General features: G+C 44.8%; 1 protein-coding gene across 1 annotated transcript; it reads right to left on the reverse strand.

Moving 5' to 3' along the window:
* Window positions 1-8,404: 8,404 nt before the first annotated feature.
* Window positions 8,405-130,406, reverse strand: LOC146173641 (excitatory amino acid transporter-like). Its single transcript, XM_084583767.1, has 10 exons — window positions 129,793-130,406; window positions 44,961-45,087; window positions 34,644-34,842; window positions 33,505-33,712; window positions 32,124-32,299; window positions 22,841-22,967; window positions 21,502-21,735; window positions 19,374-19,568; window positions 18,465-18,599; window positions 8,405-14,083 (listed from the first exon to the last, which is right to left on the reverse strand). Exons 2-10 carry the CDS (start codon window positions 45,066-45,068, stop codon window positions 13,819-13,821), a joined length of 1,647 nt encoding a protein of 548 aa, XP_084439893.1. The 5' UTR covers window positions 45,069-45,087; window positions 129,793-130,406; the 3' UTR covers window positions 8,405-13,818.
* Window positions 130,407-288,358: the final 157,952 nt, after the last annotated feature.

Consider the following 288,358-nt stretch of genomic DNA (forward strand, 5'->3'; position numbering starts at 1 on the left):
ACGTAGAGGACCCTGGGGTTCTCTTCCAGCTTCCTGGTATGGCTCTGGCCCGAGCGGTGCTCCTCTCGTTGTCCTTGCCCGGCATCATGCTCCGGGGAAGGGATTTGGTCTGAATCGTCGTCTTCTAGTCTTCCTGAAGGGCTTCCTTGAGGGGTACTGGCTCAATCTTCCGTCCTATCATGCGTAGGACGGCTCGTTCGTGTTTCGTGTGACTGAGCCGGATTCTCTGATTAGAGAGGTGGGCTTCAAATGACCTCCTCCACCCTGTTGTGGGCGCCCATGTCTAGTAGTCTTTCCATGGACTAGTATACGGGCGTGCCCAATGCTTGCTTCGTTGCATTACGAAACATCGTGTTGAGGATGTCCCTATTCGCCTTCGTCAGCTAGAGATAGGGGTGGAGTAGGTAACCCGCGACACGAAGAACGCGCGTATCAGGCGCATGGCATCGTTCTCTTTGAGGCTTCGGCTTCTGTTAGACATAAGCTTTCTAATCATACTGAGTATCTGTTCGGTTGTAGTCTTGATATTTGGACGGCGGAGGGTACCTTCCCGTCGGTCAGGAGTAGTAGGCCGAGGATCCTAATCTGCTGTATTGCTTGATGGCCATTCCGTCAATAGCGACGATCACGTTCGGCGGAAGCTCTTTCTTGGAGTTTTCTTGTTGGATCATAAGCAGCTCTGATTTCTTAGGAGCGCAGCTCAGTCCGCACGACTTCGTGTACTCTTGCACGGTCGTTGCCGCCTTCTGCATGGCTTCCTCCATCCAGGCATCACACCCAGCTCGATTTGTCGACACAGTAATATCGTCGGCGTAGAACGCGTGGTCCACGCCTTCAATTTGCTTTAGTAGATCGAGCAGGGGCAGGAGGGCCAGATTGAAGAGCAGGGGCGACAGTACCGACCCCTGTGGGGTACCCCTATCACCAAGCTCGACAGGGTCCAACTTCTCCTCCCCTATCCTGATAGTCGCTATTCGATTTGACAAAAAATTTTTGATGTGGCCGAATGTCTTTCGGCCACACCTGGTCATATTCAGGTACTGCAACACACTCGCGTGGGACACGTTATCAAACACTCCCTTCAGGTCGAGGGCGAGTATCACGCGCGGCGCGTGCCTCGTTGCCGGCTTGACGACCAGTTAGTGAAGTTGGAGCATCACGTCTTGGGTGCTAAGATGTTTTCTTAAGTCGTACATTGTCTCCGTCATCTGATCCGTTTCCTTGAGGTGCTTCTGCAGCCGGTAAAGGACCATGCGCTCCATCACCTTCCCTGCGCAGGACGTGAGGGAGATGGGCCGCATGTTGTCTACCGTGAGGGCCTTGCCAGGCTTTGGAATGAAGCAGACCTCGGCTTCCTTCCATTTTTTCGGCAACCCTGAGCTCTCGCAGGCTTCGTAGATGTGCCCTAAGAGGCCGCGGGCCGCTGTACCGCTCATGTTACCGAGTAGTTTGTAGGTTAGAGCATCCCTGCCAGGTGCATTTCTCTTGTTACGTTCATCTATCGCTGTCCACAGTTCCGTCATAGAAAATGACCGGTTAAACTCTTCGCTGTCGGGTCCTTCGTACCTCTCGGGCACCGGGTACTGCCTCTTCTCTGTCTTTAGGTAGTTCGCCTTCAGGTCCTCCTGGAGCCTGCGTGCGTCTCCCTTGTACGTGTTCAATACTTTGGTAAGGTTGCGATTGGTCGCGGTTTTGCTACTCAGCGGGTCGTCCGTATGCTGTGCGATGTCAGTGCACGTTAAAGAACACCAAGTGGTCGAAATTTCCGGAGTCCTCCACTACGGCGTCTCTCATAGCCTGAGTCGCTTTGGGACGTTAAACGAAACAAACCAAACCAAACCAATCAGATGCCTCAAGAGACACCACGTCTTCCACGTCGAGAGCTTGCCCTGCAGGCCGTCGCAGGTCTTCAGCTAATTCTCCCTGCATAGTTTGGCCGCGTGCACGGCGATCTGTTTGTTCAAGGCTGCTGTGCGCTTGGCCAGGTTTCTGTTGTGCCTCTGACGTTTCCATCGCCGCGTTAACGAGTGCCGGGCCTCCCACATGTGGGTCATTCTGGCGTCCACGTACAGTGTCTGCGACGTCGTTGCTATTTGCATGGGTAAATTTTTGGAGGGTTTTCTTCTGGTCCCTCACCCATTTGGTCTTTCAGCTTGTCCCGATTCTTCCTCAAACGCCTCTTCTTGAGGTATACCTTAGAAAAGTCATTAGGCCAGCTGCGCCACCCGGCGAATCCCGTCTTCCCGGGATGTCGAGATGTTCCCTGCCAGTAACTCCGTTGTTGAAATATGTCCGGCTCGCTTTGGCAGTGCAGTGGAACCTGCTGCTGTGCTCTAGAACCATGCGGCCGTATTTAGACGCAGGCGAAATGGAAGATACGCGCTATGTTATGCAATACTGTTTGCTCGTTTCCAGCATCCTATGTCGTCCAAATAATCCGGGGGTTCTATTAGGGTGGTTTTATCTCTCTCTTTAACGCCCATCCTTCACTGATTCCCCTACCGGCGCTGCGGCCGCGTCCAAAGCTCGAGAGGAACCTGTCTGCTGCACGCTGTCAGTGCACGTTAAACCACAACCATCATCACCGCCTCGGGTCTGACTGGCTACAGTGCACATCTGTTCTGTCTCTATCTCTAGTCTCCTGATTCTTCCAGCTCCTCTCCAGTCGCGCGAGGGAACAATGGCTGTGCGTTTGATGTTACGTAGACAGGCTTTTGGGCTTTTTGTTTCCTTTTTTTCTTGTTAAACAGCCGCTTATAACACGCACACACTTTGGCTAACACGGTCCCTAAGGGGGTGGTTCGTGGATTTAACACAGCCGTCGTTGTCGCTTTTACGGAAGACGTGGTTCCGGCGCACCTTTTCTCTCCCCTCCCCTTCTCTTTCACATCTGCCCATTCTGCCTAGTCTACCTGCACGCGTATACACGCGGCAATGGTAGCGGTCCAGTTGCCAAGTGATGCAGCTGGACACCGAAATTTTACAGCGGGATACAACCCAAGAAAAAAAAAAAAATCTCTTTTGGCGCTCAAAGAACCCTTAGTCTGCAGCGAATGCTATCGACAGATTTTCGTGACGTCTAAAGTAATGGCGTAAATCGATTGTCAAGACGTCTTGGATAACCCCTTCAGACCTGCAAGCATGACAACGCAGTGGGTGGAAGATGAAAAGTTGTTTACCATGGCTTAATCGGAATATCTGTGGTGTCTTGGTTAGCGGTCGACGTTATTGACTGGAAGGCCTGTTTGAGGGGTATCAGCCACATTTTTCTTGAGTTGTATAATACTAAAGGCCTCTGTATTGAGACTGCCAGTACGAGTGTTTATTTCCTTCTCTCACTTTTGATTACTACTATAAGGCATTAACACTACCTAATGAGAGCAGTGAATACTGACGCAGGTGTACGGATATTATTTTCAGGTGGACCCCGCGTTAATGACCTGGATTCCAGGCAGTGGATGCCATGAAGTGCCAGTTGTGTCCAGAAGACGTGCGTATATTCGGGTAAGGTTGTTCTCGTACTACTTACCATTCAGCTATGTGCCATTCACTTCTCCAGTGCATACTTAACCAGAAAGTCTTGAAGATACTCTCTTCCGCTAAGAACCTCTGCGCCTAAATGACGACTTGTTGTTCTCATTCAACACATGGAGCTTCCAGAAGCGAGATCCTGCTATCACCGCCACCGCTCCGGAGCCAAACGAGCTTCCGCCAGATGCCCCAGACACTTGTCCCACATACGAGCACCAAGGCGATTCGCGTGCGCCTGTTGCGTCCTTGAGGGCGTTCGCTAATTTAGAAAGTGATCTCGCCCGTGCTGACCGCAAGCGTGATTAACGAGCTGCAAGTACCCGCGCCTCGCCGAAGGAGCACGGTCTCACGCACTATGGTGGCGGGAGGGCATCGCTCAAGGACGTTCTCCGACGAGACGATGAAGGGGCGATAGCGTTGACTGAAGAGTTAAGTACGCAAGCATGCAAGGAGCGGAGAGAGCACTCGTATCTGTAACCCGCAACTAGCTCGACGTCTTGGCCGCGGCACGTTTTCTGACGCTGGAGTCTGTTTCGACGCTCGCGGTGTCAAATGAGCAGTTGCGCATACGGTTTCCGTTGAGCGCGGGGATAAACGTGAAGTCGACGGAACAGCTCTCGGAGTTGAGGCGGTTATCCCCGAAACCTTACATCTTGCTTTTCAACAAGAACGTGTGGAAAAGCAAGCGTACCGTATTTTGGATGCTTGTGAGAGTGTGGCTACCAAGGTCGTCCTGAAATAAAGCCCTACTAACTTGAGGAAAAGGCAGTGGGTTATCTTGTGAGGACGTGTACAAGTCGGGGTTAATGAAGTAGACCGGTGCACATTGAAGAAAAAGAGTTGAGGCGATTTACTAAGATTTCTCTGGAGATCATACTAATCATAGTATGATCAGTTGATAATAACCTGAGTCACTAATCCAGGAGTTCAGTCTGATGAAGGCTAGAGTCCATTCAAAACGTTCATATAAATCCTTGTTGCTTCTGTAGAGATGACCTGCCTACCTGCTTAGTGCACTTTCAGAGCGTCACAGCATTGTCTCCTTCTCTGGGTCGAAATTCTGGCTCCGCATCAAATCTTGCTCACCGAAGACGATCAGCTGTAACTTTTTCTAAGGACGAGTGAATGAACCCGTCTGTAGTTCGCGTCAATTAAAACATGACCGCTGCTTCCGCGGTGAAACCTGTGATGTTTTATTCAGTGGTAGAACTCCGCAATCAGCAAGGTTTCTCGGCTTTGTTGTGTCCTATCACCGTGCCTGTATTACTAATGCAGGCAAACACTGCCCAAGTATATAAGTCTAGGTCCTTATGAGCCTTGTGAAAAACACCTCTCTATGTGCAATGTTCTTGGAAACTTGATATTGTAATACTTTCAGCCGTTGAAAGCCGATAGTGAGGCGTATCCCGTGCTGACAAGGTTGTACATTGCAATCTCCACGCCACAGGGCCGTTCTTCCGCAGCTTTTTCCTAAGTTAATCGGGCGCCTTATTACGATTTCTTTTCAAGAGCCTAAAAATATGGCGAAGTCTTCTACTGAAAAACCAAAAGTTCTACATGCCAATAACCTTATAAAATCTCATCTAATCGCATATACTCTCATACGGTTCACATCATTATCACAAAATATTGTACATAACTTATGATAATATACAGGAAGCTATGAGAACTTATGCAATTATATGCGACTTGTATGTGATTTCTTATGTGAATTGAGTGAGACTGTGAGCAAATCTGAGGTTATTGCGCCATACAATTTTTTCAGTAGGGTCATCGTTGAGTAATAATACCGCGGGAACGTGCAGGTTAGGAATGACACGTCCCCTTTTACTCCAAGTGTCTCCAATAATGAATGACAGACTCCGGTTTCCTTTAGAAATACGGACGCATTTATTCGGTGATTGGTCACGCCACATCCTCTCACGGACAAGGACCAGACATAGTGCATTCAATAAAAAGTAAACAAAGACGTGTTCCATTCCACGTGCTTGTGTGTCATCATAGAGACAATCGGAAGATTTGTGTTCAGAAGAGGTCAGTAGGAAAAAAGTGAAGGAATATGCGATTGATACAGATACTCTAGAGTTCTCGCTTAAAAGAAATAAAAATGCCCTGTCTGTGCCCCAGGAATGAAATCTTGAGATAGTGTTAGTCTGAAACACGGTTAAGTGTATTCAAGCGGACGTTCACACTGTCTTATCAACCGCCCAGAAGATATACTTTTGTTTGTGATATCGTAATGAAATGAGTAAGACTGCACGATATCCAAGAAGCCAATGATATGTAGACCATTGAAGCAATTGGTGGCCTTTCATGAGACAGGTGCTTATTGTTTTAAACTAATCCAGATTCTTGTGTTCCGTATGTAACTGTTAATATGAGGCGGTGTTATATAATTTATATAAATTAGCAGCAAATTGGAGAAACATTTGTACAGTACCGCCTTGAGATTCGCCCGAAAAGGCGATGTTGTTGAAATAACGTGACCATAAAAATGCTCGCAGTGCTCACAACGAATACAGAGGTCATACGCACTGTACACACTACTAATGAGAAGACATCGCACAATGTGCCTAAATACTCATTTTTTCCTCCCTTTTGACGAGAAAAATAACGAAACTCAGAGGCAGTATTTCACGTTCGTGGGCTGTACAGGTTGTGGCATCTATATAGCATTTCAAGAGGTTAACAGGTGCCAGTTACAAGGTGGTACACTCGGAATGACGTCAAGCAAATTACACTTAGTAATAGCGGTATAATATTTATATATAATATGTATGTATAGAGTACGCTATGAATGTATATATATATTTATATAGCAACTTCGAAAGACTGATTTCAAGGCAGTGCGCTTCCACTCTAGAAAGGTCCCTAGACGAAGAAAGCGCTCGAGAGTTTATTTTTTCGCCGCTTTTTTCTACACACAGTATGCGGCGGCACATTGAACACTCTTCACAAATTCACAGTACACACGTTGACTTTGAAAGACAAGAGGTTTGTTTGGTGAGTGTGTGTTGCTTATTTTTTATCCAAGCTCCCTTTCGCGTTCAAGAATACCCCGCGAAGATGCACGACTCCGACGCGGACATTTCTTCCGCATCTGTCACGTGTTTATGTTCCCTTCCAAACAGCCTGCTGTGCTTGACAGAGCGTCAGTCGACTGAAAAATAAATCCGCACAAAACAAGGCGCCTTGGTGCCTTATATTTTGTATGAGCCAAATTTCGCACTCAGAAAATCTTGGGCCCTGACAATTTCAGCTGTTATTGCGATCAATAGCTGTGAGAAATCGATGCTGAATTAATGAACCATTCTAGATTTTTGAGAAGCCCTTACGCTGTTTGGCTGGTATTCCCCCACCTCCATCTTGAAAATGTGCGTCCGGTTTTAATAATAATAATAATAATAATAATAATAATAATAATAATAATAATAATAATAATAATAATAATAATAATAATAATAATAATAATAATAATCAGTTCACAGGAAAGGAAAGGCGCAGCATCCATTACACTTATTCTGTGGACAGCTGAACCACGCCGTAAGGGAAGCAGGTAAGTTGTGTTGGTTTTCTTCCACTCTGCCTCAAAACTTGACCTAACAATATAGCATAAAACATGGTTGCCTTTTGAACGTTCACCCTCACTACGACTCCCTTTTCTCTCTTTTCACTTTCACTCCCACCTTCCTCCCTTCCCCTACGGCGCGGTTTAGGTGTCCACGGAGCAAGTGTGACAGATACTGCGTCTTTCCCTTCCTGTGAACCAGTTATTATTTATTATCTTATCTTGATTAGAAATAACTTAGTTATCCTCACCCTACAACATGAGAAAAACCAATCCTAATTAACATATATGTGAGGCGAGATTTCAAAAATTCGCTTTTCAACACCAGTTGGAGAAGCAGAGCAGACTGCTTTTCAGGACATGTATCCGGTCTATTTGACGCTTATCTTTCCTTGCGTGATATGAACATGGCTGAGAGGTCGAGTAGGGCACGAGGGGTAGACGTTGAATCCACTATATTGATTCCAAACACTGGTCAAGAAATAGGACGAAGTGAAAGAGGCCGGAATAAGTGTATGCAGTACCTGAAATGTATACAAAGAGTTCCTTCTCGCTCACTTTATTATGCTTGCGACAGTACGATATGTGTAGAACGATATCTATGACGAGTTGGTCTTTCCGAGCTTTTAAGAGACATCCGCAAGAACACGACGCACCGTCAGCTGAACGGGAACTTCAGGGATATGGTGCCTAAGGATGCTGCGTGGTGCATGTATATATTTTTCTCTCTTTTTTTTTTTGAGATCTCGCGAGATTTCTTCGCGATTATAAGCTAAACCATTACTATCGTTTATAAAAACTGACTTAAATGACAAGCGGAATGCGCTTTGCGTTAGATGCGGTACTTTGAACAATCACAAATTGTCACCGTGCACCACTAGGCGAATACGGATTTCAGTAAAGACGAACGTATAAGCCGCTTAAGTCACCTGTATTTCCGGCCCTCAAAAAACAAAAAAGAATAAAAAAAAAACACAACAACAAAGCTTTCGTTCGAGGTTGCGATTTCATTTAGCGAGCTAGTTCTGTTAAGCACCTTAATATCATAGCTCAAACCAGGAGTAATGAAGTCAAATAGTACTATTGATGTGATTGAGGCCGCAACTATCAATTTTAGTTTTCAGTTCCTATGTTTGCGCAGAAAATAGCTTCAACACAGGCTTCTAGATAGTCCAGGCGAATCGACTGGAACTTGTTAATATGGGGCTTCCTTCGGGATCCTGCGATGCTCCCATTGTATGCATCAAAGTAGTCTTTACAACAGATTGGTCCGAATAAACCAGAAAAGAAAACAGGAACAAAACATACAGCATTTTATTGTTTTTTAATTCACTGAACGTTTCAATTTTCTGTTGTGTACACAATCGAATCGCTAAAAACTATGCCACAAAAGTAACACCAAAAACACAAAAAAACCATAGCATATGACTCGCTGCGATATACCGTGATACTCTGATGACTACATGTTTCAGGCAGTCTTGTAGAAAAAAGAAACAATAATAAAAAAATGAATCTTTTTTTTCCTAGGAAGAAAAGGAAGCATTTGATGGAAAGCAAACGAAAAATGTGGTGACGTGGGGGATATGTTAATGTGAATAGTCATAAATTTGGTCGTGGTTACGAAAATAGCTTATATATTTCTAGCAACCTGAGTGTATATGAGAATTTAATGATGGTGATTTAAAGATTCTACTTTTAAGATAAATTTTGTAAACAGGTATAAAAGTAGTGCTCAGCAGGTGAAATGTCACCTCTAAAAATGACGAAGATATTGCAGCTAGTCACGGCTTAGCGTTAGGAATAAGCAAGTTTCGAGATACGGCTGTTTCAGGTTTTAAGGAGATGATTACTTTGGTCGCAGATGGCGTGTTTCCCACGTGAATATTTAACCTCTGCATATGAACTTCTTTCAATCATCGAAAAACTCTGCATGCAATATTACGAGCAAAAAGCATTGGACAAACAAACAAAATAGATAAAGCTGGGGACGAAATATTGCCAGGGCGAACTATTTTTCGTATTGTATTTAAACAACGTGACAACCTCTCAATGAGAGTAAAATGTTTATGAAGGCAAGTGACGGCATTTAAAAACAAAACAAAAAAACAGTCACTTGACAGTTGCCTTCTCAAACAATTATATTATGCAACATCGTATTATTCTCAGTCTACATCAGTTTGAAAACTTGTACAATAATAAACATGCAATGGGCCAAAGAAAAAAAAAAACAATAAAGAGGACATGACCATAAACGCGTTGACGAGAGCACCTCATCCATGCAAGCATTCAAGTACAATCTTGTAAGACACGCTGCTTACCTGAAAAAGATTCATGTACAACAAATGCACGCTTACACGAAAAAAAAAAATGAAAGAAAAAAAAAACGATAAACACAAATGACTAAAGGCTGCGCAGCAAATGAGTGATGACGTGTGTAAACTGTGATGAAAAAGTGATGAGTTTCGCGCTATAGCTTGACTATAAGCATATTCTTTATTTAGATAATTCCAGTGTAGTAGGAAGTTGACTTCACTGAAAAGGTCATAAACATTTTGTGCTAGGGCAACGTTCGCTGAGACATAGGGCGTACTCAGGACGCGACTTGCGAGGAAAATGAAAACTTCTTTTAATGCATGTGTCCATCGGCACATTTGTGTCAGTGCACTTGGGCCGTTTTTTTAAATATTTTTCGTTTCAATAGGTCGATTAGAGCTTATAAACGAGAGCTTGTATTTATAAAAGACTAACTATAAACTCGCCGCATTTCACTGTTTTGCTAAAAACAACTGGTTAGGAAAACGATTTGCGATGGCTGAACAGATGTATTAATCGAATTGAGCTGAGTTATGCAACTTAAGAAGGAATGGAAAGTGCAATGAAAAGGGTTCATTTTGAGAAAAAACAGGGGGGTTGGATTAGTTAAGCAATTAAAAAAAAATTTAAGTGCTTTGAGTACAAGCGAGACATGCGCAGTCGGGTCAAGTGCCCCTGTAGCAGACCACCAGGTTTAATCATGATGATGAGCTGAGCATCGCTTCCTGGCAGCACAGAACGTGCTATGAAAAGCGAGTTTTATCGAAGGAAAGGAGATTTTGCCAATGGTTGGCTGGTCTCAGCATATGGTCACGCTAATTTTTTTCAACTATCTATGCTGTTCCAGTTCAGCAGAAGTAAAAAAACATTATGCTACGCAACTGGCTAACCAAATGTTTTTTTTTCCCCCACTCTCTTTGGTCATGAACGTTTCTTGTGCTGTCCTAGACAGAAATGTCGTACACCGGATCATGAAAGCAGTTGTAAAACAGAAGAAGGACTTAAATAAGAGAGCCTTGGCCGAATCGCAGCTACAGCGATGTTCAACAGCAGCATAGGAAGTCCTTTAATAATAGCCCAAGGCCACTCCAAATGATAAGGGAAGATATGACTGCCAATCTCAGGCAGCTCTCTCATCTCTTCGTTATTAACGAGGCGTGCATTCTGGGGTAAGTTTAAAGCACCAAGAACACCGCCCACCCGTAATCTGTCACGCTATCTCCAAGCATAACACCATACCTTATGCGAAAACTGAGGTCCAAGGCCGAGGCTGTCGCACAATTTCGCAAACCTAAGCGTGGCTACAGTGTCTTCGAGGAAAGCTAGCTCCCTGCATTGCCTGAGCCTTCTCGGGCAGCTGCACCCAATTTAGCGTAACACGACCTTTACGTAACACGACCTTGAAATACAAACGGAAGGTGGAGGCGGGAGTGGAAGGATAGGAGGCAGGAATGTTTGGAAACACAAAGCCCATAGAAAATGGAACATTTACGTTTGACCTTGCGTGAAGGTGTCCGTTTGCGCAAAAAATAACGTGCCGAAGGTCGCTTGATGAAAACAAACTCTTCCGTACACGGACGCCGTCTCTCTTGTCATGTTTGGAAACGGGCCAGGAAGTTACTAGGCGGGGTCGGTCGGTCGCCGACTGCATCAAAACGGCCGCGCCACGCAGATAAAACTGAAACAATGAATTAACCGGATGTTGCGGAAGAAAGGGTGGAAGCGAGGCCATTTTGAAGAGAGTCCCGTAACGTGCAACGCCTTTTGTGGCAATGTGTAGGAAGTCAGACGCAGATTAGTACAGCGCGACCCACGCTGTTTCTTATTGGACTGGGTTTCCAGAGGGTACTAGTCAGTCTACAATTGGTGAAAAGTAATTAGCGACACGTCACGACACTGGTCACGTCAGCAGGTGCTAATCAAATCCATTTTAGTCATACAGGACTGCACCTACGTATCAAAGACATTGATATGCGTTGTACCGCAACGTGGAGCATCTTGTGGGGGTACTGATCGCCTAACCGGTATTACCCCCAAAAACTTTTGCGCTTTGAAGATAACTATATTTCATTTTTAAGTTCCTGCCTTGTTCGAACCGTTGATACATGACGTCAAAACATGTTGGCTTTCCATCTGTTTACATTATATAATGGCTTCGCGGGACATCCAGTGAAAATCATCCAGGAGTATCTAGAACATTGTTTCAACCAATGTTTTCAGACTCAGGGAGTTTACAAACAAGCTGAGAAGCCTGATGATGAGCACGGGACGGGACATTGACAGCAGGCTGTAGATTAACCGAAGTGCCGCTGACTTTAGCATGTTTTCACGGAAGACCCCGTATTCCTGCAGTGTGTTCGCTATTTGGACAAGGCAATCGGTTCCCCTACTCCGGCGCTGCACGCCGTTTTCACCCCCACCAAGCGTTCTATAAGTAGCGCACGCATCTCGATTTGTCAAGCGGAGCCGTTTTCAGCCTGGTGGTCCTAAGACGCATTCTTGGGGCGCGGAGACGTTCCGCGGCACCCTTTTGGGGGTGCACTTGCCTTTCGGAACCTTCTTTATTTTCAGAACCCCTGCGCGGCTGCAAAGCAGAGTATAGAGCGAAGGTTCTGGCTACGTTGACGCATTCAGAGCCTTTTCACCGGGATTGCAACAACAGCGCAGTGGAGAACCGCCTCCTTCTTGGATACGCAACGAGGAGACACGGTTCTGTTTGAGAGGTAAAATACAAATATACAGAATAAGAAAGTTAACTGTCGTCAGCTTTACAAGACACTGCATGCCACTTCAGTTATCGTCTCTCAGTGAAGGCTAGGGGTTGGGTAGTGTCCCTGACACAGGCTTCTGTACGGCACACATTCACAGCTTTGAGAGGGAAAGGGTCACTTCAGCTGGTGTTCGGTTTGCGCCATCGTGTACTTCACCATTGTCGCAATGTGAACTAGTTAGGAATGGCATCTATCCGAAATCCTCAAATTTAAGGACGCTGTGGGTACACGGTGCGTGACGTCTGTTCGACTGGCCCGTAAAGGCGAGTGACGCCATAACAGCATTTCACATTGGACATGGACCCAATGAAGTTGGCGATGCGTTGGAAGAAGAAGCTTGTACGAGAAAAGAGAAGATGTACTTAATATTTTACTTTACGATTACAACGATGCGTTAGAAAACGATGGCGCCAGTTTGTGTGGTGGTTTCACAAGACGTGATGTTCTGGGCTGACTCAAGCATGCCAGCTAGGGCGAAGTATCATGTATCATTTATCCTGCATTATCTCGCCAGCAATGCGATACGCTCCCAACACGTGCCACCGTTGTATACAATGTTGAAATCTGCCTCAAACGCACGAGTCTGGACTGTATTTTCGCGTTCCTCACTGGGATGTGAAAATATTTGTAAACGGCGCGATATCGCTGTTTTCGGTTTCCCTCAGTCCTGGATGAGTAATTAAGATTAAACAAACAAGGTGGCAAGATGTGACACTAAGGTAGTTACTGCGCATGCTCAGGTGACTTCAGCAAACATTTACATCGCGCAAGGGTTGCTGAAGCGGCACCTTGACAGATATAGTCCAAAGATACAGACAGTGGTAACTAATGTGCCCTTGGTCCATTCTTCGTCCTGCTGACTGGGGAACAATGAATGAAGATCAGACTTCAAGTGAGGTGCTAACAGCTTTAAATACAAATTTCCTTCATAGGAATGGTAGTTATTTCCTGGCATTACTCAATTCATTTTATGCAATCTTTGTTGGCTCTAAAAAATTTGACAGAACAATCGTGCTTATAGCCAAAATATCTCGTGGCTTCAATCCTTAATTGATAGCTTTTCCGTAGCGAACCATCCCCAGTCCAGCAAAGGTAAATTTTCAAGAGACGGAAGAATTCTCATTCGCTTTGCCTTAAAGGATCTTCAGTTAGCACAAAATTAATACGTATAGCTTTATCACACTAATCTTTGTATAGAACGCGACCAGCGGGGTAAATTGTCAGTGTCTCTTTGATTTCCTTTCTACTGATGAAAGAAGAAGCCTATTTCACAGCATCAGTATTTCGTTAGTTCACTCGGTGCAAGCTGCTCGAGGAGCTTAGCTGATGGAGTCATCCTTGATACGCAGACCTGCGCAGTGAGTAGCAAGCAGCGAATGCACAAACACTTTCACGACAGGTGCCGCGTGTCGGAGCACTCAAATGTCGGGCGTCGAGTACCCCAGAACTCGACTGCTGTTATCGCCATAAACACATCTTAGGCTGCAGCTACATACATGTGTCTCACGTCAAGACGGATGAATGGTTTTCAGCGCGGGTTGGGGGGAGGAGGGAAGGGAAGCGATGAAGGAGAGGTGCGGAAGGGTCGGAAGAAACACGCTTTCCGTTTGTGTCCACGTTGACGTCGTGGCGTCCTTAGATCTGCGTTTCACTGTTTCCCTCGGTGCTGACGAAGTTCTGTCCCGGGTTTGCCCCGTAGTCTGGCGGTGCCGAGACTCCGGGCGCGGCGATGCCGCTGGGTCGCCGAAGGTAAGAGCCCTTGCGACCGGCTTCGCCCATCTCAAGCTCGAGCCGGGCGTGTTCGGCGTCCATCTTGTCCAGTTCTCCCTTGGACAGGTGGTAGACGATACCCGCCCCGAAGGCGTCACCCAGGACGTTGATGGACGTGCGAATACGGTCCCTGCGCAACAGGAAAGGGCGCCAAAGGCTTGTATACGAATGAATAATTTTTCCTTTTTTTTCATGCAGTATGAAAGCAAGATGGAAAGACTTGACTCTTGTTCAAGGCGTGTTTTCCCACCAGTTGAGTTTATTGAGCTGAAAGGCCAAATTTCGAGGCCACCAAACTCTGTATGGAATTCAAGCTAAACTCATTGAGAAAGCCAGCGTCTAGAAAAGAGAAAGAGTAAAGATTTTAAGACAGAGATGTGGAATGACAAGGTGACGGAGTCCATGACGAGCACATATGTCGGCCAAGCAGCCACAGATGTAAACGAATTCCAAAGCGAACGTTGTAGCAGTATGGCCCCGTAATGGGAAAGTAAGATCCATTTGCTAGGAAGGTTATGAAGTTTGGAGATGGTGGGAAAGGTCTACAGATAGCCTGGTATCAGTACAAAGTCTGCCTTCGTTGGCTTCATTGAAGAGTGTTCTCAAAAGGTTCGAGCACAAGTGAAGAGAGAAATAAAGAGATAGAGCTAGGGAGAGGGGTTAAAATGACTGGCGGTCTGTTTTACACATCATCACCATCATCATCATCAGCCTGACTATACCCACTGCAGGGCGAAGGCCTCTCCCATATTTCTCCACTTGACCCAGTTCTGTGCTAGGTGCATCCACTTGACCTCTGCGAACTTCTTAACCTCATCCGCCTACCTAACTTTCTGCCGTCCCTTGCTACGCTTTCCTTCCCTTGGAATCCAGTTTGCTACCCTAAACGACCACATAGTTTATATAGTTTATATATACACATAGTTTTATACAAAGGAGAGAAATCTTTTATATCAAGCTGGTTTTTGATTAGCTTGTGAAAGAGACCTTAAAAGATCCTCATGCTCCGCCAGTGCGCTTGATGGTATCTGACGTCTGATGGCATCTGATGGCCTTGGAGCTGTGTAGTTGGCTCTGGACTGACTCGTGGTGTGATTGCCCGGGTTTCGTTTTTTTCTTCTAGCTTTTGCGTATTGCTGCATACTCTTTATCTATCGCCGCTGTAAGTTTTCGGAAATAGATTACTACGATCACGGTGCAATTTACTCAGTGACAACGAAGAAATTTGCTACCCTCCTGGCACGAAGATAAAAAAGTGATTGCCCGATTTTGAATGATGCAGTCCTTATGTCTTAGAGTGGAGAGTGTGAGACATCTTGTCAATATTGGTGGGGGAGGCATGAGACAGTTCTAAGCACTACAAGGGTTGGAAGAAAAAACAAAATGGAGAAGGATGCAAACGTGAAAAATGTCAACAGAGAGTAGTTAGGACAAGATCAACCGCAAGGTGCTTTTAGAAACGTTGCCCCATCTGAAAATGGGACAAATCTGCAAAAACGACGCAGGGTTTTAAAGTAAATATGAGGCAGTGCCAAAATTCCCCGTGAACCAGGGCCAAGTAAAACTGTGTTTGATATAACGCTCATTGTACTACCAGGGGGAGTTCAAGGTAAAAACAGCACAGAAAATATTTGACAATCAGTCAACAAGGACGTGGTTACTCGATACCTAAGCATGCGCAGACGTTTGATGGGCATCGGCCTTGAACATTTGCTGGGCTCTCGCGAGCTGCTTACTCTATAGTAATTACGAATACAGCTCATTCGTTTGGTAGAACGAAGAACCACGGAACTGTGACGACGCATGGTAGGTTACACAGACTAGAACTAGCAGCCGCACATTCCAATGGCATAAAACAAGCAATAGAGACACCGTCTAGCCCAGGTAGTGGGAGTTTCGAGGCGCCAACGTGGGGTAAGTTGTGCCAAAAGAGTTATCCACGCCCGGGGGAACGCGGCAGGAAGAGGAGCCCCTGTGGCGTCTTTCTAAAAACAAACTCTGGAACGCGACCAGAGACCTCGCTCTTCTTCGTGTCACTGCTCACGAGGGTCCTAGACGTCCGGACTGCAGAAGAGAACTGAAGGGGGGAATGGAAATTGTTCAAAACTATACAAAAGATAAGCGATACAACGTGAAAGCAAGAGAGAGAGAGAAAAAAAAAAGAGATCAGCAGTGCGCCTTTGTTTAGGACACACTACAGGTCTTGGCTACGGAACTCGCCAGACAGCATTCGCCGGCTAAGAGCTCTTTCGTAGTTTCTGTACATTCCCCCTATTTTGGCGCGACGGCCGGGGGCTTGTAAGAAGCCAGCGCCCGAAAATAAGACAACTCGGCTTTCCCTTCGTGATTGCTTGGCCCACTGGTCCCTTTGCCACGTGTATACCACAGCGGCTACGCCACCGCCGACAGGGTGTTGCAAACGACCACCCGCGTTGCCCTGACACGCCGTAAGCGTTTAGGGAGGGAATTCGGCCACACAGCCTTGAACTGACAAATACGGAGAGAACAAGACAAGCGGGAAGGTTGTTTGCTTCTTGGCAAAGCGGGAGAACAAAGGAGATGGTGACAGCTTTCGTCGAGCGACAGAAACCTGAGGCCGAACAGCGAGCATCCGACAGTCCCGAGGTGAATCATCGTGCATTGAACAGCCCATGGAGTCATGATAAAGCACTGGAATATCCTAGGGACAGTTGTGGTCATGAAAGTTGCATTCCGGGTGGCACCGAAATCTAGCTTCAAGACCTAAATCCGCTGCCAAGATAAGTGTACACGCACCAACAGTCTTTACTGACAGAGTGCTTACGGGAGACGATAGGACAAGAGTAATAGTTAAGAAGGCACTTTACATAAATTGTTCGGGGTGGCCAGTGTCACAGAAACGTTTGATAAAACTTCATTTCCTACAGTAGGGGCCCTGAAGGACACTCAGCTAGGTGTCAGGTGTGCCTTGTAGAAGGCTAATAGAGCCCTTCGTCCTTTCGGTGGCACGATACTGGTGCAATGCAGTTTTGACAAAGCTTATCGTCTCGTTTACAATAAGTTAATAATAAGCTCACGTTTGACGTTGCCGAACGCGTGTAGATTAATTCGAAGCGGTTCTTCAGCAAGGAATAGTCACAGCTTTAGAAGCGGAGACGACAATTGCGCGCGAATGGTTACTTAACGCGCGAACACTGAACCTCTTCGCACTGGGCCTCTTTGCCGAGAATTCCGCGTTAACGCAAACAAACCGTTTATGTAATCTAAACTTCCTAGAAGCGCTTGCCCCTTCTTCAAGCAGTGTGAGTGAAGTGAGCAGTTTTTGTTGAGCGCTCTGTCAGAACACTTCAACGAAGTTCTATTTACAGTTCGGCACCGAGGTAGTCCAACAGTGCTAACAAGAGTTACATCAGGCTAGGAATCAGAAGTCTCGGTCCGACGCCAGGCCCACAATAGACACCAAGTGTTGAAGGGCAGTGGGGGAACTGCCAACAGCGCAGACGCCACGGAGTGCTGGCCGTGTCCGTCTTGCGGCCCCAGCACCATTAGACTTGAAAATAAACAGCATCACTCTTATCCGCAAGCTCATTGTATCCCGAATTTCAGTGTTTTCTTCTTGGACAATTTTCTAACAATTGAACATTCTGAGACAACCGAAAGCTTCGAAACAGATTGCCTATAAGTTGTGCTAAACGTCATAGCAAGGTCACGACAAAGAATCAATATCAAAGAATTGCGCAGAGTGCAGTTGCAGAGCTTTCAGGGTGTTACTAGTGCCATGTCCGTTTTCGGAGTGTGTGAGCACATTTTGCAGAAGAGCGCGCTATGCTGACCCCGTTGCATGTATGGCCATCGTCATTATTTTGCGCTCTCCAAATAGTCAGCTGGAGTTCCCAGCATAGTGCTAGACTTCATACATCTAGCTTTACAAGGATTGAGAGTCTTCTGCAGAGACTGAAGCCTGGCTGAATGAAACTATCTTGCATTTAAGCTTATATATGCTATAAGGAGCAAAATGGTTTCAGGCCGCAGAATCTGCATATGAGACCGCCTCTCGTTTTAGGCAGTGGCTCCACAGTTCATTCGTGGTGATGAGAGTCTGGAATACGCGGTATGATATTGAATAGTCAAATGGCCTGATTGTTCGCGGACCTCTCACATATGCGCTTTCTAGATTTTACCCCCCCCCCCCCCCCAGAAGACATCCCTACTGAAAAAATTGTATGAGGCCATAACCTCACATTTTCTCACACAATCTCGCTCAATTCGGAAAGAAATCACATATATATCGCATATAATTGCATATATCTCATAGTATCTTGTTCATTATCATAAATTATGCGAAATATTTATGATAATGATGTCCACCGTATGACAGTCTATGCGACTTGGTGAGATTTTGTGAGGTTATTTCCCGGTAGAAGTTTTAATTTTTCAGTAGGGATTTGCTCCAAACTTTCACGCTGGTAAATGTCGTATGTTCAACGAGACTAGACGGAACCGAGAGGAAGATAAATAAAGGATGAACTCACAGCATCCAGTCGACAGCAACAATCATGGAGATGTCTTCTGTGGGCAACCCTACTGATGTGAGCACCAGCAACATGGTGACAAGACCCGCGCTGGGCACACTGGCTGCGCCAATGCTGGCAGCCGTGGCCGTCAAACTGCGCAGAGGAAACAGCGAAATTTAGACGGCGCTGAACCATAATGGGTAATACCGGGCACATCCGTACAGCGCGTAAAATACAAGCATTCTGCAGATATCAGTTGTTGAAACTGCCCTAGGTCGACCAAACTTGGACATTGCCTGAGTGCCCCGTAAGTTAAAATAACATCGTCACATCTCCAAGTTTGACATCGGTCTGACTGCAGGAACTGTGCCGTAAAAATGCGCGAAAATACTAAGGGCCGCAATTCAGCATGATTCCAGCGCTGAACTCACTGCTAAAACTTCAGTGCATCCTTGCAAGATTAAAAAAAAGCAAACACCTTGCCGCCTGTCATAGAGTGCCTTAATTATTTTGGGGGGAAGGACATTTAAGTCAGTCACAACTGGAGTATCTTTGTTGGAGGGATGACACAACTGTCTTTTTATCAATAGCCTTTTTACCGATAGCCTGTCGTGTGGCTCTTAAGTGAGTTTCCTTTCCCTACTTCCCGCTTCCAAGACGAGCGCTTTCCTTGGCTTGTATGCGTGCGCATGACTTCACCTGCTTCTAGCCACGCGTACTTTAGCCAACAACGCACAGACTTCTATTTATAGTTGCGCCAAGCATTACGAAAGCCGACAAGTGTGGCATGATTCATAAGCTGTGTTAAATGTTTGTAGCCAATAACTCTACACCTTAGCCTGGGGTCATATGACTTCGATGAAAGCATTTCTGCAAGAGCTGACCTGGAAGTCATGCGAAAGGGGCTGACTGTCGTGAGAACTCTACCTGACAGCAATAACTTCTCCAATGGAGAGGTTGATGCCGTTCATCTGAGCGATGAAGATGGCAGCGACGGCTTCGTAGAGTGCCGTGCCATCCATGTTGACGGTGGCACCGACGGGCAGAACGAATCGGGTCACCCGCTTGTCAATGTGGTTGTTCTCTTCCAAGCATCGGAATGTCACCGGCAGAGTGGCCGCACTGCGAGAAGGTCAAAGTTCCAATGTGTAAACTATTACTCTTACCTTTTCCCCTGGCAGAAACTGTAGCGTGCACCACGTAACTGCCTTAATACTACCGGAGAGCGTAGAGGCGCAGCTTTCAGAAATTAAGTCCTTTTCTGAATTTTGCCTTTCAGGTGAGGAAATATCGCTGCGCGATCTATAGTTCAGGCATCCCTTTGCGCCTTTATTGCCACACCTACGTCCAATTAAACAGCGGGAAATAAGCTTGCGACTCCGTTCACATCGATGCGATTAGAAGGTTTGACAATGATAAGACACTTGAAATAGGACACTTGACACTCTGGTACTCGACACATGAAATATGATTAAATTCCGCCTTCATAAGCAGCGCAAAGTGTATCTGCTGTGCTTATATTTAAGCCCGTAATACGATTTTACATCGTACTCTGCATATGGCGAGGGCAATAACTGTTCACCTCTTCAGCATTGGCATTTCTCCAAATAACATGTGGCCTGAGGGAATTCCACTGGCCTTCGTTTGAACCCATATATGCTTATTCTATTTGCGATTTAGCCTTGTCCTCTGCCCTTCATTTGCAGATCACTAGCAGGTCCGGTGGCGTGCGCATGTTTGCTGTTTGCTTTCCCTGGTGGCTGCACCTTTAAAATAGCAGTAGTTTTCGATGTACCACTTTCAGGCCACTCATTTTTCACATTTTAATCGATGAGGCTGCTGCGGTACAGGATGTAAAATGGCCGCCGCTATCCCCTCTAGTGGAAGTATTAAATATTCGAACCCATCACAAATCACATTCACACAAAAAAATAGCTGAACAGATTATAGCAACTTTGCGGGCTAGTGTTTCACGTGTTGTAAAATCATCATTATCAGCCGGACTATACCCACTGCACAGGGCGAAGACCTCTCCCATATTCCTCCAATTAACCCGGTCATTCACTAGCTGCATCCACTTGAATCCTGCGAACTTCTTAACCTCATCCGCCCACCTAACTTTTTGGCACCCTCTGCTACGCTTTGCTTCCCTTGGAATCCAGTTTGTTACCCTAAGCGACCATCGGTTATCCTCTCTTCGCACTACATGTCCTGCCCATGCCCATTTCTTCTTCTGGATTTCCACTAGAATGTGAGTAACTTGAGTTATTTCTCTGACCCACTCTGCACGCTTCCTCTCTTAATGTTACCCCTACCATTTTTCGTTCCTTAACCATCTGCGTTGTCCTCAACTGAAGTAGAACCGTCTTGGTTAGCCTTGTAAAATAGTCTTGTTTTAATAAGATGAGACGGCCTGAATACAAGGGCACGAAGAAACAGTATTAATGATGCAGGTGTATCTGCGCCCGCGGTGTGACCTCTTGTTGACCATTAAAGCATTTTGGCATCGTTTATCATGCAGGGGCATTTTTTCTAGATTAAAAAATATTACCGAACTTGTTACATTTTATAGGAGAGGTAGGATGAATTCGAAGTATAGCGGTACGTGCATATATTAGCGCATTGTAGATTTACAATGATCCCTACGGGTAACCCAAAACTGCGGGCTGTTTTGAAACAGTGCTCTTTAAATCCATTTTAATATAGGAGCCATTATTTCAAACTGACAGGCGGCAAAATTTTAAAGCCAATTTTCTCGACAGCAAACGAATTTTTCATTGCCACAAAAACGTGAACGCAGCTACAAAAAGGCAGAGGACGGATTTTTTTTTTTTTTCATTAGAAACGTGAAATTGAATGTAGTTGGATTTAGTGCCACCTTTTTAGCCTATCCTCTTTTTAAGTACTACGAATTCACTTTGCAAAGGGCAAATGTAGTAGTTTACTAAGACAAACTTGAATAAATAGGTAGCATAGCCCCTGAGTGTAGTGGCTTTTCGTGAAAGAGGGAGCAGGGGAGCACCACTCGTCTTCACGGGGAGAAGGGGCCTCTCACCTGGAGGCCGTGCCGAGCGCAGTGATCCATGCTTGAAGCATGCCCTTGAAGAAGGTGACAGGGTTCTTCCGAGTGATGAGGAAGTAGATGAGCGGCAGCGTTATACAGGCGTGGATAAGGAGGCCAGTGATGACGGTCAACATGTAGAGACCCAGCTGCTGCGCTGTGAGTGCCAAGTCCTTGATGGACATGATCTTGCCGATGATCAGAGACATGATGCCGAAGGGTGAGTACCTGCGAATAGAGGTCGAGAGGAAAAGTGGGTACAGTAGCCTGCGTAGAAACATTCGAGTGCGAAGCACGATGTTGAGAACATCAGCCTTTTGAAAGGTGCCTTCGAAGTGAGCACTGTTCGGCGAAGATCGCCGCGTCGCCCAGACTAAATGTTTCAGACTAAACCAGGAGGACAGTTGTGGAGCGTGGTTTGAATAAGCGAACGCGGTGATAAACGTAGCTCTTCTTGTTTTAGTAACCTTTCCTGCGCTGCTGTCGCCGATTTGTTGGGGCCAATATAACATAGTCGGAAACACCAGAGCTATGCTCCATTCTGTTACGCTTAAAGGTAAGTCTAGTGTTGTGTGCCATTTCCTACTTCACCGTGAACAGCTTTAGTCCTTTAAAATCGATCAACAGTCTCGATTGAAGATTTTGACTCTGATTTGAGGCCGGCATTCATACAGCGCTGTTATTAAATTTATCTCTTGAGCACATTCTTTTCTAGAAAGGAAGCTGAAGTGGTTTTAATTCTAAGGGGGGAAAAACGGAGGACGCACACTTAAGATACATCTTTATCGGAACGCTACGCTACGTTCGACAATTGCATGAACATTTGCATAATAGGGTGAGGACACCAGTTTGTACCTGAAAGTGTCTAGCGCAGTAGAATAAGTTATCAAAGCACCCAGGTTTCATACGGGTGGTACAGAGCGATATTTTGAAATTCGGTACGTTCATGATATGCATGGTTGGGTGCTTTCATATGAATACTGGTAAGCAGTTTTGAGAAAGAACTGCTACGATTTACAGAATATAACTAAAAAGATTGTTCTCATAATGTAGAAACCTGTCTTACAAGTAATCAGCATTGCACGAAGTTGGACGCGGCAGCAAAAAGAAGAGTGTTTTGACGGGTTCTGATAAAAATAGTTTTGAAGAACTTTCTTCTTTTGACAAACTTTTTGCCCTCTATTTTCAGATGTTCTTTAGAAATGGCAAGTGTAGTTGAACATAACTATAATCTTCAGTGTCAACAATTTGGACATGACGCTTAGGGAGAGTAGCTTTCTGTAAACGAATTACAGAAGAGAGAGAGTCACAGCTAACGGAGGTGCGAACTTACCACATGACCAAGACGACTATCTTCATGATGATCTCATTGAGACTGCTAAAGAACTGCACCATCAGCTCTGCATCTGGTCCCATCTGGCCAGCGATGATGCCGAAGGCGATGCAGAAGACGATCAGGCCTGATTAAGAACACAAGAGATTCGGTTATATCTATATTGATGTGCAATGTGTTTCTTTTTATTTTAGAGACACCCACTTTAAACGACAGAGAATGAGCCCGAGTGCTGCTCGCTGCTAGACATTTTCAAAGGCCGTCAGCACAAAGTGTAAAAAAGAGACACATAAGAGGGCCTGCAAGCAGCGCCCAAGATCAGTAAACAAACAAGAACAACTACAAAACAGAATGGTGGAGTTCAGCCGTACATGTCGCCCGTCAGGGTTGTGATCGCGGGGGTTCTACTAAGGTAAGGTCAACACATTGGCAAGAGATCGAGTAAGAAAAGCCAAAATTCAACTTTCGCGCTTATAACAGTTGCCAAGAGTGTGCAAGTTGCATTGACCTGTATGTGGTTTATTTAATAGGAAGGCTCGTAGTCACAGACGGGGTGTGCAAGTGATATTTTGAAAATCTGGCGTCGGTTTACTACGGGAACAATGATGAGCACGCCTCTGCCAGGTGGTAGTTCTCAGGTGACATAATTGATGGAGTCATTGATTGATCGTTGAGCAGCGTGATGTCATGAGGCCAGATGACCCGACCGAGCTGACAGGAGCTGCGAATTCAGGCAATTCCTTAGAGATGGGACGGTGAGAATGAGAATCGAACCAGGAAACCTTTGATACCGAGTCGGATACAGTAACCTACAGGCCACGCAAACATGTTCGCACCAGTTGGTTCTCGACTACATTTTTTGGACATTCTTCGATACATGTACATCAGCCACCTGGGACTGATTGAGAGAGAGAAAGAGGTGGAGAGAGATGGAGAGAGAAAGCGGGAAGGAAGATTGGAACTCGCAAGGCCAGAGTGCTCGGCAACTGCAGGCAGAGAAAGTTGCCAAGGCTCGTAGGAGGACTGGTTGCAAGGTTACTAATTTCAGGCATTTTAACTAGCACATAGAAGAGAAGCATAAAAAGGCACGTGTCTTACCATAGCTCTCTTGTGTCTTGTTTTTTTTTTTTTCGCAGCATATAGCAGGCCTTTAAAAAAGACATAAGGGTAACCCCAGTGGGCGCTAGACAGCAAGCATTAAGTCGTCTGTAACCTGATTTTGGAAGATATAGTGTTTGCAAGATGTCACACGGGACTGCAAAACAGCCACATAAGGCGCACACACGGCATCGTTTTATCTGACTTTATCGTATCAGGCGAGATATTACGAGCACCAAGTTTTATTTTTAAAGTCTGGATGTCCTATCGACATCGTTTTACATATGGGAGTAGGGATATGCAACGCACAAAAATACTAGGAAAGAAAACGCTCTGCAGCTGCAGCGATTAGTGTGACATAGTGCATGTCCTAAAACATGTAGTGGCGCGTGCTATGTGGAAACCGGCGCGTGCCCTGTTCATCTAAGTGGGTGGCGCAAAGGGCTAACGACAAGGCCACCTGCGCGCACGCGTAGATGCGTAGGTTGGAGGTACCTAACCACCCAGGTGCTTCCAATATTTCCAATTTCGCTAGTATTTCGTCAACGCTCCAGTGTCCCCGGACGCCGATATAAGGCCGTCGCGCGTGTTGCGAATTGATTTCTCCCGGCAGCTTACACAAGACACCGTTTGCACATAGTTCGCGGTTAGTCGGAAACCCGGCTGCGTAAAACGTGCATTCCAAATGCGCTCGACAGAGGCGCTGCCGAGGGACGGTGCTGCTTCCGGCGCAATCAGGCCCTTCGCCGAAACCTCGCATACAGAACACAGCGGCCACATACTGCCTTCACGATTGCCAATGGATGAACACAGCGGCCACATATTGCCTTCACGATTGCCAATGAATTAGGAGCACCAACACAAAGGTGTCCGCTCTGCTGATTTGTTTTTTCTTTTGTTTGTGCTTTGGTGTCGCAGCTTTTTTAGTGCGTCACCACTAGGTGTGTCACTTGCGGAAATTTCGTTATGACCTGGTGAAGCCACTGCAGTTATCAGGTGGCATTGTCGCTTACTGATTGGTCGGCAGGTTTCGTGACGTCACATGACCATGGATCAAGCCGAGTTGGCAGGGGTTTTACGGAGGATGAGCATGGAGTTGAACACGAGACCCCTGGGTCAGGAGACAGGCAGGCTGCTCCTCAGCAGGCCACGCATTCATGTTTGTACGCCTTTGATTAAAGCCAGGCTATTTTTTCGGGTGGTTTTTCATGTAATATGGTAAGCTGCCACTGTATGCTAATGAGCATGGGCTAGATAATAGAGGAAGAAAGTGAGGGGTTGAACACAAAGCGAGTATCTTAGCCCATGTACGCGAACAAAGTTTCCCAAGGGAGGCTTTACTCGAGATCAATTAACAATTAACACACTAAAGGAGTCATGGTAATGAAGTCGTTATGTGCGAGTGAGTCCTCGTATTATCAGGTACGGCGTAACTAAAGGAGGAATATCGGAACAACGGCTTTGCGCAAGCTGTAGCCAATGACAGAGAGGTCTCGCATTTAGATTCCGGAGCCTTTTTTTCTTGCATTTTTACCCATTTCCTCCCGTATTTCTTTCATACATTATTCCTTTCACTCTATTTTTCAGGTCTGGCCTGCCCATCTATCTGTTTTTCAGACGCAGATACACATATGCACAAACGAGCATCACTCACTGTCCCGGACACCAGAAGCATCCACCGGGAACATCGCGACGTCCCTGTTCCCAGGGGTGTCATCCGATCTACGCTGCCCGGCTCTGTCCCTCGTGACAGCTCTGTTTTGCGCAAGCCGATGCGAAGCGGAGTGAACGATGGGCGGGCGGTGACGAAAATAAAAACGACTGGCGGCGTAACGCGAGCCGCATTTAAATATCGCATCCTATGGCGTCATCCGGAGGTCGCAATGGGTCGCTGGATGAGCCGGGATCCGTCTGTGGCGCGCCGTCACCAGGGGTTTTGGCAATTCGACAGAAAGTGCGGCTATCGTATGTCGCGAGACGAATGACCAGTGAATTAAAAAACAAAAAGAGGTTGGTTCCCCTTCCAGGAACTCCAAGCACCGAAGGCAAAGCGAAGCTCGGTTTTGCACGACTTTGTCATCGTAATTCTTTGGCAGAACAGTCACGGCGATTGCGAGTCGGTTACTGGAGTTTCCAGAAAATCTGTAGAAGGAAGAACCAAGGGAGAGAAGGTTTGATTTGTGGGGTTCAACACCTCAAAGCGATTCACGCTACAAGAGAAGCCGTAGTGGCGGGCTCCGGAAATTCTGACCACCTGGGCACCTTTAACGTGCATTGTCATCGCACAGCACACGCAGCCTTGCTTTTCGCCTCCATGGGGAGATTTGGTTTGTTGGGTTTGACGTCTCAAAGCGACTCAAGCTATGACAGACGCCATAGTAGATGGCTCCGGGAATTTTGACCACCTGGGGACCTTTAACGTGCACTGAAATCGCACAGCACACGGAGCCTTGCTTTTCGCCTCAATCGAAAAGCGGCTGCCGGTGCCGAGATTCGAACCCGCATTCTTGGGCACAGTAGTTGAGCGTCCTAACCACTGCGCTACCCTGGCGGGATGGAGAAAAGGAATGTCAGTGGAGATCACCAGTTTAGATTATGAAATGTCTGTGTCCGCATTGATGATGTTTTTAAACGGCTTTCTCGACCATGCTTGCAAACTCTGAACCCTGAATGAGGACTGACTGAATGCGCTGCGTTGGGTTTTCTCTTTATTGACTAGCGTCGGTGTGCCACCTGTTGACCGTTGTGAGACACCACTCTTTTCGAGACTGACTGCAACCAGAGATATCTGCCCCAGTTAATACAGTCACCCTGAGTACTAACCATTCGTTGTGCGTGGCACCAAAAAGTCCGCTCGCCCTCTTTCGCTTACCACTATGCCTTTGTAAATGAGCACCGAAGCTTCGGAGCACTAACATGGCTTCTTGCTTGAAGAATCTGCCCCAAGAAAGTGCAGGTTGGCTTTAAACCCAAAGAAAGTGTCTCACTACGGCGAAATGAGATGTAAAATATCAACATAAAATGTCTCGAAGTTCTATACCTGCAGAAATTAGGTGAAAAAAATGCGAAGGTTTATAAAATTGATCAATAATTGCATACTGCAGAAGGGTATGAGAGGGTACATGAGGAGAAATAGTTTATCAGCCGAGGACCACGAACCATTTGAGGGTACGGATGATTTACCAATGCTGTCCTTTACTCGATTGGGACTGACGACGGCCTAGAAAGAAGCGTTAAACGAGAAAGCAGTCAGAGGCGCGGTGTAGCTAAACACTAAAACATAGTCCTTCCTTGATACGGTAGCATCCGGCGAACCGCGCAACACTTTGGTTACGAAGGCGTTCACTCACGCCGTCGGACATTCCCAGCGGCCGTGGGAATCGGGTCGAGGCCAGTGCTATTACACCCACCACTCGTTAGCTTAATGACCGGATGTTCAAGGCCACTCATGCAGTCAAGACCGAGCTACTTATTATTCAATAAATAAGGCACTAGAAAGCGCCCTATGAGAGCGTCTTGATGATACCAGTCAGTAGTTAACCGAGACTTCCCGCTCGAACTACGCAGGCGCAACAACAACGAAAACATCACGGTATAAGTTGTTGGTTTTGGAAGGCATGCGGCCTTGTTATGTCGGGAGGTACCATGGCTGCCGGAGGTTATTTTTAATACGATTCTTCTTCCGCAAACAGGGCAACGAAGAACCTTTGGAAAGCACTCATTGAAGAACAAAAGCTGGTGTGTAGACTATGTCGCCGCCTCTATCATTTTCTTGTAGTATGAGGTGATTATTTTATTTGCAAACACAATGCACGTTACCCTGGCTGCAGAGAATGTGGAAAGGCGAACGAGCAACAATCCCGCTAACTGTTTTTAACTGAAGACGAAATGTGTACCACCCGTCCAAAGGACGCAAGGCGAAACAATGTCGTAATGCCTATAGGCATGCTATTTCGAGAAATGTAACTATTTTTACCAAAACGTTTTTAGTAAGCATGAAACTGGCTCCATGCTTCCTCGATTGTCTTATTCCCTGCCCGTACCTTATCTAGAAAGGTCTTCAAACGAAGTGTGGTAGATGGCTGCCGTGTTTTTATTTTTTGGCGGGCGCAGAGAACGTTTGTTGCTCTTATTGCTGCCGAGTTGTTCCTTCTTTTGTGGGCGCATGTAAGCTTAGTAAAGAATTCGCTTCACCACTAATTCGGTCTGGTATAATTCCTACGATGTTGTCATACCGAATGACAGTATACATTGACCGAAAATAGCGGCTCGAAATGTGGCCAACGACAGTTATCCGGATGATATCGAGCTGGTCATGTTGAAAATGTACCCTTTGTGGTCGCAGACTCGAGCGGGTCTTGACCAACGCAATAATTAGAACAGATGCCTCTACGGCCTTGTGATCTTGGAAGCTTCTTCTTTCCAGAAATGCATTGTTTTGTAGACCGGAAGGTAAGCAACATGAAGTGGCCATTTGAGTATGATGGTGCTACTTCTGGAGACTGAGCCTTACGTCAGTCATTTGCTACAGATAAGTTTAACAGTATGCTCTTTCGAGTGTAATCGCTTAACGTTAGGCATACTTGTTACCCATGACTACGAGATAAGGCTCGCTCTTCAGAAGTTTCACCCTCCGACCTAACGACTACTTCAGTGAGATACAGTACCGTTTTAAATCTTACTTCCTCGCCTTGGTACGAGGCTAAATGTTTGGGAGCTTTTCCTCTTGACACATTTCACGGACACAGTAAAAGAAGAAAGCACCATGGATATGACGTGCAGGTGAAGATGCAGGCAAGATGATGAGCGCTACAAAACTCTGTATGGTTTGTTTAGGAATGCAAACCAGAACAGGGCGAAGAAAGCTCGCAACCGCTCCCTATATACTGTCAGCTGGTTCGCTTTCTAGAAGTGTCATGTCTTGCCTACAGGTTCTGCCCGTTGGACCTTCCTTGCTTTAATACGCGAGACCATTCCAATCAGTGATCTGTGCTTCACAGTATCACCAACACCGTTATTTCCTCCGAAGTCTTGTTTCGAATGTTCGATGTTCTTTTGTTCTTTCTGCTGTAAGGTTACTTCAGGAGTCCCTACTCTGATTGTAATTCACCGACGCTCCTCCTTCCAAACAGTGAGAGGCTCAAGGAAGAGTTAGCATTCTGCCTAACGTTTTAGAAAGTGCTTGTTGGCTGCTTGTGTACTGTGCCGCAATGCGAGAACTCGCGCAATGTGCTCCTGCTCCCGCGTGACTGCTGCTACCGTACTGTTGTTACGATGGGCTACAGTGCCAAACTTCCGCGTTGTGAGTTTCCCAACAATGTGTCGCAGAAAAATTGGCAGTGGTCCTGAGATGGCTTATGGTGTCTGCTCCAGCTTTCTCGCAACAGCGTATGGCACACCCGCTGAAATCAGGTTCACTTCCCGATCTTTCTCAATAGCTGCAGGAGACTCAAAATATTGCCTGCTATAACGGCTAGTGTTCCTAACCTCGTGGCGACAGTTTAACGGCGACCTTTCTTTGAAGTACACAGCGTAGAAAGTCATCAATAAAAAACAAACAAAACAATGAGAATGCAGAATTTCATGCAGGTAAAACAGAGAAGGTTCTTGATAAAAATGGACCCTGCGCGATCCCCTGATCCTGCTAGGCCTGACCCACTTTGACCTAGATGTAGGCTGTCATAGTCACGTGAAGTGGATATGCAGCATAGCTGCTTCTTCAGCGTTGATGACACGAAAGACACCGTGACATTATAAGGTATTTCCTGCGGAAATCTTGACATCTAATCTCCCTGTTTTAATTTCTGAAGGCATGAATGGATGTCGACAACGTGTACGACGTCAGCTACAGCATCACCTCCTGGGAATTACGATATCTGCCGACGTTGGCGAAAGCCACAATTGTTATTACGACCACTGTACACTGTTTCCTCAAATATGCCTGCCTATTTCGCCTCCAATTTATTTAGGCTACGTGTTCGTGTAGTCTACCACGGTCTCGCACGTTAACGAAGAGGAGGATTGAAATACGGGATTACCGCTTCCGCGATGAGGTTACTCCGCATCCGTGCTGTATATACGTTGCGTGCGTGCTCGCTTCCTCCTTCTCCTCTGCACTTCCAATTCTCCCTTTCCAGCCAACCCTCCACCAACGTTCTTACCGCCGCACTATTTCGTCTCCATGCTGTCTGAATGCCGCATGCATGCTACGCTGCTCTCTCGCACACTTTCACTCTCCAACCAACAGCAATCAGCTGTGTTCCTTCTTTCATACAGGCCCGAGGTCGCATACCCGCAAGTAGAATAGGGGTACCGTCCACAATTTTTTTTTTTCATTCGGCCTTCAACCTTCACTTCCCAACCACTCCCTCTCACAACCCGCCTATTTTTCGGCCCGGAACGCTCTCTCCTTTCATCGTCCTCAAACAAAACGCACCCTTCACGCCGGCCTGAGATCGGCCGCCCCGAGGCCGGGACGCATTCATCTGCTTCGTCTCACGACTTCAACATCACAACCGCTGGCTCCGATGAAGAAAAGGGAGCGAGACTTCGCCAGACAGCGTGTTCTTGCGTGTGTGCGACACAGCGGGGACACGTCAGACGCACGTCGTTCCGCGCATTAAGACGCAATTAAGACGGGCGCTTTTCTTTTCGTGCGCCAGCCCTACCGCCGGAAGCGTGACCGCGGCCTGCGTGTGGTCCCGGGGCTGCCCCACTTTTGACAAAGCGGAGCGGCTCTCTTTTCCCCTCTTTCCACATCCGCGGTCGGCTTATCGCAGTTCCGCGCGCGCGCCAAGGGATGACATCACAAGAGCATCGCGTCGACTGAAACAAGGGAAGAGCTTGTGCGCGTTTCGGTGGCACGGGCTCTCGGCCAGTGTCACGAGATCATTTGGTACATGGCCACATTTGCTTTTCTATGCTCTTTTCAGCGCTACAGTGGATCGGGTTACAAATACACGAAACTTTCGATCTAGAAAGATTGGTAAGACAAAAATTCACCTGGGAAAGTGTGCCACTGAGCTAATTCTGTTCAAGAGCGCAGCCGGAAATCTATTTGCGTTCGCGCTGAGGAGTCTGCTTTGTGTTAGCTAGATTGGGCGGAAATCACCGAGATGTCGTAAGTAAATAAAGCTGGCGCATGCTTCCAGGTGGGCGCCGAACTATAATAAAACAAAATCGCACTATTTTGATATTAGAAGAATGCGCTTCTAGGAACCAAAATTCAGCCCCACCGTACAAAATGCCGTAGGATTATTTTCGATAGATTGCTTTCATAACCAGGTTAGCAGGTTTCTGTGCGAAATATTTCAAATGACAGACAGTAATATAACCTAGATTCAAGATATATAAATAAATCTATGGCAGCAGCACTAGGCGTGAAAGCTGGCGTTAAGTTTTCCTCGCCCGAATTTTGATACTTTTGCTGCAACAACTGACTCGTAATTTGTCACATTCCTCTTGATCAGCTTTGTGCCTTTTTATTCCCTTTTCCCCAAAGACATACCACACTGCAATTACATTTAGTCTATGTTCTCTTCAGGTCAATTAACTACTTTCGGTTCGTGTTTTTAACTTCAGATAGTCCTTTGTAGGTGTCTGTGCGGGATATCAGTACGCAAGTAACATAACAACTGCATGCCTTAAAAGAACACGCGATAAAAATACCCGTTGGCTCGTATCGCTGCTTATCACAAATGGTCCACATATACTGATAAGGGATCTTTAATAAGGTAGAAGAAACCAAAGTACATGCACATGCTGCCATCTAGCGGATGGCTTCCGAAGGAAAATGCGTGCATCAACATCAGTTGGTTTGCGCGGATCTCGAGGGCAACGTTCCGCTAGAACTCAGTTTGAAATAGTGCCAACCCGTACTTGTCAGTAAGCACATCATGAGTTCGAATCGGCTAGCGGCGAAGATTTTTGAAGGCAATTGCTTTGCTAATAGATACGTTTTTTACTGCCAGAGCAGCAAAACGCCATTACAGCCTTAATAAGTCAAAGAAACAAGAAACAATGTTTTTACAGAAGAAATCGTTTAAAGTTTCTCTAAATAATGTAAAGGAAGTTGATCATATTTGCAAAATTAATTACTTTTATTCTTTAGCAAACCGTTTAAATCGTATTGCGTATACATTAATCCACCCGAACAGGGGTGTTAACACAATTTCGCACAGCTCACCGAGGACGTTGGTTCCGTCTTTAAACTGGAGTGTTCGTTTCAGCACGTAGGTGGTCGTGTTGGTGGCGTTAAGAACTTCGTCGGGATGGATGAAGCGTGGCTTGGGCTTCTCTTTTACGTACGTCGTCTCAACTTGCTGGAAGCAGGCCTGCAGGAGGTTCTCAGGAAACATGTTCCTGCGTGAACAGGTCAGCACTCCATCACAGTTCTGCTTTATGTGCGAGCATCTAACCTATAACAGTAGGTAACGCTAAAGTGAATAAAAGAAAACGACCCACCTTTCATGGCAATTGAGCTCTTAACTGCTGTGATTTCATGGATGGATACAGGACATTCAGTGTCATGCGGTGTTCCAAAAAGAGAGGCCTATAATATCGGGTGCTTTGATGTGTTGACTTCGAAATGCCTGCAACAATGCTCTAATTTTTTATAAGCATGAAATAAAAGAGCTTTGTAAAAGCTGGATTTTCCCGTGCTTTCAGCTCACAGCTTTAGGCCAGGACTGGGGTTTTGATAGGTGCCCACGCACCATAGGCTACCTGCTTAATTACGCTACTAGAAAATTCTGCTCCAGCACAGTCTTCACTGCGCAGACAAATGCCTCTCTCCAGCATGGCCACATTCTGTACATCTCTCCAGTGTCCCAAAATATTAGTTAGTTTTCATAACAACTTGCACGCAAGCAAATGCGCCTCTCCGGCATGGCCACATTCTGTACATCTCTCCAGTGTCCCAAAGCATTAGTTAGTTTTCATAACAACTTGCATCAGCTTTGTCCATGAGCTCGATGACGCGACCGAAACAGGGCTAGCACCTAGCAAGAGTGCTGTAACACCACTAGCGGCTTAACACCGAATTAGAATTAAAGCACAATGTCTGATAGCGGTTTTAAGGTTAAAACATGATAAACCTGCCTATGAAATTGGCTGGTGGCTATGTTTTCTTTTTTGCGACTCACAACTTCATTTCTGAATCATGCCCTTGTCTAGAGCAGCGTGTAAAATTTGTCTGAACTCGGCAAGTGACGTTACAGTCGGCCTAGACAGGACAAGTGTGACTGATGCCTTCGTATGCACTGGCTCAACGGTAAGCTTTATAACAATTATGTACATGCAGCTCTCGTAAAGCAAATGGGGAGTTGGAATTAATTTCTGTTCCGCATGGAATAATAGATGTTATCTCTAACAGCTACCAACCTTTACGATAAAGTAGCAACAATATTTTGGGACAATGAAATGCAAACTTCTATGTGTTCTTGAGCTAGTCGCCATCAAACGAGGTTAATGAGCCGGGGAATACACTTCAGATGGAAAAATAAGTAGTGATTCGTACTTGAAAACAAAACAAAGCACTATTCGCTTCCGAAACTTGGCGTATATACCTGACGAGGTCGAGGAATGCGTCGAGCGTTGAGACCTTCTTGTCTTCAGTGCCCGTGCCCACCTCCTCCTTGATGGACGGGTCACCCGGGTGGATGACGGACACCATGATGATGCCCACGATGGCAGCGAAAATGGTGGTCGCGAAGTAGTACACCAGCGCCCTGGAACCCATCTTCCCGCTCGATTTGGGGTCCAACATGGACAACCCTTAAGGAGACGGAACAAAGCGCATGCTGTAGGTCAGTTTTGGTTCGAGTTCTTTAACGCATACCGGCCTTTGACCAAGCTTTTTTACTGCAGTGTACGGCAATGTGAATCCTATTGGCTACTGGATACACCGTGAACATGACCCGAGGCAATTTTCAATAAAGTTTTTAAGTGAAGTGACTTATGGAGTGAGCCTGAGTTGGTGGAGGAGCACCGAAATTGTTAGCTACACTACTACACTAACAAATCGCCATGGTTTAACCTTGCTAAACTTACATGAAGCAAGTTTCGTTAAGCTTGGTTACATATCTTATTATGCATCATCATCATCATCATCATCAATCACCACAGTACTATCATCGTTATGAACAGAATGGACCGTAGCTTTCATCGCTACATCATCAATATAGTTATCGCAGCGTCCCCACTTTCATCATTATCATAATCACTAACCGCATCGTAATTGTGATCGGTATTACCAACTTCACGTTAGATAAGGAGAACTACGATGTTGGAGAGACATAATACTCGAACATCTTCAATAAAACCAACTTGTAAAACGGGCTGTGCATAAGAATATTTGTCACATTCATGTACTCTTGGCTGCTTGTGCTGCATTTACGATAAAGCAGCCATTAATGAAATGCCCGGCGCAGAGTAGCTAGTGGCCTGCGCGCTTGGCTGGTGATTGCAGGGATAACGGTTCGATTCCCGGTGGAGAGTTTTTTTTTTCTAGTGTCAATATGGTCTTTGCTTATAACCAAATTTATTGAAGGTCAAACATGAGCCGTCGTTGACTTTGACCCGAGGTGGAGTAGTGGGGCGATGCCAGCAAAAAAGCGACACGACACTACAAGAAGAGGCTGTAAAGACGAGAAGCAGGAGCAGGATTTGGACACGCTTCAAATGGGAGAAGGAAGAAGCGACGTACCTGATATCATGGACGATACGATGAGGGGAAGAATAAGCATTTTGAGCATGCCCATGAGGATCTCTCCCGGGAAGGAGATGAGCATGATGACGTCTTCGCCGTACGTGAAGAACCGTGCTAAAAAGCCGAGCAGAAGTCCCAATAGCACGCCCAGAATAGTCAGCACGAGCAGCAGGTTGTCTTTCATCCATTTTCCGATCTGTGAGCAGAAAGAAGAGTGTTTCTGAGCCAAGTTGCACCAATGCCCGTATGCAGATCTTTTAGGAAGTGATGAAACTTACTGCAAACCAAGCTGACAGACAATTATCACTGACGTAGGGAAAAAAGGGGGAAGATGAAATAGAAGGGACTGTCATGAGGCAGGTTTGAAGTATAGTCGTCAAAAAATAAAATCCAGAACGTTAACTTGTATGTAAAAAACCATCGTTAGCTTCATCGGTCAAGACTATAGGCATAGGCAGTCACCAGGGGACAATTATTTTGGTGCGTCCAGATAAAAGCAAACAGAAAAGGTTTAAGATAAGTCGCTTTAGAAGACCAGCCTCATCATAAAGCGGTCCGCTCTGATTTAATGTTTCTTCTGTGCGATGAAAGAATGACAATCGAAAAGATAGCGCATCCTACTAGTACATCCCATTAAATTTATGGAGTACATCCCCGCCGTCATCGCATCGTAATTACAGCTTGTACTTTCTCACTATACTCTAGGCTTTCAATACCAGTGACATATTGGTCCGAACCGAATTCGTAGCCTGTAGAAAATCTTTATTAATAACCTGAAACCTAAACCTTCGATTACTTTTTGCACAGAACACCATTAAACAAAAAATAAAGAGCCTACATTGAAGCTTTGTTGCAGGCGCTCAAGCTATGTCAAACTTCTCTGCAAGAATTGATGTCTGAAGCTGATAGTTTACCAGCACGCGGCGCCGATCGATTTCGGCGGTCTGAGGTATAGGCTAGAACGAGACACGATTATTTGGTATCACTTCCCAAAAGACCAATGAAAATTCGGAAAGCGCTTCTATCCACGATTAGCGCAGAATAATGGGAAAGCATACTTTCCCTTTTATGGTAACCTCAAAAGCGCGCATCGCGTCGGTATACGAAACTACAGGGCTGGTCATTAAAAAAACTGGTTTGCCGATTTGATAGCCGGCCAGGCCCTATAAAATTGGATCGCGTGAAATTCCGCAATTTTATCACCTTTGAGCACCACTTGAATTGAACTGAATCGAATAGAAGTTTGTCTTGATTATATACAACGTCTACGAATGATGGCCTAAATTCTGAGTACATGGTTGATCCGCTCTTGCAAAAGCAACAACAGTTATTCGCTTTCGTTGTGGTGTCGCCTCGCAGGAAGCAAATTAAACCAAAAATTATGAGGGACTTAAGCGACTAAAGTAGTGAAAGGTATTGTCTACACAACGTCTAGAAACTTCTAACTTTAGATCATTAATTAGTTGGTAGGTACTCATTAATTATTGATTGACATAAGGTCGTATAAGGCACGCATTCGCGCATAGTGTGGTGGTGCTCTGTGATTGGTCGAGACCTCCATGACGTCATACTGTCTCGACTAATCAGAGCCGTCGCGAAAGCGGGACACATTTTGACTACGACAACGATGAGGAGTTCAATTCCTTCGACTTAAACCCGCATGAGGTGAGTGCTCAGCAAACATTATTCACTTGAGAAAAAGACTTGGACATTTTGAAAAGCAAACATTCGTATCCAATACCCAATAGGTAACTATTCCATCAAACAGTTGGATCTGTCTAATAATAACAGAAAGCTTCGAATATTGCTAATGAAAATTTTATATAGAAAACTTTACTTAGACAAGCCTGGCAGACGCAATCGCTTGAAGGTGACTCACCATCACTTCACATACGTACCTATCCTTTCTCAAAGCTGGAAGTTTAGTGCTTGTTTTTATATATGTTCACAGCATCTTTCGAAAGGGGTAATTTGCGTACAGAGTTAGACATCGATCATCATCGCAAAATCAGCGTTCTTAAGGCTGCTGCATGGTAGATGTCGTACCGATTGGCGTCGAATTACTCCTGCATGCTTTGTGCCAGGCGTATACCCACTCATTATAATAATGTACCCCCACAAGCTTCCAGACCTCATCAATTGACCTGCGCCCTGGCCGTCGGAGCGTTCCTATGTTTACATTCACCATATTACAAGTCTGTGTTATCTTGAGCTGCCACAATACTTTTTATTTCATTTCAGTCAGAATGTACACAACCTGCCAAAGTAAGGTTTTTTTTAGTCTCTTGAAGCTGCGTCCTTTAACATTACCCCAAATCAAGCGACATTGCTTTTGTTTTTCTTGTTCTTAGACCTTGAGTTTATCCGCTGCAGTGACTTAGTGGTCGTGGTCTTCGACTGCTATCAAAGCAGAAAGCAGGACAAGTTGTGTTTCATTGATAATTGCTGAAGAGCACAAGGATGCGAAATCGATCCCGATTACGGCACGTACACTTCGATAGAGGTATAATCGATATCAGTACCAAGAATTTACATTTCCAACGGTTTCCTTTCTTCAGTTGAGTAGCCAATGCATATGCATCATATGCTAAATAATTTAGGATATTGAAGGATCGCAAATGGCTTTGAACGTACCAAAAGTTCCCCCCGACACTATGAAACCTTTAAAGCGTGTACCAAAGATCGTTGTGAATGTTACTAAGAAGAATGAAAATCTAGTTAAGATTGCTGCACGGAGTTCGGCCAAGTAGTTATTTAGTCGCGAGCAACTTATAAGGCTCCAGCGGGAAGTCGACCTAACGCAGTTTGAGAGGTCTATTGATGGCTTTCTTATGGACGATGGCTATAGAGCCAAGACCTCACAACATTGCCCTCATACGGACATGAGTCCACACGCCCGGTCGTCGTTCACTCCAGGGACACTAGAAGCAAATAATGTCAGGTTCGTTTCCCTGACCAGCTAACTCTCATGATGATGAAGAGATTGGTGAACGAGGGGCGTTATTCGTGACGTCATTGTAGTTATTCGTGCTGTCGTCGTCGTCTTTCCGCGCTTTTGCGCACCACGCCATTTGTGCGCCGCGATAGACCGCGCGAACTTCAGTTGCTCGGAAAATATTGGAGATGCTGAGCGCGCTAGATACAGTTTCTAGAGGTTCACTGAAACTATATCTTGTGAGCTTGTCTGCAATCGCACTGGCCTCACAAACAGAATTTGAGAGGTTGATAATTACAGGTGAGACATCAGCGGCGACTTAGACGCTTATCGCTTACACCACAAACAGAATTTGAGAGGTTGATAATTACAGGTGAGACATCAGCGGCGACTTAGACGCTTATCGCTTACACCGATAAAATTGCGTGGTAAGTGATTATGGCTGCTGGGTTATTGTCTAATGGAGCACGAGAAATGCACCTGTGGTGTCAAAACTCTATCTTAATTGCACTGCCGAAGTAGCGGGAGTGTGAACAAAGTACTTTAACTTAGATATTTAGAGCGATCAGATTAGAACAAACGGGAATGGCAGCTACCGTTCCCAAGAGCATATCTCCAATTTAAAAGAAATTCGAAAATTGACGAAAATTTTTTTGAAACGTTTTGCTGTGAAATAGTGCGAACTTTTGGGGCTCTCCTTCTACGTTCAATTCATTAAAAGTTCTACGAAGTTCCAGCTGCTCAATGTCGTTGTTGTTGTGGCTGTAGGAAGAAGGAAAAGAAAACGCACGGGCTTGCTACTGGCTCTGTAGCTGAGCCACCTCCGCTGCTTCGTGCAGACAGAAGAGAAAATAGAGAAGAAAGAAAAGGAAGAGGGAGAGAGAAAGACATGCGCCGCAAAAGCCGTCGTTCACAACCTCGAATCATGAAATCTACGGTGGTTGAAAACATTTTCTAAATATGCAAACGCCACCCTACGGTGACGCTCCGAAGTTGTGGCACGCGACCAAAACGCGCCTACAAAAACTGCGCAAGGGTGAGGAACATCCGTGGAACGCCCATCATAGTTATGACGAAGCCTACCCGCAACAACACACAGCATGCGTTTGCAGTTAAGTCAGCGTGGCAAGCGTCGAAAGCAGCGTCAAGCAACGGCGTCTCGACCGGCAAATGTCATCGTCGCCACACGCCGGCCGCCTCTATAGTTTTGACGTGCGTGTCGTAAGTTTTCATCCCGGAGACACCCCCAACCACCGCCATATCCTTCATATCTTGTCGTCCTCGTCCGCCCCTTCTACTACAGTGCGCTGTTGAAGCTCATTAATCTTCCCATCGCCCAGTCCTTCATTAATCCCATATCTCGTTCTCGAAGACGTCGCTCTCCTTCGTCCGCCTCCTCCCTTAACGGGACCCTCCGTATACGCGTGAGGCACGCTGCGATGACACGCCCTGTCGGGGGTCGGATGATGGCGCTTTTGTTTCGCCGCACAGCTCGTTGCCGGCGTCGCGCGGCTTCCACACGTTATGGGGCTTCAACCCAGCTTCGCCCCATGCCTGACGCAGCGTATTCTGGGGAACAGTAGGCACAGCGGATATGAGTGTGTCGTAGAACGAAAACCGTAGCGGATATGCTACGTTTCCCGGTCTCGTGTTTTAGTTCGTTCTCACCCGACTAAGAGGAGAGGAAGGCGGTGAAGCTGTGCCATGTTACACTCGCCCTACCATTCCCTCCCCCCACAGCTCCAAGCAGTGCTGACATCACTTTGGGCAGCAGAAATCGCATCTTTATCCTCCTCAAGCAACAGAACGAGTGTTTAAATGCAAACAAGAAAGGAAGAAGAAGATGAAAAGACAAGGTAAAAACTAAGGATATATGAATATTGAGCGGAGAGCAGACACTGTGACTTGTTTAAAATTGAGTGATCGATTGATTGATTTGACGATTAATAATTGACAAAATGAATGATTGAGGCATTGATTAGCAGAGTATTTAGCTTTACCTATGTAAACAATAAACGTGTTGCGAGATAGCCCACAGTGAAGAACTGAAAAACAAATCTTACTACCAGGGGTACAATTAGGAGCCGCGTATTTGGACTTTTCCGTTTTCCTCTTTTTTTTTTTTTAATGTAGCCGTCGAGTTCCTCATCGTGTCCACGAACCCGTATTCAGCAGCTGAACATCAAACACCTAATACAGCAGTACCGGATAGGTGCAAATTTGAATATACGAGAAATATTTCCGTCCTTAGCAAATGGGCTGGCGTGCGGCAGTACTGCAATTAGAGTGGCGGGCGCTCTCATCGTGTATTCACTGCCCGCTGAAGCACATAGTGCTTGTTTCAGAGTTCTCTGTCATCCGAGATAAAAATGAGCCATGGTTCCGCGACTTATCGTTTGGCAAATGTCGGAGGTCACGGGATCGAATCGCAGCCCAGGCGGCCACATGTCGATGTACTTGATCCATATGCGCACTAATTAAAAAAAAAAAAAACATGTTGATCAAAATTAATCCACAAGATTAAATTACAGCCCGCATCTTATGCCCACCATAATGCTTTGACACATAAAAATTTATCAATTGATCAATCAGCGCCAAATAATGATGCCAGGAAGTCGTTTTTAAGTGCTCGCCAGCGAAAGGGGAGAGAGACAGCGAAAACAGTAATCCCCCGCGTTTCCGTTACAAGAGTATGGCATGGTCTGGAGAAATAAGGAACAATTCGATGCGTGGTACTTTCAACCATAAAACCACTTAAATTATTTTATTTAAGTTCGAAGTTAAGATTACCCCTTCTCCGCTTTCTTACTGTCTGGAAACGCAGACACTTGAGTGCAAAGACATATACAAGAAGAAAAAGGTACGCGTGATATTAACCACAGTACATCGTTATCTTCTGTTGGTACAATGTGTGGCGATTGTTGATCTCTTAAGCAAAAGTAACGGTAATCTACCGCCGCTTCGATGAACCTTCATTTGCTGTTTGTTGTTGCTCCGACCCCGCCTTGCACGTAGCTCGGTGTACGATCGCTAGCGCTGAGTCCGTACGCGTACAACTCAACAACCAGCAAGGGCACTATAGTAATGCGGAGAACACTTCGTTCGCACCTAAGTGACACATTTATTTCATTTTTATAGCGAAATTCTAATTGTTTTTCAAACACTTGCCATGAGGCTTAACTTCGGCAGGCTGTATTTCATAGAAACTGGAGTGAAATATTTTGCGTTCAAGAAGCGGAGTAGGCTGCTCTTAGCAATGTCCGTCAACCACATTGAGAAATCTTCTTTCCTCCTGGTGTTAAGTCTCACTTCCTGTAGAATTCATGCCCCGTGCCCAAGTGCACAGCAGGTGGCGAACATCTGTCTCTGCAGCCGGTGTAGAATACTCGGAGCAAGTACAGGGTATTGCATATTCTTGGGAGACCTATCGGCACGTGACCGAAACGGGGCCAGGGTTGCCCAGCCCTTAACCTTGTAAGGTATACTTCAACCAGTCTTATTAAAATTATAAACGAAAAGGAAAGTGTACAGCGGAATAAAGGCATGCGTGATTTCCATCGAAGAAGATGCTATATGGTTGGAAAAATTGGTTTTCGTATGATAACTGAGCCTGGCGAAAGATGGATAGGTTTCAGAATTAACGCACCCCTTCTCTTGCTCTCATGCACTATACTCAGACCAGTCTTCGTAGCCTCAGTCAGAATCGCATGCAGGTGGCCACACCAGACCCACCTTTTACGAGAAAAACCCACCTCACCCGAAGTCAAGAAGTCTTTTTGAATAAGCTCGTCGCCAATGCGGCTTGCACGCCACGTATTATGGCCCGCTGGCGTCAGTATACGGAGAAAATGATTACGTGCCCCCACTGTACGAACTTGCGGCGGCATATCTCATCTACTCTGGGATTTCCCTGCTTTTTCTACTGGACGCTCCGAGATCGAACCCTACCGCCTGAACTACTGTTCCCTTCTAGAAACTGATGCTAACACAGATATTTGCCAAGTATGGCTCGCTTAGTGGCCTGGTTAGAGCTATGTGATTCGAGTGACGACCTAAACAATGAAGATTTTGTCTACTCCCCTTTATCCCCATTCATGGCCATGAGCCTTCCCAATCAATAAAGAACGTTCAATCAATCAATCCGGTTCATTCATAGGCAAGGAAATGCATTCAAATGTGAAAAAAAAATCATGGGAACGCACATAAGCCTCCTTAAAGGCTGAAGTGCGAAGGCATTCCAAGTTCCGTCCCGCATATAGTGCCGTCATGAGTTCATTCTCCCTTTCATTGATTGATACGTATCAACTTTCACGCTCCAATGTGGTGACGCCATATGTTTATTATTAGTGATGACATGAGTTTAGTTAAGTTTACTTTATCGGGTTTAACGTCCCAAAACTACTAAAGCTATGAGAGACGCCGTAGTGGAGGGCTCCGGAACCCCTAGCGTTCTTTAACGTGCACTGACATCGCGCAGCACACATGCGCCTTGTTTCTCCGTCGAAAAGCGGCCACCGCGGCTGCGATTCGATCCCGCATCCTTGGGTACAATAGTCGAGAGCCCTAACCACTGCGCTACCGCGGTGGGACCTATAATAGTGGCCCAAATATCCTTTGAGGAGCGCTATCAGCCTTATGTATCTATAGTACCTCATTATGATTATCATGCCAATTGGGTCTTCTGTGCTCAACGCTGCAACATCATTAACATAACATATCAATGATATTTTGTTAATAACCTATTTATAGTTATCGTCATTCTCATCTTTGTTATCTCATGTACATATGGCGTTGTCAGACATCATCTCCATACATCCTGTCAACGTCACCTATGACCCAAGAAATGCTTTCGCAATGAAATTTTCTTAATGGTTAACTCTTTAAAAATAGTGTTCTTGCTACAATTTGTATTTAATCACGAGCACATGGAAACAAGAAATAAATATAAAAGCTATTTTCTTCATTTCAGGCTGCCAGAATGCGCGGCTAATAACCTCGATTACAGAAGCGCTGCCCCGAAAATTATCCGTGCCAACCCGCTCTCAATCTGTAGCGTGGATATCAGGACGAAAGCCTTTATAGGCTCATGAGTGTGGACACAATTCGCGCCTCCGCGGAGGATGTCACACTGTCAGTGTCGAGAAATCAATTGATTGATGAGCAAAATAATGGTTGTTTCATCTGGAGGAGGAAAAAAAAATGTGTCTGTGTGCAGAACTTCGTTGATGTGGAGCAATTAGGTAACTAATTCGAGCCAGAAAAGTCAGTTAGACGTCAAAATAGCCAAGGATGGCGATATAGCTTGCAGACGTCAAAATAGCTACGAACGTCGAAATTGTGCAAAATACGAGAAAGCTCTGCAAAAAACTTGTGATTTTGAAAAACAAGGCGACAAGGTGCTAAGGAGGGAAAAAAAGGAGAAAAAGAAAAGAAAGAAATGAGTGAGTAAGCGGCAAATGAGCGCAGATAGTCGCAGAAAAAGGTTTCGTCTTACCGCTCTTATAAGAGACCGAAGTGCCTCCAACGGTTTTTTCTTTTTTTTTGTGTGTGAATTTACCATAGCATGGAAAACCGCGCGTCGGGGCTGTAAGAGAAGCCAGTAGTAGGCAGCTTCGGATCAATACTGGTCAAATGGGCTCCTTTAACGTGCATTCCCGCCACACAGTTCAAAATGGCATTTTTGATTTCACCCCGCCGTTCAACGCAGTCTTTGCGGCCGGTTTTCTGTCCCGCAGCCTTGGTCTCAACAAGATGACGCAACCCGATGGCGACAGGCTTCAGCCATTATCGGGTCCATTACAGCATTCCACATTTCTTCACGGTCGCGCACCTGTCGTTCAGGTCCGTTTTAACGGACACACTATATGAACGTAACATGAAGAACCCCAAGCCGCAGTTTCACGTCCCTTTGCAGTCTGCCTCATTCCCCCCCTCCCAATATCCCTACCACGTTTCCCTATTCCTTGCATGTAAGCTCAGAGTCCCTGCTTCAGACTGACAATCAATGTCCACGAAAGACATGTGCCGTAATTGCGACTGCCTCCGGGCTGCACTGGTTACTGTCTTTCCGTTCTTTTTCTCTTACCTTTCGTCCTTACAAGAAAAAAAAAAACGGAGCCAAGAGCAGTCGTCCTGACCAAGAAAGAAGAGAAATGGGCCACGACACAGAAGCGACATGTCGGCTAAATGTAGGCTCGGGGCGGTAGCCTCCATCCTTTCCTATTCTAGATGTGTCATAAGAGAATAGCTCCAAGGCTGAGCAACCAACCTCTCCTTTCCTTTGTCGCTTGGTCTTTCCTTTGCATCTAGCCTCACGAACAAGAGTCCGTTGTTCGCATTCTATCCCTACATGCGCTTTCCCAAGCCGCCCTTCTCCCTCTTTGCCTTCAGTAGCACAGGCATTCTATTTGCTCTTCGTTTTGGCCCGCGTTGTCCATGTCTCTCATCACCCGCGTTGCCGTTACAAAACGTTAGCACTAGGCGTCGCCTAACGAACTTTAAATCTGCGTTGGAACTAGGTTTAAGAGGACAGGTATATCGCGAAGACAAGGCAGTAATATTTGCCCATGATTACGATGCTTTCTACGGCTCATTTTGTTCTCAGAAAAAAAAAAAAACGAGATTACTTCAACGCACCATGATTACAAAGATAAGCTCCTCCATTCCTGCCTCACGTTAGGGGAGGCAGCAAACGATCGAAGCAGGATTGACAACACTCTCAGTCTTTCATGCCGTAGACTGCAGCTTGCAAATGAGAGCGGAACTGTTTCATAACGCGGATTGCAAGGCCTTGCTTTATTAAATTGGCTATGCTATGCGAGCTCATTGCTGAAGCTAATCGACGGTGACGTCCTCTATGTGGTGGAAAGTAATATATTTATGACGTCAAGTAACATTTGCATATATATTATATATATTCTTTAGTCAGCGCTCAGCACTTCCGCTTAATATTGTAGGACACGTGGCAATTCACTAAGGTCCGCGCTCTTTTTTCTTCAGTTATCTTGAGAGCGAAGCAGCTAATGCGTATCGAATGGCGCTCTTTAAGAAACGGAATATATCGATTGTCATGACGTCGTGTTATAATCGCATTGCACGTGCAATTTATTTTACTTATCAACGGATGCGACATCTAGCGCACTTCAAGTGCCCGAATGGGAAGAGATGCCAGTGTAGGAAGGGCGTGAGAGAATTGACCCATGTAATATACCAAGGGAGGCCTTTTTTTTTTTAATTTCACCCTCGGGGGTCGCTTCATTTTCTCCACTGTCAGGAGGTGGCAACAAGAGGAACAGAGAAAGGCAAAGGGGGGCATTTTTTCAAATGTGCGGGTACTTTATTTCGAGAGAGTGTTTTAGGTAGAGTAGAGGATCGCTCACCTTGCCCCATATGCCCCGGGGCGGTTCTGTTAACCGGATGACGCCCGCTGGTCCGCCGCCACCCAGCATGGGTGTTTTGGCGTTGGAGTCCGGCTTAGAGTCGGGCATGTCTGCTCCTCAGTGGGCACTGCATGAACAACAAGAAAACAAGAAACGGTAAACAACAGTACTTAATCCTGATACATGTTTCATCATCGCGCGTCTGCTACGCGTATGCGAGGTTTAAAGCCTTGAGCCGGAGTAATTCGACCACCTCGGGCTCTTTAACTTGAACTAAACTCGCACAGCAAATCGTCGTTTTGTACTTCGTCTCCATCAGAGTGTAGCCGGTGAGGCCGGGATTTGATCCCGCGACCTTGTTATGAAAAATCGAACGATACACAAATAAGTCACTGCGGTGGGTATGCAGCGACTATAGTACGTAAATTGCATCTGCGTCTGGGTTCGCAAGTGACACCGTTTATATCGAAAACTGCGCTGAGTGGAAATATGGCACCGTAACATTCGAAAGGAGTTAGTCGTCGAAACACGACTTTAAGAACAAAAGTCGTGAATGTTTCTGATTTTCATAATCTGAAGCTTTGATTTCAGCTGTGAGGTACGCTTTTATTGAATGTCGTGGATCGATTTCAATCATAAATTGACTTTTTTTTTTTATGCACGCGAATTGCAGCCCAGTGTGATTTGGGGAAACCCTGCAATATGTAGAATAGGGTTTAATCAACGGAGCACTTTCTCGTTAACGTCCATCCAATCATAGGCACACGGCTGAAAAGAAGGAGTATATGTAAGCTCACGTACACAGGCATGTAAATAAAAAAATACTATTAGCTGGTTAATATATAATGTTCAAATTAAAAAAAAAGATACAAGCATAAGGATCGACATGCTTCAGTGCGCCCTGGTTAGAATACGTTAAAACCAAAACTCCTTTGTTCATGTTTGTTGAAAAGTTGCACTGCATTTGTCTGGTCGATGGTTATGTCTTGGCTAAATGACCCGTCAAAGTTCATCGTCCTGTTTTTGAGCTTTTCTAGAAAATGAACTCATGTTTCTTTCCTATGCAATGGACTCTCTTTCGCACTCTTAACATTACCCCGCACATTTTACCCCACCTTTTCCGCGCTGTTTATACAGCGTAATTGCAAACTTTTTTGCGGTCTCTAAAGTTAGGTTAGATAGGTGAGTACTGAAGTGACTTTATACAATAGCGGCAATCGAACATGTTATTTTACTTCCGTTATTTTCGCGACAAAAATAAATAATTATGCACGACACAACGCTGGCGGCAGGTAAGCATTCGTTTGTATGAACAAATATAGAGGCCGATGTCAGTGTCGTCCTGTTTTCATTTCTGTTCTAACCAGGTGCCCCCCGATTGACATTCGGCAGTCTGAATGAACAGACATCAAAGTCAACTGGTTTGCAAACACGCTGCGGGGCGTATTCAGGTGCATCGGGCTCATTCAGATTCACGGTGCAGACGTTTCGACGAGAGCAGATTTATCGAGCGCTGCTTGCAAAGGGCTCATAAGCACGCTCCGCCGACACAGAAAACCTTTATCCGGCACACAATGACGAAATCGCGTGCGTGTTGATCATGCGGGAAGATACTTTTATTATGAACATGGCCTTGCAGATTGGTATACCTTACTACCCATGAAACACGATACGCAACGACTAGTCTCAAATAATCTGCTCTTTATGAGTTTTTGCTTATGGCACAAGAATTGGTCTAAGTCAATCGCTAACACTCTTCCTACAAATATAGTCATACATACATACATACATACATACATACATACATACATACATACATACATACATACATACATACATACATACATACATACATACATACATACATACATACATACATACATACATACATACATACATACATACATACATACATACATACATACATACATACATACATACATACATACATACATACATACATACATACATACATACATACATACATACATACATACATACATACATCTAGTTATTTATAGCACCATATATCAGCTCGTGTAACATGAAAATATGTCCTTTGTTATTCAAAAGAGCAAGTAGACTACTTCTTAGTCGGCAGTTCTTATATGTAGGAGTTTGAATCCTTGGTTTTTATTTTTAGAGAATTGGGCGGACTTTTTTCGGTGTTTATTTACAAACACAACTTCCGGTATTTCTCGGTTAATATTATTTTCTGCTGAAGAAATATCGTTTTTTTTTTTCGATGAGATAAGAGGCATTCGTTTACAGTTAAAAGTGACTTAGTGTTCATTTTGGCTTTTCTTTTTCTTGCTTGGTGTTTTATACTTTAATGTACAGTAATGTACTCGGAAGAGGCAATTTCCGAGTGGTCTAAAGCACGAGGAGATAAAGGTGGTCTGTGAGCGTTGACAAAGGTTCTGATCATGCTCGGTTTGCAGTTTTTTATTCTGCGAACATAGCAGCATGTAAACATTCACAAGTTTTCATATATTGAATGCTGATTTATTTTCAGCCTCTGCCGAGTTCTGCTTCACGTTGTACTTTACATTCTTCTTCATAATCGCCCTCAGGTTCAGCCACAGGCGCGCTGCTGTTTCAAGGCGACGTTCGCCTACGTCTGCCGAGTAGGGATATTAAAATCATTTCATGCTTTTTAAAAAGCGGGGTATTACTTAACTAACACGTGGTTCGCGTTCACATTGATCATATATACCGCATACCATCCGAGGACGAGCTCAGAATTTTTGAACAAGCGCCAACATGCTCTTCGCACAGACATTGTGATCTCTGTCACGTTACGCACAAGACCGCGGTCTCTCAACACTCCGGTTAAGTATTTTTCTTTAAATATTCCTCAACTGAGCAAAAAATGGTCCCGGATTGATATATTGGCAAATCAGAGATGGTCTTGAACTCTCAATAAACTGAGTTCCCGGGGTAGTGGCCGTAAAGGTTGTTTATTTTTTACTCTGTAAAGCAGAGCTGAGGCAGTTACTAACACACTTGGGGTGTGTCTCACGCCTTTTGGGCAAACTCCGTGAGCTACCACCACTCAACATTTTCCAGCAGACAGTAGTGAACTTGCTTAAAATTATATGGACTTCGGGATGAAACCATGCACAGCGACTATATCTGCTCTAAATCCTTGCGGAGTGCTATGAACTACTCAACATAGTTCCAGAGCAGAGGCATTAATCCCAGACCCGACGCTCGTCTTTTTGATCGATTGGAGTAGCCGTTGAATCACAGTTTTACGCATGCGCTGCAACTAATGAACGCCAAAACCATTTCCGGTTTCCAAACTATCAGAATGATCTGGGAGGCTTATCTGATTTGCACAAGCGAGTTAAATTAGCTTAGCGGTGGTTATGCAGCAAGAAAAAAAATATATATAATTTAAGCAGCACCAGAGTTGCCCAATACGGCGGTGCCCGCAACGCAAACATTAAAACGGCTACACTATTTACTCCAATTCTAAATGTTACATGATAGCGCAGCCACTTAATGTCGGTAGGCCTAATGGTCACATTCGAAATAAATATTTTGTTGTGTGTGTTGTGCGCAGTGCGCGGAGTTATGGCTCCGTAACCATGGCGACGGGACGCCATTCAGCCTCCATATTTGCCGCATTTCCTGGCCCAGCTGCGGAAAGTATAATGGGCGAAGAAGCATGCCGTTTAATGTGAAAACCAATCTCGCGGGTAACATAATACTCCACAACAGGAAGCTTTTGATCAAAGAGACGGCAAACAGCCGTTGGCTCGAATTTCGGGACGCCGCGATGGTTGTGTGGTTAGCGCTCAGATAGGGGAAGAAAAAAACGAAAACAGAAGAGGGTTTAGCTGTCACGAGTGTTTTGAGCGTCCATCGCACTATTCACGTGGCTTGTATTTGGAGGAAAGGAATTTAAAACCGACGCAGCAGAAGAGTTGTTGTTGTTGTGGTTGTAGGAAGAAGAAAATGCATGGGCCTGCTACTGGCTCTGTAGCTGAGCCACCTCCGCTGCCTCGTGCGGACAGAAGAGAAAATGGAGAAGAAAGGAAAAAGAAGAGGGAGAGAAAGACGCGCGCCGCAACAACAGCCGTCGTTCACCACCAAAACGGTGTCGGGTGCAGTGACGGCAGAAGAGAAGTGCGTACTCTGCCTGCCCTATAATATGTCGATACTGGTACAGCGCACACTTTATTTCGTCAGGACATTTCATGAAATACCTCTGAAATGGAAAGCAGAAAAGGGGAACCAGCCCAGGGTTAGCGGGTCTTTTAGTATTTTTGGGTCTTAAATAAATGAAAGCGTGTTTATATAATTCTCTTGTATAGCAAGACGTAATCGACACGAAAATCTTCAGTGTCTAACTTCTTTTCCTCGTACGTCTCCTACTGAAAAACGAAAAGTTCTACGGGGCAATAACCTCACACAATCTCATTAATTCACATATACTCTCATACGGTGCACATCATTATCATAAAATATCTTCCATAATTTTTGTTAATGTATAAGAAACTATGAGATCATACGCAATTATATGTGACTTCTATGTGATGTCGTACGTGAATTGCGGGTGATTGTGTGAGAAAATGTGAGGTTATAGCCTCAATCAATTTTTTCAGTAGGGTATATCGAATGAAGGAAGTTCTTACCTCAATAAGAGCAACGACAAAATGTTTCGAAATTTAGTGTAATTCGTCAGTTTCGACTCATTAAATAAAGATCGGAAACCAATGAAATATTACATTCATAAGATCGGAAACCAATGAAATATTACATTCATCATCTGTTGTTTTTCGTGCCAAACCTTATGTTCTGTTTTTTCTCTGTCTTTTCTGTCCTTTCACTCTGCTGTCCACATGTAGCAGTGTGTCAGTGGTCATGCTGATGACAGTGGGCACGGCCAGCGTACATAACACTCACTCCATCCTCTTACAGCCCATCGGAGAAGGGTTGATCACTCATGGCGGATTCTTCGAGCACATGTCTTTGGAGTTCGGCCTGCTCCAGGTACGGGCGCCTGACCATGGTCATAGTAGCTGTAAAGTGTGACAGTGTTCATAGGGCGTCACAGCGCACCATCTTTGGAGTGCGCTTGCAGATGGCGCTGTGCGAACCGCAGAGTCACGAGCTCGCATGTTCCCGTTATGAGTGATGGATGCGGTACAGGGTCTTTGGCACCGGACACGCATGGGGAAAGAAGGTGGTAAGCCTTGCCATTGTGTTTGCGAAAACAATGCATGATGCATTATCGTTCAAACAAGCAGTCATGTAAGGAGAATAAAAAAAAAACCAAAAACAAACACAGCCATTTTTCAACGCATGTGAAAAGGAAGCTTCCGGTGATTGCCGTGGAAATAAGGAGACCGCAGTGCCGACCTTATTACGCTGCCAGTATAGAGCTCGAACCTTGCTCTTGACATGGAAATCGGCATGAGTAATAAAATGCTCTGATGATTCCTGTAAAGCCAGGGTATTGAGGTAAACAAAATTCTGTGCATATGACTGCACTCAAACTAGCCACACCTAACTTTCATGGTCCGCCTACCAGCTGGAATATAGCATAAATTATACGTGGTTCGTTGCAAATGACAAATATATTTGTACGCGCTCCTAACACGTCTTCTTTGTGTTTGATGTTTTTTTTTTCATTCTCTTTTTTAAGGACTACGAAGCGATGACACCACCGGTAAGCTTGAAGGCCCCTCGCAATTTCTTTTCAGTCTGCACTCAGCGGAACGCGCTGTTTGCATTTGATGCAAATTCAGGGCAACCCCGCCCTTAAAGGGTACAATGAAATAGCGTTTCACACACATGGACGTTCTTACCGTCTTTATATTTTTAATGTTTTTGTTTTATTTTTATACATCAGTACTTGGCTTCAGCAAAAATTGGCTATCCATTCTGTGAATTTTTAAACCTTTTACCATCCTGTTCGTTATCTATAATTTTTCTCCAATTAATTCTATTATTTGCTCAATTACACACTTTATTTCATTAATTAGCCTAAACAAGCATTGGTTTCTCATTCTGCGCATTTTGAAACATTTTGATGAAGTTTTCCCACATTTTTAATTTTTTCATTCATCGATTCATTACAATTATTTCATTACCTCATGATTGGCTATTACACATCAATTAGTCATCAATCGCTAGAATTACAAGTTACCCCGATGCCATTGTTTTTTACGTAGCCTTCGATTATTTCCGACTGGTCTTGCCGACACCTACAACTATTATCATAGCCACACCGCCGCCTAACGAGCTGTATGAGCTATTGCTTAAAAATCGAAGGCAAATGATACCTTGTCAACTTGATATGAAGATGTGCATGTCAACTCAACAAAGACCCCTGCCGGCAAGTAGATATCCACCTCTTTTGAGCATGGAAAAGGTTAGAAGGAAGCCGAGGTGCGTTACCTGATTCGATTGCCTGCGACCAGAATTTCGGTATTCAAATGATAATGCGTAGAGGCTACGTTATCGTTGGTTTTAGTCTGGGAGAGCTTGTCTCTATGCTTTGTTTAATTCTGTGAATGTTGATTAATAATAATAATAACAATAATTGGTTCACAGTAGGGGAAAGGCGCGTATCTGTCACGCTTGCTTTGTCGACACCTGAACCGCGCCGTAAGGGAAGGGATGAAGGTGGCAGTGAAAGTGAAAAAAGAGAATGGGGAGCCGTAGTGGAGGGCTACGGAGTAATTTCGACCACCTGGGATGTTTAACGTGCGCTGACATCACACAGCAAGATCCCCAGGTGGTCGAAATTACTCCACAGCCCTCCACTACGGCTCCCCTTTCTCTCTTCCCACCTTCACTCCCACCTTCCTCCCTTCCCTTACGGCGCGGGGCAGGTGTCCACAGAGCAAATGTAACAGATACGCGCCTTTCTCACCTGTGAACCAAATGGTATTATTTATTAGATATAAATTGTACAGACTTCCCATTTAGTCAGCTAATAAGCTGAACTGTCGGACCTGTGGCACAAACTGCATGCCACGAGTTAACAGCTGGCGCTTTAAAGGGGCTCCTTCGCTATCACTCGCAGAGGTTCCACCAAAAGCATTCAAGCTATGTCTTGTCCACTCTCAAAGGTTTTTATCTATTATGCGTGTTTACATGTTAAGTGTATTTTGTAACCTGCTATTTGTGTACGTAATTTTCTTAAACCCACTCCTGCAATAGCCCCAGATGAGGCTGTAGTATAAATAAATAAATAAATAAATAAATAAATAAATAAATAAATAAATAAATAAGCATTAGCACTTTGACCTGCTTGTGAGGTTTGTGCTTACAAACGCTTGTAAGTTGTTCAGGCTTTTCGCTTGAACGGGTAACTCTCGAGGCCTCTCCGCCACGCTGGCTCAGTGGTTAAGACTGAAAAAAAATTGGCAGTGGCTTAGCTTGGTTAAGCCTGGTAACTGCGAAAGCAATAGCTATGGCTACGCCTAGGTTCAGCTGGTGGTGTAGCTGGTTGTGGTGCTTGTGGTTATGCTTATGGTTATGCAGTGATTCACTCTGGCCACGGCATATGGTTCAACTATTGTTTATTGCGGGGTGCCACCTGGTTATTCTATGTATAACTAGTAGCGAGGCAAGGAGTGCCGTGGGTGCAACGATATACTTGGTTGTGGGTGGGGTTAAGGCAGAATGTACAACTGCCGCTCCGGCACCGGCTGCAACGGCATTCTTTACGCCAGCAGAAATGAAAGCATCCCTGGAGACTGCGTTGGTTCCACCTGCTGCTAGGTCACCTCCTATAGTGTCCAACGTTGCACCCCTGGCGGTATCTGCGGTAGGAGCGGGAGTTAGGCCGCTGTTGGTAGCTACCGCCTCGCAAGTTGACGGCGCGAGTTGGGGCCCCTGTTTTTGCGGCAGATGGGATGACGTCACCCCGGCTGTAGCGCTCCCTCACGGAAGGAGCGGGAGTTAGGCCGCGTTCGGTAGCTACAGCCTTGCGAGTTGACGGCGCGAGTTGGGGCCCCTGTTTTTGTGCATTTGTGCTGGGCGGCGCGCCAAAGGTTAGGCTAAAGATCAATGGTAGCTACCGCCTCGCTACCGCCTCTTACTGTCCCATGTTCAATTCTATTTCTTTATTGTATTATTCGAGATTTCCAGCCTGTATTTTAAGTACCATGCACTTTTTGCGCCTGGAATGGTCGTTTATTTTATGCATATTTCTATATTACTATAATCAATGTCAGTTATTTGTTGTTGTTTTTTTCTCTCTTCTATCTACCGTTCTTTTTTTTTGTTTCTTTCCTGAAGTGCTCAAAAATTCTCTCACTGTGTATATAAGAGATGCTACTCATTGATTGCTTAATTTACGTAATTCTTTTCGTCTCAGTTTCATTTCATGTATTATTTATTTCTTCTTTTGTGTTCTCTGTGTGTGTGTAAACATGTTTTTGCATTTTTTATTTTTGTTTCTTTTTTTTTATTTGTGCTGCAGCACGAAGACCACATGGTTGTTCCTGCGCACACTAAATAAAGATTGATTGATTGATTATTATTATTATTATTATCATTATTATTATTATTATTATTATTATTATTATTATTATTATTATTATTATTATTATTATTATTATTATTATTATTATTATTATTATTATTAATGGTTCACAGGAAAGGAAAGGCGAAGTATCTGTTAGCCCTGTTCTGTGGGCACCTGAACCTCGTCCTATGGGGAGGGAGGAATGTGGGAGCGAAGTGGAAAGAGAGAAAGAGGGGCCATAGTGGAGGGCTTCGGAGTAATTGCGACCACTTGAGTATCGTAAACCAACCAAACTAAATCGTTAAAACCACGTACAGAATAGTTGTGGCATTGAAGGTTCAGAGTGGGATTCGTTTTACGAATGTTATAGCATTGGAATTACGGGCAGTTTGTGTTAAACGCACGCGTGACAGAAGGTACAAAGTGTTGCAGATGCAAAAAGGAAGTATTGTTTTGTTAAATGCAGGAGCGTGTGCTTAAAGAAGAGCAGCATACTGAGCGTGCTTCTTTCAGCCTTGCACGATGACATTTACGGTGCTAGTCTTGTCTCCTCGGCTTCATTTACCGATTGGCTGATGTGTTGAAACCACTTATGACTGTATGGGTGTTCGTGTGTAAGGTAACTAATGAATTGTACGTGTTTAAAAACTGTTTGGAACGGTTCTATAAACGTACAGTTTTCATACAATAACGATAATAATATTAATTACTAATTGGTTCACAGGAAGGGAAAGGTGCAGAATCTGTCCCGCTTGTTTCTGTGGGCACCTGAACCGCGCCGTAAGGAAAAAGAGGAAGGTGGGAGTGAAAGAGGAAATAGAGAAAGAGAAGCCATAGTGGAGGGCTGCGGAGTAATTTCGACCACTTGACGATCGTCAACCAACCAAACTAAATCATTAAAATATGAACATTTAGTGGCACTGAAGATTCAGAGCGAAAGATACGTTTTACGGATCTTACAGCAAAGGAATTACGCGCACCTTGTGTTAAATTCACGCGTGACAGAAGGCCTCAAGTGTTCCAGTTGTAAAAAAAGAATTGTTTTGTGAAATACGAGAGCGCGTGTACAAAGAGCATCATATTGAACGTAGAAGGTTCCCCTAATGGGGCTGGGGCAGGGAGGTCACCGCCGCTGGCGGCGCGGCTAGCCTGCCACTGATTGTTTTATCTGTTGTAGACCATCATTGCACCCGCCACCGCCTCGGTAGTGGTGGACGACGGCTGTTGTTGCGGCGCGCGTCTTTCTCTCCCTCTTTCAAAAGAACTCTGTCAAAAGAACTCTCTTTCTTGGGAGAAGAGCATTTACTGAGACAATGGTTTTGTTCGCTTTATTTCTGCGGTCAACGACCGTCTCAACCTGTTGTTTAGGCCGAATTGGAAATGATGGGTCTCCTTGGGATCATCCTTTGTGCAATACCCACTTTATAACCTTGTTTTGTCATTCGCCTGAGCTCACGTAATGCTTTCCTTGTCTCGTTTCATGTACCCAGTGTGAAACTTTGTGCGAATGTCTAGCGTTAATGTTTCATGTGTTGTGTAGCCGATCAACTGTATACATGTGTAAATAATTGGTTTCTAAACAACGGGTTTGTTTTAGCCGTACGCGTTTGATTGCTCTCATATAGAATCACGGTGACCTTGACTTACCCCTGTTTTGTAACCTGGGTGTCTTCACTATAGTTTTTTGTTGCGTAAAGGATGCTCCCTCCGTTTCGGACCCCTACAGCATTAGGACCGTATATATACTGACAGTTTCACGTCTCTGGAAGCTTTAGTGAAATCCTAAATAGAAATTTCAATTTTAGTGGTAATCGGGTTTGAGGCTCTTGCAGGTCACGCTGCCGTCAGTCCGGCGAAAAGGGTGCTTTTATCGTTAAAAACAAAATATGTAAACAAAAAATTCCCTCCACTAGCTCAGCTGGTGGTTGTACCGAGACTCCGTGGTCCCCGCCGCGAAGTAAACGGCAATACCTGAGAGATCTGCGAAAATACTGCAGATGGTGGCAACTTCTGTGCTTCTTTATTCCACCATTTATACTGTATAAAACTGTCTCGATGAAAACGGTGTCTTTGTGATCGCAGGATGCAGTAATACGACGATACAGGTCGTCTTCGCTTAGTACTGAGTATCTTTTTGAAACCGTATATATGTATATTTATATGTCCTATTCCATCCCTGGGCTCTGATTATGATGCAAGAAGGCTTCCGGGCGCTTCTCTGGGCAGCTGGCCTGAGGCCGATAACAGGCAGGAGACCGTTCTGCATAGGCTTGCCCGCTAGAGCGCGAGCGTCATTTTTATATGCCCCCGCCGTGAGACGAGGACCGGGGCTCCGCACTTTTTACAGCTTCGAGCTGCGATAAAGTGCGGGATTGCCCGATACCTACGCCTGGCTATGGATCTTATTATAATACGCTGCAGCCGAATCTGCGCAGCCCTGGATCCATGAAGAATCTACCCCTAAGCGGCTTCTCTTCGAATGTGTGCCACGTATACACCGGCTCTTTTGCACCAGTCGCCGCATTTCAAGGGTTTATCCTCCTTTATCACCCTTGCGTCGTTCGCTCCTGAGCTTAGGGATAAAACAGTGTTTTCAAGTTTTGTTTTCTTGGAAGTATAACCTCAGGCGTTTGTATTTTCTTGGTTATTGTGCAAAGAGATGCGAGGGAGACGAGAATAAATGTATACATTTGAAAAGAACCTCTTCCGAAATGCTTCATTGTAAGTGCGAAGAATTCCTTCTTGTGGGTTACTCCGTGAAAACATTGTGTAACAGAAGGGAGGAGAACTGACGCGCAGTCGTTTTAACCAGTGAAGAAATTGAGCTCCATCTTGGCATTTCACCTGCTCGCTCTTTTTGTAAATCAATTAAAAAAAAGGTGGAAGGAAACTTAAAGACGGCGTCTATTTGAAGGCCTGCTTCACGGCGATAATATCCATGATAGCTGTCAAATAACTGCTTCAAATTGTTCATACAAAATGGCCAGTATGGTGTTTTCTGCTCAACCTGTATAGGTATGTTGTGATACCTATACATGAGTTCGCACACCGCTCTTTTACTGACACTGTTGTCGCTATCCCTACAAGATATCGAATTCGCGTAAAGCAGATCCGAACACCGTGAATGATTACCGCTGGTTAACTGACCATTTATTATTACTGCTTTGTTGCAGAAAATTAGGGGAGACTTCACGTGAATGCACAATTCATTCATTCATAAATCTTTATTCATAACAATGACCTGAGGTCTAGAGAGGAAGTGGGTGGGTTAGGTGAGGTTGAGGGCGCCAGACTCCGACATGTAGTCTAGCAGGACACTAAGCTTGCGCTTGGCTTTGCCGGAACTGGGGGCTGTTCGGTTTTCGTATGTCTAAACGTGGTGAGCAGATGTGTAGCGGCCGCAGAATCTCGCCGTGCCAAGACAGGTCCAGATAAAATGCTGCAGGTCAACGGAGTCAGCAGGGCTATTGGGACAGCCGATCCAGGTTCGGCGCCATCGCCTCAGGATGTCCGTTGTGTACTCTGCACCGGCTCTCACCTTGTGAGTGAGAACTTGGGCACGACGAGAAAGGTCGGAAGGAATCGGAAGGGTAATGTTGGGGACAAGGTCCCGCAACAAACCCCACCGCTCATGCTTAAGCCTTGTGACTGTGATTACACAACTATGCTCGGAACACTGCTTTTTGTGACACCGTGTAGATGGCGCTACGTCTAGTTAACCGGCCAATAAGCGTACACGCACTTGTTTTTAAAGCAAAGGCTTTCGTATAGAGGCTTTTTAGGGTCGACTAAGGGCCGACTGAACAGACAGGGCGGCTCATTGAGGCGCCTGAGGACCAGGATGATTTACCATTTCCACACAACGAAAGCGTGGTCCCTTAAAAGCAAGAGATAACCAATGTTTGGCCAGTCTTCAAAACGTAGAATTATGTGCGAGGAGTTCATACACTTCATTGAGAGCTTGAACGCGGGCGAGTGAGAATTCAGCCAAGGAATGAGAAAAGAACTGCCTGAATGGTTAAGAGAAAACACGTTACCAGATTTACTTGTTTGCTAAATGAAGCCTAGCACTTGCCCCATCTAAAGGGAACCTGCTATAAACATAAGAAAGTAACATATTCTCACTAAGTATTACACAAATGAGGCGAACTTGCCAGCAAGCCTTATTGTCACATTATCAACTGCACAAGCTTATCCGTTGGAGGTGTAGCAAGCTAATTTTGTTTAACGCAATTCGGCCTGTAGCGAAAAATGTGTCTACGCAAGCATGTAGCTTCCCCGAAGGGTCCCGAAAGTGACACAGGCGTCGGCTGAAAAACGATACCAAGCAATGTCTCCTCGCTTCAGCAGATAAGCCGCGACGCTGCGACAGCGGAAAGTGACGCTGATCGGAAGATGACGCGCGACAGTCGAACACTGCTTTCGTGTCTCCGTGACGGCAACCGCGGAAGAGAGCGAAGACCGCGCGATGATAGCAAAATAAAAAGCAAAATAAGCGCCCGTTCCTCGGTGCTTCCAGTAACTCGAGGCAATGCTGCAGGTCCAGGAACATCCTGTATCCAGCGATGTCGCAGCCCACGTGGTATACGTTCTTATATGTGCGCAATCCATCTATATAGGAAATGTCAGCCTTGTGCACGTGAACCTGACGTCAACTGTAGGCTTTACTCTGTCGCCTCCGAGGCGTTCAAATTTATTTTTCCTTAGGCTCAGTATCCTTCCAACATAACCACTAGAAAGTAGATTTGGAAAAATCCGTGACCTTATCACAATCGCGGTCATCTCAGCACAAACACTCGTGCCCACTGAACGAGCACGTTTGTCACAATGACACGTTCATGCCTTCTTTGTTTACACTCGCCATCAGTGAATGGAATCGCTTGGATATTCGCATTACCAGCGCGCGTTCCTTATCTTTATTCGTGTCAGAAGTAGAGCATTGAATGGATGCATGATAAGGGTGCAAGTGCCGTACATGATACATACTGATAGGAAACCTGTCGCGTCTATAACGTTGCCATTTACGCGATGTTGACTGCGTTGTGAAGTTGTGCTTGTCATTGATAATTATTTGATTTATATGTCTTTTTAACACTGATAATTTGTTTTTATTTTTCGCACACGTGTGCATTTATATCATGTTGTACTGCGCGTGGAGAATATGTATATATGATCTCAGCTTAAACTGTTCTAATAGCCCCCCGCTATGGTCTTGGATGAAGACCGATAGTATTGTAAATAAATAAATAAATTTATTTCACAGCAATAAAAGAGACAGCGAATGTTACTCCACGCCGTGTGCCGCTCAACGTTCATCAAGTCCAGTAAGTTCACGTAATAACCCTTGATTGCACTAGAGGGCAACGTTGCGCAATACAAAGTTATTCGTGCATGAAAAAAAAAAAAAAAACGGAGCTAATAGCAAGGATGATCCTCGCCTAAGTTCCGAAGACTGTTTCGACAGTGGTGACGCCAAAGGAGATTCCTACATGTGCACCTGGCCATTCTCTGAAGCGCTTGTTAAGGACTGGGCGGTCCTAAAGTAACTGATGTTTCTTGGAGCTCCGTCATTATTTCTCCGACTTGGACTCCCAAATGAGCCTTTTGACATTGAGAACATCTCTCGTCATTTCCATTATTTCAGAGACAACGTAATGATCCCGTGTCGCAGAAAAAAACGGCCTCGCCGTAGATGGCAGTGAGCGGAAAATCCTGAGTAGTCGACAAAGCCTTGATTTCACAGCTTTACGACTTTTCGAGGGAATTGAAGCACTCAACAGCGCTCCAGTTAACAAGAGGTCACGCGAATATTGAAAATTGGTTGGTTTATGGGGTATAATGCCCCAAAGCGGCTAGGCTATGACAGACGCCGTAGTGGAAGGCTCCGAAAATTTCCACAACCTGGAGTTCTTTAACGTGCACTAACACCGCACAGCACATGGCCGCCTAGCTTTTTGCCTCGGTCGTAAAGCAGCCGCCGCGGCCGGGATTCGATCCCGCATCCTTGGGCTCAATATAGTCGTGCGCCCTAACCACTGCACCACCAGGGCGGGAAGATTGAAAGTGATCGAAACGTGGCAAGTGATGCGAATTAAAATTCACCACATGGTCTCAAGTGATTTAGGTTGTGATTGATTTTGCTGAAAGAACAAAACTGCATGTTTCACAGGACCGCGAGCTTAGGCTTCCGAGCCAGAGATGGCCACCGTCTAGGCCAGCCCAGACCAGGCATGCTTCCACGCCTTGACAACATGCGCGGATTTATACAAATGCAGTATGGCCTCCCACATAAACTGGTATTTTACGACTAGGTGCTAATGAGTGTAAGAGCAATTGGACACGACGGCAGGTAGTTATCGTGCGATTCACTCAAAGCGAATCCAAAGTATTTATTTTTATTTCGTCTTTTCTTTTTCCTTTCTTTATCTATTTCTCTTTATTTCCTATTTCTTCAGCTATTTCTCTTCATCCCCCTCCGTTTTCTTGATTTTTTTCTTTTTTTACAAACTTCCCTCCTTTCTTTGCCGTTTTCTCTCTTTTTCCTGCCTTCCATTCTTTCCTTTTTTCTTTTCTTCCTTCTATCCCCTCCTTCACTCCCTCCTTGCTTCTCATTTCTCCTCTCGCTCTCTCCTTCCTTGTTTCTTTGCTTTCCTTCCTTCTTTCTATTTTTACTTACTTCGTTCTGGGCTTCAAAAATATTGCTGACTCAAAACTAGGTAACCCTCCTGTGGAACGCAACAAAAAAATAAAGAAAAATGAAAAATGTAAACAAACAGACAGCAAGGATGGAATTAAACGAAGCAAGCAAAACATAAAGAAACAAAAGAAGGGTGAAAGCAAGTGAGAAAAATAAAGGGAAGGAAATTACGAAACAACAAAAAAGCGATTAAATAAAGGCAGACATTGAAATAAGAAAGAGCGAACGAATGCCAGCTTTTATTGCAGGTGCTGACCTTTTTTTTCGGCGCCCGTTATTAAATGCGCAAGCCCTGCAAATGCAGAGGGTACACATTTCGGCCCCCCAAAAGGAGGAAGTTGTTATTGTGTCCTTGTTTACACTCACGGTCCTCTATGGCCGTTGAAAGGCAAGCGGCATTTTCTGTTTCGTCACCAGGCTGCCGCACACGGACTCCCGGACAATGCCACTCCGGCGGAGGCTCTCATGGCGTGGTGAAATGGGAGGAGCGGAGGATCGCAACGTCTTGCCAACTGAGCGTTGGACAGCTCAAATAGCGCTCGCCATAAAAGACCGAAAGACAATGGCCCGCTATTACGGGAGCGCCGTGACATCCGCACATGCCGGAGCTTCCGGTGCCTCGCCTACATCAGGGAGGACGAGGGTCACAGCGTGATTTGCGACCCGCATCAAGCGAGCGTCACGCCAGACATCGACCGCCCTGTAGAAGTGACAGATGAGCAAGGATTTATTTCAGACTCCTCTGCTCAAACCTGGTATCTCGCTGAGAGCTGCGATACGACCACAAAGCGCTGATTGTGTTTGAAGAGGTGGGCATCTTCAATGTAAAGACATGGTCTTCAGAAGTTACTGATTCCTAGTTTTAAGTGATAGCTTAAAACTAGCTCGTTCGGACGAAAAGCAGTCGGCCTAGTAACAGTAGTTATAGTCGGCACCGGATGTCGGAAATAATTGGGGGCTACGTAAAAAATAGTATCGTGGTAATTTGTGGTTCTAGTGGTTGATTACTGATTGATGTGTGATAGGCAATGACGAGTTAATAAAATAATTGCAATTAATTGATTAATTGATGAACTGAAGAATTGAAAATTGAAAATTTCGAGAAAGGTAGCGTCAAAAATGTCAGAATGAAACGCCAATGCTTGAAGCTAATTGAGAAAATTTAGAAGCGATAATTAATGAATCAGCAAATTGCAGTAATTGAGAGAAATAAAAAATATATAAAAAGGAGCTTCAAAGGGGTCAGAATGTTCAGAATGAAAAGGCAATGCTCTATTATTCTAATTAGGAAAATTTAGAGTGTGTAATTAATTGTTCAATTGATCAATGACAGAAATGAAAAAAACAAAAACAAAGGAAAAACAGAGGAATGGGGCTCAGAGGTGTGAGAATGCTCAGAAGAAAAAGCCAATGCTTGATTAGGCTAATTAGGAAAATAGAGAATGCGTAATTGATCAATTCATTAATTGAATTGAAAACTGATAAAAGTGCTCAAAGGTTGGACTGCTAAGAACGGAAAACTAATACTTGCTGATTCTAATATCGGTGCGTAAAAAATAAAAATATAAAAATTAAATAAGAATTAAATAAGTAAAAAGAGCTAAACTGACCGTTTGTGTGAAGCGCTATCGCGTCATACCCTTAACGGCGGAGCTACAGTCTCCCCCTAATTTTTTAAGCACTGGATGAACTTTTTTTGCTGTTTACAGATTTGTACAACAAAACTAACGAGAAATACCTCGGAGCGGTTCGTACTGGTGGGCTGTACATCAAGGCGGACATTCTGCAAGCTATCCACAGGACTTAATGATTAGATAGCTAAGCAAGTAAAGTTATGCAATTCACTACGTAAAGTTCTAAATCTGTATAAAGTACAGGTTATGTGACCAATGGGTCAAGCATGCTAGAGTTAACGGCAATGGTAAGACCACATGGCTTAGATGTTACGTCACGGGCTCCGTGTTGTCCCACAATGCTCATCGGAATAGATTCCGATAAGCACATCCTATAAGATAGATCTATCTTGCCACGATTCCAAGTAACCAGCATAGAGAACACTAGAAAGCCATATTAGCACTTCAGATAAATTGCCCAGTGCATTTACGACCGTTAAAGGCACGCACTTTATAATTACGCATGCGTTGAAAGGCAAGCGTGACGTAAATCATGTCGGAGGTAACTCGCCCTTCGTACTAGAAAGTGAAAACGAGGCCGACGCAATTCACCCTCCGTCCTAGACATACAGCCGCTTCTACTTGCTCGCTCAAGGCTGACCAGGAAGGGACGTTAAGATTGCTGACGGAACCTGTCTCGGGGGCCGTCATACCTGATCGAGGCCGAAGGTCAAGGGCGCGTTCAAGTGTGCAGTCAATATAGGAGTGGCTCACGTGCACTCACACCCACAAACACACACGAACGCACTCTACACGTACGCACGTTTATATGCAAACGCACCCCCTTTCGAAATAGTGAGCTGCGCTTGTAATGCGCACAGCAGGTTCCTCGAACAAAGGGGTAACGCGAGGCAGATAGGATCGGTCGCCTTCAGCCATCAGACAAGCAGCGCCGCACCGATCCTATCTACCTCGTGGTACCCTTTGCGCGAGGAAGCGAGTGTTCGCCGTTTGTTGGGCGCAGAGAACTTGTAATTACGGTTGTAAAGATGTCGGCGCGCCGCAATATAGTGCCGAGTGGTGGTGTTCAAATCGATCGTTTAACAGGATATGGTGCTTCCGACCTCTTTTGGCACGGCTTTAGATTGCGAGTGATCGAACAACCTGTAGATGCGTATCTGAGCACTCGCACGTGGCATTTTTTTCCCTTGCGTTCTTCCCGCGTGGTTTTCTTTCCTTTGCAGAGACAATAATGCTTTTACTCTCGTAAACGGGAGGCCCTAAAGTCCAGCAGCATTCACTGACTGGTAGTAACACCAGCGGAGAGATATCAAAGAGACCACTACAAAACATTTTAATATCCATCTCAGTCACGGAGTGATAATGGTATAGTCTTACTGGAGTCGTCCGCAGTGCTAAGGACATAGTAGAAAAACAGTCGAAACCTTCGCCATATGTGTATACAATCTTGCTGCTGAGTCGAACTGAAAGATTAGGGCTATAGTGGCATCTGTGAACTGTCTCCGAACGTATTACACTGTTCCCGAAGCATACCATGCCACCTACCATCGCCGTGGAGATGTCACAACATTTTTGCAAAGCGATTTATTTTAGGCATTCACCCGTTCCTTCTTGCAGAGTACGGGCAACTTGATTAACCAGCGCAACAAAACATGCGTCGAAATGAGCAGATCTCAAGCTCCCCCACGTGAACTTCTAACTTGAAGCATCGCCACTTTTCAGTAAAATGTTCTTATTGTCGTTTATTTGCCAAGCATTGGGGGAAAGAATTCAACTTAACGCCGATTGCCTGTCTAAGTATACCTGGATTTAAGAGCACTGCCGCTAGATGGAGTGCATGAGCGCACAGGCACGCGGAAAGCTCTTGCACGTCACTTCACGTGATGCACACCAGGCAAAGACAACAAACCAGCACTGACAGGGTCGCAGATGCGGTGGCGGTGCAGCCTCTACTCAAGGACTGTGACTCTTCCTTCTTGACTGGCATGGTTAGCGACCTCAAAGAGCCAAGCTTGTTTCGTGTAGAAAGAAGTCTGCTGCGTCGGCACTTTCGGTTGCTTCCAAAGCTGGTTCGTACGAAGGTAGAGGAAAAGAAGACATTAAAATAACGGGGATGACGCACAAGCAAGAAAAAGAGAGACTGATAGAGAAACGGCGAGGCGGCGAGAATTGCTTGTTTGGAAACGTCACAAGACCCTGCGGCGTCTCGACCATGCCGGTCCTCACGACGCGTGTCTCTCCATGTTTGGATGCGTTCCAGGCTCTTGACAGTGCCACCCTGCAAAACTCCCTCCCACGACTGTCCCACAAGAAAGAAAAAAAATGGCTAAAACAAAAAAGCAAAGTCGGAAAGAAAAGAGCTAGAGAGAGAATGGAGGTCGGCGTAAAAGAAGAAAAGAAAGTACCGTCGCATTGCGAAAAGCGGAACGCGCGAAAAGAGGGCGTGGCGAAAAGGCTTCACGCTTTACGTGCGTGTGTCGACGGGGAGGCAAGGCAGAGTCAGGCCGATCATCGTTTAGGCTGCTAAGTGGGTTTGGCCAACAGAGAGGCGAACATCATCACCGGGGACATTCACGCTCTCTCTGAAAACGCATAATTTTTTGCTGTCTTGTACGCAGGCTTTAATTTTTATGATGAGTGTCTTGTACTACGTCATCATCTACTTGATGCCGAGAAAAAAAAGAATTTCCTGGCAGAAAATCTAAACCAATCGCTGATACTTCTTCGATCTTGACGAAGGCATTATAACCTCGTTACGGAAGCTGCCGTAACCTGGACTTCCTCTGCTATGACGAAATAACAACAACAAAAAAGAATGACTAACAAGTGCAGGAAGTTTACATTAATGATGCAATGACATTTCTTATTGGTAGTAACACTGCAGAACCGATGGTAAGGAGATTCAAGAAAACAAAAAGCCCAACGGCCGTTAATGAACCGAAACCCGAGCTGGAAGCGAAAAGCAAGATGCCCGTGTGCTGTGCGATATCAGTGCACATTAAGAACCCCCGGTGGTCAAAATTTTCGGAGTCCTCCACTACGGCTTCTCTTATAGCCTCAGTCGCTTCGGGACGTTAAACCCCATCAACCAAACCAGACCGAAACCCGAGCTACCAACGTGTATGAAAGGTGTAAGGAAGGTCGGCGTGCAGGAATGAAATATATATCTCAAGTGAACTGCGGATATTATAGGTGTCCTATGCTATTCCATTCTTTGTTTTCTGAAAGTTCCTCTTGGCGTCGAGCACAAACTGAAGACACAGTACCTGCCCGCGGTACGCAAAATGGCTGAATGGTCGAAGCATAGAGTTCCTTACACAAACTAGAGGGAAAGCTGAGGGCGCTGCACTTCAGCCACCATGGGCGCGCTAAGAATCATGGGCCGGTGTGCTACTTGATGCGGGACAGTCGGTTTTTCTCGGGTACGTGGAGTAGCGTTACTGCGATGTTTCTTTTTCGTCATCATCATCATCTGAAGGTGCGTACATAGACCGCAAAAGCCATAGTAGCGAAGGCGCAAAAGCAGACGTCGCCAATAAATGGTTTCTGTTTCCCGAAATGCCACTAAAAAGTTCCTTAAGTGATAGCACAACAATAAATATTTTCATAACATTTTTTTATTTCCAAGTTTGCCTATTAAGTGCGAAATTTTGGCATTTGTGCTGCTCAAAATTAAGCCAATAGGAGAAAGAGCCATCGCTTATATTCCATAAATTTCACACTGACACGCTGTTTCTCTCTCTTTTTGCAATTTATAGTCACAATATTCAATCTTAGGACGTTATGTACGGTAGAACAACGTTTATGTTTGCATTAGCTTTGGCCAAAAGTTGTAGTTCTGCACTCGGTAGCTCTCCTGCCCATGATGCTTTGAGCGCCCATGGTGGCTGAACTGGCCGTCTGGAAACTCCATGTAAACTCCCATAGACGGCAGCACAGTTTTCCCTCTAGGTAAGAGTAAGAAACTGTATGGGTAGAAGTGGCAGCTAGAACGAAAAAGGTAGTGGACGGATGGAAAGGGCACCGCCTAAAACGCAGTCTTGCGTCCCGCCCGAATAAGCTTGCCGGGTATAACTAATGACCACTACTGCAGCTCCCAGTGGGCTGTCCTACTTTCGTTCGCAAACACTCATAGCACAGACCTTCAATCACGCGGACCGAGCAGCGGTGTCGTCCTCTCTGCAACTGACACCGCTACCGTGACACTTGCGACGTCCGCACGTTCGATCGTACCATTCGCCGATTGCTGCCAAATATAGTGACTCCCCGCGCCATAAAGTGGCACTCAACAGTAGATACCACAGCTTTCCCTGCTACCTTACCATAATCAATCGCTTCCAACACGCCCTAAACTCTTCAGAGCCCTTCATTTTTCCAATCTCGAACGTGAGAAATCGAAGTTTCCAGTAATCATTAACATCCTCTGGAGTACAGCTACAAAAAAGTAAGTTAAGAACTATCGAAGAAGATTGGCTGCTGAAGGCTAATCAGCCTCTGTCTGGTAGTATACAAACTCGGGAGCTCCGCCTCGGCGGGTTTGAGCCGTATTTCGCAAGGCGAGGTATCGCAGACATTTAGGTAAAGGTCACTTTGAAATCTACTGCATATGGAGTAATTCTCGTATAAACATTGCTCTATAGACGCCACGCTTTTGCAGAAGCTTGAAGCGATTTCCTTTTATGCTCCCCCGTGAATCTTCCTGCTTGTGGAAAGTTCTTCCTTAACCAACTTTTCGTAGCAGCCATGGTCGCTATTTAACAGCAGCTAGACTGTCTGACCCAGCGGCGATGAATAACGGCCACAGAGAGCAGCAAAACGAACAGTCGTATATTGTTAGACCCAACGTAGTTTATTACGAGTGAAATCGGAACTGAGATGCCTAAACATTAACTTGCAGCTTTTTGTGGTTGTCGTGATGAAAAGGAGCTTTCCTGATATAAGGCCATCTCTGGCCAAATAAACCTAAGCACGTATTGACGGGTAAGCTCCGTTGCAGACACGCGGTGGGAGAAATTTCCTAACTCTGTAAGAATGACAGCAGTCTTTATAAAGCATAAAACCAATTGAGTACGAGCGTGATCCTTAGTGTATCGAAACGGTGTTATACGACACTACTTATTCTAAAATCTGAGAAGAAAATAGCTTATATAATCTTCAAGGAAGAATTTTAAAAATCTAGATACGAAATAGGGCGCGTTTAGCATCAATCTTCCTCTGGGCAATAACTGCGAGATGTAGTTCGTTCAAGAAGAAAACGGCTCAGACACGTTAGTTTGTGTTCGGCTGAAATGGTCCATAGGGTCACGAAGAGTCGGACACGACTGAACGACTGAACTGAACTGAGCGGTTCCCTGCAGTAACCTCGCACATGCTTCATCATACGCTCTCATACAAATATCATACAAATGCAATGCATTCTCATTATCTATAATATTTTATGGTAATCTATGACATTTTGCGTTATTCATATGGGTTTTTATGATTAATCCTGTATGATGTTACCTCATCATACATAGCCTTTTTCCGTAGGGCTGTAGTGCGCTTGCCATTTCGAGGCTCAGTGTTGGGGCATATACGCAGTCATACAAATATCATACAAATGCAATATATTCTCATTATCTATGATATTTTATTGTAATCTATGACATTTTCTGCTATTCGCGTGGGTTTGTATGATTATTCCTGTATGATGTTACGGCATCATACAGCCTTTTTTCGTAGGGCTGTAGCGCGCTTGCCGTTTCGGGGCTTAGTGGTGCAAAAGGAGTGCGCGTGTTACAACTGAGTAGATACGGTATTCGCGAGCTTGACTCGCAAAACGGGACGAGGCTTGCGACAGGCACAACAAACACGCTCCCGGCGCTGTGCAAGTTTGCTCGTCCTGTCCACCTGCGGGGCTGCCCGTCCGCGTCCAGGACGAGCAGTCTGGGTGATGGCCGAATCCGGGCAACGAAATCGATGCGCTTAGCGTGACACTGGCTTCCGGTGGACGGGCCCACAACTACGGTGACAACACTGTGAGCGTACGCGCGCCCAACTGGCTAGTTCCGTGCAACGCTGCGCAAAGAGTTTTGTAACGCTTCTAAACTCGGTAGCGAACAGTTCACAACAGGGGGATGCTTTTCGCCGGCCTTCAGCGTCGAAGAGTCGCTCGGATGAATCACGGCATCGAAGAATTATGAAATGATTAAACCGCGGAATCAGGCCTCTTGTGAAAATTATGCAATTTACATTGCATTATTGAACTAAAGCATACATTCACTTGCACGCATCGCCGAATAAAAGCTCTATAATATTATACAACAGCCGCAAGCAAATAACCGCGGACTCGTAGAATTACAAAACTTTGCAACAATGAAAGCATAATTCGCAACAAGAACGTTATTTCATAATACAACCTTGAACTAACAAACGCAGATATTCGTAATATTTAATACGAGACACAGAACAACGGAGTCATTCTGCGATAGAACAGCCGACCGTCTTGCGCGCAAAAAGGATTCTGGCCCAAATTAATTGCGGAATCCCAGTTTATTAGCACGTCAAAGAATCAGAGAAACATGCGATGGGTCTGCAAGAAAATGTGTAACACGCTGCAGCTGTCTGTGGCATCCCTTTCAGAACACCGAAGAAAGCGTAGCGATAGCAGCTCACTAATATGGTCCTGGGACCGTATATATTATATACGTGTTGCCCTCGTTTGAGTATAAATATATTCGCCTAACATTTGACAGAGTATAATGTTTCATTTTATCTCTTTTTGCCGGCCATTGTCGTGAAGATAGCCAAAATTAAGCAGGCAAAAACAGAGCTAAGACAGTCAAGAGAGAGGGCGATGATAATAGTTGGGGTGCAGCATGAAAAAATATATGTGCGTGGTGATGTTGGCGGTGAGTTATTCTATTCTGGTAGAATAATAGAGGCTAGATTCTCACCCGACGATATTAGCAGAGCGATATCATACCAGTTTAGGTTTGTCTGAAAACATATGTTTCTCTTACAAAGCTAAGTCGCATCTAAAGGTCAAGCACAGAAAAACAAAATTGTCGATAATTTATTTCCTATTGATGCACAATTGATGCACAACGCGCCTGTTTGTCTGTGCCTTTAGAGAAACTTGTCGGCAAGCGCTTCTATTGCAGGAAATTTAATCGGATCGCACTGCATTTGCAGAATGAAACGCCGCAAACGAGATTCAAGCACAAAGCTTGAACCTCGTTTGCACAAAGTCTTTCTTCTTGTCGTGACCCTGTTAAGCCAGTGCATGTGATCTGCCCGGCTAACGGAGCAATATGAGCCCCATTATAATATAGTAAGCAAAAGCTGTTCACAATGAAAAGACAAATATCCATTGAGTGTAGACAGACCTTCCTGGTTATGAATCTCCAGAGTAAGCTGAATTCTCACCTATTCGACCCTCCAGGACACTTGTTACGCGTCGTGGTGGCCCAGTAAATATGGCGTATGGCTAGTGTATGACGTCGCGGGCTGGATGACAAAAAAAAGGCATAAAATGTCTTGAATAGATATTTCGGCGTGCGGTCGATGGTGCCGAGTGTGCAAACTTGACACTGGCCCTTTGACTGCTTGTCCCTCTGAATTATACCGCTCACATATGTCGCCACCAGATGTCACCAGATTGCTGGTCATACAAATGAGATAAATCTATGAAACAACTTGCAGATATATTGCTTCCTCGCCTGCAGTGGCAGGACAGCGATGTTTGGTGAGATTAAAGAATCATGTTTTAATCTAATTATAGTAATATGATCACATTTGCTAAAAAAAACTGGATGCCGGAAAAAATACATTTGGGCAAGCAGTATTGAAGAAATGTATTCTCCCTTTGCATGCTGATTGTAATGTCAGTACTCTATCTACACCGTACCTTGTGGTCATCCTTACGGACGACCATCTGGAACCCTCTCGATTGATACAAAGCGCACACAGCCCGTCACTCAGAGCAAAAAAAAAAAAGTTGGCCCCGACGCACGCCTCAAAGAATACTAAGCTGCGCACCTAACCATCCAGCTGTTGTCTCTGTTTTTCAATGCGAAAAAGTGCTAATCGACCTGGCGTAGGCGTGCACGCAACAAGTCAATGGAAGGCATATAGAAGCAGTCACGGGCATCTCAGCTAAAAGCCCGCGCTAACGGATCGATGCCAGGACGCGAGCGAACAGTTGGTGGCGGGTGAAACAAGAAAGAACTCAGTCGGGGAAGCGATGACGCCTCCCCAGAAAAGATGTACCTTCTCGGTACATTGTGAGGAACGTTTGGGGGGCCTTTTGTCGCCTTGAACAGAAAAGGAGATAGCGGTGACGCTCAGTGATTTTAGTTAGTAGCTTACCGGTAAAAAGGTAGAACAGGAGTCATTTCGTAGCACCTTTGCGTCATTGTCTCTGTCAGCAGGGTGGAATTTTGTTGCGTTTGGCATCCTTTTGGAGGAGAAGCTGATTTTTCGGAGACCTTCTCCGAGGTAAGCTCCGGTGTACCATGATATAATCACTAATGTTCGCATTTACCTGATCGCTCAGCAAGATACCTGTTTATCGTGTGCCATTACGTACATGTGTGGTCACGGTTATCTATGGTAACTTGCGAATGGTTTCGTAACATGACTTCGCACAATAAGCGACGGCCTGCATACAGTCCTGTATTTTGCAGCTTATCGAACCGTCATTTAGCAATACAGTTGATTGAGACACTGATGTGGTGATAAAGGTGATGATTGATTCAATAACTCCCGAGCTGAGGTTCGCATAAAAATTGTACTACCGGGCTTCTTATCTCCTTTCTTGACACCTCGTTCGTCTCGTACAGGGACCATTGCTGTTAGCTACTGTCGAGAAAAGTCTCTCATCATATTACTGACTAAAATGTCGCGGAATGTAGTGTATAATCAAATATAGAAAAACAGACCACCGCCACTTGTGGCCTATTCCCGAATGTAGAATAAGGGATTCATCCTCCTTTTGTTGACAGCAGCACTTGAACCATCCGACTATAGAGATTTATAGAGATTCGGCTCAAGAATGGAAAGTTGTTTACGTATTTTTTTTTTCTTTTTCAAATGCGGTGCTAGAGGTTTACGAGCTCTTGAAACCCCCCTTACACCTCATAGACTGATAGATTTAGTAGACGTTTCCACTGGCATATAATCCAGTGGAAACGTCTACTAAATGCGGCCAGGGAGCCCAAGTCTGAAAATAAAGCTGAAATTAGAAGCTCGTAATCTCCTTACTCACTCCCTGTTGTCAACACGCAAACAACTAGCAGCATAGAGATGAATAATAATAATAATAACAACCTTTACTTTTTTCTGTGCAAGGAAAGAAATAGTCGCCAAAAAGCAGCTTCGAAGAGCAGCTTGACGGGCGGCTGCCCCGTATATAACGACATCAGACAGCAGACGACGAGTAACGCTTAAATAAATGTATAAATTTTGAACGGAAGAATAATCGGAGTACAAAAAGAATACGGTAATACGGTGTTCATATAGCCGCAAGAGCCTGTAGTAATACGAAGATGTCACTTCAACGATTTTAGATGCTTAAAATTCTAAATTAAATCTATAATAAAATTAAATATCTAAATTAAATATTCTAAATATATTCAAAATTAATCTGATTGCTCTTTTTTGAAGCAACAGTAGTTTTCTGGTGCTTTCTGCTCTTTTTGTTACCCATACGAACGAGGCGTAGTTCACAATAGACAAAAACAGTGAATTGTAAACAGAATATTAATGAAAATTGTAAATACTGAGCAATGTCGGCATTGAGAACTAATTGTGCGTGATAGTTTGCTGACTAAATATTCTGTGTGAACTCATGCACCCTAAGAAATGCACGGCTACCGTTTTCAGATAATGAATAATTTCGACTTGAGTGTCACCGAGTAGAAGAGGGGGGAGCTCGAATGTTTTAGTTTTTTTTTTATGCGCGAAAGAGAATGGTCTTTGTTTTATCGACATAGAAATTTAAACTGTTTTTACATGTCAAGTCTTCAGTTTTGACCAAGGTTACATTAGCAGGGCTTTAGAGATTTATGCCTAAATGACCAGAGAAAAACAGACTGGAAAGTCAGCGTTAATGATAAATTTTTCTGAGGAATATATGGTAACAACATCGTTGAAGTAAAGAATGAAAAACCAAAGCACCCTAAAATACTGCCTTGAGGATTGCCCAGGATGAGAGACTCGACTGCTGAGGAGAGATCATTTATTTCAACGTACTGCTTTTCCTTTGCCTATATGTAGGAGGATATTAAAGAATTGGCTGTCCTACGTACACCATGCCTGTCTAATTTACTGAGCGACGTTTTGTGATTGATGCTGTGCAATGATTTTGAAAAATCGAAGAATATGCCTAATACCAGAATATTTTGTTCGAAGTCATGTAATACCTCTGTCACACGAGCAGATTTAATGTCATTCGAATCGAATGTCATTCGGTTTCTTTCTGTACTACACGGTAAAATATAATGTCATTCGCAAATGGCGGCAGTTACGATCAACTATAAAAACAATATTGCACTTAAGGAACATCAGTGCGCATAAAGGGCATTTGAAATCACTGTGTAACATTTTAAAGCTGCTCAAAACATTTCTGCACGATAATTCAAACGAAAAACATTACTTTTGGCTGTGCTGTAGCACTTTAGCCGTAAAAGTCCAAGTCAAGTATCGAGTCACCCACGAATTCGCTAAATGTAAACAAACAATATGGCTGAACACAGCGGAGCGCGGATACACAGTGCGGAGACACACGGAGACATGTAGAGCATGCAATTGACGTCCAAACTATGAGATGCTCAGTCACAACTTTAAATAGTTCCAAGATAAACAAACGGGGAGATGCGGCCATCAAGGAATAGAGCCCAAAATGATCGTGAGTCGCTGCCATGACTGGACCATTGCTGTGACCGAGAGTAATGCCGTTCCGCGAGAGCGTGCAGTGCGAATAATTTTAAACCTAAATTAAAAGGGTCTGAAACAAAACTCTGCAAATATATTTTTTAAATTTCACTGTGCGCAGTTACTTGTTTCTGCTGCGTATATGGCATCAAGAGTACACATTCGGTTCGCGATCGAATGCGAATGAGTTCCCCAAACTCATTCGATGGAGCATATCATTCGAACCTTATGACATTACATTTTCTCGTGTAGCAGGAGAATAATGGCATTAGACGCTAATGTCATTCGATACGAATGACATTAAATTTGCTCGTGTGACAGGGGTATAATTATATACTCTTTAAGAGTATATAAGCTCAGTGGAGCTGTTTTTTCTAAACTCGAACTTAGTGGGATTGAAAATATTGTGATGTTTATTGAAGGATGAAAGACTTGTGAGAATTAACTTTTTAAAGGGACACTAAAGAGAGAAAGGAAGTGGGTTTGCATCGATAGAATGCTAGTTCCTGATTACAAAAAGACCACTCTTACTGAAAACAGAGCTGTTATAAGGTAGCAAAGAAGAATAACAGAAATACAGGTATCGCTACCACAGCCAAACGGCCGAGGCTCACAACTACAAATCACGTGACGCGCTAGGGATCCCGGAGGCTGACAAATTCGAATTACGTTGAATGTTTGAATGCGGTAGTACGTTTTTTCTCAAACATGATAACACGCTTTTATCATACGTAAACGACGGCGAAAAGACAACGTAAACGTTGCAAGGCCAATACAAAAATATACTTGGAGGCGCCACAGGCGCCCACTTCGGTTTTGGTTATGTTTTGGCTCAGGCATTCCGTGCGCACTCGGATAGTTTGTTTGAACCTGCAGCGCCTGAATTACGAGCTTGGAGCAGCAGATGCGCCTTGATGGTTCCCATTTGAGCATTCGGAGGCACGAGCGAGCGAAATCCGCTACCGCCGACACACTCCTTCGTTCACACTTCTGCGCCAACATATCGCCGCCGTTGCCGCTTCGACTGCGACCTGACCGCTTGACTGCAGCTACGTACGCCACGAAAAGCATACATATGCTAAGTACCGAAAGAAAAACGCATTATCATTCAATTCTTCACTAAATCATGGCACATCTGACCAACATATACTGCGTCAACAAGACCTTCAACGTGCTATTTGCAGGCGTCATAAACAAAAGGGGCATACATGCCGCCCATGCCAAGGAGAGCGTCGATATATTGCGCTCGTCGCCCGGCGAAAAAAGGGCCTACGGTAAAAAGTAAAAACTAAAAATAACGAAGCACCAGAAATACATTTCTGCACCGCTGCCTGCGCGCCAGCAATCACGGAGTCTCCACCTACGTCATAGGTGGAACCCCGACTACGTAGTTGGAAGCAGCAGTTTGAATTCGACCGGCGGGAACAAGAAAAAACCCCAACTTCTTATCGCAATATCTCAGCTATTATTCGATTTTTTGCTGCCGGATATGTGGCGACAGTGTCACCAAATGCAGTTTATTAGAATTTCATAGCATCTTTGGGTGTCTTTAGTGTCCCTTTAAATCCTTTCGAGAAGGTTGGCAGGGTAGGTATTGGGCGGTAGTTGGAAAGGTCATTTTTATCGCCTTTCTTATATAATACTGTGACCCTCACTGATAGCATTTTAGTTGGGAGTACAGCTTTTGATAAAGATAAATTGAAAAAGTATGCCAGGCAGTTCGATATCTCAAAAATAACATTTACTGGTATTATATAAACACCATCGTGATCTACAGATTTGCTACTGCTAAGACTGTCGAAAGCCGTTATCACCTCACCTTCAGAAATGGAATTTTAAAATATGGTTGAGTCAATGCGAGAATAGCTCAGGGGCACGTCTTCGCATAAAACGATGTTTGGGCTGCAGAGATGAAAAAAAAAATATTTAGGCGAGTTTACGTCCCTCAGCTTCCACACTACCAAGAATAAGCTTAGTAATTAGTCATGGTACTTTTCCTATGACAGAGGTTAATTTTTCCCCTTCACTTTCGAGCTGGATGAAACAAACAGATTCTCATAATGTTTTTTGTTTTCTGCACGAAGTTCCTTTGTTATTTTATTTCTATACGATTTTAAAGCTGTCAGCACGTCAGGACAGTTCGTTTATAGGAACTGGCTGCACAATTTGTCACGTTGCTTTATACGTTCAAGAAAGCACAGTTGATCAAAGGCTTGCTGCTCGGTTCGCCTTGGGGGATTATGTATTTTGTAGGGAAAGCAGGTAAAACATATTTTCCAATAATGTTATAAATTTATCGTACGCACCATCAGAATTCGTTTCATTAAGAGCTTCGCTGCAGTCCTCACCGACTATCTGCGCACAAAGGTTAGAAAACGTGGACGAATTGGTGTTAATAAGAGCCGATATCAAAAATTGCAAAAATGGCAATAAGATACCAATAGGAAAAAACTACAGAAAATTTTTTCTTCTTACGACAGAACTTCTGCGCGGTTTTTGACGGGAAACTTGTTGTGACAACAGAACTTTCTGTGATAACACCAGAAATGTCTGTAGTTACAACAGAAAAGTGCTACAGAACTACAGACAACAGAATTATACTACAGAAAAACTACAGAACTACAGAAAAGTACTACAGAACTACAGAAACATCTGATGGTTACGACAGAATTACAGGATATTTTGTCGTATTTTTGACACGGTTCTGTTGTTTTTTTTCGACTGGGATATGACAGAACTTACATTCCAATATGACCACTCATAGAAGCTTCGGTCATTTCATGCCTTTTTTGTGTATGTTCACTTTCCAGACAGCTGACAGCTGTAAACTGAGTGCTGGATGTTTCACTGGATTGAAGCATCATATAGTGTTGGTAAGCATATGGCCATGTGAATCACAGTCAATCCGAGCGCCTGTCAATACTTGATAGTGGAAGGAACCTGCTGACCATGAGACCTCCCATACTCATACACCTCAAAAGAATATTTGTCCATCCAAAGCATCTCATTGGCAGGCAGCAACTACGTCGCCGTTGAGAGGTATCCGCATAAAGTCAACACTGCGTGGCTGTCGACATGACAGTCCAAACGGAAAGCACTGCAGAGGTACCGGGCCCTGTTTTCCCGCACTCGTCTTGTGGCGTTAAGAAGGGAAGGATAATAAAAAGGATAAAAAAAAAATCACAACGCGACGAGGCGCAGCTTGTTGCAAGCGGGAGCCGTAAGTAGCGGCGTAAATCCGCCAACACTCCCTCACGTCAAGGAGCGAAGGTCGTGGGAGTTTGCATGGTGACCTCCACGTCGTCTCTCACACACCCACCGAACTGTGTTGTAGGTCGTCGCTGAAAGGATAGTGCCTTCCTTTGCTGGATGGAGGGACTCAGACAGCTGCGCATATTTTACGCCCAGACTACGCGATTATAGGGCACCTCGAGTCTCCTCTTGTGTCTAAAAGGCTTTTTTACACCGGAATAGAAACAAAATGCGGAAACATATTTGAGAGAAATTCTGAACCAACTAACGACGATAAATATTGCTTGCAATTGTCATTCAAAGCCTCATATCATATCATGATACGTCTAACTGTACTTTATTCGTCTTCCCACCTAGCGAGATAATTAGATATCAGCGATCGCCTATCGAGCCGAGGGAGGCGTTTAGGTCGTCGCTGCACGTAAGCCATGAACATATAAGCGAATAGATCCTATTCACCATCAGATCCAGCGGGCGGCAGTTGTGGCAACCCTGCGTTGCGGAAGCCGCCATAACGTTGCGCTGTTTGAAACTAAAAGCTCAAAAACGTTTCCGACACGTCGACGTCGGTGTGCCGGCCTCTGTGAGATTCGAGGACTCCTCCCTGCTGGCGCCGCTAGCATGTCCGACACCCGACACGCTTTGTAATACGCTTTGTAACGCTGTCCAGCCGTACAACCAGACTCGGATCTCACCGATGTTGACGTCAACTAACGCCGCAGGCACTTTCTCTTTCTATCCGATGTTGCGTGTCATGGTTGCCAGTAGGGTCGCAATGACTTCACTTCAGTAAGCTCTATAACGGTGGATATTTTCCCCCAAATCTTGTCCCGCCAGTCTGTTTTTGCTATTGGCGTTTAAGAAAGTAGATGCAGCTAGCACAGTGCCGGGTTAAGTGGAGAAATATGGGAGAGGCCTTCGCCCTGCAGTGGGTATAGTCAGGCTGATGATGATGATGATGATGTTTAAGAAAGAAGGAATTAACTTTGAAATACTCTCTCAGGAAAGAAACTCTCCTTAATCGCAGACGATCACCACCGTACGTGCATGGAGAAATATAGCTGGGCATAAGTGCTAACTGGGTGAACTACAGATACGAAAGTGCTGCCGCTGAACTCTGGACGAAAATGAACTGGAACTAAACTAAAACCATAACCAAAATTTTGGCCAGTACCGAAACAGAGCTTAACATATATTATTGTCATCATCTTCAGGCTGAATACGAGCAGGAACGAATTAGAGAAACTGTTTCTAGCCACCCCTATAAATGTTTTGTTAAACAGTGCAGGTCTGTGGATTTCAGAGAGGAAAGTTGATGAAGGCCGCTGTTGACTTTTTGGTATGAATAGCCTATAGATTCTCTATAAACGAAATGTAGTGAACACTGTATATTTTGGCGTGTATACCATGCATGGACTGTCTACAGAAAAAAGCAGTAGGTCTAAATTATGCTCAGAACCCACAAAAATGTTTTCAGAAAGTATATAGACAATTACTATACGGTGTGGGGTACCAGACTGGTGCACGGATACCGCAAGTACTTTCCTTCTCAAAGTGAGAGGCGTTATGGAGTAGATTTAGCCACAGTTAACTAACTTTATTCTACCCTTCACCATGTGTTAAGTGAGTCTACTGTTGGTTGGAGCCCTATCGCGTTGAGGACTTCACGCAAATGTGTTATCATATGTTCTGCGGCATATGTTAACTCTGCAAGAGGGCGCTTATCTAAGGCACGCGTTTGGAAAAGTAATTTTCTTTCGTGAAAAGCTGCTAACGAGGAAGAAAGTTATAAGGATTCCTACAGCGCTCTGCGAGGCCTCTCTGTTATCGCTCTATAAGCACGGTGTCCTATAAGAACTTCTCACCTCGCTAAGGATAATTGCAGGCTTTCGTACCAGGGATGACCCGGAGCCGTGCAATTGACTCGGCCTATTTAGGCTTAGAATTTACGACTGCCCTCGATTTCGGCGTTTTGTTTTTCTTTATTCTTCACGTGCCATTTCTTTTCTGCCTGAGAGCGCCGTCCAATGACTGTGATTGTGCATGGCCATCGCGCTCGCTTCCCTCGTAAATATTATAGTGTTGGCGCAGCCTTCGTGGGTACAATAGGTGAAGCCGGGGTTCAGGGCCGGCCACGCCGATGTCACCGAACACAAAGGGGGGCGGTTTGTTGAATTTCGGTGTTTCACGTCTCAAACGAACGAAACCATTAAGGGACTGAGCTCTTATGCACATTTAAAAGAACTATCCCTTAATTATGCACGTCCAAACATGGCGCCTTCTATGGCTTTCTTGAACCTTGCATCGCAAGACAGCCGCCTTATAGCCGTTTTGAAAATGCTTAACTTTCTTCTACATGCCGACAATGTTTCCACAATGATGATTGTCATGAGAAGCTCGAGGTTCAGAAGTTAACACGGAGCGCTCGCCACCGCGAATACTGGACATAAATAGGGACGGGATTTCACTAGGTACTTTGTTCCACAATTCTAGTCATACAGAAGGGTAAATCTTTCCTTTCCTAAGCGGGCTGCTATGAAATCGGTGATATTTAGCACAGAGTTTAGCGCCGTTCTTTGGTATATTGTCAGTCGAAACATCACCAATATACACTCAAAACGCACGATGATGAGCATAAAATACTGAAAACAGCACTCACACAAGGCTCACCTCGGGACGTTGTTTTAGAGCTCTATAGCACTGTCAGAAGGTTCGGAAGCCGCGCAGTACGACTACATGCTCGAAAAGTAATCAGAGAACGTCCTTAGGTGAAGACGCGTGCTTGAAGGGAGCGGGCTTGCTGTTCGATATATCGACTTAGCGGCGGAAATGGGGGTATTATACCGCGCGCCGCTGGCTTAAACATTTACACAGGATTTTAAAAGATGTAATCTATGTCTTCGGTATACACAAAGATACGTATTTTCCGGGTTCGATAAATGACGGCTCGACAGCGTAGAAAACTGCAAACTGTTTTTATAGTTTTAGGAGAGACCATGAAATTATTCCTTTCGGTAAGCGGGTTTACCACAAGCAGAGATTTACTGTTTTCTAGATAGCAGGCGATTGTTTTAATATATTGCATCACAATGCAAATATTGCTGCCTGTTCTTAACAAAGAAAGACGAGTCGCGGTCACATTGCTAATGCAGCTTACACCAAGGTTTAGCGTGCAAATAACACCGCTAGCTGCAAGTTAGCGCCCGTCTTTTTTCCTTCACGCCGTGTTTCCGTGCTAAGACTCCTTGCCAAATTCAGAGTAACATTTGTTTTTTTGTTACAGGATATATTTGGTTATTAAACATAATATCCACACAATCATCTTTTGACCGCGCAGAGAGGAGGAAAGGAGCGAGTGGGTGTGTAGAAGAGAACCATACATAATGGCAAAACAAAAGAAAACAACTGTGGTATATAGCGATAAAATAATATTGTGCACAGAACAATGTCACAGAAAAAAAAAGCTAAATGCATCATCGGATAGTGTAGAGATATGGTCTTAGTCTTCTCCCGTGAAGAAATAGTTTGTCGAACATATATACTTTCTCAAACGAGTCAGTTTGTCTTCTTTATGGTGTTTTATCTTCAGTGAAGAGTACCTACGTATTAGAGGTACTATATGTGCAATATATAGCAATAATGGTAGTTTTTTTAGTGAAGCACGTCTGGGTGAAAGGTAAAGATTACAGGAAGATTCGTATTGACGTGAAAGCTTGGAACGTTGTCTCTTTCACGGGAGCACAACTTCAAAGGATTATTCCCCTGGATGCGGCCTTGTATTGACTATCACCACCCGTGCACTATAGCCGCGTCTGCATGTTATCATAGGTGAGCGACGGCGGCTGGCTTTGATCCTACACTCACAGCCCGGACATCGCGCCTTCGTATTTCTGGCCGCTTCCCAACACGGCGCAACCTCTGAAGGGCCCCGCGTTCGCATACAACAAATAGAACACCAATGTAGTACGCCGCTGTGGTCGTCAAGTGGCGCTCTCAGTGTTCACCGAACGCACTTTGAGACTAGAGCCCGGCGTCTGAAGGGGGCCGCCTCTTTTAAGCACCATATCGAAAATCGGAGCGCTGTGAGAGGGGTTGTTTCAACTGTGCTACGTTAACCAACCCAGGCTATGAGAGACGCCGTAGTGGAGGGCTCTGGAAATTTAGACCACCTGGAGGAGGAGGAGGAGGAGGAGGAGGAGGAGGAGGAGGAGGAGGAGGAGGAGGAGGAGGAGGAAGATGAGGAGGAAAGGCAGGAAGGTTAACCCGTAAAAGCAACCGGTTTGCTACCCTGCACTGGGGGAAGCGGGTGAGTGGATATAAAAGTTGTGAGAGAGTGATGGTTGAAGTTAGTAAAGTCACATCACAGACATGCCACATCACATCACAGTCATATCACTTAACATAACAGCAAACTCGTAGTCTTTCGATTAGGCCTGTGCTTTTCATAAAGCGGAGGGTTCTTTAATGTGTACTGACATCCCACAGCACACGGGTGCCTTGCTTTTCGCCTCCATCGAAAAGTGGCCGCCGAGGCCGGGATTCAATCTCGCATTCTTGGGAACAGTAGTCGAGCGCCGTAACCACTGCGCCACCCCGGCGGGGCGCAGACCATAAATGAATACGGGCGCGAAATTTCAGGCTGCTATTTTTTCCTTGAACACTTGCATAAGGTGCAGTGCATAAAACTGTGCATACAGCGATCACGCTGAACAATTATCATGGGGACTGTAAAAAAATATATTTCATGTATAATTGAATTCATTCTCTCCGGTCGTTTCCGATTCATCAGCCGAGCCGTGGCTGCTGTAGCGAGCTGCAGAGCGATGGAAACAGAGCGGAAGGACAGGAATAAGTATCTTCCTGTCCTTCCTGTTGCTTTTACGGGAAGTATCTTCCCGTCCGTCCAATGCGTTTTCATGCTGCCACTATTCGTCATGAAAATTATTCGATCCATAAAATACAAAAATCTGCACAAAAGAGTCAAAACGTCAATGAATCCGATGCAATTAACATTTAATTGACTGAAACACTTGTGCCAGCCTATCTGAACGGCTGTAATGAACACGTATGAACAAAGCAGCAATAATATTTGTTTCCTTGCTTCTGGTCATTTGAAATAGACAACCACAACCACACCCGCAACAATAACAAAAGCCAATTATATTTATATTTATGCCCCCTACAGGACAACTACCTCTCCCACTGACCTCCAATTAACCCTGTCCTGCAACAGCTACGGCTCCCTTATCAGCGCAAACTTCCTAATCTGACCTGTTCTTCACGTGAATCATATGCAGGCTCCTGCTACTATTGCCCTATCTTGGAAGCGCTAACATCCTTGAAGGCTGGAACGCGAGCAGTAGATGAGCAAACTGCTTATTCCTCGCCTTTCACGCCGCGTTCCTACTACAAGTGGTCAAGCGGCTGTTATCAAAGGGGCCGTCGACTGCATCCTCTTATCAAAACAAGACGTTATAAAAGCTACAGCAGCTGTCTGTTCTTGACCCGTCTCTTCAATCTAGGTCATAGAGATAGCCGCAGAGAGTTTAGTCTTTCAGCCTCCTTGGCATCTCAGTCTACTTCTTCAGTGTTGCAATCTGTGTGCAAGAACTGAGACACGGTTATTAAAGGGCTTCTGTCCAACGTGGCTTGTGTGTCTCGTTGTAGGTCAATGGAATCTTCCGAGAGCATAATGATTCAAGACAACGACACAAGGGACAAATAAAATAGGAGATTCTTAAACAACAAGCAGTTTACATTAGGTAGCGAAGTACTGGAAGTAGTAGGCGAATATGTCTACTTAGCACAAGTAGTAACCGCAGATCTGGATCATGAAAAGGAAATAACAAGAAGAATAAGATTGGCATGGAGCGAATTTGGCAAGCACTCGCAGATTATGACTAGCAGCTTACCGGTATCGCTCAAGAGGAAAGTATACAACAGTTGCATCTTGCCTGCACTCACCTATGGGGCTGAAACGTGGAGGCTAACCAAGAGAGTTCTACTTAAGTTGAGGACAACCCAGAGGGTTATGGAACGAAAGATGGTAGGGGTAACATTAAGAGATAGGAAGCGTGCAGAGTGGGTCAGAGAAATAACTCAAGCTACCGACATTCTAGTGGAAATTAAGAAGAAGAAATGGACATGGGCAGGACATGCAGTGCGAAGAGAGGATAACCGATGGTCGTTGAGGGTAACAAACTGGATTCCAGGGGAAGGAAAGCGTAGCAGGGGCGGCAGAAAGTTAGGTGGGCGGATGAGGTTAAGAAGTTCGCAGGGGTCAAGTGGATGCAGCTAGCACAAAACCGGGTTAAGTGGAGAAATATGAGAGAGGCCTTGGCCCTGCAGTGGGTATAGTCAGGCTGATGATGATGATGATGATGATGATGATGATGATGAAACAACAGAGGTCTCGTCGGCTACTCAGCACCCGGGAACGATAAAAATGGGCACAGTAGTTGTGTATACCTACTCCATCCTTTTCCTTATTCGTGTTTTTGATCCATGAAAATCGAGTTCGCGACTGTCTTGGTGCATCGATATTTGCCCATTGTGTCACGGAATCTACGATATTTGCGTGCGACTATTCAGATGTGCAATTTTTGTATACCGTCTAGAAGTATTCGCACGACGCTGATTCGGGCTGGAATTGAAATCCCTGCAGGACAGCTTGGTAGAGTCACTGGGTGCCTAAGGAAAAGATTCGCGTTTGAAAAGGAATGATTAAAGCGGAAATTTCGTAGTGCGCCCACGAATAAGTGCTCTCTGGTGCTGCAGTTATTTTATGCTCTCAGGAAGTGGAATAGTTTACTGAAGAATGCTGTAGCTGAGATTTGGTTGCGGAAACCAATTTGATTGATAATAAATGTTCAGTTGCACATAAATGTGTTTCGTATTTTTAAAGCAGGGCTGGAGTTTCCCGACTGTGGAAATGTGCGATGAGCGTGTATTCCTAACGATTTCGAGTCAATAATGTTATTTTTGTGACACAAGCGGTGTTAAACGTAAACACAAATTTTTCAGGTTTTACTATATAGTAGAACATAATGCGTTTCTTAAAGGGGTATCCTAAATATTGGGCTACATAACTTGCGAGTCTGCTGTCAGGGTAGGCATAGTGAGCCCTCGTGCCGTGCACTAATCTATCTTCTAATATTTCTGTCATAACGTGACATCATGCCACTTAATATGCCTCGCATCAATAGTAATTCGATTGCATTCAACTGTACCGAAACATAAAATCATTTTCATTAGAAGGGTAGCTACAAGAGTACTTAGTGTGCGCAAAAGGCAAGCGAACACAGTCTAGTGGTGCATTTTTGCGATGAAAAATGTATTAAACTCTGTAGCGAAAGACGCCAGGAACAGCCGTTTCACCTCCCTTTCAAACGACTGGGGCACGTTGAATAAAGTACATGGAGCGAAGCACGTATCAAAACCCTCCTTAGCAGCGTTGCATTATTGCACGCCTTGAACTCCGTCCACGTTCAGCGCATTGCACTATCTCAGTGCCCCCTTGACAACAGGCGACCATTAGCCTGCTTTGCTATAGTTACAAGGCCATGCTGGCCTGGCCCTGACCGGATTCCCGGCTTATGCAGGGTAACCAGTGGCTGAAGGGCCAAGCGAATCAACGATCACAGTTTTATGACAACAAATAGACAACGGCGAAGCAAATAACAGGCGCTCTATGTCAACCGGATATACGAGAATGACTATAGGTAGAATAACAGGCCATTCCAACTCGCGTACTATGATTTGTATTCGGGGTTGGTCCAAACAGCCATTCTCTAGGCCATCCAGGAGCTCTTAGGACTTCCTCTACATGAGTATGGATGTAAAATATGTAGTACATTTGATGCACAAAGTAGGTGGTTTTAATAGGGGCAATAAAAGAGGATAGTTACGTGACGAGATATCCAATACTTATACTATTCATGGAGGTGATCTGCGTAGCGCATACAGCAGACCAGTGCTGCAGGGCGGTAATCGCCTATCAGCACTGGGCTTACAAAAAAGAAAAGGATATTTTTCAGTGCCCATATAGCCATACTTAAAAAAAGAAAGAAAACAACTGAACTGAATAACTTGAGCAGGCCTAATCTAAGCGGGGTGCTGTGTACAGTTCATGCAATGATTGTCTTATGTCGGCTGGATTCGATTAACCTTTAATTTTGAGTAGATGTTCGCCCAAACGCTGGTTTGTCTTTCTGCTTCTCTTTTTCCCAGTGCAAAGTAATGAACTAGAACACTGTTCTGGTTAACCTCGTTGTGTTCCCTCTTTTTGTCTCTCTGTAAATGTTCAGGAAGTTCTAAATGTTCATGCGGCCTTTGCTCTTTAAAAGCCGTGGATTGACGTATCCTGTAAGATTAATCCGTTCGGGAGGTCAAGAGTTTTCATAATCTAGGGCAACACACTCAAAGCCACGTGGATACTGCTTGCATCAGGGAGAATGACATTTAGAAAATTGTGTTATTTGTGCTTTTTGTTATGAAATCGAAAGCAGAGCAGTATGAATGATAGATTTTTACAATCCGAAACTGGCTCGAATCCGGAGAGAAATCTAAGAACTCTGAAGCACCACAAGCGTTTTTCATTCACAGTCCATTTTGAATTTCCAAGGTAATTATCGCTGAAAGATATCGTAATGCGTTTGATTACTGCGATAATGGCTAAATCAGAGGTGGGCATTTGACCTCAAAAACCTCGACCTCACCTCAAACTCAAAAAATATTTGGCGACCTCACTCAACCTCAACCTCATCAACTGAGGTTGAGGTCCCCCAGGCGACCTCACCTCACTTTTCAGGTGACCATTGGCGACCTCACTCAACCTCACCTCAAACTCAAAATGTGAGGTTGAGGTCGAGCGCTCGACCTCAAAAAAAAAAAAAAAAAAAAGAATCATTAAATTAAACCGCAACTTAAAGCTAATATACATTTCTCTGTAATCCTAGGGTATATAGGCTAGCCAGAATTTTGTCGTATGAAGGCTGTATTTTACTCCTAATTTTATACAATTAATATCCCGGATAAAAACAGAAAAATTCCGGACACTACATGCACAACTCTGCACTAAAGTGGCAATCCTCTCCTCCTCCTAGCCTACCCTTTTGTGGTCGGTTTCAATCTAAGGCCTATATGGGTACAACGTTAATACGCATAACCCCATAATGCAATACAAAGAGTTTATCCCATCTGACCCACGTGAATAAGATTCGTATTAGAAATAAAACAAGCCAGTTCGTACTACAAACTGAAAAGCCAAATGCTGTTGACCCTAGTGACGACGACAACAATGACGATATGCTCTTTTTCTTTTCTTGCCACATAGCGCTAAACAGACAAGGACACAGCGAAACACACGGGACGGGCGCTTTTTTTATCGCCCATCCCGTATGTCTGGCTGTGTCCCTGTCTGTTTAGCGCTATGAGGCAAGAAAACCAACACCATTCGCCCAAGTTTCCATCCTTGCTCTTCTTCTTAATTCGAAAAAAAAATTGATGATTGCCGAGCTCTTTTTTTTAATACACTGTACATTGTTTTGCGACAGAATACATTAAATTAGGAAAAAATAGGAATACATTCGTGCCTCGTTAGTACGGACGCTTTGGTTTCCGACCAAAGCTGTCCATAAAGCGAGTCATCCATAATAACGAGTCATGAATAAAAACGAAAATTATATAATTGAAAAAAATTTATAATTAATGGCCGCTGTTTTAATTATTTTGGGTATATAAACACAGCCGGGATGTCGATGCTACCCTCTGCTCCATAGATCCGTCGACCCGAAACGTCATGTCTGTTCTTAAACCTTGTCAGCCATCCTCTTGAGTAGCTGAAGTCAGTAACGCCTAGACAGAGCGTAGAATAATATTTCTCAGTAAGCATCCCCCTGTTTTACTGAACAAAAAATCCGTAAGTCATCACAGGTAAAACCTATCAAGACGGAGGAGAAGAAGCACCCATAATGTTGCCGAGGCAGCGAGCCTTCTCTTGAAGCATTTCGTCGCTCACGACAGCACCATTCGCGTACACATTCCCGAACCACATTAACATGGCTGACTCTCTTTCTTCGAACTGTGCTTGGCGCTGTCGGACTGTGCCTTTTGCTGCGATGCCGACGTTGAGTCATTTATCGGAGTCCTGTAGTATATATAGATGGTATACCGTCGACCTGGCGAGGTTGAGGCCTAGTTGAACTTGGGTCCAGTCTTTCATGGCTTGGATTGACTGAGATGGCTTTTGCCGCTTGTATTCACAGATTTCCCGCTTCGCGCCTAAGTTCAGCTCCATTCTTTTGCGTTTAACTCCCGCCATGCCAAAAGTCAGAATAAAGTTGAGGGTTACAGGCTCCTGCTCTTTTGCACTCTTTTTCGCTAGTTAACCTCCCTGACTTTCCGTTCTTCTGGTTTTCTTTCTTGCCTTATACTGTTTCTGTAAGGAAGCGAGGGAGTCAAGTTGGCAGGCTACTACACAGAGGGCTATCAAACAGCCCTTTCCAGTGCCGTTTGTATGTGTTCCTATGAAACAAACACTGCAAGCTGAATTACACTTTAGAACGACGGCTAGCCGACTACGAAGAGCTCAGACCTTGTCAAGGCCGCATCGTTGACTCAAGGCGAAGCCGACATGCGGATCGCTGTGTTGCAAAATGTGTTAGTTCGGCAGCGCAACAGTGACGAAAACCAGGAGCATGAGAAGGAAGGGCCTCCAGGACGGGACGCCCGGTCCTGATTGCGTGCTCGTCGCCTTTTTTTTTTGTCGCTCTACTTCGTGTGTGTGTCTTAACCCTGACCGAAACGCTTTAACGGCTTCATGGAACACATTTTGTGTTCTGGGATAGAAAAACTTCAGTTCCCACCCCCAATTTTGGCGCTTGTCTTTCTTCTTATTATTTCTTTCTTACGCTTTTACCGGCCTCTCTTCTGTTCACGTTCAGCAGAATTTATTGCGACCACATGTTGCTATTTTCCCGACTGCGGCCTTTAGTTGCGGCGCTGCCACTGCACCCAGAAATCTCCCGGTTCCCTCCTTTTGGGGTCTTTCTTAGTTAGCTGACCCTCGGTTTGCTGTGTACGATCCCTGCCATCCACCCTCATTTTCTCCTCCTCCTCCTCCCTTGCTTTCCGCTCTTGCGCCCCCCCCCCCCCCCCTCCCCTCCTAAAACGACGACATGCCCGCTTTGGTTCTTTCCAACTCCACAGGACTCGTTCAGGCATCCGACCGTATCGGCTGTCGCATAGGTTCCCGGCCTGCGCACCCTTCTTTAACTTGCGTTCGGACTCCCCTGGTTTTTTCAAACAATGTCCATATTAACGAGACAAAAATACATGGGCCGAATAGGCTGTGTGCATTCATCCCCTGTCCATTGTTCAGAGAGCGAGTTTCTATATTAACGAGGCATAAATACATTGAAAAATCTTCGCCCCAGAAAACTGTCCATAATTCGGGTCCTCCATATTAACGGATGCCATATTAACGGGGCACAAATTTTCCATAATAGCCACTCATGAAACGACTTGCGAAGACTAAATCGCCAACAAAACAAACAAAAGAGGAAAAGACAGCAAAACACCAATTATACATAAAACTCGGCCAACGCCGAATAAACCTTCAGGCAATTTCCAGGAGGAATGCTGTTTATCTTATGAGGTCCCAACCGGCCACTCCTGGACGTTTGTTTGTGATCCCGTGGCGTATTGCAAGATAAGAGGGAGGCTTAGCGCGGAACAGACAAGGACAGGAGAGGCACACAGGACGAGCGCTTGGACGAAGAATTGGCGGAATTGCTTCTTCGAACACCACGCTTACATTAAAAAATTACAAGGGTCGGAACTGCTAGGAAAAAAGGTTAAACGTGAACCACTTTGCTGTCGCGAACATCGGCTCGCCCGTCAAATTTCGCCGGAGCAAAATGTCCAACTCCCACCCGCCTAAAAAAAATAAAAGCACACATGATATAAATACTTGTACGTCTGAACTGAATACTGGATGCCATTTCGCCAACAATTCTGAGACGAGCTTCTTTCTAGTATTCACCTGTTTTCCTTTGAAGACTAAACTAATAAATTGTACGGTGGTGTCTCCGAAGCTGCTTCGCCGCATGCACCGTATGTGAATCTAGAGAAACCGTTTCCCCGTTAGTGTCGTATAGTTACAGCACATAAACGTAAAATAAAGACAAGAACAACAGAAAGGAGGCGAGCAAGCAGCCCGGAGGGACCGCGCCCCCTGCTGTGCACGCGCTCCTCCCTTCGCCGTACGTCTCCATGGCATCTGGTTTTGCTCATGCAGTGAATTCCGAACTGTCACCAATACACACCAAAGGCAGTGGGGTATGTGTGTAAGCTCCGCTTCCAGAGACTGCATAGCGCTTTTCAATACTTGCAAAAAGAGAAAAACTAAATGACCGCGCCGGTAAGTGGAAAGGAGGGTTGTGCTATGGGTCCCTGAAAAGATGCCAAAGAAAGAGCCTAATGTGAGGAAGCCTGTTCTCTTTTCGGCAGTGTACGAACTTAATTGACATACAAGAAAATATATATGAAGAAATACCATGTTTACGAAAGTAATAACAAATGTCGCACACTAAAAACAGAACAGAACTGCGCTTCCCAGAGCGTATAGAAGGTTTGAGACATCGACTTAGTACTGCATTCCTCAGTGCTAGCATGTAATTGGCTTCATTCACGTATATCTAAATTGATTTTTAAAGAAAAAGACAAATGTCTGAAAAAATTATTCCGACATCTGGCCACAAAAATTTTCATCCGATTGATTTGTCCGTCTGGAGCAGACGGGAGCACAAAAGAGACACGCTCAGTTCGCTACACCAATTCGTCTGTCTAGACACCAAAATGTCGAGCCGAAAACCATCTCAATACTTTCTAGCTCATAAAAACATGTAGGAGAAGGCTTTTCTGTCTTTTTTTTTTCTGCGCCTGAATAAGAGATTTCAAGAGAAACCTGATATTATGATAGGAATCCCTTACTCTCCTCCTTTCTCCTGCATTGCTTGATTTCACTAGAATTTGAGAGAGAAACAAGGGGCCTTAGCGGAGGAAACCATTTTTTTTTTTTTCAATGGGCTTCACTGTATGCAAGCCCCATATATATTTTTGTCTCTTCTATCTCGGCAAATAGCTAACATGTGCAGGCTTCTTTCCTGTATACCACTGCGTCTTATAAGCTGTGCCGTCCGGTTCATCCTCTTGCATGGTTTACCGCTATACCAGTTATATAAGGAACGCTAGCACCTTCATCCCATTGCAGTTGTTCAGGGCCACCTGTGAATCTGTTAGAAGGAACAAGCAGCACAAGACCAAAGAGAGGTTGTTTTGGAGAATACAAGAACATAAATTTACACGACCGGAATATAGAACGATAATGTACAATTCGAAAGGGAGGACTTCGATAAAATGCTCAGGTGGTACTGTGCCGGTTTTCCTGGTTTGTTCATGTTTTCCTTTTTTTTTTTATCTGTCATTATCCCATCCTCTTACAATTTCGCTGCACCATTTTCTGTTAAGTTTCCGTGTAATGTACAGCGGGGTCCTTTATCGAATGTAAGGCAGCAGCCGTGATGTTAGTGCCTGGAAACGGGCATGCACACGACAAACAGTTCTGCTCCGCGCCGTCTGCGCAAAGACAGTTTGCTTCACTTTTTAGTTTGCTTGTTTCTTTGCGGCATCCAACAAAAGCACCGCGGGTCAACGTGAGTTATGTGCTTTGCGCGCTCCTGGGTGTTTGAGCCGACGGCAAGCATCGGCAGAAACAAGTCAGAGGAAACGGGGGTGGCGGGCGGGGGGCATGAGGAATTCGTGAAGTAAAAAAAAAAAAATATCTCCTTCCAACAAGACCAGAGGGAAGCGTCCTCGGGCTGCGGACATACGGTGGAATGCCGAAAGCTGGGCAGGGGCTGCAGCATCCGGTCGTCCGAACAGGGGGTAACCAAACACCGAGAGCCGGCGGGCACACCGCGGCAGTACGCTCGAGCTCCGCGTCAAAAGGGGCGCTCTTCGAAGAAAGCCGCGGCAACAGCAAAAAGCCTGGACCTCACAATTTCGACCTCACACAATGACGACCTCACTCAACCTCAAACTCACGCGTGAGGTTGAGGTCCAATTTCGTGACCTCACTCAAAAAATTTCGAGCTGTCACCGACCTCACCTCAACCTCACCTCGCCCCGTGAGGTTGAGGTCATTTTAAGGTTGAGGTCGACCTCATGAGGTCGAAACCTCATGAGGTTGCCCACCTCTGGGCTAAATGCATTCATTTTGCCTTCTGTCACGTTTTCGTATGTGGAAGCCTCTAGATATGTCGCTGACATGGTTCGCTTCGTAACCTTTGTCTTGTTTGTAAACACGGACACCGAGACCGGTGGCTATTGTCAGATGCATCCTTCAGCCAAACTGCGCGTCTCGTAAGCTCGCCTACCGCTGTGTATAAGCGGAACCAAGATAAGCCTTACGTCAAGGGTCAAGTGTGTCGTGCTAGAAAGTGCGTCAGACGGATCGGGACATCTTTTTCTTACCTTCTCCATCGAGGTGAACCGGCCTGCGTTCTTGAATCTGACATCTAGGCCGCTGCGTCGTTCCAAAGGTATCCCAAAAGTCGAGAACCCAGGAGGTCTGCTTCTGAACCATTTAGTGTTTCGAATCTCTTGGTGGTAAGAAACGTTTTTTGTCCTGCCCTCTTCTATGGGAAAGACCTGCACTAACGCTAAATCAGCGCCAACGGCTCAGAAGCAGACCCCCTGGGCTCTACATTTTTGACAAAGGCTGTACCACCGTGAAATATACATATATGCCGTGAAATAAAGAAACTGCCAAACTATGTGTCAGTGTAAATGTGAAACCGCCAATAAAAAAAGTCAGGCGGAGCCAATGGATCCAAAAGATGTAGGCAATTGAAAAACAAAACAAAACAAAAAAAAAAAAAGGAAGAGAAAACGTGAGTGGAAGAAGATGATGGCAAGACTTGCTTTACCACCGCATGAACGGGCTGCGAGGCGCGAGGATATGAATAATCGAAAGCATGTTAAAAGCGCTGCTGGACTGGAATGTCTTTCCCCTTTGGTACTACCGTTGGTTTAACCGAGCTTAAACTTGCCCAACATTATTTTTTCCAGTTTCTAACACCGAATATCTTTGGGACCTTCTTGCACTCATCTTGGACCTATTTCATGCAAAAATATCCCACGACTGCTCTATTATCTTATTTCCGTGTATGGGTATATTTCGTTGGATATATTGTAGTAATCGTTTTCTCGTATACGTTTTGCTCACTAATTCAATCATGTCATGCATGGTACTTTCTCTCTTCCATTAAGAGAAGGTTGCACCAATAAAAAAGTATTTTGCTTCATGCGGTTAGTAATGCTGACTCCCGAGAAAACCTTTTTGGCAGCATGCCTATCGGGGAGTCTATAAGCATCGCTTCAACATGCCAAAATAAAGTTACGAAAAGAAAAACTGCCCCCCCCCCCCCCCCCCCCACTAGACTAAAAAGGAAACATCGTTATTTTAAAGTAAATACGAAGGACTAGACGCATGGCAAGGCCCCTCACCCCCCGACAGGCACTGCCAATGTCCTTCACGCGTGTGTCTATGGAATAAACGTGGTAAGTTAGGATCGAGTTGACTTTACTCTCTCTATATGCCCCGTTTTGTGTGAACGTTTTCTCGTTTTCTTTATGTATTCTCGTTTTGTAAGGTACGGCGAATGAGAAGACTGCGCGGATTATAGGATTAGGAGAGCCAATTAAAGGTCGCACGCCAGGGTGGGTTGATGCACTGTGACGCAGAGCCCAGGGTTTATTTCCTTAATCCCATCATATCATCACGGTTAACGGCGCTCAGACGTCTTTGAGCCGAAAAAGACACACTCAGCTTTGGCCTTTCAAAATTTGAGCAATAAATATAAAAATGGAAAGAAAAAAAAACGTTTTGCTGCTTCCAGGGGGAAGAAATAATACAGAGAGCCGCAATTTACGCTATGAAGAATGTACGTTACATTTCGTTTTTCATAATTCAGTCGTCTGGATATTTAACCAGAAAAAGTTTATACTGACGCTCTCTAAAAGCTCCCTGTAGGCACCTAGCCCACGACGTCTCCTACGACTGCATTTACTAAATCAGGAAAAGCTATATACGCACGTCTCACAGACGCGGCTTTCGCAATTTTAATGGCTGCTCACTTCGTAATTGCCTGGCGCGTCATTGAGCAGAGCGCAGATGGTGTCAGCTGTGCCTATCTTAAACGTCATGTGTAGCAGCAAGGCGCCGAAGGCAGTCCACGCCGCGCCCAACTTAAGAGGAATCGCAAGAGGAATATTACTCGACAAACTCCCGGCCGCACGCTTCACACATCTGAGTGCCTTTTAGACAGCTCCTTAGATTACTTTAGGATGACAACACGACGAGGCATGATACATGCGCAGAATGACAGGCAAGCGAGATGTATTTTAAGCAACCGACTAGTCCATAATTGCGGAATAAATGGTACTGTTGGTGGAAGGATTTGGACGCATACCAAAATAAGGGTTAGACAGGCAATCCCCGTTCTCGTCGGCGTATGTAATAGCACAACAAGCTGCAGAATATTTCGAAAAGTTAGTTCGCGTACCCACTTTCTTACACCGCGAAATCCCTCATTTCATCCACATGCAGGCACTCCACTGAAGGTTGACATTAGACACTTTAGATCCGCACAGATTATGAAGGTACTGTTCCCAGTGTTGTGCTGCACCTAGGAATAGATTAATACGTTATTTTATGACTAAGCATCTGCTGCAACCAGTTGTATTACACATATTCCAAGCATCTATTTGCGTGGAAACATCAATAGAAACAGTTAGCTGAAACACTAAAGATTAACATATACATGCAAAACATAACCTTGTACTTCTCAGGTGTCATTGAAGGCTGGTTCGGCTAAATAATACAATAATATGCACAATTCTGGTACAAACAGCTGCACTGCGGAATATAAAAAAACAGTCATCATGTGATAACCATTACAGCGCACCGTAGCGAATACATATGCAATGTGGCACGATTCGAGGCAGGTGATTTAGGATAAGACACAGTAGTGATTTGGGATAAGACGCAAGCGAGCCCATCATGACACTCGGGCAGGCGATTTCAGAGGCGGATTCTTCCCGGGCGTTTCACTTATAGCACTGCATTTCTGGGTTGTAACTTAATAGTGGCTTATGTACCTGATTCGTGACAAAAACTCTTCTATGAGGATGAACATCGTATTACAGCAGGGCATGAAGACAACACGACAGACACTCAGCCGATTTCGACATACCACGACAACAAGTAAGCTCTTCTTCTGACCTGCTTACAAGGAGATGGCTTCACGCCTTTAATCTTAGCTAAGTTACCAAGCCGCTTGTGACAGTACTCAGTGGAAACAGAAGTGCGACAATCACAGCCATCACGCATGCGGGCCAGACGCTAACACACCGCTTGCAACGCCTTCCCATGAGATTCTGATTTTGGTGACCGCACTGAGGTTATACATTCCAGTGAATGTGCATCAAGTGCACGTTTTCGGTTTAACATTTCTTGCTCTGATGCCAATAATAGTAAGAGCAAAGGTACAAGTAGCAAATCGATAGCGTTTCTATCTCAAGGAGCAGTCATAAGAGCCGTTCGTGCACCTTCGTGCAAGTGGTTTCTTGATATGCGGTACCTACAAGACCCAAAAGCTAAGAGTTTCTGTAGGGTGTGAATAAGTCTCACCTTCACCCCTGAAGACATCGCTAATTTCAAAGGCTCTAAAGCTCCTGACTGTATACTGCTCAAAATCCTTCCCAATCGCCTGCGTACATTGAACAACCCCGTTATCCCTGTTTTATCGTTTGAACATGGTCGTAGCTGATTGTACTGGCCATCTTAGTGCTGAACATCCACCGCGAAGTAAAGCGATAATTTAAAATATTTAGTCCCTTCGGATGCGAATGTTTTGTGTTCATGGTTGCTGCCGGCCATCGGCAAAACATTGCTCAGATTCGGCGACATACACCAATTAACTCGTATTATTTTGGTGAAGCAGGATAATTGCGTGCTTTGTTGAGTTTCTTGTAGGTGGAACAGATTCAATTGGCGCCTTGCGGCACTAGGCGAACTGGAAGCGCGCCAAAAGGAGAAATGCATGAAGAATACGAGATCGACTGGACAGTCAAGAAGCAAGACGACCGCCATTATATGATAAGTGGGAGGCTTAGCGCGGAACAGACAAGGACAAGAGAGGCACGCAGGACGAGCGCTAATCGACTTTTACCCCTTTTTGTTTTTATCCAGAAAATGTCTTCTTTCTAAGCCATGATTGCTTTTGTGGCTGCTTCCTCGAATGGTGCCGTAAATGTGGCCTTACGCTTTTTGACTTGAGAGATCACATTGCTGGCGCCAGTGCTCGTCACAATGACCTTGGTGACTGAACGTTATCACCTTCCCGCTAGTCTTTGCATATAAAACCTCACGGAGGAAATAGGAAAGACACAAACCGTGAATATAATCAAGCGATAAGGACCGCGCAGCCAACAATCTACGTTTCCTGTGTCAATAGAAGTTACGAGAAGGTGATATCAAGCGGTGCACACTTTCCGGGCGTCACAGAAAAGAAGAACCCAGTCACCTCGTGACGCACGCGCCCGACGCAGCAACAGTAAGCTCACTTTATTCCAGGAGGCGCCTTCCACCAGGAACTACGGCCCTCGACTGCCTGACGCGCCACGAGCACCGGCGTACACACGTGTGACCGATGGTTCCGCTCTGGTTTGGCAAAAATAGTTCCTCGTGCTGCGCGTATCGACGACTCCAACATGTGCGTGCCTCTGTAAAAGTGCGTCGCTGAGAGAGTCGTCGCCATTGAGCTTTGCAAATACAGGGACGCTTGCCAAACTAGATTGATTGCCAGGGTGCATGTTATGGGATTGGCCTGTAGGCACGCAATTGTGCCACCGGCTAACGTCACTGTTCACTAGGCGGGTTTTCTTTCTTTGTTTTTTTTTTTTTTTTTTTTTTTTTTAAAGGATGGATATGTGAGTAAGTCTAGACATATAGGCCGCGAAATGGTTGGAGGCATGCATGCAACCTTACAGTCATTTTTTGCAGGAAGCAGGCATGAGCACACCTAAACTGCTTTGCAGGCTGTTCATGTCCGTTGTAGCACGCGCGAGGTCTTTAGAAAAAAATTGTCAAGAATTTAGCTGCGAAGGATACATACAGTGTCAAAAAAGAAGCGCGACAAACGACAATCATGCTAAAAGACAATCGGCTTTTGAGATTTGTCAAATTTCTTGAGAACGCCGAAAGATATAAACAGGCGCTCTACTTCTATGAATTTATTTATTTCATCTACTTTTAGAGCACACTAATGATGAATGAGGAGGCTGTGGCTGGAGACTACGTGCCATAAACTGAATAAAAATGGCTAAAAAGGCTCGACATCTGGCAGCCCAGATTGCAGGATTTTGATGAACTTCTACCGTATATACGTCGCATTGCTAGGAAAAATGTATAGTGCAGAACACCATTCATTCACTCGCTAGGCGGTGGTGAAAACTTTTATTGTCCGGAAGGGATGGAGGTTCTTATACGCGTTCTTCCTTTCTCATGAGAACAGGAGATTTTCTTTCTTTCTCTTTCTTTCCTTCTTTTTTCTTTCTTTCTTTGCTTCCTACCTTCCTTCTATTCTTCTTTCCTCCTTCCCTTTTTAAATTCCTTCCTTCCTTCCTTCTTTACTTCCTTTTTTATTTCTTTCCTTCTTTTTTTCCTTCCTTCCTTTCTTTAGTTGTTTCTCTTTTATTTAATTTCTTTATTGCTTCATTTATCTTTATTATTATTTTTCTTCCTTCAATTCTTTCCTGTTTTTCATTGCTTATAGTTTTTCTTTCTTATACCTAATTTACTAGACCCCAGACCGGAAGGTGATTGGCCCTCTTTAGTTGTTCAGTTGATTCACTAACACCGGGGCGTCCCGTAATTTTAAGTACCACGAGCCTCTCGCCTTACAGGGAGTGATCGCGCACCGTGCGACCGCGACGCACCGCGTCGGCGTTTATCTACAACGCCTGGCTGCGTAAGCAGCGCCTCGCCAGGGGCACTCGGCGTAGGACTGAGCTGTCTGTTACCCAACGGCGACTCCAGTAGTTTGGTCACGTATACGAGGCAGCAGACAGCGTCGCCGCCTTCGACACTGACGCGCTCGTGTTGAGCAATCCCGATAGGCCCGGGACGGAACAAGAAAAAAAAGAAGTCCGTAAAAATGGGCAAGAAGTGCCCTTTTTGGCGTCAGACACTAATTGGTAGGCAAGCCACAGAGGCCAGACCACTTGATACGAAGGAACAAGGCCGTAAAGTAAGGCACCTAAGTCCATAGAAGGGTAGCGGAATGGCAGAGAGCAGAGGGGGACGAGGAAAGGAAGTAAGGAGAAGGCCTAGAGACAGAACAAAGTAAGTACATAGGCAATGTTTATGGCAAGAAAGAGAACATGTCCGCGCATTCCGCTGATGTGGCCACTCCTCTTTGCCTAGGATGCTAAGAATGAGGATACAACTAAGTCTGATAAAAAATGCATCTAATTTGAAGAAGCGTAGCTAGTTGGGCCAGTTGGTGCATGGTATAGGGTATAAATCAGCGGAAAAAACAACCAGCTTCTTCCTGAGTACTTCTGCTACTTGTGAACGCGTCTTTTCCGATGGTTTATTCTCTGCATATAATTTGTATCGTTCACAATCACTACGGTTTGCATCGTGAAAGAGAGAAATGCACAGAATATACGCTGCGCAGCTGATGTTCAAACACTTAAACGATGGCTAAAGACAGGAACCAAATGCCCAAATTTATCAGTTTTGGGAAGTTCAAGTAAATTCATCAGCTATAATTGAATTCAGTGAAGACAACTTGCGGCCTGTATCCGTTGAAATACGTTAGGTGTCAATAGCTTCTTCACTAAAGGCTCTGCAGAACGTATATCGAAGGTGAGGAGGAGGAAAAGGGACGAAAGAGAGTGCAAAGACAAAAATAGATACGAAATTACTCGATGTACAGGAATGCAGTGGGTCGAATATTAGAGCTCTGCTAGATTATACTAGGACAAGTTGCCCGACAGAGCAGACTTCACACGGAAAAAAGTTACCGGTTTGCACTTCGCTTCGATTAAGACCTTAATCGCAAAAGCCTTTTCTCCTTCTCTTCTTCCTATTCCGTCTACATCTCCTCCTCTTACTCTGTCTTGCGTGTTTGTGTACTCGTTACAATTGCATTACTTCCTTTTCTTTGCCTTCGTCGCATTAGCCTATTGCGACGTCATTACCATTACAGAACCTATTGCGACGTCTCGCTGACACATCTCGTGTAATCTGGAGGACACATCTCGATCACGCGAGATATTCACCATAAACCTAGAAATGCTTTTGCCTTAAAAAAGGCATCTTTGGCTACACAGCTACGTTCAGTGACGCAAGAAATCGACAAATTTTGAAAGCTCCGCTTGCTTCATAACGCCACGAAGTGAGCACCGATGAGACGTCGCAAAGGCAGCAAGCTATATGCATGAACAGTCACCTAATTCGCCGCTTCATCGCGGAATTTGCCATTGTAGAAAAAACATGAAAAAAAAAAAAAGAAAACGGACGTGCCACGAACAGACTAAGAAACTTAATACTTTCTCAAAAATTCCTTTGAAATGCCACGCAATGCCAAATTAGAGTGATTTAGCTCGCCGGAGACGTACTGACGTAGACGTAATAGAGAGATATAGCTTGCCAGAGACGTACTGACGTAGACGTCATGGAGAGATTTAGCTTGCCAGAGACGCACTGACGTAGACGCAATAGAGAGATTTAGCTTGCCAGAGACGCACTGACGTAGACGCAATAGAGAGATTTAGCTTGCCAGAGACGTACTGACGTAGGCATAATAGAGAGATTTAGCTTTCCAGGAACGTACAGACGTAGACGTAATAGAGAGATTTAGCTTGCCAGAGATGTACTGACGTAGACGTAACAGAGAGATTTAGCTTGCCAGAGACGTAATGACGTAGACGTAATAGAGAGATTTAGCTTGCCAGAGACGTACTGACGTAGGCGTAATAAGCCGTGGCAACGGAGTCAATGCTCTGCACAGACGTATGACAGTCAAGCGAGAAAGGCGATGTCACGCGAACGCCTCTACCCCATTTCTCTTGCACAGGGAGCTTTGTAGGTTTCAAAGTGCTGCAGTGAACTCAACAAAAGACAATCACACAATCTGCACTGCCTGGGCGGCGCTGTTGACGCCTGACTGCTCGGCGGCCGCACCTGCTTGAGCCGCAACGGAAGCGCGTCACGAAATTCCATATTATGAAGGATGGGCGTCTGATTTAACACATTGTGCGTCAGAATACTATATCGTGCAGATATTCAACGCGCGCTGCGCGTCGCTTCAGCAACGCCTGAGATCACAGATGGTTGCGCCTCGAGCTATGTGCTGACAGGAAGCGTCGCGAAAAGGTTAGGTTAGGTTTGCTCTGATTTGTGGGGTTTAACATCCTAAAGCGACTCAGGCTATAAGGAACGCCGTAGTGGAGTGGTCCGGCAATTTCAACCACCTAGGGTTCTTTAACGTGCACTGCCAGCGCACGGCACACGGGTGCCTTGCTTTTCGCCTGCATCGAAAAGCGGACACCGCGGCGAAAATGTTCGGTGCCTTTGCAGTCAACCTTTTTCCTTTGTATGCCGGTATTGTCGATAAAATGTTAATAGTAGTTTTCGCGTGTGAGGCTCCTGCGATTCGCCAACTTTGCAGATTTTTCTACATTCAGTTCAGTAACGTGCCGCGGTGGCGCAGTGGAGAAGACACCTCTCTACTGAACCGAAGTACCCGGGTTCGGACCCAGGTGCTGGCCGGTGCTTTTCGATGGCGGTGAAACGGAATGGCGTCCGTGTGCTTGGTTTGGTCTCCGTTCCTATAAACCAATTTGGATTTAATACTGTGAAACAGACAGACGCTAAGTGCTTTTGTTGTTGTCGTTGCGGAACAAAATGCACGGGCCTGCTACTGGCTCTGTAGCTGAGCCACCTCCGCTGTCTCGTGCGGACAAAAGAGAAAATAAAGAAAAGAAAAAGAAGAAGGAGAGACAACAGCCGTCGTCTACCACCGAAGCAGTGGCGGGTGCAATGACGGCCTACAATAGATAAAATTCTGTGGCTGGCTAGCCCCCGCCACATGCGGCGTTGATCCAGATTGCGGTGAGCATTTCCCGCAGGGTAGCAGCTACGGTGGTCACGGACCGAGTAGAAGAGGCAGAAGAGGCCGCAATAGCCCTTAGGAATTGTTCAAAACGGAATCAGCACCATTCTCAGTGATTCCAAAACGGCCCTTCGCAACTTCGCCAGGGGTCCTATCTCCGCCACTGCATTCAAAATCCTTAGCGCGTTGCCAAAAGATAGGAACGTAGTGGATCTCGTATGGGTCCCGGCTCACTCGGGCGTCCCGGGGAACGAGGCCGCTCACCATGTGCGGCAGGTTTTGTCAGCCGAGCTGGTGAGGGGATCTCGGAAGCGGGTGCCCGACGGGGTGAGTCACTAGATACGTACCAGGCCACTACCACGTATTACAAAGAGCTCAGGGCGAGCCTGCCTCCTCCGCATGTTTCGCTCAGCCGAGAGCAGGCTACCATGTGGAGGTGGCTGCAAACGCGGTCGCAGCCAAACCCCTGGACTTATGCAAAAATCTTTCCCGACTTAGTAAATCCGTTCTGTGAACTGTGCGGCGAGCCTGCCACCTTAGACCATATAATCTAGGACTGCGCGGGGGATCCGCCTCCGGCCGATCTAGTATCATCTCCCTCGCTGGAACACTGGGAAGCTGTTCTCGCCAGCCGGGACCCAGACGTCCAGTCCCGGGCCTTGGCAAGAGCGCAAGATGTCGCTGACAGACTTGGACTGCCACCTGCAGCAGCTGAATGCAGCCCAAGGCAACAACTAAATCGCTGACGAATAAAGTTTTCTCTCTCTCTCTCTACCATCCCAGCCCCGTAGGGCCAGGAACTGCCACCCTTCACCCCCTCCTCCCTCACGCCAAGTGCTGTGCGATATCAGTGAACGTTGAAGATCCCCAAGTGGTCGAAATTACTCCGTAGCCCTCCAATACGGCATTTCTTTCTCTTTTTACTTTTACTCCCATTAGTAGGGGGATCTTTAACGTGCGCTGACATCGCACAGCACACGGATGGAGGCGAAACGAAGACGCGTCCGTGTGCTGTGCGATGTCAGCGCACGTTAAAGATCCCCAGGTGGTCGAAATTACTCCGAAGCCCTCCACTACGGCTCCTCTTTCTCTCTTTCCACTTTCATTCCCACTTTCCTCCCTTCCCTTACGGTGCGGTTGCGGCGTCCACAGAAAACAAGTGAGACAGTTACCGTGCCTTTCCCTTCCTATAAATAAATCAGTTTTAAATCAGTTACAACGCACTTAAGGTGTCCAATGGAAGTGTGTGACGATACTGCGCTTTTCTTTTCCTATAAATCAGTTTGCGCTCTTTCCAATTTCACTTCCACCTCCCTTCCCTTACAGCGCTGTTAAGGTGTGCACAGAACGTGTGACAAATATTGCGTCTTTCCTTTCCTACGAATTAATTATAATTTGACCTTGAAAAAACTTTGAAGGTAAAAAGTTTAAACAGTTGCCATGCGCTGCTGGTTCAGGTGTCCGCAGAACGTGTGACAGATACAGCGCTTTTCCTGTCATGTGAACAAAGTATAAGAATTATGAAAAGACCGTGGATTGAAAAGTTAGTGTTACGGAGGCTATCGCCAAAACACACAGCTTTCGCTCTATCAGTAGGTTCAAGCCATGCTTAAACCCACAAACTTTTTATGCGAAGCATACTAGCCGCACAAACGAGCTCTTCCTTGCTGCGCCGCGCGCGGCCGCGTAGCTAACCACTTGACCAAACTTCGGCGCACCACGTGATATGACGTCACAACAGCTGTCAAAGCTGGGGCTCAACTCGTGCGCTCGCTTGCGGACGCGCAGCCTCCGCTGGCGGCCTAACATCCCACTCCTCCCGCTAGGAAAAACTGACGTCACGCAACTGTATAAAAGGTGACGCACTCGTTGAGCGAGTTGAGCAGCAAGATGTCGGCCAGGGAGAGGGCGGCTCGCCAGACCGCAAAGCGCAAGTTGCAAACAGCCACGGAAACTGGAAAACTGGAGAAGAACGAGAAGTACGGCTTGCCAAGCGACGTGCACAGTATGCAGCTAGACGGCAGCGTTCGACAACCAATGCCGAGGTGAAGGATGAAGCTTCGAGTGCTTCTACTCGGTTCGAGCGGCGAAATGCTACCAAACGGAAAATGCGTGCTGAAGAAACTCCTGAACAGCGGGAACAGCGCCTTGTAAAGGAGCGTGCTTACCAGAAGAAGCAAAGTGAGAAACGAAAGGAGCAGCACGCAGAAGAAATGCTAGTATGCTTCGCATCGTAGGCTTAACCATAAGCTAAGCCAGACCAATTTTTTTTTAAATCCCTTAATCACCTTATTCCCCGATGTCATCGCCATAGTTGCGTAATTGTATGTTTTGTATTGTCTTCCCAGCTAGCAAAGTGACTACAGAGAAAATAGCCAATTAAAGGCTAAACGCAATCGGAAGAACGCAGTCAGATTATGCTGCCATATCTTTGAAAGGTGATCATTAAATTTGTTCGTACGAAGCATTACGAAAACTTATTTTCCCTTCTTTACGTGTTTCAGAAGCAGGCATCCGTGATTTCCGCCCTTGATTGGCTGATTAAGAGCTTAACGTGGTGGTTTGAGTATTTCGTTGGCATGAGGTATGCAGTGAGCAGTGTCACCTGTTCTTAAACGTGTACGTTTTCAGTTTTAGTCATCTAACAAAACGTTTTCTAAACACGAAGTTTTCTGCTTCTGTTCCCTCTTCTGCGGCCGAGTATGGCACCTCGCACATGTAACGCATCCTCCTCTCAGGGTTTTACGTTCCCGTCAGTCTCTTGTGAGATTTTTTTTTTCTGGGAGGGGGAGGGGCGGAGATGGGGGGCAGGGTGCACGGAACTGGTATGTCGTGCAGCACTGGTTGGTTGGTTGGTTTGTAGGGTTTAACGTCCCAAAGCGACTGAGGCTATGAGAGACGCCGTTGTGGAGGACTCCAGAAATTTCGACCATCTGGGGTTCTTTAACGTGCACTGACATCGCACAGCACACGGGCGCCTTGCTTTTCGCCTCCATCGAAAAGCGGCCGCCAAGGCCGGGATTCGATCCCGTGTCCTTGGGAACAGTAGTCGAGCACCGCAACCACAGCGCCACCCCGGCTGGGTAGCTTTCGTTTTAATACAAGCAAGGTTAATACAAACAAGCTGGAACAAATTATAAACTTAAGAGAGCAAGGTCTACTCTTCGCACTGCACCTCTCATGGTCATACCCTTGTGTATGACCTTAAACCGAGAGTTGCCGTAGTGGAGGGCGCCAAAACTTTCGACCACCTGTGTTCAAGGCCATTTATTTGTGCGTTTGAGCTTCAAACAACAGACGCCGTAGAGGTTTGGTCTATGGCGTTTAACATCCCGAAGCGATTCAAGTTATGAGAGACGCCTTAGTGGAGAGCTCGCACCGTATGCCTAGTCGCTAACGTAGATTGCGTGCACAATATTGCAGCAGTAGAGCCACTGTCAGGCAGCATCGCATTCTCGCAACACAGCAAAAAAAAAACAAAAAAAAAAAACAGCATGAACGTACATCACAGTTAGAATATGCTGAGACAACATTTCCTACCAAAATCCAGGAATTATTGCCAGCAGTTGTCTTAAAGCTCACGAGATCTGAGCTATTATTTCCGAATAAGGACTCGAGTGGCGTCTGTGGATTGCAGTTGCAATAATGTCTTTCTCATGCAGCGTGCTCATTGAGGGCATTAGCTGCATTGAGTCAATCTTAGAAGCTAAAGTTTCGACCACACTCTGGGCAACAGATTATGATACTAGATGTCGCCCTTGTCGAAACGGGAGTACATTGGAGAGCACGCGGCGTTGCGTAAAGACGGAAAATGACAACTTAAAGGAAGAAGCAGGCATGGAAACGTGGATGCCGGGAGCCGCTTGAACGCATCTCTGTCACCCACGCATGCCATGGCAGAGAGATTGATTCAGAAGTTTCGTAACAGAAGGGGGCGACATTGATGCCGAAGGTACTACGTACTGTTACGACCAAGCATCCGCATTTGCGCGCTCTATTGTTCGCCTGTGGGCATGGATAAGTGCTGTGAATATGTGGTGATGGTCCAATGGCTCTAAGTGAGCCTGTTTCCAGGAATCCTGTTTTGTAAGCCTGTTTTGCTTTGTGGACACTCTGCAAATGCCAAATTGACCCTGCCAAGAGAACGTCTGGAAAAACACAAAGAAACGTCCCCTTGCGGGAAATGCAGGAAGTGCTTTCTTTCTTTTGTTCACCCTTCCAGTCGATAAGCCCTATCGTCCAGTGAGGAATGCCTACTTTCCAAAGGAGACGACAGAGTGAGATGTCCGCTGACGTGCAGGACAAGAAAGGAGCATGACGCATACAGCCATTAAGTGATTTCCCAGGAATGCAGGAAAGATTTGCAATTGTCGAAAACGGACAATGCTGGGAGCGGATGCGGCGCCACGTGCACTCGGGTTTCTGAGAAGTAAAACCACTTGTCAGAACCAGCCTGTGGTTTCTTTGCTGAAGAATAGAAATGTACCTCCTCTCCTCGCCGTTCCCAAGCTTTACCCGCCAACAAGTGATCACGCCCAACGAATGAATGCCGGACCAGTCAGTGCTTCAGACCATCAGTGCAGTGATGTGTTCGATTGGATGCCGATACCTGAGGGGCGTGCCCTGGATTTGGTTGGTCAGCATCTTCAGAGAGGGGCTGGACATAGGGGGTTTTAAGGACGCTGCAGAGCACGAAATGTCGCTCTGGGCCCTGGGTAAACGGCTCATCCAGTCGCTTCTCGCTATGAACTCTTAACGCTTGCCATTTTGCTGATGTACCCTTCTTTTTCGTGTAAATAATCTTGTAAATAAGTTTTTCCAAAGTGCCATTAAACCTGCTTGTATATATTTTACCAACTTCGAAGATTCAATCCTACTTCAACCCCGAGTCTCTGCACGCTACCAAGTGAAGGCCGGGTCGACGTAGTCCCAGCGTCACGACAACTGGTGACCAGCGTTGGGATCTGAATCTACAAGCCACAACATCTGATGACTGGAGGTGGGATCTGGATCTACAAGATACAACATCTGGTGATTCGAGGTGGATCAGAATCTACAAGCCACATCTTGTGATCGGAGGTGGCATCTCAAGCAACAAGCAGGCGCAACAATCGGCCAACAAGAGGGCAGCTCGGAACATCGATCGCATGTGTGGGTGAGTGCTTGGCTTTCTTCTGATGTGGACCAGGTTCTAGAACAGGGTTAGAATTTAGAACTGGTAAAAAGTGTTGAAACGCCTTTAGGTTTGGTAGTTTGCACTGTTGTTTTGGAAGTAGCCGACACTCGGAGCGATCATGGACCTACAAAAGCTGCAGAAACCGGACCTGTTGCTATTGTGTGAGGAATTGGGAATTGATGCAAGTGGTTTGGCACGAAAACCCTTGATTATAAAGGCAATCACTGATCTGGGAACCGATGATGAGGAGCTCAGTGAAGCATGGAACCTCATCGGGCAAAAAAAGGAACAGCTCAGACAGCAGAAAGAGCGGGAAAGAGAGGAAAAGAAGCTAGAAATTGAGCTCCGGAAATTAGAACTAGAGTTGAGCAAGAGGTCGGGCGATTGTCCCCAGCTAGCGGTACCTCGTCTCAACAAGGAGGCAGATTTCAAGATGTCAAAGTACATGCAGCCATATGTGATATCAGGGGATATCGGTCTGTATCTGGCTAACTTTGAGCGAACTTGCGAAAAACTGTCCTTCCAGCGAGACACTTGGTCTCAGAGATTATTGACGGTTCTGCCCTGCGAGGCAGCGGAGGTTGTCGCGCGGCTAAGCAAGGAGGACGCGGACAACTACGAGAAGGTCAAAGCTTGCCTTCTGAGAAAGTATAGGCTTAGCGCCGAGGCGTTCAGACAACGTTTTCGGAACGCTACTAAGTCCAGGGACGAGAGTTACCCTGAATTCCTGTACAATTTAAGAGTTAATTTGGGCGAGTGGCTAAAGAGCACTGATTCCTACAGTGATAGGGACGCTGTAGTCGAGCGAATTCTTTTGGAGCAGTTTTATAACTGCCTCCCAGAAAAAGAAAGAATGCGCTTGCATTGTATGGGCCATTCAAAAATTGCAGTGCTATCTTGGAGGGGCCAAATTCACCGTAGAGACGGACCATTGTCCCCTGGCTTGGCTGCAAACTGCGACATCGAAGAACAGTCGCCTTCTTAGGTGGAGCTTGATTTTACAGCAGTACAATTTTGAAATAAGATACAAAAAAGGGAAGCTAAATGGGAATGCGGACGCGCTTAGCCGCTCTTTCTAAGCGGTCCGAGATGTTCCTCACCATGTATCCAAATTGATAATCAGGTTTTTTTTTTTTTTGTGCGCTTGTATATGTGTGGCTATGTAAAGCAGCACGTTTGGTTTTCTAGGAATACGTGGGTCCCGAACGTCTTGAGAGTGGGCTTTTCTCGAACAACAATGGCAGTTTTCTTTTAACCTGGTCTCTTCAGACGGGAGCCGAGTGCTTGCTTCGACATGTGGTTGAGTTTCAGACAGCTCGAGCAATTTGGCCTACAACAATCGAGACAACGCGACAAGCAACAGCGAGCTTCAAGCGTTCACGTGCAGGCCATTAAGTCGTCTCTTCATGCAGCAGCTGGGACTGCTGCCCTCCGAGACTCTTCTGGCGGGGGAGGAGGCTGTTACGACCAAGCATCCGCATTTGCGCGCTCTATTGTTCGCCTGTGGGCATGGATAAGTGCTGTGAATATGTGGTGATGGTCCAATGGCTCTAAGTGAGCCTGTTTCCAGGAATCCTGTTTTGTAAGCCTGTTTTGCTTTGTGGACACTCTGCAAATGCCAAATTGACCCTGCCAAGAGAACGTCTGGAAAAACACAAAGAAACGTCCCCCTGCGGGAAATGCAGGAAGTGCTTTCTTTCTTTTGTTCACCCTTCCAGTCGATAAGCCCTATCGTCCAGTGAGGAATGCCTACTTTCCAAAGGAGACGACAGAGTGAGATGTCCGCTGACGTGCAGGACAAGAAAGGAGCATGACGCATACAGCCATTAAGTGATTTCCCAGGAATGCAGGAAAGATTTGCAATTGTCGAAAACGGACAATGCTGGGAGCGGATGCGGCGCCACGTGCACTCGGGTTTCTGAGAAGTAAAACCACTTGTCAGAACCAGCCTGTGGTTTCTTTGCTGAAGAATAGAAATGTACCTCCTCTCCTCGCCGTTCCCAAGCTTTACCCGCCAACAAGTGATCACGCCCAACGAATGAATGCCGGACCAGTCAGTGCTTCAGACCATCAGTGCAGTGATGTGTTCGATTGGATGCCGATACCTGAGGGGCGTGCCCTGGATTTGGTTGGTCAGCATCTTCAGAGAGGGGCTGGACATAGGGGGTTTTAAGGACGCTGCAGAGCACGAAATGTCGCTCTGGGCCCTGGGTAAACGGCTCATCCAGTCGCTTCTCGCTATGAACTCTTAACGCTTGCCATTTTGCTGATGTACCCTTCTTTTTCGTGTAAATAATCTTGTAAATAAGTTTTTCCAAAGTGCCATTAAACCTGCTTGTATATATTTTACCAACTTCGAAGATTCAATCCTACTTCAACCCCGAGTCTCTGCACGCTACCAAGTGAAGGCCGGGTCGACGTAGTCCCAGCGTCACGACAACTGGTGACCAGCGTTGGGATCTGAATCTACAAGCCACAACATCTGATGACTGGAGGTGGGATCTGGATCTACAAGATACAACATCTGGTGATTCGAGGTGGATCAGAATCTACAAGCCACATCTTGTGATCGGAGGTGGCATCTCAAGCAACAAGCAGGCGCAACAATCGGCCAACAAGAGGGCAGCTCGGAACATCGATCGCATGTGTGGGTGAGTGCTTGGCTTTCTTCTGATGTGGACCAGGTTCTAGAACAGGGTTAGAATTTAGAACTGGTAAAAAGTGTTGAAACGCCTTTAGGTTTGGTAGTTTGCACTGTTGTTTTGGAAGTAGCCGACACTCGGAGCGATCATGGACCTACAAAAGCTGCAGAAACCGGACCTGTTGCTATTGTGTGAGGAATTGGGAATTGATGCAAGTGGTTTGGCACGAAAACCCTTGATTATAAAGGCAATCACTGATCTGGGAACCGATGATGAGGAGCTCAGTGAAGCATGGAACCTCATCGGGCAAAAAAAGGAACAGCTCAGACAGCAGAAAGAGCGGGAAAGAGAGGAAAAGAAGCTAGAAATTGAGCTCCGGAAATTAGAACTAGAGTTGAGCAAGAGGTCGGGCGATTGTCCCCAGCTAGCGGTACCTCGTCTCAACAAGGAGGCAGATTTCAAGATGTCAAAGTACATGCAGCCATATGTGATATCAGGGGATATCGGTCTGTATCTGGCTAACTTTGAGCGAACTTGCGAAAAACTGTCCTTCCAGCGAGACACTTGGTCTCAGAGATTATTGACGGTTCTGCCCTGCGAGGCAGCGGAGGTTGTCGCGCGGCTAAGCAAGGAGGACGCGGACAACTACGAGAAGGTCAAAGCTTGCCTTCTGAGAAAGTATAGGCTTAGCGCCGAGGCGTTCAGACAACGTTTTCGGAACGCTACTAAGTCCAGGGACGAGAGTTACCCTGAATTCCTGTACAATTTAAGAGTTAATTTGGGCGAGTGGCTAAAGAGCACTGATTCCTACAGTGATAGGGACGCTGTAGTCGAGCGAATTCTTTTGGAGCAGTTTTATAACTGCCTCCCAGAAAAAGAAAGAATGCGCTTGCATTGTATGGGCCATTCAAAAATTGCAGTGCTATCTTGGAGGGGCCAAATTCACCGTAGAGACGGACCATTGTCCCCTGGCTTGGCTGCAAACTGCGACATCGAAGAACAGTCGCCTTCTTAGGTGGAGCTTGATTTTACAGCAGTACAATTTTGAAATAAGATACAAAAAAGGGAAGCTAAATGGGAATGCGGACGCGCTTAGCCGCTCTTTCTAAGCGGTCCGAGATGTTCCTCACCATGTATCCAAATTGATAATCAGGTTTTTTTTTTTTTTTGTGCGCTTGTATATGTGTGGCTATGTAAAGCAGCACGTTTGGTTTTCTAGGAATACGTGGGTCCCGAACGTCTTGAGAGTGGGCTTTTCTCGAACAATGGCAGTTTTCTTTTAACCTGGTCTCTTCAGACGGGAGCCGAGTGCTTGCTTCGACATGTGGTTGAGTTTCAGACAGCTCGAGCAATTTGGCCTACAACAATCGAGACAACGCGACAAGCAACAGCGAGCTTCAAGCGTTCACGTGCAGGCCATTAAGTCGTCTCTTCATGCAGCAGCTGGGACTGCTGCCCTCCGAGACTCTTCTGGCGGGGGAGGAGGCTGTTACGACCAAGCATCCGCATTTGCGCGCTCTATTGTTCGCCTGTGGGCATGGATAAGTGCTGTGAATATGTGGTGATGGTCCAATGGCTCTAAGTGAGCCTGTTTCCAGGAATCCTGTTTTGTAAGCCTGTTTTGCTTTGTGGACACTCTGCAAATGCCAAATTGACCCTGCCAAGAGAACGTCTGGAAAAACACAAAGAAACGTCCCCCTGCGGGAAATGCAGGAAGTGCTTTCTTTCTTTTGTTCACCCTTCCAGTCGATAAGCCCTATCGTCCAGTGAGGAATGCCTACTTTCCAAAGGAGACGACAGAGTGAGATGTCCGCTGACGTGCAGGACAAGAAAGGAGCATGACGCATACAGCCATTAAGTGATTTCCCAGGAATGCAGGAAAGATTTGCAATTGTCGAAAACGGACAATGCTGGGAGCGGATGCGGCGCCACGTGCACTCGGGTTTCTGAGAAGTAAAACCACTTGTCAGAACCAGCCTGTGGTTTCTTTGCTGAAGAATAGAAATGTACCTCCTCTCCTCGCCGTTCCCAAGCTTTACCCGCCAACAAGTGATCACGCCCAACGAATGAATGCCGGACCAGTCAGTGCTTCAGACCATCAGTGCAGTGATGTGTTCGATTGGATGCCGATACCTGAGGGGCGTGCCCTGGATTTGGTTGGTCAGCATCTTCAGAGAGGGGCTGGACATAGGGGGTTTTAAGGACGCTGCAGAGCACGAAATGTCGCTCTGGGCCCTGGGTAAACGGCTCATCCAGTCGCTTCTCGCTATGAACTCTTAACGCTTGCCATTTTGCTGATGTACCCTTCTTTTTCGTGTAAATAATCTTGTAAATAAGTTTTTCCAAAGTGCCATTAAACCTGCTTGTATATATTTTACCAACTTCGAAGATTCAATCCTACTTCAACCCCGAGTCTCTACACGCTACCAAGTGAAGGCCGGGTCGACGTAGTCCCAGCGTCACGACAGTACACACCAACCTGCCGACCCACACACATACAGTATATACTGAAGTACTTGCCCAACACGGGAACTTGTGTTGTTCAGGAATACATCATACGGCCCGTGCATCACCAGCTCACGCCGGGTCATATGCATAGGCTCACATATTTTGTCGGACTCGAAAATCTCCATGCTGTGCGCGCCTGATGCGAGAGAGGGGATATTTGTGGCCGTTTCATCTTCCCTGACACGTTGCCCTGCAGGGTCGCTGGGAACATAAGAAAGTGATAAAGTAATGTTAGAAAACGTGGGCGGGGATGTGTTTTACGAACGATTCTGCCGAACACGCCCCGATCCGTACGCATTCTCGGCGCTGCAAGGTTACAAAACACGCCAGTTGCTCGTCATAGTTGCGGCCCATTTGAATTGCATGCGTTCGCGACCCTGTCGCCTTTCAGTGCGTTGTCGTTGTCGAAGGGAGCGTGGGCTGTCGCTTTTTCTTTCTTCGCCGTCGTTCTGCATTATTCAGGAACGGAGGGACAGCAAGGCTGTTTCTTGCGTCGATATTTCTACCCCAGGAAAGCCTCTAGAGCATGGAAGGGCGTGTGTATATCAACAAGCTCCTAGTTGCTACTTCCCTGCTGTTTCGTAAGGGGCTTCCTCGGCAGGCCGCCATAGCATAGAAACTCATGCTTTAGATCTATTGTTTCGTATAGCATGGCATGGAGTGGCATGGTATTGTATGGTATGGTATGGTATGGTATGGGTATGATTTAGTTGAAAAACTCATGCTTATAGATCTATTGATGGCCTGGCATGGTATGATATGATATATGATATGGTATGGTATGGTATGGTATGGTATGGTATGGTATGGTATGGTATGGTAGGGTATGGTAGGGTATGGCATGGTATTGTATGGTATGGTACAGTACAGTACAGCATGGTATGGTATGACATGGTATCGCATGGCATGGCATGGTATGGTATGGTACGGTATGGTATGGTATGATGTGGTATGGGGGGGGGGGAGCATGGCACGGTACGGCCATGTTATGGTATGGTATAACGTGCGATATCCCCTGCGTAAATGGGATATACATATCGGATATGAGATACTTTCGCTGGATGGGTCTGGAGTAGTTCCGACTTCGTCGTCCTAAAGCACACCGGAGCGTCCATATTTTGACATTCTCAGAATGCGGCTTCAATGGCCGGAATGCCAGCAGAGATTTTGTTTTGATAAACTTTAACGGGTAGTTAGGAAAACTGAACAAATAGGAGCGTTTTACGCTCTGCTGCGAAACGCGATAGACTCCGCGGGCGTATCAGAGTACGTGCCGTTTTCTGTGTTTGCTGAACCCAGAGACCTGCAAGTGTTCAAAATCTGCACGCTTTGTACAAGATGTGCTACCACAATGATAGCAACCGACGTATGATCACTTGTCTGAAGCAGATCACGTGATGACATGTCATGGTCACGTGACCATATGTTGCCTGTGGACGCTACAATGTTTGCCAACTTAGGCTCTGAATCCGCCAAAGAGTGTTCTGTTCTTCCTATTAACGTTCCTGTTCCCGCCCTTTTCAGCTCGGCGTTTTTTTCGTCTGCCACAGTATGCTGTGGTCGGTTTTGATACGTCGATCCAGAGCTTCAAAGTCATTGCATGGTTGACAAGTCATGTGGAAACACGATGTAGCACGTCGCATTTTGGTCACAAACTAGATTAACGCCACCAACACCTTGCTGTAAGGAGTCTGCAAACATTTCAAGCTGCCACGCCCGACGGGCCAGAGTTAAAAGGGGCTTTCAAGCTATCTGTCGTTGCGATTTGGCACAGGGGCACGGCGGCGCGACTCATCTCTTGCATGTACTCCACGGTCCGTCGACCATAATCTCACGTGCCGAGAGCTGCGTGAGGTGTGATATTGCGACTCCCTGTTCCTACACGGTCACACGGGCGTGCGGGCGTCCAGCCGCGAATGCGATAAGCATGTTGCTCATAGGCCAGCACCTCCTCGCCTCACGTCGAATCGGCGCTGACAGCCGAGCTATGCGGGGTGGTTAAAAAAAAAGAGACTAAAAATAAATCACTGCTGTAGTGGCCAGCTCCGGTCCAAAATAATAAAATAAAGGGAAGTGGAGTAATGGCAGGGCCGGACACGGAGCTCCGGTGTCAGGGAGCGCCCGTCTGCGGTGTTGTATGTCCGTGGCTGTGACGTCAACCTGGTTTGTGGACAGGCGTGTGGTGGCTCATGTCGCAAGACAGAGGCACAATTAATAAAACTACTCCTCTCTGCAGCCCCATTTCTTCTATTTGCAGGATGATTGAGTGAGGGAAAACGCTTATTGTAGCAAAAAGAGTTCTCCCTGCGGGAGGGAGGCCCTCAGTCGAGGGTTCAAGTGACCCTTGTCGTCTTGCGCGCACTGTCGATCAGCTTGAGCTGGTCCTCAGGCGTCGGGCAGGGCAGCAGAGCCTCCCACTGATCGGGTATTGGTGTGGTTTTTGTTGGCGCTACCTATGTTTTCTGACAGGCCCATGTAACAAGGTGTTCATCGTACAGCGGGAATTTGTTCTGATATGTTTTGAGACAGATGTAAACTGAGTAGACTCAAATTATGTGTTAGTCACAGTTTTATTCAGGCAACCGTCTGATTTTTATTAAAATCTGGAGGAGACATATCAAGCAGAGGTAAGTTCGTTTACATCAACTTAGTACTCGTCCGATTCTGTCATAAGCATATTTATCGGTGAAGCATTGCGGGCTAATTTCAGCCTCTATCTTGCTTAGAGATTGCGCGCGTTTTTAAAACTGAGACGTTTTCATACGCTTTGGTTTGTCTGTGCTGCAACATTTACTATTCTATGATCGCTGGAGAAAACGGAGAAATTATTTAGTCCAGTAATGCGTTGCCGGGTCAGTGAGGCACATCACCTTTTTGATATAGGGAAGATTGAGCCCATGGTCGAGTGGAAGAAATAATTTATTGACTGAAATTGATTATTCTATTGATTCAAAGTGTACTGACTGATTGATTAGGTGATGAACTGAAATTTTGAATGATATTTGAAGTCACTGACATTTGGATGGCGAAGCAGTGGTGGTATTTATGGATATATTGATGAATTGACTGGCGGCTGGATTTATTACAATGTGTCTCACTGTAGAAAGCAATGGCTAGCCGCCATTTGTCGAAATGAGTGCACCCGAATGACGCGCATTCTAGACTTTGGTGCACCAGGTAGAATAAGCACTCACTCAATACTTTGTTCGCGGATAGGCCCGCGCAAGCCTGAACGACTTCTATTGAAACTCGCGTAGGGTGTGCCACTTAACTCGGAGGCGTACACAATGCGCACGCACGCACGCACACACACACACACACACACACACACACACACACACACACACACACACACACACACACACACACACACACACACACACACACACACACACACACACACACACACACACACACACACACACACACACACACACACACACACACACACACACACACACACACACACACACACGCCCCCCCCCCCCAACACACACACAAATAATACACACAGCACGCAAGCACCGTTTCCTCTGCAACCACTGGAGCTTCGTCCCGAAAGAGCCTCGGTCGGTCAGGGGACTTCCGCGTAGATGAGAGCGCCTCATTCTGTCTGCACGGGGTCAATATTTGAACAGCCGCACATCCCAGCCCTCCGGATTGCCATGCTGCCACCTTTGTCAGGGTTTTATAGGGGCTCATGGTATGGAGACAGAGGACGATGGCTTCGCGAGCAGCTCGGGTCTTGCGTCCGGCTTCGAGTTGCGAGAGAACGGATGACTAGAGGAAATGGCGTCGTTCCACTTAACTAGAGCAGCGACTGTAAACTGATTTGACAGGTCACAAGAAGCAGGACGATGGGAAGGGGAAGCGGATAGGGTTGTCCGGGCAACCCCTTGTTTTGCTGGGGCCCCTTGTTTTTTTTCCCCTTGGGACGCAAGCAGGCCGGAGAGGAGGGGGTGGGGGGAGTATTTGTTTTTGCACAAAAATGCACACTGGGGGCCATCACGTGAGACTTCAGGGGCACAAGCCTTAATGGGAAACAAACTGAGAATGTATTTCTGTAACTGTAGCCCCGAGTCCAACACTTGTGTTATTGCCATCCTTTGGTTTCTGTTATCTATACTGCTAGGCGCAGCCATATAGTGTTGCGCTTTCCGAAATGAAATATTTCTTACTTTCTTGATGCCTACATCTTCGTCTTCAAGACGCGATCAGTACATGTTTATTGTTTAGAGCGTACTGCACTTCCTTTATCATAGCCGGTCTCATGACATGCCTTCGGTATTGAGCTAACTGGGGGCTAGTGCAAATATCATTCATTGTGGGTTTGAATGAAATGTTTTCCGCCTTGTCGCAGTGCTTGCAGTTAAAAACTTGCTCCTTTGAAGCGCTTCTATAGACAGTTGACAAACTGGTGAACTGAAAAGAGCTTAGTAGTTTGGGTAACCATGTGTTGAATGGAGCTGGCGTGGGTGTTTCCGTCGCTGTAAACACTCGCAGAAAGGTAGGCGTGTATTGTGACTGGTTGGCGCGGCAATACCGTTGAAGTCATTCTGCGGCATTGCAACAACAAACATTGCTTCCTTTTAGGAGTTGTTTGCTCGTCGCGTGGGCTAATTAAGAGATCCTGCACAAGCGTAGGCAATGGCCTTCACATTTCGTAATGTTCTTCAGATTGATGTTTTGGTGCATTCACGTTGACACATACGCCGCTCAGTGGCGTTGCGCTCTCGATATTTGGTGGCTGAAATAAGCGTTTACATGACTTTCAAAGAACAAAAAAGAAAAAGATGGGAAGGAAATGAAAGGTATCAGAATATTCTTCGACGCCTTCAGATGGCGCCGAAGTTGCAGCAATAGATGCAACACTTTCACACGGTCGTAGTCAACCCTTGTTCAGTTAAATATAGAGGTGAAATTTATTAACACCGAGTCCAGGGCACTGTAGTATATCAGATAAGTAATACGAACGTATTCAAACAATGCCCATACGGCGAATGATTTTTCCATGAACGTAATGGAGCGTTTTGTTGTTCCTCGCTCTAATTTCGTTGATTTTGCGTTATTTGCGTTGTTAACGTAGCATTTCTTTTTGCATGCTGCGTTGTAAGCAAAACTTGTTTTCGTCGTCTTTGCGGGTGAAATCTACGTCCTTTGCTTTGGAGGGGGGGGGGGAGAAATGGGGGTGGGGGGGGGGGGTAGCTGAAGCAGTAGTGCCTATACGGTACTGTACCATTCTAAGCCTATGATTAGGTTTGGAAAACCGGATGATCAAGCATATTTATTTTCCCAAATTGCTTGAGGCGACGCTCCCATATCGCAAAATTCAACAATACAAAATATATCGAAGTAGATCATTTTTGAGGGCTAGTTGGTTCAGACACGCTCTGCTGATGTTCAAATATGATTTAGGAATATCGAAGGGTATGTCACGAGAACCTCAACATCTGTTTGTATTAGTATTTAATTTACATTGTATGGCAAAAGCTATCAGACGATGCCGTCTCCGGTGGATTCACGGCGCAGACAGTAACAAGCAACGCCTCGGCGGCGCCAGACACATGACCGCTCTCATCTTGTCGAAACTGCCACAAAGTCGATAACGCCATAGCAAACAGCAGTGAGGGTTTTCACAGAGTTTACTTTACGAAGCAGACCGTAAACGTATGGAAATGCTCGAAACATTGATCGTACGCAATGAATTTCACCATGGTAGTCACTCGCTAATGACAAATAAATGTTCAGCTCAAAGTCGGCGGACATCTCGTGGCAATCTTACGCTTTCTCCCTTCTACCCTGTTCAAGCCTTACTACGCTGCAGTTGACCTCACAATAAGAAGCACGGCATAAATTTTTCACTCAGCTCGGTTCATTTCTGCCGAGTTCCACTGGCAGCCATGGACAAACCGAGCTCGAGCCAAAGTCGTCGAGGGCCTCAGGGCGCGGTTGCCAGGGGCAACCGATTGAGCTCCGCGTCGCGGCCTGTCGTTCGTCTTTTGGTCCGCCGCAGGTTTTCTTGCCCGCTTCTCCTTTCCGTTAATCAGCGGTACGGTTTGGTTTACCGTTCCCCGCTCCTGCTACCTCGTCCCCGGAACGGAGTTCTTTTCTTCGGCTAGGGCCCTCTATTGGGCCCGGGACTGCCATTGCTTGTCTTGTTGCTCGTTTGTCGCTTTGCTGGCTGCTTTTCGTGTTTGTCCCTTCCCACGTTTGAACGTGGCACCGGGATTCTTTCGCCGCGGGGCAGCCTTCTTAGCACCCTGGAAACGGCTTTGTTAGCACTTGTTGGTGCGGACGTCTGCTTGCTTTTAAACAGCCACTTGTAAGAAAGACGTTTCGTTCAGGCTGCTATGATGGAGTTCTTTCTTACTGCCATTAGCAGCGATGCATTGTTGCAATGTACAGAGTTTTAAACATTGCCTTTAAGAACCACCACGGGAAAGCGCAATTTCACTTCGTTAGACTTCTCTTATTTATATTTCCTTCCTTCCTTCAATCCTTTCTTTCTTTCTTTCTTTCTTTCTTTCTTTCTTTCTTTCTTTCTTTCTTTCTTTCTTTCTTTCTTTCTTTCTTTCTTTCTTTCTTTCTTTTATACCAGCTTATTGCATTCAATCCCGTCGTATTTTGCATTTTCCTGTATGATTTTCCCGCGCTCTTATGCTTTAGTTCCTGCCCTCCTGCAGTGTCTGCTGTCTCGAGCGATACATACAAAGCAATTGGATCTGCGCAATTGCCAAGTCACTTTCGTACTTTCGTTTTCAGAACCACGCGTTTATTGAAGATGCTGTTCTGGTCAAATAACTTGTATTGTCAGCTGCATGCTGAACAAACAGCTGCAGTTCATAAAGCTTCAAACGAAGCTGCTGCCTTTCTGCCGAACTCCCCTTTAGCAGCTTGACTTATGCTTCTTCGAATGCCGAGAAGACGTCTCGGGCGTCGCATCGAAGGAGCCAGAGAAGACGAAGGACTCAAGAAGTCGTTAAGCAACTCACCGCGTCTTCTAGTCTAAGAACCGCACCCGCAAGGTTTCACAAGACATTCGCACGTCGGGCTGTCGAGAGCGCTATGACGAGAGAGCTCGAAAAAAAAAAAAGTTCTTGCACGAGGAAGCAACTCAGAGTAGCTGTTTAGGGCCTATTCAAGAGCGCCACGAGAGAGAGAGAGAAGCGAGTTTCTACACTGGCACGTCTGATTCGAGCGAGGGTGTATACACCGACGTCACCCTTCAGCTCGGCTGTCTGCTGTTCTGAGCAGAGAGAGAAAACTACTGGACGTGACGATCACAGAGTTGTTACGTCTAGCATACCTCGGGAGTTTCAACGAAACGCTTCGGGATTATAGTCAGATATAGCTTTAAGGTTGCAGTCAGGATTGAACGTAACGCGTTGAAGGAATTCATTAAACGTGGCCAAGTACATCTTTGTGAAATTTTGTACATCTTCCATTATGTTTTTTCAAGCGGGTACGTCTCGTGTAATTCAATTACTTTTTTTTCTGTAATCAAATAGTCGCAATCAATTAATTATTTTGCCACGCTGTGCTGAGGCAGTGGTTAGGGTGCTCGACTACGCACAACGATGCGGGACCGAATCCCGGCCGCGGTGGCCGGGATTCGAAACGAAAACTCAACGCAACCATGAGAAAACTTGAAAAAAAAAATAACAAGAAAAAGGCCCGCTTTCGGCATGTACACTTATGCTGTAACCACTATTTTATTGTCCATGGCATGTTACATTTTGCATTGTGCGTAACGTTTTGCCTTGCTTACAGCATTCTGGCGTACTTCGGAGTCTACGTGACAATGCAGAGACAGTATCCGAGTGTTTGGACCGCAATGCGATGAGCCGAACTAAGGTCCACAGATATGCGTGCAGGTGTTGAGAGCTGGCCTCAAGCTCAGTCTTTTGCTCAGTCACTCACACAACGGAGCGTGCAAGAAAAGGAGCAAAAAAATAAAAATATATGCATAGAGGGGCTGTCTATAAGGTGTGCGCCTCAGACACCGGAAGCCCGTTATCAACTTGACCCCGTCACAGCCACTGACATCCTTACACTGATAAGCAATAAATTCAAAGAAAAAGAACTAATAAGACAACCCTCGGAGAATCTAAGTCATCTCGAAACCCTTAAAGCAGCTAAAGGAAGGTGCGAGGATTTCTGAATGGCGTGTGAGATATTGTGTCTCAATACGTCGCTCGAGCGGGTGGTCTTGTGGCATAAGCATTCGTCTCTCGCATACGCAAGGTACTGGGTTCGTTACTCGGTGCTGCATGGTATCCAGCGCTGATGCAGCGGGTACGATCACTCCCCTGGCTTGAGGTTCTTCATTGAGGTGAACTGCTTCGCAAATCCGCACAGTGATGGCGGTCTTGCCGTCAGTGTCATCTCGGACCCTTTGAGCAGTCGGCCGGCGATAAGACACTCGCTTATGCATGCTTCTTGGAAGCTTTTCCGCTAAGTATCACGCCTCCCTCACCTGCCGCTTGCGTCAAGTAGATAGGCAGCTGTGAGCGTTGAATGTCTACACAGTGATCTAGCAGCTGTTCCAGTTACCTTGCTGGCTGTCCGAGCTAAGATAACGGCATTGAACAGTGGATTTGTTAAGAAAATAAAATCGAAAATGAAGATGCCCTCTAATTCGTTATTGCGAGTCACTGACATTTGATCACTGTCAACCTAAGAGCCCATCCTATCACGGCACTGACACGGTAAATGTTTTGCGTGACCAATTTTCCCATGTGCGCTATAGGAGACCGCTGCCAACAGCTTTAGTTAAGAAGAAATAACGACGGCTGCTAATATTTATTGGCTCAAGGAGAAGTCTTTCTAGCGACTAGAAAACAAGGTTTGGTTTGGTTTGAGGGGTTTAACTTCGCAAAGCGACTCAGGCTATGAGAGACGCCATAGTGGAGGGCTCTTGAAAGTTCAACCTCATGGGGTTCTTTAACGTGCACCGACATCGTACAGCACACGAGCGCCTTGCGTTTCGCCGTCAATGAAAGCGGCCGCCGAGGCCGGGATTCGATCCCGCATCTTTGGGAACAGTAGCCGAGCGCCGTAACCACTGCGCCACACCGGCAGGATTAGTAGAAAACAAGGCTGTCTGGGAAGAAAAACCTTCGCAGTGTAGATAAAATGGGGCATAAAAATTTTCGAAACAAGTTTTGTAACACGCAAAAAAAAGGGATGCGTGCACTATCTGTTAGCCAATTATACTTGAGATACAAATTGACGTCGTGCACGGAATTCAATAAGGCCCTCTTAACCCTAAAAAAGCGACTAGTAACCAACTGTAATGGCGAAATGCGAGGCTCAAGTATACCCACCGTCACGCGCATGTAAAACGAACGCCACACTGTTTTTTTCCCTCTCCCTAATGGCATTTAGAATGATTATAACGCCACAATCAGGTCTACTCAACAGATGATTTGAACAGCCATCGATAATGGAAGGTAAATAAACCGGGCTAATTAAGCAGATCTAGTGACATCGAAAACGCTACTGGCCCCACACGTCAGGGTGAGTATAAGTAAGACTATGTAAATTGAATACGTATTCTGGGTCGTTTTAACCTAGCTTCAGTAGAAAGAAAAACGCAGATTCTAAATTCTCGAAGTGGATCATGCGATTATGCGTGTAGGTAAGCAGATAAAGTAAGTATCATGAGGGGGTTGACGAAACCGTTCAGAGGCCTCAAACTCAAGACAAGTACATCCAGACAAGTTGCAAAGTAGAAAAATAATACGGATTTCTTTGCACTGAGCTTCAAAGATGTTTCGTTTGAGTCAAGTGGACATTGTGTAAGAAGACACTTTTCTCCGGAGTTCTTTAGCCCCCAACAGCCCGTAAAAAAATATAAAATTATTATACAAGAAAGAATGCTTTATTTGGGAAAGCGCCAAATGTGCATAAATATGTGTTATGCTCCCAGCTTTCGCGAGCACCAAGAGTAAAGACGGGAGAGGGAGAAAATAAACCGCGAACGCCGTGCGAACAAATACCGGCGCACTAGCTGCTGAACCGCTGAATAAATTACATTAGGCTCCTGCGAGAATCCTAATTGCCACGACAAAAGCAGCAGCTGACTTGGAAAGAATGGCTCCTTTTCTTGCACTATTTTGCGAATTGCTCTAATTATTTTGTAGTGGCTCCGTGCTTGAAGTCGAAATACTGAAAAAGGGAGAAGAAAAACAGCTCGAATACACGTCGGAGTTATGAATTTCAAGATCGACCGCATTAAGGCATAACTGTCCTGACAGGGCTGAGATAATTGCTGTCGCGAACCTCTAGAATTGGACAGCCTCGGATATAAAGACATCTCGACGGCAGGGTACCGCAGGTTGTTACGATCTGAAAAAGACTCTTTTGACTTTCCGCTGTTTTAAAGCGATTATAAAGCAGTGGAAGGGAATAAAAACATAATATCAAAAAGTTATACTGCCTCTTCCATCTTGGGTTAGTTTTTCTTTTACTCGTCGTCTCGGCTTTCTTTGACGTTGCATTAAATATTTTTGACGCCTTGTGGAGGCGTTCGCTTTGCACAAGATCGTTAAAAGAGTTATGAAGCTGATAAGTTGGATTCCCAAGGATACAATCTGAGTTTTAGCGAAGAGCTACGATTTCCAGGAAGCAACTTTACAAAAAAATGAATGTCCACAAAAAAAGTGTGGCAAACGAGGGCAGTAAAGAGAATAGCATATACGCTGGTCAAAGCGCGGCGTGTTTTGAAGATACTCTTTGAACAATACGGGCGTAAATTAACGGAAACGTAGACAGGCACATTTGCACAAGTATACAGCTGCAAAAATTATAAACGGGAACACTTATTTCACACCCGAAAAAAGGTATGCATTTCACACATCAGTTCAGTTCAGGCGTTCAGTCGTGTCCGACTCTTCGTGACCCTATGGACCATGTCACGCCACGCTTTCCGGTCTTTCACTATCTTCTTAACATCACATAGCTTCATCTGCAATGCCTCGAGAATGCCATTTAACCATCGCGTTCGCTGCCTACCCCTTCTCCGGCGACCCTCAACCTTTCCCAACATCAAATATTTCTCCAGCGACTCCTCTCTTCTCATCAGATGACCAAAGTAGCTGAGCTTTAACTTTACAATTTGACCCTCCAATGAGCAGTCAGGGTTTATGGTCGACAATATCGACTGATTTGATCGTCTGGCAGTCCAAGGAACTCTTAAGAGTCTTCGCCAGCACCACAATTCAAACGCGTCAATTCTTCGGCGGTCAGCCTTTTTCACAGTCCAACTCTCGCATCCATACATCACAACTGGAAAGACCATAGCACGGGTTATACGGATCTTGGTTGGTAGACTAATGTCTCTGCTCTTTACTAGGCGGTCAAGGCTAACCATTGCTCTCTTTCCCAGAAGCAGGCGTCTCCTAATTTCATGGCTGCAGTCTCCTTCCGAGGTAATCTTGGCACCCAAGAATAGAAAATCTGTCACAGGCATTTCACACATACGTTTTGTATAATCGCGGTCAGCAATGCAAATGAAGTGCTGCCTTTCATATTGTCGCAAAATACAAACGCATTCATAATAATTGATTTTATGGGCAGACAGAACTGCGAAATATAGAATAATCTCACAAGATTTCAAACGCTCGTGCTGTGGTTGAGACAGGCAGTAAAACTGAAACGCAACATAACCAAAAACTATCAATTTGACAGTTCAGTGATTTATGGCTTGGCTGTTTTGACATCTGTAAAGTAGATACTTCCGAACTGGACTTCAATACGCTTCGGCGTGAAAAAAAAAAAAGGATTTAAATATAGTAGGGCATTCTTAAGGCAGATAAGTTCGCTCCTTTGACTTCCTCTCGTTATGGCGGGATTTAGGAAATGTGAAAGATAAAGGTACAATACAGCGTTTCACCGTCGAAAAGCGATAATATGATTTCCTTTCTCCATGCCGGTCTAAATTGGTTCGTTCTTACTTTTTTTTGTTTTTCGCTTCCTTTCCTGTTGGCAGTCTGAACGTTTTTCAGGGCAAGTTTCACTTGCCGTCTAAGGGGGAGTATTCGAGGTAGTATTCGGAGTCAGCGCCTAGAACCCTCGCAAATTGTTTTGCACGCAAGCGCCTAATAAAACAAATAGAAATATTAGAAATAAATAGGCGCAAAGGAAGTGACCTCGAAAAGTAATGTAATTAACACTGGCGGCTTTAAAATGACTGCCTGCAATTACTAGAGCGGCAAATTCACGAAAATGCTGAATATCTTGGCTCGCAATGGTGGCTGTGTTTTAGGTGCAATGTTTTTGCTCATTCTATGATTCATAAACTCATTTCCTTATTCACCCTCGTATGCTGTAATATATTGATTGATTGCTTATTTGCTAGATTTGTGTATTCATCATTCACTGATTACAGTTGTTCTTTTTTTTTTTGCCCATTGGGGCCTTAAAACGCGGTTCATTCGTTCTGGTAATCAGCCGTCTACGGTCTTTGAATTTTTCTTTCGTTTTCTTCGTTAATTCACCCAAAGCACAATGAATCGCTAACTACAGCATTAATTAATTCATTCATTCATTCGCCACGCTTGTGTGGAACTCTAGTTAGAGCGTTCGACTAGAATCGCCAATTCCCGCATTCATTCATTCATTCATTCATTCATTCATTCATTCATTCATTCATTCATTCATTCCCCCCGCCGGTGTGGAAGACTAGGTTGGGCGTTCGACTAGAATCGCCAATTAACGCATTCATTCATTCATTCATTCATTCATTCATTCATTCATTCATTCATTCATTCATTCATTCATTCATTCATTCATTCATTCATTCATTCATTCGGTCGATCGTTCATTAATTCGTTCGCTTATTCGTTCGTTTTTCATTCATTCTCTCACCAAACAGTTTGTTGTACCAGCAAGAGATCGCCATCTTGTTGACAAGATGAGTAATTTCATTGCCCGTTGTGCATTCCTGCTTCAGAACGGTTCTCTACGTTGAGGTGGGCCACTCGACACGCAGCACGGATCAGCGTCAGTGCTTCGCTGCAGCAACATGTGTAGTGAAATGAGGCCAGAACTGGTCATTCAAGAACACCCGGCCTTGCTGATTGCGCAGGAATTCATGCCGGTCGCTCAGGCTCTGCGAGATCGCGACAGCTGCCAGGTAAAATACGAAGCGTGCACGACCGTTGCTCTTGCGAAGCCGTGCGTGCCTTCACGTGGACGTAGAGGAACGCCGACAAAGAGTCACCAGTCTCGTGGTCTTCCAGAAAGGAACCTTCTCTTGTTACGTCCTATCTATCTTCCGTTCATTTATACATTATTTCTTCCCTTTTAATCTTTATTGGCATCTCTATTTCCTTTTATATCTTCTTTCTTCCTTTCTTTACTTTTTATTTCTTATTTCCTCCTCCTCTTCTCTCTATTCCGCTTCCTTTCTTTCTTTTCTAGCCGGTCATAAAGCATTCCGGGCATTTACGACTCCGTCTAGAGCTTGACCGCATTACGCGCGCATATAAGAATAAAGACAATAAAAAAAGTCGGGAAGGGCGCGGCGCAGACCAGACTTCCATAAAGACGTTCCCTCTAACGTCCGCCTATCGGTTCTGGGCGTAATCCAAAAAGAAGCAGGGCCGACAGCGGGCGGCAGATAAAGGCGTCGAGAAGACGTAAGATAAGCGGCGCGAATTCGCGAAACCTAGGTGTACAAAACACAAGCTTCGAGTAGGGGTCTTTTGGTGAGGCGGTTGGGGGTGGGGAGAAAAGACGCCTGGTTTCGCAAAGCGATCGATCAGCGTTAGAAGCTGGGTTAAAGTACGAATTTTGCACGGTGTATGTATGTATGTATGTATGTATGTATGTATGTATGTATGTATGTATGTATGTATGTATGTATGTATGTATGTATGTATGTATGTATGTATGTATGTATGTATGTATGTATGTATGTATGTATGTATGTATAAACAGCGCAGAAATTCGTATTTTACGCGGATTCTAAAACATATATATGTGTGTGTGTGTGTGTGTGTGTGTGTGTGTGTGTGTGTGTGTGTGTGTGTGTGTGTGTGTGTGTGTGTGTGTGTGTGTGTGTGTGTGTGTGTGTGTGTGTGTGTGTGTGTGTGTGCGTGTGTGTGTGTGTGTGTGTGTGTGTGTGTGTGTGTGTGTGTGTGTGTGTGTGTGTGTGTGTGTGTGTGTGTGTGTGTGTGTGTGTGTGTGTGTGTGTGATTTTATCCCAGGAGAGGCTTTAGGAGAAGGGTTGCCTGGAGTCATCCGCAGCGACAATGAACTGAATGGCGCACGTCTGAAGAAAGAAGGAATGCGCGGGGGCATCTAAAAAACTAAAAAAAAAAGAATACGAAAGTGATAGAAACATTTGCAGATGGGCATATAAAAATAACGTCCGGAGCACTTTTTCGCATTCGACGGAAGCTGACAGCGTGATGAATCGTTCTCTTCTGCGATTGATGAAAACAAATGGCCCCTCACATGGACTAGTTCATAAAACGTCGTTTCGGGTGAACCTCTGATCTATGTTTGAAAAAAAGAGAGAAAAAAAACTTCGCCCGAACTGCAGACCCCCTGACCATGCTAAACGGAAGTTGGCAATGCTGCGGACGTTCGGATTGCAGAATGTACAAGCAAATTTTTCATTAACAAGGTTTTAGAGCACACCAGCACTTTCAACTATTGATCTAAAAGTACAGGGGGAACAAAGGCGCAAAAAATGCTCCATAAACTTTCAAGAGATTATTGTGCTTGAAAAAGCTTTTAGAAAAAAAAAATGGTACTGAACAAGAAAAAAAAAAAAGACGAAAATAGCGGCCATCCTTTCTCAAGGGAAGGTGCACATGTCAATTTTCGCTGACAAAACCTGTAACGCGCTCTTCAATTTTAAATCCCCTAGTTTCGCTTTGTGTATATCATATCCCTGGAGAATGTCTACATGCATTTCTGAACAGTGTGAAGACCAAACTAGGCCATGTTTCTTCAGTACTTGAGGTATAATCACTGGCAAACCCCGCCCATTATGGGATAAGCTAGTAAGCAACTATTTAATGTTGTGCCAAGGGTAATAATTCTCACCGCCTATTGAGATATTAGTGATTTTTTATTCGAAATATGGGCACATCACGACAAAAACATTAATAAGCTTCCCTACTGCAAAATAATGAAATAATGAAGCGCTGCAACCTGTGAACCACGAGTATACGGGGTGTCGTGAAGTTGACAATGGCTACATCTACAAACACATGATAGGCAAAGGAGGGTAACGCGTGCTTTTTGTGTCGATATTTTGTGTATGATATTCGGCTCCCCTTTTGGCGTGGGCCCGATTCCTGTAGGTATTTGAGTCCACTTACAGAGCGAGCCATAATTAAGGCCTTCGTGATGGCCTCCGTGGTCGGTCAACGTTTCTATTTTTGTTTTACGTTTCAAGAGAGTTTCATGCTTCAGCACTGACACACTTTTATTTTTGTAATCTTCTATAAATTTCATTTGTTGTACGTTTGTTATTAATTACCTGAAACTTCCTGTTCGCCGGTTTGTAATGACTTTACTTTTAGTGTGTGTGCGTGCATGCATGCGTCTGATTTCAAATTATTTTGCAATTTTATATTTATTCTCGCGTTTACTAGCGTTTCGCCCAACAAGTCTAATGTGTCATCTTAATCAAAAGTAATGATTTCATTGCGTGTAGTTACTGCCTCAAGTACGTTTTAACACTGCATGAATAAATACCTTTCTTACTGAATGGAACGCTCAGTTTGCACACTAGAATTAATTTTATTGAAATTGAACTCTGAAAGTAAATATGTCTTATTGAAATTATCCATCCAGCGGAAAACCATTCATAACAAAAGAAACCTTGCTATTTTCATAAATAGCTAAGTAGTAAGGCATTGCGGCTAACGGGCAGACTTTCGACCTTCGTTAACGGAATTTCTTGTATATTTTCTTGTCGCTCCATTTTCAATCCAGAATAATCGCTGATGATTGAATATACAAAAATGAAACAAAATCATTGCGCACGACAATTAATTTTGAGATGTTGCATCGGTACGGATGGTAAACACGCGCCTAATTTGCTCGGCGCCACCGTGCGACGGAATCCAGGTAGGCCGAGGGTGACAAGCCCCGGCAGAAGCTTACTTGAGAAGTCTAGATGGACGCCATCTTGGGATGCGTTTCAATTTTCACGAAGCTTTCTAAGAAGGCAACTTCACCAAAGTCAGCATCGATGCGGGCTACTTTTATGTCTAACCGGGCGGAACAATATCTAGGTCTGCTGAGCAGCAAGATGTGCTCTTCGAGAGCGCCGCAGTATGCATGTGCATCATCATAATCACCATGATCATCATCGCCACCACCATCAGCTGGACTATACCCACTACAGGGTGAAGGCATATTCATCATCATAGTCATTTACTGTCCCTTACGGGCCCCTTTCGGGGTATTAGATAAGGGGGGAACGAAACAAAAAACAACGTACCAACAAAAGGTCATGATCAATGTAACAAAATACCACAAAAGCACGAAGAGAAGCAAAAAACGCACATAGTACTGAACAAGGCTTATCAATATGTGAAGAACATAAAACTTGCTGGCGAGAGGTTCAGGCAGCAGGGAATTGCAGAATAAAGATCAGTATAAGAAAAAAAAAAACACATGAATATGAACTCAACAAAATAAGCCAGTAAACTTTGGAGATATCTCAACAACATTTCAACAACAACAACAACAACATATTACTCCAAATTAACCCGGTCCTGTACTAGCTGCATCCACTCGATCCCTGCGAACTTCTTGACCTCATCCGCCCAACTAACTTTCTGTCACCCCCTGCTACGCAAGGGATCTGCGGACAGTTACCCTCCCTCCATTATTCAAAGTTTCAAAAAAAAAAAAAAAAAAAACAATACTAGAATAGTTATTGATAAGTTTCAGTTCAAATTTTATACCGCGAGGTGGTGTGATGAGTAGAGTAGACATTTTATAATATTTGAACATGTATTGGGGCGTCTAGTATGACGTCTAGAAAGCGTTCTTGCCAGAGGCTTAAAGAAACGGAACGCACACCTAGTCGCATACATAGGAGAAAGATCAAACACTGACAGAATTCCGTCACGTACAACCCTCTGCTTCTTATTCCACTCCACGCGCGCTTGGCGGCCATCTTCTGCGACAGATCCTGCTCTTTTCGATGTATCTTTTTATTTTAGAGGAGGGAAGCTAGAAATCGTACTCTTCGTGCCGAATACCGTCAACGAACATCCACGGCCAGCTATAGTTGATGGCAAGACACACGTCCCAGCAACTGTATATCTAAGATTTTTCTTTTTTTTGCTGTTGTTTATTGTTGTTGCTTGACGTTCACTGACGAGTGTGTATCACAGGGGATGCGTTTGCACTTGTCCCCTCCCCCCCCCCCCCCCATCTCCTCACCATTTTAATTTCTGGAGAAGCCCCTGCAAGCGGTTTGAAGCCTTTGATAAGCCGTGGGAAAACGTCGCGCGTGAGTTGTGCACTACTTTCAAGATAGGTGATCCTTTTCGTGATATTTTCGAGCGTACTGAAAAGACGCGAGAGTGCAATGTACTCTAACCTCTGCAGCTACACTGACAAAGAAAAACTTAACTGTAGCTATCATAGCGACGTCCATCCGAACTGCGCACTCTGGCAAAACCTGCATGCAGCGGATGCGCGATCATAGGCTGCTTCGCTGTTCGCCACGTGCTTCAATTTCGTGTTTCCTCCCAGTTGTGCGAAGCGCGGCATACAGGGCCTCTACCGGCCACAGGTGCAAGGATGAAAGATACCGCATGCACTCGAATCTAACCATCTATTTGTGTTTTGCCGAAATTGTCACTTATCACTGATGGAACTGAAGTCCCAAAAATAATAATATATAAGAGAAATGCGCAACAACTTAGACAGGACACAGGAAGAAACACATACAACAGTTCACGTGTCCTGTGTCCTAAGTTGTTGCGCATTTCTCTCATATACTATGCAGAACCAACTAGCCCGACAACACGCTCTTCCCAAAAATAATACTTGAGCATTATTCTTTTTCCTGTTATGTTGTTCTGAAATATAATGCTATCAAATACAATACGACGAATTTCAAAGGATGGTTATATTCAAGTGAACACGGTAATCAATGAGTGCAGCTGCCAGCAGGGCCGTTCAGTAACGAACTCTGTCTCCATTACATACAAGGACAGATGTTATCTTCAAAGCATTCATTTTGAATGACATTACGACAGATCCATAAGCATATTCGGAATCGAGTTTGTAACAACTCCGATGGCACCCATCTACGCGTTTTTCGGTGTAGGCACTTAACCATGGAAGCATCAGTAGGCCTCATGTGAGTTGGCATTCCTTGCAGACAAAGCCTATGAACAAATCGAAAGCGGTGTACAGGCTTTAAATCCGTGTGTATTAAATGCCTCCCCCCCCCCCCCCCCCCCCATTCGGTTATCTACAAGCTTGCTCAGCTATCTGCAGAAAGCGAGAATGCCTAAGACGCAATGATATCCAATAAGTCTTACATCTAGTCCTAACCAGAGCCCATTCTAGTTAATTAGAGTAGGAAACCGATACTTCCAGAGAGCCGCAGTGTCCCACGTTTAAAGGGAGGAACTCCGATGTATAAAATACCGTGTCATCTTTTCATCTTTTCTTATAGCGATTGATCAATGACTATCACGTTAAAGGAGTTCATCAGTAAAGCCAGTGATATCGGCCCTAACATACACAGTGCATGTTTACCGCTGGCATCTTATATTGAAATGGCCCACTAATCAACCGGAAGCTATACTCTCTTGATTGCCCATAGATGGCAAGGCCGACATCCCCTTCCTTTCCTGATAAACATCACAACCATGACCTCGAATTATACGCCCATACTTATTATCGTCCAAAGTGAAAGCAGCTCTGAACATCAAGCTTTTCTATGCGAGCTCTCGCTACGTTAACCGTGAGACAAAAATTTCCAGTGAGAAATCCCATCACAAACATGCAGGTATCATAGCCATTTAGTTATTTCATATGTAAAGTAACCTCCAGCGACATATCCGGTTGAAATTCACGTGCTAAAAACAGACTTTAGCGTCATCATATCACGAAACACACGAGCAGGGTAGAAGTCAACATCCAAACCACGTGCTACAAAACGCATGTCGCTTCGGCACGCCCCAGCTGTGAGCGATGCCGGCAAAATTTGACATTCTTCTCTTTTCAGTTGATCCCGAAGAACGTCGTGGCCAGGAGTGTATTACCTAGGGCTTCTGTAACGATGTGTACAAAACTCTAGTTTAACATTTCGCGCGTGCGAGTGTTGTACCGCACAGCTTTCAATTTGAGCGTCGACGTGTGACACTGACTATTCTTTAAGCTTTGAAGCAATAAGGAACGTTATTAAAAAAAAGCTCTAATATTACAGACCATCGTTGCCCAAATGGCACGCGCTTAGTCCGATAACACTGCTGCTGTTCTATGAGTCAACGTATTAGGGCAGCCGTTTGCTGCTGCGAACAAACATTACCTGCTTAAGGAGTGCTAGTAACTGGAATCAAGTACGCTTTATCGAAGCGTAATATTAGTTAAGGCGAGCAATCTAAAGAGGAATAACTTTATGGCAATGTCAGACATATGACGTCAAAAGCATTATGCGTACACATTCACAATAGTATATAACAAAAACACAAGGTTTCCAGCATAAATCACTAGCATACTGTATTAACCCACAATTTACAAGCCTGCCATTATCGGCACCCTCACCACACGAATACCTTACTTTCTGACAAGCTGCAACTTTCAATGAAATTATGCATCAATTCTAAGTAGCCAAAACCACGCAGTCTTGGGTATTCGGTTCGCAAGACGTGCACTAAATACTCATGTAGATGGGGCACCTGATGACACAAGACTCCATGGAGCAAAGCTTCATTAAATCCTATATGTGAGCTGAAAGACATTTTTTATATTTTTTTTTCTCGCAGAACATGGGCTAATTTTGCTCTCAAAATCAGTTCAAAGCATGCTTTTAAACGTCCTGCGGTGCATTTACCAGAGTTCCATGTTTTCAAAAATAACTGTAAGCGTTAGGTAGAGTTACCAAGTCTTGAACTCGTGACGCTACACTCCTCGGCTTACACTTACCCGAACTAAAACGCAGCAAGTGGAGTTCCCTAGTACACCTACGTTTCTTAACAAATCGACATAGGGTCTAAACAACGAGAAAGAATAATTTAAAAATAAACTGAAAGCAGGAATGTAATCTGACCTCAGTGAAGTCACTCTTCTTGCCAACCGCAGCGGAGGACCTGTCGATGCGTCTCTGAGTAGAACAGAAGTAGCTTGAGCAACACACCGTCAACACGACACTACCGTAGGTCGACTCGACGATGTCGTCTTCAGCCACACCAAAAGGGAGGCACAAGAAAGATAGTAGGAAACAACACCGCAGAAGAAAAAAAAAAAGATATGAGCTCGATCGGAGTAGCAAAATCCACCGATGAAGGCTCGTTAATCCGTCAAATGGTGACGAAGAGTGTGGACGACGTGGAAGACTTGGAGGAGCTGCTCGGGTGGCCCGGAGCAGCAACGGCGCTTCTCTCAACCTTGCAGAATTAAAAACTCCCTGCGATCTCTCTCCTCTGCCGCCCTCTCGGCGCTAGCTCGCGCTGAACGGCCGCGACAGACACACAAGACGGCAGCAGCGGCGGCAGCAGCGACAGCGTGCGTGCGCGGCGACGGCGGGAGCCTCGACAGCGCGAGTGGATAGATTGCGCGGTCCGCAGCTTCTTTCTTTTTCTCTCTTTCTATCTTTCCTTCCTGCTTTCTTTTTTTTTTCGCGCTTTGGTCCCTTCACGGCCGTCCGCGCCGAGCGCACAACCCCCTTTCTCACTTGCGCTCCTGGCGCGCGCTTCCATCCTTTTTGTACCTCCCGAAGCGCGCAGGCGCCGAGCGTGAAGGAGAGAAGGGCGGGCGAGAGGAGAAGCCGGCTCGGAAGCCGGCCGAGAAGTCGAGTCAAGACTCTGCCGCCTGAGCATCCGGACGTTAGGTTTATTCACAATACAAAAAAAAGTGACGAGGAAACCGAACAACTGAGGAAAGAAGCTGTAGCACCTCTACAGCGAGGGGCAAGCAAGAATCCTCCAAGGAAGCCGAGCCGAAGCCAACGACGCTGTGCTTAAAAAAAAAGAGCAAAACAAGAAAACGAAATAAAACCGGATGACGAGACTAACGCAGACAACGCGTGCGCGCGTTGAAAAGAGAAGTGGCTCCCATTAAAAGTCGCAGACGAGTGCGTTCCTAGACGGCGCGACGCGTTCTACACTCGAAAGAGAAGTCGCTTTAATGGACCGCCGCCACCACGTGCTTCGATGTCACTCCCAATTCGAACTCAGCTCTGGGGCTTGTTTCGTTGCTGTCTTAAAGCTTTCGCTTTTCATGAGTTGTTTTTTAGAATTTTGATTTATGGCGATGCGCCGAGCTTTCTTCGTCCTGTCGACTGCGCCACCTCTCTCTCCCTCTCGCGTACAACCATCGTCCCAAAAGCGGACCAGAAGCAGACGACAACATGCTTCCGGCAGCGCCGCCGTTTTCATGTTTTGCTATCTATACGCATTCAGTTTCTCCCCCTCCTATGAGTGAAAGGATCGGCGTGTTCCGGTGCCGGAGGCAGGGCACTAGCAATGGAATAAAAGCGCATCGGTGCTGCCATCTGTTGACGTCTACAGTAATGAGCGTCAAACGAGTAAAAACGAATGAAACTCGAGCAGCGGGCAACGCCGCATGCCAAACATTATGCTGCTTCGACGCGGGAATCGCCAATCTCGTTAGCGATCCTCTCTCTGTTTCGCGCGGGAGCTGTTTGTAGGATGCCACGTGTGTCTAAAGAGATAGACAGCTTAACTCGAAAAGAAGAGCGAAGCTGACGTGCTTTTATGTTTTAAAGCAGCTTGGGCACAAGCGAGTGTGCACCGTACATTAACCTACGTTTTTTTATACCTGATTTTCTTCTAGTTACAAAGTCGAAAAAGTTCAATGCATTTTGCTGTATAGTGTCGGCAAGGCTGACAAGGCTGAACAAGAATTCAATAAAAAGAATTGCTCACACGTTGGAATCTAACTCATGACTTTCATGGAGTCTAACTCCGCGCCTTTGTCCCGTCTTCTTTCTTGTGGTTAGTTCGGCGCAGTTTTTCACAGTACAAATCATGACTTCTAGCTCGCAGCGCAAATTGTATCGAAAATCTCTGTACGGAGTGCGACAACGCAGATCACTAACTTAAATCATTAAATTAGTCGAGCAGCGACAGATATAATTGAAGTTTGGCGTCAATATTTTCTTGCATTTTTTGTACTAGTCTTGGATGCATTCTGGCGAATTTTTATGCTTCAAGCTGCTCTCTGATCGCACCACACTGCTGTTGTTATGACCTGCATATTCAAAAACAAGCCCGTAGATTCCTTCGGATATAGGGATTGCGGGCAGACCTGAAATTTAAGGCATTCCAGTGCAGGAGCAACAACCTGCTGCAAATGAAATAAAAAGTGTACTCGATCCCGTCGTCGAATGTAAGACATAAGCCAAAGTTGCTAGACAAAATATAGATATAAGCGTTAAATGCATCGCCGGAAAGGGGTACCGGGTTTTGTGGTTTGTCCTATACGCTGGTAGCAGCAGTCGAGTCTTGAAGAACCAGAAGTCAATTTCTTAGAACTATGCTCTCGGTGAAAAGAATAAACTTAGCTCTACGGATGTATGAACAAACCAACATAAGCAGTCGATAAGATAAGGTTTGCTTCGCTTATTCTTGCTTTGCCAAAAATTGCAATGTTTATATAAGCTAAGCATATTGACGGGGCTTAAATGTTAAGGTGAAGGAGTCCTAATTATTATCTTTAATTGAAAATTTTCAGACGCAGCATGAAAGACTGAAGGCACTGGCTCAATTGTCTAATGATTTGGGCATTGCAGCTGTTTGCCTAGGTCTGGGTTCATAGACCTAACAGGTTGTTTCTTAGAACCTGTTAGGTTAAAAAAACAACAGGTTATTTGAATCTCAGTTCAGTTCAGGCGTTCAGTCGTGTCCGACTCTTCGTGACCCTATAGACCATGTCACGCCACGCTTTCCGGTCTCTCACTATCTTCCTAACATCACATAACTTCATCTGCAGTGCCTCGAGGATGCCATCTAACCATCGCGTTCGCTGCCTACCCCTTCTCCTATGACCCTGAATTTTTCCAGCATCAAAGCTTTCTCCAGCGACTCCTCTCTTCTCATCAGATGACCAAAGTAGCTGAGCTTTAACTTTAGAATTTGACCCTCTGATGAGAAGTCAGGGTTTATGGTCGACAATATCGTCTGACTTGATCTTCTGGCAGTCCATGGAACTCTCAAGAGTCTCCGCCAGCACCACAATTCAAAAGCGTCAATTCTTCGGTGGTCAGCCTTCTTCATAGTCCAACTCTCGCATCCATACATCACAACTGGAAAGACCATAGCACGGGTTATACGGATCTTGGTTGGCAGACTAATGTCTCTGCTCTTTACTAGGCGGTCAAGGCTAACCATTGCTCTCTTTCCCAGAAGCAGGCGTCTCCTAATTTCATGGCTGCAGTCTCCTTCCGAGGTAATCTTGGCGCCCAAGAACAGAAAATCTGTCACAGCTTCCACTTCTTGTCCATTGATGCTCCAGGACTTGATAGGGCAAGACGCCATGATCTTCGTCTTTTTAATGTTCAGTTTAAGCCCAAACTTCTCACTCTCTTCTTGTACGCGCATCAGAAGTCTCTTGAGTTCCACTTCACTTTCTGCCATTAAAGTGGTATCATCCGCATATCTAAGGTTGTTGATACGTTTTCCAGCAATCTTCACTCCAGCTGAAGACTCGTCCAGACCGGCCTTCCTCATGATGCACTCTGCAAATAGGTTAAATAGGCAGGGCGACAGTATGCAGCCTTGCCTCACCCCTTTCTCAATCGGAAACCAATCAGTAAGACCATGCCCAGTTCTGACTGTGGCCTCTTGCCCTTCATACAGGTTCCTGAGAGACAGATGAGGTGAATTGGAACTCCCATCTCTTGGAGAGCTTGCCACAATCTGCTGTGATCTACGCAGTCAAACGCTTTCGCATAATCAATAAAGCAGAAGTAAATGGGTTTCTGGAACTCTCTTGAATCTACAACATTGTTAAAAATAAAGGAGTTAAGGTTGTGCGAGAAAGGACGTGTCTCATGTGAACTATGCGAATGTTTACGTAGTGCGTAAAAATGAATACGGTTTATTGAATGCCGTTATCCTGCGGCGAGTTACGTAGAATAAACTGTGACATTTGTTGGTGCGTTATTACTGGCGCAGGAGGGATCGTTAGATATTTGTAGGGGATCAAACCTTCGATGAGCTGTGCGGGCTGGAGCTTGCGCAGTATAACCAGCCTAGCGTATTGAATAGGTGCTGCTGTTATCGCATGCGCTTCTCAGAGAGCAGCACGTCTTCTAGCACAAAAGGGTGAACAGAATGTTTCACCGAAGATCATTTAGGTTGGGCTCCATCTTGTCCTTCCATTCTAGCCGCTGCGCGCCGACAACAGAACTCAGAGCACATCACGATTTCAATGCGGACAAAACATGTGTACCGAAGGAAGTCAGGAAGTCAATATAAATCTGACATGCTGCCTCAATGCAACTTTAAAGGAAGAAATCATCAGCCCGTTACGTTTTCTGGCTGAATCTTTGCTCAATGAATTGTTTACTCTTCCAAGTGAAGAACATAAGACGTTCCCACCCTGTGGCAAGCGGGAAAAGTGACGGCATCATCGGCCTCTGCTTCATGTCAGTAAATTCACAATAACATTCATGCGTCGTCGTCTTGTTGTTGTTGTCCAAATAACGTATGGCACATACCCACAGAGGAGGATCGGCCAAGAATTGGGTAGCAAATAATTTTTTTTTTAAAGTATACTTGCATAAAGAAAAATAATCTGAGGGGTAGAGGAAAGAAAACAAAACGGGAAATAAGTGAAATATAAAATGAAAAGTGGTAACACTCACGGGAGATTGACACTACAATTGTAAATGCGTAGCCAGTGATGCACAATCTCGAAATGAGAAAGAAGAAAGCCTTTAACAGCCTAAATAAGTCCAAATAACAGACAACAACAGTACCGCTTGCTTGCCTCTCATAGAACATTCTCCCACTGACCTCTGCAAGGTGATGTCAGTAACGCTCATAAGAAAGTTCCCGGAGTGACCTCACCGCGTCTCTTGCCCGTCCTCGAGAACTGAGTGTAGCGGAGCAGTGAGTTAATGATTCCCAGAAGCCGTTGCTTCACCAGTACTCGGGGATGGATGTCCGCTACTTACTGAGTGTCACAAATGATGGAAGAGGTGGAGGAACGAATAGCGGTCTCGGTGCAGAAACGAAGAAACTTCTTCAGCTCCGTGTAAGAAGTTTGAGCCAAGCTCTCATGGCCCTTCTGAATGATCGGTCACATCGACCCCGACGCAGAACATTCCTCCCTAGACTCGTTTGCATGACCCAGCGGTAGCTACTGACGGGAAAAGACAATCGATCTATCAATCAGAGACGCCAGCACAGCCCCGTTTTTGTGCACGCAAAATTCGATGCAGGGCGCAATACGTGCACACATGCATACACGTAATCCACGCACACAGGTCTTGAGAGTTTGGTCGTCATACAAGATAAAGAGGTTATTAATATGCTTTCTGTCGCTGGGTGATGCATTTCAATTTGCCATTGCTTTTTCTTCGCCGGGATAATATACCTATCCGTCCCCACTGCTCACAATGGCCGCCTCTTACTTTCTCATCATTTTTTCCCTAAGAAATGGCTGCTTATAGCACTGGAATTTGAAGGGTACCAGCGAACAAAGCCGTCTACTTAATTTTTTGTTTAAAGCTATACCGTAGAGAGTGGCAGGAAGATCGGCGCAATAAAAAATATGCCCGCTTGCGAGACAACTTCATATATCACAAGGTACTCTTGCTAAGCTTAAAATAGGTCCAGGTAAATCTGGCGCACCAACATAGTCAGATGAGGTAGGTACAACTACATTATTCTGCCATATTCTTTGTAGTCTTAGAGGCCTTGAGTTTTCGCAGTTGAAGAAGTGGTAACGTTTTGAAAAGACGCCGGCCATATTTGTTCTACTTGGACGTACAAACGTTCTTTACCATCACACATAGCATTGGAGGATCTGCAACTATATTTACGGACCAAGTTTGCTACAAAAGGGTTGCATTTCTGACTTCCACTTTTTGCCGAAGCCATGTCTCTTTAAATGCATTCCAAAATGAAAAAAAACAAAACAAGCTCATTTTAGACGGCCACATTTCATCAAACCGTCTTGTACATTATTAGAATGCTAAAATGCGTTACAGAAGGAATATAAGCGCCACCAGACGAGGCCTGAAAATATTGAGTCGTGCAGACCTACTGCAGTGATATACTGCAGTAGAGTAAGTATAAACTGCAGTATAAACTGCATACTGCAGTGAGAGTAAGTATAAAAGTAAGCCACGCCCACGCTCCTTGCACGTGCTCATCAATTTTTATCCACATTTATATGTGTACTCCATTCAACCTGTCCCGAAATCGAGTCAGTGGCGTTTAGTAATCAATTAAAACAATCCAAGTAATTTTTAACAGTTGCGTGCGACGCAAATCGTGTAGTCCCGCGTGCACGCGTGGCACAAGTCTAGCTTTCTAGGACACTTTTTAATTGTGAGGAAGCTGTGGGATATTGTATAGACACTGTTATGCGCATCTTGACAGGAAGGGGGTTTAAGCTTCCGATGTGTGACAAAAAAAGTATTTTTTGAGCACCTTCTGGAGCTCCCCGCGAGTAGTTAAAACTGCCACAGAATGCCGATGGGCTCCGTTCATAAAAATAATTGTGAGGCTGCAGCGGATTATTCTAGAACACCTTAATGAACATAATGATAGACATGGTCGAAGCTTCGGAAGAGTTGTAAAATAGTACGTGTGACGTTTGTCCTGAACTCACATCTAGTAGTTAGATACATTTAGCAGATCGGTTTTACGGCCAGCGGAGTGGAGCCGACGAGTGGGGCCGCATCTGCGCATGCGCGAGAAGCTGATGCGACCAGCGGGCTTACGATGCTCCTCTCTCTCCCACTCATCTAGCCATCCCAGCGGAGCGCGCCTAGGGAGCGAGGGTCGTCAAGGCGCACCATTGCGGCCTCCAGTGTGTAATTGAAATGTCCAGTTTTTTTTTTTTCTAACAAGACGTACTTACCAGTATGTTGAAAGGGCCAGTAATGATAAAAATACATTACAAATTCAAATATTGTCCGTATTTAACATTTTTACTATAATGAAATCAAGCATGATTCATATTCGTTTCAGCCTAACTCTGCTGTTCACGAATAGGTGGGAGAGCAGAGCATGCTCTGCTACGCTCAGTTGGGACTTGTGACTTGTAGACTCGTAGGCACTGCGTTGAAACTGTACTCGCGCTGCGGTATACGCTCTGCTCGCGCTCCGCTGCCGGCTACCAGCGGAGCGGAAAGTAAAACCGCTCTGCTAAAAGTCTTTATTTAAGACTATGTAAAAAGATGATGAATATTGTAGCGTACGTTAATGAACGTGCTGGAAAGAATATTCTTAGCTTCCGATGCGCAACAAGGGTATGCTTCTTAAGTTTACCCTTTAGTCACAACGAGCACTGTCATTGCAAATCAATCAGGTGCATTTTTGAAAATATGCGGTGAAAAATACAAGCCACAGAGAGATCTGTGGATATATCGATTGCAATGGTACAGATATATATTATGTAAAAAATTTACTTCAAGAGCTTATTTTTCTGAATTCGTCCATGATTTCTGGCTGAGGCTGCATATATTCTTTGATGAAAACTTCAAATAGATCAGACAATTAAATACAGCCAACCTCGATGTTGTGTATTATATTGTTTCCTCATACAGCATGTACACGTTTTTCTTACAAATAATGTATCAGCGTAATGCAGAGAATATTCTCCGTCAACATGTAATACCCACAGCTATAAAACAGCCCTGGCGTACTGGCAGAAACTAGTTTTGGAAAATTACTCTTTTACTTCTAAAATGGACTGTACATATAGTTTACATGGTCTTTTTGTCTAAGAAAACCGCCATCACCTTCAAACTCTAGCGGTTTGCATAAATGGCATTGCCAACAACATACTGAAGTATTTGTCTTTAGCGCTAGACTGGCAATGGATCACGTTCTATCATGGCGTAGAGTTGCTGAAGGCAACCAAGCTTTTCGAAACGATAGATTGCCTTAGCCTAATGCCACCAAGTGAGGGCTTTGAGGGCATGTGTTATCTGTGTGAAATTTGCTTCCCAAGTTTATAATTAGTACGTACTAATTATCTAATCTTTTAGTTGTTGGTTTATGAAAAAAAAATTGTAAGTCAGAAGTAAAACTTGAGACCCATGTTAATTTTTGACCAAAATAAATTGTTTAACCATGCCTAAAATATAACTCCGACGATAAAGAGGTTCCCTGTGACAGCGGTGCTATTAAAATCACCTATTACGGAACGGAATCCACTTTTTGCTTGAGCTATCTCCCCCGCAATGACTTGCGTGTGCACTGGGTGAGATATATACGCAACAGCAAGCTGGTCACGTCGTAGCTCCATATTTAGGAGTGCGCGTTGTCGGGCTAGTTGATTCTGCATATTTAAGAAGAGATTAGCGCTAATACTTGAACGGGGACAGGAGAAAGCACACACGACGTTTGACAAGCGCTACGACCAACTGTTTATTGCATTGTGAACACAAGGCATATAAAGGAAAATATGAGCATGCGCAGACAGTACAGGCAGACACGTCATACGACTGGAATCGATTATGGAAAGCAAGGTTCAGGAAGGCACATTCAGCGGCATAAATCTGAAAAGACGCGTCACTCACACAGCGATCAGGTAATTTTTTAACATGGAAGGCCTCTAGCACAAATTGAGCTTTTACATTGGCGCTCCTGCCTGATCGCTCCTTATCTGATCGCTGTACGAGTAACCCGTCCTTGCAGATTTATGACGCTGAATGTGCCTTTCTTAAATTTTTTTTGCCATAATCTATTGCAGTTGCGTGACATGTGTGTCATTACTGTGTGCGCATGCTGATATTTTCCTTTATATTTCTTGGTTTCACACTCCAATAAACAGTTGGTAGTAGCGCCTTCTTCTTTCTTCTTCTTAAATTTCTTCTTATATTGCTTTATTTTAAGAACAGTAAGTACGTAAATGGTGCCTGATCAGAACATTGCAGCCAACTCTTCTTTAAAGCTGCAGTGGTCAACAAAATCCGAGCCGCTACTTTGATCTTCAAACAAAAATTTAAGCTTATTTAGTATTTACAAAAATAGCAAACTCTAAAGGAAAAAAAAAAAAACAACACTGCAAACTAGGCCGCATGAACTCAATGGCACTCGAGTGTTTTCACGGGCAAGGCTACTCGTTCTCTTTCAAAAACTTGGTTACATTTAGTTGGAGCGTTTGGTATATTCTAGTCTATTTTGTACTGCTTGCTTTCTACTGGATAAAGATGTGATTTCACACATCATGGCTGCATGATATGCAAACAGGTGTTAGAAGCTTGTAAAGTGGATACCTTACAAATTTTTAGCCTTCCTCTTGTGCTCCTCTCTTGCGATAGCAATTAGGGCATGCATTTATATATTCATTCATTCATTCATTCATTCATTCATTCATTCATTCATTCATTCATTCATTCATTCATTCATTCATTCATTCATTCATTGACATCATGCTAGAGACATGTTTGTCGAGAAATTGAAAGGTCGTTTGCCAAGCACAAGAATGCGCGTGCACCCTTGTAACCCACGAAGTTCCCACAGCTTTGCAGTTTTGCTTAGGCGTATACCCATAATACACGCGCTGGAGCTCCATGATCCCATAAGGCCAGGGCAGGCGAAGCCCTCCTGCAGCATAAGCAAATGACGGCTCGCGATGGATAGTTTTCGGAGTCAAGGCAGTGTGGGTTTCGTTGAGCCCTGCTTAGCGCAACGTTTTTACTGTGCAGAGAGCTTAACATGGTAGTACCCTACTGGCTGCCCTACACAGATAGTATAGGCACACATGAACAAAAAGTCGACTACTAACGAATTAGGTCACTTATACGACTTTTACGGAGCGAGATGTGCCTTTAGAAAGGCAATAAATGAACTACTCCAAAGGAAATTACTAACTATGCACACATCACTGTCATGAATAGCATGTTCAAGAAGAACAAAAGCCTGCGTCACTTAGGAGTCGTGTGTACAACTCGGGATATTAGGGTTCGGGTTTCGGTTCTCCCATCTCACCCTCCGTAAATTTTCTTTTCAGGACAATGTATTTAGTTTTTGATTCTGCCGATCCTCATGTGACGTCGAGCCTTTTCAGTCAGTCTTTAACTTTGTCGATACGACGGCGCGGTGTTCCCTGCTGTACGGGAAAAATGACTCTGCCACATTAAGACGAACACCTCCTCCTTCCTCTCAAAACCTTCCTTTGCCGAGTCTCCTATACATTCGCCTTTCGCACTTGACTTATATTGGAAGATGAATCGCAGAACTGCTGGGATTGCAAAGATTTTACCAATGATACACCACGGGCTTTGCTTACTGTAAGTGTTAAAATGGCAAATTGTAATGCCATTCGTCGGACGTGAACCCGATCTTCCAGTGTTCTCTAAGGGACGAAGCAGCACGACAACTTTATTGCACATTCTTGAACAATGTGGAGACGAAAGAACAAATGGCAATTTATTTGTTTTATACTTGTTAAACACTTACACTCACGTTACGGCAACCTATAGCTTTTTGACCTTGATGTTCTGCATTGCGCTGTTTTGCAACGGCTTGTTTTTACGAGCATGGATTCTAACTGTGCAGTTAAAGGGCTTGTCCTTTCTTCGCTCCACGCAGAATATTCATCCTAATGACTTTCCTAATGCTTTTGTTGTCCAGCACGTGAGCACAGAGAAGTCCTAGCTTTTCTTCTGTCTATTTTGTCGGCCAAGATGGAAGTTCTACTCACATCTACAACGAAGCATGTGCCCAATATACCTTCATAGTGAGGATTGGAATATCATTATTAGAGTGACCTTAACAGATATTAAAATGATGGTAGAAAACAATAATTATGACCAAAAATAAACGAAGCCCAATGCCAATAAGGAATCATGCAAATAATACCTATGAATAACTGATTGCACACACTAATAAAGTATATGGGGCCGTATAAAAGAAATGACTCTCTAACTAGGAAATAAGATAGAGAAAGCGTTGATAGGGAGACAAATAAGAAAAGAACCTTAGCAATGTTGGCAGACTACTCATGTGGAAGTTGGGCCAAATTTTAGTTCTTTTGAGGAGGAGGAGGAAGATGAGGAGGAAAGGCAGGGAGGTTAACCAGTAAAAGCAACCGGTTTGCTACCCTGCACTGGGGGCAGGGGATGAGTCGAAAGAATATGAGTTTGCTATGACATGACTGTAACGTGATGTGATGTGGCGTGTCTGTTATGTGACTGTATTAACTTCAACTATCCCTCTCTCACAACTTTTATAGTTCTTTTGAGAATGCTGCAGTCTCTACGCGAACCTTTGAAACTATACGTTCTCACCCCAGAAAACATGCAGAAGAACATAACACGATAGTTAGTACTTCCTACCAAAGCAGCAGCCCTGATGACTCAACCTCGTCTTTCGAATTCTGCTGACATCCCAATCGTTACGTCATCGCGCTGAGTTGCGTAGCTGCCGGGAAAACTCAACACAGTGGAGAAACGAGCGCACCTGCTGAGAGGCAGTTCAATCGAGCGTGAAAGCCAGGCCAAAGGAGCCTAGAGCCAGTAGTTTCACGTAAGCCTAACACGCAGAACCAGGGGGATGTTGACTTTACTCAGAAAACAGTGCGAGCCAAAGAATAAAGAGAGTAAAGCCCCTTCGTGAGGAGTACAGATTTTTGCTTGCGTATTGAAAAATGCCGAATTGCTACGTTCTACCTTTTAAAAGGCATAGAAAGGGCTCAGAAGAGGTCCCAATAAAAAGAGAGGAGCATACGAAAAAAGAGAAAAACTATCGATCCAATGTTCACATGTACGAGAGCGATTGCATGTTTGGTTTGGTGGACGTTGCTCAACGTCCCAAAACAACTTAGTGCATGAGGGATACCGTATCGAAGATTTCCAGATAATTTCCACAAATTGGTGTTCTTTAACGCGCACTGACTTCGAACAGTACTCCGAAGCCCTGCGCCTAAGCGCGGGCAAGGCTGTCCCACCGCGCTGGGACAATCTTCATGTGTAAGAGGGAGATGTTGAAGACAGAAGGGGGCAAGAAAATGTGTTGGGGCCCTGCTGCAAGCTTACTTAAATGTAAAGAACCCTTCACCTTGACAACGAATTGTGTTGGGGACCTGCTGCAAGTTTACTTAAATGTAAAGAACCCTTCACATTGACAACGAATGGGTCCTTTATTCATTATTTTGAAATATGGATCTGATTGTGCTTGATGATGGTTGCAGGAAATGGAATTGAGTGTATAATTACGCAAGGCTTTCCTGACGGCGCTACCGACGATAGGATAAGAAGCTGATTTTTATTTTGTGTTCATCTGCGGAGGCATTTGTTTTACGCGCATTGCCTGCAGAACCGACCTGTGAAGTCGACGGCAGCGTATTTCAAGATGGTTTTCGATGTGTAGGTTGCATTCGAGGCTGCTATTTTAATGACGATTTCGCGATCAGCTAGGCCGTTTTTATAAGAATTTCGTTCTTCAACAGCATGTGAGCGATAACGTTAATAGATGAGTATTGGCTTCGGTCGCTAAGCCATTTCTTCTTGACACAGAAGCACAGACTGAGCAAACGATTCTAGGAATGCACAATGCTTCGACCATATCGTTGTTTAAGGGTCATACGCGTTTGTAGATTTAGTAAGGATATAGACTACACATTTAGCAATCATAATTTTGTTTTGGGGAAAATATGTGGATTGCTATCAATCAATACCATATTCTGAAAACTCAGTTTTGTAATGAGACTTGCACAGCGGTTAAATTTGCCGTCGTAAGGACATAGCAATTTATGGACCCAAATAGACATCGTGAATGAAACATTGTTGAACAGAATCGCAGACATGCATCCCCTAACAAGAACAAGAGGCATTGTATTACTGCATCTATGTTAGCTCCTCGCAGTACGCGTTATTAATCCTCGTCTGCATTATTTTTCATTCCTCACTTTTCTTCTATATATGCTCTGCGGCAGTAGCCCAACCTGTCACGCGTGTGGCTCATATTATTTAGGAAATTGAACTTTGCGTATTTCCACACAAAGATGGGAAGGCAGCCTATAGGTGTCTTAATACGGTGATGGAACCAAATAAGTGGGGATAAGCGCCATGATGAGCTAAGAAGTGACGGCCGCTGGATACGTTAGCATGAACTATGTGTGTTACTTCAGTTACCACATGGTTCTACTTACCATCCTGCGATATAACACAGCAACCCATACAGGACTAAAACTGTTTCCTCACAATCTGTACTTTGTTTATGCCAACATAACATGGGCCAGCACGCATGCGTTTCTGCAGTGAGCTAATCTAGGCATACCACGGATTAGACCGCCAATTTACGACTTCAGCTCTGCATGCGAGAAGTGGAGCTTCGCTCCAGTAACGGGACCTCGCAGGATGCTAACAGTACACTCGAAATGTTTGCAATTGACCATTTACACAACACATATACATCCACACGAAGACGTGGAGAGAACTGCGAACAGATGAAATCAGCACAGTGAACGTATGCTTACTTATTGTTACTTAAAAAAAAAAAAAAACATACGCCAAAAACCAGGAAAGGAAATATTTCTCTAAATTGTGGGCTCACATTTGAAAACAAAAAGACCAATTTCCTGCAGCTCTTTGCTGTATCAAAAGGAACATCCTGGCTCGCAGGGTGCTGCCGTTTCAGCGACGGCAATAGTTGCATCCGGGCAAACCACCTTTTCTGACTCATCAACAGGGCCAGAAGCAGTCTCTGCAGTAGACTTCACTAGCCGACGCCCCTCACACGAGGACTCGAACATTGGCTCTCAGGGGGGCGTGACCATCGGAAAGGCAGCTGATGTAACGTGCGTGCCTTTCTTACGACCCTCAGGGCCCTCAGGAACCTTAGTCCCCAGAGTACGGTAGGTGCAAGAACTGCCAGATGACACCTGTGGGAGTTTCACCTCATGCCTGCTCCCATGAAACGTCGCGTCGTGCTCCGGCTCACTGTTGGCCGCTTGCAGTATTTGGGCCATCACTTCATAGGAACGAAGCTGCGTGCGGTCTGCAGTGGCGTGATCCCTGCCGCATCTCTAGCTGGCCGCAATGTTGCCCTCAGTGGCATGGCCGAAGACTGCACACCGTTCGCACCTCGGAATCTTGCATCCTGCCGTCATGTGGCCTACTTGGTTGCATCGAGCACAGACTCGATTCACCCCTCCGTACTTTACCATGAACTTGTGCCCCTGGATTCACATAAAGTTACGTACCGGGTTCCGCATCTCAAGCCGCGCCACTCGGGTACCAGTTAACCTCCGCCGGTTGTCCCTGAAGGTCGCTTGCTGGATGCCGCGTGTCTTCCTGTAGGAAGCCAAAGCCGCGACAAGGACGTCGTTGGACACGTAAGGAGGTAGTCGGTAGGTGGTAACGAATACAACCGGCGGGCCCACTGAATCTACTGGGACACGTTGGTTTCTGATGTTGCCGGCCCCAGACAACTTATTGGCGTGCGCCTGGGATTGCAGACATACGTTCAGTACTTCCAGCCGCCGAGTTGCTGCGGGTACAGCACACCGTCGGCACCGGTGACATCCTCGAAGGCTTCAATGACGACGTCTTGAATACTTGGAGTGCCCTGGGACGCTACTAGGTAGAAACAATGGGCCTTGAGAGGCGTCGGAGCCGGAAGAGACCATAATTCGAATTCTCTCCCCCCACCCAACATCTTGCAACAGGGACCCATGGCTACTGTCGGGTCCGGAGCCGGAAGAGACCATAATTCGAATTCCCTCCCCCCCGCCCAACATCTTGCAACAGAGACCCATGGCTATTGTAGGGTCCGACGAGTAACGATCGACTCTTCGAATAAAATGGGAGAGGCCTGGTTGAGAATTCCCACCACAAAATAAAATTTATGGTGTACATACATCTACAAACTCTCGTGTTAGAACAATAGAAAAAGACGAAAAGTACACTGATGAAACCTCTACATCGAACTTGTTTACTTATCGTTACTCAGAAAAACATACATTAAAGGACCAGGAAAGCAAGGATATTTCATTAAATTGCGCTCCCATTTGAACAAAAGAGAGCCAATCTTCAGCCGATCCTTGCTGTATTAAAATATGGGCCTAGGACCTCTTATTTTTGGGGCTCCTAACAAAGTTATTTTTCTTATACCAAGAAGATTTTTTTTTAATTACGCGGACACTAAAAACCAATAAATGCGAGAGAGCCTTCTGATTTAAACTGATTTATTTATAGGAAGAGAAAAGCGCGGTAACTGTCTCACTTGTTTTCTGTGGACATCGCAACCGCGCCGTAAGGGAAGGGAGGAAGATGGGAGTGAAAGTGGAAAGAGAGAAAGAGGAGCCGTAGTGGAGGGCTTCAAAGTAATTTCGACACCTGGGGATCTTTAACGTGCGCTGACATCGCACAGCACACGGACGCCTCTTCGTTTCACCTCCATCGAAACGCAGCCGCCGAGGTCGGGTTCGAACCCGGGAACTCCGGCACAGTAGTCGGGCGTCTTACCACTGCACCACCCCGGCGGGGCAAGGAGCCTTCTGCCTTTCTACTCCGCGAATATTCGGCATTGAGAGACCAGCTCGCACGGACTTTCGTTTGGTTTGGGTTGGTTTATTGGATTCAACATCCCAGAAGGATTCAGGCTATGAGACACGCCTTAGTGGAGGGCTCCGGAAATGTTGACCATCTGAGGTTTTTTTAACGCACACTGACATTGCACAGCATACGGCGCCTTTGGCAAAGTGTTAAACGTCTTAAGTTTACCTGGTTTCTGCGGAAAGGAAAGCGCAGTATCTGTCTCACTGGTTGGAGGACACCTTCACTTAAAATTAACAGAATGCTGTTAAAGGTACATATGTCTTCAGCTCGAACCCATATTGCAAACTAGCCTCCAAATTATCTAGCAGATAGGTGCTAAATGAAAGCGAAACGTCATGTCACCTCCCTGAACACTGTGCGAAGAATGGTTATCTCAATTTGTGGTTACGGCGATGGGTCCCGCAACGGTAGTTACAGTGTTTAAGATGCCCGCATACTGCTCTCGAGTACTCGGGTTCAATCCCGACAGCTGGCGCCTGCGTTTCGATGGAGACGAAATGAAGTGTCTATGTGCTGTGTGATGTCCGATCCCCAGGTGGTCTAAATTACTTCGTAGCCCTCCACTAGGGCTCCCCTTTCTCTCTCTCTCCACTTTCACTCCCATCTTCTTCCCTTCCGTTACGGCGCGGTAAGGTGTCCACAGAAAACGATTTGCAGATATTGTGCATTTCCTTTCGTGTAAACGAATCAAAATTAAAATTACAGCGACAGCGCGAAGCGTTTCCGACCAAAACATTGTACAATCTATCCCGTGATAGGGTGGTGGTGAAACTTGGTGAAGTCCAGAGGTTCTAAACAGTAATACGAGCCATACAAAAATTCCTCAGAGACGGTTAGATCTCTCTTAAGTGCTGGAAGGCGAAAACCATTACTGCCTCTTTGCACTCAATTTCAGATTTTTTAAATCTCGCCTTATATGGCATGGAATGGACGAAGAGATTTTATGTGCCGGGCACAGGTTATGTGGATTGCGCGCGCAATCTAAAAAAAAAAGCTGTTTCAGACAACTTTTTACTGGGACTTCCTTTACACGGACTGTTATTCACATACGTTCTTCTGTGTGTAAGAAAAAGATTGCTGCAATATAAGAGCTTACGTGTAGAGAAAACTCTGGCTTGCGAGGTCTACAATGTGTTTTCAATGTTTTGAATAAAGAGCTGCAAAAATGTTAACGTTCTAAGAGAAAAATGCAAAGCTCATCCCACAACGCAAAACATTATCTTATTCATCTCAGTGGACCAGATGGCCAGAGTACGTGAAAACCGCTAAAATAAAACAAATATCAACAATTTTGCTCAATCACTAATTACAACACAGATATCTTTCTGCACTGTTTGCTTCCACCGCTATCTCGAGTAATGAAACAGCATGAAGCATATCAACAATGCACCGCAGAAACCATAATCCTCGAATTAAATCTCGAGCAGCCAACAACGCGCACTGCGGAAAAATGGAGCGCGGCCGCTCTCTTCTGACTTCGTTTGCATGCAACTCCAATCACGGCTATTACGCCGGATACGGCCCGAACAACGACGTCGCTCGTGCCGCAAACACGGGTCGGTTCCAGCGGCGCACCTGAGGCAAGCGAGCGCCAGCCAGGCGGGGAGCAGTAAATCTAGCGTGGCCCGAGAACCTGCACGGCGGGCGGAACGCGCGCCGGCGCCGACGAAGCGCCATCCAAACTCTAGCCAAAACCTTGCAGCGAGGAACAGGAGGGGAGTGGGGACAGAGCGGAACCCCCGTCGACTCTGCTGCCCTCATAAACCACTCTCGCCACCAGGACCCGCGAACGAGCGCACAAACGCACACGCACCAACTCCTCACCTCCGCATTCGTAACGCGCTTGGAGGCACGGTCGGCCAACACCCTCCTCCCTTCACGCCAGGGTTGTGACGCATCCTTCTCCTCGTTTCCCCACGCTCACCTGCTCCCACTTCCCCAGCCGCCTTTTCGTCAGGGATTAAAAATGCATGGGACGCGCCCAGCCGTTGCCAGGGGCAACCGTGATCAACCGAGGGAAAACGGCCCCCGGGTTGGGCGCGTGAAGAAGCAACGAATGCGCCCTCTACCGCCAGACTCGCACAGTGGTGCAGTGGTGCACCTTGATGCGAACCAAGCGTGCGCTACACATCTCGTTGTTGGGCGCGCTGTCCCTCGGTAGGGGGAGCGAGCGCCAACCTCTTCCCAAGAGTCCCCAAACAAAACACAGTCGTCGCGTTTCTGCAGCGCCATCCCTCCGAATAAGCAGAGACAAAAGGAACCGTCCTTTCGTGGAGCCGTCCATCTTTCTTGCCCTTCGTCTTTACACGCTGCCATGTCCGGACCTGCGCAGCACCTTTGTTGTTTCCCTGCTCCCGTGATACCATTTTGTCGGCTCTCTACCACGATTCCTTTTTTACCCCTTTCAGAGTGGATCGCTTTTCTCGGGAGACCGAAGTTGGGGTGGGAGGGGGTGTGCTGAGCAGGGATTATATCCTTGAAAGCAGGCTCCATTTTCTAATCTTCCCTCCGCATTGAGGACAAAAGGGAAAGAGATATCATTCTTTCATGTGCTGACACATTCATTTATTTTCGCGCACTCCCTGTTTTTGGCAGGTAAGGATCTTCCCTATTTCCTAGGCGGGAACAGTAGATGGGACTGTTTACACGCAGTGTAGGCTTTCAAATAGAAAATATGCTTCTGAAAAGTTACTATATAAATCCGTCAGGGTGGTATAAAGGACAATGCATTGCGGATTGTCAAATGGATCGAGAAGTTGGTTGTTATTAATTTTACGGGGTGTTATAATTCTCATCGAAAGAGTACACCTGACAAATTTGAAAGCGACTGTTAGGGAAAATGATAACAAGTAGATTTTACGTGCGTGCGAGAATCGATGGTGTAGAAAGTAGCATGGTGTACGGCTGTGCTGGGGATTGCATTCGGCCAGCCTGGGTTCTTTCCCCTTGCTTTACAATTTATTTATTTATTTATACTACTGCCGCTTTTTTGAGATATTGCAGGAGGGGGTGTAAAAAAGGAAAAAAAGGAATAAAGCAGTTGCAAATAACAGAGACAAGCAAAACTACCAAATACAAAAAGGCAAAATTATTCAATGCCAGCTATAAACAAATATAAAGGAAGAGAACGAGTAGGACGAGGCAATGAATTGCAGCATTCAATTACACGTGGGAAGAAACTGTATTTAAATATGTCCGTGAGGGCAAAATAAGGCGTTATGTTTAGGCTGTGGCAAATTCTTGTTTTAGATGGCATCGCAGGAATTAGGTACAGATTTGAAGATGTCCTACAAAAGGAGTTAATAATGGAATGCATAAATTTCAAAGAATTAGTTCTTTGGCGAGAGGAGATCGATCGGAAGTCTATTGATGCAAGTGCTGTGGAGGGCGAAAAATCCTTGTCAAACCTGTGGCGCTTGAAACGAATGGCTTTCTTCAGGACTGCCTTGATTCGGTTAATTTCACGTTGTTTATGCGGATTACAAACCGCGTATTCAAGTAGTGGACGGATTAGTGATATATACATTATTAGTTTCATGTCCCTAGAAGCTGCGGTTATGGTGCGACGCATGCGTCTTATAACGTTTTAAGAGCATGTGAGGTTATTAAATCTATGTTCTTGGACCATGACATCCTGGGTGTGAAGAAGCGGTCAAAGTATTTGTACTCACGCTATGAATTGGGGTACATTTAATTTTGGAAGTATGTACGGAAGGTATTGTTCTATTAGTGAAAGTCATAATAACAGTTTTACGGACATTAATTGTCATTTCCCATGTAGTGCACGAAGAGCTAATTGCAGAAAATTATTTTTGAAGCTTTAAATGTTCGTCAATAGGAAATGTGTTATACAATACACAGTCATTAGTATACAAACTTATGCTAGAGGTAATGTCACATGGATTGATCAAAATCAAGAAAACCAACGAACCCAACACCGAACCTTGTGAAACTCCTGAGGGCACCTCTGCTACTATGGAATTAACTCTATTGAAACATTCAAACTGGAAACAGCTAGAAAGAAAACTCGAAATCCATTTAAGAAGGGGGGGTTTTTCAGGATGGCGTCACGTTTATACAACATTTTTGAGAGAATAACTGTATCGAATGCCTTCGAAAATTTAATGAACATTGCGTCTATTTGATTGCCCATGTCGAGGGCATAGAAAATGTCCTCGGAGAAATTATTAAGCTTTGTCAAAGTACTGAAACCACGCCTGAAGCCCTGCTGGACATCTGTTAGTGAATTATGCCACTCAAAATATTCCATAATGTATTTGGAAATAACCTGCTCTAACATTTTGCGTGCATAACGTAATAAAAGATCGGTCTATGATTGCATACGTTTTGCTTGCCACCGGTCTTGGATAAAGGGATGATTTGGTCCATTTTCCATGATGAGGGCAGTATATAGGAGGCAAGAGAAGTGCGAAGTATGGCAGCAAGGTAAAGACAGGTCCATAACGAGTGGCGTACCAAAAAAACGAGTTCGGGTTACCGTTAGGGCCAGCAGATTTCTTAGTACTACGTTTTAGCACTAGGTTTAAATATCTCCTTCAGTAATAATAATATCCTTCATTGCCACGGCACTACAAGGAACGGTGCCTGGCTGGATGACGCTGTTGTCGCAAGCAAACACGGAGTGGAAGTGGTCATTAAATATATTAGATATAGTAAATTGATCACTTATATTAATTGTTAATCATCATCATAGTGTCTGTCGTATCACTTAGTAAAACAGATGAAAAAAAAACAGGGTTTGTCTTTAGTAGATCCTGTAGCTTAACTCGGAAGAAAAATGTCCTTAGCGGAGGTAATTTTCAATCGAAGTTCTTCTTTGGCTTTCACGAAGCGTGTCTTTGCTGCCAGATTGTTTGAGCGCTTCGTACACCCATACACGCCGTCTAAGATGCAGTATACCTCGAGTCATCCAGGGAATCTTCACAATTTTCTTTTTTGTTTTCAGTCGCATAAAACACTGTATGAACTTTTTAACCAAGAATATCGCAATATCAGAAGATAACTATTATTATTTTAGTTAGTCTCTGAATAGGATGCGCCTGTCATGGCTGTAATCGAACAAGCCACTTCGCGATCAGGGCATCAAAACACGGCGTGCACTGAACCATCAGATTGGGTTAAAAATAAGCAAATGGAGAGCGTTTTCCCGAAGCCAAAACCCATGTTTGCTGTTTTGTCGGGGTCAGTAGTTGGATTCGAGGCACGCACTTATCTTGAAATGCAACAAAGAAATGCGATTAAAGAAGACGAACTCCGACCGTATCTTTATCATGCATAATGCCACTTTGTTTTTTGACCGGCAGTTGCGGACAAGGGAAATGTAATCAATCCCCATCGCTGCTGTTTACACTTACGAAGATTTTATGATTGCTCTGGTCTGCTGCCGCTTCTAATTGAAGATGACTTGAATATTTCTGCATATTTTCTTCAAGAGCTAATGCAGTCCTGCCAAGTATGCTAAGGAGGGCCTATCTATTTTTATTTATTTACTTATTTATTTATATCTCAAATTCCCCTTTTTAGGATTTTATATGATGGGTGAACGGCATCACAAAAGCAAGTTTTTGATTGCAGTTCTTAAATTGATCGAACTGGAGTTGTGCACAACTTATTCAGGCAGATCATTTCAGTCCTTCGCTGTAAGTGGAAAAACGAATAAAGATGCGATGATGTACGCGCATGACCGGTGCGGGATGAGTGACGCTGGGCAGGTGATATATGGCATTGTTAGCAATAGGAATGTGATAAAATTTATGGTAAAGAGCAAAAATATCCAGCGTAGTCAATGCTCATATGTGCTTTCTTCTCGCGCTTGTGGTCGCATCCTAAACTCCTGAATTATGCAACAACAATTGGAGAAATCGACTAGCCTGCTTAATGTGCAGGCGCGGTGGAGAGCAAAAAATAAATGTTGCAGGTCCCTCGGTAACTTATTAAAAAGCCGACAGATGGCGCCTCAGTTATAACTCTACCTTCGTGGCGGGTGTAGACACTGCTTTTTCACCGTTTTAAATAAACGTAAATGTTGAGGTGTGAACTTCATTGATTACTGGTTAAGGGGACTCTCCCGGTGAAACCACTGAAACACAATGCTTTGCCTCGGTGTGTGAAACATGTGCTGCAAGGCACATGTTTCCGTTTCACATAGAGTGAATATCGATAGCGGCAGGTTAGCTAGAGTGCGTGCACAATACGTTTCGTTCATTACGAACTTTCTCGCCCATTGAACGAGTAGGTGATCATGATAGCAATCCAAGGCCTAATAATATCGACCTACCAAAACGGATAGTTCTTTCGCCCTCATAATTGAATCCTGTAATGATTAGACTTACACCAACCCTTGCTGCCATTCCGCTCTGGCATCATGGCTCGTATGAGAAGACATCTTCTTTAGGAAAGGGCATGCTCAGTGGGGGAACAAGAACAGATTCTCCAACTAGGCCTAGATAGAATTAGAACTTCTTAACCACAGTGGCATGTCTGCACCCTGTAGAAAACGAAATACATCGTGATTCTCAATAGCCCACAAAGGATGCTGGAAGCAGTCAGAGGACTACACAAATTTACATGTCAGGCCAAGTCATTCAACGCAGGTCTACCATACGATTTGTGGTGGTATAGCCTGACCAAGAGAGAAAGGTATCAGTGCGTTATTAGCATTATTAGCAGAGTGACCCGTCTGTAGTGGGGTCCATCTAAAACAGCCCACATAAAACACGAAAACACAGAGAAGAGCGGGACGGACAAGAGTGCTCCGTCCTGCTCTGAAGATGTCTTTAGTGGGGTATTTATTTAGTAAAAGAGACCGTCAGCTAATTACAGCCCTTCTCTGCTCCCGCATTATGTATGGACATAATTTCCACATACTCACAGGAAGACAATGCAACAACCTTGAGAAGGTTAACCGAGAAGCCATTCACATGTTCAATGGTCTGCTGAAGCATTCACACATACCTATCAAGGAGCTATACATCGACGGTGGCTTTCAGAGATTGCTGCAACAGGCGAAGCTCGCCCAAAGGGCTGGCTATAGCCACACCCTAGCCGGACATTACATCCCAGACGAAGTTCATATGGCACCAAAGAGAGATAGATACTTGCCTCCTCAAATGATTATGTTCGTCCACTTTGGATTCTGACGATTTCGCTCACAGACAGTGGCAGAGAATCGGCACGAAATATGGCTCCTCGCTGCGGCAACTACGTGGAACGCGAGCATTTTGATAAGGCACTTAGCCACAGCATAGCGAATAAACCACCCGGGGGAGGTGGTGAAGGATGGCAGTTCCTGGCCCTATGGGGCTGGGACGGTTGGTCATTGCCGCTTGCGGCGGGGGCTATCCAGCCACCAAATTTTATCTGTTGTAGGCCGTCATTGCACCCGCCGCTGCTTTAGTAGTGGATGACGGCGGCTGTTGTTGCGGCGCGCGTCTTTCTCTCCCTCTTCTTTTTCCTTTCTTCGCTATTTTCTCTTCTGTCCGCACGAGGCAGCGGAGGTGGCTCAGCTACTGAGCCATTATCAGGCCCGTGCATTTTCTTTTCCTTCTTCCTACAGCCACAACAACAACAACAAACCACTTGTTACTACCACAATTATATATACTGATATGGCAGCGGCAACACTGCCCACAAACGACGTCAGTGATACTAGCCAAGTTGCAGTTTCTATGCATGTCCGTATGCCCTCGCTTGTTGCTATGGGGATAACAGGGCATAGAGAGCCGTCTGCGCCCCCGGCAAAGATACGGAGCCTTCTGCCATTCCACAAATTTTAGCGGCTAATTCCAATCAATTCACGTCATTCAATGCGCTATATGCCACCAAGCTCAGCTCTACAAAATTTTGCTGAATATTATTCCTGTTGAAAACTTTCTGAATGCTTGCGCCCCGTCAACTAGCCTGTAGCAAATGGCCTGAAAACTGGTTGTACGTTTTATAAATTCTCTGAAATGAAATCAGTGCATCTGCTCTCTGCAGCTTCTTTCCAATTATGGGGTTTTCTTGACAGTTGCAGTTAAAATAAATATTAATATTTATCCTCAACACTACTATCATCCTCCCCAGAAAACACTGGTAAAATACCTACACCTCAGGAAGGTTCTCTTTTAGTTTAGACCATATCCGAGTAGGACACAAGCAGAGGGCTTTAATATTACCAGTTCAGAAACTCCGCTTCAAAAAGTGACTATATTTACACGCACTTTTCTGGTGATTATGGATTGTCGCGTCATCTAGAAGCGACCGATAAAAGCTTTCTATTATTTTCGTCATTACCACCTGGAAATCTTTCTTTCCTTTCTTATTTTCTATCTTAAGCTTTGCTGCTAAAACTCATCAACTAAATTGATTTTCCAAATGGTTGGGCATTTGAAAACAATCTGAAAATTTGCAAATTAGAGAGTTTCTTTTAATGGTCGCAGACGCCACCACTATTCATTAACATCCGAATTTTGGCCAATCAAACCCATCGTTTCATAACACATGGGCATTATGGCAAGTTTCGAAAATCGTAATATTAAAAAGCTCTGGGACACAAGTGAATTTACATATGCTCAATCTTTAAATTCAGAAATGCACTTCAAATCAAATATTAGGCTTGGTTTGCTTCAGTTTAGTTTATTGGTTTTAATGTCCCAATGCTCTTCAGGCTACGAGGGATTTCCTAGTGGAGGGTTCTTGATAATTTCACCCCTTAGGTTTCTTATTGAGCGTGCCGCCTTACGTTTCGCCCACATCCAAAAGCAACCACCGCCGCCAGGATCGAACCCGTGCTTTTAAAATACTCTCTCGCAGTCATGTGTTGCTTAGCCGCGAGTCTCAAATAAATTATTTGAGCATCAGAGTCAAATCTACGGTCGAAATCTTCGAGCCAAACGGCATTATAGACGTTGCACGGTCGATCACGAAAGGACACGAAATGCGGGGCACTCTTGCAAATCTTCCCAAATAAAAACTTGCACTGTATTTGGCCGGTCGTTTCGTTGCCCAGCGGTATCGATCTTTTTACTTCGAGGCCTTCCTATTTCAGGTTTTCATGTCAAGGTGAGGACAGGAATCAATTCCAGCTTGTCCACCCCTTTTTTTCTAACGGACGCGTAACGAGCTCACCGATAGCAGAACGGTCTACAGTATACAAAACAGTAATATTGGTGACATGATAGGGGGTTTCTATATCAGTTTGCACTACCAATAATAAAGCTCTTGGCGAACACTATGAAAAAAAAAAATCGCTAATACGAATAAAAACACTTTTAGTAATATTTTGATTTTTCAATTAAGGTACAGTTTCTGTCGAAAGTGTACAGACCGGAGGGTGTGCTTCTGAGCCACATCGTGCGACTTGTAATTCAATTTCAGTGTTCCGAATCTTTTAATGAGAGCTAATTTGTCCTACATTCTCCAATGAGAAAGACCTCCACTAACGCTAAATCAGCGCCACTAAACGGCTCAGAACCATACCGCCTGGGCCCTACACTTTTGACAAAGGCTATACGTACCAAATTTAAAAGCTTCAAAAAGCGAGCTTAAATACACACTCTACGGACAGATGTTTCAAAACTATTGCCTATGTATATATAAGCGGGTTGCAGGGTCGTATTTGTGCGACAGCATTATGGTTGATGACAGGAAGGGGAGAGAATAGAAAGCGCAGTATTATGCAATTTTCAAAATAAATTAAATTTTCTCGGTGCCAAAATGGTAAGCGGTCTTTTAAAAAAATTTCCTCATTTTAGGGACCGTACGTAGCCTCCACCTCTCCCTCTTAACTCAGCTTCCGCTGCATTGTCAGATGACGTAATATATAACAAATGAAACATCTGTCTGACCAAACTTTTCTTTCTATAGCATAGGCGGTACACAAAACGACCCATAAAATAAATTCATATAGATGACTGACCCCCCCTTCAAGAACCGTCAGCCGTGTCTTTCATTTTTTGTCTTGTTGCGTTGACACAGAGGAAGAATATGTCGTGATGACTGACGCTTCATGTGCCGCGGAGGATATTTCTGTCGTTTTGCTGTGAGTTGTCGCGGCTACAGTAATTATTGGCACTATACAACATCGTCTATTAAATAGAAAAGAGCAAAAGGTAAAAGACTTGCGCAAAAAGTAGATGAAGAAAGAGACGTGACAATGTTTCTGATGTAGCCTTCTTACACAGCAAACAATTTTTTTGGCCTCGCTGATAATCTGATGAGATTTAAGTCATTTTTGCCCTGCTTGGTAGATGATCTTCGCTGGTTGTGTGCTCACGTGTTTACTCTTGATCGATATGATATGATTTCACTTGTCTATATAAGTAGGTACCGTTTCCTAAATCAAACCAGTTGGAAGTTTGCGCTCTGTCTTGTTGTCACGTCTCTTTCTTCATCTACTTTTTGCGCAAGTCTTTTACCTTTTGCTAATATGAACCAACTCGCCCAGAAGAAAGTGCTTATTAAATAGAAAAGACTTTGCCGTTATGTTTTATTGGCCATTGTTTCCGGCGTAACAAGCACAACGGAATTGGACTGATGTCACTCATGTCATCCCACTCCACCACCGTTCTTGCTATGCTTCTGTCGCAAGCAGCGTTTCATATGAAGTTACTTTTTTGTTCAAACCCCTTTGATTCTGCTCCCATAGACATATGGCTGGTTTCTTTCGAGCTCTCTTCGTTGGGGGTATGAAAAGAATGAACACCGAAAAACTTTTCAAGTTGATACGAAGTCGTCGTTTCATACGTCGGAAATTCGTAATAATATTGACATGTATGTTAAAAGTTTAGGTCCTAAAGATATATTCGAGCTTCGAGAGACGCCGTAGTGAAAAAATTCAGATTGATTTTTGATACTTATATATCTTGGAGCACAAACAAAACATAGGACACGAGATCCTCGGCAGTCCATCCCATGGAATCACGGTTACCTCAGTCGAGATTAGAGGCCGCCGGATGCTGTAACCACTGAGCCGCCGCTGGGAACAGTTAACAAATCGAGCCAGTTTGGTGACTGACCGGACTTTAATTTTACGGCTATATTCGTGTAGAAGGACTCTGTTAAGGAAACGCACTAGGATTGATAAGAGTAGATAAGAAAAACGCTGCGTGTATGCAATATTCGACACAATAGTAATCGGCTTCTCTGTAACCACATGCGATGTGCCGTCCTGTAGCTTTGGCAAGTTTTCTTTTTTTTTTTTTTCTTGGCGCTTAAGTAACCTTTTTTCGATGAATTTTAAGACGATGAGATGAAGAAAACGCTTCATATATTTTGCGACGTATTTATCGCTTCAAAAGGCCGCAGTAAACATGTTTTGTATCTTAGAAAAAAGACCGAGAAGTGATTATTGTTTTATGTACAAGACGGTTGTTTTGTCTGAAGCCTGCAAGCATGCATTATGTCTGGACGTACAAAAGAACAATTACGTCGGAGAAGTTGGAGACCTATCAGTTATTTGATTATCAGATAATGAATTACCATTATATCAGAAACATTGCCGTTATAAAAAGGGAAAAAAAATTATAGTCAACCAAGCGCTGCATGCTTATCCATATTACACGTACGCTTGCCTGTACAAAAAAGCATGTAGGAATTAACTATGCGCAAAACATATACCTTCATTCTTTTTCAGAAATGCAGATCAAAGTTTTCGCTTTCTACCTGCCTTGCCCCGCCCTTTAAAAATAGTGATCTGTAGCAAAGAAATCCGCGGTAGACTTACACGGGGATAATAAACTAATGCCGCTTAGACGGAGCGCCCTGTGTCACTGGAGGACAATGTGGGTACCCAGTACAACTATACCTATATAGGACTATTGTACATGTGTCCAGTGCGTCCCAGTGTACACCAAATAAGCCATAAACTTTGAATGAAGATCGTAAAAACGTCAAAACTACCTGAACAGGTGATGCGTTGAGTTGGACTTTTACTGGACGGGTAAGGGCGAGGAGGTAACGCTTGCTACGCCGGCGGCACACTTCGATCAAAAGTTGTGCGGGGGGGAGGGAGGGTCGACCATTTCGTCTGTGAGATCTCTATGATGCGTTGCTTTATCAAGCTGCTGCACGAGCCCTAGACTCCCTTCTCAAGAGTCCGTCACCTGGAAGAAGTATGCGACAAATGTGCAAAACAGAAAAATGTTTGAAGGGTGCCGAAGCTACACCTGAAGAGTGAAACAATAGCGGCTTTAACATCCCTTTTTCATTCCGTGAATTTATTGCATTGAGGGACTGGCACAGAGTTTAGAAAAGTACTAAACGTATTTAGTTCATTCGGTTTGTGGAAAAAGAAAGGTCTAGTCCGTCTCACTTCTCGGTGCAGGAATACATTCAATGATGACATTTTATACCCCAGTCAAGCGTGCAAGTTAAAGTGCACTTCCGCGGAGTGCACTTCGCAGCTTGAAAGAGACTTTACGCTACGCAGTGCTAAACGGGAAAGCGAAGTGCACTCGCATAAGCACTCGTTGGTACGAAACTAGCAACTGAAAAACATGTTTTAAAAAAGAAATTGGAACCTCCGTGCGCGAAGTTCAAGGAACTGCTTTTTAAAGTAGTCAAACATTTAAAAAATCCTTAAAATTTGACACCGGGCCATGATTCATAGACCCCTTATCAACGAACATCATGAAAAATAACCACCGCCCCCTAACTGAAAATGGCGTAGCCGCAGTGGCGCACTACTCATAATGTGGAAGTTGCGTACGCGGTTACATCACGGTTTTGTTATTTGATATTTTACCCGGCGCTATTATAAAACATTTCATCAAATGAGAATATGTACAAAACACGTAAAATCAACTTGTATACATATCTTATTATATAATACATTTGTGACGAAGAAATTTCTGCCGGCGAGGCTACTCGCTCAGCCCTCGAAGTCTGTTTTGCGAACGCACTCCGACCTGAGTGCACACTTTGGCAAGTGCACTTATGTTACGCTGTTTAGCAGCGGTAGAGTGCACTTTTCGTGACACTCGCCGTAAATGCACTTTATTTTGCGCGCTTGACAGGGGTATGTCTCCCACTGCCCGTCACTGTTCGTCCCCAGGACGTTGAACATCTCCAGGTGATCGTAATTACTCCGTAGCTTTCCACTACGGCTTCTCGTTCTTTCTTTTCACTTTAACTCCCACCTTCATTCCTTTAATTACAGCGCGGCTCAGGTGTCCTCATTAACAAGCGTGAGTGATACTTTCACTTTCCTTTCCCGTGAACCGAATAAACCTTAGGTGCCATAGTGAGGCTCGGCGGAGTTTCAAAATTTCTCGTGTGGTATTGTCATAAGTATTCCTTAAAATATGGGCAGATGAACCAGCAAAGAGACAATGAGCGTAAGGGGGCGAAGAGAGCAGCGGAGACGCCCGAACAGAGGGAGGAACGGCTTTCCAAACGGCGATGCAGCATTTCGGCCGGATGGGTGGGTGGCTGAACCTGGCGCTGATGGGGCTGGGACAGGTAGGTCACCGGGTAGGGGCTAGCCAGCCACCGAAATTTATCAGTTGTAGGCCGTCATTGCACTCGCCACCGCTTCGGTAGGGGTTGACGACGGCTGTTGCAGCGCGCTTCTTTCTCTCCCTCTCCGTCTTCTTTTTCTTCTCTAATTTCTCTTCTGTCCGCAAGAGGCAGAGGAGGTGGCTCAGCTACAGAGCCAGTAGCAGGCCCGTGCATTTTCTTTTCCTTCTTCCTACAGCCACAACAACAACAGCTTTTCGGCGGAGGCGAAAAGCAAGGCGTCCGTGTGCTGTGCGATGTCAGTGCACGTTAAAGAACCCCAGGTGGTCGAAATTTCCGGAGTCCTCCACTACGGCGTCTCTCATAGCCTGAGTTGCTTTGGGAAGTTAAACCCCACAAACCAACCAACCAACAACAGATGGGGCCTATGGAAGAGTTTAGTCAACGGGAACCAACAGAGGAGGATCTGATGGCACGTCGTGTGACTGATCACTCCATTCGAGTTTGCGAAAGTTCATCTACGACTCGGAAGTTTGAAGCAATTTGAACAGCCCCTTATGGTGGCTGACAGTATTAATAAATGAAATGAAATGAAATGAATGAAATAATCCGTTTGGACACATGTGTAGTGCGTGCGAGAAGCTGTGGCATCAAATGGACTTGACACCGGTGAGTAATCCAATGTATGAGACTGCGTTTGGAGACTACCAAATCGAAATATTGTGATATGTATACGAAATGTCTTTCATTGCTAAACATACATGACCGTAACAAGCTCAGCCAACGAAACGTACCTCTCCTGCGTATATCCTGGCATAGCTGTGCTAAGCTCTGCCATTTTTTTAATTAATTTTGAGGCGGTGCAAAATTTGTATCCTATTTGAGAGGCATTAGTTACGCCACTCCAAAGTCAACCTCTGAAAACGGCATACGGTTAAATGTCTCGGAAGCTTTCCCTTGAAGGGTCTGGTAATGATTAAAATGAACTCCCTAGTGAGAACAAGTAACACAGAGTCTATTCTTAATTTCAATGTTCAGGAAAATTGAGACGCTATTAGCATATATCTAAGCCTGTGCATGCACTTCCAAATCAGAATGTTTAATACATGAAATGGCGATATTTACTCAATATTGATAACACTATGCTCGCGTACCTAGAATGTGAAAGCCTGTACCTTAGTTAAAAAAAAGCTTCAACCACTGTCTCTCTTTCTGGTTTCGCTCCCCCCTACTCCTCTCAGGTGCGGTACAGGTGTCTACGGAAAAGGTGTTGCAGGCAGCGTCATTCCTTTCGGGGGTGGCTGTTCCCGGCCCTACGGGGCTGGGACTGGTAGGTTAGCACCGCTTGCGCGGGGCTAGCCGGCCACCAATTTTTATCTGCTGTAGGCCGTCATTGCACCCGCCACCGCTTAGGTGGTGGACGACGGCTGTTGCGGCGCGCGTCTTTTTCTCCCTCTCCTTTTTTTTGTCCTCTACTTTCTCTCTTCTGTCCGCACGAGGCAGCGGAGGTGGCTCAGCTACAGTCAGTAGCAGGCCCGTGAATTTTCGTTTCCTTCTTCCTACAGCCACAACAACAACATCAGCTAGTCTGTAGTAGACAGGCCCGTGCATTTTATTTTACTTCTTCCTACAGCCGCAAGAACAACCAATTAATAATAATTATTATTATTATTCAGGAAAGAAAAGAGAGAGAAGGTACGTTGGAAGGAGAGAAAAAATGCCTAGTTGAGGGATTCTGGCAAATTGCAACCACCTGTGGTTCTTGAACGGATATCAAAGCAGCCCTACCATGGCGGTGCAGTGGTTAAGATGCCCGACTACCTACTGGAGTACCCGGGTTCTAATCCAACCACCGGCGGCTTCGTTTCCATGGAGGCGAAACGAAGAGGCGTCTGTGTGCTGTGCAGTGTCAGTGCACGTTAAACGCCTTAGGTGGTCGAAGTTACACTAGAGCCCTCCCCTACGGCTCCTCTTTCTCTCTTTCCGCTTTAACTAACACCTTCCTCTCTTCCATTACCGCGAGGTTCAGGTGTCCACAGAAACAAGTGTGACAGATACTGTGGTTTTCCCTTCATGTGAACCAATTATTATTGTTAATATTATTAAAGTATGACACAAACCCGCGGACTTAAAGGCGGGTTTTAAAGAGGTTGCGTTTCGACGGAGGCGAAAGTGGCGTCCGTGTGTTGTGCGATGTCAGTACAGGTTAAATATCCCCAGGTGGTGAAAATCACTCCGGAGCCTTTCAATGCGGCATCTCTCTCTCTCTTTCCAGTTTCACTCCCACCTCCCTCTTTACATTTATGACGTGGTTAAGCTGTCCTATAAATAAATCAATTTTTTTTTTCACGTAAAAAGTGACCAATAGAAATTAGAGGGTCTTTTAGACGTCTCAATGGAGGAGAATGGCGAAAGCGTACTCTTCCTCTCCTATTATTTGCTTCTCATCGTTTGCCTGTAATCGAACCCGACCTCGGCGGCTGCGTTTCGATGGAGGCGAAACGAAGAGGAGTCCGTGTGCTGTGCGATGTCAGCGCACGTTAAAGATCCCCAGGTGGTCGAAATTACTCTTTCCACTTTCACTCCCACCTTCCTCCCTTCCCTTACGGCGCGGTTGCGGTGTCCACAGAAAACAAGTGAGACAGTTACCGCGCCTTTTCCTTCGTATAAAATAAATCAGTTTAAATCAGATTTTTGCCTGTAATCGGCGTCGGGATCGAGATCGAACCCAGCTGAAGTGTAACCGGCTACTCCGGCACACTTTTCCTTTCCTGTAAAGCACTTATCACTATATCAAAGCAGGACAGCACAAGATGAGGATGAATCAACAAATATTGGGCCCGAAATAAATCAGTGGTGCATGCAGGCACCATACAGAGTGGTTCCCTATTTGCGGAAACCATATGTTCCCAGCAGCTCCTGGCCCCTGTTCGTCAGTGCGAGCTGAATCGACAGGGCGGGGCTGGGTAACAAGGTCTTCCATCGCTCAAGGGATTGGGGATTGCGGGTATTGGCGGGAAGGAGAGGAGGGGAGGGTGGTCTTGAGTTCTGAGCATTCCGCCAAAACGTGGGGCAGGGTGTCTATTTCTCTTTTGCAAAAAGGACAGAGCTGTTCGGCAGGGTACATGCGGTTCATCAGTACGGTATGCGTAGGTGATCCCGCCTGCGCTAGACGTAAAATCGTCTCTTGTTGTTTGGGGTGGGGTTCTGGCAGCCTGCACCTTTCCTCTCGGTACGTCTGGTTAATGTTCCGAAAGCTGTTAACCTGGCGCGGTAGCTCTTCCGGCTCGTGGTCGGCCCAGATTGACATTTGTCGGACATGGTAGTCGGCGATTGCGTTGCTAGTTAGCTGCGAGTGAGCCGGACCCGCAGGAGCCCTATGGCTCTTAACAAAGGCTTGCACCTAATCAATTATATAATTGCACTTACAGCACAAGACGCCTTTTGCCTACATCGAAATACGCCTGCACTAGCATTCCACTCCGATTCCACTGCTTAGGGATATCAATGGAAGGCTGTTGCAGCCGCTGACGGCCGTGTTTTGTCGGGGATGAAGTGAAAACCTCCATCTACTCACCAAATCAACATGTATTAACTTGTGCCCCGTCAGGAAGGCGCAGTTGTTGAGATGCCCGACTACTGTACCAAAGTACCCGGGTTCAAACCTGGCCGCCGGCGGCCGCGTTTCGACGGAGGCCAAACGGAGTGGCGACCATGTGCTGTGAGATGTCAGTGCACTTAAAGAACCCCAGGTGACCAAAATTTCGGATCACTCCATTACGGTGTTTCCCATTGCCTGAGCCAAATTGGGACGTTAAACGCTGCACGTTAACTTGCCCTCCTTACAGGGGAGATCCAGGAGTCACTTTAATTAAGAAAATCCGGATTGCTCAAATGCCCACGCAAATTAGAGTGATTAAAGCGTCGGGTGAAATGACTAGATGCGGATACCATCAGGCTGCGCCAGTCGCATTGAGACATGGGTGATACGCAAGGCGTACCGTGCACGGTGCGAAGGCAGTGCACGCTGAAGAAGCTACTATACATGGCATAATTATCCCGGGCCTTTCTTACTATACGACACCCCTCATAGCCTGAATTGCTTCTGGGCGTTAAATCTCATAAAACAAACATTATGTACGGTAACGCTTGATGCCGCGGTGGCTCAGTGATTAAAACGCTCGGCTACTGAACAGCAGTGCCCGTATTCGAACCCGACTACGGCGGCCATGTTTCGGAGGAGAAACGTGAAGAATCCGCCTACTGCACGATCTGCGTGCGCGTTTAAAATCCCAAGCAGGTCATGTTATACCGGAACCCTTCACTACGACGCCACTCTCTCCTTACATTCCCACCTTCCTCCCTTTCCTCACAGCGCGGCTGAGGCGTCCAAACCAATTTTTAAAGTGTCTTTAAGGAAAAAAAGATGATGTGATGTCCATGATTGGCAGAGCTGCAAATGACGCGAGAGGCCTCAGAGAAACATAACCACATTATTTGTCGGTGATACGACAGTATTAGAAGCTGTCGATGCATTAGCATCCCATTTTGTGCAATCCTCCCTTACAAAAATGAGTGTGTAAAGTGTGTTTTCCAGTTGTTTAATTGAGTGTGTTGTTTTTGTGGAGTTTGCAAGTTGTATCATAGTTGTTGACTGCACACAAAATGTCAACCTTGCTGTAAAAGTATCCTACATCAGCCATTGTACAGTAGTAACCAAGTGAGATATATGTAAATGATTCAAATTATATGAGGCAGGTGGGATCAGTTATCTTTGTTTTTCGAAGAACACTTATTGGAATAATGTGACATTACTTCAACATAGACACAAAGCTCTCATTGCAGAGTCAGAAAGCCGCACACTGCACCGGCCATACCAATATACCTAGGACTATGGGATCAATGCGTGACGCGGTAAGCCACAGGTATCTATTTTGTGTTAGAAAAAGTTTTATTATACATTTTAAACGGTTTCAACAATGGTTTCAGGAGCCACGGTTGGAGTCTTGTGGTGCAGCCCGAGTCCCATCACACGAACCACATTACCGGGAACAGTTGCATACCAAATTTGGTTCGAAAGTATAACCCTTTGCTTTATGATATACACATTAAATTACATTTAAATAAAAACTACGCAATGAATACTGCCAATTACTAGTTAAAACGTAAGCATATCAAATTAGCGAGCGAATCCTGCACCGCCGAAACCCCTCAGACGAATCCGACTTTAATTTGGGACGTTTACTAAGGAGGACATAATTCTGTAATGGGCAGCCTTAAACAAACGGGGGTGGTACCAAACGATTTGTAGTGATGAGATCTGTAGGAAATGATGCATCGTATACGTCAATCACGTGATCGTAATTTATCCGTTAGGCGGCGCTAGACGGCATATGCGTACCATATTATACTGGAATGTAATGGTATGTATGTATGTATGTATGTATAACTTATTAGTATCCATCCAGAAGTTGATGCAGGCGCAGTCACTGTTCCTGAAGCTATGGGGTTTAGAGATACCAGTGGCCGGGTGAATAAACCGGCGGTGGAAACAAGCAAAAAACGACTGGAAGATTGGTAGCTTAAAAGTACAGAAGTGACATAATGTTAGTAATGTAGAAACAAAAATTTAATAAACAGAATGATGGTTTAGTTAACCAATCTAAATCAATAATTATGATATAGGCAGAAAAATGAGCATGATAGCTACTGCTATCACCCCGTTTCAAAGGGGACGCTCCTATATTCCATCCATTCCATCCACCCATCCATGAGTATATAGAGCTGTCTTCTCGGGAACTCAATTTTTTTCTCAGCATAATAACCGAAAATTTACTTGTTAATAGGCTATCGCATTGAAACTGATTGTTATTTTTTACGCAAGTAAAATGCGAGAAAACCCAAACATCTGTTATCATTTGCAATGCTTTTTTAGTTGGGTTTTGTTTGTGCCAGAGGGAAAAAAATGAAATAAACATTTAAGCAGACTCATCAGCAGAAAAAAAGCACTAAAGGAAAAGCAAAAGCAAAATCACTAGCAAGAAATGAAGCTAATGGAAGTCAAGCTATGAACAAAGGTCTTCCTGAGAATTTTTGGAGATCATCCGTATATGTTTCAGCCAGTCAACCCACAGTTAGCAAAATCTACACACGTTAGTCAACAACTATATGTATTTAGTTAGGCCAAAATATGGTCAACAAACTTCACACAAATGCTAGTCAACAACTGCGCTGTTGACTAAAGATAAATCTGCATTGCGTTTACACTTGTTGACCACAGTCAACAACCTGTGTAGAAGCTGTTGACTCCACAAGTTAGTTCTCCACAGTCTGTCAACTCTTTGTCTATGCTCATTTTTGTATTGGCTTTTACGTTTGGATTTGAGCGCCCCTACAGGGACATCCTATTCAAGAGGATATCTGCGCACAGGGAGACATCCTCGAGTCCTTTTGCCGTAGATTAGTTGTTGTCATGTGGGTTTCAAGAAGTGGTGAGACGGATGGAATGCGGACACGTACAAACGTGTTGTGAAAACCTGCGGCCTGAGGACGCCACTGTCGGCCTAGCGCCGACACGAATTCCCTTCACTTCATGCCTAAGGTACTGCACATTTTCTGCCGGTTTTTTTTTTTTTTTTTCCTTGCCCTTTACCAGTTATTAACAAGGAAAGACGTAGGGTTATTTCGAATACTCTTTGGCGGAATAGTTGTGCATAGATCAAATGCGATTTTGCTGCGCAATCTGGACAAGATGACCTGAAAAAATTAGAGGGTCCCTTAGATGTCTCTTAAGAGGAGAATGACGAAAGCCTACCCTTCCTCGTCTATCATTTTCCTCTCATTGTTTGTCTTTTATTGGCACTGGACGGTACACCATTGCCGCTGTCTGGAGTTCCCTGGCGCGCGTTCAAGTGTGGGATTGCAGATGGCAGGAACGCTAGACAAGATGGGACATCTGGTTGGTCGCTTCGAATTTGGCGGCTGGAGACGTCACTTCTCTGCCGACCAATCAGATGAGCCGCTCGCGAGGACAGCCTTTGTCGACGACAGTATGAGCCATTAAAGGCTTTCTCCTTAAAAATAACGCAGGAAGAACAAGCGCTGTTCTGTGCGCAGTGCCTCTCTCCCCTGGAGTTTTCGCCTTGTGAACTGACATTTACCAGTGAAGCCTGATTCGAAGCACTTGGTCTTTCTTCAGATTACATGACCAGCCAACCTCCGTTTCTAATATTTATATCTAACTTCTTCCGCGATGTCAACATTTGGCTGTTATCGTTTTCGACAGTATACGCTCCGCTTGTTTTTAAACGTTACACCTCGCATTATCCTTCTCACAACACTGTGCTCTCCTTCATATGATATTCATCAGCCAGAGATCTGCAACTATTTGACAAGCAGTTTTCTCATTATCCTCCCATCAACTTCCTGCTCTGTACCAGCTGCGGCAACCTTACCCTCGCAGGCTTCCTAATCTCATAAACAGTGGCACCTCACTACTTTTTGTGGTTTGGAATCCTCACCGTTACTATAAAGGACCGTCTATCTATATAGCCGTCACTTACCTATATAGCCTATGCATTGCATGCATGCTCATTTTCTCTTCTTCGTCTCGCCTAGACCGACCGTCATTAGCTAACCATTTTCCCCTGCTCACTCTGCTGGTTTGTGGACTCTACATCGAGCCGTAATCAGGTTGCCGATCGTTATATTTGGCGTCTAAACTGACTCTTCTATTAAAAATATTTTCTTCTTTTCTTTCCCCGCAATTATCCAGATACCCGCAAATAATTTTTAAAACTTTCTTATCCTTCGTGTTTGTAACTTATAGAGTTGATCACTGGTAAAATAAAGCTATTTTTATATTTTCCTTGCTGAGTGTCATCGGCAAGCTAATATCTGTAACCTGAAATGTGTTTGCCAAACCAACTTCACCAATTCTTATCCTCCTTGGCGTTTCACTCCCAGGATTAATGATGAATATCGAACTCTTTCCTCTTAGCATACTTTGTTCTACAGAGGCACAGATCAGATTCATGTGCAGTATGTAATTGCGAAATAACGAGACAGGAACATTTCTTAGGGCTGTGGTGCGAGAATCGCTGTCTCACGGTGCTGCCTAGGCCTAGCTTTGCGCAATGTTCGTCTGGCCGCGGCTAGTGAACCCATACTACGTGCGGACTGGAGCGTTGCACACCGCAGCCTCTTCAGGAGAGCAGCTCGCTGGCCGGTAGGGGGCGACGGCGGGCCAATCAGCTCTCATCGAAAGCCATTAAAGCTCTCCGACTGCGGAAGCGCCACTCCAAGGCCTTTCCGATTGGTCGCATCCTCGTTCACGTCCCGCGCCCAGTCCAGACAGCGCCAGACGGCCAGACAGACGCACCGGCGGCAGCGGCCACCGAGACGCTGTCAGTTCGTATAAGCGCCGTTCGCTGTAGGTCCAATTTTGAAGCTGTATCGCAAATCATTTTCTTTAGTAAACATGGCCTTGCCATCTGACGCCTGGTTTGTTAAGATTATAATGCATGGCGACGAACTTTTCTAAGTAAATGCTATTAGAAAAAGTAAATCGTAAGTTTAGGTGCCGCAGATTAAAGGATTGCTTCACAGGTTCATTGTTTTTAATTTTCATCGTTACAAAATCGGTATACTGATGTCATGGTTGACAGGTAAAAGCGACGAGTACTTCAGCTGACTAAGCTGTTGAAGGCAATAATGACTAGTGGCACAGGAACCGAAAAAATGGCAATGGAACTTAATGTTGGATTAAGGGCCACAACAGAGGACACGAAATAATAAATCTACAAAATAATCTCGACAAATTGCAGTTTTGTTGGAACCAGCGCCCCGATGTAACTGCAACTAAAATGTACATTAAGCTTAACACCTACGATAACACAATAACTCTTTATGAAACTGCGATGCATTTTTGATAAATGGAAAAAAGAAATGTTTGGTGTACCGAGGTTTTGGCGTACATTCAACAGTCGTAGTGGGAAATTATTCATATGGAGCCCTCTAATGAGGTAATCTTCGTGAATAGCAAAGTTTGTTTCACAAGTAGGAATTAATTGTTCGTACACCATCTGATAAGTTTCATGAGTATGAATAAAGGCATTCTCGCGAATGGCATTTCACGACCAATTCCATTTTTATATCTGCGCGTGATCAAAAATAGTTCAGCGAACAGCTGCCACATAAGGGGTGTGAAATTATGGATGGAATGACGAATGGGGGACGAATATGCTAGGAAACAGGCCTAATCACCTACCGTGTGCTCTAGCCTAACCCCTACGCTCTTTCCTGTTGGAGACTGGCACTTGTGACTAGAGGCTCCGGAACAGGAAGGAAGAAGAAGTGCGTCCTCCCTCCCTCCACTCATCCTCCAACATTTCTCCTGAAGGGGAAGCACCATCCTTATCCCCAACCCCCATCTATAACTGCCGGCATTCAAATCACATCTCCGAGAAATGGTTCATTTCTCGGGCGTTCTTTTGTAAAGGTATCTTCAGTCAACCTTCTTCACTTTGTAGTTAGTCTTACGACCACTTGAGTAAACTGGCCTCGTTAATTTGTACTGACCCTTGTCAATGATCACGATTAACTTCATTGAAGCATATTATGCGCAAACTTTTCTCGCACAATCGATCAGTCATCATATTGCGCGAAGAACTCTATATAATCGCTTCTTACCTTTTAAATTTTATACTCATTAACCATTTACGTCCTAAACAGTGAAGAAAAGTCTAAACACATTAAATTAAATCTGGACACATTTTCTCGCATGTCGAGCACTGAATTGGAGAGTGATTCTTTCACCGGAGGTTGCTTGTATATCCTCCGTTTTCAAAATGGCCGCAATTGGTCACTATGAAATCCTTTCTATGCGGTCCTTGTATACCCCTCTGCACACGAGGGCGGATCCCGACCATTGCGCAGTTGTTAAGCGTAAGTTGAACTAATCTCTCTATACGTCCGACAAGCTTGCCTTCCTTACATCAAGTTCCGACTTATCAAGCATCCCTGTTCAGTTTTGTTCAAGAACCTATTTACTTGTACCGTTATCTGAGGGCATACTACATCAGATAAGGACCGGTGACTTTTTCTTTGCAAGGCAAACGTCACGTTGAGTGCCCCAGCCTAGTGGCGAGTAATCACCATGCAAGACCTGGGAAGGCCGGAGAAAGGAGTTATAGAGATTCAGAAAGCTCTTGGGTCTACAACTCATAGAGGTTTTCGGCCGACTGTCTTCGGTTAGATGCCGTTACGAAGTGCGTTTGCCAGTTTCCAAACCGTGCAACTATGTAGCCGTGAGATATCTCGAATTCGTTTCCTATGTTTCATCCCAGAACTCGCGGGATTGACATTACGAGATTCTGATGCACCCGTTGGACCAAGAAACGCATTGTTGAGCATTGCACAGACATTACGAGTGTAATATGATGCTGTCGGGGTTGTGCACTCGCTGCCACAATGGCGCTCGAGCGACTTCCCTAGTGAAAAACACCACATGAGTCACAATAACCTCATAGAGATTTCTCATACTAAACTCATACAAATCTCCTTAATTCTCATATTATTCTCATATGATGAATGTATTTAGTATGAGATTATATGAGATTTGTATGAGATTAGTATGAGTTTCGTATGAGAATTTGTATGAGGGTATTGTGACTCAGGGTTTTTTCACTAGGGTTGTGGACAGCATCCTATGGTCCTATGGTTAATAGTGAAGAAATACATGTACTGCTTGCTGACGAAACTACGGACTTACAGGAAGTATCAAGCGGACTCTCCTCAATATGATGAGTGCGTATATGCATCCGACCATTAGCACTGGGGGGGCCGCCATGCCCGTCGTTAGGTACACATTGAAGGCTACTAAACACAACGCCACTGGATGTTCCTCTTTATTCATTCTATACGCAAGTTGTGCTCATTCTTTGTCATAATTCTCCCATTCTTCGCATGCAATTTCCTAGGGAACTGATCAGCGCAAACAGTGGACGAACTACAGAGAAGCTACAAGGGCAGGCGCTATGTGACTGTCTTTGTGTCTTCTCCGTGTCTCGCCTATTGTTCGCTCTCGTCAGTTCCTTAGGCAGTCATCAACCTACTAGGCCCAAGCGAAATTTTATTGAAGTTCGCATACATGTCCTTTTCGTCGTGCAAAATTTCTGCCTTACGGATAAAGCCCACCTAGTTTTTTTATCTAGGAACCATGACCTCTCAATACCGGGCCAAAGCAAAGCAGAACGCACCGCGAGATCTCGTTTTCTTTTGTACTACTTTGTGACACCAGGGTTTCTACCAGAAGTTATGATGAAAGCACAGCGACAGTTTGTCGTCACCGGTCGTCTAAGTGATTTCCCCCAGGTCATCCCGAAAGTGACCTCTGCGAACCATCGCTGAATAAAAACAGGTCCCGTGGCTCGGTTGATACATTGTCGTCATAGATGCTAACTCGCTCGAGGCCGAGTTGTGGCTGCATGGGAACAAGTGATACGTCGCTTAGACTGCGTCGCTCCGCGCCGCAAACTGGATGAGGACGAGGTCGAAACGAGAGCCATCGGGCTGCTGTTGCTGTGACGCTAGGCGTAAACGCTTTTTTTTTCTCTCTCCCCATTCACCCTGCTAATATTTCCATCCCCTTCGTAGCAATGTATTTAAATAAAAACACTTAATGGATAACAACTCATTAAACACGCTGAAAGTCCTGCATCTCAACCCCGCCCCCCTCGGCTAACCGCGGAAAACAAATATCCAGACCTTCTGTCAGCCAAGAGTTGGTCGGTTCTAAAGAATACCTTTCAAGTTTTAGTGAACCTCGCGAAGTGCGATCGCATGCATAATGTAGTGAGCAAGAGGCAGCCATATTTCTCCAGGTGAAGAAGGTGGATAAGGGCGAAAGATTTTCGTAGCAAGGCTGCAACCAGATGCTCTGAAATCCACAGCGCTCAAGAATTCGTTCAGGCAAAAGGAAAAAAATAACAACAGGTTTCTAAGCCTAGAACTCATACAGATAATGGGCCATAGTTAGGTAATAAGAAAACAATGCTCAAAATGTGCGACCATTGAAATGTTTGACCTCGTATCTAATATTAGGAAATATTTGCAATACGACACATTATGAATGAATTAAGAGGCACATAAATTTGTTTGCTTTATAGGGTTTAAAATCTCGAAACTACTGAGGCTATGGAGCAAGGCCGAGTGAAGAGCTCCGGGAAATTAGACCACGTGGGTTTTCTAACTTACACTGGCATCGCATAATTGGCGGGTGGCTTGTCTTTCGCATCCATCGAAAAACAGTCGCCGCGATCGCAAGGCAAGCAGATTTATACGTATAAGTAAGTAGATGCATAAATCTTGTTATCAGCATTATTAGAAGCATCAACAACTACCCATGTAGGTTAGACATCACGAAAGCAATGATTATCCATGACAAGATACAGAGTTTGTGAAACCTATGGCGGCCTGTGCTAGAGGCTCAGGCTGAAAGTGGAGGAATCGTTGAGGAAAAAAAAAAGAATGGTTTTCGACAACATATTAATTAAACGCTGCTCTGTTTTGGGCGCGTCTGCAGTTGCACTAGGTTGTGGCTCAGTGGTTACGGCGTTTGAAGTTTCATTCCCCGAGAACTCGGGCTCAGCGGACGAATTCTGCAGTCGTTCCTTCTAACGCTGCCGCTAGGGGCCGCGAAATATCGTTACAAGCCGGCTTGCAGTTGTTGAGCGCAAACTTGATGCGAGCAGACAGTATCTCTTTATGTACAAAATATTGTAAATATATTTTAAACGATTGAACCAATAAACACGTTGAATTCTACAGTGCCCCTTCTGATAACTACACCTCAGCTGAAAATGGGCAGTGCTCTGTCACCAGTCGGCCTACTGTCATTTGACCATAGTATGCTCTGTTTATATTTACTTCATTTATTAATGACCCAAAGGTTTGGGAAGTGCTCTAAACAACAATCTCGCATGGCAGTGCATATTTTTTACACCTTATTTCCTTCTTTCAGTCATCTACGAACTTACGGCGGGGTTTTTCTGGACCACCGCGACAGAATGCTTCAATGTCTATTTAGTTTTATTGATATAACTTTGTCATCCTCTCAACCTCAGGGATCTGGCAACGGCGTGGTGTAGTTTGAAGCAATCCAATGGAACGAAGGCAAAATAATCATGCAATTGAAAGTATTTGTCATGCCGCGCCTTAGGGCGCGTCGTTAGCATTTACTATCGGTCCTTAAAGTCCATTACGCTGAACTCATCCTGCCCGTGTAAGCAACCGGCCACCCTGGCACATTAGCAGCGACAAAGAGCCCGGCAAGGCTTAGGATCAAAGTTCATGCAGCTTATAACGCTGTATACGCCAGGCAGAGAAACGTATACTGCTGACATAAACAGGTTTCGCAGGTCGCAGTAACTCAATATGACAACTAGGTGTCCGTGTTTCCTAGGTAACGAACAGCTAAATTCGTGACCAGGTCCTAAAACCCGCGAGTTAAATTTGTAGTCGAGTCTCTTGCAGGTCTAAAATGGCAGCGGGAGTTGACGTACGGCAATGGCTCATGGCGCTACTGACATACACAGCAAGCTTCCGAGGAATAAATATGGCAACCAGACTACATAGGAAATATTTGACCGGCTGTGTGCCCAATACACACTGCAGAAAACTTTCTTTACTCCTCGTAATAACGTCTATTCGTCAAATACGAAGCCGATTCAGTGACATTAGGAGCTATTGGGGTGGAAAGCGATCAAGTGAGCCATCAATTTCTTTAGAAAGTAAAGTAAAAAGAAAATTGGGAGTCAGATAAACCAGGCTGATAAAGCTACTTTGCTAGAGTGGAAAGGAAACTAGCGTAAAGTAGCGAAAGAAGGAATATTTTGAGGTTGCACGTGTTGTGCCACTGTGCCGACCTAAAGGCTGAATCATCCCCAATGTCTACCTAAAGGTAATGAGAACATTTGCAATGAAAGCAGAAACCACAAAACATTACTGGAGATTCGACATTAGCAAACGGCGAAAATGGCTTGAAACGAGGATGCGAATTTGAATAGTAGAGCTATTGCGACTTGTACGCTGACACCTCCGCGCTGGCGAAAAAAGGATGTTAATTGCGTAACTCGTCCATACAGGTTTTACACGCCTAATCTAGTTCCACATAACCTTGGAACTTCCACTTGCTCAAGTGGAAGTCCCACACACTTAATCTGATTCTACATACGCGTTAAGAAGTTTCAGTCGGAAGTGGGAGCTCAACGCTCTTATTCTGGTTCCAGATACGCGGTAAACCGTTACAGTTATAACTGGAACTTTTTAACACGCATGTGGAACCAGATTCAGCGTGTAGAGAGCATCACTGTCCGCGCGAATGAACAAGACACGCAATTAGTGCGCGCTCAGAGGTAGGCAATTCTTCTTGACTTAGTCGAAGGGAAATGGACTTCGTCGTTTGTCGCAGTATAGGGCTCTCAAGTGGAGCAAAGTTACGCGAAAAATAAGTGTCGCAAAGGACACGCCTTTGCTTTCTTCTGCACCACCCCTGAGTCCGATTAGGTGATCTCGTTATATTATCCAGGGGATGGTACAGGTGTCAGGAAGACGCAGGTTTATTCGAAAACACTGAACGTTTTCTTGAAATCTTCGCACGAAAGGACAGGGACTGTACAGGAAACCAGGATGTTGAAGCTTCAGCGTACGCTGCAAAGTCCGTGTGGGCCCTAAGTGTAAGTAGTGTTCAATGGGACAAAGGTGTAACTAGTTAGAACTCGTTTTGTCATGCAAAGCTATATGGTCTACGCCATGGTTGATACCTGGAATGTGGAATTCACTTACTATGTTTCCTGAAGACAATAGACTACACGACTTACTTTAAGTTAAAGACAGCCTCATATTGTTATGCCACATTGGAATCTTCAAGAAAGAAAAGAGCCACGAAGAATTGCCGCACAGAGTTATACAACAAGTGATCGCCGCACACACTAAAGTCGATGTGTATGGGCAATTATGAAATGGCGTATTGGTTTAGATCACAGATGCATACACGGGTGGTCCACCAAACAGGTTTGACGGGGTCTTTCGCAGTGGCTTCTCGGAAAACGCTTGTTCTCCAGGTCAGAATATGATGCAATATGGATTGGGATATCCGCTTATTTGAAAAACTGCCAAAAAAATAAAACAAAAAATGGCCCAAATAATGACTAGGGGGGGGGATTGAGTATACAGTCTATAATGGCGGAGTATATCGATCGAACTGTCTGGGTATTCAGCCTCTAAATTCCGTTCACCGAAAGCCGTATATATGGTTACATTTCGCCAAGCTATCCTCAGATCCACATGCGGTTTGTATGGTACCTATATTTTGAGCCATTCAAAGCCGTTGTTTCATCTGCCGAATTCTCCTTTAATGTGGAGTAAAGGCAGACTCCAGTTTGAAAAAGGAGAAAACAAATATAGTTTCACACACACAAAAATGCATAATACGGTCCATAAGTGCTGTTGGCTTATCCTTGCGCTCCGAAGCTGCTTAACGGAGAATCGGAGCTTAGCATTTGCTCCGTAAACAATGAGGTTTTACTCTTCCTATTGGTATATTTCAATATTATAACAGTGGAAAGCGGGAGGGGATGTTTCGTAGTTACCAACTTAATTAGTAAGGCTCGCAGAAAAACATATTGCTGCGGCATGCGCTGCTTTTGTTTATATTAACGTCTTATTTCTTGGCATTTATATTTGAGCAGTGACTTTCTCTCTAAAAGTTAGCCAAGAGTTAATGATACTCAGAATAAAGGCTGTAGTATGCATAAAAATACACATCGGCGCATTCTGGGCCATCAACTGAAAGCGGATATTTTGTACCTTCACGCTCTTTTACCAAAATTACTTAAAGCAGACACATGAGTAGTGCTTTGTGTATTGCATCACTGGGATATATACGAGAGAAAACGTGCGTGTTATTTCCGGTACGAAACATTACAATATTCGTCGTGTGCTAAAAGGTAAAGAGTACATGACTGCTTCCAGGGGAATGCAGTTGTATTTTGTGACGCTCGTGCATCCCTATAGAGCAATCAATGCTCTCTGCACCTATTAGTGTCGTGGCCTGGCATCTGCACGGTACGCAAGTTTGTCACTTTGTTCGGGAGGAGGCATAATAATAACGTTGCTCCTGGAAGAAGCACCAAGGATAACGTAAACTCACCCTAGGGCTCCAGGTTGCTCTTGGCGGACAATCAAAACACTCCTGCTGTCGACCAGACGTAGTCCAGTCGAACAAAAAACGCACGCCAGCCGAAACCACCAGGGCCAGTAGTCAACGAGCACCACTATTCCGTACGTGCAGAAAAAGGCAGCAACAGTCCACGAGAAACGGTATCACACAAGTCGTTCACACACCACACCGGTGTAAAAACGGAGCACGCTACAGTCACTTCTTTTCTTCCCTCAGCGTCGCTAGGTCTTCCCCTCCTGTGCGCAGTGGCTGTGGCCGGTCATCACACCAGCTCAGGCCCACGATCCGTCCGGGGCAATCCAGGCATCCGTGTCGGTATTGGCGACCACGACTCAAGCCCAGGTAGTAGCGCCACCTGTCCGGAGCAGGAATGAAAGTGGAAGTTCTCCTTCTTCCTTCTTTTCTACTTCCGGTCTTCGAGGGACAGGCTTGGCGGAGACTAAACCAGACAGACCAGGGCTACCGGCAGCCTGCGTCGTACGGTTGCCGGAGGGAACCATGAAAGAGAAAAAGGGGAGAGGGAAATAAACAGAGACAAAAGCGTGAGACGGCGGTCGAGAGAGGGCGCTGCGGGATAGTCGTGACGTCACTGGGAACGGCGCGCATCGCGCGTACGCAGGAAGTTTGGCGGATGAGGCACTAAGTGCGGGTGGGAAATCTGCTGGCTGCCCCCAGCGGAGGATATAACCGTGCACTCCGGTTACAAAACCGCCTTGCTACTCGCACAAGAACGCATACCGTATATTTTGGCGAGCTTTTTGCGACTCATGGTGAATTTTTGCGAATTCATGGTGGTGATATGTGAGCTCTGCCACTTTCGTGCAATTATTGAGGAGTTGTAATTACGTCTGCCCAACTGAAATGTTTCAGGAGGCTATATTAGAGTATTTCCGTACCATTTCTGGGTCGCTCATACAATAGTTCATTTCGTTTCTGTTCGGTTTCCGAGAAGGTGCATGCGGACAACTCATAGGGCAAGCTGTGCATATATTTCGCAGTTCCGGCTATCATCTTAATAAACAAACGCAAAAATTTAGGCGTTCTCTCCACGTGGTTTGTTGTATTTTTGACCATGATTTTGCAGCACAAAGCAATACTCTGAGCCACTCCTCGAACAAACGTCTTTATTCCAGGCCGTAGCTGGGACTCTGCGCGCCATCTTCAGAACACCGGTGAACGATGATGAATGGTACATACAGGTAGAAGAGGTGAAAGTTGGCGCACTTCGCTCACGATGTATGTAATAAAGATATAATGTCCTGTAGCAGCGTACCCTTTTTTAATCGTTGGGCAAGAATACAGAAAAGTGTTACCCAAGGATGCAACAACAAAAACATGCCCTTTTTTAACTCCAAAATATTTTCCAGATTTGGGCGTGTTTATCTCGTTTATTGTCATTTGCCTGGAATTCACCTGCAGGGCGGGAAATTGTTGAGATGTGCACGCAGTATACGCTCGCATCAATTATATGCGCTGCTGGTTTGGTTTGTTTGGTTTATGGGGTTTAAAGTCTCAGAGCAAATCAGGCTATGTGGGACGCTATAGTGGAAATCTCCGGAAATTTAGATCAGCTGGGGTTCTCTAACGTCACTGACATCACACAGTACACGGCCGCCATGTAATTATATATGCGTTTGATCGGTTTGTGGTTGGTTTGTGGGGTTTAACGTCCCAAAGCGACTTAGGCTATGAGAGACCCCGTAGTGGAGGGCTTCGGAAATTTCGACCACCTGGGGTTCTTTAACAGTGCACTGACATCGCACAGCACACGGGCGCCTTGCTTTTCACCTCCATCGAAAAGCGGCCGCCGAGGTCGGGAACCGATCCCGCATCCTTGGGAACAGTAGTCGAGCGCCGTAACCACTGCGCCACTGGTGACTAGGTAGTGTCGTAAGTAATTCCTTCCACAACACCTGCATCCTGTTAACTCTTGCGCCGACCGTACGTCCCTTTACCGTGACTGGGCCATTGTGAAGTGACAACCATACAAATAGAAATAAAGCGATAGCAAAAGCTCGATAGGAAGGGGAAAAATGAACAGCAAATAGCAAGGCTGCCACCATAGTGCCTAGAATATACTGGTATATTCTAGGCACTATATTGCCGCTCTAAGCTTGAAAACGTCGTCGAAAAAAAGGTCGTATTTTTTCAAGCATACACAGGGTGATTTTTGAAACCATTTACAAACTTTTTGAAAACATGTTTTGTGCGTTACACAGCCCTGTGATTAGACAAGTAGTTAACTGAAAGCGGCAAATACACACCTTTTCTTTCTATTTTAAGGGCCAATAGGAAATTAAGAACCGTCCGCGATAAATGTTATAGCTAAAAACTTTAAATTATGTTTTGTGAATTAGCGCTGTGGTTCGAATAATTTTCGAACGTCAAAAATGTGCATTTGAAATCTCGTTCAGATAGGTTTCACTCATCACTTAATCCTGAAGTGTCATCTAACGCGATTAGCGCGAGTCAAACACAAACGCCATTTCTGTATTTGATAACGTTGAAGAAGTTGACCTTCTTTTCGTGGCACTATTACGCATAACAACATCATTATATATTTGTGCAATGCGGAAAACCCAACTGAACGAGCTTTCAATTTAGAATTTTTGACAATCGATACTTTGAACAGTACTGTAAATAAGAAAAAGTTAAAAAGGTGGTCCCATTAGATGTTGAGAGCTTCCAATTTCGCACTGCACTATTTTCCCTTATGAACGAAAATGGAGCAATTAATTAGTTAATTTAATTATACGTCTAGTCACTCAGCTCTATCAGGTAGATGATCTCTGCCTAACTCCAAAACATACGTGCACAAACCGCGCAGACGTATATCTCGCATTTTAAAGGTAGAAGTCAGTAAATTAGGAAAATTCCAAAGGATTTCATTGTCAGTTATGCAACAAGGTGCGGTTCTCTGGTTATTATAGTGGCAAAGAAAGTTGTCTGTGCTATATCAACTCTATCTTTCTTGCATTTTCTTCTTACAACCTATTTCGGTTCATTAGAGGGTTTGTTTTGCGCACGAATTTGTGTTTCCGCTCCAGCAACTCAAACCGTTCTTGTGGAGTTGTTTTAAAACTGACATTCGAGCGAGTTGGTACAGTATGTTGGAAAATTACCAGCTCACACAGGACAGGGGCAATTCCCAGTCGAAAACATTACAGAACTGTGTCAAAAATACGACAAAATATCCTGTAGTTCTGTCGTAACCATCAGATTTTTTCTGTACTTCTGTAGTACTTTTCTGTAGTTCTGTAGTTTTTTGTAGCATATTTCCGTTGTCTGTAGTTCTGTAGGACTTTTCTGTTGTAACTACAGAAATTTCTGATGTTACTACAGAATGTTCTGTTGTCACAACAGGTTTCCCATCAAAAAGTGCACAGAAATCCTGTCGTAACATCAGAAAATTTTCTGTAGTCTTTTTCAACTGAGAAGGAAGAGAACACCACAAGCGCTGACTCGCAACTAAGCGTTTATTCGCAAACGCAGAAATTATATACTCAAAGGAAAAACAAAAACATAAAAACTTGTGCAGTCACGCAGGCGCGTCCAGATATGAAAACTCCCATTCACGCAGGACACCACATGGGTCACTAACACACGTTGGCTGGTTTTTGCAGATATGATAGGCTTCTAATACCTCTCTTGTCAATTGATTAGGATGCTTAAACAAAACAGTTGTTTTATAGAGTAAAGGCATACAGCCCCTGCATTCTATACAGTGGTTGGCAAGATTCGAAGAAGACGGTTTTCTGAACGACAAGGGAACTTTTGTCGCAATGGTTGCAACTTTCCATCGATTTCTTCATTCTTGCGATTATGGCCTGTAGCTATGGCCGCGACGATACATTCAAAGGATACGTTTTATAGATTGGTTCGGTTTCTAAAGCCGGGAACTCCTAATTATAAAGTAAATTAATTCTTATTCAATTACTTTCCTATAATAAACATATTTAGGAAACGAAGTGATGTTTTAAGCTCTATCCATAATGGAAAATCGCAACCGCGCTAATGGCTCCCTGACTACGACGCCCATTGCTTATATTTGTTGATGTGCACGCACAGTGCTACATAATTGATCACTTATCCCTTATTTTATGTCTTTATTACTCCACGCATACTTATTGCTATACAAACGTGAGCTACTGCATTACGTCACACTGCCCTACATATACATAATGCCTTGATTTACGCATGCCTTACAAACGTGTGTGCGTATTACGTATTTTACGTGATGTAAAACTATATATCATGTCTGACTCAGGGTTCGCACCGGTTATAGTCTCATATCAAAACAGTAGTCGGAATCGACTCTCGTGACGTAACGCAAACCACTGGCCAATCAGTTCCCGTCCACATCACCTGCCATCTACAACTGCCAGAGGTGTCCCCATGATTTTTCCCCAACCGTGAACGGCGGCGTTGGGCTCAAAGTGGACATTAGCGGTAAGTAAAATTAAGAAATGTGTTGACCGTTTCCTTGAAGCGTTTGGACAAGAGGCCTCTGTCGGAGGAACTGCTGCTGAGCGCTTGGCAGCACAAGGGGAAGGGTGTCCAGGCAGTGCAGGCTCTTTACCGTTATTGTGCGCTACTGGATTTGATTCGCGCTTGTAAAGTAAGGTGCCGTGCCTGTATATATTTTCATATGCCTTCTCCCACATCGTCACCCATCATAATCCTCTTTCTTCTCCCATTCCCCTTCCCGATTGCAGAGAATCAGGCCAGATTTTAATCATGCCAGCCAACCTTTCTGCCTTTCCATTTAATGAATCCATCTATCTATCTTTAAGCGCGTCTTAAAATTCAGCTCCTTCAAGAACCAATGTTTGAAGAAAACGTGCTCTAATATTTTTAGGGCCATAAAATTGTATTTTCTTATGCCTTCTGCAAATGTAAGCGAAGGACCTACCAGTACAAACATTGTGAGAGATAAGTGTCGCCTTAGTTTATTCTTGCACAAGTCGTCAAATACCCGGCTTTTATTTGCCTTCTTTTTGCAGTCACGTAGTCCTCGGAAATCCTAAAATACTTTCGAAGAGAGCATCAAATGCGCTGTACTTCAAAAGATGATCCAGGGCAGAATAATTGCATCATTTTATACATTTCTTGTTAGCTTATAACTGCCCATATTCTCGCCGTCGTGTAGTCGACGACTCATCTTTGTCAGAGCAGAAAGCCGTCTTACAAAGAGCGGCCAGGGAACAAAGATTTGAGAAGAAGGAGCGACTGGGTCACCCTGAGATCAATTTAAACATCGTGTGCGGTGCGCCGGAGCAATGCGCCTCCAGCTATTCATCGATCCGTTTCGCAGAGTTGAAGGGCTTTTTCCCGAAGAGGCTTTTCGACTAAGGCAATTCTATAGCTCGCCCAAGTGACACGGCCAATAGCATTACCCTTCGTCTCGGTCTTTCTTACCGCTCGAGCAAAGACTCGGTGAACTACACGCTTCTTTCGAAATTTAGGAGGCCGCGCTAGCTTGTAGAGCGGTACAGCTTTATAAATGCCTTTGCGACAAAGCAGGGACTAGCATGTCGTCATGGGAAACTTCTATAATTACCGTCTGCCTAAAGCGAGTTTTAGTGAAGCGTACATCTGCCTAAAGAGAGTTTCAGTGAAGCGCACGCGTTCTAGCGTAGACTTGAGCAGGGCCAGCCAGGTGTCTGCTGGGCTTATGCAGTCACAAGACGAAAAGGGGGCCCAGTTTTTCACGCATGGTTATTGTTCACAATACGTCTGTGTTAACAAACATGCGGTGTGCTAAAACTCTCTTATATGTTTCAAAGGGGCCTCGCGTGCCTAGAGAGACAAGTAAATGGACGCTGTTGATGATGTGCCATCTTTGGGCGCGTGTTTTAGGTAGATGAAGAACAGGCTCATTAAGGGTAGGGGACCGCGCTAAGTTCTATGGTATATGAAAGAGGGCGAAATTGAAGTTTTCATTTCTTGAGGCACTCCTTTGGCGCGGGATTTATGATAAGTGTAGATTCGTTTTCTTTACAGGAAAATGAAAGGCAGCAACTGACGTTGGCATTTGATAATCTGTCCTCTCGTCTTGCTATGCAGTCCTGTTTTGTTTTTTTAACACAGCACAAGATAATGGCAAAATATTTTGGACCGAAATACTGAGTATATTATGCGTAATCATGTAACACCTAGTAACAGCACAACTGTTAGATCTGTGGGCTAGACATATAACATTTAAGGCCGCTATACAGTTGCTCAGTGCTGCGGCCGCTGTGACATTATTAAAGAACAGTCCTGTTTACGCTTACTAGCTTAACTAATCGTCCGCATACTCGCATACTGCAGAAAGGTTTGATAAACGCATAATGATAAAATTCTAGATCCAAGAAATTCTAGCCTGGGGCAAGCTGTGAACAGGTCACGCGTGTGATGAACAAAAATACGGTGAGGGCAAAATGAGCCTGCTTGTATCAAGAGATGGTATAAGGTTTGAGTTGAGGGCGCTACTTTTACTGAGAATAAAGCTTCTAAAACTTAGATACTCCCTCCTCCAATCCCGCCTCCTCCTCCTCTTCGTCCTCTGCCTTGCAGAATAAATGATACAAGTGCATGTCACCACCACTGAACGAATCTGCTAGCAACCAGCTGTGCGTCGATATATTTCCCATCGCGAATCTCAATGCTCCATCGCCGTTATCTTAGAAACGGCAATCACTGAGTCTGTATCGCTGTAAACGTCACGAGTTTCAGCCGAGTAGTGGGAAAATTTATAATTTGAATTCTCCATCAATAAATGCATGTTTAGGTGCTAGAAAATGCAAGTATGTAAAGAAGGTGCCACAGAATCGAAATCTACTGAAATCAAAATATTAGATGTTGTTATCCTGCAAGGCCAGACGCAGCATTAAGAACTAAATTTTAGTATTCATGCGTGAACTTCAAGCAAATTTGGCAAGAATATGTACCTTCGTCACCACATTTTAAAAATATATATTATTGTACGCTATAACTCGTATGGCTGTTAAGTATAATTGCTATATATTGTTACATATATGTCCTGCGTCTCTGCACGTTGAAGAAGACGACGATCACGAAAAGTGAAACAGAAGGAACACGAAGCTGAAGCAGCAGTAGTTGGTGCTGAGAGAAGGTTGGCGCTTGCCAGAATATTCACACAAATCATCAGCCGTTGTGTTCCTTGAGCTAACCTGCTTGCCACGTATCAATATAATCAACCTTGTAACGCCTTCTCCTGAGTGTTATGTAATTAGGAATAAAATGCACTATAGTATTAAGATAATCATGTTCATAATCTCTTGTTGCGTGCAATAAAGCTATTACCGTTCTAAATGTCTGGTACTCCTGAAGCCTAGAAGCAAAATCTGCGATACATAATAACAGAAAACAATTTCTCAGAAAAATGTCTTTAAAATACTGGACAGTTTAAAAATAGAGTGCTTTATCTGATGATTTACCCGCAACATACAGCGTTATTGAACTCACTTTTTTGTTACGAAGTCCCTCTTGGAGAGTGATAGCAACCAAATAAATAGTGAACTCTCAGGCTATCATTCTTAAATATTTCTACCTAGTATGAATCGTTTATATCAGGTGCCAAAATCAGTCTGGAAAGACCACCACTCGTTTTTGAAAAGCAGCGTGAACGCATGCTATGCAACAGTAATTCTTTATTATTTTGTTATATACTAGAGGCTTAACAACCGAGAAAAAAAAAATAACCATACTTTAGTGTGGTTTATTTTGCTTTTTTCTGATAATTCAAAATTCTAATCCCTATTGATTAGTAAACACTGTATTTATAATAGCGTTTCTGTTTTATACGGCTACAGATTTGACGCTAAGCTCGAGTGGCACGGCCACGTTTGGCTACTTTTTGTTTGAGCACTGGCTCTGTTTAAAGATCGGCGCCGCCCTGTGACAACCCTGATACGGACGGACGTCTTTGCGTATAGTCTAGAAGACGTTCTGAAGCTGCATTAGCTGCCCAGGCGAAGTGTGAATTAATTAGGCTTAAATTCTGCTGCAAACGTGACGACGACGTTTCTGAATATCCATCGGACGCAACAAAGTGATCGCCTTAATCAGCTTAGAAACAGCGCAGCGAGGAAGGATGATCATAAAAGATGAGCCGTAATATTCTTATACCTACAGGCCCGCTGGAAAACGGCTATATTTAATTCAATGGGCTGAACAAGCGCTCCGCCGGACGGAATTCTTTCGGCGTTTACCCCAGAGATGGCGAATTTTCAAGACTGCTCGGCTATAGTGCGAATAACTGATGCCAGGCGGCGTTTTTTAAAGAACTCTCTTGGTTATCAGCTCTGGGCAAAAATCTTGTCAGTAATGCACCTGTCCCTCAGAGGTCACATTCAATTAAAATTTAGAAGCCAATAAATTATATACGATAATAATGCCTACATTACATAAAAAAAAAAATCTCCCCATTCATCCGAGATCTCTCCTTTATGTCACCTCGACCCTTTTTTTCATTCCCGATAAGTTTCCCTAATCCTTTTTTTCTATCTGAAACAATCTCCTCTTGCCCCATTGTCATTGACATTCTATACGCATGAAGCATCCCTTTCTCCCTCAACGTGGAGAGTCTGTGGAGGCCCAGATTAGCTGGAGGACCAGTTAGATTAGGTTGCTCTGACGCAAACTATCCTCGAAGCCAAAATGGGCGTCGTAACAAGACTGATTTTCTTTCTCTTTCTCAATTTATGCAAAAATCAGAGTTCCCATACAATGCATTCCCGTACATATGGCGCTACTGCACGAAACAAGTATCGCGACATTGCTTATTTATTTATTCCTCAGGTGTCCGAGGACATTACCTGAGGGGGTGGACTGCACAATGCAATAAGCATGAATACAGATGAGCGTGAATTATTTTTCGCGAAGACCTAATCTCCGTATTTCTCGCAAATCCCATATACCTCGAGAAAAATTTCTTACGCAAATGCTTTCGCCAGGCGGAGTGCCAAGCGACCCATCAAATCTCCTTAGCGAGATTTAGCGCTGCCAAAGGCTCCGAAGTTGCCGCTTTAATTTGCGAAATGTATGCTCTTCCGAGCTTTTTGGGCTACATATAAAATAACGCTTTTCTTGTCATTTTGTGTAATCCGCCGTCGTCGTCACCTTGATAACAATTCGCAAGAGAAGCTCGCGAAATATTTTATTTCAGACTTTGCGTGTTCACATACGATCGATGGGTTGATCCGATGCTAATGTGTGACAATTCCTCTTTGCAACTTCATATGTCACTAGACACTTTTTTTTTACATTATTATATTTTCCTACATTTTGTTGCTACCTTCTTTCGTTTAGGCGCGTGCCTCTGCAATTGCGCAGTTCTTCCCACACCATTTGCTCTACTGAGTACCACGCGCGCCCGTTCCTATGGACGTCGGAGCAGTCTCCACGCAAAGGTATTCCTTTTTTGATCCCGAGACATGTGCTGTGGCGACAAACCCCCTGACTGGCAGCCAGATCTCGACACACGTGTGTGCAAAACCAGAATTTTGATATTTATGATAATATTCCTTTCTCGCTTCTTTCCCGTGCATTAAATAAAACAAGTACGTAGTGGCTTAGCGGAATGGCCGCTTGGTTCCTAACCCAAGGTTCGTGAGTTCGAATCATGTTCCCACCATGTACCATTTGTGTTGCTTATTGCTCTTTCGCGGCATCACATCACGGCCAGTTTTATTAGAAGTGGGGCCTCTAATTCTCTCACGTTAACACCTGTAGACAAACTAGTACATTCTAATTATTATACAACGATGCGCGTTCTTAGGCATGTAATCTTCTTTGCAGTAGAGTACGCTATAGTGTTTCTGTTAACGGAACCCAGTCGAAAAAAACTACAGAACTGTGTCAGAAATACGACGAAATATCCTGTATACCATCACATTTTTCTGTAGTTCTGTAGTACTTTTCTGTAGTTCTGCAGTTTTGATGTATATTTCTGGTGTCTGTTGTTCTGTAGCACTTTTATGTTGTAACTACAGAAATTTCTGATGTTACTACAGAATGTTTTGTTGTCACAACAGGTTTCCCATCAAAAACCGCACATATATTTTGCCTAACATCAGAAAATTTTCTGTAGTTTTTTCCGACTGGGAACTAGCTTAAAGGTACATATATATTCTTCGAGGCAATTGTACTATTCGGCCTATCCTATGTCAGTTTATTTAAGAAGATAACGCAACTGCCGGAAGACAACCTATACAGAGCCACGATTTTCTGCATTCCGTTGTGTTTTCATAGCGTCCACCTCATTGAATTCATGAGCCCGATAATAACGAGGGCATTTCCCAGCCACATGCAGAAGGAAATTGCTCAAACCTAATCATTGTGTAATTGCGGCCGTAGTTTCCGAAACCAAAGACAAAAGGGTGTCCTGAGAACGACTCCATTCGGATAAAAGACTCAAATATTAGCATCAAAATAACATGCCTAAAAGGAAGCAAATACTCGCAAACACCCCTTGAACACCAGAGGTTATTGGTGACAAGTATGCAACGCAGAAAACCTTTCAACATATTGCCAGGGGGCGCTCCGAGCGCCACTTCAACGTCTTTCGCTCCGAGCGCCCCCTGGGGGCGCTCGGAGCGGAGCGTGTGTCCAGATGATGCTGAAGAGACAAATATCGAACCGAAAGGATCAAAATGAAACTGATCCTATTTATAATAATTGATTCTTTTCTTTTAGCGTGTAGCTCATTACAGAAACAAAACAATGCACTCCATAACAAGTAAAACTGCTTGTAAATAGTTGGGATTAAATTTAATCTTAGTTTTCTTCACATTCCTTTGTCCTGATACCTATTTTAACCGTACTGCTCGCCGGGAAAAGATGACTGCGAAATTTTCAACAACTTTCTTTTAAGGAATATGTAAAAATGAGGAGGGCACGATACCTTTCTTCAAGCTAAGTGTTGCTAAATCGGGAATATTCTCGCCTTTTCTCGAGCGTGGGTTTCATGTTTTCCGACAGCTCCTTAGTTTAGCGCGCAGAGCAACGGATCCGGAGGATTTGGTCCACGTGCCTCTCATTATAAAAGCTAATCTCCTCCACTCCAAGTAAGCCGAGGCGTAACCTTGTTAGGCAGGCGGCTGTCAGCTTATTCTCAGAATAGATAAAAAAAAATCGAAGCGAATCTTTCAGTAGATGCCATCTTTCAAGCATTTTTGATTTTTTTTTTGTCAAATAGCTTCACGAGAGCTCGGTCCACACTTCACTGCTCAGCAGACCGCGTAATTAGCATAAGAGCAGGGAATTTAAACTTACCTCTGCTCCCGGGTCCTCCTTGTATTTGAGTTCTTGCCTTTCCTTTTTTTATTTTGGAGGATCCCCGTGCAGAGGTCTTGACTCGATGAACGTCTGCAGGAAAGCAAATTGACTCTCAGAATTTTTTCACGAACGAAGCAGGATCTTGGAACATACTATTATTTACTATCATATCTTTAAAGCATCGTGGTTTTAAATCCTGAGAGGTTTGGGTAAGTTTCCCGGCCTCTTCTGATGTGTTGTTTCCACCTAATAAAGAACGACCGTCTTGAGCATACTTCAGCGCCTGCAAAAAATGGGTCTCAATGCCCGTAAATTTAACTAATCACCACTTGTGGGGAAAACCTGGTCTCTCCCGTTCCTCAAGGAAAATTATATTATGTAGGGAATGCGGATAGCTAATATTCTTGTTGTGGCACATTGCATAAGTAGAGCAGACAACAAACCTCACGCGCACATAAGACAGAACTGAAATTGCCTGGTGTTTGTATTAAATCCGTATAATCTAGAACAAACTAGGAAAACAACTAAAGGGCATTTGCGCCTGCTCCAGCAAACAAACTCTATACTTTGCGTGATAGTTTGTACCGCGTTTTGTGCAGCATTTATCCAAACACCATACACCATCAACATATGATGCCGCCTAAGGTGAATGAGGCAGGCTCTATTAGTTCTACGAAGCCATCCTTATTAGTTGCCCTTAAAAAATATAGTAAGCGCGTAGTGTTAAAGCAGGAGGCTCTAAGTTAACAGAATTCAACTAGCACCAGCTGCAGGAATCATAGGCTGGAACCGATCGAAGATAGCATAAGTATATCCTAGGTGTTTCACAGAAGACAGCGGCTAATTTATAAAGCATGCTTTTGATGTTTAAAGATTGTCTTTAAAAGTTTGTGTCACAGGCGTTGGCTGGTATCACGAGGCAGCTGAATGACGTCAACGATGAAGCTAACCGATTTCTCATAATCACATTTTAAACTGTTGCAGCTAGGCACCTCGTTGCAATTAGAGGTTACTATCACTACCGTTGCTTAATACTATGAATCACGTAATACATATACGTATTTAAAGTATTACGTAATAGTATTAGCAAAACTATTACTACTATCATTATTATTAATATTATTAATATTATTATTTTATTTTTTTTTCGTGATGTGCTCTACAATTCTCTCACTGTGTATATAAGAGATGCTACTCATTGATTTCTTTCTTTCCGTGACACTTTTCGTCTCAGTTTCATTTCATGTGTTATTTGTTTCTTCTTTTGTGTTCTGTGTGTGCGTGTGTAAAACTTGTGTGTGCATTGCCATTTTTTTTGTGCTGCTGCACGAAGTCCTCATGGTTGTTCCTGCGCAGATTAAATAAAGATTGATTCATTGATTGATTGATTATTATTATTATAATTATTATTATTATTATTATTATTATTATTAGTAGTAGTAGTAGTAGTAGTAGTAGTGACAGCATCATTGATTTTTAGAATTTTATAAACTCAGTTAAACCCTGCACGTGTAGGCTGTCGCTTAACAAATTTCAGCCTATTGAGTCCTCCAAAAGCATGAGGTTTTGATCCACGCAAAGCAGCGCGCAGACGTGCTTGTCACCGTGACGCATGTAGCTAGGTAGTACAAGACATACGGCGCTCGCCACTAGGAACGACAACGGTACTTGCCAACGCTCTCAAAGTTGGATCACCTGAGAAATATCCAAGAAAGTAGAATATTGCAGGAACAGGGTTCTACCTCAGTCGGCGTCGAATCGTAGGTTGTGAATTCGTATCCTAAGCGTGGCATGTGCTCGTTTTTCTTCTAATTTCTCAACAATTATCATTATCGCTTATTTCAATTTTTTCAACAATTATCATTATCGCAGAAAAATTATCGCTTATTTTCTGATTTCGATGAGCATTGGCTTCTCTCATATGTGCGTCGTAACAACACCACGTTTTCCTCCCCTTCTCTTGTAACATCAGGAAACACTTGTTGCCCAACTGAGGCCGGAAACACAGGGATAACTTATAAAGAAAATCACAGTTACCTTTGCTTCAGTGGGAGCTCAAAGACTCGAGTATTTATCTGGTACTTCAGCATGGTCTCTGGACGCCGTCTCGAAGGACACGGTATTAAACAACCCCCAATATCTTCGATACTCTGTGCCCATTTTTATAGTCTGCGTCGTTTTCAGGATTTTCGTTATCGCCGTTATCACCCACGTTTCATTGGTGGAAACGCCGCACCCGGAAGTGGTGGCAACAGAACTGACATCCGGTTCTTGCGTTTCCATCAATCAGACGACTCGAGGTCAGGGCGAAAACGACACAAACTTGGAATACGGATCCTGGTGTCGTTTGGGAAGCACACTGCCCCGGCATGGTTGGTCCGGACAAACAGTGTCAACCATTTAAAAGGATAGGACTAGTCAGGCGAGGCATACTGCATCCACTGGCCTGTATATTATCAGATTACACTCGTTTATCTAAGCTATTTAAAGGAGCACTTCATCATCATCATCATATGAGCAGCAGCAGAGGACGGAGCAATAAGATTAAGCAAACTGCATGCGAAAACACGTTCGAGAAGCGTCGTCATGCAACAGTCACAGCCTTAAATGTATACCGTCTTAGAAAAGTAAACAGGACAAGAACGGAAGCAAATATAGCTACACAACGGCAGTGCTCTGCCATACACGTGGGTACCAAATCACCTGCATGTCAGTCCATGTGTACATCAGGTCGAAATACTAACAGTCCTGGTTATTCGCCTGCAAACTAAAGGACGTGAATTCTAGGCGATGACATTACAGCAAAAGAGGATCACCCATATCACCTATATGACACTACGTATCTCCAATAGGTACGGCGGATTGGAAGAATATAATACTCTAGCGCACATACGCGCTAGACGAAGATATGACCTTCTGGACACCAGCCGAGGAAGAGTTGCCATGACAACAGAGCAGAGAAAGTCTAAGTTATCAATGAAAAGGCACAGGACCCCCTACAGGGGCTCTTGTGCCTCCAAGCTTCAAACCGATCACCTACACCAACAGAACCGACTATTAAAAAAACACAACGGAGAACATTTTCTGCGCCCCCCAAAACCTTCAATAGGGCCGATGACATCGCCAGGCGCTAGCTACAGACTCTAACGTGCCCTAACCCTTTTCGCAAAACCCCTTTTTTCTCTGTGCAATACCCTGAATACTGCTCAAAGTGCAACACTATATCACTCTGTTTGGGGGTGCCCGAAGACGCCAGGAAATCAGAAGCCCATCCCCAACCGTTCTTGCTTCCTGTTGGGCTGCCCTTTGTGACGTTTATTCGAGCGAGTAGCATTCGCTGATAAAGCGGGCGTGCTGGATCATGCCAGCTATGAGGTGTTTGGACTGAGTACTACTCCCATCATAGACGGCTATGACAAATCCTTCCTTTCGGTGTAAATAAATGTGTTTACTATCACCGTCCCAGCGGCTGAGACACGATTCATGACATCGGCACCCCTACGATGCACTTCAGCTGTCCCTGTTGTGCACGCTACAGTTCTCGAAAACGTTTACTGGCAGCTTAGGTTTGATCCAGTTTTACCGACACAGGAGACGACAACTTGGTCGTGACAATGCCATTAGACACACAGGACTAGCCGCGAACGCTCAAAATCTTTACTCAAAGGAACAGTTCAGTCGAAAAAAACTACAGAACTTTTCAAAAATAAGACCAAATATCCTGTAGTTCTTTCGTAACCATTAGATTTTTCTGTAATTCTGTAGTACTTTCTGTAGTTGCGTAGTTTTCTGTAGTATATTTCTGTTGTCTGTAGTTCTGTAGCACTCTTCTGTTGTAACTATGGAAATCTCTGATGTTACTACAGAATGTTTTGTTGTCACAACAGGTTTCCCGTCAAAAACCGCACAGAAATTTTGTCGTAACATCAGAAAATTCTCTGCAGTTTTTCCGACTAGTCCTTGTATATATACCTACACGGTGACAAGCGACACGCACTGACACTCTCGGTATAGAGATTTCTTGCTGCACACGCATACCGGCTGCCTCAAAGCGCATGCGCAGGAAGAAAAAAAGTCTAAAGAAAGGCCGCTCCCAGCTCGCCGTTTTCTTCCATTGCCCACGTTTTCTCCTTTGGTTTTTCTCCCAGGAGGTCGAGTCGAACAGAGATCCGAATGGAGTCGGCAGGCACCGACGAAACGAAAAGAGGGAGATCCTTGGAAGGGAGTGCGCTGAGCGCCAATGGGAGCAGAGAAGAAGGAGCTCCCAACGCCCAATTGAATCCCGACCAGTGAGGGCTGCCGTCGCGCTGCTGAGTCGACGGCTAGTAATCGCTAAGAGCTTTCCTCACCTGGCCGGGGAAACGAGGACCCTCAACGAGCAAAAGAAGTGGGAGAAGCTGTGAAGGGCGAGTTTGCGAGCTGCTGCTACGCCGAGACGGCTGCTGCAGGGACGAAGCAAGAGATATAACGTACACTCGTCCCCAGCAAAACGAAACAGCACCGCAGAAGTGGAGGAGACGGCACAGGCCTCAACTACAGAGCGTATACCACCAACGCGCCGGGCTCATGCAGAGTTAGCATGTCTTCTCTGAAAGCATTAGCATCGTCTCATGCATTTTTTGTCCTATAACGGCCCGCCGGAGTTTTATGGTATTGCATCCCGGACTAATGTGTGTATTTATGGTAAATTCTTAATGTGTGCTCGTGTAGTAAAACTAATGCTCTAACAAAATGAGATGTTTGTGATGTGGGGCAAGGTTGAATTCATGCAACAACAATTTTTATTACTATTGGAACATCCAAGAACGACTACAGAGTTCGGACACTGGTTATTTTACAACATGGTGCTATTCACCACGATCCCTTAGTAATCTAGCCATACATTCTACTTACATGAAAGCGAAGAATTTTGCAGCGTAAGCACAATTACTTTGCAAGCCATGGGGGAATACAGGTAGATAGACATATAAAGAACAGCTATAATAGAGGCTTGTAACAAATACTCAAGGCAAATACCTTAAATGCATGAATGACGAAGGAAGATGGTTGCACGTACAAGTTGCATATAAACACAGATTATCAAGTGCCACAAATGGTAGAATGACAAACACGGCATACAGCCGAAGTGTGTGGTGGGCTGACATATGCATTGTTTAATCATTTATGAAAATGTCCCCTCTCCAGGAAAGGAAAATGTTAGGTAGGTGGAATCAACCCTCGCCCTTTCAGCCTGTCTTACGCTGTAACCTTAATCGCTCCTTCAGCATGCAAAGACTCTATACGTACCAATCGGAAAGCAGAGTTTAAGAAGAGGAGGTTGGTCAGAAGCACAAGGTCCAAACACAAAATAAACACCAGAGGAAAGACATTTTCCTCCTTAATTCTATCCGTATTGTCGTCAAAGATTATAAGTGTCGTACTGTAAACCGATTTTCCCCACCAGAATCCACCCTACCATCGGGCTAGCCGTGGGTGCAGCTTTCTCCGACACCATGTCTGATAGCTATTAGGCAAGGCATGCCACACTCTCTGGTAAACCTAGAGCTCATTACTGACAAAGAGAGTCGTAAAGTATTTAGGACGGCGCCCTAAACTCGCTTTGTCAGTGGCAGTTTGTGATAGGCGAGAAAAAGAAGATACACAGTATTCTTATAGGAACGAAACAAGGGAAACATATTCGCCTTGTTAAGAACAGCGGGGACGAGTTACATCACACGAAACCTGATTATAGCACGTGACTATTCTTTACCATATCCCTCACAAATAGATTGTTAATTCAATAACTGAATCTGCCAAACGAAAGTGCAATACGCCGGTTGATTTCTTGGCATCGTAGTGCATCGGAAGGACACTTTCATTTCCCCGGTACCATTAATGTTTGAAATAATACTTCCAGTACCATTCCTTCCAGCGGCAATGTCACTTCTGCGGTAACAGCTGTACCATAGTAGCAACGTACTTCCAAGTATCACTGCCAGATACAATTGCGAATGCTGCCACAGAACATCAGCAATACTGCCTGCGACTTCCCAGTGAGCGCATTGCGCCGAATAACTTCGTCAGTAGTGCACGGTTCTTGGGAAACACTGAGCAGGTAACAAGCGACGAAAGATAACAAAAACAAAGAACGTCTTGGAAGAGAGCTCGATTTCGACGTTTCTGGTATATACATTTCTTTTATTCGCAACCCCTTATCCTTTCTCTCCATTGAGCCACGTGCGCGCTAAGCCCTCCTGCAGGGACCACCTCTTTTGCCGCAGTTTGTCCCGCAGTTCTGAAACCGGTGATAGGTTCTAGAGAGGCGCCGTGTTATATTTTTGCTTGTTTCTGGTGAGGCGCACGAGAGTGTTTCGTCGCTGAAAATACAGGAGAAAGAAGCCAGAACCGGAGAGGCTGCGGACCAAGTGCGAGCATGCCATTGAAGGCGACCTGGAAATTGAGATTAAACTGTCGGTTCGCTTGAGGACAGCGTAGCTGTGCAACGACCAGAGAGGCCCTTCTAGGAGACGCCATACACACAGGTCTTTGGGGAACGCTTTACTAAGAATAGACCCTTCTCGAGCGTCCTGGCACAGAGAAGCTTTTCGCGACAGGCCTCCTCACAGGTACGGTTAAATAAACGCGTCTATAGTGCATTAGTGCATGGCGAGCATGTTTTCAATTCTTTGTGTTTAAGCGCTGTGCCCTTCCGTATCTTTGCGATCAGACACATGGCACGCGTTTTCAATGTAGTTTCTTGAACCCTGTACGGCCCAGCGTGATATGGCGGACGATAAACAGAGTAAAAATGTTAAAGTGAGTCTGCTGTCTGTTACAAGTACAAAAATATTATCATATGCTGTAGATATCACGCTGCGGTGGTAATAGAGAGAGTAGAACTCGTGGACTGAGAAAAGATTTTATTTTCATTTGCGCTAAGCATATAAGGTATGGTTCTGACACGCTGCGTTTATCACTACGAGGCAACAGACTCCTGTAATGAATATACCGCATTTAATCATCATGTCTCACTGTCACTTTTGCAGTACGAAAGCTTCATGAACACGGTTTGAGGGGGAGACTCATTGCGCAAGCAGAGTCAACGTTGGTTCGGCTTGCAAATTGAGGGTCCCCCTCAGCTCTTGTTCAGTGCGCTTTCATACTGTGTAGCGACATTTTTTCTCTAGTCATATATGCAGTTATTTTTGCTCCAAACAAAAACTTTCCTTCTTCTATCTGAAAACATTACAACTGCTTGTAATGCTTAAGCCTGCCTGGTGTTCCTTTAAATTTCTCTCCCAAACCGAATCTCACAAGCAGCGCTTTCGCTATTCGTGCAGCGGCGCTGCCATCGGCAGCGCTGCTAAAGACGAAAAAGGTTGCGAGTACCTATTATAGGCTTCACCAGTTCTGCTGACAATTTTGTGAAATTTAATTTCATGCTTTCAATGACAGCTTTAACAAAATCTTTTATTTTGGTTAATGTGGGGCTGAATACTGCCAGTGCGGGCAGCCTAAGGCGGCGCGGAGATAGAACTGCTTAGAATAGACAGTTTCAGTTTACCGTGATCCGCGAATATATAGTTTTAGTTTACCGTGATCCACCACCGCGCGTCCCACTGCGCATGCCAAGACCCCCTTGACGCCGATAGATGGCGCCACATACTGGATGTCGGCCCATAGACCTGCCGCGTCAGGACCAATCAGTTTGTGCGCCCCTCCCATGCGCGGTAGAGCGTCACGGCAGCGGATCGCGGATCATGGTGAGCTAAATCTCTCTAATTACTCTGTTAACTGCATACCGTGTCCTCAAAGCCACGGGTTGAAGAGTGTACGTACTTTTACAAAATAAAATCAACATCGAGAAATTTAAGATTTAAACAGTTTTGGCTGTGTTTCTCAGCATCATGGGCCGGATATTAGTTTGCTTGGGAAAGTAGCTTTAATGAGCTCGAGGCGAAATATCCTATAATAGACAGTAGACAGTTCGGTTAGTAACTTCCATCTAGCTCGCCACAGTATACCCTTACTCTCGAAATCCATCATAATTCCTTACGGAGTTGTCAAGTCTAATGGAGAAACGGTACTTTCTCTTTGCTCGTTAAAGCAGTGTAAAGTTACTAGCCTCTGTAGACGCAGAAAGCTCGCTAGAAGATCAATGACCGCAAAATTATTACTCTGAAAAGAGAAAAATCAACGGATCTCGGCCATATGTACTGCTTCTCTGGCAAATGGTGGAACAGTTTTATTGGTCTGGTTCGATTTATGGGGTTTAACGTTCCAAAGCGACATCAGCTTCGAGGGACGATATAGTGGAGAGCTCAGACAAGTTCAGTCATCCACGGTTCTAGCAACGTGTCCTGACATCGCGCAGTACACGGGCACCTTGGGTTTTGCTTTTGTTGAAACTCGGCCTTCGAGCCGGCACCTTACTCATGTCCTAGAGATTAGGAGTCGCACACATTATCTAGTTATCCACCTTAGCGGGGCGAAATAATTTATAATTTTAATGATGTTACCAACAGTTTTATTGTATGCGCTGAACGCTCAGTTTAAACGTTCCTAGATATAAAGAAGTTATTACCTTTTGATCTTTGTCTTTATGAAATTATAACAGAATGGTTTGTTTTTTTTCAGTAAGTTAGCAAATTGGTTTCGTAGATTTCTGAAATGCGGTCACGAGTAATGAAGCAATCTGGAAATTTCAATGCTTTCGCCTGCTGTTTTTGTTTTTTGTTTCAACTTTACATGATTGAAAGAAGATGTAAGTGTCGGTGCTAAGTCAATAATAAGCAGGATCCTAAGAGGTGTTCCTCTTAGTATTGAATACCGAATTATCCGATTAAAAATTACCTGCATTCAAAGCCAAACCGCAGTACATAGAACATACCATTCTTAAGATGTGTGAACATAACTCATAGTCCTTTCTGACCAGCACTTGCTCCTCCAAAAGTACAAAAAAATTTCATTGTCTACAGGTAATACTAGGAATGCTCTCTATATATACGGTTATAGCAACAAGAGAGCGGCCTCTTATCCGATTTACCATGCTCAAATGAAATGTTTGTTTTTTTCTTGATCTCTATTCCTTGATGTACTTTGTTTCATCTCGTTTACTTTTTCTAGTGGCCATTGTTGGACTTCTAGTCGCTATTCCACCCACTTTTGATCTCTCACAATGGTCATGGCGGAAGCAAAACGCATCTGGAGCCAAAAAAAGTCTCAACTCCACAGCAGAAGAACCCAGGTTAAAAAGAAAAAAACAATTCTTATTAGAGAAGCAAGCTCTGGCACACTCAGATAGCGTGACAGTGTGGGGCATCTCAGAAAAACAGCCCGTGCTGAAGAAAGAATGTTGACATTAAAGGCAACAACATCGTCGCAGCAAGCTTTCTAACTTGCCCCTTTCTCCAACACAGCAATCTATGCTTGTGTGATACGACCTAGAAAAAAAGAAAGAAACGATAACGATTGTTATCCTTTGTCCGTGAACTGTTGCAATAGACCAGCCGAGAAAGAGCGATATGGGAGTCAACGCCTATATGCCCATGACAATCACGAAAGGAGGCGAAGTCAAAGCAAACATTGACCTCCTTTCGGATTTCAAGGTAAACAGTGCAGCAGCGACTAAAAAAAAAAGATATCAATTTTTGAGAAAGATAGCTGACCTGGACAGGACTATTTCGCAAGCCACAAAAGCTATTTCGGGGTTAGAAACCATTTCAGAAAAGCCCACACCGCGGTGAGTGGTATTATCCAGCGGAAACGGATTCAAGCGATCGTATTATCGATGAATCGCGATGGCTAGCGAAATAAACCGTCTATCCTCAGCTCGTCGTTTTTGCCTCGAAGCAAAATTTTGCGTATACGTTCATCAATTTTATCGAAACTGTTTTCTACTTATAATATTTTTCCATTTTCTCCCTTATCTCCTTCGTAGCTGTCTTGGATAACATGAGAAACATCTTAACTACGATCCCCACGTTTGCATCATATGCTATAGAAATGATCATGCTCAAGGCGAGCACTAGAATAGACGACTTTAATCTATATTTTTATTTTGATAACCTAGAGCCTTGGTAATTATCAACTTATGTATTGAAGTGTAAACATAATGACGGCTCCAGTCAAATCCAGTGTTTAAACCTGAAAATATGCAAAGGGTAAAAACGGCAGCCAATTGAGTTAAGTTGCCAAATGTGATGTTCGCTAGCACGTCGCGTTACGTTACGTTACGTTTTCTGTGCGACGCCAGAGAGCCTCAGAGCTGCTGATAACCGCATTTTGACTTGGTTCTGGCTGCGTTATGTACCGGTGCGGACAAAAGTAAACGGTACAAGTTCTTGCTTTCCAGCATTTTTCCTTTGTACGCGTGACCTAATATAAGCCGGCAGCAACGGCAAGTACATGCTGCTAACAGATGCTAATGCACTCTTTCACAGGCAACAATGTTTCCGAATTTCCGATAGTAAAGTCTTGATTAAAGATAGAATGGAATACAGCGTGCATTTATCGCGCCTCCACGCATTTCGCTTGAAAAGCTGCCTAAAGGTCAAGGCACCTGTCTCTGAGATTCGCTTGCTATTCAGCGTTTGCCTATGCCGGGGATCCGGTGCAAGTCTGAGCGGCAGTTTCTGGTTTGAATACGGCGTCAGCTTCGAGGCTGTTTAGGATCGAAGCTCGACAAAGATTGCCGATAAATTTCGAAACCAAGAGCATGTCATGCTCAAGGAGAGCGAGGGAGGAGAAAAGGAGGGCGGAAGGCAGGGATGTTAACCAGAAAGAATGAGTTCCGGTTGGCTACCCTGCACTGGGGAAGGGGAATGGGGGGATTAAAAGGAGGAGGATAGAAGAGGAGAGGAGGTGCGAAATTTACAGTCTGTCAATCAGGCTAGTCTCCCTTAAAAAGCGAAGAAGTGCCTTGTAGGCTTTGAGTGCAGATGACGTTTGTGGCCATGGTCCCAAGACCTTCCCTTCCGTTAAGGGGCGAGCGTCTAGACGATCCAATGCAGTACGCAGCGCATGTCGTTCAGTTGAAAAAACAGGGCAATCACAAAGCAGGTGCTCAATCGTTTCATCAACGCCACATCATTCCCAAGAAGAACTGTCAGCCATCCCGATCAGGAAGGCGTATTTTTCATGCTCAAAAAAAAAAACTTTTTTTTTTCTTGTCATGCTGAAAACACTGCTAAAGGCCTCAGTCTTTCTAAAGTTGTAATAGAGTCAGCTGCAGTCAGCTGCAGTTGCTCGTCTGCAAACCCGGGTGGCTTAGCCTGAAGCTCAGTAATGGCATATCTTAATGGCATCTACAGAAAAGAGTAGCCAGGCCTCTCAATTGAGGCGCATTTTCGTTGATCGGCTAGGGTGGTGGTCGGGAGCGGGGTTGACGAGTTGTTTTGGAAATTGTAACGATTTATTTCCTCTAAAACATGTCACACTGGCTGCCTGGTCTTCTCACAAGCACTGCGTGCTTAGATTGCATACCTTTCTGTGTATTTTTGTTTGGAAATAAAAGTTGATTCATTAATTTATTGATTGATCTATTGATTGATCCCTCAGGTCCTCTTTGATGGCGCAGTGCCAGGCTGTCACGTCAACTTTCTTTTGTTTGCATGTCCGTGTAATGATATATAACGCTAAAACAGCTTTTGCACAAAAACATCCACTCTAAATCAATGTTTAAAAAAAACTGGCGTTCTCTTAGCCTTCTTCAAAAGAACGAGTCCACTTTTCCGCGCCTCAGCACGAGGCTTTTTGAACGCAGGGAGCAGGACTCTGGGAACAGTTCATCCTAGGGACGCCGAAGGTTTGAAGCAGACAGGGGAAGAGTAAGAGATCTGCGGTGATGCCGAGCCATTGGCGGACGTCGGAGGCTTATATGAAGACAGGGGCTCTAAAGTAACTGAAGACAAGAAAGACAATGGTTGACCCTGACGGGTGTTGTTTCCAAGGCCGACGCATATTGCTAGAGCTGACTACGCTTTACAGCTCGTCCTAGTAACCGGATGGCAAAGGCGACGAGTTATATTGAATCGCTAGGATCATATCAAGGTCTTCGAAAGAAACAGGACTCCATACACAGTGCACCTTTTAATTAAGTGAGCCTCGTTGTCTTTGTAATGCCTCTCCACAATGCCTTTGATAGCAATGTCACAGGCTTTAAAATTGTGTAGTTCAGAACAAAGTGATTACATTGTGTAAAAAGAAAGCAGAGAGGGGTTATAGCACGCGCGACAATTTAGTGCGTACACTTGCAAGTTTTGTGACCAAGACAGCGTATTGCAACTTCGCTATCCAAGCGGCGCGGGTAGACAAGGTATTCGAGGATCGAAAAAGTTAAAAACAAAAGACTAGCAAAGTATTGTGGCGTCTATAAATGGCATGCACTACCTTTCCGTCGTCATAGATGACCTTTAGATACGAAAGTTTATTCAAATCAAACAAGCCAAAGCAATGGTGTCTCACGAAAAAATTAGTTGTGGTTTAACTCTGGTTAGGCCTTGCTGAACTGCGATAGCAACGGCAGAAGCTTCTTTTGCCTACTACATTTTCCCCTATCGCGCCCTGTCAGATTCTTCTTCCTCTTCCTCCTCTTCTTCTTCCTCTTCTTCTTCTTCCTAATCTTCTCCTTCTTCTTCTTCCCCTTCTTCCGCCTCTTCTTCTTTGTCTTATTATTCTTTCTCCTCTTCTCCTTCCTCTTCTTTCTCTTCTTCCCCTTCTTCCGCCTCTTCTTCTTCTTTGTCTTATTATTCTTTCTCCTCTTCTCCTTCCCCTTCTTTCTCTTCTTCCTCCTCTTCGGCTTCCTCTGCTTCTTCGTCTTCTTATTCTTCCTCCTCTTCTTCTTCCTCCCCTTCGTCCTCCTCTTCTTCCTACTCTTCTTATTTCTCTTCTTTCTCTGCTTCTTCCTCTTCTTCCTCCCCTTCTTCCTCCTTCTCCTGTTCCTCCTCCTCCTTCTTCTTCTTGCGGCTGTTCAAGGTGAAACGGCGCCTCCGCCGAGACTACACGACTACTCGAAACCTGGCGCAATATTGCTATCGCAGTAAAAATGGCGAAGGTTTAAACCCGACAGAAATCTGGGTATAACAAGCGAAAGCACCCACCACGGTAGCTCGGTGATTAGGATGCACGACTACAGAACCAGTGTTCCAACCAGTCCGTGGAGGCCACGTTTCGATGAAGGCGACACGGAAAGGCGTCCGTGTGCTTTGCGATGTAAGTGCGCGTTAAAGATCCCGAGGCGCTCGATATTATTCCGTGGCTCATCACTACGCCACCTCTTTCTCGCTTTCATATTTCACTCCCGCTCTGCTCCCTTCTCTTACTGTTCAGTTTAGGTTGTGGCTGTAGGAAGAATGACCATCGAGAAATGAAAGACATATTGCGCATTTCCTTTCCTATAAGCCAATTAGTTTCTTACCCGACCGCAGCAGCCGCGTTTCGAAGGAGGAAAAAGCAAAGGCACGAAGATCCTAAGTGGCATAAAGTATTCTTGAGCCGCCTACCCCGGCACCTCTTCTTCGCTTCTTTCGATCCAGCCTTCCTCCCATCCCTTACGGCGCTGTTCAGGTGTCCACGGGAAAGTGCGGCAATTACTACGCCTTTCGTGTTTTAAAAACAAACATTATATAGCTAGTCTTGGGGAGTGCTATTTACCTGATTTCAAGGTCATTCAGCCGCAGCCAGGCGAAACTGTGGGTTGTACCGTACAAGGAGCGGTAGGGCAACTGCTGTAAAGAATTATTTAGGACCTGCTGCAAACTGTTTCCAAAACTGCGAAATAAAACGCCACTCTGTGCGATAGCTTTCTGGTACCTATAACCATGTCTTGCTAATAAAAAGCATAGTAGTAGAGGCTAAAGAAAAACCTTTTGCAGAATTTGCGTGCAGTTATGCAAAGCTCAAATTACGTGTGACGATATGCCTGAAATGCTAAAAAAAGCCACAATGTAGATCATGGCATGCGTGATGATTGTTCTATTTTTATTTGCGGGTACCGATGAGTGTTATTACATATTGAGTGAAGAATAATCGATTACAGTGGAGATCCAAGGAAAATCATTCATATGTCGCCGATGGAATGCCCACTTGGGATCTTTATATGTCATGCGCAGTGCTCTGACATTGTAGTTATGGTGGCTACTGCCCAATATTTTACTTTTGATGGTACAGGGTCGTCCACTTGTAGCTGAAACACGATCGCTGTCTCCAAAGCGTCGCTGCGTCCGACCTGGCGGCGCAGGGAGGCTATGTGGCAGGCTATGCTAAGGCCCACAGCCAAAGATGCTCTGTGTTTGCATCACTTTGCTTGCATATGCAAACGCGTCGGAAGCAACGGTTCTTTGAAGACAGTGACCGTGTTTCGGCTAGAAGTGGACGACCCTGTACATATACCTTGTGTGTAAACCAACCTCCAAAGCATTCAACCGCGCCCGATGCTAGCCCATAGCAGCCCCGTGGTTTTCAGTTCGGAATACCTGCATGTGGTTCTACTTTCACAGCGTCTCATGGTGAAGGAACACTACCAACAACTCCACGCAGTTACTGCTCCCATTGCGAACTGATTTCCTGTCTCTTTGTGTCAAGGTTAGTCCGGCAGCAAAAAGACAATTTGCAGTGTTTTAGAGCTAAAGGTAAGATTTACGTGCCAAAACGCCTAAAACGTGATAGGTTTCCCTAGGCCCCATAAGCTTAACTCAGGCTAGCAAGTAAGTTATGCTTAGGAAGGTTAAAATTGGTGAAGCTTAAGAAGTATCAAAAGAAAAATACTCAGTACAAATGCTATGTATTTAAATCTGTGAAAATGAAACTTCTTAGAAATGAGCTCAAAAGTTTTAGTGCCAAAACCTAAAATTTTAACCAAACGTGCCCAGACTTTATTAAAAGTTTGCCTTTCCTTTCACTAGTAAGTTGGCTCTATCAAATGTTAACAAATTTACAATATGCAGAATACGTAGACGCAAAAAGCACTCTTCGTTCCCAGGCCATAAGGAGCTCAAATCTGCAGCTGCTGACGCAGTCAGCGTTCGCGACCACGAATATGACAAATGCTGCGCCATGCGGTATTCGCCCCTTGTATATGACGTCACATGAGTGCACTCTGCATGTTTTGGCCGCCCTGCCAGAGGCATGTTGCACGGCCCGGCAATCGATCACGTCTCAGCGGGCTTATCTATGCGCGTGATTAAACTACGCGGTCGAGGACACAGCGGTGACGTATTGGCCCGGGCCTCGAGGTCACAGCGCAAAAAACACTTGCACGACAAGAACTGCTCAAAGCGGAGACAAAGGGAGAAGCGCCCATTATAAAGCCTCGCACGAAATCACGCGCTACAGAGCGGTGGCGCACCGGGGGGCGACCCACAAAAAGTGGGTGGAGTTTCGATCATCTCGCGCCTGTCGCCCAGGAAGAGTGCCACGCCCAGCGATAAATAAAAAAAAGAATGAGGGTCATAAAAAGGGAGAGAGAGTAAGTGGCCAGCCTTGAGAGGTGTGGGGGCGTATTGCAGAAAATTAAAAGGCCATTTTAAAATAGACGTGCTGGGTGCATGGCGAAAGTGAAAATGAAAATCGCCTCGGTTACGCCGGATGGTGCAGTGGCAAGACGCCCAACTACTGCCCGGAGTGCCCGGGTTCGAACCCGACCTCGGCGGCTGCGTTTCGATGGAGGTCACTATCGCGCATGCTTCACGCTGTTAACTTTGTAAGCTCATTTGTAGAACTATGCATCTCAGCACTTAATCGCTAAACACAACTCGAAAATGCCTGACCACTGTGCCGGAGCATCCCAGTTCGATCCCGACCACCGGCGGCTGCGTTTCGATGGAGGAGAAATGAAGAGGCGTCCGTGTGCTGTGCGATGTCAGCGCACGTCAAAGATCCCCAGGAGGTCAAAATTACTCCATAGCCCTCCACTACGGCTCTTTCTCTCTTTCCACTTTCACTCCCGCCTTCCTCCCTTCACCTACGGCGCGGTTCAGATGTCCACAGAAACAAGTGTGACAGATACTGTGCCTTTCCCTTCCTGTGAACCAACTATTAGTCGGTTACGCGACCGATGCAACACGGTGATTCAAGAAATAATTAATAATAATAATAATAATAATAAAAATATTAAATAGGTTCACAGGAAGGGAAAGGCTCAGTGTAACACTTTTCCGTGGACACCTTAACCGCGCTGTAAGGGAAAGGAAAGCGGTCAGATTTGTGGTGTTACGCAGTTGGTCGCTTAGCTGACGGAGAAGAAGCGGTTGGTCGGTTTGTGGGGTTTAACGTCCCAAAGCAACTCAGGCTATGAGAGACGCCGTAGTGGAGGACTCCGGAAATTTCGACCACCTGGGGTTCTTAACGTGCACTGACATCGCACAGCACACGGGCGCCCAGTATAGATTTATGGCGCACAGAGAAAGCGACCCTGGAAGACATGACTTTCAAAGTAAAAATTTATGACTGGGCCTAGACAAGGATTAGAAGTTCCGGCTCCACCTCACTCACATGACCATGAGGACGAAATGGTGAGCTCCAATGCATATGACGTCAGTACGTTGTAGCGCTTCAAGCAACGCATTAAGAAGTTGACACTATTATCTATAGTTATCCTCATTAGAACTTTACGATGCGCATACCCATGCCCATTATTATGGGTTGTGGCATGTTATGCTTACTTAACCTCTGAAGATATATCAGGAACTATTATTGGAATGGCTCTACTTCTCCGAATAAAGGTAATAGCGCACAGAAAGAGGCAAACACACTCGAAAAATAACGACACATTGGATTGAAAAACGTTTGTTTCGTCAGAAAAGGCAGAATGCAGATGATCCGTGCTAGCTAGGCCATGGGTTTAGTCCTATAGTCCTACTTGTCGCGCCATCTAAGAGCCGCCGCGTGAAATTGCTGGTGTTACACACTACTTAACCTTATTTATAACAAGCGAAAGCTCCGGCCTTGGTGGATAAGTGGTTAACACGCTCCTTTAGTTATAAACTGGGTACCCGACCGGTACAAATCCGCTCCCATGGCTTTCGTCTAGTGTGAATGCAACAGCACAAACAAACAAACAAATACACTAACGATTGGGCAAGATTATTGGTCTGACGATCGTTATAAGGGCCTTCGGAATACATATATATATGCTGGCAGAAATTTTTTTCACAGCATTTCATAAAACAAATTATGGTCGATTTGACGTGGTTAGATACGCTGGCACTTCGGTTTCACTATGCTTTGGGGTCACACGTATTCAATAGCCTGCATTCGTAATCTACCACGTTGTTTGAAAGGCCAATCGGCATAGATATAAAGCCCCGCTTTAACCGGCTTATATACAAACGCGCTTGCGCGACCTACAAAATGGCGTGTGTGCATTGGAATACAGGGGTCCCGATTGGTTTGGTTCCTATCTCAAAAGTGCTGTTCTAGTTACCATAACAACTGGTCTCGTGACGTCACTCAAATCGTCGAACAGTCAGTGCTGCCAACTGCAGCCGGTCAGGGGCGGTAATAGTAGCGGCAAGGAGGATGACTTTGGAGGAGATATTAAGACGAAATCCTTTATAGGCTCATGGAATGGCAGCTGGACAGCGTCTGACGCTCTCCCTCTCTCTCTGTGACAAACAATAACCACCACTTTCTGACGCGTCCGGATCTCCAGACATCGTAGGGTTCATTCCCTGCACAGCCACTAGCCTTCTCGGTTCAAACGCGTGACTCCATATACCAAATTTTCTGTATTGCCCCCTGTACGCTCCACTAAATCACGTGACACAAAAAATAGGCCCTTTCTCTGAGTAGCCAAAAATTCCTTGTCTATTCCAACACTCCCCCACCCGCCCCCTCTTGCTCCACACACACACACACACACACACACACACACACACACACACACACACACACACACACACACACACACACACACACACACACACACACACACACACACACACACACACACACACACACACACACACACACACACACACACACACACACACACACACACACACACACACACTTCCCTGTCTCCAGACAGTATTGTTTATAAGCACCTTGCCAAAACTGGTAATTTCTGATGCGACATGAGACGACAATTTTATTAGGCTTCATATATATATATATATATAGATCGCAGTGAAGGGCTCAGCAGTTTCCATTCATAACGGCGCGATTATTCAAAAATAGCTTTTCCACGAAATTAAACCTTACCCTGTCAGCTACCTGGCTGATAATACTAAACTATTACCAAACTATGAATAGCTCGAGATATTTCCAGTTCAAAAGCATTTCACAACGCGATGCCCCATCAATGTACAGCCTTCTCTCCGTACGTTGAGCCACCAATCGAATCCGTCTCGTGTTCGTCGGCAGCAGAAAAAGGGCCTCATCCACTGCCCTTTCGCTCTGCCGACGGCGAATAAAACGAGATGAAATCGCTTTGCGAACTGCTGCCACGAAGAGAAAGCAACAGTGGAGTGAGACGAAAAAAGACATGAATATACAAAGCGGCAGTAGCAGCGGCGGAAGGCAAGAGCAACAAGCTACGCGACCTCTCTTTCACCTGTGCGCAGGAAGCCGAAAACGCCCATCCACGGTCGTTGCAGGCATATAGTTGGAAGCGCAAAAGTAGAAACGCCAATAAGAAAACAAGAAACAAAGAGGAACAAATCCATCGATCGATCGGCAAGGGTTCTGCGAGACCATATAGGGTGGAGGAAGAAATAAAAGGGCATTAAAAGGGCCTGACGACACGCAGTCGCGAAAGGAACCGCCTCTCATGCAGCTATCACTTTTTTTCTTCGTCTTTCATTCTTTTTTGCCCCCTTCGCTGACGAGTGCAGGCCGGTGCTCGTCAAAGTCTCTAATTATAACGATCTCCGTGACCTAGCCGTTCTCCGGGACCGCTCAGGTGTGCACCGCGCCGCCTATCCCGCCAATCTCATGGGTCGTCGTTGGGCCGGTGTTCGGTCGTATGGACTTGGCTCGCTTTATGGAACGGCAGTGATGCGATAGAAGCTTCCGTGGACGGCAGGGGCATTCACTAAAATAATTTTTTTCTGCACAGAGGTAAGTAAGCCTTTGTGTGAAAGTATTCTGCATAATCAATTTTAGGCGAATTCCAGACGGAGGTGGCAGCAACTATATGAAGTTCACTTAGTTGCCATCATCATCATCATCATCATCATCATCATCATCATCATCATCATCTCCAGCCTGATTACATCCACTCTAGAATGCAAGCCTCTACTATATTCCTCACCCGCTCGTATAAAGTGCTATCGCCCCCAGCTATCCACTTGCAGTGCATTCCCTTGGAGTAGCCTGTTACCTTCATCGACCATCGGTTCCTTGCCTTCGCAGTCTATGTCCCGTCATGCGCCTTTCCTTTGGGTTTACACTACAATATTATCAAATGATGTTCTTTCCTTAACCCACTTTGCACGCTTCCTCTCTCTGAACGTTGCACACCATTTTCCCTTCCATAGCCGCACGCGTTATTCTCAATTTAAGCTGAACAGTTTTCTGCCCCACAGGTGAGCACCGGCAAGATGCCACTATTATATATTTTCTCGTCACGGATACTGGTAAGCTGTCATTCATGATCTCATAGCAATTGCCGAATGCGCACCATCCCAATCTTATTCTTCCGTTCAATTCCCTTTCGTGGTCCAGATCGGTGGCCACTACCTGTCCAAACCAGACGCATTCCCTCACCATTTAGAATATCTTGCTACCTATCACAAGCTGCAGCTCCTTCCCGAGGCTGTTTATGATGAAAAATCTGCATATTACTTTTAGGCCTATAGTTCTGATTTGCCTGTCGATGCGATCAATCAATCATCCTTTGTAATTCGTTCTCTGAGCTACATAGAAATTCATATTACCGAGATATTTTTCCATTAAGCCCTGTCCCTAACTATTCCCAGCCTAGCTATGAATTCTTCGAAGCAAGCAGTGGTTAGTACCGCAGAGATCGATTCTCCTTGCCTAACGCCCTTCGTTATTGGAAATTTATTACTGTCTCTATGGAGGACTATGTTTAGCGTCCACTGCAAATATATTCCAGTACTTTCAAATATAGCTCGCCTACACACTGATTTTGCTAAGCCTGCATGAATGATGAGGTTTCGACCGTGTCAAATGTTTCCTCGTAATCAATGAATGCTATGTATAGGGGCTGGACCTGTTCGGAGCATTCGACATCGTGCTACGAATAGCCAAATCGCGCTCCATCAATAAAGAAAACATTCACAACACCGGATATTCACACAAATTCATGTGGCTGCCTACAATGCGATAATTCCCAAGTAAGGGTAAAATAGTTTGTCTTGTATTGTCACGAATTGGTGTGAAGTAGCTGGAAGGGAGCGTTTCGTTTTAGCATGACAGTGTCAATGGCACTACTGGCGTGAGCCAGAAATCGCAGCCATGACTCTGGTAGGCAGTAGGTGACATGGTCAGGCACTATATATTATGTAGGCGTATTTTGTGACAACTAGTCCACGTGATATGGCCGAGTAGGTAGGCGGTGCAAACTCGGGTGGTCACTGAGATGGCAATCAAAACCCGGACATTTGATTCCGAGTCAGACATACTGTTTCTAGGCCGTGCAGACACTTTCCTACGGTTTGGCTAAAACAACTGAAGGCACACTTAAGCTTCACTTTTAAGGATATAGGATGCATTGATGTGACATCACGGGCGCCATTTTGTGGTGCAGAGCTCAGCTTCAACAGTGCTAGCCGAAGCAAGCGGTGGTCAGGCGATAAAATATGCCCGCAGCCTTTTACCTTGCAAAATGGAGGCCGATGTGATATAGGTACACACTACCTATAGCGAGACAGCTTCAATGCGCGGCTGGCTTCCTTTGTGGATCCTCGTTCGTGCACACGTTCTTTAAAACTCGCCTAGTCACCAATCCTCTATTTCTGCCTCTATCATCTGAAACATACTCTTGAGCATACAGACGTAAGGATATCTCAATATGTCCAGGGCCAGCCGATGCAGGTATAAGGCTCCCCTTGACCAAGTCGTATAAATTAGCCATTGTGCCCTAGAAGAGGTGGACTTGGAAACCAAAGGTCCTGGAGGGTATACGATTCCCCTAACAAAAAGCAGCAGCCTGAGTTCATAGCGCATGCCAACGCGGTCAAGTCATGTTGTCTCCTGATGTCCCACAAATCAACAACCACTAAGCTGCCTATACCAAGTAGCTCGAACCAAAGTAGTTCTACAATGCCAGCTGCCTACTATTACTTGGCAGGTGCAGGCCAGGTGCAGGATTATGTTTAGCTCAAAATGTCGGGTTATCCGGAGAGTGGGACGACTTATAACGCTAGTGTATTAGAGCGGGTCTTTATATCTATCTCTCTTCGTTTTTCACGTAATGCGAGAGTTTATCATTATATGCAAGGGACTATGTGTGAATAATAAACTCTAAACACGAATAAGTCTATAAGGGAATAAAAAGAGAGTACGTTGCCATCTAGCGCATTCCGCATTAATGTCAGGAGATGCTGTCGGAGCCCTGGGGTAGATTTTCATCGATAGACACATGGAAGCCAATTCTCACTTGTGAATATGGGAATTTCTACCACACTGAGGATTTTAAATCAGGTTGCTGTAGGCTCTAATTGCTCACGTCGAAACGTTTGGTGCAGTTGTTAGAACCTTCCTTTCGTTGCTAATTATAACAAATATTATATAAGAAGGGAATACGCTTCTGTTACCAAAGTATAGCATTCCCTATATTTAGTGGTGAAAATCTACATGAACGCTTGGAGAGAATACCATGCCCCTAAAATGAAGTGCGCTATAGAACACTGAAATCCCTTTTTACTCCCTTATAGGCTCATTTGTGTTTAGAGTGCAGAGGAGTAAATTAAGATACTTTTGCGGATGCCTTCACTCTCTCTCTCTCTCTTCATTTTCCCACGCTCGGAAAAGAAATTGGCGCAGTAAGATATGACGACATTTTGCTGACAGCACCGAACATAGCTGCTGCTCCTGCGGCGCATAAGCTATTGCACGCAATTAGAGAATAGTACCCTTCTTACCTTCGCTTAACAGCCCTTCGGAAAGGAGAGGCAACCTTGAACGCGAACTTCGCGCTATAAGCACGTCCACACTCAATCGGAGTTAAGTCACTCCTGTACGTCGGGCGTAATGAAAGAGCGTGGCAGGAACAAGAACGCGCTCTCACTGGTGCCGTACGTACAGGGGAGAGGGAAAGAAGTGATTTCGCATATAAAAGAAAGCCATAATCGAGCGGAAAGGAGTAAAAAAAGTATAGATAAAACGGAATTCCCCCGAGCGAAAGCAGAATATAGTGAGTGTATAGTAGGAAGCCCCGCATCAGCAACAGCTCACCCCCCCCCCCCCCCCCCCTCGCTTCTCTGGCTCAACCCCAACCGTTTTTGCACAATGCGACGGCAGAAACGTGACATCGGGGGAGCTTTTCTGTCCAGAGACGTGACCGTGAGCTCGCGCGGCTCCGTCACCGAGTGGGCCACGGTGAATTTTGTGCTACAGCTTCTAAGGGCACGTGCTCAGATGGGAGTACAGGCAGTCGCGGGGTGTGCACTTTCTTTAGTGCCCCGGCCGCGCGTAAAGTACCCCGCACATGCAGCAGCAGCAGAGACGACGGAGGCTCTAAGCGGTTTAGTTCACAGGTACTCTGAGCTCTTTGACGGTAAATGCACTGAAGACTAACCGCTGCTTGCCTTCTTCACTATACTCCCGTCTTTCGTTATTTCCTCCTGTTCTCATTTTGCTGACTCATTCTTTCTCGCTTGATCTCTCACTTTCTTTCCTTTCTCAATCACTGGCTCTTCCCTCCATCCTTCTGACGTTGGTTGTTTTGAGTATATTCTCCAACACACGGACATGTAGCCAGACGTAGGACATTATGAAGAACAAGTCAGTGAAACTTATCACAATAGAAAATCCGAGACAAAGAACACACTGAAGTCTACGAGATAAGTAACGATGTCCGATTGATTGATTGATTGAACCCTTTATTGGGACCACAAGACAATTCTACGACGAAAGTAAGTTAATGCACTTGGAATTCGGGCGTGCGACACAAAATGCATGGGATTCGTATGGCTTCTGCATTAGAGTCCAATAAAGAATCGGTTATAGGCTGAAAACGTACAAAATTTATAACAGCAGCAGCAATAGCCGCTGCAGACCAAAAGTAAATAATATCAATATTTTCGCTATTTCTTTAATTCTTGATCTACTTTTCATCCTATATTACCTCAATTGATCATTTTTCTCTTCGTCCTTTCTTCCTAATGCTTTCATTATTTGCTTAATTTTCTATTTTCTATGCATGGCTTTACATCTAAATGTCTGACTTTTGTAAGCTTAGGGGGGTGGGGGGGGGGGGGGTGGGGGGGAGGGGGCTCCAGAGACGATGCAATACCTCGCCTAAGATAAATTAAATGCACCGGCAAATAGAAACACTTGCCCAGTGTTCCCATTCGTTCGTGCTCACTACGAACGCGAAGCAAGAGTAGCCTAAAGACCTCGCACGTAACCCAAAAAAACAATCTTCCTTCAATCAATGTGCATCGAGGAGGAACAACTAAGCAGTGAATCAGCTAAGGACCATTTTGATTGAAGAAATTGATCGTGAGAAAAACAAATAATAAACTGTATTGGACATGCACTCCAACTTGCCATCTCCAGTATACAAAAAGCGGCTTATTCAGGAAGACAAAAGGTGTGTTATAAGATACTGCTCAGGTGTTTTCACAGCTTGAGTGCGATAAAAAAAAAAGCTTTTTTTCGCATGTCGGCACCTGTTTTGTCATGATATGAGACATTTCGTTGAGGCTATTGATGAAGGACTAAGCGTTAACATTAATGTGGTCTTGGATTACTGAATCGTTCTAACCATTCAGTAATCCAAGACTCCATTCATGTTCCGACCTGATTTCATGCTGTTCATAAGACGGCTGTCATTGCAAGAGCGCTCAGTTCTAAACACACCATCGGCAAACAGGTCGCTTCCAATCGAACTCTTCAACTGTGTCCACCGTCCACCCTTTACTGCGCCAATAAGCCAAAGCGCCATAGCAACACAGAATGTATCATCATGGTGTGTATGACGATCGCTCATCCGTAGATTTCTTCGCTACCACGGGTGCGGTACTGGCACCCCCTCTCTCAACCCGTTTTCACTCTCCTATCGCCGATATGGAGCAGTAATCCGAGCTGAACCGCCTGGCGAGAAAGCTTTAAAAGCCTCGGCAGTTGCGAAACAAGTAGTTGAGCAATCACTCGTTTCTGCAGTAAGGCACGAAAGAGGCAAACACTAGCGACACCAACACCACCTAGAACCGACGACCAGAAAAAGAAGAGCAATTCAGTAAGAGCAAAGCCAGAAACGGAGTACAAAAGAGAAAAAAGAGGCAACAGAAAATAATGTATACCCGAGTACAAAGTGAAAAACAAAGACAGAGAATGAGTACAAAAGGGAGTAAGAAGAAACTAGAAAAGGGAGTAGAAAAGGAGCATTGAGCGAATAAAAACGAAGAGTGCTGAAAAGAGGACCCAAATCAACACAAAGTGCTGGGGAAAGCGAATGCAGTTAGTCCTTGAGTGCACCGCATTTCCACGCGTGACCAGTCAGATGAGTCCAGGCTTGATTCGATCGAGCTACTCTCCATTTGGAGCTGAAACTGTGACATTTAGCAGAAAGCGTTGTGCTCTCGACAACACGGAACGGGACGGTGCTTGGACAAACGAAGCGCGTCTGTTTCTATGGAGCAACCCGATCAGTTGGAAATAATAAACTAACGAGGCGAATTTGGATGCTCGTGTAAAGCGCATAATACATAGTTTTTTAGTTTAACTAAACGTAAGCTGATAATCACAAAATCGAGTCTCGTCTGAGACGAGTTTAAGGCCAGAGTGAAATGCCAGTGCAAAGTATCTAGATGGGACAAAACAAAAAGAAGGAGGCTAGGCCTTGCTCAGCTTCAAAAAAATAGCGACAACGCACGATTTTCAACATTACTCTCCTTTCATTGCTGGTACGCTGGTTGTTCTCTGCGCCTCGGACTTTCATGAATCATATTTTGAGTAATAACCAATGACCTTGTGTGTTTAGTGTCTCGATTGGGAAACGACAGAGGTAATCGTCCCGTTGTCCACAAACATCCACGTCCGGTTGGTGTGCAAGCGATCACGGTAATACCGCCCTGCGCTGTCACCTTGTCTCTGTCCTGTCGTTTCCGTGGTGTTGTTGCTTACCATATCCAACCAACGTGATTATACAATTACGCTCGTTTACGTTACATGGTAATATTTCGGACAGGTTACAGTTAGTAAGCAAGATGGCAGCCCGTTGAAAGTAAGGGTCTTTGGATTATATGACGCCATGGGTCCTCATAATGCGGCCCCGTTTGCAAGTGCTTCGATACCGGTTGCGAGGTAGGAATCGAACCTTCTGGGCCGATGGATCCCAAATCACACTACGTGCGCTACACTTAGACCAAGTGCATGTACAGGGTCATCCACTCTTAACGGGAACACTGGTCACTCTATTCAAAACATCAAATTGAAGGCAAATAGCTAAGGGCCTGGGCACTACAGGGACCTAAGGGCGGTGCTTCACACGGCCTGCCCCTTGGCTTCAATGTGAGGCTGGGTCGTATGCAATGGTGCTCTGACCAGAGTGACCACTGTTCGCACTAAGAGTTGACGACCCTGTACATGATCGAGGAAGCGTAAACAGGAGCATTAACGCAATCGCATCATACCCTTAAAGGCAGATCTTATGTGGCCCCCAATTTTTTGTTTCTTTGGGAGTACGGATTTCAATAGCTCACTTTGTTAGGGCAGACGTTTGCTTATTTTAACGTATGCGTGCCATTTATTTTTACTATGTCGTGTTCATTTGCATCACTATATATTTATATCACCCTAGTACCTATATGAAATTGTTGCGGTTAAAAACCTTGAGTTAGGATGGGGTCACGCCAGACGTCCTGTGGATGATGTGGGTAGCTTGCGAGCCTGCGTGCTTTTTTGTTTGTTTGTTTTTCTCTCTCTCTCTTCAGCCTATGAACCACGTTACCTTGTTTCGGAAATTCGCAGCCGTTACGATATGACTGATACACTCAGTTAACACTGGCGCGCTAGCTTCGAAACAAAAAGAAAGAAATCTCGCGTTGACAAAGAGAATTCTCGTAAATATTACTTCAGATATTCCCCAGTCAAGTAGGAGTCACCACAGCCTTACTTTGTTCGGCCTGATAAATTTAAATGCAGTTTTTTGTTACCACGCACTATTGAATACTACAACTTAATCCCTGGAACAACCATGATAATGCCACTACGCGGTTTCCTGGTAAAAAAATATTTCTACCTAATTTCATGTATTTTTATCTTGTTAAAGTGCATTTCTGCATTCATGTTTTGGCAATACATTTCAGTGTTGCTGTTAACCTGTGTTGCATTTTTGTCCTCTGCCTTATTTGTTGCGAATTTAAATTTCATCATTTAGTTGTTTTTGTAGGATATATTAATATATTTGTTCAAGCCATGCCTGCAATAAAGGGACTGAAGTATGTCTAAATAAATAAATAAATACGAATCCTACACGAAGGGAAAAAAATACGCTTTGTGGTATGAAGGCGCTGCTCGTCAAAAAAGAGAGCGAAGTTCGCTACAGCCAAAGTAAACAGAAGGCAAGGCACTACTGATGTTGACGCGGGATTCAATTTTCGAAAACGTTGAGACGTAATCGCACTGGACGACCTCCTGAACTAGTCGTCCGTTGTTCCTTACGCGGCTGACAAACCAATTTCGCGGCCTTCGAACTTGTTTCTAGCGAACTTGATTGCAGCTGCCGTGGCCTTATTGCCCGATGGTACATACAGGCTAGTAGGGATTGCACAGAGGTTCAGGGAACTGCAAGTTTGTTGAGCGCCATTACATAGAAACTGCACTCAGCTTTGACCTTCCCTGCAAAACTCAGCAAGCGAAAAGTTTTCGCTCTGTCCTCGAATTACTGCAGCCTACGCTTAGATGAATACAATTGCGGCCGAATGATGGACTCTTGTATACAATCTGGTCTTGTTTTCTTTCAGGGTGTCGGACCTTTTTCGAGCCACAGGCTGACATGTTCCAACCTTAACTCTTTCCGATTTGATTGCGGCGGAAAAAGATCATAACTATGGATGTTTGATGTTTTCCAGGTTAGAAAACAGCGACCACAATGGCAGCATCCCATAAACACAGCTCTCTTGAGAAATGTTCCTACAATACGTTCCTATGTTCGTAGTGCAATTCCAGATTGCCTCGAACAAACATGTGGAATGTATCCACAGTACATGGACGGCACAAAGAAAGAGCTATCGATTTGTGCAGGCTCCGCACGACCCGGGTAGATCCCCTCGAAACGGCACAGAAAGCAATATAAAACCAGCAAGGGAACGTGACAATCTGACATTTCTGCATAATGTCCCTGCCATGCGGACTCCGGTATTATTATTAAAACGCGTCCACGGGATATAGAGCAACCGCCATACGTATTTATTATGAAACAAAAAAGTGCACTCAAATCACGGTGATTTCCATTCAATGCTCACGTAGTTAGCGCTTTCTGAGAATAGCGTTGTATGGCGTCCGAGTTCGATCAATTTATGTACATGTCCGCACAAGGTGCATACATCATCATGGTCAACGGGAGTCATACAGACTATCTGCGGAACCGGTATCAAATTATCATGACCCTTAGAGTCAGTTGACTCGTCATGCGCAAATTTTCCTAGATATTGCCATAATTTGGCATTAGTGGCTCATGCAGAATGTTTCAAAAGGGCCCTCCCTCCAATGCGATGCTGCTGCCATGTCCAAGTGGATAATATTACCTCAGGTGTCATGCGGACTGTCATAATGACCGCACATAACATAATGACGCGTCTTTTTTAGAGTATTCGTTCTCCTGCCCATGTGGTTGCTACAAACATATATCTACGTTACATAGTTACACAGAGTCGAGTATTGAATTGTATGCTCCAGATTACCAGCGGCCCGGCACAATATGAGAGCACCACCTAGACCTTGCAAGGCTTAGCCCTAACGACGGATTGGCTACATGTAAAAGAAAAGGGCCTCCTCATTTATCGGTGAGTTATCACGATAGCAGCTTTAGAGTTCGGGAAAGGACTATGCCTGGCACATCATCTTATTGCTCGAGTCCAGCTTACTTGGATGCACCTCTGAGCTGTCCACGCCTCCACTCAGAACCTCAGTTAAGAACCTCATAACCTCACCGTCGAGCTTAATTATAAACAAAGGTTAGCACCAGTGCCATGAATAAAAAAAGCATAAATCTACATCCGGGCTAATTCAAGTTAGTCTAAGACTACGGGAATTACCTTTACTTACTGGGTCTTTTTAGGTTGTGCCAATGGCTCCTCGACCGTACACCCAGCAACAGCTTGAAAGGGGCTTGCGTGCAATGTCGGCCTTACATTTCCGCTCGGAAACTTGTCATATCTGCCGTCATGTCGCCTCCTACGCTCTCTTTTCAATCGTGACGTCCATGACCACATTAAGCTCTCGACCATATAAAGGGTGCACCAATGTCACGTTGTTAGGTGCGCCTATATAGAGTCGATGAGCAAAAAGGAGGAAGGTGAAACTCGGCAGCGACCAGACCAAACAGGCAACAAAGTGGAATCAATACGACGCGACATTCAAAACGACCCCTCGGTCTACAGCGGCGCGAATGGCATCGCGGATGTCATGTGGGCGTAATCAAAGAAAAACAAATGCCGTACGAATCGATATGAGGAATGGGGGGGGGGGGGGGGGGGGGGTGCTTCGTGAAGCTGATGACGTTGGTAATGCGGAAATGGAGTATACGGTGTCCGCATTTCCATTTCCCTTTCTGGGCTTTTCTTTTGTCGAGCGCTGAGCACACGTCCCTTCAGGTCACGCCAAATGTGAGGTTTTCATTAACACCAAACTCGGCTGTTTCTCAGTGGTGACTTTTTTTTTGCGCTCCTTTCTACGACAGCTGCGAAAAAATGTGACAGATGACGCCCTCTTTCGCAGCTTCCTGGCATGTAATATTCGTACACTAAATGTGTGCTCACTATGTCAATAGTCGCCGCTGGCTGGCTAGCAACACGAATGCTTTTGCTGGCATTAGACATGTTCGCACTACAGCACCTCTGGGTACAGGTTGACGCGATTTTCTTTTAATTCGCTGGGTATAATAACGAGGATTATTTTTGCGAGGAGTCCAATCGAAAGACGCAATGTTAACTGGACATTTCGTTTCTGTGTTTGATGCCGTCACCGTTATTGGAGAATAAGTGACCATAGCAAGAATAAAGAAGTTGGTTGCGACCTGCTAGAAACGTCATCGATAACCTTCAGATCTCTCTCAAAAGTACTTCCTTTCGTTAACCGCAAGAGCAATAAGCTCCCAGAGCTTTCACTTCGACAAACAATCTTATAGAATGGACCAGGTGTCATCTTAGGCTTTGAGGTTATTTCGTAAAGACACATAGTTTGCAGGCTGCAAACGGCACAGCCTGTGTCCGTCAACTTTGACTGGTTCCTGCCGAGAAGGATACACCCAATGGAAATGCATTGCACATTACCTGTTTTCGACGCTGTTCTTGGAAACATTTTGTGCCCTGACTTGGAAAGAATTCTTCACAATGGTGACGCCACTGGTCGTTTGGGCCTGGTTCTCTCGTATATACGAAAGTACAACTTCAGACCGATTCCATTAACTATGTTTATTGCTACGTTATGCACAACGCGACTCCCGGGTGCGTTAGAACGTAGTTGGGTTGCTCAGAAACATGCACTTTACAATTGCGGGACGAAATGTAGAGATCTTGCTGGACGATCAAAAACATATTTTAGCTTGTTGCTGCTAAAAAGTGCAGCCCACGCGGTAATAATCATGGCTACGAAGATTAACGTGGGACGTCACCTTCTGAGTGCACAACATTTTGTGAACATTGTTTAACATTGAGAAGATTCGTTCAGAATCCATCAAGTTGCTTGAAAGAAGGCTGATAAGCGGGCGATTCTCTATTTTCAAACTCACTAAGCGAAAAGGCAGCACTGCTCCTCTCACTGTGGTTCTCGGGATGAATAAGCGCAGAATTTCCATGCGTGTCGTAACTGGTAGGCGCTCGTTGAATTATCACTCGAGTTGGTAATAAGTGCTTTAACCATGACAGGTGCGGAAATCCTAGATAGTTTTGTTTTAAATGAGTTTCCACAAGTATTTTAAACTGGTTGGTTACCGGAAAATAACCTACCTCATTGGCCGGCCTGGAGATTTTACGTGGTATCAAAACTGAGAATCCACTTCATGTGAAGATAAGCGTTCAAATATTCCTTAACTAACTACATACCGGGTTTCCCCACTTAAGGTAACCAAGATGTTAAAAAGAGAAAGTACTCGAAACCAATGAAGCTGAGTGCTCTTGTCTCCCACTGGTCCAATCTGCAGCATTTGTTTTGGTTTTTTTTTTTTTGGTGAGACAGAAAGACAAAGTACCTGATATTCTAAATTATTTTTCAAACTGTCCTGAAAAAGGCGACTGAAATATTTGCACCAAGGCATCATTTACTTACAGCAATGTTTCTCCCGGCATTACAAGATAACTCTCAAAATAACAAAGCTTCCACAGGAGAGCAGTGTGAATTGAGCATCACAAAACGCATATCAGGGAACAAAACTCCTCTGTCTCCGGAAGGCTACTCCCGATGAAACTTTACGCATGCACTGGACGAGCAAGATAAACGCCAGTAACTGCCACCTGATAGTTTTCTTTTAAAGCTTGCAAATAAAGCTACCTATATGGTACCTCGCCATGAACAGTTATGTCAGGTAATTTGCGAGAAAATGTAACACTACCGAATTGAAACTCTATTGCAGAAACAAACATTTTTATGGTGCTCTAACTTGACCACGCTAATTGTTTGCCTGTGAAGAAGAAAAAAAAAGATTTTGTGCACTACGCCAGAAGGATGGCATCGGATATCAGTTTACTGGCATGCTAGCAACTACTACCACTCCGTTTCAAAGGGGACGCTCCTATATTCCATCCATCCATCTGGTAGTGAGGAAAATGAGTATGTTTTTATAAGCCAGATCATTTTTAGCTGGGGCACCCGATATGCACAATAAAGCCTGCAGAACACGTGCAGGCGCAAGCAGTAGCAAACGTAACGGCTGTTGTAAGCTTAGTGACACAATTTTATTTTACTTCTGTATCAATTTAGAGTATAATTAAAATTCATAATTTTTGTGAGCAATGCAAGAAAACAAGTAGAATTTCTATTCATATGCGGTGGAAAGATAGTGGGGGTAAATGTTTGCTGACTGCATGATGGTAACAGGATTTTGTTTTGTCTCTGAGGTCTCTTGCGTATTACGCTGAAGCTCCTCGCCAGCACAAGTTCGGTTTCGCATAGTACATTCCCCTTAACTGGTGCGGAGTAATCTTCGATAACAAGCTCCGACATTCGGTCTAGCCAGAAGAGTTGCCCAATAGGTTTATTCGAATAGTTGCCACAACTTCAAGATATGGACGTAAAATGCGTAGCCGACTGCGAATACAAAACATAACATTGGTTGTCAAAAACTTAAACTCGTTCCTCGCTGTCAAACAAGTAATAAAACACAGCGAACATCACTCTGCTCTACCGGGACCGCATAAAGGGCATCACACTTCCAGTGTACCTGTTGCTTGAAGGCTTTCTATGCACTCAGCCGCGGTGGGTGAGGGGTTAGGGCATGAACCGTTGACCTCAAGGACGCGGTATCGAATCCTGGCCGCTGCTCGATGAACGCGGAAAGCAAAACACCCGTATACTCAGGGCTAAGTGGAGAAATATGGGAGAGGCCTTCGCCCTGCAGTGGGTATAATCAGGCTGATGATGATGATGATACTCAGGGCCCGTGAAAGAATCCCAGGTGATCGAAATTTCCGGAGCCCTCCACTACGGCGTCTCTCATAGCCCGAATTGCTTTGCGACGTTTAAACATACAGCACATAAAACATGCTTCCCATACTTTCTTGCCAACATTCGAATACATATATTATGGTGAGGCTACCCCAACAAAAAGCATAAAATAATGTGCCTCTGGCCGAGCATTTGAATACAGTGAATTTTAGACGGTATTTCGAACGTGATATACATTAGTTGTGAAATATTGCAAAGTTTTCAAGGGCTCGCAACAAAAATGACGCATTGAAAGTTTTAACTACTTTCTTAGGAGGCTGACGAATTTTTTAGCAGTAAAAAATAAACTGGTATCTATGACATTACAATTAAAGCTGGGGATACCTATTGCTTTCCCTGAATTCTCCCAAGTGATTTCATGCAATGTTTTTGTTCTAGCTCATGTGCATATTGCGGGTGTTAAAGAGGCTTTAATTAGGCAACATTGCATGACAAAAAGCACGCACATCTCACTTTCAGTTCAAGCCGTTGCTAGAGCGGTTATGAAGGCCTGAATAGCATGCAAGTGTGAGCCTGCACCAGGTAGTAAAATAGGACTGATAAACTTTCGTTCTATTTGCCACGTTTCATAAAACTGCAAAAATATCCCGAATTAAACATGCCGCAAACTGAACTTATTCGAACATGAACATTGTGCTGCAATAATGTTTCAACTAGACTATTCCCTACTCATGTTAGGAAGGCGCTTATGTAGCCATTATTATTTTCTGTCCAAAAGCAGGTTATAGACTAATACCAGTGTTAAGAGTAGCAAACGAACAGGTACCACAAGACATCACATGACTTACAAATTAATTTCTATTTGCATAATTACACTATGCGCTGGTTGCCAAGAAAAGCCCTAAAATTTACCACAGAAAAACACGCAAAAATTCCTAAGAGACCAAAAAAGCAGCAGCCGAAGAATGGACGTTACTCACGCAAGGCTTTCGGAGTTGTCTGTGACGTCACTCCAGGGGCGCACACGTGACAGGTGGAAGTGACGTCGTCACGTCACGAGAAGGATGTGACGCGGAACGGCGGCTCTGTCGGCGGGCCTGTCCGCGTCACACGTCACAGCACCACAGCAGCGTCGTACGGCATCGTCGTGCGTTTCGGTGCGCGTCGAACGGCGACTGAGCGGTCGCTTCCCAGCGCACTTGCGACGCGGCGCAACAGCGGCCGAACGGCGGCGGCCCGGGAGACGCGGAGAGGGCGAGAGAGACGACGCCTGGCCCGCGAATGGCTCCCCTCGGCATCACGTGATGCCGACCCGAGCATTTTCTTCTCTCTCTTTCTTTTCCTTTCTTTCTCCGTGCCCATCTGCCGGGAGAGGTCGGGGAAAATGGGGAGGGAATTGGGGAAGAAGGGTGCGCGGCGTTCTTCGCGCAGCCCCGCCGGCGGGAGCTTTTCCCGCCACAAAAAGCGCGCCAAAAGAGGAGTGCTGGAGACACCACGCGCGGCTTGGTTTTGGCGTTGGGATTAACCCCGGGATTACCGCAGCCAGAGATCACGCGTGCCTCGCGCTGAGCTCGGCAAATGGGGAAATGCGCCAGAAAAGTGCCGCTAGGTAGGAATCGTTAGAGAGACGGCCATAGAGCATTCGCTTCAGAAGCGAGGATTTCCATTCGGCCGGAGAACTATACCTTCCCGCGTTTATAGCAGAAAAGAAACGGAGGGTGGTGGGGATGGCACGCAACGGGAAGGATCATGTCGTCGGCATGTTATATAAAAGCCTAGAGCAGAGCTGTGTCGCGCGAGCGGGGAGCTTTCGTTAGCAAACTGAAAACTTGCCTTTGAGCTAAAGATGAGCTTTTACCGTATGCAGTGTACGGTAATTTTAAAGCGTGATTATTTGTGGCGCGTCAGCTTATGGAAACAGCAATAAAATTAGCACATGGGAGAACAGCCGTCGCATATCGCATCTGTCTGAACCAGACAATGCAGTTCAGGCTATTATATTGTGAAAATTCAGACTCGAGCGCTTGTGCATTGTGTCGCGCGCGGGATATGTCTGCGACAGGACGCTACGTGCGCGTGGCTATGTATATAGTACACCTGTGCAACTATATTGTAAGCATTTGTAGTGGCCGCTTGCGCGCAGGCATTTGTCAACAGTGCTCGGACACTTGCACGCGAGCGACGTGAACTCGTTGACCGTCCGTATTTTGTAAATAATGTACAAAGCTCCCCCTGTCCTTTCTTCCTATCGCTCCCCTCTGTACTTCCCCTCGCTATCCTCTCCCTGTCCCCTTTTCTTTCCCGCCGGTCGCGGCTCAGGTGCTTCAGATTTTTAGATAGCAGTTGCCGCGGCCGGCAACACTATTTTCCTTCTTTTTGATTATTTAATAATAAACCACTACCGCCGCCACTCGAGTATTAATTCAGGCTTCACAACACACGACGCAAAAAGTCAGCAAGCAGGGCTGAATTTTTCAGTGTCCGCGTATGTGAAAATTTTGAGTACCAATACACTAAAGCTGCTTCACACAAGTGGCAATATTATACTAGTAACAGAAACATCTGGGCGCGTACTCATCAAATATCATGTTCCAATTTTTATGATACTAGATATACTAGAAAAACATTTGCATTGTCTGCGTATCATAATGAAGATCCACATTCTGATAAAATATGTTTGAAAGGTTATTTCAAGCAAAGTATTACTTGTTTGATAGGTATTATTATCAATCCTAAAGAAGCGACAAGACAAGGGCTCAGTAACCGACGGAGACAAAAAGCCCGTGTGCACAGTATGTATCCTATACTTAGAGAAAACATGGCTGCCACACTGCGCAAAGCGCTAACGCGAACCGTAGATGAGAATCGTTGCCTAAGACGCATGCGCTTTACGCAAGGCTGGATTCTATTTGTGTGCATGTGCTTAGTGTCACGTATTCTCAGCGACAGCACCTCGCGAGGCATGTCGGGCACGCTTTGTCATGCTCCCTCTGTTCCTGTAAAATGCTGCCCGATTCGGGCGTTTATTTGTGATCTTATTTATCCCTTCTTTTTTTTTTTTTAAATGACCTGTGATAAACGCGCCCAAGGTAATACACGGGCAAGCTTTTTGTTGTTCTACTTGTTGTTGTTGTTGTACTTCCATTTTGGATTTCCCTCTTCTGAATGCCTCTTTCGATGAGAAGAAGGTGAAAATTGAAAAGTGGCGATACGAATGAAGCGTCGCCATTCAATTTTCGCGTTTTTCAAGTATAAGCAATTCGAAAAGTTAAGGGCTTTGCTCTGTTGTTGCTACGTGGCCACGCTGTTCTTTGTATGTTTCGAAATGATAGAAAACCAGGCATTCACCTTTTGTCTAAAGTTTAAACATGAAGGAGTTTGCTTCTGAGACATGTCATGTGGCTCATTTATGGTTTTAGAAGCTCTGGTAGTGCCCTCTCTGAAGGTTAGGACTCCCGGGAATACTGAACAGGTCTGGTAAACAACTCAGAAGCAAACCCTCCCCCTAACCGTGGCTTTTAAAACGTTTGACAGTACCTGCGAATGCATTCCACATGGGTTTGGCGTGGAGAAAGCGGGCGCATACTAAGCTACGTGAATATCACGCGGGCACTTTCGATCGTGATCAAGTCGATCAAAGTCGAGCTCGCTGCGGATCCAGCGTTGCTACCCGACAGATTGAATCGCAGTCGAGCTGTCGTTGCCACCCTCGTTCCCGGATCTTTCTTGCTAACCTGTGCTAACTTTGCAATGTGTAGCACAATATGTATGTGTATTCATGAGAGAGTCAAGTGTCTGTGTATGTAGTTGTATTTGTGTGGTTTTGCATTTTGTTGTGTTATTTTGTGCCCACCCCTGCTTGAAGTCTAGCAACACCGGAGTATTAATAGATGAACAAATAAATAAATAGATAAATAAATATACAATAGTAAAGATTATTCATACGATTTATTATAAGGACATAGAGTACTAAAATAAATAACTTTATGTTTAAATTCATGTAATGCGAATTGCAAAGCTATGTTCTAACTCTTGGCACCACATGCATGCCTTGGTAGTGGTAACCAAACGTATTCGCTCGAGCACTCTTGACAGGTCACGCGTGTGCTATACGCCCGGGGTCCTGCCTGCGTGCACAATGGATGGCGCAACCGCTACTCGTCCTCGGAAGCTGTGATATGAAAAGAATCAAATTTTAGTCTGGTCTGTATTCTTATGTACATTAAAACTGATGGCTATGATCACCGTGCGCGCAACGACATCTCTACCGTGCCGATCTAACTTATCGATCGGAATCGAGTGGGTACATGTAGCACTGTCCACCTCAAACGCGCTAGAAACTTCAATAACGATCGTTACCGATCGCAATCCGAAGTATATCCGTGTGACAGCGGTATAATTACTGTTTTCCAACTCAACCCATATTTCTTTTGGCTACAAGCTTTTGTCGATGCAAATTAGTTGTTGCGCTTATTCCTTATTGTTTCCACCATCACGGTATATAAGAACGAGGCCGCAGACTTATCCAAAAATTATCTGTAAAAGTCCTATACACAGTTTATAAAAAATGATTGCAAAACCTAGAACATTGTACACTATGCCTTCCATGTCACCCATAAAATTTATTCGAGAAACCTTTGCTCAAAAGCTACGGGGAAAGACGCGCGCGAGCACGCACGCACTCTCACTCACTCACTCTTACACACACATACAACACACACACACACACACACACACACACACACACACACACACACACACACACACACACACACACACACACACACACACACACGCACGCACGCACGCACGCACGCACGCACGCACACACACACACACACACACACACACACACACACACACACGCACACACACACACACACACACACACACACACACACACACACACACACACACACACACACACACACACACACACAGAGTTATGTGTTGCATGCTTCGAAATTGACACGTAGCGCCATCTGCTTGAATACAAGTAGCTCCATATAGTGAATAGATTGCACCCTAATTTGGCATGCAAACTTTGTTTACATCAGGATCACATGGTGTGTATCCGAATATATTCATTATATCCGAAATGAAAGCTGCGAGCCACGTTTTGATAGAAATGTGTACAGCGAAAAACGACGAATCGTTTGGCACCATCTCAAACGTCCTGCGACAAACGGTTCGGCTGCAGTGGTTGTTTGTAAATCCCCGGGCGGCATGGTTTGGGAGAGCAAAGATCGCCGTTGCACTCGCGTAGACTAAGCTCCAAGTCAACAAGCAGTTTTGTGCTCCATGACCCGCTGAATCGTTTGACATCACCTCCGGACCTACTACGCCTAACGCATGGCCCACAAATGTAATACAATGGGGGTACTAAGGAGCCCAAACTCGATGACCGCCAGACTAGGCTGTATATAGGGAATCCAAAGGGTTAAGTCCGGCGGGGAAGGTGTGACCACTCCTGGCCCTACGGAGCGGGGACTGGTAGGTCACCGCCGTTCAATTGCGGTGGTGGCCAGCCTGCCACCGGATCTGTACCTGCTGTAGGCCGTTATAATATTGCAACCGCTTCGGCCTCTCCCACTTCTTTTTCTTTCTTTCTTCTCTATTTTCCTTCTGTCGACACGAGGCAAAGAAGGTGGCTAAGCTACAGACTTAGTAGCAGGCCCCTGCATTTTCTTTTCCTTCTTCCTACAGTCGTAACAACAACAAAGAGTTAGTCTGAACTGCCGCACTCAAGTGCCGCCGTTACGCGTTTATTGCTATGAAACTGTCATTAGTCACGTCGTATAGTTCCCCTTCGTTGCGTGGTACGTGCACTTTGCTGCCATGCGACGGCCACAGCGGGTTCCTATTTTGAAACTATAGCTCACTTGACCTTGGATTGCGAAAAAAATGGGAAGGGTTCCACGCTGCTGAACCGAATGGGGAGCGATTAGCTGCGGCTGACCGAGCGTTCTTCTTCTTGTTCTTGTTGTGTTCCTTTTTCTTCTTCACCACCTTATTCTTTTGTCTTCTTCTCGTAGCTACTTCACGGTGTAGCTGCGGCCACCCGAAGTCTTGAAATCCTACCGCAGTGTAGAGAGAGAGAAAAGAATAGAATGGCAGGTAGGTTAACCAGGCGACGCCCAGTAGGCTACCCTACACGTGGAGAGGGGAACAACGAGAGAAAAAGGAAAGAGCGCTAAGGAAAGGAGTCTATAACATGTCTAGATATCTATAGTGAGAGAGGGTAAAAGCGTATAGTTAAAGTCTTGAACTCAACCCTCAGCTCTTTAAAAACTTATGTAGCGCCTTCACTGATTTCCTTTGTCATGAAGGAATCACCCATCAGCCCAGAATCGTTTCCTTAGTAAGAGAGCGAGAGTCCAAGCGGCGGAGTGTAGCAGCCAGGAAGGTACGCTCATGCTCAAACTTAGGGCACTCACAAAGTATATGCGCAATAGTTTCAACACACCCGACCGCAGTGTAGCTTCCGCTACAAAACATGACGGTGAGGGAGATAACTAGTAGGGCTCATGCGCTAATCTAGCGTTGCAGCCGGGCCTCCGCACTGCATGGAAAAAAAAAATTTCTGGGATTTCAGCTTGGCTTGAAAGGGTATGAGCGACAGCTTTGTGCTGCCATTTTGTGGGCTCCACTTGCCGATCCTAGTTAGCGGACATTCCCTTTGCTATACTAACTACCAAAAAATCGTAATTAGGTTCTGTATAATATGGAAGAGCATTCTACTTCAATACAAATCTCTCTTAACGTACAGTCATGAGCGAAAGTGGTATACAACACTCAGCCGGTGGCGGAGCTCGAAAAAACTGCATTGCGACTTCATCTAACCACAGCTATCTGGGATCTTGACAATAGTGGCGGTGCCTCATTTTATCCACATGCACATGTCACGGTCGCTGTCGCTACCGCTATATATGGCATTTTTATGCCGTTTTCCCGAGCTTCGTCACCGACTGAGTGTATACCACTTTTGCTCACGACGTGCCTGCGTGGACTTAGCACAGCACGTCTAACTAGGAACTCGATGGCTCTGCCAGACTGGATTCCAATATCATCTTCCCATCACAAAGGTCACGAAGCCCAAGTTGGCAGCGTCTAGCAGCTCAGCAATCTCAAGTGGTCTCGTGAAGTCACACATCCCGACGACCAAGCAGTGCAGGCCATGCCACCATCCAACTACCACCTGCCAGAGGCATGCCGAGAAGTTTCTCGCTCACAAAGCGCTGGATTTTCTGAAGAACGAGGTCTTAACGCAAACGCGTTTATAATTACATTCCTGTTGTATTGATATCCAAGGCGCAATGGGCCAGTAGAGGCCAACCTATTCATTAAGCGACTCCTCCTTTTGCGTGTAAGTTATCACAGCAATACAACCATTTCAGTGTTTTGAGGAGTGCTCTTTTAGTGCAACATGTGTTGTTCACACATTTAATTACAAAGATATGAACAGTAGTTACGTAAAACAAGTAGTTGCTCAATAGCCTCCACTAATATGCGCAGTCTAAGTACTCAACATTCATGATTTCTCCTAAATTCTGCACGAATTGTCTAATGCCATGCCTATCGGGAAAATCAATCCAGACCGCGTCCCACTACAGCTGCCTATTTTGGGCCTGGCTCTTCGCATTTGATGAGCTGGGAGCCTTGATACTGCGAAGTACTGAGCTTTTCCTTAGATGAAGAACCCAGGTATGCTAACGAAGAGTTATCTCCAACGCATAATAGAATTCCAAGTTACGTATAGGGGGCTACTGCAACGTTCTCTATTATTAGTACCAGCGGTCCTTGCGTTATTCTTGACCAATGGATGAAAGAACGCTCAACAAAGGAAGAGGCGGAGCTTCAGGTCGCAAGCCGAGCCAAAGTTTCGACAAGGAAACTTGTCCTCGTCTGGCGAATACAAGTCGCCTTTCTAAACATTTCCTCGGCTTGTGAGCTGAGGCTCCGCATGAACTCTTGTTCAACGTGCCTTTACTTACTGTGTAGCTATCTTCTTTCTCTCTTTCAATCCTGGATCTTTGCTAAAAGTGTATTACACCCATGTTTTAGCAAATGTATGTTATTAAAGCTGATACAGGTTCCAAATAAAATCGCTCGGCGATGCCATTTTGTAAACCGCACACGAGCTTAAGTTGGCAGTCGCATGAATCCGTGCTACAATGATCTTATAAGGAAATATATCGAGTTAGTCAAGTCATACAGGGGCAAGTTAACGCCTGCAGTTTTGATAGAAGTTAAAGCTACTTCTAAATTAACTCTACGTCGTTACATTTCCGGGCTTATTGGCAAGATTTCTTTATACAATCACATTTGATGCTCCACGTGCCGAAGGCACATGCCGAGAAAGACGTCACGACTACGCTTAGCCTATGTTTTGCAAGCAGAGCGTGTGCCATGCGTGGGTTCCTAGCAAAGCTTGGTCGCAGGCAGCTTTTCAAGGATAATCCCTCCCCAGCTTGCGGATTAATTCTGAACCCTGACCTTCCTGGGGGAAAAGTGTCTCGAGAAACAAATGAAGGGCCCAGCGGGAAATCAGTCGCTTCTTGATGAGCGTGGGAGGCCGCCAATCCTCTTTCCAGATGACCGTAGAGAGAGTAGTTTTCGCTGTCGGCCAGATAAATAGTGTTTACCGAATTAGAATGGTCTCGTGCATACCTTGACTGGGCCTATACCGACAGCTTGAACACGAATGTCCGCAGTCACTGAAAGCTATCACTTTCGACTTGGCTTCAGCGAGTGTGTCAGAGCTGCTTCGTAGATACAAGATATTTGTTTAATTATAAAAGACCGAGCAAACTACGGCGGTTCTATATTGCGATCAATGGTTACAAACATAACACACAATTTCTATATAATGAGCAATATTGTGAAAAAAGAAAAACATCCCTGCTGGAGAGTTCCACGGCACATTATTAGGGCAAGGGATATGAGTTTAGCAGTAAAGCTATAAAAGCTTGTTTCCTTTTTTGTTCTTTTTGTGCACCTGTTTCTTGATTGATATTTTATCAGTGCTTGATTAAATCATTTACCAGTATTACGTAGGATTTCGTGAATCCTGCTGCACACCTGAGTGAAATCAGGAAAATGCATAACTTCAGATTCTGTTTCTATGAAGACTTTATCCTACTTTAGCGTCGCTTCTGTACTGGTATTGACTGGTTTAAGTAATTTGTGAAGCTGCTTAAAAGGGCAACTTTTTTTCCTCCGTCCCGCATGCCCCTTCTGAGAACGGAAATAGAGATTCGATTCCTTATGAAAACAGGGAAGGGAAAGTGCATGCGGACAATTAAAATTCATGTCCCTAAATTCATGTCCCTAAATTCATGTCGCAGATCTCGCAGATCCCTGTTAATACGGGCTGTGTAGACAGGGAGCAAGGCTACCTCTAAAGGCTCATCTGGGTTCATATGATGGATCCTGGTACACTGATACACTTTTTCTGAAGACTGGTATATTTGTCGTCATGTCTTTTTAACAGGGTAGATAAATAGTGTAGGAGGTTTTCCACAACTGCCCGGAGCACTACATTAGCTGTGCTGTCATAGCGAGGTTGAGTGTCCTACCAGAAAGCGGGGATTTAAGGATTTAAAGGCTGCATCGCTTTAGCAAATGAATGTATAACTTCGAGCAGTCATTTTTGTTTCTTCGCGTTTGCAAATTTAGAGTGAGAATCTCGGCCTTTTATTGCGATTGAGAAAAATAAAGTAGGCGTGGTGTAGCGAACTTCAGAATAGCAGAGATAAAGCGGACAATGCCACCAAGTCTCACCGAATTAAGAGGAACAGTACTCAACAGTAAGAACAGTAGTATATGATAGTTACTATAAATGGCAGGTAGTAGGCCGTATAATACTGTATACCGCACGATGTGTGATAGCGGTATCATGTTTCGGTATGACAGAACTCAAAAAGGAAACGGCTGGCGCTCCAAACGTTCGCAGTCCTTGCCAATTGTACGGTGGAGTGCAAAGAGTTAATTTATGTATAACAGTTGAAACCTTAGGTGCAGGCTCCGCCTTCTTGTGCACCTCAATTAATCACTACCACATCACAGTCATGGAGCTGCTGCTGGGGGTTTCAGGCTTGTGGACAACAAAACGAATCGATATGACTATGGCAGCAAGATCTGTAGGAGGCAGGTCTGGGCAACGTACACGAGACTCACACCAATTAGTCGCATCGCTTTCTATATCCAGATAGAAAGCCCCTGCGAGCGCTAACTTGCCGACAAAGGTGAAAATGAAGTGATGTTTTTACTGCGTAGAATCAGGTCTCTCTGAAGAGGCACTGAGGCCTTGCACACAACAGGCGATAGTCTTGGACACGATGCATTGAGGTCGTACCCACATGGTCCTAAAGTTTTCCAGACGTGGCATCGAAGTCTCGTCCATGCGCTAATTATCGGTTTTGTATCTCATACCGGAGCCCCGAGTAGGCGCAATTGGCATATACTCCATGAAGTGGTGTCGATACGAAGCGCTTTCCGTGTGCTATAAAAACTGCAGTGCTCGTCAAGCAGGGTGTGACATAACGAATTCACAATATTCAGTTACATCTCCATGTAATCCACGTAGACGTTTGTGCCGAACAGTTTCGATCAAGAGCGCCCGAGGCTGAAGAGAAAACAAGTTTCTGTTCGTCACGCTCTACACATCATGTCTCCAGACAGCATCTTCATAGAGCTCTGGCATTTCGTTCTGTTATTGTTCAGGCCCTCTTAGTTTCTCGACTGGCAACCATTTCATTCACCTTTGTCTCGTTCCACATTACGGAAGGAATATTTTCTTCGGCGCTGAGTCACTGTTTGGTAGGCGAAGGAGTTTTCTTCATCTTCGGAGACTTCCCCTGCGTGCTTCTTATAAGCCCTGGATAATCTGATTTTGTTTTGCTGAGCCAAACATTTGTTTCGAAACAAATCATGCCGTCCTTACACATTTCTACATTCGAGCCTCCTCGCCTGCGTTATTCGCGGACGGGACTTTTTCAGATGTATATATTTGCGGCATTGCTCTTGGCAACAGCGAGTTATTTCCGGCCTGATCCTGGTTTTGGAGAATGCAGGGAAGCTCTGTTTATCACATCACGGTTCCCAGTTTTCTCTTGTCAGTTTTTCCACGGTGGCGTCACATGTTTCTCACTTCTTTTGCATCGAAAATATCATTTTCATTCTGCTGGTTTTGTCTGTTTATGCTCTTGCCTGTTGAATAAAGCGCGTGTTATCCACCAGAATGCCGTTTCATTGTTATGGTACTTTTTTGTGTGGGCCCGGGCAAGCTCGCAGCTAATTCCCTTAATTCCTCGCAAAGCTTTATCTTCGCTTCTATGAAGTGTTGATGCGCGGATTGTTTACATAGCTCCATCGTTCACTTCATTAATGAGCTTCCTAGAAAGAAGGCAAGCCTTAATTGAAACTGACAGAGCCGAAAACATAGCGAGCCGCGTGTACGGTTACTATACTGTCTGTTACGTTTGATGTTTCATCCTCGAATCATTTATATAACACCTGGTAAAAAGTATAACATAAACACTGTGTCCTCTAGCTCCGGTTCATGTCTGGTAATCTCACTAAAAGATTTAGGGAGGTTTTGCTACTGTAATTCCACAGCCTTCGCACACAGCAGATTTGTGTGATGCTTTTTCACCCTTCCCCCCCCCCCCCCCTCTTTTTCAGAACCTACAGTCTCTTTACTGTACAAAAATTTTTACGGGCAATATCTTACTCTTAATTTCAAGTTTGACTCTTTGCACAGCTGGCGGCGTTTCAGGCCGCCAGTAGCATGGAGTAGAGCAAAATTAATTTTTCAGGTCTCAAAAAGGCCCACTCTTCCTTTTATGTTCCTCTTCTGATTCTAGTTTCTGCTCATCGCGCATCCTTTTTCATCTCTTTGCCTTCGCCATTGTGTATACGATTCAAAAGAACCGCACTCCCTCCCCCTAAATCAATTTTTGAAGTATTTCCTTCTTTTTTTCCTCTCTAGACCAATCCCAAGTATTCTTGTCATCTGTATACTTCGATTCAAGATTCAGTGTAAAATTATCTGCAGCTGTCCTTCATTTTTACTCTTTTCCTAGAATAAAATAGACAAATAAAATCAACTATCCATTCACCGACGGTATTCTTTCTTGGCTTTATTGAGTCGTCCTGTTTTGTCGGGTATTTCTATTCCTCAAATGCAGGGACCCCGAGCTTTCGATTCCGGCATCTTCTACACAATCCCTCAGTCGGCGCGAAACATAGATCCCCTAAATATCCCTTTCGGTGCCGTCCGCCTACGAAAGAACGCATGTAAGCAGTCAAAGTGAGCACCCCTACGCCCATCTACGAAGCATATATATCCATACCACACAAGCACCATTTTCATTTCCATTTTTTCTTCAGTACGCCAAGGAACAAAAAGGATACCGGACTAGGTATGTTCAGTATTTCCGCACGCAGAAAGGAATCGAAATATCAGTTTTTACTTGCTCTCTCAAACAAATTTAAAAACTCGAGAATAGCACAAGAAAAAGGAAAATCCGAAGCCGTCTGGGACATGCGGACGTTCACACAATGACAACTCGGCGCAGTGTTCGACACCGACCGCTTTGGAAAGGGATAAATCCCACCACCAACTCTGCTGCAGACGGCGCGATCGTCGACGAAGGGGCAGTTTGAATGGTGGAGTCTATTCTCACATCTGGTTTCAACAGTTCGGTGCAGTGTTGCGAAGGTTGAGAGCAGAGAAACGCACTACGGACACTGCATTTGCTGAAGTAGTCCTGCAGTTAATTTGGTTTATATGGATGCTTTGTTTACACTGACTCATTTTTCCCATAGTAATGGTGTCCTCAAAGAAAATTGTAAGAGAAACCTAGCACTGAGTAGCGCATCAGTGATTGAAAGTGGTATCTGTTGCAGAGCTAAACAGACATGAGAGACTCCTCTTTCTCTCTCTCCACTTTAACTCCCATCTTCCCCTCTTCCCTTACGGCGCGGTTCAGGTGTCCACAGAAACAAATGTGACAGATACCGTGCCTTTCGCTTCCTGTGACCCAATTATTATTATTATTAGATGTCTGTGCTAACAAGAGCAAGGAACCAGTGTTTCATCTAACGAGGTCTCACTAGAGGATGTTGCAGTGTAATTAGAAACGCTGGTGAAACGCTGCTACTTTCTTGGCCTTCACTCTCCGCGGTGCCTTTGTTTAGAGATATGTCAACAGATGTCGCGTCGACTGATTTGTGTCTAAGAGGAGGAGGGTGAAATAAAGCTGATACAAGCACAAGCGGAGGAGCAGAGCGTAAGCTGAAAGGTTCCGTGCCAGCGTAGCTATATATATATATATATATATATATATATATATATATATATATATATATATATATATATATATATATACGTCAACGGTGTGCATAAGCGGCCTGAGCCTTTGTATTCCTCTTACCTGTGACCACAATTTACTCCGTAGCCTGGCGTATACCCATATGCAATCGGCCGAGCTGGGAGAGTCTGTTCTGCTGATTGGAGGTGGTACCAGTTTTGTTCTAACTTCATTGCTCTGGCGTACAATGTAACATCCAGATGGTATATCGAGAATCTCCATTGTGGAACAATGGGTCCATCTATCCGTTTAATCCTAAAATGGTAGGCTAGAAAGTAGAGGGCGAGGATTACCCTCTGTGATTTAAAAGAGGGAAATGAGAGGGAACATGGTTGGGGTAAAGGGAGTGTGTAGATAAAAGACGAGGGAGTTATGGGATGTGACGGGTAGCGGATGAGCGGAGAGGGGGCTCGGCATGTCACCGCTGTGGCAGCTGGTTGGATATCTATAGCTGGGTACATGTCACATGATAATTGACGGACTGCATCAGGGCCCCCGCTCGCAGGGTCTGAACCTATGAACGGAAGCTGCGTCTCGATTTGGAGGCAACAGAATATTATGCCGTATCGGTCCCATTGAGCTTCTTTGCAATACTATTTATCTCAATCTTTTCCAACCCAAACCTGATAATTTCGAGACAGCGCTTGTGGCGGATCTTTCTGAACAAGAAGAAGCCAACATGCGCACACCATGGCCAAGATAAGTAGGTGTGCTTAGTAGCGGATTGACAGAACGGGGCAAGGGACTTAACCTTTAGCAAACTGCTGCTCTGGTGAAGTCAAATGAGTCTAATGGATTTACAGTGTCCTCTCCGGATTGCAGTGTTATTTTCTATGATTTCAAAAACTTAGACCCTACTCTGAAAGAACTGACGTAGAGTTCAGCCCGTTTAGCACACATCCCGAAGTGCATCCCTAAATGTGCGCCTCCTAGTAAACCCATGAGCGTTACTGACTCCCTTACGAATGAAATACTACCATATATTTCGACGCTGTTAAGGCGGCTCATTCGCAAATCCCAGTAGCTAAAAGGGAAAATCTTAAAGCGAAGCCTTGCAGTTCTAATTATTCGTTACTCATTAGTTAGCCCTACAGGGGAAGAAGAAAGTCATTTTTGCGACCGAGATGAGATGGGTACCTCAATCCAGCTGTAGTTAATTTTCAAGAGCTTCCCACTAAATACATTTTTAATCCCCAACATTATCCACATTGCAAGAAGTCCAACTTGTGCAGGATACTTTCCGCTGCTCATGCTACGTACTTTGAGTTCGTTGTTCCTGTGTCGCGACTGAAAATAACTGAGAATAACAACTGCAGTAAGTTTTTGCCTCATCACCTGCCGCGGTGGCGCAGTGGTTACGACCCTAAAATACTGTACCAGAGTACCCGTGCTGAAATCTGATCCCCGGTGGCTCAGTTTAGATGAAGGCGAAACGGAGTGGCATTCGTGTGCTGTGCGATATCAGTTCACAATAAAGAACCCCACATGATCGAAAGTTTCGGAGCTCTCCGCTACAGTGTTTCTCATAGCTTCAGTCGCGTTGGGACGTTACACCCTACGAACCAAATCAAACCAACTTTTCGTCTCAGAACAACATTCTGCACACTCCAAATGCCGGGACGCAGCCACGGTTATTTTTCTCCTGGCATGTTTCGCACCTTGAAGGATAAACTTGGGTGCTTCCTCTTTGCCGGGTGACCCCCGTGTTTCACATTTCACGCCTATCGCTTCCTATGTTCCAGGCATCTATCAGAACTTTGGTTTGTCCGGATATTTCTGACATTGTAGTCCGCAAACTAATCATCGTCATCATCATCATAAGAGATCAGATGGGGGCCCTCGTTTATTTTCCGATGTTCTCTCTAAGTCTCCGCGCTCCTCGGACGTTGGGCACTCGATCTTGTGGTGAGCTCACAATAAATGACAGCCGCTGGAATAGCACTTCTTTTTTATTGAAGTTAACGTTTCACTAGCCCCCCTCGGGCCAAGGTCTGCGATGGCTCAAGTTTGACCTTCAGTGAACCAGAGGACAACGTTTGGCTATAAGCGAAGACCATGATGCACCCATATGGCATCGCACAACCTTTGAACTGTGATTGGAAATTTGGCTATGCACAGACTATATCGACCATTGAAGAAAAAAAAAAACATCTCCTCCGGGCATCGAACCACTATCACTCCATTCCCCACAACGAGCGAGCAGACCACTACACCACTCCGGGCTCGTTGGAAACAGATCACAATTCTTTTCCAGCGTGAGTCTGATAGCGATGATAGAAGATGCAGTTAGTAGTAATGATGACGACAGTAACGATGATAATGAAGCTGCAGTTAGTGATAATGATATCGATGGTAGTAGGAATGAAAATGACGACACATTTAGTTGATAATGGCAAAAGTAGAGAAAGTGATGATGGCGATGATAATAAGTAACAAGAGACGTGACCAAGTCTAACGAAGTTTTCGCTTCGTCTGGGTTCATCAGGTTTAAACCACAGCAATTTTTATTCGTTGTTTAGTGGATGATTGCAGGTTACTTCTTGTAGGTATATCATCAGTTAATTATATATGAATACAAGATTGACGAATGAATACAGATCGGAAGAAAACGGTCGAGTAAGGCTTTTGTCCACCAGGAGTAAGATGCTGTGCTCCTCACTAAGAGGTGTGCTGCTTCCCGGAGCTGAAGACTTGCTCACCACACTTTAGAATAGAGCTAAACCACGCATCGTGGTGTATGTAGACTCCTACTGTACGACAGTAGGAGGAAGAGACTAAGGAATCACAGACAGGGAAGGAGCTTTAGTCGCGCAAACAAGTTTTCAAAACAAGCGATGAGCCTTTAGATACCCTTTGCCTGGCTTCATTCTTAGTGACACACCAAATAAATGGACTTCCTACTTTATCGCCGACTTGCTTAGACGTCGGCTGCACGAATTAAGCTAGCAGAAGCTTTCTGTCGATCAAGTGGTCTTCCCTGGACCACTGGAGTTATCGCATCCGTGAACACACACGGGACAAGACGCTGTCAAACTCCACCACAAAGACATACCCTCTTTAATACCGCGGCCACGAAGCCGTTCTATCTGCGGGCTGCAGTAGCAACGTAAGCATCGCTGGTCATGCTGCGCACAATTCTCGAGGCCGAATATAGGTTCCGTTCGGTTCCTTCTCGCGTTTTGGTTGGCGGTTTTCGTTTTCCTATAGTGCAAGCTACAGTAGGGGCGAGGCACCGCCTGCCGGATGAAGCTAGGAAGAAGTGAGGGAAGAAGGGAACGCATCGGATTTAAAGACGCAGAAGGCAGTTTCATTTTTTCACGGCTGTTGTCGTATGAGTAAGAAAAAGGACTGGCTGGAGTTCTCCAACAGAGGAAACCGTGCGCAGATTTTGGTTTTCCTTCACGCAGAAGCCTCCTCGGCGCGCCTACCGATAAATATGGAATAAGCGAAGCGAATGTAGTGTTATGTAGTTCTATATGCGGCTCTCTTGTCTGGGCGCAGTCGCACGTTTTGTGCCTCGTTCGAGGTTGAAGGAAAATGGCAAGCACGTCGTCTGCTCCATTACAGAATCGTCTCAGAAATGCATATGTGCAGACAAACGTTTGTTTATTTTAAGGTCACTGTGCAGTTACTTCGAGGGTTCACATTTTTCGACATCATAGAAACGAAAACGCGTTTATCTTCAGAAACCCAAATATGAAGATATCTGACACTTTCCTATTGGCTGTGCAATTAGAAGCAATAAGGTAAGGTGGACTTCTGCTCTCTTAGCAGCGTTCCGTCTGGCCATGTGATCTAGGATGACTTTACCCATGTGGGCGCCGAGAAAGCTCCACTGACGAGCGTGACACCTCTGCTGACAACCGTCTGTCGACAACGATGAGGCGTTAAAGGCTTTCGCCTCAAAAGGGGTTCGAATCACTTCTGAAGTCACATGATTGTTGTAAACGATAAGCTTTCGGTCTTGTTCACCTCCTGCCCTCGCACAGCGTTACCAGCTGAAGCCGAGCCATGAAGAAAAGGAAAACTGCGACACGCTTCGGTAGTCCCGAGCATACTCCATCTATTGTCATGTCCAGATTTGTCCATGAGAAGGCTCTCTAATTATGGGGATGATGTGGCTTCGGATTATTCTCGGGAGGGTGATACTGGGCAATGGGCTATTGTCGACGATCGTGGTGGCGGCACTCTTGGCGTTCAGGGGGAAAGGAAAGGGGATCAGGGCATTAAGGGGGAAGTGTTACGTCATCGGCGCCATGGTTGCCATCGCACGTATGTCCCAAGCCGAAAGAGGCAGGCCTAGGCATTCAGGACGGTCTCCTCTACGTAGACCAGCAGGAGCCGGTGCATGGTCGGAGAGGTGGTTCCGGGTCGGCAAAATCTCTACGGTCTCTGTTTCCTCAGGGAGTCAGCCCATGGGCTCGGTAACCTGCCTGGAGCCGTCAGAGGTGAAGGACATAGGCTGCACACATACAACACAGTTGTCCCAATGTTTAAATGCTCCTACACGAAAAGTAGGCAGAGGAGAGTTCCTGGCCTCAAACGAATTTCCTTGACGAACACGCGGAGGAGCATCGTGTGGGTTCGTTTCCGGCCTGACAGCTTTTCTCATCATTGTCGCATAAGCGTGTTGTGAACACGCGGTTTCGTTTTGTAGGCGCGCTGTTGCTGACAACCAAATTTGCCCTAGTTCTTACAGCAGTACCCCCAGCTCATTCTACTTTGTTGTATATGATAACTGCCCTCGACAAATAAGTGATATTCAGCTGTAAACATCAGTGCAATTTAGCTGCTGACAAGCTCTCGCGCCGCAGAACGTATTGCAAAGCGACAATGCGTGCATCGCTGGACGGGCGTAATAGAGGACAAGTAGCCGATGATCTGATTGATAAGGAAAACTGATTGCACATGACTACGTCATACTTCCATAATATATATTTGACTTATTTTCTATACCTGCATCGCTCAACCACTCTTCACTGTTTAGTGTCCTCTGAATCCTCGCTCTTTCGGAACCTGTGGAAGGAAATTGTAAAACTACCGACTCCGTGTTCCTGTTGTGTGGGCTCTTCATAAGTCCGATCAGAAAGAAATGGCTAGTCGCTGTAACGCGTTCGCCTTCGACAAAAGGCCGAGAATTCCGCACCACTATCTAGACATCTCGACATCGAAGCACAGCACCACATGGATGTGTCGGATGAACGTGCACCGAACTGTCATATCTTTTTATGTCGTGCAGTGTTTCTACGGAATTTCGAACAAGCTTTTGCGGAGTACCGAACACAACGTAGCGAAGTTTAAACATGGCAAGTTGAGGACAATGTAGGGATCTGTAGAATGGAGAATGGTAGGTGTAACGTCAAGAGATAGGAGGTGTGCAGAGCGGGTCAGACAAATTACTCGAGTTAAAGAAATTCCAGTCTAAATCAAGAAGAAATTGGCACGGGCAGGGTACAGTTCGAATAGAGTATAACCGATGGTATCAAAGAGTAACCAATTGGATTCCATAGAAAAGTAAGCGTAGCAGGGGGTGGCAGAAAATTAGGTAAGTGAATAAGATTAAGAAATTCGCAGGGTTCAGATGGATGCAGCTAGCACAGGACCGGGTTATTTGGAGTAAAATGGGACAGACCTTCGCCCTGCAGTGGGTATTGTCAGGCTGATAATGATGATGGTGATGATGATGAACGTGAACATAGCTCATATATAGAAACAGAGGTTATGTCGCTTTCAGTTCTTGGCATACAATGTTTGGTCAAAGAGTAATTAGCCCACTTCTATGTTTATGACAATACAATAATTTATTAGCTGCTAATTACAAATACACAAAATCATAAATAGCCAGCTAAAATCATAAATATGGATTAATGCGCGATCGTAGCTGGGAACTACAGAATTGTCGTACTGATGCAGTGCAATGCGCAAGATAAAGATAGCATTTTATGTTTTAAGGATTCGTTAGCGAACCCAATGATCTAAATTAAGAAAACAGACACTTACATGCCGCGAAAGAGAGTCTAGAATCAGGTGCTACGCAAGGACACGTAGCATATACAGAAGATTATATTCCATTTGCCAGAGTTTATACCATTACGGTAAGGAATCTGCATGTGTGTTTTTTTTTTGTGACTACTAGTCACAACGCCACAACGACGAAGGTGTTTTATTACTTTTGACTTCATTTTAACCAGTCAATATTTGCGCGTGGCTGTTTAACGATGTCTAAGGCCGCTGTAAAGCATTTCGCTTAGCATTTTTTCGCTATCAGCCCTCTGAAGAGGCAGCTTTTTCTGCGCATAATATTCGCACAGGTAATCTCCAGCGGTAGAAAGAGAGAGGGGAAGGAAAAAGTGCAGCATGTTGTGGCAGCCGCGCACTAGAAATGGAATATTTCAAAACCGCTGGCGAGCCCAAAAACGCCTAAGACGATCGATATGCTTTTAAGGGGATGCCGAGCAGCTCTCGAATCGAATGCCGGCAAATAGGACAGCACTCGCGAACGATAACAGAAGTCCAAAAATTGTTCAATACTACAATGCGATTCCACGTCTATTTCGTTTTTCACGTGAGGGCGCTGTATTTTGCGGCAGGAAAGCTGATAGAGTTTCAAGCATTCGTCATAACAGAATGGAACGGCGTGTTGATCTATATGCACAAAAGAGTGGCACAACAAGTCTGCACAAAGACGGGAAGCAGCCTATACACTGTAAGCAAAACAAAAGGAAGAGTGGAAAAGAAAATGAAATTCTTTCGACGGAGGACGATTCGTCTAGCCTTTGCAAAGCAAGCCTAGCGACTGTCTGAGCAAATACTTGAACTTCCGTACGTTACAAAGGTTACCCTATAAATATATAAGCTCCGTATGTTATAGGCAATGTTGGAAAAACAGGAACGCGAGGCAGAAGCCAAGTCGTGAGCATACATGAAGCCCTGGGACGTCTGGCAGCTTGCATTCCTTTAGAACTATAAACTCTTCCTGCATGATTCGTTGGCGGTTCTATTATAAAACATTTTTGGGACTTTATTGTCCAGTGCGCCTTGGGAAGACATCGGGAGGATGCCAGCGGAAGCTTCTAGTGCTATTCGTATGTTTGAATTATGAACGAGAGAAACCGACGAAAACAGCCCCTTTTTACCACATGCCCCATAGGAGGAGAAGGAGGAAGATGAGGAGAAGGAAAGGCAGGGAGGGTAACCGGTAAAAGAAACCGGTTTGCTACCTTGCACTGGGGGAAGGAGGCTTGTGGATATAAAAGTGATGGGTAAGAGAGGGATGAAGGGATGCCAGTCTAGTCACATCACAGCCATATCACGTCAAATCACATCCCGTCACAGTCATATCACGTCACATAACAGCAAAATATCACAGCCTATCGATCAGGCCCGTGGTTTTCACGAGGCGCAGCAGTGCCTGGGAGGCCTTCACCGCCGACGAACGCCGCGGCCAATGCCCCAGAGATACATACAAAATGATACCGTAGCCCCTGACATCTATAGGAAAGGACGTGTTTTTGTTTTGTGCGTGTGGATCAACGAGAAATTATAATGTAGTCGTGGAAACATGGATGCCTACATCATATCACACAGTATATTCATAACAAAATGTTAAAATACTTAACAGCTGCATAACAATTAAAGGTTATGTCCCCGAAGACTACATTTGTTCAATTCCTTTTGTAGTTTTGAGCTCCTCCTTTTTGTCAGCAGCTCAAGTTGTTCGAAAAGGTTCAAAACGAAGAGTTATATGCTTTTTGTTTTAAATATAAAAATCTCCTCTCCCCTAATAGCATCTTTAGATAGTGAAAGGTCTGTTTGTGAAACAATTACCTGTCGGGGGCATACGTTGCGACGTACAAATAATGGCAGATACTGCAATGTTAATAATCGAACTCCGTGTACAAGCTTGATGGCAATAACAGCCAAAGACGACAAATAGGAGAATTGCACAGTCGTGCCAGTTTATACAACTGCTTCGTGGAGTGAAGGACACCGACTGCAACAAATGCCTCTCAAATTAATTTGTTGCTGCAGGGATTTAAGGTGGCAAGGAGATGATGCAAAGGTAGCCAAGAACAGCTAAACGCTTGAAGGAGCGCAAAAAGTGTCAGCACGATGAAAACATGCAATGCATAATCATATCCTTAAGTGGCGTGTTAACTGCGTTTAAAAATACCAGAGTTAAGAAGGGGGGGGGGGGGGGGTACACTAGTTGAGCAGTATTAATGGCAGACGCATTGTACACAAACGAGCCTATAATGGTCGATTGCTTTTAACTTCGCTGCTGAAAGTAGATTCATTAAATTAACACAGGAACCCTGTTTTAGGCCCATATATGAAAGGTTCAAGTGCCAGGAGGCAAAAGCACACGCGAGTTGATAGAAAGTGAGTAACAAAGGATTGCCTTGGATTTCCGTTATTAACAATCTCTGGAGAGGAAGAAAGGCCTTTCGTACCACCCTTCAAAGAATTTGGTGCGTGATGGCATATGCTAGCGACCCCCTGCATGGTCTGTCAGCACGCCATGTGCTCTAGATACTTCTTCAACAGACTGTACTTCACTTTGTATTACCTATTTTCGGCTTTGACCTCGGATTACGGCGAGTGCATATTGGTATGCTCGGAGTAAGTAAAAATAAGTTTACTTCAGAGGCACCAGGGTAGCAAGTGGAGATGTAGAGAAAAGCGACCGAATTCTGCCACATTCCTGGTGGCGCACTTCATAATGGCTACTGCAAAAAGAGAAGTTTATTGACTTCCATTCACATAAAACATACATATGGTGCAAGATACACTGTATTTACATTCTAAACCAGCAGCAGGTTTGGCCTGCGCATATAGGCTACTTGCATCAAACCAGGATACAACAAAGAAATGCATCATACATTTTGCCACAGGAAACAAAATCCTCAAGAGCCATCTCACTGCCCTAGTGGGGCATGTATTGGACAGAACACAGGTTACATTCCTCGCAATGACCCAAGGGTGAATGAGTGGAGGCGGCAGGGGAGAGTGCCTAATATCGAACCATTGGCATCCGCAGCCTGCCCCCACTTACTTTGAAACACCTAGTATGCCAGCGCCGCAGAAACCGCGCCTCTCCGTCTGCTTCTAACTGGCTGGGCAAGTAAGTCCAAACCAGGAGGCGTAGGCTCTGCAGCGCCGGGTACATTGCGCTCATGGGCTGTCTTCGTGTTTTGGCGAGGCAGCGCTGTTTCCACAAAACAAACATTGCACAGTTCGCTTTCCTGGGGAGTGTGTGTGCGGGTGTGTGCATGCGTGTTGTTGTTGTTGTTGTTGTGGATGTAGGAAGAAGGAAAAGAAAATGCACGGGCCTGCTACTGACTCTGTAGCTGATCCACCTCCGCTGCCTCGTGTACACAGAAGAGAAAGTAGGGAAGAAAAGGAAGAGGCAGAGAAAGACGCGCGCCGCAACAACAGCCGTCGTCCACCACCGAAACGGTGGCGGGTGCAATGACGGCCCACAACAGATAAAAAATCTGTGGCATGCTAGCCCCCGCCGCAAGCGGCGGTGACCTACCTGTCCCAGCCCCATCAGGACAGTACCTTCATACGCGTTCGAAGGTCATCTTCAGTTACTTGCTTATAAATAATAGTGACAGATTTTTTCATCATTTCATGATTTTACCGTTTGTCTACGACAGCAGAACGAACTCGAAGATAAATTTTTTTTGTATGCTTTACTAAACCAAAACTGCCAAACTAACACTGTTTTTTATCCCAAAAGCAATTTCTAACAGAAATACACCGTGAAGGAGCGCTTTCAGTTCAAGTTGCAGGGTGCGGTGTGTACATTTCGCTCTGACATCGAAGGGATCGAAGCGATTTGAATTCATTCAGGTTAGTCGCAAAGGCTTAGTTTAGAAATCGCGTCGATCTGCGCAGTGGGCTGCGCACTGCGCAGCCCACTGCGCAGATGTTTTCACGTCTTCTTTAGTGATCGTCTTGAAGCTCCATCCTCATCAGGACCTTCATCAAGGCTACTACTTTCACCTCGGGACAAAGGCTTCTCCTATTCGTCACCAAATAACTAAAGACAAGGTATTTAAATGACGACAAAGAATAATAATTATTAATAATAATAATAATGATAAATAAATAAGGGCATAAGGTGGGCACAGCAGGCCTGGGCCTTCTGTGCGCACCTGATGTCTACAAACTCCTGCTGTGCCCACCTTATGTGTACAAACTCCAGTCTTATCTAATCACCTGACTACCTGCCAGACTTGCGGTGTTTATCGTCTCATTTAGCCCACTTTTCTTTCCTTAAACAAATATCACCTATGTGCCATCCGCTTAACACGCCTTTTCAATGCTCATTAGCTGTTATCAATTTCAGCGGTGTTTCCAGCCAAGCAAAAATCAGCTTGGTTCCTCGGAGACTCTTAGTTTGTTCGTCGTCATAGTTGTATCGATCAGCTGCGTAAATGAAAGTGTCAAAAGGATCGAGAGATAAAATGCAGAGTAAGAACACCTTCGTAAACAAGGGAAAATACAGTACTAAATATCTCAACAAAGAATCAAAACAACTATGTACCTATTCAACACCATTGACAACGAAGCATTGTTTCCCACTGCACAGCTATGCATCCTTCACTTGTTCTTGCAAAGCACTGGTTGGTTGATGCTTCCTTTCCTGATGGCGAAATGATACCTGCGTTGCTATTCAAAGTCGTCTTAAGCGAATATACAAGAAGGAAACGTAAACTTGAGACAGCTTTCGTGTTTCAAACACACACAATGGTCTCTATATCACACGCACAAAAAAAAAATCACTTGTCAGATTTCAGTGCAGTGCCGATACAAGCCTGTTCGATGTTCTCATTGTGCAGGCTTTACCGATTTTCCCGTGTTTTCATGAACTGATAGCTTATTTTTTAACCCAGAACTAAACGACGTTAAGGTACCGAAAACAAAACAGATCAGACATTGCCAGAAGGAAACACGGACGGATGATGCTCTTATTTATCTGGAAAAAGGTCTGCTGGAGAACTGAGATCTAGTAAAATGCCTGCTGTTTTACATTTTCAGTACTATAGAGAGAATGGGTGCCGGGCACAGAGCAAGGCAGTGCCGCATAAAATGCTGACTCGCTCTTAGGATCTCGTAGATAAATACGAGATACCGTCCGTTTCGTTTTTTTTTTTCTTCTTTAGGTGAACTCGATCACAAATACAGCAGCACAAAGGGGAATGAAAATGGTTCGTGCGCTAAGCAGAAAGTATTTCTATGTAGTCGGTTAATCTGTACTCGGGTAGGTTTACTCTTACTGCATCAAAAGAACTCATCGGGCTGGCTATTTGACTGCACCGCGCTTGTGTATGTCGTGTTTCTTCTCGGTCCTTAAATTTTATCTTTCGTGCAGATCTCAGTTCCCCTTGTCACCGCTCTTTCGTATAAATACCCCTAAAGTAAGGGTGCACTGAGCTGCAAATCTTTCTATCTTCCGTTGTTTTTTTCCTCATCCGCTGAAACTTATACAAACAAACGAAATGTCGGCCTTTGTGTGCCCGAGCGTAGTCTGGAACACTGTCAGGCCAAAAACGAGAACAGCCTACGCTGTATTTTCGGGGTTCGGAGGCGTATCAACGCAGTCCTGCCCCTGTAACTCGGCAAACCGACGTTAACAGCAGGAAATCGATGGGAGCAGAGTTGGCATCCGTGATACATATAAAACCTTTCTGGCGTGCTTTTGAAACTCGAGATGGAAACTGAATGCCCAATTTGTTGATTCTGTTTTCGGCCCTATTGGACAAAAATATTTAACTCGTTCAATAGCATGTTATTGCCACAATGGCATCGCTGTACATACAGATATCGATCTTCGCAAAGTAGCAGTGACCAAATTCTTTTCTTCTCAAGCCTGGTCATTCATGCCACAGCAGCGTGCCCTGTAAGAAAAGTGTTTTGTATTATCTTCCTACAGTTATGGGTGGTACTCCTCTGTAACTCCAACATAGATGCTTAATTGCTACGATGTACAGTACAACTGAGCTCTCCGGCAAAGTATACGGACTGAACTGCTTGAACAATTGTACTGCGTAGTTGAACACCGTGTCCTCTTTGTAAACAAAATGTTTACGTATTCGAACTGTGCATTAGCAGAAGTGCATATGGGCGGTTGTTAAATTAAAAAAGAACAGCACGCAGTCACGGGAGGCACAAAGAGAAGCTGACTAAATATTGCCGGCGCTGCTGCCTTAAAAACCTTTGTTCGTACTGTGTTATCAGCAGTTTTTTCGGGATCAACTCGTCCAAAGCGAAATTTTGATGGCGAGTAGGCATTAATACTTTTTGTTGCTGTTTTTACCGACAAACTGTCTAAACCCGATCCAGTCTGGTTATTACTTTACCCGTGCCTCTAAACACCGTCGATTGCTAAGCTATTTGCAGCAAAGACAAAGAAGGTAAAGGCTTTTTCTTCCGAGTCGGTTCTGGTTTAAGAAATTAAATTTAAATAAATAGTTTAGCCATCCCTCTCCTTTGCCACAGAAGGCCCACAACAAGCACAACATTTTCAAAGTCGCTAAAGCTCTGGATTTTCCTGACACAAGCCATTGACTGCAAATGCAGAATATACAAGGCGGTAATACCGATCGTCTCCCACCCTTATCATCGTCCCAAAATCTGCTCTGTCAACAGCCTTTCCCCCCTTTTTTTATCAGTCTTTCTTTCTGCATTTTTATCACAAAGGCACGCGGCAAGAATGCAACAGATTGCCTTCATTGACGGAAAGGGAAGAAGAAGAAAATTGGAAACTGCATGCCTAAGCGAAAGCAGCACCAATGTGAAAAATATTACATATAAAGAAAAAGAATGGCTGAGAACGCTTCGTCATAAACACTACTCGTCCCTATTCTTTCGTCTTGCCCCGTCCCTTCCTCCTGAAGACCACTGGACCACAGTCCCTCCCCAACGCCCTTCCTGCCCTCTACGCTCCTTCCGGGTTCCGCATATCTCTTCCCTTTTCTCTCTTCATCAGGAGCTGTTCAGTGCAGCGTTGTGAGTACCGTGGCCTTTGCCCAGAAAGCGCTCTGCGAAGAGTGAAAACTGCGCCGAGTTCCACGGCAGATAAGTCCCTATTTGCTGCTCGCACAAATGCTCAAAATGTAACGCATATTAACAGTTTCAGACATAATGCAAGAATTTACTCTCCTCTAATTTATGATCTCTTCTGTGACTAAAGTTTACAATCTACAGGACTGGATTTCGTTCCTGCATCTAGTCCTGTATTCTCCCTTTAAGAAAATAACAGAAAATGTTGTCCATTTTTTTATTTTCACCTGGAATAAGCTGCAAAACCAAAATTTGGAGAGAACTTAATATTACGAGTTCAGAATGCGATAATATTTGATTATGAACTCAGCTGTACCTCCTTCTGCTCTTCAGTCATTGGTGCTCGCTGCATAGGTTTAGCCTGTGCATCGCCGATCTTCAGCGACATGCTTCCGCGGTCGCCCTCTTCGCTCGTGGGGATTTCCCATCACGGCAGACACGCTCGGCTTTAATTCTGACTGCTTTCCAACCTGATATGCGGAGATGTCTCTACACATATGCACACAATTAACAGTACCTACTAACTGCCTCCCGGACCGCGCTCGGTCATGTCACGTGACCAGCGCGCCTGCCAACGTGGCCATGTCACGTGGTCTCATTATGCTACGTGTATACCGTCGACCAGCTAACGCTCTGGTAGGTCACATAATCTCATGACGTCATAAGGTAACGACGCTTATGATGGCCGGATTTCTGCTGCAACGAGGCTTCTATGCTATCCCATGAAAACACTAAATTGAAGTGCAGGCAGAGAGGAGGGCCTTCATTTTATCTAAAAAGGCACTAGACGGGCAATCGGATATAGAAAAATGTACAGGGGTGATCAACTGGACTTGCGCCGCCGAAGCGCCACACACAGCCTAGTTTTTCTTTTTTCTTTGGTTACTCTACGCCGATTCTCATTATTCAGATTTTGATTTCATGTGCTTTCACTGAACAATCTACTCCAATATCGATTCTATTTCGCTTCTGATAATACCTCAATCATTATTACACTAATGCGATCTCGCTAAATTTTCCGTCTTCTAGAAAATTCGCCACCGTTTTTGGCGTTCGGAGTGAAAAATCATGAGCACACTTTGGAACCTGATAAAGCGCAGGCACAATGGTCAGAAATTTACTGCCCGCCGAGTTGTGTGCCTTCGCGAAGGCACAATATATGGCCTAGTTGGCCAGCACTGCAAACTCGAGTGCGCCTATTTGCGACGGGATCTAAACCAGAACCCTTGGACTCCCGTCTCAGGTAAGGCGTACAAGTACATTGGCATGCCTTCATTAACGCGAGGCTTTTTGTCTGCGTCGTGTGAACTTTCGTGTACATGCGTTAGCTTACAATAGCATGTTAATTAATGATAAATACTCAAATTCAAGGAATAATAATTAAGCGAATACCGAAATGATTGCACGCGAACGAAGGTCGGCAGTAGATGTAGATGACAGCTGACGGGAGTCATTTAACCAGTCATGTCATACCCTTTCTCCCATTTTTTCTCCAAGAAAAATGGGAGAAAGGGTAACTCGTCACTGACATTCTAGTGGAAATCAAGAAGAAGAAATGGGCATGGGCAGGACATGTAGCGGGAAGAAAGGATAACCGATGGTCGCTTAGGGTAACAAACTGGATTCAAAGGGATGGAAAGCGTAGCAGGGGACGGAAGAAAGTTAGGTGGGTGGATGAATTTAAGAAGTTGCACGGGTCAAGTTAATGCAGCTAGCACTGAACCGGGTTAACTGGAGAAATATGGGAGAGGCCTTCGCCTTGCAGTGGGCATAGTCAGGCTGCTGGTGATGATGATGATGTCATGCCCTTTAAGGCGAAGCTTAAGCATCTGCAAAATTTAAAAAAGAAATGCGAAAAACAATAAAATTTGTCTGGCTTTGTTTTTGACGATTTAGGTGCTGTCGACATTTCATGGTACCTGTAGAAATAGAGGCAAGTTGGTTGGCCTCAAAATAGAAGTAATTCGATGAAATAATTTCGCACTTTTGGAGTACGAACCTAGGCCTTCTGTGCGTCAGGCAGGTATGCATGCAACGCCCAAAAGCTGGCTGTATTAAGCATGTTAAGGGGTAGCTTAGAGAACGCATTGTGTTACGCATAGTTTACTAACCTATCTGTGTTTAGGATCCTTACTGGTGTTACAATAATAACAATCGTCGAATGCGACCAAGGAGCGCGAAGGCTGTTCCGGTGCAGTGACTGCTGATGATAGGTCTCGACACGATGAAGCATTGTGTAAAATAAACACAGATGAAAGCTCGAACGCGCTTCGCCTACTTCTTGCTACAGGCAGCGCAAACTAGGACACTCATGTCACTTTGTAGTGAAAATGTCCCAACATCGCCAGTCCGATGTGCAGCAAACAAGCGAGCGTCTTACAAGAAAGATCATCCACCAATTTAGGAACATTTGCAGCGAAATTGTTATCACCGCTGAGGTGATGCTTTCCCACTCTCACACATAAGGCGCTGTTTAATTCATTTGTAATATTTTAATCGCTCCTATCACCTTTTTCATTTCAATTTGTTGAATCATCCTTATTCAATTTTCGCCCAGTTATTCTTAGTACAGCCTCGCCCTCCTCTATCCTACGAAGGGAAATTAATATTAATATTTCTCTGTCTCCACCTGCAACCTGCCTGACTGGCCGAGAGGGAAGTTTCTCTAAACACCAACCACGTTGTATCCCTGTTGGCGTCTGCAGGTTTCACACAGGTTGCTCTGTCCTACGAAGGGAAAATAATATTTCTCTGTCTCCACCTGCAACCTGCCTGACTGGCCGAGAGGGAAGTTTCTCTAAACACCAACCGCGTTTTATCCCTGTTGGCGTCTGGAAATTTCACACAGGTTTGCTTTTATATAATGTTTGCTTTATATAACTTCTGATTTCGTCGTAATAACAAGTGAGAGTATTCGTAATGAAGAAGGCAAATAGTAACGACCATGCGAATGGAGATTAAACAGGGATGTACCTTAGCTGATAAGTTGCTTACAATGCATTTGATCAAGGGAGAGACTTTAAGCACGGATATTAAGCCTGTAGGAGAAAGACTGCAAGGCAGGAATGCCAAGCGGTAGATAACCAAGATTAAGATGACAATAACTGAGTTAACTTATTCTCATCTGGTCCCCTTACCAAGCACTAATCATTTCAGCATATCCAGTCCCAGTCAACTAGGGCCAGAGGGGATTGCTCTTCGCCTGTGTAGTGCAGTATCCAAGACCACTGTCAAACTGTAAACCTGTTCAGATCTAGGAGAAGCCTGGTCCTACCGTCCGAAGGCCCATTGTTATTTTAATGGTGTCGTGTTTGTCACAGAATTAAAACACGCCGCCTGAAGAGTTTTGATCAGGACGGCGCAGACTGACTGTCACGGAGCCCCATTATTTCTGGCTATGGGAAGCAAACGTGCTGTGATGACCACTGTTCCGAAAGTTATGCTCCCATATCATTTGATCTGATCATATAATTCACTAACGGCCAACCGTGGTTGGTGCATCCTCTAGAAAATTCGCCACCGTTTTGGGCGTTCGGAGTGAAAAATCATGCGTACTCCTTGGAACCTGAAGGGGGTCCCACGAATTGAAGAAGAGGTAGATAGAGGAAAGCTAGAAGCAGGCAACAAGTCTTGGTGGAAGGCTGCAATGTGGATGTCACTATGTCAAGATCAGGTTCTACGAAAGGAATTAGCGTCAGAATGATGTGTTTGGATTTTCATATCAGGTAGTGCCTTTATAGCGTGATTCCGTTCTCTCAACGGTAGGGTCTCACAACTTCTTTCTCATCACTGGTTGCCTCTGAGCGGGTTAAACAGCGATTGTTACCGAGAGGGGTGTCTGAACGCAATCTAAAGGTAACATACACTCACTAAAGGCAGGAAATTATTATGTAATTAAATCGTTTAAGAGTTGTCATTGTGTTGTCTCGTGGCTGCGTTCACGGCAGGTATTGTGGCTATTAAGAATTAAAAAACATCACATGATGCAACCTAAAGGGGAACTGCCTCCAGGAAAGATATTAGAAGCTTATTTTAATGTTGCAATAAAAAAAATTGTAAAAAGAAAATAAACTCAGGATTCCAAGAAATATTTTATTCGCTAAGGGCTCAGGTACGTAATACTAATAAATTGCGCCACTGAGGCAGCAAGTAGAGCAGGCTTTAAATGCGCTCTTATTCATTTTTACAATATTTCCGCTATCTGTCGCCAGGTGACGCTGCTCAGAGGACCCTACCGTTGAGGAGACGGAATTACGCGCCTCTATAACGGCCACGCATCCACATTTGCTTGCTCGGTACGGTATATGACACCTCATTTATGAGGCACGTCATTTGTTAAGCACACCGAGTTTATTTTAACCGCCTTGGGTTGCTTAACGTGCTCTCACATCGCCAAGCACACGGGCGTCGTATCTGTTTCGCCCCCTACCCAACAGTGACTGCTGTATCCATGCAGTATCGAGCGAGCGTCTTCGATCTCAGTAGTCGAGAGCCATAATTATTTTCCTACCACGGTTGACCGTTAGTGATTTATATGGTCAGATCAAATGATATGGGAGCATGACTTTCAGACCAGTAGTTATCACTGCACTTTTGCTTCCCATAGCCAAAAATGATGGGGCTCCATGACAATCAGTCTGCACCTTCCTGATCGAACCTCTTCAGGCGGCATGTTTTAACTCTGTGACAAACACGACACCATTAAAATAACAATGGGCTTTTGCATGGTAGGCCCAGGCTTCTCCTAGGTCTGAACAGGTTTACAGTTTGACAGTGGCCTTAGATACTCCACTACGCAGGCGAAGAGCAAACGCCTCTGGCCCTAGTATTTTTGACTGGGACTGGACATGCTGAAATGATTAGTGCTTGGTAAGGGAACCAGATGAGAATACGATGACTCAGTCATTGTTATCTTAACCTAATAGACCAAAAATATAGGTTTGACTATGATATATCTACATATGTATTATTGACAGTTACGTTGCAAACTGGGGCAGTTAGTGCGCAAACAGACGGTCAATAAAGGTCAAATGTGATGTTTTCGCTCAAGAACACTAAATGCTTGCCGCACGGGTTTATGTCCTTGTCAGTTATATTATGTATAGCTCTGGAATATAACGTGATACAGTTCGATATGGTTCGCTAGGCCAGGGACAGTGTCTGGAACGCGCCGTGTTTCGAATCCATACTTCCGGGCCTAGGCTATACTCTCTGCCTAGATGCCACTGCGCTGAACGGCACTGCGGCCTAGAGCACACCGTGCCGAGATCGGCCGGCAGCCCGTAGCCCATTTATCAAGTCCCCGCCGCCCGCATTGGGGAGCTTAATCCGGGATCGCGGGGTGCCGCGGGATATCGCGTTCCCATATCTTCTCTGGCGATTCGGGAGCGGCTCGCGAGAATGAACCCGTATGTCGGGAAAAAATGCATACGAAAAAAATGAATAAGAAAAGGGAGGAAGGAACATTCTGGACGCGGTAAGGCATGGAGCGCTGCATTGAGTCACAGGGAGGGATATGCATCAACACGAATAGAAGCGTTGTAAGGGAAAGGAAAGCCCTTTTTTTTTCTTTTGTTCATGTGAAAATAGCTTCTCTTTGTTTGAGTGTGTAAATCGAGCTTATGTGCTTTAAAAAAATGAAGCTGACACAATTTTTAGAGGTGAAATCTAAGCCCTCCCCCAAATATGCTGGGAATAAGAATAGGTCGTCTATATATTCGGCAATAAAACAAGAACATACTCAGGAAGCTGTAGGAGCCGATAATATATGGCAAGGGTCGCCCCATTTGTGGTTCTGTCTGTTAACCACACATTTCATGGTGTAAGATGCAATGCCTCGCAACATTAATTGCTGAAATAGCATTTGTAAAGAAAAAAATAAATGCGTGGTACATTTAAGCTACAACATTAAATGTATGTCGCGACAGCAATAATAAGTCCCGGATGCGGTTTCCCTTGCGTGTCCTCTTAACCCTTCTATATCACTAGTACCTAATACATGACCTCGCACATACTCACCCGCATACACTCGCAAGCTGACACATTACGTGAAACACGACACGATAAAGATGTAAAGCCCCACTCCATCCGAACTGCACAAACGCGCCTGAGCGGCCTGGCAGCAGTGTGTCGGACCCGAGTCCAAGTGTCAAGAAGTGTTCCATTCCCGTCATCTCTCTCCCATGTCAGAGTTGGTAGGTCTTACCAACTCGGCCATGCCGGCGTAATGTCATGACGTCACACTCCCCGATGACTAATCGGTTGCCGGCTATGTCACCTGCAATTTATCACCCAAAGAAGTAAGCTTGGGACTCTTCGTTTACAACTACGGCAATGCTCGCGATGCATTTCTAAGGCGAAAGCCTTTGTAGGCTCATGAGTGTGGAAAGAATTTTGCACCATTGTTGAGAAATTATTTGATTGATGAGTAAAAGAATGGTTGTATGAGGTACAGGAGAAAAAATGTGTCTTCGTGCGAAATTTCGTTGACGTGAAGCAATTAGTTCATCAATTAGAGCAAAAGGTCAATTAGACGTCAAAATAGCAAACACGTCGATATAGTGTGCGGACGTTAAGTTAGCCGCGGGTGTCGAAATTGTGCCAAATATGCCAAAAGAGTGCAAAAAACGCGCAAAGACGTTGCAAAGCTTTAATGTCACAGCTCATTCAATGTTATATTTCGTTTATAGATTATAGGAAACGGCGAAATTACTGAACTCTGATCCAATGTCCTCAAGTTATGGTTAGAGTTAAATTAGTGAGCGCTGACGCAGAGGAGCTGCGCAAGGAAACACGGACACAAGGACACACACATACACAAGCCCTTTAAGCTGTTATATTACGGACACAAGAACACACAGGAAAACAGGACTAATGCAGTCCTTTTTTCTTTTTTTTTCGCGCGTTCTTGTGTCCATGTTTCTTTGCGTTGCTCATTTCCGTGATGCCTCACGGACTGGCCCACACGAAGGTATTAATTAGTAAGCACTGGTTCTGTTAAGCGCGCCTGCTTCATTCCTTTAAAATGAGAATTGAGATTCTCTTTAAAGCTTTTGCTGGCGCGAACTGAAATGATGGAAATGGCGTTCTGATATCCGGAAGCATGGAACTAGGATATTGCACTATTGCTTTAATACTCTTTGTTTTATTTTCTACATTTTCTCTATTCACTCGGGGAGCAAAGTAAAAATCAGTAGAATTCAATGAAGCAGTCTTTAGTGCGAGGATATCGACGACGGTGTTTCTAAACCGGAAGTTCTTCCTCGTTTCGAGAGACGTCTCAGATGCCCGCTCCTGTGCGTTTAATCATTGCAGACCATTTCAATCATGAAGCCGTGGGTTTGACTTAGGCAAACAGGACTTGTGATGAAGGTGTACACTGCGTTCAATGCGGAAGCGGGGCCTATATGTGGACAGCAACACTGGACTGAAAAAAAAAAATGGTAATACGTGAACTGACTGCAAAAAAAAAATAAGAGCACGGTTGTTAGGGGAACGGACTGCAAAAAAAAAAAAAGAAAGAAGTACGCGCAAGAAATAAATAGGTTAAAAATGAAAAATGACATCGCGCGAGCAGTTACGAAGACAGCTGTGCATTGTTGATTAACTAGTTGATTATACGAAGGGCTCTACGAAGAGCAAAGCTTTAGTAACGCGGAAGGATAGTGACGTCATTTTTTGAGGTATGGTTAGGTTTTAGTCTGTTGATATAGCATATCTGCGTGCCGAAGAACGTGATAAGCCTAATGTCGAGAAGCGGAAAATATGCACCCTCTATGTATTAGGCAGCATACTCGAATTATTAATATCCGCCAGAAAATAAGAACAGATCGAACCCGCCCGGGTTCTATCCAACGGTCAGTAAAGATTATTCACGGGGAAGGAAGTGTGTCTTGATGATAACCATAACCATATATATGAACCCAACGTCAGCAGTGTTTACCAAACGTGGTTTTCGCATTACTTACCCACAGCACGTGCATATACACTGCCTAATCAAAATGTTTGCCATGGCTCGTCAGCTTTGTGAGTGTATGTTGGTCGAAACGGTAGGCTATAACTTTAAAGAAACTGAATATTTGTTATATTGGGAGAAATTAAATTTATTACGAAGATTAGGAGAAATCGTCGTTGCTTTTAAGTGAAATCATTAAGATGTGCTATAAGAGGTACAGGTTATTATCGAGTCTCAACTGAAATCCTCTCCGCATTAATTTTACACCGATGACAAATTGTCGTCTGCTTTAATGACACTACGTTCAGTGAAAATGAAGCTTTTACGGGGTAGAGAAAATACAAAACAAAAACACAACATCGTATAATATAATATTAATAATAATAATTGGTTCACAGGAAGGTAAAGGCTCGGTATCTGTCACACTTACTCTGTGGACATCTGAACCACGCCGTAAGGGAAGGGATGAAGGTGGGAGTGAAAGTGGAAAGAGAGAAAGAGGAGTCGTAGTGGAGAGCTACGGAGTAATTTCGACGACCTGGGGATCTTTAACATGCGCTGATATCGCACAGCACACGGACGCCAGTTCATTTCACCTCCATCACCACCGAAGTTTTTGGTCTCGGTGATATATTTAGGAGTATCCTCAAGTAGAATTTCTGAGAGATGTGTATAGCATTCATTTGTAGCCGCGTGGCATTGCTTGGACGGAAGCCAATGAGTAATTATTCTCTTATCATAATTTTCGAGCGTAAATTGCACTGCGCAAACGGAGTTCGTTCACATTTATTTCCTCGGGTCAAGATGGCTGCACTGCAGTTCCGTTTAAACAACGAGCACACGTCCCAACCTTCGTGACCTTTACGTTCGATGTCTTACATTCTGAGGCGGAAAATCTTTTATCTCTTTTAAATTGTATAATTAATTTTAACTACGAAAAATGGTTGGTTTATGGTTTCTAACGCCCCAAAGCGACTCAGGCCATGAGAGACGCCGTAGTGGAGGACTCCGGAAATTTCAACCACCTGGAGCTTTTTAACATGCACTGACATCGCACAGCACACGGGCGCCTTGCTTTTCGCCTCCATCGAAAAGCGGTCGCCGAAGCCGGGATTCGATCCCGCGTCCTTGAGAACAGTAGTTGAGCGCCGTAGAGCTACAAAAATACGAAAAATAAATTCACGAAATCGTCTACAGGTCCCTTGCTAATTGAGTGCATTACGAGAACCGGGTGGCACGATTTATTTGGCCGAAATGCTTTCGATTGGCTGCAATCATACAGGTAATGCTAACAAATTGTTTACTACTTCTAAACTCATGACTCTAGAATCTTCGTTTATTTCTTTTCAAGAAAATATTTGATTTCAGCCACATTCACATATTGCCGCCAACCATTCAAATCTTCCTTTTCAGACAGCCGCCGGCAGGCGGTCTTATCACTGTGAATCTAGTGCGCGGATCAATTCTGTATTCTTTGTTCATGCTCTTTGTTGAGAGACGCGGCTTTATCATTTCCTTTGTTGTGACAGATGATTCGAGATGTATCTCGAAGGGTTACAGCCACGCAGTTGTATTTCTAAAATGTTCCCGGTTATGCTAGTCACTTTTCGCGGTTTTAGCTAGGCGTTATCTCACCGCTTTTAAATAGAGCGCTGACGAGTGGAACGGGCATTCCTTGTTCGACGACCAGCGAGCACGTTCGTTGCTATCGTCCAATATTTATTATGACAGAGCAGCCCCCACCCCCACTTCCTTATTAGGCCCCTATTTTTTCAAATGCGAAGCGTTTCCTTCAAATATATGTAGTGGGGCGCTGTACCACGCGTCTAATAAATGTTATACTTCGCTCGGGTGAAGACGAAAGTTTTTCTAATCCTCTGGATGCTTCACAATGCAAAGCCAATCAAATTAGGTAGTCCACACGCAACGCAACTAGGCTGAGCTTCTTCTTTATTATTTTTCACGTGCCCTAAAAGATTCAAGCTTGCCAAGTTTTCCCTTACGTTTGTTGATTTTCTTTCCTCCTGCAAAGCCTTCGCTACATTGGGAACATCAAATAAAAATATATTCGTGCCATAGCGCCTGAACCTGCGCTCACAAGTGTATATACGTGCATGTTTGCACGCGAAAGCTATAAGAAACTTAAAACGAGGTGGTTTGCTAAAGATTTAGACTAGGTGGTTAATAATTGGTTCACAGGAAGGGAAAGGCGCAGTATATGTCACACTTGTAGCTGTGGACGCCTGAATCGCGCCGCAAGGGAAGGGAGGAAGGTGGGAGTGAAAGGGGATAGAGAGAAAGAGGAGCCGTAGTGGAGGGCTAAGGAGTAATTTGGACCACCTGGGGATCTTTAAAGTGCGCTGACATCGCACAGCACACGGACGCCTCTTCATTTCGCCTCCATCGAAACGCAGCCGCCGAGGTCGGCATCGAACCCGGATACTCCGGCACAGTAGTCGGGCGTCTTACCACTGCACCATCCCGGTTAGACAAGTGGTTCCGTGTGCTGTGCGATGTCAGCGCGCGTTAAAGATCCCCAGGTGGTCGAAATTACTCCGTAGCCCTCCACTACGGCTCCTCTTTCTCTCTTTCCACTTTCACCTCCACCTTCCTTCCTTCCCTTACGGCGCGCTTTAGGTGTCCACAGGAAACAAGTGAGACAGTTACCGTGCCTTTCCCTTCCTATATATCAATCAATCAGTCCCAGTAGTGATGTCATATCTGCCCTATGGTTCGCAAGCAGCCGCGCCAGACGCACTGAGGAGTCAGAATGAATAATGACCTCAGGCCGAGAGTCGCAGCCGTGTTTGGCGTCACCACCAAGCGGTAGGGCGTACCGCGGGAGGGCGATCCCATGCACTCTTTACCATGGCCTTCGTCGTAATGAGCCAACAAATAGCCGGCGACCAAACTGCGTACACGACAGCTCCGCACACTGACAAGGCAACACGGCGAGAGACACAGCCCCATCCATGAAAAATGAACATAAAACCCCAGGCAAGTGGAGAAGATGAAATGTTAGTCCCTAAGGTAAGGAAAGCAATCATAATGAAGGAAATAAAAACCCAATCCTCGGGGATTTGCTAGACCGCCAGGTCGTTAATCGCAATACGCTTCCGCCTTCTCTTTCTAAAGCAAACAGCCTCAAATCAATGATCACCAGTATTATCCGAGAGACGCAGGGATAATGAATGTCCGACCTTGCGAATCTTCGCAGCGAGGGAAATGGGAGTGGTTGGAGTGCGAGAGGTAAAGCAGGGGACACGAAGCGGGCACCCCTCTGCACTACTTCTTTTACGCATTGTTTTGTTTATTATTTTGTGCCTTTTTGTTTTGTAGGCATGCCACGCAAACCATGTCGCGCAAATAGGACGGACAAGTAGACAAGGGAAAAGCCCCGCGTCCCTCATCGGGAGCAAGGGCAGCAAAAAAAAGGGTCGCCACTACAAACCCGTTGTGCCCACTTCACCTCCGCGCCAGCTCGAAACGAACAGATAAAAGCCTAGGTCCACTCTACGCTTCATCTCCACAGTATTACGTGCAGTCCGATTATTTCGGCGATACCGTAGGAGCAGGCACGTACTCTGTATTCATCCGCCGTTACCACATAGTACGTGCAGAGCGAGGACATGAGTTTTCCTTAGAAATGACCTAGTAGCTTCAAAACGTGCGTTTTGAGGACGTGCTGTCGCCTTTGCTGACGTAGAGGAAGTAAAAATTAGGACGTTATTCAAAGAAATGCTCCCGTTAAGGGACTATGTTTCCTGTCGTAAGAACTATAGTTCTTAACCGTTTTTTATGGACTCGTGGTCGCACTAATAACTGCAGCACTGCACATAACTGCGCTATCCGAAGGCTATCTAAAAGGACGGCCTGTCGTTGAACAATCCGGCGAGAATCATCCAAACACAACCGAGCGGTCAGCCAGTCAGCCCGACAGCCGCAACGCACCCTTGTGTCATTCCGGTCACGCGCCGATTGTGTGATGCCTCTGCCTTGCTTTTTTTTATGCTTTTTCCTTTATGTGTTTATTTTTTGTTCTCTGTAGGGAGAGATACGCTGGTGGGGAAAGAAGGTAGCCATTTTCCTGTTGCGACAGGTTTCAACACACACGTGGGTGAAAAGGTGGAACTCTCTGAGGCTTCATTTCGGGGTCGCAAAATGTGTGCAGTGCGACTGAAACCTGAATATGAAATAAAATGTTTTACAGATGGCGCAGTATTTGGATACATCTGAGGTCACCTTCAGATATAAGTGGTGCAAGGATCAGAAGTGAGCAAGTACGCACAGGGACACGGTTGTTTGTTCGTTCATCTGTTGATTGGGCTTAAGACAATACATAAGTAGTGTCAAGGGACTTAGGCAAAAGGCGATAGCAACGATCGTCTGACTGGTCCAATGTACCTGCAACTATATTGGTGCCTAATTATAAACAGCTTTGATTGAATTCAGAGTGAGCGACATCTACCAAGGTCCTAACGTTTTTTTTTTCACACGGGATAGATGGATAGAGCCAAAAGAATGAAAACAGCAAAGAGCATTAAAGGTTGCTCCTATATACAGCAAGCTTTAGGTCTTTGTTCATCTTAGTTATCGTGGTTTTATCTCATATTTCTCTTACTGTCCTCATGACGTGTAGAGGCTTGCAGCGTTAACTAAGGCGAACCGAGGGCTCAATTTAAAGTTGATCAACGTTGATATTTTGCCGCCGTATTTCTTTTCACCACTCCTTCGCTCTTCAGCGAGTACCGTATTACGATCCTCATCCCTCCACTCGCCGCTCTCCAGCAAGTGCCGTAAACCACCATCATCATCATCGTCGTCGTCGTCACCCGTACTATACCCACTGCAAAGCGGAAGTCTTTCCCATTTTTCTCTAATTAACCTGGGCCTGTGCTAGCTGCATCCACTTGACATATACCCCAACCTGAGTCTACTCAGTAAACTCCATCCCACAACATCTGAGAATAAATGCCCGCTATGAGCGACTCCCTACACTCTACCATGTTACATGGGCGTGTCAAAAAACACAGGTAGCGCCAATAAACACCACACCAACACTGGAGCAATGGGAGGCTGCGTTGTCCTGCTCGACGCCTGATGACCAGCTCAAACTGATCGACAGAGCGCGCAAAATGGCAAAGGCCACTGGGGCCCTGGAGTGAGGGCCCCACCCATGCCGGGAGAATTCCCTTTGTCTAAATAAAGTTTTTTATTCATTCATTGACCCGTGCGAACTTTATAATTAATAATAGGTCCACAGGAAGGTAAAGGCGCAGTTCATACTTAACCAGCCAAAGGACGAGACACAGGAAAGAAGAGGACAGGACAAGGCTCTCTTCTTTCCTGTGTCTCGTCCTTTGGTTGGTTAAGTATGAACCCCTACCAACGTGCCCAGTCGTCAACCTTGTTGAAATGCGCAGTATCTGTCACACTTGTTTCTGTGGACACCTGAACCGCGCCGTAAGGGAAGGGAGGAAGGTGGGAGTTAAAGTGAAAAGAGAGAATGGAGGAGCCGTAGTGGAGGGGTATGGAGTAATTGCGACCACCTGGGGATCTTTACGTGCGCCGACATCGCACAGCACACGAACGCCTCTTCATTTCTCCTTCATCGAAACGCAGCCGCCGGTGGTCGGGATCGAACCTGGATGCTCCGGCGCAGTGGTCAGGCATTTTCGAGTAGTTTTTAGCGATTAAGTGCTGAGATGCATAGTTCTACAAATGAGCTTACAAAGCTCAAGCATGAAGCATGCGCGACAGTGACCTGCAAGTGCACAAAGTTCATTGCGTGAAACATGCAAGACACTGACCTGCAAGTGCACAAAGTTCATAACGTGAAAAATACGTGAGCGTGACATGCAACGTGACACTAAGAAGACCAATGTCTTTTAAACATGCAAACTGAAAGTACATTGCTTGTGTCGGTTGCCTAGGGCAGGCTAAGGGTCCTAAAATACTGTCGAATGTTAGAGGCACTGGGCAGAATTTCTCCATTCAATGTTCATAGTGAGCACGCTCGTCAGCATACAAATGGCACTCGAGCAAGATATGTTCTTCAGTTTCGACAGCGTCGCACTTGTCGCAATGGGGACTGCTGCCCGGATCGAAGCGGCATCGCAATCCGTTTGTAAATGCACAGTTCATGCGAAGTAAGTGATATGGAGTTTCCAGATAACGAGGGAACATGGATGGGAGTCTTGATCTTAGTTGTGGATCTACTAACAAGCTCCAGAGCCGATGTCTTTCTTCAGAAGCAAATCTATTAGACAGTTCCCAGTCGCAAAAACTACCGCGAAATTTTCTATTGTTACGACAGAATTTCTGTGCGATATTGAAAACAAAAACGGTTGTGATAACATATCTTTCTGTATTAATATTACACTTTTCTGTATGTATAACAAAGAGGTACTGCCGAACCACAAACAGAAAACTGCTACAGAAAAACTACAAAACTACAGTAAATTACCACAGAAATCTGTCATTTACGACAAAACTACAGAATATTTTGTTGTATTTTTCACGCGGTTCTGTTGTTTCTTCCTTTTCGAGTGGATTGGGATGAATCAAGTTTCGTGAAGGTCAGAATATATCTCGGGTGTTGGCGACTTTTACGCGGCGCTACATCTGCTTTTGCATTAGCTAGAATGCCACAGTGTGCTGGTATTCACTGAAATGCTACGTAGTGGCCGGCGGAAATAGCCAAACGATGTTGATATCCAATGTCAGTGGAAACAGGTTGATGACTAATTTTCTTGAGCAGGTTGGAGAGGATTAGAAAAGATGCTTTAGAGTCAGTAAAGATAATCGTTCAACCAATCTTTCGACCCAGGATATAGGAAACAGCTTCTCTAATACCGTAAAGTATGACTGTTGTAGATTATGTCTTGCGCTGCAGGCCTGTTGAGTACACATTAAGGCCACAGGAAGAAGTTTCTTTAGTTTCTGAGCCATAGATCAATGTGTGGATGTGCTGCATTAATTTCTCGGTTAAGTGGGCGAAAGTCACATCCAGAATCACTGCTAGTGGAATGCGGCTCTTTATATTTAGCCTGTAATAAACGCCCTCAAGTTTGGAGGCGAGAGTTTTGAAGCATATTCGAAGGCACCCTACTCTACTATCAAACGGTACTTCAAGGACTACCCCTAACAAGCAAGAAGATTCTTGAGGCCACGCGGAACAACTGCTTGCGAATTTGCCTTGGACACCCAAAGATTCGATTTGGTTTGGTTTGAAGTGTTTAATGTCCCAAAACGACTGAGACTATATGAGAGATGCCGTAGTGGAGGTTTCCGGAAATTTCGACCACCTGGGGTTCTTTAATGTGCACTGATGTCGGTTTCTCGGCATCAGGAACGCAGCAGAAGGAGGATGTCTCTCTGGATGCAATTGCTGCATAGGAAACTATACGATCTCATCTCCGACATGTCCTTCAAGGGAAGAAACACTCCTTATACATCATCATCATCATCATCATCATCATCATCATCATCATCATCAGCCTGATTATACCCACTGCAGGGCGAAGGCCTCTCCCATATCTCTCCACTTAACCCGGTTCTGTGCTAGCTGCATCCACTTGACCCCTGCGAACTTCTTAATCTCATCCGCCCACCTAACTTTCTGCCGCCCCCTGCTACGCTTTCCTTCCCTTGGAATCCAGTTTGTTACCCTGAGCGACCATCGGTTATCCTCTCTTCGCACTACATGTCCTGCCCATGTCCATTTCTTCTTCTTAATTTCCACTAGAATGTCGTTAACTTGAGTTATTTCTCTGACCCACTCTGCACGCTTTCTATCTCTTAATGTTACCCCTACCATTTTTCGTTCCATAGCCCTCTGGGTTGTCCTCAACTTAAGTAGAACTCTCTTGGTTAGCCTCCACGTTTCAGCCCCATAGGTGAGTACAGGCAAGATGCAACTGTTGTATACTTTCCTCTTGAGCGATACCGGTAAGCTGCTAGTCATAATCTGCGAGTGCTTGCCAAATGCGCTCCATCCCAATCTTATTCTTCTTGTTATTTCCTTTTCATGGTCCGGATCTACGGTTACTACCTGTCCTAAGTAGATATATTCGCCTACTACTTCCAGTATTTCGCTACCTAATGTAAACTCCTGTTCCTTCCCGAGGCTGTTGAACATTACCTTAGTCTTCTGCATATTGATTTTCAAGCCTACCTTTCTACTTTTCCTGTCTAGGTCATCAATCATTATTTGCAGTTCATCTCCCGAGTTGCTTAGCAAGGCAATGTCATCAGCAAATCGCAGATTACTGAGGTATTCTCCATCTAGCCTTATCCCTAACTGCTCCCATTCCAAGTCTCTGAATACTTCCTCTAAACAAGCTGTGAATAGTACTGGGGAGATTGTGTCTCCTTGCCTAACACCTTTCTTTATGGGAATTTTGTTACTTTCTTTATGCAGAACTATGGTTGCTGTGCAGCCACTATATATATCTTCCAGCACTTTCACGTGCGGCTCGTCTACCCCCTGATTTCGCAATGCCTGCATCACCGCCGAGGTTTCAACTGAGTCAAATGCTTTTTCGTAATCAATGAATGCTATGTATAAGGGCTGGTTATAATCCGCGCATTTTTCGATCACCTGATTGATGGTATGGATATGATCGATAGTAGAGTACCGTTTCCGAAACCCTGCTTGATCCTTTGCTTGATTGCAGTCTAAGGTTGTCCTGATTCTATTAGCGATTACCTTAGTAAATACCTTATACGTAACCGACAGTAAGCTGATTGGTCTGTAATTTTTAAGGTCCTTAGAGTCCCCTTTCTTGTGAATGAGGATAATGTTTGCATTCTTCCATGCTTGCGGTACCGTCGATGACACCAGGCACTGCGTATACAGGGTGGCCAGTTTTTCTAGCACGATATCCCCCCCGTCCTTCAGCAAATCTGTAGTTATCTGATCCTCTCCAGCTGATTTCCCCCTTTTCATAGTTTCTAGTGCTTTCTTGACCTCGTCCTTCGTCACTGGTGGAACGTCTGACTGTTTTTCCCTACCGCCAATCTCATTACGGTCCTGACTACTTTGGCTACTGTAGAGATCTGTATAGAACTCCTCGGCTACTTTGACTATCTTGTCCATATTAGTGATGACGTTGCCCGCCTTGTCCCTTATCGCATACATCTGGTTTTTGCCTACGCCCAATTTCTTCTTTACCGCTTTAAGGCTTCCCCCGTTCTTTACAGCATGCTCAATTTTCTCCATGTTATACTTCCTTATATCGGCCACCTTGCGCTTATTGATTAGCTTTGATATCTCGGCCAATTCGATCTGGTCTGTTGGATTGGAAGCTTTCATACTCTGCCGTTTCTTAATCAAATCTTTCGTCTCCTTAGACAGCTTACCGGTATCCTCTCTAACTATCCTACCGCCTACTTCTACCGCGCACTCAGTAATGATATCTCTGAACTCCTTATACAACGTCAACGTAACTCACCCTAACTTTGGCTTTGGACAAGTTGTGCAGCTTCTGCCACTCCTACTATCATACAACCCATCTAATTTTCTGCTGCCGCTGCTACCCTTTCCTTTCCTTGGAATCCTATACTTTTTCCTAGCGACCATCAGTTCTATTCGCACTACATTTCCTACCCATGCCTATTTCTTCTTGGTTTCGACTATAATATCAGTAACTGCAAATATTTCTCTGACCCACTCTGCACGCTTCCAATCTCTTAACGTTAAACCTACCGTGTTTCATTCCATTGCCTTTCTGCGTTGTCCTCAACTTATGTAGAACCCTTCCCTTAGCCACCACATTTCAGCCCCATAGGTAAGTATAGGTAAGATGCAACTGTTGTATACTTTCCTCTTGAGCGATACCGGTAAGCTGCTAGTCATAATCTGCGAGTGCTTGCCAAATGCGCTCCATTCCAATCCTAATCTTCTAATTATTCTTTTTCGTGGTCCGGACATGCGGAGTGCTGCCAGCATGCAGACGTTGCTTCAACGGCTATTAGCCTGGAATATTGAAGAAGGTCGGGATTGAATTTCTGATATCAAGCTGAAAAGATGGTCCCACAGCCTCGAGAAATATCTGAGCGCCGTTTAGTTAAGGTGTGATTTCGCTTATGGGGTTTAACGTCCCAAGCCTACTCAAGCTACGAGGAACGCCGTAGTGGAGGCCTCAGAAAATTTCGACCACCTGGGGTTCTTTAACGTGCACTGACATCGCACAGTACTCGGGAGCCATGCTTCTCGCCTGCATCGAAAAGCTGCCACCCGGGATTCAATCCCGCACCCCTGCGCACAGCAGTTAAGCGTCCTAACCACAGCGCCACAGCGGCTGAGCATAGCGGAGCCCAGTCATGAGCAGAATAAGAGGAAGAAAGTTCGAGCATTCAATGCCAAATCATAGAAGCCTCGTTGCGAAGGAACTGCGGCGTTCCTCAAAGCTTGACTTTATCCTGAAAAAGTGTTTTCATAAAAGCACCTGGCAAAAGTGGCCTCACCTAAAACATCGGCGTCATAAGCCTTCTTCAATATAGCATCACCTCTAAAAGTGGCGTTGAACGATCTTCTAAATGTGGCATCACCTAAACTGTCGGTTCAAAAAGCTACCCGGCAAAATGTCTTGTTGCTTCATCGAAAGCGGCATTAGCCCTCAAAAAGGCACCAGTAAATGATGGCGTCAACAAAAAATAAGGTCTTAATAAATCATCTGCCAATAGCGGCGTTGCATCAAATAATGCTGTCAACTCTCAAAACGTTGTATCATAAAAACACCTGCAGAGAGATATCATCACAAAACCTCAATCCGAAACCGGCGTCACATCAAAAAAGTTGCACCACCACAAGAGGTGACGTCATTCCTCACAATATATAACCACGTGCATTATATGGCGCACGTAAAAAACTGTGATTTTCTTAAACGACCAAGCATAAGTGACGTCATCAAAAATGTGACATAACTTCTTTTAAAATGACGTCATAAAATCACCTGGCAAAAAGTGCTACCTCATAAAGCTGAGCCATAAAGCGCCATACCAAAGTGGTAATACTGACACCACAAAAAATGGGTCACCTTGAAAAGTGGCGGCATCTGTGAATGTGGTGTCATAAAACCGTCTGCCGAGAGTGGCGCCACGAAACGCGGCGGCATCCCTCAAAAATTGCCGTCATAAACCCAATTGCCACCCAGGAGAACGAATTGAAATTGAATTAAGTATAAACCAGCGACCACCTGCAAGGATGTGGCAGGTGATACGGGCGGGCGCTAATCGATGAAGTGTGTTTAATGAACCGATGCCGTGTTACATAGTGGAGGTGGCTTGTTCTGAGAGCAGTGGCTGTAGGTTAATTGAATCCCAACTCCCAATTTGTTGGAAAAAAGAATAATAAAGCGACAACTCTTCTGTCCAATTACGGAAACCTGTGGCGGCAATATTGCTTCTAATGCTGCCGTATTCCACTGCGAAGTTGAAGTATTTAGAGCGTCCACATCATTTTTCTTCATTACTTCATTGCCATATATTACAAGCATAGCTTTCTTCGGGTTTCTAATCAGCTATCCTCGTGGCGTGTAATATCCAAAGGTAACTCTCAATTTGATGGAATATTTGCAGAAATTCGTTAAATTTTGCTCTCTTTCATATTGGTCAGAAATGTACCTTCAATGAAACTGTATTTCAGTTAACGATTTAGTCTGCTCTTGAACACATATCTTTATAATTGATGGCCGTAGCGTCGGCTATGAGAACTAAATTTTAATCACATACTTCCCATGGGGCGTTGGTGGACTGCAGAATGAAGTGGCCGCAATATTTCCTACAAGCTTGCATCGTTTAGTCTTAGACTAATGGTCAGATAAACTGAAAAATACCGTTGATCGTTTTTCGAAGGCGACCTGACCACATCTGCACGTCCTGGTAAATAGTGCGGCCATTTCGGATTCGAATCAAGTCGCGTCAACTTCCATCCTAAAATCTATCCCTTTGAGTTTTAATAGCACGGGCCGCATGCAATAATAAAGGGAAGCTAGTGAATTACGTTGCAATAATTATTATGCATCGATCTGCGCGCAGGTTAATAAAAAATTCAGTTTTATAAGAATCACACTCTAAGGTGTCGCGGAGCCTGCTTTGCTTCGACGCCAATTCGGTGCAGCACATTTTCATAATCTGCATTTTTTTTTTAGGCGAGCTTGTAAAAAGCAAATGTCCTCGTGCAATGCAAAGAGAGACGCGTGAGAAGGCATGGGCCATCCATCTATGTGCAATCGGTAGAAATTTGTCGTTGAAGCAGGTTCAGCAGGATTGTTTCATGTGGTGGGAATTTTTTCTTTGGTTTACTTTTGAGCTTCTTTATGCGTATCAGGATTAAATTTTTTTGTTCCTTCATCGCGTCATATTCATATTGCGATAATGCGATGGCCTCAGCAGCGGTGCACGCAACTTTTGGCTCGAGTGCTCGGCGCAGCGCTTACGTGAGCGGGGAGGAGGGTCGCACGTAGGAGAGGGAGGGGTGGCGTTCATTTTGAATGAGTCGCGCTCGTAATTAGTTAATGGACGCTTCCGCGCTCATTAGAGCCAAGCCGCTACGTGACGATGAAGCCAATGCGGAAATGGCCGCCGCATAGTGTAGAGTGCGAGTCACCAGTCGCCTACAAAGGCGAGTCAGCTGATCACGTTTCTTCTTTTTTTCTGGTGCGTGAAAAAAATGATTTTTTTTTTATATTGGTACAAACTGACCGCCACTAAGCAGTACAACATGCGCGGTGTTGCTTTGGAGCATGCGGTAATGGCCAAGAAATCTGGACAAACGATTTTAGTTGGCATGGTTGCCGCCAGGTGCTCCACAGGGCTACGTATTCAAAATTTACGCAGAGAATTTTGAATACTCGTGACAGCTCGCTGAAATCTGGAACTCTAGAGGCGGGCCTTATGAAGAAAAAAATTGATCAGTTTTAGACAAAGCGTAGTAACCGGGCTACATGCCGATGGGAACCATATCTTGAGGGATGAGATAAAGGAAGTAGTAAATGAGGAAAGAGGCAAAGAAGGACTGGGCCAGACGCCTCCGGCTAAAGTTTCAATCATTTTTTACTCTTCAACGTGAATAGAGGTCGCAGATACAAGGGCGTCTTGTGATTTGCCTGGAGTGAAATTTGGCTGCTGCTGCCAGTATCAAACTAGCCTTCTCGGGATCAAGGGTTCAGGGGAGTGAAAAACCAATTTATGCCGTATTTTTGAGTGAGTGCGTTCTCTAGGCCATTACTGCAATCATGTTTGAGCAGCATATTACCAGAGTTGTTCTCGTATTAACTGAGTCCACTGGTTAATATTACAGAACTGTATTAATCTCATATTTACTCATGAAAATTCCTACAATGAGTCAAAAGTTGCTCACTGTTGAAGGCTGATAGATGGCGCCAGCCGGCGACGTTCCGAAAAGGGGACGTTGTTTCAGGTGTGTTCTCCTGTTAAGTCCTGAAGTACAAAAATGCAGTTCAAGAATGTTCTGAATGTTTTCTTTATGTGTTTTAGACAGTCCACATTTACTAATCGGAAAAAAATGATGAGAAAGTTAATTGGGAGAAATTATGTAGGAAACACAAGGAATTCAAAAATATCCTTAAATATTCAGTCACAAGCAACGAAGGGAAAAAAAACCTTGAGAATAAATCAGCAGAAGCTAATCTCGCCTTTAATATCGAGAGCGCTTGAAGTAGGTATTCACCAGCCAATATACTGCAACCTGGAAAGGAATGCCCAGAAGTATTGTTATTAATAAATACACCTGTACTCCCTAAATTCAAGCGCACTGATATACGTTCTTCACTGACCATTTTCGCACTGAGATTCCCGCGCTGCCGAAAAGAGTAGTTCGAAGCACTTCGAAATCTCAGCAGATCAAAAATGACGTAAGTACAATCAAAGGAGTGGCAAAGTAATCTTATTGTTCTCCACGCGTTGCACATTAGCTGCCTTGTCAGTTCTCGGTCAAGTCAGCTTCGGCGTCAGGGCTTAGACGCGAGCTTTTTCGTAACACGTCTCGTAAGTGGATTTGTATACAGCTGCGTCTTGAAGTAAATTACGTTTTCCTTAACGCCGCACACAAAGCGCGATGGAAAATATGTTTCCTACAACCATTCTCACAGATTGACTTCCTGTCCCCGAACGCAGCTACTCTGGGAGCAGCGAGACGCATCGACTTTCGTACTGTGCCGTCACAGAACTACTTTTGTGGGCGGAAGCCCGGCCTGAACCATAGCAAGAAACCACACGTTTACATTCCTCGCGCTGTCTGTCTGTCTGTCGTTGTGATCTTTTGATATTCGTTTTCGCCTTTGTTGTGAGAATGTATATTTTTCTCTGCATCCTTCGATCGATCTGACAGCTACTGAAAGTAACTTCATCCGATGGCCATTCGCAGCAAACGCGTGTCACAGACTCGGAGATCGCAGTCTCGATCTGCGTGTTCTTTCTTCTCCTCGCTCTTTTTATTTATTGATTTTTTTCTCCATCAGGCCTGTCCGCTTAGTTTTCGATCCAGCGGTGACGACACATAAAAGCTCTTTAATTCCTTTCTTTTTATCCCCTGTTTCTGTCATGCTGGCCCAAAATTGACCGTGGAGCATTCTTTTTATCAGCCTTCGTAGGTTTTAACTTTGCTGGGTTCATATCTCCAGCGCTCGACAGGCTTCACGTTTTACGGTTGTGATTACTTACTTCTTTTGTATGATTAGTTTCACTGAGACTGCACTTGCTCACAGACAGCGCTCACAGGCAGTGGCTCTTATTCCCAGATTTGTTTCCGAGTAACTGAGATAGTTAGGCTTCACTGCTACCCTCATGTGTCCTTACATTGTTTCATGAAAGCAACTTGGCTCGACTTGGCTTCTACACACATCGAACAGGCCATTTATACTGGCTTGGTTTTGTGTTAACCGACTGCCCTGACAGGTGACTTCAGTTGGGCCTATCGCCACATGCTCCGCTGTTCGCGTTTCATTTGACACCGATAGTACATCGCTAGGCCAATGCGCGCTTTGAGGTCGGGCTGCACGCGCAATGACTGCGCGCATTGTGCATCGTGGCGAATACTATCAGCGAGACCGCGGCCGAAGCGAAATTGACGACAAATCACCGCGCGACATCTGGCTCTCAAGTGATGTCAGCAGACTGACGAAATCTCTGGGCAGAGTCATCTACATCACCGGCGCTGTGCTAGTGAGCGAAATGGGCCTTTTAACGCGCACTAAATTTTATTAAGAAATTCTTTTTTCACGGCTATACTATTTAGAGAACGAGCTGAAATTCTCCAAATATAATACACACTCTAAGATCAAAATTTAAGAATGTTAAATAAGATATTTAGTTAAATAGCGTACCAGTTGAAGCAGCTTGCCCCTTACCATGTCCGCTGCAGCCCCCAATATAGTTTTAGGACTAAAGTAAATATTTGCCGCTAATGATTGAAGTCTTTACTTGTTCTTTTTTGACAGCCGCCGGCATGCGGCCTTATCATTGCGATTCTAGCGCGGGGATCGATTCTGTCCTTTGTTTTTGTTCATGCTCGTTGTCGCGAGATACTGCTTTATTATTTCATTTGCCGCGCAAGATACGTCGAGAGGAATCTAGAAGATTCCTGCCACTCGCGTGTGTTTCTGCAATGTTCCAGATTACGCTAGTCACGGTCAGCGGCTTTATCTCGATGTTTCCCTTTAACCTTTAAATTGAGCGTTGATGCGTGCGACGAGCATTTTTGGTTCGACGACCGCCGAGCACGATTGTTGCTATCGCCGCCGCCGAATCACTTAGTTTTTTTGCGGGCGCAAGTCAGTCCAATAAAGAGTTCCATTCCAGTGCAAAGCCAGTGTCTTCATTTGTCGCTACCGGGATTGTCACTACTACGTGACAATATGAAGCCAGTTACTTTTGTCTCAAAGTTATTGACCTTCTAAAAAACGACCGGTGTCTTCATGATGTTTGCGATGTCAAGCTTCAACAGATCGAGTGCCTAAAATGTGTCGCTGCAATATGTGATTTTCACTTGGACGGGTAACGTCATATCAAAAGCAATTGCTTAAAGCTGGGAGCATTTCTTGGTTACCTGAGGCGCATTAGCAATAATAAATTGTGTATGCGAATGACACACTTTTGTTTCTCTATAAGACAAATGCAAGAGTTGTTCTGGAGTTCGGTTGCGTTTCGTTTTCCTGTAGTACTAGATACAATGTGCGACCTTTGTTGGTTTTGGAGAGGTGTCTTCTACGGCTATGTATTGATCTACCAAAATCAATTGTGAATGCAGTCCTCTATTTAGAAGCCCGTGTAGAACTCTCAATATTGGCTTTCAACTGTGCGTTCCCTTTGGCGGGTACTTGAGCCACTGCTTGGAATGGTTTTTCCCATTTTTATGACACACCCCAGCTTTCTTTCGTCAGAACCATTTGCTTGCGTACAAGCAACCGCAAATCTAACTTACTTACTCTTTCCTGTCTAAAATACAGTGTCGCTTTTTATCTGTGCAACGTGTTAGTAGTTTTCAGACTACTCCTAACCATTCCTTTGAGCAGTCGCTGCCATCTGAAGCAAACCACCGGACTACCGATGTGACAAATAGCCTCCTATTACCTGCCACAGTACCTGCGACACGTAGATATATTCCCAGGTGTCTTCCAAAGTGCCGAAAAATCAGCAGTATATATATGTATTCCCAGGCACTCAATTGGAGTAATTCTGTCTGGCTCCCATATTATAGGCCAGTATTTGCTATTCAAGTTCTTGGTATTTTCTTGGTCATTCAAAACGTTTCCTGTAATTTTCTGAGCAGTCATACTCTAGAGCTGCACCCAGTACTATCAGCGTTTGAGAGTTCGTGGAAAAATCTTCTGGACCAATTTAGCATGTTTTTTCAATAGATTTCAGGGCATTTCATTACTTCCAATATGGGGACCTATCTCTTAGCCAATTCAGATTTCAAAGTGCATATGTTGCTACCTTTGTACCTAGCATTATTTGGCTGTGTTGTTTACAATGTTTTAAACTACGGCACTCCCAGAGCCATAGGCCCATCCTTGCTAATGAGGACTTCAAACATTTACACTTTTCTTGCATGGTCCGGTCTTGAAGCTTAAGTCAATGCGAGATCTTCATGACTGTCTTGCGCGTCAGAATTCATTGCCTGGATCTTTATTTATGTCGTTCTGTTTTCATGCTGTTGAATATTCATTGCTCTTGTGATGACTTGGAAATATAGATGATTTCATACTCTCCTGCCGGACATATTATTGCCTGGGAAGAAATTATTAGCAAATTCCTTTCGTGTCGTGCGATATTGAGGAAACGATTAATCATTACAATCTTTCCTGTCCGAGATATACTCCCCAGAAAAGGATATCATTTCGAAATTTATATCGCGTCTTACGGTGACGGGAAAACTATAGATCATTACAGCCCCTCCTATCATAGGCATGCTCCTCACAAAAGAAAGTACTTAGAAATATATGTCACGTCATGTGATGACATGAAAATTATGGATCATTAAACCCTCTCATTCTGTAGGTATGCCCCCGAGAGAAGGTATGAAGTGAAAATTCGTCTCACGCCGTGCGATGATGCGAAAACTACAGAACATTGCAGCCTACTGCCTCGAGATACGCTGCCTTGCGAGAAAAAAAAAATACATTTGAAATTTTCCTGACATAATCCGGTGACTTGGAAACAATACATCATTATAGCCTCTTCTGTCGAAGTATGTTCCACGGAGAAGAAGTTATTAAGATTATTAAGAAATTCCCCTCATCTCATGGTATTGTGCGCGAACAGTAAAACATTACAATCCGTCCTACTGGAGGTATGCTCCCAGAGGAGAATTATTTGTAAATTCCTCTTACATGCGACGACGTGGAAACTATAGATCATTACAGTCTCTCCTGTCGGAGGTATGCTCCCCGGAGAAGAAATTATTGCGAAATTCCTCTCACGTCATGCGATGACGTGGAAGATATAGAGCCTTACAGCCTAGGGTCGTCAGAGCTGTGCTCCTGGGAGAAGTTGTTTGGAAATTCCTCTCACTTGATTCGATGATAAGGAAACTATGACCGTTAGAGCCTCTCCTGTCGAAGTTACGATCCTCAAAGAAAAAAAAAACATTTAGAAATTTTCCTCGCTCGTTTAGGACTGCCTTTTAGCATTCCCATTCTGATTTGGTGTAACTGTGAAAAAGCATGCTCTAAAGCCATTGTAGGAATTACGTCACAGTTATAATATTGTAACTGGAATATTTCTTTGTTAGCGCTGCACTGCGTCCATTATGCTTACAAATTTTACTCACCTAAAAAGTTTCCTTATGCTATCCCTTCCAACTAAGACTATTTCCCAAAATATTGTGCACCGACATCTACTCGAAATTTATAATTTGTAAAAAGTAAACCTAAGCCAGGATAATTACATCATTGCTTGTGTCGGCTCCAAACCCTGGCACTTCCCACTGTGGGCATGCTCCGTGTCCTCTGAGGCAACGAGAAGGAGGAGAAAGGTAGTTGACGCTAGAGCACCAAAAGCGCACTGTAGAAGGCACCTGCGTACTACTGGAGCATAATTTAAGGTGGGCAAACTGGAGAACGAGAAACAATAAGCACCAGTGATGCCGCTAATAGTAATAATAATAATAATTATTATACACATCCAAAACGCTGATGTGCCTAGACACAACCCGTTCATCGTACTGGTGGTGCTCTCAGGAGACCAGCAAAGGAGTATCCGATGCTTTCCTTTCTTGCATACATTGTCTTAGATCATAATACTATGTATATAGCCCTTACGTAGGCGAGCACTCAGCGTGACTTTAGCAGTGCGAGGACACTTGTACGTCGAGGAAATAAGAGTAATTTCTGGGGTGACCATGTTGTACGAGCACCCATAACACGTGTAATCTGCACATCTGTCCACGGCAAGGCAGAAATGATCGCCCTTAGCCATTGATGCGGCTTGCTGAAGTCAGGACATACAGCAATGCGCAGCGATCCGCAAACCGCCTACAAGTTCCTGTTTGGCGCAATAGAACCCATAGACCGGCTAAGCCCTCACTCACCAACTCCCACTTCCTCTCATCAAACCTCTCTATCTGCCTTGTGGACATCAGGCTATGTACTACCGAGGGCGAGTATACGCTAATGTGCGCGACTCTCAGAGAGAATGGGCCAGTTAACCGGGCAGTTGTTGTGTCCTCACCCTACCCGGTACCATTAGTGTCTTAAGGACACATTGACGTTAATAAAGTATAAAGACCAGCAAGAGAAGATTTTGCCTATCTTGCACAAAAAAATAAATCTGATGCGAGCTTGATTTGGAGGTGAAACCAGACTAACTGCTGCCCTTAAAAGACCAAAATCTTCAGCATTGCTACCCGCACACATTTTCAGCATATTGTAGCCGACGCTGCGATATAGAGGCGAACAGACAGTATAACGCTATGTATGTGCATAGCCAGCGCACAACGAAGTCCTCTGCATTCTCTTCCCTACCTCCTTCTTTTTCTAGAGGCTCCGTGCCCTGTGGACCTCGAGATCCAGCCTACTGTGGTTGCCTGGATCCGCTTCTAGGTTACCTTAACATGGTTACTAAGTAAGACGGCTTTCTTACACTGGACATCTTCATCTTTTTAAGATGTACTCCCTCTTTCTCTTGATTCATCTAGCCAGGCGATAACATTAAACATTTTTGTCAAAGATAAATGGGCGCGTAGATTTTGCAGACATCGAGCAGAGTTCCCTCAGAACGTTTTTCTGGCAGCTTTCGGAGCATGTGCTGCCCTATGCGCAACTCGCCACATATTTGCTGGTTCTCGAATTCCAACCCCATGCAGTATCGGAGAGGCTCTTCGAAGCATGCGGTGGTGTCTTAAGACCTCGTACCCACCCGATGACGATGAATGTTGCGCTATGCGGATACTTTTTGCGTGCTTGGAGGGGTGGTCACGTGTTGGTCGTGAGTGGGGACGTGCATGTATATACCAGCTCTCGTTGTATAAGTACGCAGTGCAAGCGAGCAATCGAATATGGGGGGAGTGAACCAAGAAGGGAGAATAATAATGTCCTATAATTACCGCGTATGTCTTCCGCAAATAGTTAATTATTTTATTTAAAGTGACTGATATAATAACAACGCTGTAATAAAGCAACGATGGGCAGTTTAGAAGAGCGTAAAGGTAAGGAGCGTTGTTTCCAGTTGACCGCTCTTGGGTTTTGTCATACCTTATGTCTTTATGCTTGGCGCAGCTATTTTATAATAGAAACCTTCTGCATGGTTACGAGCTAAATAATAAAATTGCTGGAGCGAGGACAGAAGCATGAAGAAAGGAGGGCTGCGGAGGAGGTGGTGGCGGGAGTGGCAATCTCTGCTTTTGATTTCACACCCCGGCGGCTCCAGCCAGACGAGAACAGGTGGATAAATTATGCACCTATCGTCAGTGTTCTGCCGGCGCCGGGCTGCGCCGACCGTTCGATACATGGCAGCAAGCAACTGCAGCCCTCCTGAAAGTCCTTCGTGCTCTCTTTCTTTTCTTGCCGCTTGGTTCAACATCACGATAGTGGTGTGGGGAGAGGTAGGCAATGAGGGATGGCACGAATAAAAGAGAAATAGAACGGTTACAAGGTGCTTTGGCTTTCCGTCAAGACTTTTGAGTACGCATCCGGGCAGTCGTGCCCTGTAATCATCCCTAATCAGATTTAGAGAAGAATGCATCATTTTATTGCGCAAAAAAGGTCGGTTTCTTTCCTTTCTTCAATCCTTCCTTTGTTGTTGTTTTTTTTCACATATGAGTGTTATGGTGCGTGTTCTGATGAAAGTTGACTCATATCTCTGATAGAGACACTAAAATGAGATTGCGTATCTGGTGGCTCATCGCTCTCTATTTGACCACGCCGTGGTTTGTAAACGCAAGGACAGCAGCAAACTTACAAGAGTTAATCTTTTTTCTTATCTTATTCTTATCTTACGATACATTGTGCCTGAATCCTTGCTTTACCCAAAGGACGCAATACTCGTCTTTGCTGCATTCGCTGCTCGCCTTTTATCATCTCCTCGTGAGTAGCATGTCTTGTTGCGATACTCGTCTACAGAGGCAATGTAGCGTGCTCCGGACCCGTTACAAGAGGCAAGCAGCACCACGGCTCTGCCCTTCCACCTCTTCCATGCTGGGGACTGCGACATGTCGTCATCCGAGCTATGTCGCAACACCGGGCGTAGCCGGGCCTTCATCTTGCCGTAACCGGTCCGCCTCTTACTTCACTGCGAAGCGTCCGGGATGGGCCCTGATCACGCGCTCTCTGTACTGGAACCAGGAACCTTATTGTCCTAGAGCCTAGGACCAACACTGAGCTACACCACATTCTTTAAGACCTTGAGGGACAGATTAAAGGACTTATGCTTCGCGTAAGCTTACAGTTTAGCGTAAGCTTTCAGTGGTGGAATGCAACGGACTTTTCTTTAACTTGTGGCGAGTTTCGTTCAAAACTGCGTGTTTAAACATTGTATTCCTGGGCTGCAACAGGCACAACCCTCCACTGCAATCTGTACTTCAGAATGAGCCCTTGAAACAAAAAACCTAACGAGTTACAAACTGTTCATTTTGGGCTTTTGAGCCATATTTGCCAGGGCTTCTAGTCTCGTAAGACGTAACCCTTAAGCCCCGGAGATTGCCTGGAAAGGAATATTAGCCATAGTCACTTCTCATGGACTAGTTCTTCGTTGCAGTGAAAAACTACTTCAGTCGATGCTATTTTCCAGATTTCAGGGCTGAGCTATTATTTTTACATTGACTGTTATGGCTGGCAAAGCTGCTTACAGCAGTGCTAGATAGAGGCCGCTCATCACAACGTTCGCCCATTTTGGAGATCGTTTAATATGGAAACTAAGTATTCCTGGTCGTTGCGCTCGCCTCAGTCACCGCACAGGACGATGAACATTTTTTGTAGTTGTTTTTAAGACTAGGTTTCCCGCAGACTGGCCTATGCCTGTACATTGCCGTTCAGTTCAAGGACCGGTACACATTTTATTCCTTTCATTTTTTTTTTTTTATGCGTTAGCATTATAGAGCTCTTGTCGCAAAAGTGTCCAGCGTTCATGCAGTCGCTTACGTTAGCGATTGGACGCATTCAACTTGTAGCGCCCACCTAATACCCATTCACCAGCCTGTACGCTCTGAAGGCTTCCTCAATATTCCCCGCCGAGGCCGATCAGTGGTTAGGACACTGGACTACTGAACCTGCGTAACTTGAGTTCCATTCCGAACTCCACAGCCACATCTCGACGGAGAAACAAAGCGATGCCAGCGCTCGGTAAATCACCTCATGTGGTGGAATGTTTCGGTAGCCTTTCACTACGGCATCCCTCATAGCCTGGAACGTTGAAGCCCATCAACCAAACCAAGCCCAAACCAATAGGATATACCCACCTCTGCAAGACCCTACTCAGAGCGATCCAGAAGTCCGCCGATTGCGTAAAACCATAATGAAGACGCTTGACATGTTGTTTGTACAACAATTGCACAGTAAGGACGTATTTGTCCAGGTTCATGGTTTATGTGGAATGGATCCATTCGATGATGTGGAAACCGATGAAAAACCAGTGACTTACTCTATGCTGGAAGAGAGGATAACCGATGGTCGCTTAGGATAACAAACTGGATTCCAAGGGAAGGAAAGCATAACAGGGGGTGGCAGAAAGTTAGGCGGGCGGATGAAGTTAAGATGTTCACAGGGGTCAAGTGGATGCAGCTAGCGCAGAACCGGGTTAATTGGAGAAATATGGAAGAGGCCATCGCCCTGCGGTGGGTATAGTTAGGCTGATGATGATGATGATGATGATGATGATGATGAATTGTCGCAAATTTGAATGTGCTCCGTTCCTAAACACAGCAAGCATTCATTTCCCCCTCCTAGATCAAGTAACGGAATGAATAACAGATGCGTCTCATATCGCCAAGATCAGATGAAAAGCGTGTGACTGCTGGAAATCTCTATGGGAAAAGAAATGCACTTTCTGAAACGTCCGTCGAGATGCATGTTATAAGTTTTTCCATGAAAACATGCTCAGAGTTCGTGGTTAACCTGGGTCATATTTTGTTTTTGTTTTTCTGGCTCATATAGGTGTATTAAGTACTGGGTGTTTCAAGGATGCTAGTCACTATTTTTTCTTTCAAATATATATATATATATATATATATATATGTGTGTGTCTGTGTGTGTATGTGAAGACAGCTTCTGTGCTTCTGTGTACTATATGCAGAAGTATTGGCGCGGACACTGAAAAAAAGAAAGGAAGAATTTCACCAGCACTTGCTGGTCAAATTAGGTTGGTTATCTACTTTCTGCTAAGGAGCTTTTTATGTGTTAGAGCTATAAGGCATCTATGTAGCGGCAAGGGGAGGTTTGAGGATAGCCATTATTATTACCCGGATCAGTTTTTAGGATCTCGAAAATGCAATTACCCTAGACACCGCTGCTCAACAAGGTTTTGCTATTGTATGTCGACAGAGACAGTCTTAAAAAACCCTGCGTTCTAAATGCGGCGTCAGTCAATAACGCAAATGCTACGTCTCGATCCTGCTGTGGCCCGCGTGGGCTTTAGCAGCAAGCAACGTCGAACACCACGGTGCGGGTGGTACAGAGAAGGGGACATGGTATTTTCGCCACTGATTAACGGTGCTGGGGGACATGCTTAAAGGTATTATCGTATCGCAGTTATGCAAATTGACATGACTTTACCACAGTAGCCAAATACAAATCTATAAATGCAACTTGACGCCTAAGGGCAAAGGTAAGTGCTATTTATCGGAACTTTGGAAAGCATCTTAGTAGCCGGCATTATTACCCTGTTTACTAATGTCCGCAGACGCTGGTAGGATTCTTCTGCAGAAGGCGTCTTCATGTCTCGAAAAGCATATTCCTAAGAATGAGTGTCTGGCTCTTTAAACGCATTGTTTAGGCGATTTCTTACGTTTACGGATTCTTGCTTTAAAAACTGCACGTGCGCTTCGATGCATTCTGTGCACGTGAATTCCACAGCACGGTGGAGGTTATACACCTGGTAGAGGCCAATCTTTGCGAAATAAGTGGCTAAAATGTAGAACATCCATTAGTTTTGCTTTGATATACTGCGAAACTTAAGGTTGCCTACTGTATCGAAGGGTATCCCAGTTCAAACTTTTCTGATCCTGCATTGCAGCTTAACCTATAAATTGTTAGAAATACGCATATTAAAGCTAGTGTCGCCTTTGCCTGTAGTGCATTTTTTTTTTTTTGAAATGGCATAGCTCGCCTTTCTAATGTGTAGGATTAGGATGCAAAATGAAAGTTACGAAAAACACATTAGACTGCTTGTGCGCTGTAAACGAAGAGGCCTGATATGGATTAAAATGGATTGAGGCCGATTACGGGGTCGACCAAAGGGGATTCGCAGTAGTCGAATGTATATGCTGCAATGACCATCTATTATACCACTGAGAGCACGTGGCTGTCCCCATGACGTCACGCTTATATTTCGGGACAACGTTTTATGGACCCCACCACAAACGGGTTTCTTTGCTGATAGGGCATGTAAGGTTTTGGCCTCGATAACGGTTTCGACAGTTGCGCTACATGCAGTGAATGCCGGCACTATAGTCCTATTTTATCTATGTGGAGTTAGCCTCGTCTGCTGTCAGCTGCAAACCTGCATCCCCAACATCACCACGTATTCACCCCGATATTATTTACCCGCCAGACCATGTATTCGCTTGTGATGTCGTACTTGACCTGGAACCCACCCCACTGTCTCTGCTAAACGTTTGTGGTCTGTTCTCCACGTCACATGACACTATTGCTGAAAAATATCTTCGTACGCTGATGGAGACAAAGTGAGCAACGTTTTTTTTTTATTTATAAACATTTTATTCGAATGCTCCGTAAAAATTCATTTGCACAGGAAGTTTGAATAATGTTTTCCTTGTTTGTTTTTTTATTTCTTTTGATTTGTTTAGATTGCCTACAGGCAGCTGCGGCACTACTGAACAAGAATTCATTAAACAAAAATGCTGCATGTTTGTAATGGAATACGAAGTGATACAAATAGAAATAGGCAGACGAAAAAAAAAAAAAAACAGGTATGTGCGAATGAAATACAGATCGCTGGGAACACGTGGTAAGAAGTCGGAAAAAACACATATTGAACAGAAAATGCAGCAACAGGTGGGGGAAGGATAATGAGAGTGACGAAATGAAAAGTCACGAAACATGTCATAAGTGTTCAAAAACACATGAAGATCGCCACAAGAAGGGGTAAACTACAAGACAAGAACACAATGGAGGTTAGAAGATTTCAAAATATATAGTGGGATGCCTGAAAGGCATACATTCTGGAACATTAACAACAGTATAAGAAAGGGAGCTCCACTTTTTCATGAACATAACGAAAGGTGAGAACAGGCGTCGTTATGTGGGAGCGCGGATAGATCCAACCTTCCCAACGTGGTCACCATAAGCCAATGATATGAGATGCTGGGCATGTTTTACAATTCAAATGAGGTGTTATATGGTAAAGTTTTCAGGAAGCATTTTGAACCGTTTATTATTTACTTTTTCAGGTGCTTCATATGGCCAAAACGTAATCAGGTGTTACAAGCTCCGCCCTTCGGGCATAGTTTCCATCCATTGTACCGGACAATATAGTTAGCCTAAGCGACACGTATTAGCTTGCACGTGCACAGAATTACCGGACGCCTCCTCTTCATGTACGCAGCTGTCGTGCGGTAATCATGTATACGTCTACGCGAGCGTGTCCCCCTATGCTAAATACATCTACCACTGTTGGTTTGAACTTGGCGCGCAACGACAAACTTGTGCAAATGTTGCGACATCTAGCACTCATCTCTGCAACTAAATTCAAGACAAAAACAAAAGCTACGCAAAGTTGTTTTATAGCCTTCGAGATCACCAACGCGTGCAAAAAGGTAATCTCGGAGGCCATTATTGTTTGAAAGTGCTTTGAAACTTGCTCGACAGGGGCCTCTGCCAGCTCGAATATGTTCGGCTTCAGGGGCAAGCAGCACAGCTTTATATTTGTTCTATGAAATGACCTATAAAGTTGAATACGGAAATCCTGCACGCGCTCTGCTCGGCTACATTTATTTTAGGACTATTGATTTCCAAGATTAACATGAATTGCAATGCGAAAATTAAATGGGCTGGTGTTCATGTCAATGAAAGTAGATTGCATCCACAGACCTATTGGGGGCCTGTGTAAGACCACAATTTATTATTATTATTATTATTATCATCATCATCATCATCATCATCATTCGCTGGACTATACCCACTGCAGAGCGAAGGCCTCTCTAAAATTCCCCCAATTAACCCGGTTCTGTGCTAGGTGATCTACTTCACCCCTTCGAACTTAACGTCATCCGCCAGACTAATTTTCTACCGCGCCCTGCTGCGCTTTCCTTCCCTTGGAATCCAGTTTGTTACCCTAAGCGACCATCGGTTATCCTCTCTTCGCACTACATGTCCTGCCCATGCCCATTTCTTCTTCTTGATTTCAACTAGAATGTCAGTAACTTGAGTTATTTCTCTGACCCACTATGCACGCTTTCTATCTCTTAATGTTCCCCTACCATTCTTCGTTCCATAGCCCTCTGGATTGTCCTCAACTTAAGTAGAACTCTCTTGGTTAGCCTCCACGTGTCAGCCCCATAGGTGAGTACAGGTAAGATGCAACTATTGTATACTTTCCTCTTTAGCGATACCGGTAAGCTGCTAGTCATAACCAGCTGCGAGTACTTGCCAAATGACATCTATCCTAATCTTACTCGCCTGGCTATTTTCCTTTTGTGATCCGGATTTGCGGCTAATACCTGTCCAAAGCAGACATATTCTCTTACCCCTTTCAGTGCCTCGCTAACTAATGTATATTTTTGTTACTTTCCAGGGATGTGGAACATTACCTTAGTGTTCTGCATATCAGCATTTAGGCATTTATGCTTTTCTTGTCTAACTCACAGTCATTAATCATCATTTGCAATTCATCCCGTGAGTTATTTCGCAACGCAATTTCATCAGCAAATCGCAGATCACTGAGGTTCTCTTCGTCATCCTTTTCCCTAACTGCTCCCATTCCAAATCTCTGAATACGTCCTGTAAACAAGCGGGGAATAGCACCGGGAAGAAGGTGTCTCGTAACACCTTTCTTTTATGCAGAACTTTACTTTCCTTATTGATATAAACAGCGCGAACACGAAAACAAGGGACAAGAAACAAGAAAGCCACAGTACATGCGCTGACTCACAACTAAGCCTAAGCCGTTTACTCCAAGGCCCAGAAAAACAAACATGAAGAAAACGAAACAGTCACGTGAAAAACCCCTGGGCTCACCTGCTGCATAAAAATTACTTTAAAAAATCACTTAAAAAAGACACCTCTTTGCTTGAAAGAGCAAGAGACGGCTTGCTGACACACTTATTGTCCGTTGAAATAAAATACGCTTCCACTATCTCTCTCGTTATCTTCTGTTTGTGGAGATATAAAATCTTAACACTGTCAAACTTAGGAGTGCACTTCTTCTTCTCCTTCTTCATTATTTCACATGACTGGCAATGGGATACTAGAAACGTTTTGTCCTTACCAATTTCCAAGTTGTTACAGTGTTCCTGTAGTCTCTTATTAATACACCGTCCGGTTTGTCCTATAAATAAGAGACTACAGGAACACTGTAACAACTTGGAAATTGGAAAGGACAAAACGTTTCTAGTATCCCATTGCCAGTCATGTGAAATAATGAAGAAGGAGAAGAAGAAGTGCACTCCTAAGTTTGACAGTGTTAAGATTTTATATCGCCACAAACAGAAGATAACGAGAGAGATAGTGGAAGCGTATTTTATTTCAACGGACAATAAGTGTGTCAGCAAGCCGTCTCTTGCTCTTTCAAGCAAAGAGGTGTCTTTTTTAAGTGATTTTTTAAAGTAATTTTTATGCAGCAGGTGAACCCAGGGGTTTTTCACGTGACTGTTTCGTTTTCTTCATGTTTGTTTTTCTGGGCCTTGGAGTAAACGGCTTAGGCTTAGTTGTGAGTCAGCGCATGTACTGTGGCTTTCTTGTTTCTTGTCCCTTGTTTTCGTGTTCGCGCTGTTTATATCAATAATGAATAAGTACCAACTCGCCCAACAAAGTATCTTGGTTTTACTTTCCTTACATATTTTCTTTAATGTTTTTCTTTAGTTACTTTATTTACCTTCTTTAGGCACTATGGTGGTTGTACAGGCATTTGGATATATTCCAGTACTTTCCCATATACCTCATCTACAGCCTGATTTTGCAATACCTGGACCACAACCCATTCTACCTAAAATATTAGTCTGCGAGCTATCATGCAGTCATCAATATTGAAATTCTCAATCTGTGCTGCAAAAAGTAAGGAGAAGGAGGACTGGTAATGCTCCAGATCCGCAAAAGTCTTAAAAACGTATTAGCATCTTTTCCAGAGTCACTTGCAGGTAAAGAAACAGCCCTGCTAAATGTCGTAGATCTGCTTCCAAGCCTCCAAATGAGTCCAAGCCTACCTTAGCTTGCCCGATGGGAATAATAATAATAATAGTCATAATTGCTTCAGAGGAAGGAAAAGGCGCAGTATCTATCACACTTGTCACACTTTTCCGATGAGAAAGCTTTATTTCATTTTGCACACTCTTTACATCTTGCAGATTGCCGTTTCTTGATAGTACATTTGGCACGTTATCTGTAACAAGAAGCTACACTATGTATTTATCTACATATTCTAACTTAAGTTCCACTATAGGTTAGCCGTTATATGAAGTTGAACACAATGAAGTAATTTTAACGAGTGATGGCTTTCATTTTGCATGCTGCTTGGCAAAACTAAACACTGCGGCAAAAGATGCATGTGTTTGTAGCCTTCGTCTAATGCGCAACTTGTGCAGCACAATTTGTGTTGCGCTGCACAACTGGCCACACGTGTCTAATGGAAACGAAAAATGACAGCTAAGCACATATCGTTTCTAATAGTGCGTAATTGAGTGATGAATAGCTCGAACCCTTATTTCAGATTAGTTGTTCATGAAATAGTACAGAAACGATCCTGCAACTTGTTCCAAACCCCAAAGAAGTGGGCTGGGTGAAAAAAATTGTCCCATATGGATTACTTTAGGATCATTTGGGGACTGCCTCAGGATATTCGAACGTCCTGTCTCAGGTCCCCTGAGGACATTCCGTGGACAACCTTGGGTTTATTGTGACGATAGCTTGAGTGTATGAGACGGGCTGAACGATTTTGAATAGCTTAGATGTTAACTACTAGCGCATTGATTTCTCGATCCTAGAAAGGCGAGGCGCGTACTCAAAAATCTTGTCGAACTAGATTGCAAACCGAAAACATCGTATTACCTGGGGCAGCACAAAACGTTTACGGCGTGCACCCTAGGGTATGGTTCGCATTCCTATTTATTACCTATTGCTGTTACAATATATATATATATATATATATATATATATATATATATATATATATATATATATATATATATATATATATATATATATATATATATATATATATATATATATATATATATATATATATATATATATATATATAAATATATATAACAGCATACATACTGCCAGCGCTGAAAATTGTCGCCCTAATTATTGAGACACATTCTTGCTACATGCCAATGCAACAACAAAATATTTTATAAATATAAACTCTTGCTTCAGTGTTTCAGAAGAATTATTTGCCAAATAACAGTCTCGCAAATGGCAGAAGTTGTTTTACCCTGACAGAAAGTGTAGTAACATCTGAACTAGTTGATCATGTTTTATTTTGCAACCTATGTTATCGCGTGTATCAGTGAGAACATCACCCGCGTTAAGGCGACATTCAAAAATAACGCTGTAGCCACATTATGCCCTGAATTTTGCTGCGTGTTATTACTAATTTAAGCATGCAATTCGAGTAAAATGTTCCGGAAACTTCGCCAGAAATGCGCAAAGTGGTGCATTTTGGACCGAGAATTTTCGACTAGAAACGCTTTATGATCCTGGAGTCTTAAAAGTAAGCGTAAGCTAACGTGCGCAAAGTTCTTCACGCATGCATTATCATCGTTTCTGTCTCTTTTTTTTTTCTTCTTTTTTTTTTTTTTACATAGCTTGCTGCACCACAGTTCACTATGCCTACTATTAGTTTGTAAAATACAGTGGTCCTGAGCTACTCGCGTGTAGGGCGGAAGTAGCCTACAAACCAATAAACTGCGATACATTCCCTGCCATCCAGGCAAGAAACGCGATTGAGGTGGCTGAGCAGAGCTTTTGCAACCCGTGCTGCCCTCCTACGGGTAACAAAGAAAGCGCAAGTTTCGCATCAACGACACTGGGTGCGCAAGCGGCGCTGCTTCGTTGCCCACCAAAGGGCCATTTCAATCCAGCCTTAGTGAGACTTCGTCAAATTGGGCTGGTTCGTTTTGAAGGCTTAAAGCTCCGAACCGATAGAGGTCCCAAAGGACGCCGTAGTAGAGGGCTTCGGGCTTTTTCCATCACCTGGGGTACTTTAATGATACTGGCATCATGATGCCGCCCAATGTTTCCACTGAGGGGGAGCGATCCCGGATCCACTCGTTATGTATAGTCGAGTACTCTAACGACTGAGCCGCCTCGGCGTGCACTCCCTCCGCTTTTATCAGCGATTCTATCTCTCTGCTCTGCGCGCATGTTCTCATCCTGTTCCTTTATCGGCAGACAGGCACTTCACTCCTATGGTCTCGACCGAGCCGGAGGGATGGAAACATCTGCAGCGCTTTTGCCTCACGAACAGTCGCACCCAGGCCAATTTAATCCGTATTCCTGGTCATGGTAGATTGAAATGATAACGTTATCGTTTAAGATCAAATTAAAACGGAACATATCTTGCGACCAAAGGCAATACTTGCGTCGTTCGCCCAAGGAGAGATTACATATACAGTGTACGTTATAAGAACCTCCGCAGCGAATTGGACTAAACGGTCCCCTCCCCCGGGGCCCCCCTCCCTCCCCGCCTTACCCTACTATAATTGTTCCCTTCTCACGAGAGCACCCGGTATAAATTTGCACTTAGAGTCACTGCATGAAATCTTTGTTGTTAGTAAAAGTCAATTATATGCATACTTCAAGGTATGCACTACCACAGTGGCCCTTGACTCGAGGAGCTCGACTATGGAGCTGCTGGACCCGGGTTCGAACCAGGCAGCAACGACCGCGCTTCGATGGAGGCGAAGCGCGAATTGCCGGGGTATGTGCGATGCCAGTGAACGCTAGACCTCCGCTACGGCTTCCGGAGTTGCTAAGGGTCGTAGAATCCCATAAACCACAACGTCCATCAAAACTATTCAACATATGCGGAAGTGTTTCAGGCAAGAAAACACATGTTTATTGCTGATAAATCTCGGGTTTTCTTCCTGTCTATGTCTTGCCAACTTGTTAGAGATTGGGACCTCGTACCGATGTTCCAACTTTTAGTCTCGTACTCCTCATTTTAAAACAAGAAATCGATTGAATAATTGATTTATTTATTTATTTATTTATTTATTTATTTATTTATTTATTTATTTATTTATTTATTTATTTATTTATTTATTTATTTATTTATTTATTTATTATTTGACTAATTGATCGATTTATTTAAAGTTTTTCCAGCTCCTCGTCTGAAACACGTAACGCTTAAGGCCTAAATGGATCTGAACGTCGTTCCAAAGCGAGTGCTGGTGTTGCCTAGCCTCTAAGATCCGCCATGGAAAAAACTGCGTTGACGCATAGCAGCTTATTTGAAAATTTGTAGATAACGGCGGCACCTGTATTTCATTTCCTCTCAATTTCTAGCCTATAAAAGCTGCATCTCGTGTGGACGTAGAGCGTTTAAGAATTTGCCCACGCAAGACTTCACTTTGTTTCCAGCATTCCTTGAAACTGAAGACAAAATTATTTGACCATATCGTTTGAGACTTTATAACAATGAAAAACATTCCTTAGGTCAAAAGGAGGTCCTATGCCGGGAAGGCCCATGAATCCAGGGCTTCTGTGGCTTTCGAGGTCAGCTGGGCGTAGCGCTGGTCTCCCAAAGTGATGTTGTTGTTGTTGTTTAGTAGTAGTAGTAGTAGTAGTAGTTGTTGTAGTAGTTGTAGTAATAGAAGTAGTAGTAGTAGGAGTAGAAGTAGTAGAAGTAGCAGTATCAGTAGTAGAAGTAGAAGTAGTCGCAGCAGAAGTAGTAGTAGTAGTAGTAGTAGTAGTAGTAGTAGTAGTAGTAGTAGTAGTAGTAGCAGTAGAAGTAGTAGCAGTAGTAGTATCAGTAGTAGAAGTAGAAGTAGTCGCATCAGAAGTAGTAGTGGTAGTAGTAGTAGTTGTAGTAGTAGTAGTAGGAGTAGTAGTAGTAGTAGTAGTATTAGTAGTAGTAGTAGTCGTAGTGGTAGTAGTAGTAGTACTAGAAGTAGCTGTAGAAGTAGTACTAGAAGTAGTAGTAGTAGAAGTAGTAGTAGTAGAAGTAGTAGTAGTAGAAGTAGTAGTAGAAGTAGTAGTAGTAGTACGTGTCGATCGAAAGTCGTTCTGACGAGAATACGACAGCGTGAATTCGTTTCCTTCATCACTGTCGCTGCGCTGTTTAGGCTATGCTATTCTCATTTCTTCTTGCAATTCACACGCATACTTTGCTTTCCCTTTCTAACTCTTTATTGTGCTTAAAATTATTTCCGTGATTGTTACTACTTGCTTATTCTTATTTATTTCTGTTCCATGCACAGTACATAGCACTACGCGCTTAGCCGTGAGGAAGGGCGAAAATATTGTTTACCCAATAGAGTACATCGATTAGAATGCTGCATAAGTAGGCTTGGAAGAAAATGATGTGATAGCAGACAATGAAATGACGTCTGTAGAAAACAAAGGCCTATACATCTGTAATTTTTTATCCTTACCAGATTTGTGTCTTAAAAATTACAGGAATGCTTTAGAGTCTGCTTACATGCGGAAATGCGAGAGCATTGCGGGCTCCGTGCATAGTTATGTTATGGCCTCGTTCTTCGTTTCGGCGCTTTTCCTTCATGTACAAGTTTACTTTTACTTTACTGTGTTTACTTCATTTGCTTTAGTTTATTTAATTTTACTGTTCTTTGTCCTTTGTTTTTAGCTTTATTTTCTATTTCTGTTTCATTTGTACTTCTGCACTAATTCATTTTTATTGTCAGTGTTATCCATTTTTCTTTTCCTGGACACCCTCCATCCTCGTTGCGCTAGACAAGGGGATTATGGATACTTTTTATCAAGTCGGCGTAAAACCGAAAGGATGCCTGTAAGATCTAAGGTTAAATCATATTCAGTTTAGCTGCATTTAAACACCTTTCTGTTAGGACGTGGATTGGGCAGAAACTAATCATCGTACCGTGGACGACTAAACGCTTCTTGTGTAAAAAACATGAACCAGTTGAATACGTCTTCATTGATTACTGGAGGCCCTATTTCATTGGGATATTTGGAAAGAAGAAAAAAGTCCGCTCCGCAGTACCGGTTCCACTTCGACCACATGGTATAGTGAACCATTCACTTGCATCTCGGACAGTAGAGACATTTAAAAGCAGCTGCCATTAACAGGGTTACATTAATCGACCTCGTGTTCAGCCTATAAACGCCTCAGATAGGAGAAATGAAATTCAGAAACATGTTGAGGCAGCAAGGCCGTGTGAGGCTGCAAAATAGGACTAGATGGACAGCCATGCGGGAATTCTTTTCTGATGATGATGACCATTCGTTGCTGTCAATCTGTGCCTTGAAACACGGCCAAACTTTCGTGAATTTTCCGCGACATCATTACAGCTCTGCTTTTCAAGAAAAAAAAAAAAAAACCTCTTCCTTTCTCTCCACAATGTCCTTGAAGCGGTACTGGAGCAGGGTTTGCCGTGAAAACGGGTGGAAATGTTCGCATTGCAAACTCGCCAGAGGAGTTACTCACACATCCGAGCGATATCCTTTTCTAGATCTCGTCTATACTCCGCACTTTTCTCTCGGCACACAATCATTTTCCTTGCAGCGCCTGTGCATGTATCGACGTCGCGTGCACGCATCCGCCTTCGTGACGCCACTCGGGGGAGCGTGCAACTACAATTTCGTGGCGTATTCTTTTGTCCCGAGCGCGCGGTCCGTGACTCGGCCAAGACGCGGTTCCTGTGGCCGCAGAGGCGAAGGCGGGGCAGGAATCTCAGCACATGACTGGCACAACAGCAGACACGCCACCGAAGTTTTAATATCTACGTCCGCTTCGACGCCGGACACGTCATCTCTGAGCTGTCGGCCATTGTATCCACACTCACCTATTTACCACGCGGCGTGCGTTTACCAAAATAATGCAAGACGGAATCCCGTGAGTAACGCAAACGAATGACCAAGAGGGAAGGTATGCATGCGTCGCCAGCAAGTTCGAAGCAATGGGCATGGAGAGCGAAAGAACTGTCAGGCACTTCATCCTTTTTTGTGTTGAATCGGGAGCGATGCTTGTAGAGTTCTGGCCCAGTAAAATAATCTCTCTAGCGATTACACATGCAACACTTTTGGACCTTTTTGAGCTATCCTGCAGTCTTGTAAGACATGCTCGCACCTTCCTGGACCTTCCTGGACCTGGTTCGTTCCCCTAAATGAATTAAATTACTAATTTATGTGATTATCGAAGTAAAGATTAAAAAAAAGACATAAAGTACAATCCACAAAGCTTTCCTTGGCCACGCCGACTGTTGGCTACTTTCCTTCATGTGTTATAACGAGCGCCCTCATTTCCCCTTCATTTATCTGCTTGTAGCCTACGGGGGTCTCGGTTCTGGCAGTCTTGGAGCCATAGGTAGCGTAAGAGGGTTCTAGCACAGCTTTCGCCCTCGCTCTTAATCACGTTCTACGTGACGCTGGCGGTAACACAGGACGTTCGACGTTCACCGCTATGGTTGAGGGTGGCGCTGGTGAACACTCTCAAGGTTCGTATACAGACAACATAAATACCCAAGAAAGTAGCAGGGGGGACAGCGGCCGATGTAGCTCAGTTGGAAGAGCACCGGATGCGATATTCGGAGGTCGTGGGTTCGGTTCCCACCATCGGCACGTTGTTTTTCCCTCTACTTTGTGTTTAATTATCTTTCCCCTAAACAGATTACATTACTAATTTATGTGATTATCGAAGTAAAAGTAAAAAAAAAAGACATAAAGTGCAATCCCCAATTCTTTCCTTGGCCACGCCGACTGCTGGCTTCTTTCCTTCATGTATTATAACGAGCACCCTCATTTCCCCTTCATTTATCTGCTGGGATAGCGCTAAAGGTCTTGTCCAGCCAAACACACCAAGTCTTAATGGCGGTTGGTTTTGTGCAGAGGAAATTTGAATTGCTGAAAAGGTCATGACATCAGCACAACCTGACCTCGCAATTGTAATTTGAAACGCCCGCAATGATCACACAGTACAGAAGAGATGACACCCTTAGAAAAGCGTTAAGCATGCGAAGAACTCTGCTTGCCTACCCACTGACGTCGAGCATGAGCGAAACCCCACTATTAACGTACGTCATCCTGACCT

The sequence above is a fragment of the Amblyomma maculatum genome, chromosome 11, assembly GCF_055883805.1.
Source record: "Amblyomma maculatum isolate TAMU_Amacu chromosome 11, ASM5588380v1, whole genome shotgun sequence".
Taxonomy (NCBI): domain Eukaryota; kingdom Metazoa; phylum Arthropoda; class Arachnida; order Ixodida; family Ixodidae; genus Amblyomma; species Amblyomma maculatum.

Coding starts and splice junctions, on each gene's coding strand:
- LOC146173641 (XM_084583767.1), bottom strand. CDS start 45,068: ATGCCCGACTCTAAGCCGGACTCCAACGCCAAAACACCCATGCTGGGT. Junction 19,569..21,501: donor GCGCTCGGCACGGCCTCCAG/GTGAGAGGCCCC, acceptor ACCTTCTCGCAG/TGCGGCCACTCTGCCGGTGA. Junction 18,600..19,373: donor GGAGAAGTTATTGCTGTCAG/GTAGAGTTCTCA, acceptor TCCTCTGCGCAG/TTTGACGGCCACGGCTGCCA.